This window comes from Magallana gigas, chromosome 6 (assembly GCF_963853765.1).
Source record: "Magallana gigas chromosome 6, xbMagGiga1.1, whole genome shotgun sequence".
NCBI classification, from domain to species: domain Eukaryota; kingdom Metazoa; phylum Mollusca; class Bivalvia; order Ostreida; family Ostreidae; genus Magallana; species Magallana gigas.
In genome coordinates, this window is record NC_088858.1 from 3,760,170 (window position 1) to 4,024,934 (window position 264,765).

Genomic DNA, 264,765 nt, shown 5'->3' on the forward strand with positions numbered 1-264,765 from the left:
TACAAGTACAATGTATATGCTTTTTTGAAGTTGGTCATGGTGGTATTCTAATTCTATCCTAGATTTTCCTGACTTTCAATTCAGACTATTTAGATCACAGAGTTTGATTTATCCAATCTGTCCAAAGATATTTACCTTTTTATAACAAATAATTTTTCTATCACCAATACGCCTGGCTCTGGACATTTGCCATAGTTACTTTCGTTAAATTTTTGATAGACCATTTTCTGACAAAATTTCGTTTATTATTTGAGGTTTTGTTCAGTGTGGTCAAACTTACTGCTTGGTGAAGCAGAAGTAGAGTATGGAATGTCAGAGACAGGTCTTGTTATGATGGATACCACAGTACTTGGTATCTACCAAACATCGAGTAACAGCGACCGTCATTGGTCATTTATGCAGATGTTACATCTGTATTGATTGGATTTCTATGGAATGTTATATACAACAGATCTTGTGATTGGTGATTTCATCAGGTTATCAGTTATTTGTGATTGATTGGTAAATTTATGAAGGATTATTAGAAAACATTAATTTTTATCTGTATCCATGTCCTTCACACAAAGGCATTAAACTTCTTCAGTTCTTTGTTAAGATTTCAAAGATTTTGCAGAAGGAAAGAATTGTTTATCATTAAAATACTTCTCTTTGCTTTGACTCTGCCTTAACAGTGCTTTTAAACACAATTAGGACCCCTCATATTGAGCAGGACTCAATCAAGGTTTGGGACAAAAGAATTTTTATTCAGAGGCTTGTTTTATTTCCCCACCAGTTAATTTGTTTTGTTGACATTATTACTCTTTTGTCTATACACATATATACACTCACTATCTTGTTGTGTCAAATTCATTATTCTATCATTCTCTTTTTTCAAGAGGAAATGTGTCATTGTTGTTTTAATCTATATCATCTGTATACAGTTCATTGTAATTAACTCACTGTAGTACAATAAAATACAAAATTACAAAACCCGCCTTGTGTTGTTATATAATGGATAAATAACGAGATAGTTAAAGAGAAAACATTCCCTCCGAGGGCCGAAGGCCGAGAAAAGGATATTTTCTCTAAACTATTCAACATTATTGAGCTATTTATCTTTCTAAAAAAATCCCCCTATTGGATCTATAAGAAGCATTGACCTATTCATGTATCATGCTGTGCTGTCATACAAAAGCATCTAGGCCTAGCTCATAATTCCAACAGTACCAGACAATATGTCCTAACCAAACACACCTTTTATTCATGGACCTGTGAACCTTTTTAAAACAGGTGCTCGTTTTATAGAAAACCATTTCGTTCTACTTAACAGTCATGGATTCAGATGATGAAAATTTTAATCCAAAGTAAATATATAGAAGCCCACAGATGCGGGAAAGACATGGATGCCATTTGAATGATAATTTAGACTTGCAAGGAGAGGGGAAATCTGAATTTTGACGTAAATTATCAGACGATGATTTGCTTAAGGGCAGACAATACGTCCCTCGAAAAATGATAATTATTTTTTCAAATTTTCAACAGGACTGAAAATATACCAAATTAAATTAATATTATCTAATATCATTTTTTAAACGAATAAAATTTCAAATAATAGAATATATGACAAAAATTTTTATATCAGCAATTCAAGTGTATTTTCAATATTATTTTAACTAGTATCTTGCACAAATGCCTGGTAAGGTACCCTAATTTTTTGCAAGAAAGCTTTTCAAAGTAGTAGTAAATCAACAACAAATTGCTGGAAAATGTTAAAAGCTAAGTCTTAAACTGTTCATGAGAGTGATTTATGTGTTCCAAAATCTATAATAATTAAGAAAATGAGATATTGCCGTTAAAATTTCATTCTTAAAGTGTTTATGGAAGTGATTTATGTGATCCCAAATCTATCAAAATTAAAAAAATGAGATATCTTGAAATTTCATTCGTGGCTTTTCGGATATATGTATGGAGGACAAGATTCTGTGTTATAAATCTGGATTTATGTTGATAATAAGCGTTTCAACATTTTGTCATTATATTTTGTTTTATCAATATGCACTGATGGATTATTGAATATCCAACTGTAAGACAATACTGTTGGATATTCTTTGCATCCAACAACTACTGACTGAATAGTTAAAATAAACGTTGACTATATACAATGGGTGACGTCATAGAAGTTTTTAAATTCATACTACAAAGGACCTTTATGGTGTATACAGAACTGAATTTATTAGTTATTGTTATATTTTTAAACTAAGACAGCAGAATGACAATTCCAAGTAAATATAATTCTATAGTTTTGATTTTTATTAAGATTCCTTTCCAAATAACTTGCTATGCAACGTTGGTACAAGCTAGTCTATTAAATTGACACCAATTGATCACCAACACCTACTCCAACAAAGACCTGACATTAGTTTTAAGTTCTTAGGGTCCTGTTCTATTAGTTCCACACACCACCGTGAGCCTTGCTCTACCCCCACTGAATCAACTTGTCTCCTCCGTCCTTTGTCTGAGGCCCACAAACCACAATAAACCTTGCTCAACACCACTCTGACCCTAGCTCTAACATCACGCTCGTTAAGGTAATGAATGCATGTCCAATAACCACAGGAGTCATCCATTTTATAAAATAATTAGTGTCTTTTCAAGAACTTACAAAATCTTTTTAGTTGTTTGCTAAATTTCAATTTCAAAATCAATGCTTTAAACTTACTCGTCTAAAAAATAAAATGTGTTAAATTATCAACAACAACCCACCACCGGTAAAGAAATTCGGCTCGATCCTGGAATCTTGGTTTATGGAATAAAAAGCATGAACATCATTCATAGTACTGTTGCTTGCTTCTGTTCAATACTTAGTCTAGCTTGTGGCTCAGGTGAGCTAAAATATGCACGGTTTTCTTTATAATCCACATTTTTGTTACTTAAGGTGGATTGAGACACCTATCGATATTAATGTGGATAAAAGAACATTATAATCGAAATACTTTTACCTGTTTAAAATTTTTCAAATTTTTTAATATTTGACCAAAAATATATATTTAAAAGTTGGAAATGTAAAAATTGTACAATCCTGGGGAAAAACACTTATGAAATTATTGTTTATTTTGATAGGAAATGCGTCAAAATATGGAGGTATCCCATACCACCTTAATTGGGCTTATTTTGTTTAATCTTTGAAAAATTCAATGAAAAGGTTCGTAAAATTTTAAAATGCTGTTCATTCTTTTCCCAAGTCTTGCCCCCCCCCCTCCCCACCCTCACCCCAAGCCAAATCCAAAACAAAACAAACTTTAAGACGTGAAAACAAATTGCACTGACGTTTTCCTGGCTTTTTGAACAATTTGGGGTATTTTTCTACCCAGGAAAGTAAAATATCACAATCGTTAAAAAAGCCAGGAAAACGTCAGATCTCTTGAACTACTCTGAACATTACATAGATACACTAATACATTTGTAGATAAATGATTGAATAAATACTTAATATCAATTATGAAAGAGTCCATAATTAACATACATTCCGGTTAATAGTAATGACTACACAGTAGTGGTACTGACTTCACTCAATACACATGCATCCGTGTACACATGCTCGAGCTTTGCTTTAAGTGCTATAACTGAGGTTAGATAGTTGGTTGTCTCGCATTGTGATGAGGTCCACTGTTTTAGCGAGAAGATTACGTATCCGTGATCTTCCTCCCACCCTGACGAGGGACATTGCCAGTAATGGTGAGTCCTATCTACCACGCCACGGCGACAAGCCTATGGTTTATCTCTCGTATATAATAGGAAACAAGTATTGTAAATGACTAATGAAATGACCTTTCTAATGACCTCATTCATTTACATATGAATATGGTTAACCGTTTACCTCTTTTTACCGTGGGGACTTTGTAAATTCATCAGTACACAATGATAGTACTAGTGATTTAACTGTTCAACAATATCGCTAAAAATAGACCATTTTACAACATACGCAATATTTTAGGGAGAGAATAGTTTTACTCATTGCATACAAAACGCCTTTCAAAAAGTGTTCCGTGTCGTAGTTTGTACGGTAGACCTAATTTGGCTGGATGGTGAACAAATATGGCATCAGATCTACCTTAAATACAAGTTTCTGTAAGGTATGAACTTATATCTAGTAAAGAATAAGAATAATACATTATCGCGTTCTTTATCGGTTTATCTTAATGCAGAACTCTTCTTAAAAATAGAAAATCAATATATAGAATAAAGATGGACACGATTTCATCCAGTTTTGAATCACATTACCTACAACTGCATATTCTCTATCATAAATTGTCTTAAAATATCATGACAATTATGAATGAAGTGTGCAAAACGTGTCCGTATGAGAAAAAACCCCACAGTGTATAATTTTGAAACACTTTTGGGAAAGACCACCACTTATCCTTTAGATCTATAGAAGGTCGACATAATACCCAAACATTGCCTCTTGGGCAATGTTTGGGTATTAAAATTACCCCCCCCCCCCCAAATATAAAAACTCATACCAGTTGAACGTTTGATTGTCATAATTTCAAGACAAAACCAAGTACTGCTTGAAATGTTCGTATACAATCGTACAATACGAGAAAATTAAAAAAAACATATATAGACGTTGTGACTTCTAACCTTTTTAGCTCACCTGAACAAAAGGCTCAAGTGAGATGGCCTGTAACATCCTTTCAAAGGGCTTTCAAATTTATATAAACAAAAGGCCAAGTTTCCTTTAAAAGAGAAATAATAAAAAAAAAATGAAAATAGGGTGGAGTGTATTTAAAACTCTACGTCTATTCAAAAACCAGACATCATGCATTATCCAAACTTTGAACATTAGGTTCCTGATATAATTGGATTTGTTGACATCATGGTCACCAGGGGCAAATGACAGAATTATTAAAAAGAGCCCATTTTGAACTTGTGATAAGGAAATCAAAAAAATGTAAAGTAGAATATCAAATTAAAGGAAAACCACCAAAATTGGTATTCAGGTCGAAACATCGAATACCACCGGTTCCAATAATCATAAGTTTTTCAGAATCAAAATATGAGGGTTTCATCTTCTCTAAAACGAATGCGTCATTCAAAATATCAAGCCGAACCGAAACTCTGTCGATATTTAAACACTCCTTCCAAACGCAATTATTAAAGTTGTTCGTCTTGAACAACTGAGCAATTACAAACGGAGGCCATAAAAATAGCTCGGCTTTCAATACTTTCAGTACTTTGATTTTAGAGTTGACCCGGTAACTTTTACCACTGCTGAACTGCTCATGTAATGTACATTCCGGCATAACTAATAAACGTGTTGTATACGCAGTGTTGATTTCAATAACATCCGTGTATATGATTATTTGTTATTGTTTGTCTAGGAAACCGTTTCGTTTATTAATAATGCTCCATGATAAGTTAAGTAATTGCTCCTCATGAAGATGTCATACCGGAATTTTATTTGTGATGTTATATCGAGTGTTGAGAAATGAAACATCGAGAGAAGTTTTTGTTTGTAAATGAAACTTGATATTTAATGTTCTAAGAGCTATATTAAATTTTGTAATATATAAATAATTTTTATTTTTATCGAATGCCGTAAAATTTTGTTAATGGCATCTAATTTCGAAGGTATTGTAGATATTGTTATAAATAAAACTTGTATCAGTGGTTGTTATTGTTTGATGATTAATAAATTAAATATTGCCGTAATAGTAGAAAGTTCTAGAAACATTAATATTAACTTTGAAGGGTAGCAATCATACACTGGGCATGTTCTAGTTAAAATAAGTTATTGGAATCCAATATCAAAAGAAGTAAAGATTTTTTTACATCATATCAAACATCGAATGTTGTAATAGGTTAGTATATTGACAATATCTTATATTGAGCATTGTTTAATGATATATGATATTACTTATCGTTCGTTTATATTCTATCAGTTTATGATATAAAATATCGAGCGCTGTTCTTGTAATTGATTGATTACGAAAATTTTATAGTCAGTGTAGTTATCGTTTAAAAATGATATTAATATTAAGGCAAGCAATTGTTTTCAATGATATCTCATATTGAGAATAGTAATTGTTTGTTTATTATATCTCATATGAAGGATTGTAATTTATTGTTAATGATATCTCATATCGAGAAAAGTCACTGTTTGTTTATGATATCTGATATTGAGAATAGTAATTGTTTGTTTAATAGCAATATGTTATTGATGATATTTGTTATCAATTGTTTGTTAATGATATTGCATATTGAGGATTGAAATTGTTTGTTAATGATATCTAATAATGATGATTGAAATTGTTTGTTAAAGATATCACATATTTGAGGATCGTAATTCTTTGTTAATGATATCGCATATTGAGGATCTCAATTCTTTGTTAATGGTATCGCATATTTGAGGATCTCAATTCTTTGTTAATGATATCGCATATTGAGGATCTCAATTCTTTGTTAATGGTATCGCATATTGAGGATCTCAATTCTTTGTTAATGATATCGCATATTGAGGATCTTAATTCTTTACAAATGATATCGCATATTGAGGATCTTAATTCTTTGTTAATGATATCGCATATTGAGGATGGTAATTGTTTATTAGTACAAACATGGAGAGTAGTATTGTTTGTGAATGATATTATATTGAGATGCTTGTACGTAAAGTTTGATTAATGATATTTAATAATCACTTCAAGTGTACTGATATAATGTTCCAAGAGTAGTTATTGTTCGTATATGATACCTAATATCGAGTGTAGTTATTGCGTGCAAATGATACATGTATATACTTATTGCGTGTAACTGATGTATAGTTATTGAGTGTAACTGTCATATCATATACTGATCAGGAGTAAATATTAGGGTTTTTTTACACTGACATTATATATTTATCGAACTGTTTAAGGAAGATCACACATCAGATTGTAAACTGCAGAAAATGTATAAGAACACGTTAGTTAACTATGCAGCTGACTTTCCGACCCGATTTTGACCCCTGGCTGGTCAGGGACCACGAGACTCTTTGTGACCACGCTGTTCCCTTACGCCGCATTACACCCGAACAGGCACCTGCCTCGGCTGTTTGGTGACAACTGCGCGGGTCAATTTACTTTCCATGGGCAGGTACCAGCACAGAGTCAGAGCCCCGATTGTGTACCTCTTCTAATTGATGTCATGCTTAGCATTTTGTAACGCGCTGTTTTGTTTCCTTCCAAATTAAGTTTTTATCCGAATATAGAGGTCAAAACTTTATGACAAATCACTTTACGTCTAAAGAAGTGGGAAAATATTTTAATCGCCAGATTTTCTCGACAACCACGGCGTATAATATGAATGATTTTTATGCACATTTCTATCTGCATGTTTTGTCTTATATTTATTTTTAGGTTTAGATATCTCTTTTAGAACATTGCCATTGACATTTGTGTCCCATGACTTTAAATGCTGTATCTATAAACAAGGCCTTAAAATTATAATCAAATAAATGTTTTGTTTTTTTTAAATACATGTACATGTGAAAATTAATTAACATGGACAAAATTTATTGTACAAATGTAAATAACAAGTGAGACATTTCTTTTTCAAACCACATATATATACCACTATACTATATACTACTGATTCATAACATATACCGTTCCATTTCCAGGGGTAAAAATAAACATTTATTTCGCTAACAAAAACATCATTTATTATTCAGCAGAAAAATTCCAACAAACTTTGGAATGTAAAGAAATGAAATACTTGCGCGTGTTAAAAAATTTATACAGGTTGACATGTATTTAAATCACCGTTTGTCCTTGAGTCCTTGTACAGAATCGGTGACACTAACTGTTAATAACCACAGGAACACTCAATGGATACACCCAGACGGTATAGTAGGAAGAACGCGAGATAGACAGATGGACGGGGTCACTATATGAATAGTAAGGATCTTCAATAAAAGAGAGACAGAAAGGAAGATTAATTCAAAGAAAAAAAAGGAAGAGAAAAAAGAAATATGGAAAAAGAATGACAAGAAAGAAAGAAAAATAAAGAAAGAAAGAAAAAGAAAGAAAGAAAAGAAAGAAAGAAAGAGAAAGAAAGGGGAGGATAAGGATTGCATGATAATGCGATGGCCGTTGACTCCGTCGAATGACGTGGACTTCTGGGTACATTTGTACGTCACTTATTGTTTTGATCTGTCGGACATTAGCATACGTACAGACTTCCATGAAAGCTTCTACAATATCTGTGTCGACGCGATACTGTTTGCATACCACTTTCCTCCTGACGACGGAACATTTTTATTTCTTATATATAACAACGTTATCTCTGAAACCACCATCAGAGTTAGGCTAACCTAGATGTGAATTCATTGACCAAGTTCCTAAATATCCCGCATCATTGTTTACATTCTACGTAGAGATGCGCAATATGAATAGAACAAGTCAGATAAGCAAAGACACGTGCATTTAGTCTATTGGTATTTCCCATGTCAAATGGAAGTAAAATAATCTAAAGCTATTGTAAAAACAGTTAAACAAACTATATAAAACCCTCCAAATTATTCAATAGTAAACCACCAAAAAGCTTCACAACAAATAATGAGTAAAATAACCAAAATAACAAACAAACAACCGAGCAACCCAGACACCAAAGGTTAAACTAAAAAGAGAAAATCTACCCCAAATTCACACGTTTTCGGTGTCTTTGCTAAAACCCTCCCTTCACGGCTGTGACAGTGTTGGGACTATCTGATTCCGGAACATCCCGGATCTCTAGGAGGTCGCAGTCAGGTCGCCATAGTCTTACGACTCTGTGCGGGTCGCCCGTTCACCGATAATTCGATTCCATGTTAGGTTGTCGCTGCCGCGAATGAAAAAATTGATTGAGGATAAAGAGCTTGTAGAGAAAAACAAGCACACAATTTATACTTCTTTTCTGAAATGTTTTCCCTAACTGTTCTTTTCCTTTGAGACTGGATCACTTAATCCCACCACCAATAGATAGAAACACACAAGATCCATAAAACTCGAGTGTCAAGTTAACAAGTGTCCCCGAAGTTGATTTAAACCTACAAAAACTCATTGATTTGTAACACTCTACATCGTTAGAAAAACCACAACAAAAAAACCCAAAACAAACTGTAACATGAATACATTATTTTAGTACTCGTGAACGCGCGATATATAAAGAGTGACACTGTACAGGAGCGGTCGAGTCAAGAGTCCATGTTTTAATTTCGGCTCTAAATAATCTTTTAATGTTGGTATATAATGACTCTAGATGGCCACACAACCAAAAAACAAGTTAATGAAAAAATATACATGTACATGTAACCATTGGATGAGAGCACGAACAAACTCTTAATCTTTTTTGGGCAATTATCATTTCTTTTTTTTTTGGGGGGGGGGGGGGGGGGGGGCAGGTGACAAGTTCCTCATATCAAATATTGTTCCCAATGGTTATGCGTAATATTACTGCAACAAGACGTTGTATATCATAAATTACGTAGTAAAGAACTTTAGTCTATTGAAAACTAAACACGTTGTTTGCAAAGCTAGACAATTCTGGAACAATCCATGCAGCAAAGATAACTTTTTCGTAAAAAAATGCGTTGTATAAAATGTAGATTAAAATAAAGTTAATATTTCTCCCTTACTGTCTAGACTCTGGTTGAAAAAAAAAGGGATAAAAAGATATGGATATGTAACATATTCAGACGAAAAGAGAAACCTATAAATAGCAAACACCAAAAAAATTAATGAATAATTATCGCGGAATCCCAATTAATACTGTTCCAAATAACATAATTCTTTTATTTTTGATGGTCGGTGATATTTGTGATTAACTCTTGAGGCTATAAATAAAATAAAATAAATGTTACTAAGTTAAGTTATTAAACCCTAAAATCTATAAAAATAAAAAGTACTAGATGCTGAGGAAGTGGTTTCATGAAACTGATATCCCCCCTCCCCCAAAAAGTGTAAAAAGTACAGGTAAGGTACTGACGCAGTCCGGCCCTGGCCAGAAGACCCAGGTCATCGTCCATTCATCTTGACAGAGGTAGTGGCTGTGGGGTCAGGATGATCAGATGTTTGTAAAAGAATTTGTTTTCATCTCTGGTCGCGGGCTGTCTAAACTGGCCACAGTAAGTTTCCACGTAAAAACCCCATTCCTTATTATCCAAACAATTGGATAGCATCACGGCTTAGAGTGGTCTTTATCCTCTTAGACATACCCCTGAGGAATCCTCACTAAATCCGCACTCTGATTGGTCAATGGTGACAACACCCCCTAATAAACGTGTAAACACAACCATGTCATGCGATAAAAAAAACTGACATGTGCTAGGAATCTAATTGGTCGAGAGGGACACACCTCCCTCCCAAGTCACATGGTTCATGAAAGCCATATAAAATGCATTGATTTATTTATTTTTTCAGAATTTTCATCATTTTTGAAACAGAAAATGCTGCATTTTGGTGATAGAAAAGTTGGCGTTGTTGGGTGTCCAGTACATCACGGACAGGTGAGAGATCTTATTTTTTAGCAATCAATAGGTTAATTGTGTAATTGCAAATATTGCAAACTTTCTAAGTAGTTCATTTTATTGTTTTTAAAAGATAAGAAACTTCGTCATGTTCTGATTTTATAAAAATGCCTAACACTTGTTGAAAAATACGAAGAAACTTCCATGCATATGTAAAGGTTTGGAAGTAAGTTGCAATTCATTGGTTAAGCGGGACAGCGCCTACGATATAATTCGTTCTTATTCGCTGAATCAGACAGCGCCCAGAAAATTAGTTCATTGCAAACGCTGATGGTGTTTCCTATAGTGTGTTTATTTTTCTGTCGTCGCACAAAGTTTTCCATCAAATTGATAATTTTGGTCAAAATTTCCCCGTCACGCCCAGCTGATTACAGACGCGGACCGGTCACTTTGAAATGAAAATAAAAGCACGCAGCGTTTGTTAAAAGGAAAGGGCAACAAGAGAGTTTGCAAATGTCTTAAGCATCGGTCCGAATTCTTTGGTTCTCATTGTATGGTTTATTCCTTGAATAAATAGTTTCAGTTTAATTGAAATAAGGGATTAGCAATCGTAAGATAAACATCAGTGTCCTTGTAAGGGAACAATTGTGTACTTAACCCAAATGTGTTTTCTGTTTCCACATTAGTAATGGGACCGTGTTGTTTATGATAAAGACCATGTATCTTGGAATGCTCTTAGAACTAAGCTTCCTAAAATCCCGATACAAGTAGGTAGTTGGGTTTTTGTTCCCATTCCCCAATGTCACTTTATTTTGCCGATATATTGTCTTCAATCATATTCGTACCCAAAGCTGAAACCATATTGTAGGAAAAAGTAACTTTTGTCATAATTCTAGAATTTGCGCACCTTAAACTTAAAAAGGGAATCATTGTCATTCATTCAATATATTATCGTATCAGTATTCACGACTATTCATTAGACCAAAAACATGACCAAAAGTACTAGAAATATAACAGACAAGAAATACCAAAACTGCTAACCATCAGAGCTAGTGTCAGTAAGACTTCAGATTAATGACTTGTCCGACAGAGAGCGCAGCAGGTATCCAAAGATAAAAAAAGAAGCAAGTGTATTATCAAGACTCTACAGGTAAATGTAATTAAAATATAAGATTTTCATTACCAGGTACCTTATCGGTGCTGTCCTATATAAATACAGGTCCCAGCTGATAGCGAGGCGCATAGCTGCTGACTTAATGCATCAGTCGTGTTCAAAGAATACATGTTTAAATTACTGATAGGATTAGCCGGGACCGTCTTACTTAGGAATAAAGTGTTTGTGAAATACAGGGAATTAGCTTAATAAGTATTGATTGGGATGATTGTAAAGAGATTTAACCCATGAACGGCAATAACAACAGCGATAGCGTGTAGTCTGGGTGATTAGCCTCCATATGGGCCGGTGACCACTTGGCCTGGGAGAGGAATGTTGTGTGTTAGTGTCCCTGCATCGCCATGTTAGTCACTGTGTGGATGTAACACAGCGCAACACAGCAATGACGGCAGGGGCAGCAACAAACGGACTGCAACATCACGCTGGTCTGTTTTCAAATCAAACTTTAAAAAAATTTATAAAGAAAATTTGATACTTACTTTTAAATATTATGATAATAGTTTATCATTGAAATTTTAATCCACTGATAGAATAAATAAAGAACGCAGCGTAACATAATTCTTAAATTCAATTTTAAAAAAGTTTCCTGATTTATCATCGAAAATATTTAATTTTTTTAAATAATCAACATTGAAATTAAAACTACATGTGTTCAAAAATGAACTTTTTCGACAAGTGTTTTGTTAGCTTACCAATCGAAATCTAACAGGAAAGTCGATGTGGAAATTCCCTTTCATACAAGTAATTGTTTTGATTTTCTAGAAATAAAAACGCGTACTTGTCTAAATCCCATAAATGTTCAACAAATGATATTCGTGCAAATATCCATTTAATTTTTAAGCAAAATTGCCGTTTTCAAAATATTTAAAATATCTTAGCATTAAAACATTGGAAATCTGGGATATCGTAATACTTTCTCTCGCGATAGAATAATGATATCCCAGAGTAACTTAGATACCTGAATTGGCGACTAAGTGTGTAGACATCCAGATCAAGAGTGGGTTCTACTTCATTTTACGCCCGTACAGTATGTTTAAATTGCCATAAACGACACGAGACGTGTATTGTTTGTGAAGACCTTCGAGACTATCAGTTACTATATATATTTAAATCAAACCAACCATCTAAATAATTAAGCAATATAGAAATGTTCATATTTTTGACTTTGATATACGACAGAGAGCTGTAGCTGTATTTACCAGCATGGACATTACACGATGTATCTTCTAACAACAACACCAGTACATTTTGTATTTAACAGCATGTATATATTTTTTGTATTTTTTCAGGCGAAGCCCGGGACGGAGCACGGGCCTGACGCGCTGAGAGAGGGGGGCCTGATCAAGAAGTTGATGGGGCTGGGGCTGGACGTGCACGACTATGGTGACGTGGGGACCCCCAGTCACGAAGACGACCATCATTTCGACCTGCCCGTCAAGAACCCCAAACACGTGGCCACCGCCTCGGAAAATGTAAGTCGTTTTTTTTAATGAATGCACAGAGCCCCTAGTTATGTAATCCTGTCAGAAATGTCTATCTGAATAAACAATGTACTTATTTGGCCCCTAAATTTTAAACGTCCTTGGTCTAATTGTGATATTCCCTTTGACAGATCGCTGCCGATGTGTATAACGTCATCAAGTCTGGGAGGACTTGTTTGGCCCTGGGAGGGGATCACAGCATGGCCATAGGCTCTATCTTCGGCCATTCCTTGGCAGAACCAGAGCACGTGGTTGTTTGGGTTGATGCGCACGCAGACATCAATACTCCTCTGACGTCATCATCTGGAAACATGCATGGAATGCCCTTGTCATTCCTGGTGAAGGAACTTCAGCCATACATCAGCAAGCTTCCTGGATTTGAATTCATCAAACCATGGTAATTTCCCAGGATACATTGCCGTAATGTGTAAAACAGCGTTCGAGTGGAATTCTTGTCGGTAATTTTATAACAAAGATATTTTTTCAATTATTTTCAGCTTGTCTGCGAAAAACATCGCGTACATTGGTCTCCGGGACGTGGACCCGGGAGAGAGGTAAGTACTATGACATATTCTGTTTGATTCTGTAGATTCCATATAAAGAATATTTGAATTCATTTGACTATAACTTTTGTAGATATATCATCGAGAAGCTTGGCATCCAGTCGTTCTCGATGTCCGAGGTGGACAGACACGGGATCAAGGATGTGGTGGAGAAGGCCATGCACTACCTTGACCCAGAGTAAGTACAGTCCACCCAAGACCCAGACTCGGCCTGGTTATATCCCAGGGGATTTGGATTTATTGTATTTGCTATCTCCATCTTCGAGATCGATCAATAAGTTATGGGTCCCATAGGAAAAGTCTATAGTAGATCCTATTTACACTAAACAAAGAGAATTTATTCTATTATTAAAGCATTTTTTTCTCTCTAGGGGAGTGAAGCCGATTCATCTGAGTTTTGACATTGACGCTTTGGACCCCTCCCTGGCCCCGAGTACCGGGACACCTGTCCCTGGAGGTCTCTCTATCAGGGAGGGAAATTACATCTGCGAGGAACTTGCCGCTACAGGTAATAAAACTGTTCTGTTTACTGAGAGAGAATTCCGTCACAAAGTGAGAATTGCCAAACTTATGCTTATTTTATTGTTTTGTAGGTCGATTGACATGCGTGGACATAGCAGAAGTGAATCCAAGTTTGGGAAACGAACGCGATAACCTGATCACGGTTAATTCGGCGCTTTCGATCATCACGCACTGCTTCGGCGGCCGACGCCAAGGAACCTACCCTAAAAATTACCAAATCCCAATCCCGACGCATACGAATCATGTGGCCCCACCTCCTTCATAGACAATTGGGTGTTTGAGAGAGGAAACCGGCATAATATGATCATCAAGACTAATGATTTATTTGTTAACATATATATTATTATTATGTATGTACTTTTCACAGCGTACAACGAGAGAGAGAGAGAGAGAGAGAGAGAGAGAGAGAGAGAGAGAGAGAGAGAGAGAGAGAGAGAGAGAGAGAGAGAGAGAGTTGATGTATATAAACTCATTTTGTGTATAGTTCATTGGTATTCATTTTGTGTTTTTAAAACCATACCATTTTCAGTTGATTGATATTAATGATTTTTTTATTACTATATGTTTACTTGAATATGACAGCAATACAATAATTAAACATCATCTGGTATTTGTTTGATTTCTTCGTAAGTGTGCAAAAAATGCCGACAAGATCAGTGGGCGGGTTTAATTGATATCAAAGAAAGTCTATATTGGAATAGGGTATAAATCCCAAGCGAAAAACACAAAGAGTATAGAAATAAAAGTGACAGTGAGGTGGCTATGCTAACCAAACCAACCCTTAACAAAGAGTTGCAATTCGTCCATAAAAAATTAGTTGAATATCAAAAGAAATATAGATAATTGTCCTGTAATTCAAAGTGTGGTCTCTGTTGTAACTCGCAGCCAATCTCACGTAATCTTGTTCAAATCAATATCCGTAAGGCGAGACTGACGGTAGATATATGTATTTTATGTATGGTCGTGGATATCTGTATGTAGAACTGGCTGGAATATCTGTATGTAACAGAGGTCGTGGATATCTGTATGTAAGACAAGCCGTAGATATTTGTATGTCAGACAAGCCATGGATATTTGTATGTGAGACAGCCAGTATGTGAGACAGGCCGTGAATATGTGTATGTAAATGAGACTGACTGCGTATCTTGCTAGCTGATATCCACGGCTAGTCTCACACATGGATATCTTCGGCCAGTCTTACATACGGATATCCAACATACGAATATCCACGACCACTCACATTCAGATGGATATCTAAGACATATCTCGCTCACTGGTGTTTACCGCGTATTTTGCTTGCTGATATCTACGGCTAGTCTCACACTTGGATATCCACGGCCAGTCTTACATACGGATATCAATGGCCAGTCTCAGTTTTGGATAAAAATGGCCAGTCTCACGAACGAATATCAACGGCCAGTCTTACACAATAATATTTATGACTTTCTCACATTCGGATATCCTCGGCCAGTCTCACTTTCGGATATTCCGGCAAACACCAGTAAGCGAGATATGCCGTAGATATCCGTTTGTAGGACGGGCCATGACTATCTGAATGTGAGACTGGTCGTGGATATTCGTGTGTAAGACTGTCATGGATATCAGCGAGCGAGATATGCCGGTGTAATGACGAAAAGTGACCCCTGTAGAATATTGACCCGGGGGTCAAATTTCTACGGAGGTAAACTGACCCAGGGTCGATCAGTATTCTGAGATATCTGTTTGTGGGATAGGCCATTGCAATCTAAATGTAAGACTGACCGTTCATATTTTTATGTAAGGCTGGTCGTTGATATTATTCGTATGTACGACTGGTCGTGGATACTCGTATATACGACTGGTCGTGGATATCCGTAAGCGAGATAGCTGTGACATTAACCTTAGTTATCCTTTAGAGATATTGACCTTTGATATTCGTTAAGAGGATTGGCCGTGGGTATCCATGCGCGAATCCAGAAAAATTTTTCAGGGTATTTTTTTTTGGGGGGGGGGGTGTCCAACGGTTATTTAAGTTTGACCTGGGGGGGGGGGGGGGGTCGAGGCATATGCAATCAAAAAATTTCTGTTAATTTGAGTTACTTTTTCTAGGTGTGTTATTCCATCTTTACCTTTTATATTATACATTTAGTTGTATGCCGTGCTACTGATTAATTGAAATGTCGCCAGCAGATAGCGCAACCTATACGAAAACGAAACCAAGTGAAGTTAACACAATATTTATTCAGCTCATTGATGCATTGATAACGACAGAGTGTACAAGCTGATCCGTTCCCTTGAATTTCACACTTAAAACTAAGCAGCACACACTTAAAACTAAGTTAAAATAGGGATGGTGTTACAGCGAATTACTAAATACATGTACCAGTCAAGTTTTCAATAGCTTGGCTTTGGCTTGTTTCTGCCCACAGCTTAGCAAAACTGTTGCAAAATATAAAAAACCCCAATATATATGAGGTTCTTTAAGTTGATGTTCATGCGAATTACATGTATGCATACAAGAATAAAGCTATGCCTTTTAATCACCCAGAAGAGTTGTCGAAATGCGCAGCTGCAGACTTATTTTGAAGATTTAAATATCTGAAAAAATATCAAGAGGGTTCATTAATGTCCTCTCTACAACCATTTGTTGAGAAAAAGTCTAAATCGCGCATTAATCGTGTCACTTTGCCTCAAAATAGGGTATTTTTGTGCCGAGACTGCTTAAGATTAGTTCAAACTATTATAGAAATAATATTATAGATTACATAGAAAAAAATATACCCAACCAAAAAAGCTCAAAAATAGCAAATTTTTACTAGATTTACAGATCGTTGAAAAGGGATAATACGTTTATCATTAACATCGTTTATCCTATCCTATCGTGTATCAATCCTGTCGTATCGTGCGTGTATACTGTTCTATCGTGCGTAAATCCTATCCTATCGTGCGTGAATCCTATCCTATCGTTTATCTTGTAAAAAATAACTTTGCGGGTACTGCAACTCACTTTATTGATGTCATACCTGAGTAAACACATAACCTAGATTTAAACCTGATGTGGTATCTTGCCGACCAAATTAATTGTATACTCTATTGAGCAATCTATTACAGCAAGCTATTAAAAACTCTACCGGAACTAGTATTCTGTAATTCGCTGTAAGGGATTGGCATGCAATGTAAATAGGAAGCTCTCTGTTTTTCGGCGAATTTATATGAAATAATTTCCTACTCTTGACTGACATATTATACAAGAGGTACGAGGACCCCGGATGAACTATTATGTAATAGCCACATCACAGTTTGATTGTTGACGAGGCCAGAAAGAGGAGTAAGGGCTCTCGATTCAAAATATTACGGGGAATGTGTGGCCACCTTGTACATTTGAGGAAAAAGGTGTAAACATTTCATGAACTCGCTTGTATCTACCAAAAACTGACTAAAACATTGTCAAAATGTAAAAAAAAACCCAATTAATAAGAGGCTCTATACATGCTGTTTTGTATGTAAATTATGCATACAAAAGCGGAACAATGCATTTCTTAATCATTTTAAACTGCGCAGCTGCAAAATTACATTCAAGATTTAAAAGTCTGAAAAATATAAGGTCATCAGTGTCCACTCTACAAGCATTTGTTGAGAAAAAGGTCTTTAACTTGCTTATTAAAGTTTTAACTTGTCTCAAAAGAGGGCACCATATTCACTCCTGCGAATGTTATAGAAACAAGAGATGTTTGTGAAACACTTATGCCCCCCCCCCCCTCCTCCCTTGGAAACATCCACAAAGAAAATGAACGTAAACTGCAAATATTTGGAATTTTTCTAAGTCCAAGGGGCATAACTCTGTCAGAAATTGCTCTATCATACCCAAAATCAATCTTGACCTAGATATTATTTAGATAAACCTGCATACCAAATTTCATATTAATATGTGCACCCTCTGCGAAGAAAATGAGCGTAAACTGCAAATAACTCGAATTTTTCTAAGTCCAAGGGGCATAACTCTGTCAGAAATTGCTCTATCATACCCAAAATCAATCTTGACCTAGATATTATTTAGATAAACCTGTATGCCAAATTTCATATTAATATGTGCACCCTCTGCGAAGAAAATGAGCGTAAACTGCAAATAACTCGAATTTTTCTAAGTCCAAGGGCCATAACTCTGTCGAAAATTGCTCGATCATAACCAATATCGAACAATCACGATAAACCTATATACCAATTTTCATTTCAATATGTCTATCCTGTGCAAAGAAAATGAACGGAAACTGTTGGTGGACCGACCGACCGACCGACCGACCGACCGACAGACAGCAGCAAAGCAATATGCCCTCCCTTCTTCGAAGGGGGCATAATGTGACAATACAAAAAATAGTTTTTTTCTGCTGTTCCAACAATTAACATGCTTAGTAGAGATCCTGACCGAAGGGTTAATTTTCGATCCGCGCCTGACCTAGTAATAACATCAATATTGAAACAGACTATACTATTTTATGCAGGATGTTAATTGAAAATGGCTCGATATACTAAGTTTTTATGCAAAACAGACAACAGCATTATTTTTAACACGGTATTGCACACAACAAGCATCAAACACGGCTATGGTTTTATTAAGCAACCCAATGTTTATATTTTCAACCACTCTACACGTGGTTGAACACGAACGATAACGCTGTTCTGAATTTCATCAGTTTAAATAACCGCTAGATGGTGAAATAAAACATACATCTTAAAAGATTTTCATGTTTTAACATAAATCAAAGTAGGATATGATATGAAAAACGACCAGTACTTAGGTATTTTGAGAATATTATGCGAAAACATTTACTTCCGCTCGAAATTTCACAGGAACTGAACAAATCTCATTGAAGTCTCGTGAACTTTTAATCGAGCACCTCTGGATTTATTACATACTTAGCAACGATAAAAAAAGCTTTCCGAACACATCGTCATAAAATGGCTGACCTCAGATCAAAACGACATTTTGCTTTATTAAAAGAATTTTATCGACTTCGTCATGTAACTTACTTCATAGTTGAGTGGATAAAGTGTCGGGCTTGTGATCCGTACATACCGAGTTCGATTCCCGCAGGGGTTTTGTTGTTAATTACTAAATTGATTTTTTAGATATTCATTTTTTATCCCAAAAATGCATATTTTTCGCTTATTTGACATTTGTATAGTTTATTTATCATTATATCTTTCATAATCAAATAATTTACAGTTAATTTGAGTAACTTTTTCCAAGTGTGTTATTCCACCTTAAAAAGGCTCTTAAAACCCATCCATTCGCGCGAGATATATATGTCTGTGTGTATGGGAGTACATTGGAGTTTAATTTTCATTGAAAAATATATGCATTTTTTTCAGTCAGATCGATTAATTTTTAGAACCCCTATCCTACTTTTGAAAGAATTAAATTTAATTTAATATACTTATAGATCTGAAAGAAAACCTTGGTTCTGGTGAAGAGATGTCTCATACTGTATACAGGGTTATTTTCGCCCTATGTAATTTTTGCCCTTTTACACTTGCAAGCGATTTTGCCCTGTCTTGAATTCGCCCAGATGCAGTTGTGTTAACAGAAGTATTTAAGCAACATAGAATTGGCACAGTCTTAAATTTGCCCTCTGACAACGAGGGCAAAAGGGGCGAAAATAAAATGGGGGCAAATATTTTCCTGTATACAGTATTCCTATGTAAAAATTTCCCCTCCAGTTGCCGGCCAAAGGAGACATGGAGACGAACTGCTCTTGAAGACCTGAAAAGCAGAGGCCTGACCATGGAGACAGCACCTCAAGCTGCAGACCGAGCCAGGGGGAAATCCCTTGTAGCCACCTCAAGCACCTGACGGTGTAGAGAGGAATGAGTGAGTGAATTACGTCTAAACAAGAATACACTTTTCTCCTTTGATGACAACATATCAAACTTGTGTTAGCTTTCAATTCACTACTTAAGATTTGATCATATAACATTTTATTTCACAACATTTTATACAAAAAACAGGTATGATTTTTGTGTGGGTCATACTCCTTACATACTCGGAGACAACACTGATGATGTAGAAGGCAATAAACTCTTTGATGAGATGGAGACAAGAGGTTCTCTTTCTTACGACAGACTCAGATCTGGAATACAATTAAGTATCATCCAGCATTTCTTCTGATACATAATTCATAGCTACTGTCACTAACAACCAATCATGGCCTCTGTAACTGTCATTGAATCATAACTTCTATCACTGTCAACCAATCATAGCTACTGTCACTAACAACCAATCACAGCTTCTGTTACTCCAATCAAAACTTTCACTTTCAACCTTTCCTTGCACATTTCACAGCACCTGTCCTATGTGTTCATAACCAGCTTGGATCAAATACTGAAAACTGGCAGAATCTTTCAAGTCACCAAGTTCTTCACAATTCAATATGCTCTTTAGTCCTGGCATAAATGTCTTTACATCAACTCCTGAAAAAGAATCATTTTTAATTTATAATATATAATACAGAAATCAATCTCAATTCTTGCTACAAATTGTAACCACTCTCTATACACTGGGGGTGTCCTTACCTTCTTTGTAAGCTAGGTCCACTGTTTTGAAGAATACTGTGTTCATGATAGCTTCCATAACATCTACTGAATCATCCTGCTGCCAGCTAAAATAGATAACAGATAAAAAAGATGTTAGACTGTGCTGTGTACTGACCAAAGGCATTGTGTACTCTATCAATACAGCGTTTGTCAATTACAAATCAAATATCAATAATAATCAAATTTTATTGTTGTAACCCCTTCCCTCCATTACAAGTAGTATTCATTATTACCTGTTGACTAACTTACCTGTCTCTGAGTATGGACTGGGCCCAGATGTGCATCCTCAGACTCTCATAGTCCACTGTCTGGTCAGTCTACAGTCAAGATATTGAAACATCTATCAACCATGTGAATCCATGCAACAATAAGAAAAGACAGAGACCAAGGGGACCAGGGGATATTGAAACATTTATCAACCAGGTGAAAATGTGTAACAGTAAGAAAAGAAAGAGATCAGTCACCAACATATGACATAATGTAATCTGCTAAACCTTACGATTTTTGGATAAATTTATCCAATTTTCTATATCCTAAAAATTTAGAATAATAAGATGGATTACAATTTTGGCATTACGGTCCAGTCATAACTTTCATAATTACAGGTCTCCCTATCTGTTACAAATATGCACACAGTAATATTATTTTTTGACATGACATGAAGTTGAAATGTCTGCATCATTTCGAAAAGTTCCATAATTTTGATTTTTCAATTAATGATGGACTAAAGATGATGATAGATGACAATGGAAAATTCTTGTGGCTTATAAACCAAGTCAGCTTTTATTACCTTGTCTATATACCGAAGGAGATCCAAAGCTTTCTTGAAATCATATTCTGTTGCATCTATGTTTGTTCCAGAGATGTACAACTGAAATTTTTCAATAAACAATAATTCAGAATCTTTATAAAGTAAATTATCATAAAAATGAACAGTTTTTTGATGTTAGAGTGCTTCTCCAAATTTGCATTACAAACAAATGTAGCTGAGGAAGGGGAGAGTTTTATATGACATCTACTAATGACAATAAGAAGATATAGAGTCATACCTCAATCAACTGGACAGGGGAGAGAACTGCCATGTTGTCAGGTTCCATCTTCAGGTTCTACAAAATCAAGCTTGGTTATTTGGAAACCTTAAAATTTCTACAAACATTTTAATACTGTACAAAAGTGGTGTATATTAGAATATAAAGGTTAACTTTATGACTGTGTTAGTACATTTTAACTGTATATGACATTAACACTAGCCATCTGCAACTTGTCGAGCCTTTCTGGCAGAGCTTGGAAAAACACCTCAAATGTATTACATAGATAGATCCTAAAATATACCACAGAAGCGACATACAAGGCTGTCTAGTGTTATATACTTAAATTGATGGGAAACAACTCCATTTTGTGTAAAATTATAACATCCAGTAATGTTAATACATTCGAGCTGTAACACTAGCCTCACCTCTATGACAAGGGCGGGTAACTGCTGCTGGTGGGCGATTAATTCCTGCTCTTCATTGATGTCTGTAAGATACAGAGAAATGAAGTCAATTCAATAAAGCTAGATCTCATAATTCAAACAAGGTGTAAAGATGACAGAAACACTCATCTAATCAGAGGTGTTCATTATGTTGTAAAAACACAGTACAGTTTAAAATCCAAATAAAAAATATTCATTTTGAAGTAAAATTTAATATTCCCAGTATCAGCTTCTCATCTCTTTACAGTAACAGATTGGTTAAATCAAAATTGCCCATATTGAAATAATCCTGAATTAAATACTCTACATACCAATACCAAGACGTTTTTTTTTTGTTTATATAAGTTTTTCAAGACACTTGTTTACATAATTGCTCAGTATTTATGGTCTGTCCAAATTATTGTTTCCATCACTTTTTGACTGAAATAAACATACTTGTCAACGAAGTACAATTTAAATCAATAAAAGGGAAAAAACCCAAGATTTTTGCTATTGCTACATCATCTGTATTCACCTACAGAATTTCAATGGAACATAAACAAACATCGTACGGAGATTCATCAAGGGAAATGTTTACATCTTTTCTCCAATCTGAAGTACTCGAGACACCTCGCACAAATTTTTTACGTTATCATTCGGGGTACATTAATGTCTTTTGCAAAGCAAAATCCCTGTAGACTTTCTATTTTTTGGTTGTGTATTGAAACCTGAAGCGGTAGAGGGGGCGTTTCAAAACATATAATCTGGACTTTTTAAAATCATGATTATCAATATATAAAACAAAAAGTGGTGGAACCAGAAACTTGGTACATAGTGTAGTAACAAAATTCATAAATCTTTTCCTCTCCCTACAAGTTACATGTACATGTCAGTCATGTAACCAAATTTGGTAAGGATTTGCTTGGTAGTTAGTAATAGCAGAAACTGTTAAGGTTCCTCACTACACCTTGAAATATTCTCTCAAATCAGCAGAAAATTACTCGATTATGATAGATAGCATGATGGATAAGAAGTATATATGTCAAATAGGCGAAAAAATGTGCAATTTTAGATAAAAAATGATATTTTCAAAAATTTCATTCAGTAAACATGAACAAAAGCCCCAGGCGGATTCGAACTCATGACCTGCAATTCACAAGCCTTATACTTTAACCACTGAGCTATTACAATATACATCTGAATCGATTGATACAAACAGTTTAACAAAACATTTAAATCGCCATCTTGTGACGTAGTGTCTTAAAAAAGTATAAGTCTCGGTGTAGTGAAGTACCTTAAAGACCAACGCAACAATATATTTACTTATATAGGTATGTATTTTTACGGGGTTTAATGGGTTCATAGAAAAGATACCAGTATTCTATGTATCCAAAGTAAAGTGTAGGTGTGTTTACATAGCATCAGCAATGTTTTTCCAGACATTCTATGGAGAATTAGATAATAATCCTGTCTGATAATACCCTACCACACAGTTTTCTTACCCAATATATTGCTGTCAATATCTCCATTATCAGGATCAGCTGCCAGCCCTGCCAATTTACTCAGACTTAACAGTGTCTACAAAACAAAATATTCACGTCATTTCCCACTCTTTAAACTTTGAAGAAAAAATGTGTGGGTGCCTGTCATTGTACAAATATGGAAAAGTAAGACATTTTAATGAAAAACAGAAGTTGCATAAACTATTACATACGCCCAACAGTTATTACAAAGTCTACAATCTATAATCAAGCTGTAAATTTCTGAGTAATGTGTCAGCTTACCCAATCGTCATCATTTAATCATATTAATTAACCAAAAGTTACTACAGGTATGGGCATATTTTCATTCACAAGTTTCATTCTTTGGTAGAAAGGTGTTGCTCATCATAACAATGTACTGATTTTGTCTGCTGGATGTCCAGGAGTCAGAAATATGGTCTAATTTCTGCCCCCTATTTTAATTTTTTTTTCAAAATCATCATATACAGATATTTTTAACATAAAACTAAATAGAAAGTTACATAAATCTCAATTTCTTACAATAATGTTTTTGAACTCTGTTTTTTTTTGGTCATAAAAACACTTTAACTGACACATACTGTAGTCCTTTAGTCAAGTTTCAGAGATGCTGAAAATGTCAATTTTTTCAAACGACAAATGTCCAGAAATACACATATATACGTGTAGATAAAGGTCAGCTGAGTAAGGCAGGTGACTTAAAAATACAGGTAAAATACAGGTAGACAGAACACTGTTAGTATAGTTCTTGTTCTGTACGTAATTATTTATTCTGTTCAAATCAGGAACACGTCATCAAGATAATGTCCTTCTCTTTACTTTTCAAACCTAAAAATGTATACATGTACATATACACGTACATAATCATATCTACTTTAACATGATATGTACATACCTATACCTTCTTTAACATATGACATGCACATATGCCTACTTCCACATTTGCTTATATCTTTTGCAATTTAAAAAGTTATCCTATAGAAATAATTTCTGTGTATTCAATAATTTGCAATGTAAAAGTGATCACAAGAAAAGTGAAAATTAGATCATCATTAAAATTACAGTATATGATGCATGTATTTTTATAAACAAATAATGAGTACCGGTACATGTACCTTCTTTTTGGATAGAGAGCCTTGCTCCATTCTGGCCAGCTCCAACAGAGTGAGATGAGCCTGGAAACAAACACAATGTGATCACATCTACATGTAGAGAATTTTCTGCTGTAATTTCATCTATTTCTCTATACACCTGTCTATCGTCATACACCTGTATATACAGGTAGATGTGTGTTACCTTAGAGAAGTTGTCTGTCTGTATGTTGTGGAGCCAACTCAGGGTTTTGATATCTTCTTTCTGTAGAAACTTCCCTAGCTCCCTCTGTTGACTTATTGGTAGAGCAAGCAGCTTTCCTCTTTTTCCTGTGTGTCAAAATGAAACAAGTTATGCTTTACAGGATAACTGGAAACTGGTGAAAAAGATAAAATCAAAATATAGTTCGTTTACTTACCTTCCTTCATATACCAGGTGTAGAGATAGTTGGCAAAACCCTGGAAAACAACCACAGATATTCTGTAACTCACACTGTCATATATATACATGTTTACATCTCTACATAATGCTCAACACTAGCAAAAGATCTTTTTAAAAACAAAATTGTCTCTATATTCTACAAACAACACTCCTCCTAAACCTAAATTCATGTCTGCTGATGCAATGTTGAAGGCAGTGTCTGCAGTTTGTGATGTCTGGGCTGCTCTCTTTCTTATGGCTTTTGTGAAATTTAATTCTTATCGTAACTAGCTGACTCTAGTAATGTTTCCCAGTGAAATGATATGTATCATATTCCCTCAGACAACATACAGAACAATATCAATGTGATACTGTAAACATATTATATTTGGTGTGTACAATGTTTAACAGAAATCGGTTTTTAAACAATTTAGCGTGGATTTGAAATTAGTGTATTTCTGGATGCACTTATTCTCATACATATATGAATGACATTAAGGGATGTGCTTGATTTAGTGGAAGCTGCTTTCAGCCAAAAAAGAATATACAGCCTAATGTTTTATGTTTATAAAACATAACTCCAAAATTTTTACCAACAATCCCAAAACCCAAAACCAGCCAGACTTACTTTGTCGGAGAACTGTCTCAGGTATTTCTCTATCCTGTCTGTGTTGTCCGACACCTCACACAGCTGAATCAGAATCTCAAAGTCGTAGTACTTCTCCGCCAGAGATGCAGCCAATTCATACTGTTTTCCCTCCACTAAAACAAAAGGAGTTGAAGTTTTATACAGAGGATCCAATTCTAAGAGCTTCAATTAGTAATGACATTCAAGAAAAAATAAAATATCTGTATGATGATGACAGCCTTGCAGGTTCTAGAACTCACTGAGGGGCATGATGAGTTGCTGCCTGTCCTGTTCGTAGCGCCGCTGTAGTTCGTTGTAGTGCTGCTGTCGGTTGACCTTGACCTTCAGCGACTCCAACTGACCTACATAGCCATCCAGAATGATGTCAGCAATGGAGGCGAGCTGTCTGTAGATCTTTTCTAGGCCCTCTGTGTCGCGGACTTCGGGAAGGACCATCTCCATAGTCGTATTGAACTAAAACAGGTCATGACCTTCTATATATATAGTTCCGTATCTTATCTCACTAGAGTATTACAGAACCTTTAATGTAGTATTGTTCAGTGTTTTAACAAACTACAACTGGATGTAACATCTCCACACCCTCCATGTCAAGGATCTCGGGAAACAAAACAGAAAAACAGATTTTTTTTAAGGTTTTACATGCTAATGATAAACTAAACAAATATCAACTTTTTTCTTCGGGCTGGTTGAATTTTAACAGGGCTGACAACTTACACCAGGCGTCAGCACTGGGTGTCTAGTTAATTTTTTGATGAGTTTAAAACACTGCCAAGATAAAATATTCCGGGTTTTCCCCCTTGAAAGTTATTTAAGATATGTGTTTCCCTTTTTATATTGTTTCTTGTGTGAATCAGCAGATTTCAGAGCATGAGGATCAAATTATCACATTTAATAAGATAAATAAGATGATAATTACATGTACTTTTAAAAATGTCGAACATATTGCAAAGCTTACCTGCTTCAGTAGGAGTGTTCTGACCCCTCGGTCGCCTCCTGTTGAGGTCCAGGGAATGTACTCTGGGTTTTCTTCCTCTGGTGCCTCACAATCATACATGGCAGACTTGGTCTGACGATACTGTAAAGCTTTGTGTAGCATTTCCTGTTTTAATCAAATTACAGTTACAAATTGTTCAATACATTTAATATACAGGTGACACTCGATGGCTCGAACTTCGATCTCTCGAAGTTCTTGATCTCTCGAGGTGAAATCACAGTCCCAATTTTTTCTCTACATAACTAAACAAATTTACTCTTGATCTCTCGAACTCAGATCTCTTGGAGTTCTTCATCTCTTGAAGTAAATCTTGGGTCCCATTATACAGATTTCATTGTTTTTCACTCTTGATAACTCGAAGTGGTTGCCATGTACAAAGGCGGCCAATCAAGTGTATAATTATAGCTCCGCGTGGACCATACCTGGAAGGTCGAGTGAACGCCTGGGGGCTAGCGTGGTAGTGTTAACTGGTTGATTACGTAAGGGACCTTACTCCTTGCTTCCTTCAAAGGGTAGATAGGTAATTTGTAACTGATCTATTTGTTTCAACAACTTGTGAAAAATACAGTATATTAAACCTCTCATTACTTAAAATATTCTGTGATAAAGAAATCGTAATATACTTTGAAGTTTTTTAATGTGAAAAAACCCCCACTTAATAACAACACAACTAAGTTCTGTATTGTTTAATTGAAGTAATGTAGCAGAAAATACGAATGGAATCATGTAAGACTATCCTTCCATGTTATAAATACAAACTTCTGGGTACCATAATTTTAGCACTAAAATGACCGGAACAAATATTTCCGGATTTTTTCAACTTTCGATCTCTTGAACTCTTGATCTCTCGAATTTTAATCATGGTCCCCTGAAGTTCGAGTTATCGAGATTCACTTGTACATGTATGTACCGTACATGTACTGTCAATTTGATAGATAATGAATCCATTCTCTATATATTATTAAAAATCAATTTATCGGAAACATCAACGTATCTTCTGCATATATACATTTACATACATGTTGTCAACAAAGGTAGTTAAATAGGTTTCCTAGGGGGTTTTTCCCAGTAAAGAGACTTATGGATAGTTTTCTGCTATTTTTAGGTGGTATAAGTGAAAATCAAATCTTTTTTATTCTCAATTGCATAGAATAGAGTTTTATCTTTAGAATACATGAAAAATATATGCAGAAATGTTTTTAAATTTAATTTTCTGATATAGAAGAGGTTAACTCCATAAACATCTGATTTCATATGACTTGAGTAGCAGGTAATAGAGCACTTTAAAAAGCTGACAAATGTACCCTAAAAGACAGTAAGACTTGCTCTGTGAAATGCATGTAGAACTTGAAATGGCTGATTTGTTTGCAGTTTGCTGGTTGGGGGAGCTAAAAATGCTTGGGTGTAGTGCAATGAGGCTTGATCTCCTATATTTACCCAATATTTTCAGTGTCTAATAAACTCTATTATTAATTGATAAATGTTTTATCTTTTAATATTAACAAAATTCATCATTTTATCATTGATATATATAGAAATATATGTAACAAATTTTTACATTTCTTTATAGGAGTCAGGTTTGCTTGCCCCGTATCTGATAATGTCCCAATAACATCATACATAAAACTGTGTTTTGCACCCAAATGCATATTTGATGACACACTTCTATCTGCAGTACGACGTACCTCTACGATGGTGTTGATCGATATGATGACGGTCAGGATTTCTGTTACCGTGACATCAGCCAACAGGACTTCCTCCTGGTACTCCAACAAACATTCCATCACTTCCTGTATCCGGGACACCTACCACAGGTAACACAGGTAACAATCACACATGGCCATGGATGGGCAATAGTTCACACATTAAACATTAACAATGGTGGACATTAAGTCGACCTTCACCAGTAACAAGTGGTGGACTTACCTCCCGGTAAAACACGTCCTGTGGGGTCAGGTTGTGGGAGACATTGACGTCCTGTCTCTGCTCTAGCACCTTCTTAATGGCAGCATCTACAATCCCGCTGAACCTACGGTATTTAGTAGATTCATGCAGTCAAACAGACAGAGTGAAATCTTCTGTCATAATGACAGTGAAGGGGTGCATTTATACATATCCACAAAATCTTCTTAACTAAAGTTTTGAATCATCTGTCAATTAACTACATATGCATGTATATAATCATGAACTGTTTTTTGTTCTGTTCATTGAACTTCATTCTACAAATGACAACAATGAACGCATTTTGAGCTATGAATGTAGCAATCTTGAGCGATACTCACTCCCCATGTAACTGTCGCAGGGCTATGGCTGCCTGTAGTTTCTCTGCGTGCTCACACATCACATGTCTTGTTAGCATCCTCGTGCCTCGTACCGTCACTTGCTTAAGCTAAAAATAACATTTATCAAATGGTCAGCTTTCTCTGTTCATAATTTACAAATTTTCAAAGTTTACACTGAAAAAAGTTAAGCTCCTGTATAAGAGTAAAGCCTCACCAAATGCATAAACACATACTATAACCATTATGATTAATTTGAGCGAAAACTTAATTAATGACCTGGGATAATACCAGTCTCTAAGACCAATTATTAAGAGGTCTCTATTTTGTATAGTTCAAAAAAATAGCCGTAAGGTAATTACTAACATCGGAATTCCCTTGATACTTTAACTGACCTGCTCCCAGAGATTCATCTTTTTCAGAAAGTTGATGACATACTCATGAGCTCGGAGTTTGTCATTGAGTTGGTTGATGATGATGAGAGAGGTGGTACTACTTGTGGCATCTGACAAACAATTTTATAATCAGATTTACAGAATAAACCTATCCAAAGCATTCACAATAAATACATAGACAGATATGCTAATGTGATACTGATACTGATGTTTACAAATCAGCATCAGAAAGCATAAAACATGGATAGCCTGCAGCACTCCAAGGAAATCATATACCACAATCAGGAATTTTACCATGAACTTTACAAGAAATCACTAGAACTTCTTTTGTTTAATTCAATTTTAATCAACATTCTCCTTGATTTAAGGCAGGTAAATCTCAATCTGAATCTCACCTTGCCTAGACTCGGCCCAGCGGGGATCAGAAGCCGGGAAATCATCCACCAGATCCTTATCAAGGGAGACAACTGTCTGATCCAAGTCTGTGGATACTTCATCCAGGGGAAATAACTCCTCAATAGTGGCTTGGGCAGCAGCCTGCAAACACACAGTAACACTTAAATGCATGAAAATAATGATGTTGAGGGAGAACCAACTTACATTATTATACTTTCATGTTAAATACTGAATTCTGATTGGTTTAGACACAGTTGATAATCCGTTCTATTACCTTCAGCGTTAGCAACACACTTAGCAACGGGTAACACAACGAATTGTTACATGCACGTAAATTATGCGCGTACGGTTCCCCGTAGAATTCACGTCATTTCTATATAAAAGCAGTAAAAAATTCTCTAATATTAAGACATTCAGTATAATAGTTTAAATAGTGCCAGTTTGGGAAGATAATAGTTGAAATTGACACCCCTCGAACACGATTGTCAACCTCCGCTTCGCGTCGGTTGACAATCTTATGGTTTCCTCGGGGTGTCAATTTCAACTGTTACCCTCCCAAACAGGCACTATTTATATAATGTCATCCTATACTTAGATGATGTGTATTGAACATGGTAATGCCCTTCATTTAGATTACTTTTATTATTAATATCTGATTTACAATATTGTCTTGCAATGGGACATAAAATCTAAGGCAATATTGATTTATAATACTGCCACACATTAAGATAGTTTATAATTATGACTTATGAGATCAGAATTACTATATTGTTCAACCATTGGACACTTAGTACTAGCGAAAGATGATCTGCACTAATGCTCCATATTTTGATTAATGTCCATCACTGTGGTGATGCAAAATGAGTGGACTTACAATATTGCCTCGCATTGTGGCGATGAATGCTGACTTCAGACGAGCTGTTCTGTCTTCACTCATCGACAATTCCTGCATTTTGGCATGGCTGGCTGTCAGAACTGACTACAAACAGAAATGGTGTAGGTTATTGAGAGTCTTACAGCCCAGCAGTACAATGTCACAATACCAATCATCGTGGGGAGATGGTACACCTTACCATGTCTGCCGTCGTCATATCCTGTACGGGCTCCTCCATTATACTACAAGACAACTTAAAGAGTTTATACAGGAAACAACAGTTCTTAACGAAATCAACCTGTAGTCCTTTAAATATTGTAGAAAATTTTTCTCAGGTTTCACAAAAACTTTGTTTGTCATCGCATATACACTGTACATGTCTTTTTACCACAAACCAATCCTATAATGTCTTTTGAATTATTTTAAGATTATCTACAAGGGATCTGTGGTGAAAATTAGGTGCCAAGAATCTCTTTATCACTTATAAATATCAAAATAAAGTTGTGATAAGAATAACAGTCAGTTTAGTTTACTTCCGATAAAATGTCTAAACTAGTATAATTCAGAAACCAACATTACTAAACTGAATCCTGCTGGTTTTGGAAGCTACCGATTTTTGCATCTGCATTAATAACTACAACTACAGCTGTCCCAAAAAAGAACCCCATCCCCAACTACGGCACTACCAGGCCAAACATTTGGTTGATATTTGCCAAGTTATAAAATATAACTAAATCGTATGAAAAGAAAGCCTGGTTCAAATACTTGAGGTAAAGGATCCTGACCTGATTTCCTGGCGCTGTGGGGTGCTGATGGAGAAGAGTCCCATACTGCCAGAAAAGAACACCCCTGCCCCGTCACTGGTTCCTGCGAAATAAAGTTCTCATCATGTATTCTTTGTACATGTATCAAGACAACTACATGTAACTCTTGTAAAGAATTCATCAATTTAACAGTAATTCTTGCATCTAGAAAGTATTTCACACTCTTGCTATCTTTCAACTCAGCCTTGAACAAAAAAAAAATGCTCCATATTTTATACTATACCCATTCTTTTGGCATTTCAGACCAATAAAATGAATCTAGCTATTAATCTTCAGTATGAAACTTACCTGCCCCAAGGATATGACCCCCAGGCTGTTGTAAGTTGATCACTTCTGTAGATGGACCTATAAAAACGAGTCAAAGAATTGAAATTTTTACATGGCATAGACAATAGACTTATGTCTTTCCAGAGTGGCATAGACCTGTAGCATTTGGTGTAGATCAGACAAAAAGGTGGTAGATGGAATACAACCCGTGGTAAATCCCTGTACACCCTTGACTGAACCTGAATAGCAAATTTATTTCCAATGTTAACCCAATAAATCTGTTTCCCATGTCATATGAGAGTATTTTACTTTCAAGATAAACCATGTATGCATCTAATGCATTGTGATGTCATTTATACATTGTGACATTTCATTATTTACCTACGGCTCAAGTTGGGTGTACGGAAATTTACACCTGGCTTATTAGCCAATTAAATCACATAACAAACTACAAAAGAAAGAATATGTTGAATTTGAAGATTGTGTTTTATGTGTAGGTTATACCTGGGACAAACCTGTTGTATATGCAGACTGTATTGTTTATGTAGATTGTATTGTATTTGAAGGTTGTGTTGTATATGTAGGCTATTATTTTACCTGGGACAAATAGTACATGTTCCCTGTCGTATATGTAGGCTGTGGTTGACCTAGGATCGGCCAGTAACAGCCTGTGCTTCTGAAGGCTGTACTCAAAGTCCTCCTGCCAAACAAACCACAGAGAGCTCATCATTATTTTTGAAAACCTGATCTTATTTGAACACATATAAGTATCTTTCCCTTTGTCTTGTAAAAGATTATTACAGAAACATGCCCGAATATTGTTTAGCTATGTTATTCAGTAGTAGATGTTGAAATAATACAGGCAATTTACCGAATACACATCCTGATGCTCCAGAATCATAAGACTTTCCAACTCATTAGGCGTTCCATTGATATCAGTATCCAGGAAAGCTGCAACAAAAGATAAACCGTTATCAAAAATTGTATTCTTTGAGGAAACATAACAACTGATATATCACACAGCTTATGTACATGCAAATGTTAACTTTAGCACAACTGTAAATCAAACGTGAATCTTTCAAAATGATATGTAATGATTTTTTTTTTACCAAAACCTACATTTTTAAAACTTAAGTAATTTACCTAGTCCAAAATGTACAGTCAAATCAACATCCATATTGACTCCAGCACCAAGAAAGACAACTCCATGTCTGTAAATAAAATTTGATGAAAATTTTATCAGACCTAAATCTTATAGTTAACATAAAATGGAATGTGAAATTTATTACAAATATTCCTACCTTCCCCAAAAGACCTGTTTGAGGACATCTTATTACAAAATTTCAAGCATCCCCATGATAAATTCATGTATACATTTATTACTTTAAGTAACTGCCGTGAGGGGTGTACATGAACCTTATCCCTGACAACTTACTGTGTGGGCTGCATGTCTAACAGCCAGGTCTTTAACTGGGTCAGCTGCCGCGAGTCCTGGTTCTTTAAGAGAGAAAATTTTGACATTAATTTCACACCCAATGGAATCTGTATGGGCTCAATGATTGTAGGGTCAGTAATATAGATACACAATGACTCACCCAAACCTTCTTGGAAAGAAATTCCCTGAACATTCTCTCAACATCGATCTGATAGAAAAGCTGGAGGAAGAGACAGATTGATTTAATAAATTACACGATGCAAATTTTGTAAAATGATGATGAGCAAACCCAATGAATCCTGGACTAAACCATAATGGAGGTTGCACAATAATAACAGATCAAAGTTACATCAACTTTTATTCTCATTTTGAAATTCCATCAAAAAGAATAAATAAAAACATATTAAATTTTTTGAACTTTGGGGCGAGGTGTCATGTTGAAACAAACCTTTTCTGTAATGGGCTGAGATATATTCCACTTCTGGAACTGCGTCCCTGACAACACAAAGAACGACCTCTCATCCTCATCTTCACACTTCCCACAGACGATGGCTTGTAATGGCTACAAACAGAGAAAACATTCCAACAAGGTCAGTTTTTAGTACCAAGAACAAACTCTAAGCAAAACTCTTACAACCTAAAGCTACTTTATTTTGAGTCAGTAGCCTGACTTACTTTCTTTTTGATTTAAACCTCTGTGACAGTTAATATATTAAACTAGAAAACTGACCAGTCAGGAAGGGCCCCGCTATGACAATTAATATAGAGAAGTGAAAAAAACTTTGAATTCCATCCTCTTTATATTAACAATGATGAAAAATAAATGCCAGGCAGAAGATGTAAAGAACTGGAATATATAGGATCTCGTGATTTTTAGTTGGATATGATTTTCATCCAACAATTAAAGTGTTTTTTTCTTGAGCCTTAGTGAGGGGATAAAACACACAAATTGGATAAAAATCATATTATACTACAATCATATGAGATTCTATTTATCCAATGTTTTATACACCGCAATCAATGTTTACACTGTTTATAAAACTCTACATTATTTTACTTCATTATGCCTACGCAAATCCCATTGTAAAGTCACACCTGTGGGATATCAAACAAATATGCAATGAGTCATATCCACGGGATAAAGTGGGTTAACATGGGATGAAATAAAATTTGTTAAAAAAACAAAGAATTGATACCAATGCAATGATACCTAGGCTTTGCCTCTATTCAATAAATTATCATAAATCATTGTGTATGGTATTTTAACCAAAATAAAATATGAATATTATATTTTAAATCCATATTTGAAAGAATGTACACAATACTACACATCATTCAAAATTGACCTTAACTTCAAAACAAAGTTCATTTGCAGACACAGGCAGTGCAGTAATTAATCTCAATGTGACAGATAAAGATAAAGCTTAGGATTTTCTTCCTGTGGAAGGTTAATTAATCCCAAAGGACAATCTTGGCTGCTGATATCTGATTTATTTTTATTACACTGTATCATGAATATTTTTTTTATACTTAATTTTTTTCCCATGTAAGCAAGTAACCACAAAATAATAAATTTCAGTGTTTATTCATAAGTGTGTATGTGTGTGTGTATGATTGAATGTCTGTTTTGCATGTCTGTTTCTTTGAAAAAGAAATAAATTATAAAAAAAAAAAAAAAAATCCCAAAGGACAAATATTGCACAGCCTTCCATGTATACAATGGTAACATTCTCAGCAGTTATCTCTCTTTGCCCATTCATTCTCAGCAGTTATCTTTCTTTGCCCATTCTTCTTATGCATAGTTAGGAATCTACCCCACCACCCCAGCTCCAAACCAGAAGACATAGAGAACCAAACTTAGCATCAAAATATGTATTTCTGCCTACTGAACTACCATACCAAATTTGAACTTGATTGGGCAACCATAAAAAAAGTTATTAGAAAAAAACAGGAAATTTGTGGACGGAAGAGTGACAGACGGACGGACAGAAGGACGGACGGACAGAGTGATTACTATAGGGCACCCACAAATCCTTGCGGGGCCCTACTTAAATCTTCAGAGTTGTGTTGCGCAATAGTAAACGTTAAAAAGACAACACACTTACAGCCCCTGATGGTTGAAGAGTTGAAGCCCCAAATATAAAAGAAGACATTCTCCTCCCAATTCCCGAGAACATTCCTTGTGATCCTTTCAGGGGATGGCATGTCAGTGTATTCTGAAAACAAAAAAACAAAACACTTCTTAATGTCTTAAAACAGTGTTGACTGACTAAATGAATGAGTGTTTTTTATGAGTCAGGCGATGTAAAGGCATGGTTTCTCTGTCAATGTAGGAAATGAACAAAGGTAAACTTACCTGTCCTGACATAGGCAACAGGAGAACTAGGGAACTTGTTGTGGTGGCCAGCAGACACCCAAAGGGCTGAAAATGGAGATAATTAGTAAGACTTATTGTACACAAATGTTATCTGTTATAGTATTGCAACAAAAACACTCATGAGCTGGGAAGCAGACTAGAATTCTCAAGTTCCTGAAGAAACATTACTGCAAAAGTGGTTGTTTACGTGTGGAGGAAATTTACACTAGTTACATTGCAAGCTTAAAAACTTAAAAACCCACGCACGTAAGGTACAAAAAATAAAAACTTTAGAGTGGTAAATAATGCAAATGCGTATTAAAGCCCATGCAAATTGTTTGATTACAGAAAATGCATTCAGTACCTCAAAGTTAACCACACTTGCACATTCATCTCCTCGCAGCTCAGCGCTGATTTCTGTGGATGAACCTTCATAGGCGATGTTCGGCCAGTATCTGACGATGCCCTCTGGTGACACAGCAATACAGGAAGCGGACTGATTGTCAGTGACACTCGGGATGACACAGACTCGGTCAGCATTGTGAGCCAGATCACTCGGTGGAAGCGTTAGTTCTTTACAAAAGACAGTCTGGAAAACAGTACAATGCACTTCCATACGGTATATGCCTACAACCACCTGGTGCACAATACTAGGCTGAGGGAGAAATGATTTCACTTCCCTCTTTTAATAATTAGAGCTATTTTGGGGGGAGTGATAATGTCAGGAAAACTAAAGCAATTTACAACTTGGCATATACTAAGTTAAAAGTTATAAATAGGGTGATTCCAGAGACATTGCTGACTGTCAACTAAGAAATTGTGGAAATACCGAAATAAACTTAACCAAACTGAGGTAAGACTGTTACCCGAGTACTTTGTCCTCCTTTGTACCTCCAGACAAACAGCTTCCTTCCTCCAACCAGCCACGCCCACCCAGACTGGTCAATCTTCACAGTTATCTCTGTGTGTTCTAAATTAGAAGATAGCGTATCTATTTAAATAACCATCAATAGCAATTCATATCAGAAATGATATTTAGAAAAAAAACTCATGAGGCATGGAAATATATTTTATTTTCGATTTTTATGAAAAGAAAAAATATTATTATGACTTAAAACTCACTATCTGCTAAGGCCAGTGCCTCTGTGATAAGTACAGGGAGTGGGGTCCCAAAACCTTCGATGCGATATCCTTCTGTTTCCTCGATAAGCTGAGATGTTTGTAACGACCTGTTGGGAATGCCCCTGTATAATAAAGAATGTACATGCTAAAAATAAAGGAAGAGTGATCAGTACTGGCAAGAAGACAAATAGAGTATGTACAAATCAGTTTAAGCCCGTCATGAAAATGCTTTACCAGTATGTCATACCTTTAAACTATTTTCCTGGCTTTCTTTAATTCATAGCTTTTTCATTCATTAAAAACAATGGTATGGCATTTTCTCATTCATTTTAAAAATGTAAGCACCAGTTACACAATCATATGTAATTTAACCAAATTCAAAGCATGAAAAGTTATGTATTTTGTTGCTTTAACCATGGCATAGTGTCACATTTATGGCATTGTAGGTGATAAAATTATATTCCATTCATCCAGTAAATTGCTTATAGGAATATATTACAACTCCAGAGTGCATATGACAAAACACTCTAAGAAATCTTGGTAAATTACATTAAAATCAATGCTAATTTTTAAAAGTGTCGGATATAGCTCAGTTGGTAGAGCAACTAGAGATTCGCACATCGAGGTCTAGATTTGAATCCCAGTATGGTTGGTCATCATGTCTCCATTCCATTTTATTTTACATTTGCTGCCACAACCAATCCCTGAAACCCCTAGATCAAATTAGGGGAAAGAATTTTCAAAACAGTTAGAATGGTTTAATAGCTGGTGCTAGAAATCTCAGTTGGTAGATATTCAGGAGGGGTATCAGGTTCGTTTTTCCTATCTACCTGTTCACTTGAGTCCGTTCACCCCAGGTCCGTTCGCTCTAATTGGTGTTTGCCCTAATTATCATTTGCCCTTATATAAACCTTGTTCACTCCTTGTTGTTAATAAATCATTTTAAGTTAATTCACTTTATTTCATTTAATTTCAACTGTTTAAACAATACAATATTTTTGTCATACATTTTATTACTTCAGAAAATGTAATTGGTCTAATTGATTGATTTTGTTATCATTATGTAAAGGTGCTGATAAATGTGTTGTTTTCTGATCATTTAAAAAATATGAAGAGATATATTATTACACAAATAGAAAAATAAACCACTACATTAATCCTGTATCAAAATAAGGTAAACGGATCTTGGGCGAATGGAATCAAGGGCGAATGGACTTAAGGCGAACAGAAACTTGGGTGAACGGCATCAAAGGAAAACACGATTTAGGGCAAACGAACATACATTCTTCAGGAGGCTTGGATTCAACTTCTGTTCTGCTTCATCATTATTTCTGTTGTTAATGTGAGGTGGTGATCAATGAACTCATAAGTCATCTCCTATATCAGTGTTTGATGAACAGATGAAGACTGAAATAATATTCCTGTGCCGGTCAACAAAGGCTGTTGACGAGCCCAACCCAATTATCAAATAAGGAAAGAAGAAATCAAGCTCTTACAGTTCATAGCAACAAAATGATTTAGTTTACAAGACAATCATCACTAGCATTGTATACTAAGTTGTGGAAGGAAATGGTGAAGAGAAATGAAAATAACATGGATGATACTAGAGACATAAATTTCTTTGACGAGACTCACTTTTGTGTGAGCGATGATTGTCTTCCTTTGGGAGTGAAAATATTTGATACTCGTCTGTTCTGGGCACGCGGGGTTACTCCAGATGGCGTATATGGTGACGACCTGGCCCGAGTAGACGGAGTTCTTGGACTAAACATTTTTATTTCGGTTTCGAAAATTACGGCGCGGCGCGAGATGGTCCAATATTGTTAAGGCGTACAAAAAAGCATTCCGACGACTTTAGATGAACCTTGGATGATTGAGATTTTCTTTGGTTGAAAATGTAAATAATATTTCCAACTGATATAACTATAAATTTATGAGCAATTAGATCTTATGATATTTATCAGTGTGGTTTCTTTCAATGTACAAGTTATCTTGCTTTCGATTCAACTTAGTTGCAAATACGTTTCTTATGAAGCTGTTACACAGATTGTCCGTTGAAGCACCAGATTGACGTTGATGGTCGGTAAAATTGGAACGCCCCTACCAAATTAAAACATATGATTGTGATGACAGACACTTTCATTTAAATCTCTATTTTTCTTGTGACAGTTATTTAGGTTGCCATGAATAAGAAAACAGGCTAGTTATTATTGTCAGGTGTAAAAAATGACCGAATCTCCCCAGCCGTTGAAAGAAGATCTTGCCATTGAAATAGAGCAAAATGTTACAGACAGTAAAAATCACATTGTGGATGCTGACATGCCATCGGAGCCTGAAGGTAATGGGGCGAAAAATCCGAACATTAACATTGATACTTCAGTGAGTGATCATGGACCAAATCATACCACTTCAGATGGATCCCCACCCAAGTGGGGTATTCATGAAGATCTTAAGCATCTACAGGAAGATGTAAGTAACCATTGTAACGTCATATTATATTGGACCAAACTGTAACAGATAAGAACAATGACACAGCTAGGCTTGAAATCGAGACCCATTAGTTTAAAAGCCAACGTTCACCAAGTGATTTAAATAGTTAATCCACTTGCTTGTGCTATAGTAAAGAAACATAAAAATTGGCAGTTGACTGCAGAGCCTATATATACAGTCACTAACACAATTTTTCCATAAAATTGAAACATACACAGATAATAATTAAGAGTTTGTATACTCTCCATTTTTGTAAAGATGTTATGTTCACCTGATATTTACATAATTATTACCAAGCACAATTTTTCTTCATTTTGCAGTATTTTTTTAATAAATTAACATTATGAATTGAGAGTAAATAATGACTTCGTTAGTATCTCACAAAGATTAATGCATATTTAACAGGGAATTAATGGCATATTGACTGTGTTTTCTTTATTCAGTCTTCCTTGATTTGGATAATATTGTTTACAGGACATGATTTTAGCTGCCACCCTTGTAATTGATGCCAAAGAAGGCAGAAATTTTACATTTAAAACAGATCCAACTTATGTACGGTGAGGATTTTAAAATTATTTAACAATTCAGCTTGTTGTGTGTATGACAGATTTTATGCAAAGGATTGGGTGCAATTACATGCTAGCATTTTAATGAATAATACTGAATTTTGATATTTGATAATTTATATTTTACAGGTCCTACAATCTCTATCACAAGTTTTATTTACGATATCTGCTGTACTTCATGATTCTGTTTAACCTCTCTCTGGCTCTTTTTGAGAGGCCAGCTAAATCAGGCTGGGAAATTCCTTACTGGGTGAGTTATAAGAAACATCAAAATATGAAGAAATCCTTTTAATACCTTTGATGAAAAATGCCTCCAGAATTTTTTTTTACCAGAAATTTATGTAGTGGGGAATCATATTAGAATTTGATTTAAAATTGATCTATGTGTTTTTAATTAAACCAGCCTCCAGTATTTGTTATATCTTTGGATTTCAGGCTTCCATGCTGCTAGAGACGATGTGTTTGGCATTTTTTATCTACCGCTTCTTGCACTCGGCTTACTTTAGCCAGAGAGAAGTATTCTTCAGAGACACCAAAAACTGGTTAATCCTTGTGGTCATTGTGGTAAGAGGCCCTATATATGATCATTATGAAAAGCAAATGAATATTCAACATTGTAAAAATTATGAAAACATTTTTTTAAAGATTGAATTAAATTGAAGATATTACAACTAGTTCAGTCATAAGATAAGTATAAAGTGTATGTGGACAGAGGCATAACAGAGATTGGCAACTGATCAAAATCTTGCGGTCCCTATTGTAAAGTATTCCCAGTTTAAATCAGTACATCTTTCTAATAAACAATTATATCGAAATATAAACAGCTAAAACCTATTACCAAAACATTCAAATTATAATATTTTCATGAGTTTATGTCTTATAAAGAGGAGTTTTAGGAGGCAGTTGGCTACCCGTTGTCCGAGATTTCGCAGATGTTTTATAGCTGGCCAATATTTTTTCTATATATTAATCTTATTTTTTTTCAATTTTTTATTTCAAAAATGTCTAAAACACATGCACATTTTTCATAAAAACAATATACTTGTGGTTTAAGATCATAATCTCAGTTTATTAATATGAAGTTCTCAAAGTAAGGTTGGTCCTGAAACATTTTTCAACAACAAAACATGCTAATGGCAGAGCTTGTTGCCAATCTCTGTTATTTATGTCTGTGATGTGGAGATGAATAAACCCTTTGATTAAGATGAAATTCAACAGTCAAGAGCAAGGATAAAACCTACTGACCATGTACTAGTACAAGTGTAATTGATTTTAATTAATACAAATTGTGACTGATTATGATTCCATTTCAAGCTGGTTATTGGGAGAGGTAGGTAGGACTTATATGGTGTGTTTTTTGTTGTGAAACTTAACTATTCTTCGTTTTTCTGATGTAACAACTACTATTAATGCTATATACTGTCCTTGCAAATGGTTTGAATGTCCTCTTAAAGCCTGCACACTTTTGTTAAAATATTAGTTGATCTTCTATGCACTTTTACATTATTTCATGCAAACTTAAAATACTTTAAGTCTTTACTAAATATATGTTGATGATTTTGGAAAATCTATAAAACATAGATTTTTATGTGTTAGTACATACAGCCATTTTTATTCATCACACTGAGTTAGCTTGTTTTGTACACATAGTTTTTAGTTCACTAGAGTGAATAGCTCAGAAGAGCTAGCTTTTCAAATCAGTCTGGCATTCATATGTATGTCTGTCCATATATATTTGTCTGTAAACTTTTAACATTGTCAACTTATAAACATTTACAGTAATCGCTGGAGACCCACAGTTGATTATGTTTTGTTCCTCTGTCCCTCAGCTGGTAATGCATAATCAACGATGGAGAGATGTAAAAATTGATATAATCAACCATGGGTCTCTGATATTTATCTATGGTGTACAAAGATTTGAATGAAAATTTGCCTACGATTAATTTTATATTGATTTAAGTGGTGTAAAGAACTTTCAAGTTTTTTCATATATTTATTCATATGGATCAAAAGGGAACAATTTTTCTTAAAAAGGGAGGGGTCATAATAGGGTAAAAATTTATATATTGAAATTCATAAAAAAATTATTATTTTCTGTAGAATATGTCATCTCTATTTCATCTTATCAGCATGAAATATTGTACACATTAATGAGTTATAAACATTGTATTTTTTATCTTAAAGCTTAGTTACATTAGGTAGATTAGAGCATATTGTTGCTCCGATGAGTGATGTAGCCTGATGGCCTCTTGTTTTCTGCCCATATCCATGGACTAGACATTACCTGCATTACATATTTTTGTTTTCACTTGATTTATCCTATATGTAGTTTATTTTAAATTAGCTGTTAGTAAATTTATAATCATACACACTTTAAAGTCACCGGGTATGGGACACCTCCATATTGAGATGTACTTAAAAAATTCCTATCGAAATAAACAATATTAAATCAAGTATGATTTTATATATATTTTCTTTCCCAAAATTGTTATCTAACAGTGTAGCGCAATGGGTTAGAGTGTTCACCATGAATGAAATTCTAAACTGATGAAAGTACATTTATTTTGATTTATATGTAGCCAGTGTCAGTAGAAATAACTCAGACAACTTGATTTGGTCTAAGGTTCACTTCATTCAGTATAATTATAAGTTATACAAAAACCTGTAATAATTCATTATTATATTTAAACACATAATTATATCACATAAAGCAACTACACAATTTCATTTATTAAAATATCTTACTGGAACAGCTTCCCCAAAGACAGATATTATATATTTCATTATTAGTGCAGTATATTGGCGGGAACATGCAGGTAAAACAGGTTTTAGATATCATGTGACATTTATTTATAGATGTAGTCTGTCGTCGCTGGGCTAAAAATATACACTCATACGCACACGAACACTCTCAAAACAAATGCAAAAGCACAAATACATATTTAAATATATTATCCTGGTTACAATTATAATGTACTTTTATCCACATCTATATTATCGACAGGTGTCCCATACCACATTAACATTATATCATCTATAATATCGACAGGTGTCCCATACCACATTAACATAATATCATCTATAATATCGACAGGTGTCCCATACCACATTAACATTATATCATCTATAATATCGACAGGTGTCCCATACCACATTAACATTATATCATCTATAATATCGACAGGTGTCCCATACCACATTAACATTATATCATCTATAATATCGACAGGTGTCCCATACCACATTAACATTATATCATCTATAATATCGACAGGTGTCCCATACCACATTAACATTATATCATCGGCATCTACTACAAAACTGGCAATATTAAAAGAAGTTAAAGCTCTTGAAGAAAATAAAACAAAGCCAACCTAAAACTATGAATATCAATTAAGTTTAATTGTTAAAATTTGGGTGTAATCACAAAAGCTCAAATATGATTGTAGAAAACAGTCATGGGAGAAATATTTTCATGTTATTAAACGTACACTGGAAACATTATAACTTAGTTGAATGGTTTTACATGTATATTTTGTGCATTTTGGCTGCTCTTTGTCCACTTATTAAAATACTTGGTATAACAATATGATAAAAGATTGTTGCAGCTTATTTTGGCTTCAAAGCACTGAATTAATTATGATTACACTAATTAGTAATATTATGGGGAAGATAACACTAAATTCGGACTGGGTAAAATTATATTTGTATACAGATTGAACATTTGTGTTTTCTAATATTCTGCCTTTTTTTTACGACAGCTAACATTTATTGATATGATATGTTACGTAATCTGGGACAATGTTACACATTCGACGCGACCTATCAGGTGGTCTCGGCCATTACGACCTCTATTCCTCATTAACTTTCCAGATGGGAAACAGGTAGGATTGAGTCTTAACATTGCAGTGTGAATCATGAAGATTTCAAATGGAAGGAAGAACACTTTTTTTGTTAAATGTTTCTTTCCAGATTCGGCGAGCTTTTCGTAACATTCGACGCACTGTGCCAGAGATTATGAATGTCCTCATTCTGTTTCTCCTCAGTGTTCTGTTGTTTGCGCTGTTGGCTCTTAAGCTGTTTAGTCGGAGGTGAGAATCGTTTTCAATTAGTTCAATAAAACTTTGGAAGGTAAAATAAAAAGCTTCACCTCAAATTAAGATTTACTTTAAATGTGGATATCTGAATCTAACCAAAGTTACCTTTGAGAGTTATCCATAAACATGAAATAAAATGACATTCATGTAAATCGATATGAATTGAAAAGAAAAAACAAAACACAAATCTTCTCATTCAGTCTTTTAAGTCAATTCTTGGTATCGATCTTACAAAACGCATATTATTTGTGATATTTTATAGACAATGAAGCATACTTTTTATTCAGGGATCTAGTGTATGCTAATGGAGATCCATACTTTGAGACCTACTTGGACAGTATATGGGATCTCTATGTCTTAGTTACCACAGCAAACAGCCCTGATGTCATGTAAGTACCAGTACTGGTTACCATGGCAACTAAAGTCCAGGGACTTGGAAATATCAAATTGTTTGGAACCTGAAAAAAATTGTCAGAAAAGTAATTACTGGCTAATTTAATCAGCCACTGATCATATTTTTGTAAACCCCCTTCCTCCAATGGATTTCAACTTTACATCATTAAAACAGAACATCATATTTTCAAATTTCCTATAATTAACAGTTTAACTATTTTTGTAATTCCTCAGTAATTTTTAAATTAATTGTTAAATGGTATTTCTTGGATCCTTTACTGGGCTATATATAATACCCAGGTACATGACCATTAGGACACATGTGCCTTGCAGTCAGCTTTGAGAATTTTTGTTAGAATACAGTACCTTTTAATTATTTCTCCATTGTTTCTGCAGGATGCCAGCCTATGACAGCAGTAACTGGTTTGCCTTGTTCTTCATCTTCTACATTGTGATTTGTTGGTTGATTTTCATGAGTATCGTTTTGGCTGCCATTTATTACAGCTACAGGAAAAACCTCAAGGTAATTTGCATGTAAAATATGAAAGTTTCTCCCTAGAGTGTCCCCACAGAGCAAGCACAGAGCAAGAAATTAACATACCGGTACTCCACAAAAAATCTCCACAATGAAAAGAAATAAAAATACCCCTTAGTCTCCAAACCAAAAGAAATTGAAATATCTTACACAGAATTAACAAAATTATCCCCTCGCAACATCTAGCAACTTTGAAGGAGGATCAAGGATCTGTTAGTTATCAAGTAGAAAACTAGCACATATATAATACATATCATATTGAAACTGAGTCTGGTTTGTGAGGAGACTTCTGTGTACAGCAGGTCTGTTTAAATTTCAATTATCATGGCTAACTGATAACAAGAACAAGGTCTCTACATTTATTAGGAATCTTACATATCGAATGAAAATGGTGTTTTGTCAGAATGAAATCAAAGCTGCTGTATATGGGAAGAGAAAAAAGTTAGCCCAAGCGTTTGACATCCTGAAAGTTCCGTATGGAGGCCGCCAAGTGGTGAAGTATACTGTGTGGTGTGAGTTAATGAAGCGTGTCATTCCCAACCGCAGTCGCAGCCATATTGACCTACTTATCCGAGTTCTGGATATCGATGGATCCAACATGATCAGTGAGTATGGCAGCCAAATTTTCCTTATTTTACACGAGTAATTAATTCTTAAGTTGATTCAACTGTTTTGAATCAAATTGCGAGAATATAAAATCACAAATCCAATTTTGTTCATAGTTTCATTTAGTTTACATCTTTTTAAAATATAAAAACAAGAATTTAAAATAAGTGAGATGTGCTTCCTGTGATTTTACGCAAATATATATTCCTTGCTTTGAATTAGGAATCTACAGTATATAATGCCTTGCAAATATTTTTTAAAGTACATATACGTTATGAAATACATGCATGTCATGTTAAACAAGACATTTTACATTCTTTTTTTTGTACTGTGCTGTGGATTAATGGATGAAATTCAGTGTTTGTCAAATCAATTCAGTATACAATTAAGTACATCCTAGATTGCATGTCTTATGTTCTTCATTAAGAATGCCCCTAGCCCCACACTCACTGATGCATGATTCTTTGATCATTAATTATTGACAGGAAAACAACAGTTCTTGAAGCTGGCTGACCTTTTAGAACTACAGCTCTCGGAGGTCAAAGACAGGCAGACATTTCTGGAACAAAAATTCCCTGTTATATATAACTCATTTATCAGCAGAATTGTGAAACTGGTGGTCAGACACAAGTAAGAGTCAAAGGTTACTACATGTAGGTTACAAAGATAAAAAACTTAATCTGTATCTACTTTATAAGAGAACATTAAGGGTCAAAGGTTATCAACAAACAAATGAACAAGTTATTTTTAGATATTTTTAGAATATTTCAATGAAACTTTTAATGAAGCTCTTTCTAAAGTCTTCTTCACTTGATTAATAGAACTCTGTCTAAAGTCTTCTTCACTTGATCAATAAAAGCTCTGTCTAAAGTCTTCTTCACTTGATCAATAAAAGCTCTGCCTAAAGTCTTCTTCACTCGATCAATAAAAGCTCTGCCTAAAGTCTTCTTCACTTGATTAATAGAACTCTGTCTAAAGTCTTCTTCATTTGATCAATAAAAGCTCTGCCTAAAGTCTTCTTCACTTGATCAATAAAAGCTCTGCCTAAAGTCTTCTTCACTTGATCAATAAATGCTTTGTCTAAAGTCTTCTTCACTTGATCAATAAAAACTCTGCCAAAAGTCTTCTTCACTTGATCAATAAAAGCTCTGCCTAAAGACTTCTTCACTTGATCAATAAAAGCTCTCTTCTTCAATTGATCAATAAATGCTCTGTCTAAAGTCTTCTTCATTTGATTAATAAAGCTCTGTCTAAAGTCTTCTTCACTTGATCAATAAAAGCTCTGCCTAAAGTCTTCTTCACTTGATCAATAAAAGCTCTGTCTAAAGTCTTCTTCATTTGTTAAATAAAAGCTCTGCCTAAAGTCTTCTTCATTTGATCAATAAAAGCTCTGTCTAAAGTATTTTTCATTTGATTAATAAAGCTTTGTCTAAAGTCTTCTTCACTTGATTAATAAAAGCACTGTCTAAAGTCTTCTTTACTTGATCAATAAAAGCTCTGCCTAAAGTCTTCTTCATTTGATAAATAAAAGCTCTGTGTAAAGTCTTCTTCATTTGATCAATAAAAGCTCTTTCTAAAGTCTTTTTTACTTGATCAATAAAAGCTCTGTCTAAAGTCTTCTTCATTTGATCAATAAAAGCTCTGTCTAAAGTCTTCTTCACTTGATGAATAAAGCTCTGTCTTAAGTTTAATCTTCTCTTGATTTCAGAGCCTTCCGCTACTTCTTTGACTTTATGATATTTGTGAATGCCTGGTTCATTGGTTTTGATCTTGATGAAGCCGACTGGTTCTTCCTTGGAATTTTTATGCTGGAAATTGTTTTGAAATTATATACATTTGGACCTCGAGAGTTCTTCAGAGTGTTTTGGAATGTGTAAGTTGATGATTAAATTGATCATTTTGATGATTTGTTAATTTGACAGTTTATCTAAGAAATGTACTGGATCGCCACAGGGCAGTAGGATAGTTTATGTTTTGTAAACTGCAAAGCGGATTATGAAGATATACATTTAATCGTAAACTGCCCAGCAGTTTACAAAAAGGCCTAAACTGTTTCAACCCACTCTATATTCTATGAATTTGGTAGCTTTTATGGTTTCATTAATAATTCATGAATTCATGAATAGTAATTTTTTTTGGATTTCAAGTTGATCCAAAAAATTAAATGTTCATTCATTTGCGTATCTAACAACATATTGTATTGGTAGGATAATTGGCCATTATTTTTACTTACATCTGTCCTTGAAACAGCGATCATTTCTAAATTTATGAAAATCGATACCTACAAATGATTAATAATGTGACCTGTCACCACATTATTGTATTTATTCTAAATAGTTCAATTACTGAAATTAAAAAGAAATGTGTACATGATAACTTGATATTGTAGATTGATTCACATGTCACCGTGACATAGGTAAAAAAGTCTACATTTCTCTCAGCCAATGCAATATCATGTTACTGACAAATATTGAACAAAAATGCAACATTTGTTGTAGATTCGACTTTGTAGTGATAGGAGCTGCTGTGATTGCATCTGCCATTGAAACAATTGAAGATTCTAGTGAGTATGAACTCTTCAAATTAATGAGATAAATTCTCTCATAATTATTCAACATTCAATGAAGTATTTTTGAATTGTTTGCCAACTTTTGCCTACTTTCACGATATATGGAGCAGATGCTGTAAATGCAGTTACTTTTTTCATTATTCAAGTCTAAACATTTTTAAGAACAAGATATTTGTATATATTTGCAGCATACGAGGAGTTTCAGCTGTTGGACTACCTCCTTGTTTTGAGAGTTTTGAGGCTATTCAAAATTTTTGGAAGCATAAAACGGTAAGAAATTTTGCTCTTGATTGTTTTATTAGGTTCTTGTTTTCTATTAAATTTTTCCTATGAGTGTGCAAATTCAAATCGGTTTGATTTTTTTTATCATCAGATAAAAGAGCCAAAAAAGCAAATGTTTTGAAACATTTTTCTTCAGGAAGAGCTTGATATATATTTATTTTGTTTTGAAATCTAATTAGTTAAATCGTTTATTTGATGTTTCTGCAGCTTTAAGGTAATTCTCCAGACAATTATCAACATTGGACCATCTATCATAACCTATGGAGGGGTGATTTTGGTGAGGAGCTTCTTAAATACATTTTTATATCTCTATAATATCTGGAGAGGTTAACCAATCAATACTCAGAAAAGCAGACGAAATGATACATAATACATAGAGTATTTATAATTGTTGATCATTGAGACTTGTGTAAAAGAGAGATTTGTGTTGGAACATCAAACTGTCAAAGCAGTGAAACAATCATATGGTTATGGAACTCATACTGCAGTTTGAAAAGAGACCAAAAAACTCCATATTCAACAGGTGTCTGTTCAAGAATGTGTTTCAGTTTTAAAGATTTTAAAAAGTTTTTATGTAGTGATCAAAGTAAGTCTGAGCTCTAAGCCACACTCCATTGAGTAATTTCCTCTCCTTTATGACATGCAGGTATTTTACTACATCTTCGCCATCATCGGTATGGAGATCTTCCAAAACCTGATTCATTACTATGACTACTACAAAGAGGACTCCCCACCGTTCTGTGGCAACTCCGCCCTGAACGGGACTCAGTTCTACAAGTTCCACTACTGTAACAACAACTTTAATGACCTGCTCCGCTCCCTCGTGGTTCTGGTGGAGCTGACTGTGGTCAACCAGTGGCATGATATCCTTTTATTTCTGAGCAAACTCTATAATAGACTTTGTGGCTATGTTATGAAGGGAGATAACCCAATGATATTTTCTCTCTCTAGATTTTGTAGCTTTGTTTATATTAATAATAAGATTTATTATGAAGGGAGATAATCCAATGATATCCTTTTAGCGATTTCTTCTCCAACTCTCTAGATTCTCTAGCTTTTTGTAGTATTATTAAGATTTATTATGAAGGGAGATAATCCAAGAACTTTTTTTTTCTAATTCACGAGAGATTTGTTTAGTTTTGTTAAGATTGATTAGATAGGGGTACAGTCAAATGGTATCTTCTTTAAATCTTCAGATTTGGCAGCTCTGTTATTTTTAAAAAGATTTTTAAGAGATTTTTTATATTGGGAGATAATCCCATGAAAGCATTTTTTATTTCAATAGATTTTTATTTAGCTTTGTTGAGATTGATAAGATAGGGAAACAAACCAATAATATCCTGTTATCCTACCTTACTCTAGATTATGTAGTTTTGTCCATATTGATTTAAATTTATAATAAAGGTGCATAATGATATTCTCTGTGACACAGAATATATTATGAAGGACAATTCCATGTCATCCTTTCAAATACTCAATTTTAGATTTTTCAGCCTTATCAAGATCATAAGGGGGACAACTTCATAATTTTCTCTCTGATTCTTTATTTTGTAGCGTTGTTAGATTTTATGCTTTTATATTCATTCTCACCTTACAACTCTACTTATGTTTATTGAAATATCAATCTAGTTTTATGTCCATCATAGCAGGATCTTTTTAAAGTAATCTCGTTTATTCCCTTGACTAACTCACTGTTAGCTTCGGGTTTTGTGGCGGTAACCAGTAAAGTGGCTCGCCTTTATTTCTTCTGTTTCCACATGTGCTGTGTCATCATTGTCTTGAAGTAAGTAAACTGTTGACAACTTGAATGTACAAGTATGCGACATACATACCTATGGGGTGTTTACATGTCACTATTAAATATGCAGTTATTAACAACTGTAGATTAAATGCATGAATAATTTTAAGGTATCTCTATGAGCAAATATTTACAGTAAGTTCTCCACATGTACTTGCTTATAGAGGCTGATTTGACTGTGTCATTTTATAGTACATGTAATATCTACCCACAAACCAAAACAGAGATTGATAAAATTAAACAATTTATACATATGATGGGAATCTAAAAGCTAAAATGCCAGTGAATTGTGCTGTGCAATAGAGTCAGTTGTAATTAATGTCAGTTGAGAATTTGTGAGTTAATCTGAGGAAAATATTGATTTAACTTAATTCTTGATCACTAAGACTTCATACTTATAATTTTATATTTCTTTTTAATCATTTGATATTTATTTTCAGCATATTTATTGCATTTATCCTGGAGGCTTTTATTTTGGAATACACCATACAAAAAGTAGGGAAACTTGAGTCATATGTGGAACAGAAAATTCGAGATTTGGGATTGGGAATAGGACAGTAAGTTGATTTCAATTATTTTAAATTCAGACACACTTTGAGTGAGTTCAAAATTCTTTGAGTGAGTCAAAACAGCATATATTAAGTGAGTTCAGACATTCGATGAGTAAGTCCAAGCTTTCTGTTACCTAGGTCAGCCATTCTGTAACTAATCCAGACATTCTTTGAGTCCAGTTGTAGGGTTAATGAGTTTAGATATTCTGTGGGTGAGTTCAGACATTCGGTGTGATCAACATTCTGTGAGTGAGTATAGACACTGTGTGAGTGACTCCAAATATCATACAAGTAATTCCAGACAGTCTTTGTGTGAGTCCATACACTGTGAGAGAGTCGAAACATTGTATTAGTGAGTCAAGACATTCTATGAATGAGTGAGTGTGGACACTCTTTGAGTAAGCCCAAACATTCTGTGAGTTAAAACAGTCTATATGTAAATTCAGACACTGACTGTGTCCACTCACTCTTTGAGAGAGTGCAGACATTCTGAAAGTCAAAACATTTTTTGAAAGATTCAAGAAATTCTATGTATGAGACAAGACATTCTATGAGTGAGTCAAGACATTCTGTGAGTGAGTCAAGACATTCTATGTGTGAGTCAAGACATTCTATGAGTGAGTCAAGACATTCTGTGAGTGAGTCCAGACATTCTATGAATGAGTCAAGACATTCTGTGAGTGAGTCAAGACATTCTGTGAGTGAGTCAAGACATTCTATGAGTAAGTCAAAACATTCTGTGAGTGAGTCAAGACATTCTATGAATGAGTCAAGATATTCTGTGAGTGAGTCAAGATATTCTTTGAGTGAGTCAAGACATTCTATGAGTGAGTCAAGACATTCTATGAGTAAGTCAAAACATTCTATGAGTGGAACAAGACATTCTATGAGTGAGTCAAGACATTCTATGAATGAGTCAAGATATTCTGTGAGTGAGTCAAGATATTCTTTGAGTGAGTCAAGACATTCTATGAGTGAGTCAAGACATTCTGTGAGTGAGTCAAGACATTCTGTGAGTGAGTCAAGACATTCTGTGAGTGAGTCCAGACATTCTATGAATGAGTCAAGACATTCTGTGAGTAAGTGAAGACATTCTGTGAGTGAGTCAAGATATTCTTTGAGTGAGTCAAGACATTCTATGAGTAAGTCAAAACATTCTGTGAGTGAGTCAAGACATTCTATGAGTGAAACAAGACATTCTATGAGTGACTCAAGACATTCTGTGAATGAGTCAAGACATTCTGTGAGTAAGTGAAGACATTCTGTGAGTGAGTCAAGATATTCTTTGAGTGAGTCAAGACATTCTATGAGTGAGTCATGACATTCTATGAATGAGTCAAGATATTCTGTGAGTGAGTCAAGATATTCTTTGAGTGAGTCAAGACATTCTATGAGTGAGTCAAGACATTCTATGAGTGAGTCAGGACATTCTGTGAGTGAGTCAAGACATTCTGTGAGTGAGTCATGACATTCTATGAGTGAGTCAAGACATTCTGTGAGTAAGTGAAGACATTCTGTGAGTGAGTCAAGACATTCTATGAGTGAGTCAAAACATTCTGTGAGTGAGTCAAGACATTCTATGAGTGAGACAAGACATTCTATGAGTGACTCAAGACATTCTATGAATGAGTCAAGACATTCTGTGAGTAAGTGAAGACATTCTGTGAGTGAGTCAAGATATTCTTTGAGTGAGTCAAGACATTCTGTGAGTGAGTCAAGACATTCTGTGAGTGAGTCATGACATTCTATGAATGAGTCAAGACATTCTGTGAGTGAGTCAAGATATTCTGTGAGTGAGTCAAGACATTCTATGAGTGAGTCAAGATATTCTTTGAGTGAGTCAAGACTTTCTATGAGTGAGTCAAGACATTCTATGAGTGAGTCAAGACATTCTGTGAGTGAGTCAAGACATTCTGTGAGTGAGTCAAGACATTCTGTGAGTGAGTCCAGACATTCTATGAATGAGTAAAGACATTCTGTGAGTAAGTGAAGACATTCTGTGAGTGAGTCAAGACATTCTATGAGTAAGTCAAAACATTCTGTGAGTGAGTCAAGACATTCTATGAGTGAAACAAGACATTCTATGAGTGACTCAAGACATTCTATGAATGAGTCAAAACATTCTGTGAGTAAGTGAAGACATTCTGTGAGTGAGTCAAGACATTCTATGAGTGACTCAAGACATTCTATGAATGAGTCAAGACATTCTGTGAGTAAGTGAAGACATTCTATGAGTGAGTCAAGATATTCTTTGAGTGAGTCAAGACATTCTATGAGTGAGTCAAGACATTCTATGAGTGAGTCAAGACATTCTGTGAGTGAGTCAAGACATTCTGTGAGTGAGTCAAGACATTCTATGAATGAGTCAAGACATTCTATGAGTGAGTCAAGACATTCTGTGAGTAAGTGAAGACATTATGTGAGTGAGTCAAGATATTCTTTGAGTGAGTCAAGACTTTCTGTCAGTGAGTCAAGATATTCTTTGAGTGAGTTAAGATATTCTGTGAGTGAGTCAAGATATTCTATGAGTGAGTCAAGACATTCTGAGCGTGAGTCAAGACATTCTATGAGTGAGTCAAGACATTCTGTGAGTGAGTCAAGACATTCTGTGAGTGAGTCAAGACATTCTATGAGTGAGTCAAGACATTCTGAGTGAGTCAAGACATTATATGAATGAGTCATGACAATCTATGAGTGATTTTGACACTCTGTGAGTGAGTTCAGACATTCTGTGAATTTAAGCAGTCTATATGTGAATCCAGACACTCTGTGTGTGTGTGTCCAAACATTCTATGAGTATATCCAGACATTCTGTGATTGAGTCCAGATTATCTGTAAGTCTATACATTCTATAAGCCAGGCCAGATACCCTGTTAGTGAGCATGAAACAATCTCTTAGGAATTATTATCAGACTATTTGTTAGTAGGTCCAAGCATTTTTGAAGAGTCTGGAGTGAATATACTCATTTTAGACACTTTATTTGTGTTCTGAGATATTATTTGAAAGAGTTCATGGTATGAACACCTTATAAAGATGTAATTACTGTGGATATAGACAGTCCCCTACCTCTACTTAAAAATCTTAATATTAAGGAATAAAGAAAAGATATATTGGCATATACTGGATCCAAGGTTAACAGAGTACTGTACATTATCTCTTGTTGTTTTCCAAGGGATCTAAATCTGAGGTTTACGGTGAAATATTTTTATGTACTCAAAACATTTGGTAATAAAATGCAGAGTGATAGAAATGCCCATGTGATAGTGGTATTGTGTTATAAAATAATCTCACCACAAGGACATCAATGGTGATCTTTATCCCTGTTTCAGGACAGGGCCAAGGCAGAGACAGCTATCTGCAGCTAATGACAATTCTGAACTGGTTCCCAATGAAGAGCTCAACATCGTGGAACAGCCAGACTCGGATTCTGACACAGAGAGTATTCCTGATTTGTCTGTAGAAAAGGGGTTACGATTCCACCTCAAGAAGAAAAGTAAGCTTAGTCAATTTGAATTCATTTTATAAGCCTCAACTGTTATTTAAGGAAAACAATGAGATTATTTCTAGCCTTAATAAGATATGAGTAAAAGATTTTTCCATCTGCCTATTTTGTTATATAAATGCATTCATACTATTTAAATAATGAAGATTTTTTTGTTTTGTAAATTTTAACCTGTTCTCTCACAGGTCGTAAGAAAGTGGAGGTGCTCTTGCAGCAAATGTTTGAGGGAGAAATAGACCCGGAAGATGAGGGACCAGAGAATGAGACCGAGATTTATGTGGATAAAGGCCCCCGGCGCCTCACCCTCGACACTGTGGCCTAGCCGCGCCCTGCTAGAGTTCCCGTACCCCCTCAGGTATCCCTGTCAAGACAAAATGAACTGTTCCCTGGACTAGCAAAGATGGACACAGTCTCTTTTTTCTTCAATGAAAATACTCGGCATCATATGAAAGATAGTTTGTGAAAGAGTTCATATTTACCATAGTCATATGGGTTATCGTTTATTTGAAAATGTAAACCACAGAAGGCAATTCTTTCACTAATCTTGAATTTTTTCCTAGCATTTACAAAGAATGGCACAAAACATTTCAAAAGTATTGTATTTTACACTTATTGTATTTAGGAAATAAGTCTGCCAATCATGCGATTACTTGTGTGTTTATTTATACAATGGTCGAGATTATGATGTCACAAATACTCAGTATAGTTTCTGGTTATACAATGTTTATGTTTTGTGTATTTATTCATGGGTGTTTGAGAAAAACTAATCATTGAATAAGTGCTATATACATATTTATTTATTCCACGTGTATATTGTAAAAGTCACAAAAATGATAAAAACATTTTTAGCTTATTCAAATTCAGGTATATAGATTTGTAAAGCAGACAATTTTTTCCATGCGGGATACTGTAAACCAACTTTTATTTGCGTGCGAGAAAATTTTGCGAGGTTAGCGAGAGCCTTGTCGTCTCGAATATTTCTCGACGCGAACCAATCCTTTGTCTATAGTTTTAAAAACAATACAGGTCTATATAAGGCTTGGTCACGAACATTAGTCGTCGTGAACTAGTTTATTGACAGTTAATCGCGAAATAAAGTTGCTGCGAATAAAAATTAGTTTACAGTATACACGAATAATATACATAATTTTCTTATGCTTATATTTTTCAAATTTATTTTTCATTTGTAAAATGACAAATCTGTATTTTCACATTCTAATTGTGCAATAACTTAATTTCTTTATTGATCAACAAAATGGTTGATCAAGATGTTAGTCAGCGTTGACTATTAGTGGAACATCATACAGCAGTGTAAATAACAGTTTCACTAGTGATCAATGACATGGATGTACATGTACCGGTACACTGGATCTAGAGATAATGGGATGTTTCTTGTTTATTTGGAGCATTGATACAAATTTTGTTTAAGTGCCAATTTATAAATATCTTAATATTGTATGAAATACACATTCATTCAACTATAGTTTTACATAACTTTGTTTCACAACGAATTTCAATTAATAAAATAATATCTATATATCATGTTGTATTAATTTATATAAATGTGCTTCATATTATATTCCTTTGGCAACACTACATTTCTTTTATCTTGTTTCAATAATGGAACAAATGTCTTTTGACTCATTTGGTTGTCGTAAGAGGGGAAACATTTCAAACTTGGATCTTCAACCTCTATAATGGTTTTGCAAATACTGATTTCCCCTCACTTTTGAAGTTTCCCCATACTAACCTGAAACCAATCTGCTTCATCAACAGTTCCGTAGGCCACCAGCTTAAAGTTTTATTCATCAAAACGCACAGAGAAGTGAGATGCTCATTAGTTTATTCAACAAACAACCAAGAGGCTATTCTGTGATAACAAAAGGTAAACAGGTGTTCTTGCAAAACAGTATATACATGTATCAGATTATGTTTACATGTAATAGGTTGTATTTACATGTAATAGGTGGTCCAATTCTAAGAACATCTGCTTCTTCAAAATCTATCATTATTTATTTGTTTAATTAATTTTCAAAATCTAAATTGTCATAATTATTCCTTATCTTAATTTTGTTCATGACTGATTAATTCAATTGTGGCATAACTGAATCAGAATTATTTTGAAAAATCAAAGATTTCACAATAGTTGCAAAAAAGTACAAAAGTAAAAAAAAAAATACAATCAGTTGAAATAAAAATTAATAAAAACCACATCTTTGGTTAGACATTCACATATTCATGGCTTTGCTGTATTGTATAGGGATACACTTACTTTATGACAGTGTAAAGTAATCGCATGTTTACATGATGTCAATGTTACCTGTAAACTGACGTTTACTGTTTTTAATTAATGAAACAATGTCACCTTGTAATATAACAGTACATGTAGCAATTCCATCTTACAGGATGATTTACACTGACTACTGTAAATCGGTGCACATTTCCATAATCATTACCAAATACATTACAATGATAATTACATGCATATTACCTTTGACTGTAACACAGTTGAGTTTTATACAGTACAGCACTGCTACTTATTTGATGTATTTACATTGTATGAAGCAAGTTTCTTAATGCAGAACAGCAACCATGATACAGGGAAAGAAAAGGAACCCTTCAGACCAATAAAGAAATGAAAACTTGATGGCTACAAAACCTTATAAATCACATGAGTTCTCAACAAAATAACACTTCAAAAACAGGTAACTGCAAATTGTCATAAAGTGAAATCAGTCATTATAGATACCGAGATTTATAAACTGTATAAATATTTTTTTTAAAACAGATCTTAATACTGAAATAATTGCACATTACTGCTTTAAAAACTATCTCTCTCAGAGCAAAAACCAATCTTTAATACATAGAACAATTCTCTCCACTAAGTTTTACTTCCAACAGATGTTGTATGAATTGTACATGTATTTTACTCACATACTCCAGACGAGATTCACCAACAATATTTTTTTTGGTTTTTGGATTTTTTGGTTTCCCTGCAATCACTGTTAACATATATTCAATACTTGAGTACAGTATTTTTAATTTGCAAATGAAATATAATGACAAAGAAAGATCTCATCATTATGAACATGTAGTAAAATTCACAACTAAAAATCAGTAACATGACTGAATCACAAACCTGTTTAAAGTTACAATGTGTTTAGATGCTCAATAAAGCAAACTTATGCATGGGCCTTAAAGGTATTCAATAAACCAACAATAAAATAATTGAATGGATGAGATAAGCTATGTAATACCGTGCAAGAATATACATGTATATAAAAATAGTTTTCTTATTGTAACAAAGTCAGATGAATTACCAGTAAATAAAAAAAACATAGTTGGCAGATCTGAATTCAATAATAACATTCAAAATATATCTGATCTTGGTCGCGTTCAGAGTTTCTATGGCTACCATTGTCATACGCAATGTTAAAATATCATCAAATGGTTAGCACTAATGACATCACGTAACAATTGTAATAAAGCACACACAAACAAGTCAAACTAATACCCCAAAAATTGCAATGAGTAATCTTTTTCCTCTTGTTGATAGAAAAAAATCTACTACATGTATTTATATGAGTGGTGTGGTTTTTTATTCATCAAAGTTCACTTATCTTGTATCTGATTGGTAAAACTTCAGACTCCTACAGGGGGAAAACCCAAAACAAACTAGAAATATCATTAGTAGATAAAGGTGGAAAATATTGATTTGATCCTTTACTGTTTAGGCAGTGGGATCAGCCTCAGCAAAGTTTGCTTTGTCTGCTTTTCCAGTGCGGAGTCGACGATTCCGAACGGCTCGGATAATTCCAGAAATGACAAGGGCAATCCAAATCAACCAACACATCCAGGCGGCCACCTGAAAGCCACAAACAGGTAATGACACATGAATAAAAACTGTAAATGAAACACACAATAAGCTATTAAACCTCAACAGAACTTGCAAATCAACAACATATGTGTACCTCTGCAACATGAAAAAGCTTGTAAAAATTCCCTGAATCGTAATCTTTCTCCTCCTCTGGTCCATTGCATGCTGATCTAACGTGCTTGTTTTCAGCCAAAGCGCAACTAGAAAAAACATAATCAGAATGCCATTCATAACAGGTAATGAATGACATAATAATGATTTTGCTCTTCGTAAAAATACACCCTTTTCTACTGAATTTTTGTAGAAAAAAATTTGTAGCTAATTCTACATGAGACTCTTTGGTACATTATTCTAAGTTAGAATATATCATTCTAAGTTAGAATAATATACCACTAATGTTAGAATTTCTAACATTAATGATTAGCTAGATAGTTCATAAATAGGACACTTTGGCTGAGAGTAGTGTCAGGATCAAATGTAGCTTCACTGCACAAATCAGTTAATGTAACGATATTACCTGTCCTTTTTGGTGATGTCTTCAAACGATTGACAAGTGTTGTCAAAGCCCACACTGATCATACAGGCCACCACGGTCATCACTGCAGCCACCAGAGAGTTCAGCAGGATGAATGGCATCACCCACATCTGAGAGCTGAAGGGAAAACGGACAATGAAAATATTCATTTATTCACATTATTTTACACACCATAAGACTTTTCTAATTTCTGAAAGGAATGTCCACTTCACAGTTAATAAATGATGTAAACAAGATCTACATTTGAGAGTCTCAAATGGAAATGGCTAGCCAAACTTCTAATGCAATGAAAATAAACTTACCCGACAGTTGGATCTTTCGTGGACTTGTATACAGCATATGCATTATAACAGGTTTGGGCCAGGCCATAAAATATACAGGCAAACACCGAGAAATAGATGGGAAAGTTACAGTTCAGCGAACCACTGTATTGTACACATTCCTCCTTGTCATACTTTGCATACAAGAAACAGTTTCCTCCATTATTGATCTACAAAGAAAAGACAACTAATACACTTAATTCAAAGAAAAAAACCTCTGCAGAGCTCCATCCAACTGGCTTTCATCGGCAGTTGAGTTATCAGTCATTATACATGCGCAAATCTAGAGTGAGGTCAGGGGGGGGGGGGGGGGAGGTTCCCCATTGCAAAATTCAAACAACTTATTATGAAAATACATGTGGTCTTGGACCCTCTTAGAATACACTTTATCCCTACCCTCCCCAATTATTCTGGATCTGCGCATGCTGTAGGGTCCAAATTTTGTTGGTGTTTTTTTATGTTTACATCTAGTTCATTCTTGCAGGAACATTCAAACAAAATTAAAATAAGTCTCGGACTCCCCTTGGCAAACACGATTATCTCCACCACGCATCCCCCACCCTTCTTTTTTCTGGATGCACACATGCTATGCCTATGCGGATTATAAAAGGTCCTAAAATCAAAGGTCCAAATTTCGATGGTGTTTGTTTTTTATTTACATCTTGTTTATACTCGAAAAATTTCACATAAACAAAAACATGCATCATACAGAGATTCAAAAGAGGAAATGTTTACATCTTTCCTCATTTGGAAATACTTGGGACACCTTGCACAATTTTTATTGAAATCATCCGATGTAAGTATATTTTAAATTGTACATATTATTGTTTTCAATGCAATATCCATGTGAACTTTCTATTTTTAGTTGTGTATAAATGAAACCTGAATCGGTAGAGTGGCATTTTAATAACAGATAACCTGGACTTTTTTCCTTCTAACGTTAGTGGATGGCTGTAGTTTATGCACTACATGCACAAGTTATTTATGATTATCGAGATATTACACAAAAACTGTTGGAAGCAGAAAGAGCAGAGTTTAGTTAAATCTTCAGATCTTACCATGCTTACTAGGACCTAGTACTGGTGGTAACTGTTATTTCGTTATGAATTTATACTTTGTAAATATAAGTTTAATACGAAATGTTAAAGGATTAATCACCTTATGTTAAAACACAAGCTATGATTGATATTCATGATAAAAGCAGGGACGTATATACGTCCCTGATAAAAGTCTTAGATCTAAAACTTATTGCTCATTTAATTTGTAAAAAAGACCTATTAGCTATAGATTAAGACTGTTAAAATATGGACAGACAAGGACATATTATTTCGTGTAAATGATTTCTTTACTTTCGTAGATTAGGCTAGAGACTGCGCCCTATGGTATCTGACATAATAACTGATTAAGGAAGTTGTTATTGCGACTGAATGTCAGTTTGTTTGCGCTATGAAGAAATAGATCCTCAACCAAATTATTTTTAAATAATTAATTTGATCATCTTACGTTGACAACACCAACTGGTATTGATATCACAAAGCCACTGACAAATATTGCAATGTAAAAGACAGTGTTGACAAGAAGTTGAATATCTGCAGCCGCCATTTTTTCGTTGTCAAGTCGTACTTAACAAATTCGCACTGTCCGGAGTCCGAGAGTGGCGCGGGGGTGCACTACCAAATTTCCCGTCTCCTGCTCTGTCGGTAAGGGACTGGGGCAAAACTGTGATTTAATCTAGGGTCCATGGACCAATTTAAAACCTTGAACAAATTTTTTACATTTGTGAATTTTGCTTTTTAAGTACATGTACTTTGTAAAGCGTAATTTACTTCCCTAATGCTCGTACAATTAAATTTGCTAGCCATTGAATTCAATTCCTTAATTAATAATAGAAACACTGTTGGGCTGTGCCAATATACTTATTGAAAATAATCATTGCATAAGTTTGATGTAAACAGTCAATTATGTATACTTTTTGCAATATTGTAAAAGATACTAGCTTATGATAATAAATGAACTTGATTAGAGAATGTAGAGTGCATATACCTAAACTTCCAGGGGTGGGGCCACTTATATAAATGTTCGTTTGCCCTCTGACGACTAACTATATCAAAGTACTGAAAGTACTGATAGACGTAGGCATCATTTCGTCGGAGATTAAACTAATAAAATATTGAGGTGTTGAAGTACTAACGGGTTGACTTTATCGATTATTATTTAATATGTTTTACGGTGCGACCGTTGGGGCGAGCACAGCATGTGATCAAACAATGATTTATAATAAATCAATAAATATAAAATTAACAACGTAAAATTTGAATGCAAAAAAATAAAACATACCTATTTTTCAGTAAATTTTCATTATTCACAGTTTATAAGATTTGTTATAATTTATTTATTTATAAGTGGAACATTAGTTTAATCTCAGATACAATGTTGTTGAATAATAAAGATTTTAAAATATAAATATTCATTGCACTGTTTCTCCTCTTTTAAAGTGATTGTAACGTCAGTTCGTCCCCCCTTTTTTTGCAGTAGACATTTTTTCTTAAACCTACATAAAAAACTTGACTCATCATAGAGCTCCCCCCATGTTAAAAGAATAATTTTTTTTTTAATTAATGTTTAATAATTTTTTTTACGCTTAAAAATATTTGCTTATCATATAAAAAGAACATGGTGCCCCCCCCCCCCCCCCGCATGTAATACCGAGCGCAGCGAGAGGCGGGCGAAGCCCTCCTCGCGAAGCGAGGATTAATGGTAACATGTATATATAAGAAAATCAGTGAAAAATGAAAGTTGAATCAGGGGTACTAAGGCCCAAAAAAATTTCTTCCAGCCCTGGGCGCCGCCATATTGCCAACCATTTTGTTTTTAAAAAGTTAGTTCGATCATAACTTATAACAACACTTTAATCAGGAGTTACATTAATTTTACATCTTTGCTTATAACTCTACAACTGACGCTCAAGTTGATGAGTTGGTTGATCATTAGAAATTTATTTAATACTAAAGTCATTAAACAATTAAAATACCAAAATAAGATTTGACCAAAATAGTGACCATGCCTCTTCAATATTTTCAAAAGTTGATATGAAATCTTATTAATTGAAACTGACAATTACAGGTATTTCTACTGTAAAACTTGGTTATAGCAAAGTCGCAGGGACCAGTGTGTTTACATACTATATTTGTAAATCATTGTTTCTATGTAACCAATGGTTATACCCTAATCACTAGAGAAAATTTGATTTATTCATATTTTATTCAATAAGACTACATTTATGCTTATGGAGGCAAAAAATTAAAAAACATATTTTAAGTCAATTGGTATTGGTTATTTTTGAAATTGACTGGTACTCATCGATGTTTATTGCCCCTAAACTCGATTAAATAAGTTCCAGTGTTTCAACAGAAGGTAATTTTAATTAAAAGAAATAAAAGAGGACACCAGATAAGTTCCAATAGTGCTTTAATCAAGAAACACGACTAGTTCTATGTATGTCTTATTAAATTATCAGATGGAAAATAAAAATATTTACGTCAAGGAACTGATTTTTTAGATACTGAACAATGTATGCAATTTTATTACAGCGGTATTCATATGCATCAAATTGATGAACAATAAAAGAAGAAATAAAAAAAATTCGGAACTCTACGTAACTCTCTTCGGCTATTTCCGAAGACAAAACTTGAACGTTTTACGTCTGAAATATGCCGGCGAGCGAAGCGAGCTCTAAGAACCAGTGTGCGCGGGAAAAAGAACGAGCTAAACCTACAGTTCATCAAACAAAATTTTTTGTCTACGTCCCATAATGCTCTCTAATGTTTTCACCCGTCGTGCTATGCCACAAATGGCCGACTTTTAATTCGTAATTTACGGTGTCTTAAAGTTTGAAAACATGTTTTGAGTACCGCATATGCTTTGGCGAGACTCAAAAGATTAGTTACATGCTTCCATACCTTCGTATTGAGTCAAGAAACGTAAACAAAGACGAAAAATGTCACGGATGACGTCACAGTGCTCTCACGCTATATTTCCCGCGATAAATTTAGAGGTGGATCAAACATCTGTAATGAATGTACTAGCTATTTCAGTATAGACTGCAATACCTGCCTCAATGACATATGATTTGTTTTTATTTTTTTTATATAGAGATTATATAAATATATACTAGCAAGAGCCATACTTTACTGTCATATCAATCCATTTTTAAGCTAATTGTGCATACATGTACAGTAGGCAGGTAAGAATATGAGTAGGAAGGAAATAAACAATAGGACATTTTGAACTAAATAAAAAGGAATAAAATGAAAAAAATAAACAGTTAAAAAAATTATGTAGATATTGCATATAGTCAGACCATTAAATTTAAAAGTGGGAAATTACACACCTACAAACAAAGACCGGGGTAGGGGGTTGCGCTGTATGTATCATAACCTCTTAACCATTAAAATTAGTACCTTTGGCATACAAACTATTGTAGAGCAATACTCTCTCAAAAATTCTTTGACGTTCGTTGATACCTAAATAACACTAGGTAGACAATGATGCAAGGTATGTGTAATTCTTGCTGCGCTCGCCAGAACGGTAGCACCGTAAAACGTATTATTGTCTTGCTGATTCTCGTGAGAGTGTGAAGTGATAAAAATTGCCATGATTACAGGTAACTACTGGGACGATTAAAACAATGCATTACTGGTCCGATTTACTGACGCCAAAAAAATCCGTTGAATGAATGTGCAACTAGTCCGAATTTTCTATTCACACATGCCTTGCCGGTAGAGCTCGCTATAATCAACGATATGTAATTTCGCATGTAAAGTAGTTTCTTATCCGTATCATTTCTATAATATGAATTTTCCGGATTTTCCGACAATTTCAAGAATTCCGGGAAAACTAGATATGAATTATGTCGTGTAATATTTAAAGATAGAATTAATTCCATCAAACTATGTATCAGTAATAACTAGTTTAACCAGACCTCAGTTGTCTCCGTTAATCTCTGACAAGCAAGAGAGACTCGATCTCTGCTAGTCGGAGATTTACGGAGACAGCCGATCGTCTGGTTGAACGAGACTATACGTGTACGACTACAAAAATTACCTAAATTGTTCGTACCATAATTTAAATCTGACTATTTTCAAAATACTTATATTATATATATTATTATAGTATCCACAGCGTTTGAACAAGTTGTTTTCCATTTGGCTGCGTTTACACAGCGACCCCAAAGGCGTTTCTTCTGCGTTTATACCGCGCTCCCACGGCGTTTCTAGTGCGCGGTCATCAAGACCACGAAAACTCGAAAAATGACTGTTGTACAATAGCAAGCGATGTAATAATTATCAAACTGGATGTAGATGACTATGTAAAAAGTAGCATTTGCTAATATTCCAAGACCAATCAATGAACGTAGATGGAATTCATGCCATTTGGTTCTGATGTTTTCACATCTTTTCTATGTTTTCTAACAACTAATAACGGATCTTTTTTGTAGACCTGACTACTAAGAGTTTAATCCTAGTCCTTCACAAATTGTTTAGAAGTAACTATATTTCAACTACAAGCCCAACCCTTTTATCAACAGCTTAGCGCATCGATTGTAAACATTTCAGCGTATCTTTTTTTTGGGGGGGGGGGGGGTGAAAAGATTACGAATTTCTACAGATTTAACATGTAGTGTAAATAAAGTTTAAAAGATATACATTAAAATCTTAAACTCGCAATTGCGAGCTTATTATTGCAGAAAAAAGATTCAATCTTTCAGTACATTCACGACTTTTATTCTTTTATCTAACAGTGTTTAAACAGGGAAACAACCAACAGGAAGAGAATTAGATTTAGTCTTTTTAAAGCGAATTTTAAAAACAATACACCGGTAGATCTTGTAATACCCCAGTAATTCACTTTTGAAACCTATGCACCCACTGACTGTGAAGATTTTCTGCGTTAAAGGGTGAAATCTGGATGTTTAATTTATCTGTTTCATTAACCTTATAGTAGGTTTTGTATGCATGCCAAAAGCTTTTCTGATTTTCTGATTAAAGTCCAAATTAACGAAAGTAATCGTAAAAATTAAGTAAAGTAAAACTAAACGAAAATATACCATACTACGATCACGATTGAATGTACTTATTCAAGCTTCACATAGCAGTGGTTCAATTTGTTGAATAATCATGTTACCGTGGGGGGGGGGGGGGGGTATTTAAGATATATATTTCTATAATAATATTGAAATAAGAATCCTAAACGAATGTTGCAAATTTTGCTGCTAGGTGGTGTCCGTCGAATCCACCAAGTTCATTATCGACGTCACATGCAAGCTGACCGGTAGCAATGAAGGAGGCTCATAGAGCCTCCGTCTAAAAATCAACAAAGTTTACAATAAATAATAAATCCAAAGAATATCACATTGTAGTCCAACCGGAGTCAAAAACGCACCGCACTGCATTAAATTCTCTCTCTCTCTCTCTCTCTCTCTCTCTCTCTCTCTCTCTCTCTCTCTCTCTCTCTCTCTCTCTCTCTCTCTCTCTCGTAAATTGTCATCACTCCTAGCTAAAGAGTGATCGGATATAAACAATGGGGCATCACTCCTTATGAAGTGACAGGGTATAAACAATTCTAAAAATAGCACAGGTGACTGAAATTAAGGAAAACGATAGCTAAACTAATTTAATAATAAATAATTGAATAAAATACATAAGTCTAGAATTTTTAAAGTGCTAAAGAAGCACTGTAGGGCTGTGCCAACATACTTATAGAAAAAATCATTGAATAAGTTTGATGTTAACAGTCAGTGTATACTTTTTGCAATATTGTAAAAGATACTAATAATAATAAATGAGCTTGAGTAGAGTGCATATATACCTTAACTAGCTTCTAGGGGTGAGACCACTTATATAAATAATCGTTTGCTCTCTGACGACTAACTGAAAAAGTAAACGACAAAACATCTAAGAATGTTTGTGTTAAAAACCCCGGGTGTTTTTTCGGATTCCGAAAAATATTATCTCTACCTACTACCTACCTCCACTGAGTCGAACCGGGGGGGGGGGGGGGGGGGGTTAGGGGGGGGAGGGGCGTGCAGACGACAGGAAAATGAAAAAGACTTTTATGTAAATGTAATACAGATATTTAATAGATACTCAGCAAAAATGCTTAATAACATTGACACAAGAACTCGCTGGGTTTACTAATACGTACAGTATACATGTATATACAATACAAAACAGAGATCTAAGGTGAGGATTCCATTCAGGTAAAATGAACACATATGAACCGAAAACTCGATTTTCTTTTTTTTAAATACAAGAGTGCTTATATAAAAATGTTGGAATTATAATGAAAAAAAAAAATCTTTTTTCAATAAATCTTCGATAGGATCCTCTTTCTGTAGTAAATTAATTACTAAAATTCTGATGATAAGTATACAACATATTTACAAAATAATATCACAACCTGATTGGTTGAAAAAAAGTCTTTACAAAGATTTATTATAAAAGATGAATTGACCAAGATATAATTGTATACAGTCGGACCTTAAGGTAGAATAACAAACACACCTGGAAAAAGTCACTCAAATTAAAAGTTAATCATTTGATTATGAAATATATAATGATAAATAAACTGTACATATGTACAAACCATTGTCAACCGACGCGAAGCGGAGGTTGACAATGGTTTTCGAGGGGTGTCAATTTCAACTGTTATCCTCCCAAACAGGCACTATTTATTTTATTATACTGAATGTCTTAATATTAGAGAGTTTTTTTACTGCTTTTATATAGAAATGACGTGAATTCTACGTCGAACCGTACGCGCATTATTTACGCGCATGTAACAATTCGTTGTGTGACCCGTTGCTAAGTGTGTTGTTTACGCTGAGGGTAATAGAACGGATTATCAACTGTGCATTAACCAATCAGATTTCAGTATTTAACATGAAAGTTTAATAATTGAAATTGACACTCCTCGAAAACCATTGTCAACCTCCGCTTCGCGTCAGTTGACAATGGTTTTCTCGGGGTGTCAATTTCAACTGTTACCCTCCAAACAGGCACTATTTATATAATGATGTGTTATTCCATCTTAATGCAAATTTACAAAAGATGAGCTGACCAAAATGTAATTGTATACAGTCTAACCTTAAGGGGGATGTGCGGCAATCTTGTGCATTTGCGGATAAGAATATGAAAATTTCTTGAACTGGCTTGTTTCTGCCATGGTTGTAAAGAGGACACCAATGGACCCCTTCAGTTTTTATTCAGAGTTTTAAATCTTCAAAATGAGTCTGTAGCTGCGCAGTTCGACAGCTGTTCTTAGTGATTAAAAAGGCATTGTCATGTTCTTGTATACATACTTTTAAACAAAATGACATGTTGGACTTCATATGTATTGCTATTATGTCTTTTGGCAACATTTTTGGCCAGTTTCGGGCAGAAACAAGCCAGTTCAAGAAATGTTTATATTCTTATCCTCAAATGTACAAGATGGCCGCACATCCCCCTTAATGCAAACTCTTTATTATACTAAGGTATATAGCTCGTTGATTCATGCCAGTGTGAAATATTACCATTTAATACCAAAATAAGATAGCTTAATAATACACATATTATCAAAGAAAAGTTAAATACTTCTTCCTAATGATTTTTTTGGTGAAGATTTGAACATTAACAAGTTGGAGATATGTTGTAAGACTTTGATTGATAACCAAGTGGTCCTTGGCCTTCACTGTCACACGACAGGCACGTAGCATCAGGGGGGGGGGGCCAGGGGGGGGGGGCCTGCCCCCCCCCCCCCCCCCCCACTTTTTTTCGCAGCAACAAATTTTTTAAAATTTACATATAAAAAATTGAATTATCAGGGAGTTGGCCCCCCCCCCCCACTTTTTTGGGAGTATGTAAAAAAATGATAAGAAAATAAGGAAATTAGAGGTGAAATTGAAGTTATATAGTACGTCAGCCCCCCCCCCCCCCCGCGCATTAGGATTTTGAAGATTTTGGGAAACTTAAAATATTTTTTTTTTTTTTTTGCTTGTCAAGATCTTTTGGATGAGTCTGCCCCCCCCCCCACTTTCAAAAACGATGCTACGTGCCTGCACGAGTAATATACAACCCTTGTGAAGTATCCGTCAATTTTCTTAACAACAAAAAAGTTATTGTTTTGTGAAATATGTGATTGTGAAAAAAGTCTAATGACGAAATGATGCGTGACGGCGGACGAAAACAAATAGCATTGGATCACCTGGGTGACGAAGTTATCTCCAAATGTTCCAAAATAAGGAATCCCATTCATTTTGTCATTCATTTTCAATATTCTAACTAAAGCAAGTAGTTTACGAAATTTTGAACAACATTTTATCATTGACATATGGTAATTAAGTCAAGAATATCTTTAAGAAAATAAAGGGAGTAAGACAAAATCCACATTTATAATGACAAACAAACTTTAACCGACATGGGATTCAGTCGTTTCATAAAAATAAAGTTAACAGGAAAAATTACTTTCCATTTTTTTTAAGTAAACTAAAAACTTAGGTCCTCATTTTTTTCATAAAGACGAAAAAATTAAACAATGAATAATACAAACTTTGATTAAGACTGTTTAAAAGGTAAATCTAAAACTTTTAGATTAAACTAATTAGATAGGTTAGACAAACGATTGTTTTTTAAGAATACACGTACAGTAGTATAGTACTTGACAAAGAATAAAAGATGAATAATAAGTTTCTTTACTATGATAGAATTAAATATTCATACATGTAATATCTTGCACAAATATTTCATATGAAGAAGTTTTAAAATATATTTTACATTTACTTATAATATTGCTTGTAAAAATGTGTTCTAAACCTAAAAATTGCACAATTAAAACAAGTGCGGCGAAAGTGACGTGGCAACACACAATGACGTTATTGACAGTCGATGTGACGCGACTCCTTATACTGTTTGTCCTTCGGTTGAGATCTTGGTTATCTATGCTGATGGAGCCCCGCCCCGGGTTTGCATACGTCGACTGAGTTTAAACCGGACAACTCCAGAAATAACTAACGCCAACCACAGAAAAGTACAAATCCAAGAAGCTGCCTTCAAATGAAATGAACTTCAATAATTAGCAGTAGCTTTAATTAAATACAGTGAAATATTGACTTATTATCTAAAATTATATTCACATATTTCGCAAAGTACACAAGAAGATGTATATGAAACAATTCATGAAATTGTAAAGTCTACATCTCAACAGATGGATTATTTAACAGTAAATATATTTATATAGACAGAGCAATATATCAGTGAAATCTGAGAACAAGTTTAATCGCCCATAGACACGTACACTGGGAAAAGGAGTACGTTAATTTGAATAAGGATATCTTAGTTAAACCCCAAATGAACCTTGAAATACATGTATATATTATAAATGTATATCTATGAATTTATGAATGAAAGGAGCAAAAATGTATAAGCTTAAAACTGGTTGGACACAAAATCTTTTTACTCCTTTTACTGCTGATCTTTTTTTGTTACCAGATAACAACAAAGGGTTAAACCAATAGGTATTGTCAAAATTGGTGCTTAAAACTTAAGACAAAGAAGACGGAAGGTAATGATTCAAATTTCTGGTCACTTTATAAAAACACTTCAGCTTCCTTAGTTTCCTGGTTCACCCAAGGTAATAAAAAATTATAAAACAATAACATAGTATTTTTTAATGCTGGTCAGAATGGAGTTTGTTGTTGAACTTACCTGTGTTACGTTGAAATTGGTGTAAAAAGTTCCTGCCGAAACTTGATGGTCAGTTCCCACTATCACGAGTTTCTGATTTTGGGCTTCTTCACAGCTGTGAATTAGAATAGTTCGAAACTGTGTCATTGTTGATCGCTGTACATAACTGCAGTCCGAACTACTTTAATTAATTTTAATTGGGTTAAAAATCACATTTTCAAGGATACGTAACTTCGCCTAAGGATATTGCACTTAACGTACCTTTTATTTGATGGATTAACATAAGAACAAAATCCACGAAAATTGGTATTCAACGACTATTGATAAAACCACAGTACGTATGTACCATTTGAACCATACCCCGACAATATAGAACAGACAACCATTTTACAAATTTCTTTAACAATAATTACAATTTTTCTTCACAGATCCAACAGACCTTGGGAAGTACTGGTAAGGCTTGTCCTGAGTCAGGGAGTCACACAGTTCTCTGAACCCCGCACTGACAATGCAGGAGGAGACAAACACGAGGAGTGTAGCCAGGGAGTTTACTGCAAGGACCGCCATCACCAACATCTGGGGCCTGTAAACGATTACAATTACAGGAATTTGTCATAAGCTACCACAAGGAGGAGGTTCCGTGAGTACAATGAAAGTAACGTTATGCTCATGAACATAGATTATATTAGATAAATAGATGATGTAGATATATACTATTGAGTCACATATTTTCGTTGGATCAAAATTTCGTTGTTTTAAACCAAAAAAAATTATTTTGGCACTTACAGACAGACAGACAGATAGAAAGATAGATAGACTCACTGATTATAATTGGAAGTGTCCTTCTTTGATTTGTAAATTGTGTACGAATTGTAGACTCCCATTCCGAAAGCATAGATTATACAGACAAACACTCCACAATACATGGGGAAATCACAGTTTGACATGGGGCTGAAATTCAGTATGAATCTTGTTGCACTTTGGGATTCCAGTTCTCCGTAGAGAATGCATCCTGCTACTCCGTTCTAATTGGAATACAGACATGAATGTAAATAGTTCGTTTAAATTCATATATACAGTACCGATCAGACCCAACCTAACAGAAAGTAAACCCCAACTAAACCCTGGGTTTACTTTCTGGGTTTACTAGAGTGGACCCAGAGTAAACCCCAAGTAAACCCAGAGTGGACACAGAGAGTAAACCCCGATCAGAAGTATACCCCTGAAAGCAGACGCTACATGTGTATTCGGAATATACAAGGGGCAGGAATCACAGGCAGTAGGATGATAAGATAAAATACAAGTCTGCTTCACACTTCAGTGCGTATATAGTTGACTCCAAAAGCAATTCTCGAGTAAACCCAAAGTAAACCCCAAGTGGACCCAAATTTTCAAAAAGTAAACCCAAAGTAAACCCAGAAAGTAAACCCGTGCTTTAGTTGGGGTTTACTCTGGTGTTAGGTTGGGTCTGATCGATACTCTCTCTCTCTCTCTCTCTCTCTCTCTCTCTCTCTCTCTCTCTCTCTCTCTCTATATATATATTTAAGCATTGAATCATTATTTTTTGGCCATATCAGGTTCATTTGTATAGTTATCATTACACAGTGTTCTGATCATATCAGCCTTTGATTTCCAGTTTGGCACAATCACCAAGTGGCATGAGAAGGCCCAATAGCTAGCGCGTTATGAAAATTTGTATGCACACACCGCTGCAGTTATGAGACTATATCTTTAAAAAATAATGATTTAATGCTTATATTTACATTTTTAAAACTTCTTTCCTTGTCTGCAAATGTGATTTTTACGTCAAAATTTCTGTTTTATCCTAAGGGTAAGTTCAAATTAATGGAAGAGCCACTGTAACAGCCACAAGCGTGAACTTTGTTTATGGAAAAGGTATAAAAGTTTTAAGTTTTAGGAGAATGTCCAGTCTTACTACTTGTTTGTGTAATAAATGATACTTCATGACTATTCATGTATACATACTAAATATATTCAACAATGTACATACATAAACAAATGCAATATTGTGAAAATAAAAATGTACCGGTAATACAGTGTATACTGGTAGTTCATTTTTTTGTTATATTTGATGATTAGTTGATTGATTTTTAAACAACTTAACCTCTTTTTCAGATATGCCCAAGTCATACAAATGTGCTGTTTGTGGTAGGACACATTTGAAGCAGAGGCGACCTATCAAAACAAAAGAGCTGAAAAGATATGTGACTAAATTAATCAACAGAGAAATTCATATTGATGATGTGATTTGTAATAAGTGTAGAGCTCAGTACAGTAAAACTGTGATTAAATCAGAAAAGACACAAAAAGAAGCGTCCCTCATTGAAGGTGTTATATCAGAGGAGGAGGACTCAAATTTTTTAGTCAATATTGAAACTTCAACTGCAGAACATTTGCAAAGTCCCAAGAATATAACATTAAAAGTTCACTCGACTACATCCTCTCATAAGTACTGTGTAATTTGCAAAGAATATCTCAGCAAAGGAAGAAAATCACCTGTTGTACCTCTAAATGCCAGAACACAATCATTTATCGAAAAAGGAATATTCATAAACAGCAAAGCACGTTGTTGTGTTAATCATTTGATTAACAAATTATTTACAAAGGAATCACTGAAGCTACTAAAATCCAAATATATAGAAACTTCATTCAACAGAACTGATATTGTAACTTTATTGGAAAATGTAAGAAAAACTTTGGCCCTCTCCAGTTGCTTAAACTTTGAGAATGTGCATCTATTATCAGACAGTGTATGTTACAGTTTAACTGGAATTACAAAAGAAAACTTTGAAGACATTGTATCCCATTTATCAACTTTGAGAAACAGCAGTGTTCGGACAATCAACACCTGTGTTGCCATTTTACTGACAAAGCTCAGAACTGGTTTGCCAAACCATCTATTGGGTGTTATATTTTCTCTCTCCAAAGGTCAGATTCAGAGATGTATTCACAGTGGAAGGAATTGTTTGATGAAAGATTTTGTACCCCTACACATTGGATTTCAACATATATCACATGAAGATTTTGTTTCCAGGCATACTACGCCTCTTTCCAAACAATTATTCTCAAGTCATGATGATGATGCTGCAATTATTGTCTTGGATGGCACCTATGTGTGCATCCAGAAGAGCTCAAACTATACCTTCCAAAGGATGTCATATAGCTTGCATAAACATAGACCCTTAGTTAAACCTATGGTCATTGTCGGAACTGATGGTTATATTTTGTCCATTTTGGGACCTTACTATGCGAAAAACAATGATGCCTTAATCACAAAACATATTCTGAAAACTAATACTGATGGAATGAAATCCTGGCTGAATGATAATGATATTTTCATAGTAGACCGAGGATTTAGGGATGTGTCTGGATATCTCATTGAGGAGGGATATGAAGTAAAAATGCCACAATATCTTCAAAAAGGCAACAGTCAGCACAGCACAGAAGAGGCTAATACAAGTAGACTTGTGACAAAAGTGAGATGGGTAGTTGAAAGTGTCAATGCAAGGATTAAACAATGGAAATTCTTTGATAAAGTAGTTTCCAACCATTACATACCATACATTGGCGATTTTCTACGTATCGTTTGCGCATTATTTAACTGCTACCGTCCACACTTGGCAGACATGGATTCTTCCTCTAAAGAAATAGCAAAGAAAATGTTGGAGAGAAGTCTGAAGGGAAATGATGTTCAGAAAATGGTTGAAGAGGAAGGACTGCTAAGAAAAAGATCTGTTTTCAAAAAAGTTAATATGAACACCAGTGATACTGCAGTTCCCTTGCCTGAATTTCCCATATTGTCTATGGAAAAGCTGAGAGAAATTACATTTGGAATATATCAGTTAAAAGAGGCGAAAAACTATGTCTTGGATAATTTTACAGAAGACCAGTTTGAAGTGTTTGTGTGCAATTCAGTTGAAAACCTACTGAGAGTAAAACTGAGATCAAGACATTCTAACAGTGTCCGCCACACAGCGTTCATCCATTTTACTTTAGATGGCGAAATTAGTGGCTGGTACTGCACATGCAAAGTAGGGGCACGTGTTGTGGGATGCTGTGCCCATGTAGCCAGTGTCCTCTGGTATCTTGGATACTTTCGCTTTCTAGGAACTCAACTTCATCCTTTGAAGTTTCACGGTATTATGACTGATGCCAGCCTCCTTCCAGAAACGGACAGTGAAAGTGAGAGTGAGGAAATCCCCGAAGAGTGAAGTTGAAGACATGTTGCATGGTTATAGTATTTGCATTTATGTATGTATCTTACTGTATACCTGAACATGATAATCTTATTGTGGTAATTACTGATTTCAACTGTTAACTGTGCTGAAAAGAATTCTTTGTCAAAAATTAGTACACAAGTATATTATCGGCTTGACTTTTGTGTATGCATATTGAATACCAGTTAAATCTGCGCAACATCCTACATCTATTTCTTATTTAATGTAGTGTTATATATCTCTAAATCTCCATCTACAATTGTATACATTCATATACATGTAAAATGTTACTATCTAGAAAAAAAAAAAAGATAACATTTTTGGGCAACTCATGTTGTTAATCTCCTTTGTGGGCGGTATGATTGGCCAGAAATGTTCATCTCTTTTTTTTATTACAAGTATACTAGATGTAACTTCACACAATGTTTTTCTTCTGTGCTAAATGTTCTGAAATCTACATTTAGATATTTTTAAATTGTAGCTATATTTTTTTTAAACATTTTGTTTGGAAGTTCCCTTTTTTAATATTCTGATATCAAATTATTTACAATAAGGATTGAGGTTATATTCCATATTTTAAGGACAAAAAGATATTCATTTGTATTATAATTAGGCCTAATTTTTTAAGAAATATGTAATTTATATGAAGTGTTGGTGGGGTTTATGGGTTAAGATTGTTTTCATTAGTTTAAATTCAGAGCATAACGGGATTGTGCAGAACAGGATGCGATCCTCTGGCGCAGGTGAAACACACTCGTAACATCGCAAGTCACTGGCGTAGTTGAAACATACTCATAAACTTGGCCTGCTGCAAAATCCGAGCTTGCTGTTAAAATAATTACAATATTTCATAATTCTAAAGAGAGTTGGGTTTATCATTATAGCAGGTCATACATTTCTATCTGTCAAAAGCATGAAATGCCATACTTAATTTGTTAAATATAGAGTTGTAATACAGTGTATATCGTAATATACCTGTAATTGTATATAATGTATAAAAACATGATTTCTTAAAATTAATCTATTACAACTTTACTGAAAATTAACACATGTTGTAGAGATGTTGTAAAATTCAATTCATTTGTCACAGTATTGTTAGCATGTGTAGCAGATACTGTTGAAATGAAATGTAATTGTCATATCAAGAATTTTTTATACAAGACATCACTTGACATTATTAGTTAATTTTTAGTCTGAATAGAGACGCATGATTTTTTGGAAAAGAACATGATTTTACTTCTAAAAACATTCAATATTTTGACAAGTTGCAATTTCTTTTGTGTTATCAAGGTAATATTTTTGTAGCCAACTCATACAGTTGATTTGATCTTTTATGGGTTGCATGATTGGCCCTATACATGTATGTTCATTTCTCGTTTACAGTGCACATATGTACACGTAATCGTTATATGTATTTGCTAATGTACATGAATGTACCATCAATTTTATTGATAGAACGATACATTCTGTTGATTATTTAATTTATATGTAGCCTGTTGTGAAGAATTAGTTGATGTGTATACAACATGTGTACATGTACAATCACAATGTTGTTGGTCACAATAACACGATTTACTTTAATATGAAAAGTACATGTTATGTGTGCTTGCTAAAGTTATAATATGTGAAGTATAATGGGTGATACTAATTTTTACATGTATTTCATCCATGTTTGTAAGCACTTTAGTGAGATATGTACAAATCTTTGTTACATGTACAAGTAAAGGTACAAATCATTGGATTTAAATTATAATAAATGATATTATTTTGTACATTATATTATCTCTCTGTGAACACTTAAATATTTTGGAACATGTAGCTAGGAAACATGGACATTTCAATACACACACACATAAATATATTATAAGAAAAAAAATTGCTGCAATGTTAAATACTAGTTAGTTTTAAACTTGTACATGCTGTTTGTATTTGGACTAAAATATATAATATATTTAACTGGTTACTGAGAAAATGCATTGAATGAATGAATTTCTGAATTTAAATTACATTTTTATTTTGGGGTGTTGATGTAATTGATAGTTTAAAAGTTTTGAAAAGAAGGATGATTAATAAATTATTTATTTATTGAAAAGGTTTTTTAAAGTTTTTTAATACATTTAATACATTAATTACTTTTTCATGTGAAATCGAGGTTGAAATTGAAGTTATTTAATTGGTTACTAAGGAAATTCATGGTTGCCATGGAAACGCTGGTTAAAAATTTTATGCATTTAATGCATTAATTCATGTTGGTAATTCAATTAAATGCTCATCAAAATGATGTTAACTTAAATGTTTGTAATCGAACAAAGAGGTTATTTTTAAATTTAGACCGAAACTATGGTGACGTTTGTTTCGTTGCTAGGCAACTATACAGAAGGGTTACCAAGAAAAAAATCCTACCATGTTGAGTACTGAGGTCAATACTATGCATGGTAATAAAATAAACATATTTGCTGAGGGGGCCAAAAATGGCCCTTACCCTATCTTGTTCTTTGTGTTTTATCCTAAGGGTAAGTTCAAATTAATGGAAGAGCCACTGTAACAGCCACAAGCGTGAACTTTGATTCTCGCTTGTGACGTTGCATTTTACAGCGTTCAACGTTTGTGACGTCATAATAAAACTAGTCATTCTAACCTTTGAGAACCCTGTGTGTGTTACAGTCTTATAACTGCAGTATCTTTTCACACACTTTACATGCAAAAAATATTTGGAATGTGTATATATATATATATATATATATATATATATATATATATATATATATATATATATATATATATATATATATATATTAAACGTTAGATAAGAATGGCGTACTATCTAGGTAGAGAAATATTATTTTCATGTAAAAAGGAATAACTTAAATATTGATGTGTTAAACCTCACTGACCTTTCTTCAAGCATAGATATTCATATAGCGATCAATATAATCATGAAAATAAGAATTAACGTGCATATCTTTCAGGACTCGAAGTTTTAAGGAAACTGGGCTTCAGCTATTGAGTGAACACGGCCTTCTTTCATTTCGTTAAGATCTTATCCCTGCCACTGTTGTAGTTAATGACCATGGTTTATTCCATATCCAGTCTGATTCAATGCTTCAACACCAGACGAAACGAACAGGTTCAAAACAAAGATATAATTAATACTGGTGTTAAAACCTTTTTATAAATTAACTCCGGTAATTTTTTTTTGCCTTTTTAAAAAAATAGTCTATACATGGATTGTCATGATAATGAAATCTTTTCGTCTGCATGACACATAACTTTTTTTGTTTTCTTTGTCATATAAACATATATAATGGTTTCCCCACGTCGGATACCCACGGGTAAACATCGAACAGTTGTTAATCTGATCAACTTTGAATTCATACATATATGTTTTGCCAACTTGTATAAACTACTAGTATATAAGAAAACTGTCATTTGTTATATTGTCAATTTTCATGTTATAGAAAAATATTGATAGGGAAACCATTACCTATGTTAATATGACAAATAGAACAAAACAGTTGTGTGTCATGCAGACGAAAACTTTATTCATTTTCAAACAAACATACATCTAGTACATAGAGACAAGTTAGTTAAAATTTTGAAATTATGAACAGGAAAGGTGTGCCAACATAAAGTTTAAAAAAAGAAAGTGGAATAGTATCCGTGCCAACGTAACTGTGCTCAATATTAACCTTTTGACAAAACCAGGATGTTAATTGCATTCCATATTACTGAAATCATCTAATTTTGAGTTAGGGGCTAAAGTAAGTTACGGGCATACTAAGTACATTTGATCAAGTTCTGTAGTCCAATTGTTCAAGGAAATTTGAGATCGTCGCTGGCTCTTCTATTGAGTGTCATATGTAAGTTTGACATGTTTTATTCTGAAATGTCTGATAATGCCCATTAGTCAACTCTCATGCAAACCAATTTTAGTAATTTTAAAATACACCAGAAATGGTAACCACTATCTGCTGGACATTTTTCTCGATAGACAAAAAAAACTATCAAAGAACAATATAGCGCTATCATTTGCATTTAAACTCGCCGTATATTTCCTTTTTCAATTATTAATGGCGCAGGTTTTTCCGAGTTTTTGACCCAAATAGATAACAAATTGCGCAGAAACTCCATAGTTAGGGTCGGCTGCTCAAACCCCGCGTTGACATTCGATGAACTCTCAATAAACACACTTAGAGGGCATTTAAACTTAATATTGACACAGATGGTTGCTTAAAGTGCATTTTTATTGTTCTTTGATAAATTGAGAAATACAGAAATCTACTCTGCAGTATAAATAATAACGTAATTAAGATGTTTTAAAAAATGAAAGTAAAATATGAATTCAAAATAATTTTCGTTCAACTTCGTAACATTATTTCACAAAATAATCTTTCAGACCATAAAAAACGTTTAGGCAATGTTTATTTATGCTGCCTTATAACATTTAATTCTGTATGATTAGCCGATTTTTGAAGATCCACAGAAATACAAATACAAATGAAAGCGATTTAAGAAAAATATTTACATTTTCATTGTTATGAAAATAATAAATACAACATTTTCAATACATGTTTTAGAAATATTTTTATCATGATTGATTATAATGTTATTATAATACTAGTATTCTTTGACAAGTTTAAAAATAAATGTTTTAAAAATATTTTACAAATATTTTAAGAGAATGTTTCTGAAAGCAGCCATTCAAATGAAATAATTTTTTTACAACGTTTTGAGAATGTTTTTTATTTTATGTAAATGGCCCTACAACCTAAAAACAGTCTGCCATTTGGGGAAACAATTTGTATACTATTCTTTGAAAGCAAAACCGATTGATTAAAAAAATACGTTAACAAATTACTTTACAATGAATAAAAAAACATGCATTTCAAAACATGGCTTCAACTCACAGTTATGACTCCTAATGGAATGGAAATAGCAAATCCACAAACAAAAATAAAGAAATATAATAACGTGCTAACAATCAACTGAACGCACTCAACATTCATCGTTCCAAGTCAAGCACTCGGCAAAATGCCTCTAAACAATACAAATACCGCATGCAGGTACCACACCAGTATTTCCCTGAACGTTCACGAGCGACAGGAAATAAAATTCACCTCTTCCCTTTTTATTAGGGTATTTTCTTAGGTGCACATTTTTTTGGGGTGTTAATTCAAGCATTATGCTTAGTATTATGAGCTTGAAACAAATTCAGGAGGCTAGGAGATATGTTTTTTTATACCAATAAGGGTGATTTGGTTCCTGGCCCCGAGGTTATAAAACTTTTTCCATACTCGTACTCCAACTCGTACTCCGTACTCCGAGTATGTACTCCACTGAGTACGACTCTTAAAACCAAGGTTATAAAAGTTTTGGAGTAAGTTTTCTGCTGAGTATCATTTGGAGTATGCTCCAAAAGCCGATCGATGAAATTTTACGTCTCTGGAGAAAGACAGAGAACGGTAATTCATGTAAATAGTCCTGGCATGTAGGCAAACTGTACATGTATTCAGATTAATTATTTATCAACAAAATGTAACACATTTTTTACATGTACATATTACCTTCTTCATCTGCAAGCATGGGGGTGTGTCTGCATCTATAACTTATGAATTTTTGAGCAACAAAGACGATTAATCCAGTGTAATTGGTAAAATTATCAACAAATTGTGTTTTTGTCAAATCTCTCTCTCTCTCTCTCTCTCTCTCTCTCTCTCTCTCTCTCTCTCTCTCATGAGACTCAGATATGTGATGATTAAGTATAATTATGTTGTAAGGAACGATATGAATATAAAAAAAGAAGTAAGAATTTACACGGATATGAAGAGATCTAGAGTATTTCAACATAGAATTTAGTTCGATATATCTTAAATTTTCCTGGCTTTTTAACTATTTTGATATTTTACATGCCAGGAAAAGGTCATAACCGACGCCAACACAAAACTGGTAAGTCACTGCCCCAAGTGGATATCTCTTAAGATATTTAGTGAGCAGTTCCTGTATTAGGAAAAACAGGGAAGAGTTTAATTCAAAAATAGAAACATATACTTGGGAAAATCACAAAAATACTGAGAAGATCCGTTTATTTTTACACTCATATAGTATACACTAAGGAAATTATATGGGTATTCCAATTTAATTGCAACATACTTAGTACTATATTTGCCTTTTAAAATTCTTGTGAGAAAAAAACATCTAATATCTTGAAGGGGTGGGGTGGGGGTGGGTGTTGGAATTGCATCAATGAACATATGCCAAAGGCCAAGGACACACGTAAAGTTTCTCATTTTAATATTTTTGGGAATGTGCACGAGAGTTTAAGAAAATTCACTAATTGAAATATTTTTGAAATTTCCAATTTGAGGACCACGTTAAACCGAAACAACGTGTTCAAGGAAATTGTGTACTAAAGTTGCTGTACCCCTTTTTGTGGGGTTTTATTTATGGTTCAAGTTTTTCTCACTTAGTCAAGGCTTGAAAATGTGTGTTTAGAATTTATATATACATACTGTGTCATTTTTAATCTTAAGTAACGTCCATTGATATTTTTGAGCAAGCCTTTTCCTATTCATCTTTAAAATTCGAAATACATGTGTTAATTTTGATGCATTTGACATAGATATTTGGTTACTTTAGATAAAAAAGGAATAGCTATATGAATTATCTAAATAGTTACTTGCTAATAAAATTAAACAATTTAAGAGATGAATATTCCCACAGCTAAGCTATATAGAAAAAAAATAGCTCACATTAAAATGCGAAGAAGCTATTTTAAGTAGTACATGTGTTTTCAATCGATTGCATAGAATAACAATAATCCCCTTCAAATATCTCTCTCTCTCTCTCTCTCTCTCTCTCTCTCTCTCTCTCTCTCTCTCTCTCTCTCTCTCTCTCATAAATTCTAGCTTTTATCATGCGGGTTATGATTAATTTAAGTGTTATCTTTTTTTTTTTTTTTTTTTTTTTTACATAAACAAGCTTTTAATTAACTTTAAATTACCCGAATTCTCAAGCAGAATATATACGTCGATCATACTTAATGTTTTCCATAACTGTGTATTTAAGAATAAAATTTGATGTCATAACACCAAATTTTATTTGTAGAAAGATACTAATATAATACTTAAGACTATGGGGTCAGCGGGACCCACCATCCTTATATTCGAGCGTTTATAATCAAATGTTAAACCAAACAATGCATTTCACCTTACGTATACTTAGACATGTCTATGCTCTCGATGTTTTAATTCGAAATAAATAATAAAGATCGTAAGATAGGTGATGTTCCATGGTAAAATTTCTTTAATATTTGGAAAATAAAAATCAATTACTGGTAGATGGTTCGGAATGGATACTCTACCTTCCCGCAGTAAAATTAAAAAGAAGTTGCGGTCTATATTAGACAAAGAACACATCTAGATCTCTGCAGCTACATGTAGTATATGGTCACCTAGGAAGCCAAATATGTACGTCATAATTTTAAAAATATTGCCAATACAAAACTTAAAAATTCGAAATATTATCTTTATGTGTACATCTAACGCCCTTTAACATGCGTTTTAATTGCTTACTGCTGATTCTTGATTACTTTCTACATTTCCAAGTAAGATTGCTTTTTGTTAACTTTCAAAATAGGTTTTTATTATCGATATTTCGAGATAAAAAGAAATGAACCTTGTTCAAAATTACTCTAAATTTCACAGCGTTTTTGACACTACAGAGGAAAGGCGATTTATAAGCCAATATTTTCCACATGCAGACAGTAACTGTTTTATGAAAATAAAAAAAACCCAACAACAATCGTATAGATAAACCACCGCCCCCTCCCCCCACTCACACACACCAACACCAACTCCTCTTAAAAATATTTAGTTCCAGTGGTAGATCCAGAATGTGAAGTTTGAGGGGACGTCAGTATAAGACAGGGAGTCTGGAGAGGCCGCTTTGTGGCCTCCAGATGGTCCAGGGCAAAGTCCTGTTGATGACTCAGGGGGCAAAGCCGGCCCCGGAAGCTCCAGGATTCTAGAGATTTTGTAGGGTAAAAAGGAAGTCTTTAAATAGACGTTTGAGATATTTCTTCTCGTGATTACCGGTATACTTAAAGTAATAAAATTGTTTATAATTTTTAAAGGTTTGTAGATTTAAGACCTACAGTCATCAAATTCCTCTGTCTTGTAGAAATCCAAGAAACATATCCTTTTATTTTTTTTCTTTCGAATGACTGTAAATTAATCAGTTTAAAAACCAAGTTCAATGGGACAATGTAAATTAATGAAGTTTTAATAAAAGATACATGTAACTACATATACCAGCTTATATTATAATAACAATGGAAGAGTCGTTAAAACACTAGTTAGTATAACCAATTACTTAAAGGTGGGTATATGGGTGACTGGTCATATTTGAACCCAAGGACAGCGTAACCAAAATGTTTTTTCCTGGGTTTTTTTTAGTTACACCATTGAACACACGCGTTTTCTTCATATTGCACCATTGAAACAGTCTAATGTAGAGAAATCCCCCAAGTTAAAAAAAAGATAATCAAGACTTGCAAGTTGTACATTTTCTTTGCCAGAAGGAGTATGGTTTTTTAACTTTATTTGGACAATTTTTTTAGGGCTGTGGGGGGGGGGGGGGGGGGGGACGCCGGGTGCCTAATAATTGATTAATAACGATACATGTACATTGATTTCTTTGTTTTAAATGATGGGGTGTATGGGTCGTATTTGACAAAAAACAGAATTCTTAAAAAAGTCGAGCTATTCAACGGTAGTATTTTGTACGTAGTTATACATGTATATGTACATTAATTAATGAAGCAAACTATCTAAAGGTTATTTTGATAATCTTGGTTGCAGTTCGCCCTTACTCTTAAATTCACCTCCTTTATATCTAGATATGTCATTAATAAAATGGTAAAAACTTTCCATTTTAATTCATATACATGTAAATATGATTAAATTAGAGCGTATAATACAGCAATGTTACAGTATGAACAATATTATATGTTTGCACTGCATTTTATTTAGATTAAATGTCTTGAGTACGACTTTGAGAAAGCTTCAAAGCTTACTCAGAAAATCGCATTTTTGTACTCAGCCGGAGTACGAGTAGGAGTATGAAAAAGTTTTATAACCTCGATATCTTGAGTAGGAGTACGATTTGGAGCACGGAGTACGATTTGGAGTACGAGATCGTACTCAAAAAAGTTTTATAACCTCGGGGCCTGTCTTTAGGTTGCATAGGGTAATATACAATTATTTAATGCTTGAGCAGTCAATAGACCAGAATATTTTTCCCGAGGTGCAGGGAACAGCTCAGTATGATCTATTGCCCGAGGCCAACGGCCTCGGGCAATAGATCATACTGAGCGTTGGCCTCGGGCAATAGATCATACTGAGCTGTTCCCTGCACCAAGGGAAAAAATTCTGGTCTATTGACTGTTCAAGCATTAAATAATTGTTTTATTACCTAATTCCTTTTTTAGTTTTCGGGGATTACAATTTGCATATTGTAGGTGGTTTTCGTGCCATTATGCAATATACTAAGATTTTTTTCCCTCTTTTACATGCACAAAACCAGTTGCATGCATTACAGCATCTCAATTTAATATTAGTTTACACAAAGAAGGTGGTTTTCAACCCATTAGATTTTAAATAGTCTTTTACCTTATATGAGGCTTTAAAACTGTTGATTATTTGATACTCCATTTTGATAACATTGTATTTGGTTTCACCAAGCACTAAAAACAGCGTCAATGTAAAGGAATATACATTCCCTGAGAACTATCGAAAGGATGTAACATTAACATACCCGCGTCTGAAATACGTTGCCGGTCCAATAGATCGCAGTCTATTGACCGGCGGTCCAATAGATCGAAGTCTATTGACCGGCGGTCTAATAGATCGCAGTCTATTGACCGGCAGTTCAAAATAGACGCAAATATATAATTTGTAATATATTTCTGAACATTTGAAAATACAAGACATCTCCACCCCAATGGATAAAATATTGTCTAATAGTACGGTGAAAATAATTCACAGTAAAAACTCTGTATCTTGTTACTAAGTGTCTCAACGCAACTAAGAGGAGGACCACTTGGTTCTGAATGGGGTTACGAGTCGGAATAGCCATTTCTTTTCGACCGAATGATGTTGATTTCCATTCATTCTGAATACTATTTTCAAGGTGACGCAGGACAAAAAAAACCCTTAAACCCTTCTAGTACGACTCCAAAACTTTATTTCTGGAAGGGGCAAGCTCAAGTCACTGTCGGATTTTATGCTATAAAAGAAGACATGTAGGTTATATATTTTCATTTTTTTTCCAACATTTGAAAATAACCAGTTCTTCTTTAACAAGACCAACCAACATTGACTGAATCATTTCCTTCATCGAAATAAAGTTTTAAAGACAACCATCGCGTGTGTACATTCTACTCGCCCCCTTTCGACTTTGGGTATCCGTATTTTTTTAAACTTGCAAACCTTTCAAGCAAAGACTCAAACATTTGTTATCGGTATCTTTGAAACAGGTTTTCTGTCCAAAGAAGGATTTTAAATCATTAATTTGTTAAAAACCCTCATTTGATAATCAAATGACAGTCCTCTTTTAAAATTTCATTTAAGGTGGTACGGGACATCTGTCGATATTAATGTTGATTAATATACATTATGATTGAAATACTTACACCGTTTTAGAATTTTCAAATTTTACAACATTTATCCCAAAATTAGCTTTTAAAAATGTTTGGAGAGGTAGAAGTTGTAAAACCGACAGCGGGATTCGAACTCATATCGTACTGGTTAGAAGTAAACACTCTAACCCACTGTGGTAAGCTGTTAGGTGACAATACTGGGAAAGAAAATACTTACATAATTACACTTGGTTTTATTGTTTATTTCAATAAACAATACATCACAACATGGAAATGTCCATTACCACATTAAACTATTATATTCCTTGGAAATGTCCATTACCACATTAAACTATTATATTCCTTGGAAATGTCCATTACCACATTAAACTATTATATTCCTTGGAAATGTCCATTACCACATTAAACTATTATATTCCTTGGAAATGTCCATTACCACATTAAACTATTATATTCCTTGGAAATGTCCATTACCACATTAAACTATTATATTCCTTTCCTTTCTATGTTTTGACTGGCTACGGTATTATGTTCTATTGTTAAATCCATAGAAAGCGACACGTTACCGTTTTGTTTTGCCTTGGTCAGAAATGACGGTCTGTCATTGAATAACACACGTCACATGATTGCCGTATAGATCTTTGTAGACGGCAAGTGGTTAAATCATGATGGCAATGTTAACTAAAATTATATTGCTGCTAATGTACATTTGTGTAAATACATCTGTATAATCATATTATATTAGAGAAATGTATTAACAAAATTTATTTTACCAGTAAGTGTTATATGTATTATATCACTTGTATCTGCTCTTTCTTTTGTGAAAGTTGTATTTAAATAACCAAAAAAAAAAAAAAAGAAAAAAAAAAAGATGGCAATGTCTTTTCATTGCATGTCTTTCTTACAAAGATAAAAAAAACAACCTCGTCAATCCGAACACTTATTAGGGCTTTTCGACTTTCGGTCGAAAAGACCTATTGTTTTCGTTCTGTTTTATTATTATTATTCTTCTCGACAAAGTTTCGTCATGGATTTTTTGAAAACAGAATATAAAAATCAAAATTTAATGTAAGCTTCTTTTAGCAATTGTTTAGTTCTCCCGTATGTCCTTTTTTTTGGACTTCCGGTCTATATACTTCCGGTTTACACATGCAAAAAACAAAATATTAAAAGGACCTTTGTATCTATTTTATTTTTTGAGTATTAACTAAGAAATTTTGGATCTAGATACTTCATAGTATGATATACAAAATCGTAAGCGACAACTTTTTTGTATCTCTTGCTGTTTTTGAGATATTAGACTTCAAACTATGAAAAAAGGGGGGATGAAAAACCTGAAAATTGAAATAACCACTAAATTTTTTAAATGAGGAATGGAAAATGTTAAAACTGTCATAATAATCATATATTTAAAGTTTCGTTTGAAACCATTGAGAACTTCCGGTTTTATAAGTTGATAGAAAATCGTCTATGGGTGTTTTAATGTTAAACTGAATTCATACGTGCCACTTTTTCTCAAACAGTTTTCAAGTAAATATTTCCATATTTAATATTTATATTAAGGGACCTAATTTGCAGACTTGAAAATATTTTGAGATAAAAATATTGAAAGATAAGGGATCTAGAAGGGTCAAAGCTAAAAAAAACCCTTTAGTTGTATCTTTTTTATTTTTCATCCGACTTTTAAAATCTTTTCGGTTTTAAGTTTTGAGTAAAGAGTACAATTTAAAAATTATGGTTCGTAGGGCCATTTTTTGACTTCTTATAGGAGTATTAAGGGTGTGAATATTGCAACTTTTTAAAAGTTGAAAAAGTGATTTAGAAAGAGTTATCTCGGTTTGCTCAATGAACGTAGAACATTAATACTCTAGGCATACCACGTTTCTATTTGAGAAAGGAATGCTTACTTTTTTATGATTTTTTGGAAATATTCTTTTAGAAATTAAAAGTATATTTACTTTTAAAGTGCTGAAGTTCACTTTTTTTGACATTGCATTATTTATAAGGTTATATTTCTAATAGGCAACTGATTATACCAAGGGGGTTAAGAGTTTTTAAATAAAAAATAGATAAGATTTTACCTGACATTTACAATCAAAAAAGGGAAAAGGGATGTCGAAAAGCCCTTACTTTTTGTTGAAGACAAAAAAAGTTCTAGTTAGGTTTGTAACTGTCTACAAAAATCTGTCAAGTTGTAACATAAAAATGTGGTGAAAGTTTAGTTGTGTAATGGCTGACTGAGAGTCTAGTCATATAAATTTTGTGTACGTAGAACAACTAAAAAAGTACAACCACCATGTTAATTTTCATTGTTAATTTGCATAAAAGAACAAAATGCGTTGCGGTCATATAATCATAAGTATTTCATTTGTATAGGTATATAGTTTAAGGTTGTTTCATTAAAGGCATTAAGAATAAGATTTTTCCATGAAATCAAATTTTCTCAAACTCTTCGAATCCTTTGATTACATGAGTTTTGATACATTGAATAATTTTAACAATTGATCGCAAATTCTTTAATAACAGAATCATACTAGAATTTTTTTTGTATGTTGGCAGTGGCACTATAATTGATACATAACTGTTTTGCTTCTGTTCCTACCGACTTATGTGAAAGTGTAGAAACTTCTGTGAGGCGAATCTCCAATCTTAGAGATTAAAGAAAATCTTTTGAATTATTTTGCTTTTATTGTTTCACATTAACAACATCCGCAGACAAATGTTAAATTTGAAAAAAAAAATAGTGATCTGCATTGATGTAGTATGTGTCAGCCTTCAACCCCTCCTATCAACAATATGGTTTTTGTTTTACGTTTAAAATATATTCCCTGTGTCATACATGAAATGATTATGCAAATGAAAGCTGTAGATTTTTACTTATAATAATTTATAAATCATTGTCGGAAATCCCCCGGCCACCAATCTCGCATTCAATTAAAACCAAAAGGTAAGCGTTTACGAGACGGGCGGTGGGTGCCCAACAATGATTTAGAAAGGGATTTTCCAATTTGAACATATTAACGTATTTTCAGCACACTATAGAATGTAAAATGAGGTGTTTTTAAGTTTTATAGCGGATGCAAAAGCAGCATTCTTATAAAATCTCAGCATCAACTTATGTGCAATATTACGCTCAGAGTGTGTGTATATATTGACGATAAAATTTATGTATGAAATAATGACAATAACAAACCGTCAGCCACCTCAAAAGTCCATAAAACGAAATACAAATTCTAAGCAGAGCAACACGGACCTCCAAAGAGATAGAGGTACATGTAGGATCAGGTGCCTAGGAGGATCCTCTGCTGATCGGTCACACCCGCCGTGTGCTCTTTGTCGTAATCGGGAACCCCCCCCCCGGAAAAGTCCGTAGACAATTAGGTGATTAATTATGGTTTAACAATTAGTATGAAAAACGCCACTCAGCATGCGACCCAGGAGAAGATAGTATTTGCTGACAAGGTCGTTGTATCGACCATAGAACTAACGAAAAGATGACTTCAAACGAGACTGCTGATAGTCCATATTTATCAACTTGTTTGTCTGTAGCTTGCCTCGCTTTAGAAACTGTTCAGACGAAGAGCATGCCCTTGCGTATCGAATTAATTGAAAGACAAAAACATCATATGCAGGTGATGAAGGTATATTGCTACATAAGTAAGGAAAGTTGACTAAAGAAAAATTGAAGTCATGGCGTTTATCATAAAGTTTTGTTGTTAGGTCACCATCAATGTCCAATGGTTTTGTCTCATCCATTATTTATTAGATATGATTTTACTAGCAATAAACTATTATCTAGTACTGAAAAATTTCATATATATTAGTTTTAGATTTTGATTATTTTTCAGAATCCGTATAGAAAGCTTTTTAACTTATAGGAGATCATTAAGTCAATGACCACGAACAATCAGCCCTCTTAACATACATCAACTGTTAAAGCACGTGGCTCTATGACAGGTGATGTCGTTGCACCCTCCAGTAAACACGCTGTTCTTTTTTACGCCCATTATAATTTAGTTCTTGAAAAAAAAACCCAACACATTCACCATTAACCTGTATACAAACCCCGAGCTATAAACGTTTGTCGGGCTACATTTAGAGCAGACAGAAATTGTTTCAATACAATTCACTTACAATATTTTACTGCCTAATCACAAAAGTATAAAGGCTATATTAATAGTTTTAAATACGTTTACAAATTGGTGGCAATAAGATGAACAACACGTTGGTAGAAATGCACATAATTAGTGGTACGTCGTGCCTGACGCTTTAAGTTCCAAAGAAAAATAATTCTTTGTCCCAGAATTTTTTTTATTTTAACATCCTTAAAAAAGCCTGTGCTCAATATTAACCTGTGATACGAAAACAATCATTCTGGAAATCCCCACATTCCTTAAACCTGAAATATACAGAGCATAACATGATCTCGTTTGAAGTTGGATCACTGCTGTACCTTTTTAGGTTAATTCTTTTGGTTAATTTAACATCTGCGTCTAGTAACATAGGTTTTCAGCAGGTACACATCTTAGTTTGATAAGCCCTAAAGTATAGATGCAGGTGAAAAACAAGAGAAACCATTGATACATCAAAAGCACGTGGAAAGAAAATAAATATACAAAAGAACACGCAGATGATTATGATCAGGACCCCCCCCCCTCCCCCCAGCTAACAATGTAGACCATTGAAGTAATTACTGTCTTATTGATTTCATTTTTCTATGTAAATGTATTCAATCTATAAGTGTTTTAAGATATATTCGTTTTTAAAATAATTCATAAGTGTATTTTGGGGGTTGGGGTGGGCGTGGTTTCTCTCACTGAGCACCTGTAGCAAAAATAGTAAATACTCACTGTTGTGACTCCTACTGGTATGGAAATTGCAAATCCACAAACAAAAATACAGAAATATAACAACGTGCTAACAATCATATGAATGAAAACAATATCCATCGTTTCAAGTCAAGCACTCGGCAAATGCCTCTCAGCAAGTCATCGCTTATATATATACAGGACATTTTGAACCCGATTAATAAAAGACGATATTAAAATTCAAAGCCCAGGGACTTAGTCTAGTGCACTTCAGGGGTGTCTTCCCAATTAGCCAACATTAAAAAAAATACGGGTAAAATACGGGTAGATTTGTGTTCTTGGCTAGGCGGGAATGGAGAATTTCAGAATGTTGACAAAAAGGTAATTAACCAACTCAGGTGAGCTCCTGAGGAAGGATGTCGTTCGAGAAATCTCGTCACAGCAATATGCAATAAAGTCATCGAGTTCAGATGCCAATGATTAGAGACTTTATAATTTTGTAAGGGTCTAGATAGGCCATACACCGCCTCAAGAAGGGCATATTGTGGGGCCAAATTTCTGGTAGGATACGTGATCTTCAGATTAATGTATTTGACTTCAATTTCAGCATCGACAATAACTCCATTCGCTGCATAATTACAATTGTTTGTTTTGAGTAACCGCCGAGTAGCCCTCCTGCAAAGCCCCCCCCCCCCCGGATGATAACGTGTCATTATTACAAGTATTTGTTGTTGCAAACCTCTCAAGCTCACCCTTATATCATACCGTGAAAATGTTAGAAAAAAAATCCCCATATTACGAAATATACAAATCTGTAAACTCAATTTTCTTGACGCTTTGGTGTATCTCTAAAAAAGCACAATTGCCTTCAAAGAATGAATGTTTATTTCTCTCAAAAACCATGTCAATGGTACACGAAGAACAAAAACAAATATATTTACAAATGTACAAAGGCAAGATCAGATTAGAAATAGTGGATTTTAAATAAATCGAGCTAATATTTTATACACAAATATGGCCATTTTCCTCCAATGAATCAATATGTATAATATTCATAAGATTCCCAAATTTAAAAATGGTAACATTTGTTGAGTATTTTTTATCAATTTATTGCGGGCGAAAATGCCCAACATTCAGTAGCATTCGTTACCCATTATGTTTTTATTACATTAAGCATTGTTAAGAACAAATTATAAAACATCTTTATGATTTATAATTACAGGTTCTTCGTTTTGTAAAAATGACTCTTAAATCGTTTGGAAGTTTCTTAAGATATATTTCTTGACCAAAACTTTTCTTGATTCTGTAATTCAAACATTTGGGTGAATTTTCTACATTTCTAAACCAATCTTGTAAAAACTGATTTATGAGAGTTTCTTTAACAACAGATTCTAGCCAGTCGATGCTATAAAAACTTCGATTGAATGCAGATATAAGAAAGACGACATTAGTTAACTATATCTCTCACCATGGGTACATAAACGAGCCCTCAGAAAAGCATTTATAAACTTGCGACTTAGCGATACATTATACATATGTACGTTTACAATCATGTATCACCTTTTTAAGGTATCTCACTCCTCATGTTTTGATTTCAATGCGCAGATGATCATTATATTTATAATACATATGATTTTATTTATTTAATCATAACAAAAGGGTTATTATTTCATAATTACACAACATTCATAAAGAAAAATTCATTTGAATTCAAGAAACAAAGCAAAGGTAATTCCCGCAAAATTTGGCTATCACTCTCTCAAGATTTTTTTTGTACATGTCACACAGAACCTATAGAATATATTACAAGCCTATCACATGTTAAAAAGTTAATAATGAAAAAAAATATGATAACAAGAAAAGTACATTGAAAATTAATAATATTGCTTGTTTCTGTCATTTTCATCTAAAAAACTTTCCGCATGAAAAATAGTTTCCTTGAAAACTTTTACATCACTGACCCCTATGTTTTATTATGTCAAAATAATACTGAATACATATCTAGGCAAACTGGATTAACCTTAAAAAATTCTTGATATTCAGATTCTTTTTATTTCAAATCAAATTTTAAATATTTTAGAAATTGTCCATTTTAATGCAAAAAGGTCACAAAAAATTAATGTACACATTTTTTCCATAATCCCTCTATTCAGTATGACCATTGTGCTTAAAAAAAACCCACTATTTGAAAAAATAAGTTTGCTTAATTAAAAATACTGACAACAAATCTTAATAATCAGGCTGAAATTGCATTTTAGGTGCAAAAGGTCAATTTAAATTTGCCATAACTCAGAGGGATGAACACTGACCACCCATTATCTTTGTATTTTTAAAGTATGTTTGTCTACAGATTTCAATGATATAGTTTGCAAGAAATTCTGATACAAGAACATCGAGGAGTGGAATACCTTAATAATCAATTTAGTTATTTTCTGCATTTCCCGATTTTAAGTCTACACATTTAATAAAAAAATAAATAAATAACTGCCGTCAGGTAAGCAGACAAATTGAGTAACGCGCGTTTGCGCGTTATGGTTTTTTCACTGCTCAGTTGACGGCAGTTATTGACACGACGAAGTCAAACAAAAATCATTTAAAGAGGTTCGCTTCTTAGGTTTTGGGTAGCCATTTTCTGCATCAAAAATTCTGCTGCAGCATCACATATTAATTCTTATACATAGAAATCAAAAATAAATTTTTCATCTGAAATCGTGTCTAGATCACTTTAATGCTTATATTTACATTCCCTCGCTGATAAAATCAATTATTTACTTCGACTGTTGAGTTGGGATCTTAAGCATGAAAATACAATCCATAAAAATTAACTGTTGTTGCATTTAGAGGCATTTAAAGATCACAGAATTTAATGGAAAATCAAAGTAGAATGTAAATATAGTTGGATAAACAAGAGTCACATGGCCCACATCGCTCACCTGGGCAACAATAGACGTAATAAAATCAGCTTTATGAGTCACATATATCAAAAAATATCTGGACAAGATAATTTTAATACATGTATTATAATTTATTATATTCTAATTTAGTATATATTATGTATGAAAAAAGTTCAATTTTTCCCTGGATACAAGTATTCTCATGTTTATTATTGAGCCCCTTTTGTAATAGGATGTTTTTATATAATTTATATCACATGTTGAGCAATGGGCATTGCAGTTCTCAAGAATATCTTAAACAACTGATCATATATGGGCTATTTATAAACTCACATCAAACTCTGAACCCCTTGTGAGGTCCAAGGATTGTTCAGGGGCCAAAGTCTAAACAATTTTAAGAATTAACAATGGACCTCCAATGTGGCCCCATCCTACTCCTGAAGATTACGATTTTGATAAAGAATCTTCACAAGGTCGCTTTTACTTAAGTAACAGCTTTTCTGGTCAAATGGTTTTTTGAGAAGATTTTTTAACGTTTACTCTACATATATCCGTATGTAAAAGTTCGACCCCCAGTTGGCAACACTCTACCCCCGAGGATCATGAATTGTTCAACCTTGAATCTACCTCACCCTACCTGAGGATGCTTCCTCACAAGTTTCAGATTTTCTGGTCAAATGTTTTTTGAGAAAAAAAAATTAAAAGATTTTCTGTATATATACCTATGTAAATATTTGACCCGTCCCTCCAACGTTGGGCCACCCTACCACCAAATAATGATTAGAACAAACTCGAATCTCGAAAAATTTGAGCCTCCATATTGGCCCTACCCTAATCCATGGGATCATGATTTAATCAAACTTGAATTTACATTATCTGAGGTTGCTTCCAAACAAGTTTGGACCTTTTCTAGTCAAATGGTCTATGAGAAGAAGATTTTTAAATATCTACTCTAGAGATTCATATATAAAAATTCGACCCCAAACGTGGTACCATCCTACTCCCGGGGGTCATGATCTGTACAAACTGGAATCTACACTACCTGACGATGATTCCACACAAGTTTAAGCTTTCTGGTCGATTGCTTTTTTGAAGTTTTTTTTTTAAATACCAACAAATTTTCAATAATTTTTAATTATTTCCCTTTTAAAATGAGGCGCTGTCCTTCATTTTAACAAATTTTGATTCCCTTTACTTAATGATGCTTTGTGCCAAGTTTGGTTGAACTTGGACCAGAGGTTCTGAAAAAGAAGTCGGAGATGTAAAAAGTTTACAGACAGACAGACAGACAAATGGACGTCGGACAAAAAGTGATAAAAAATTCCACTTGAGCTTTCAGCTCAGGTGAGCTAAAAACCCAATTGTAAGTTTACTTTTTGTATACTAACAGGTAAACATCTGCTTTCTTGATCATTAAGTTAATAAATGTTCAAAATCTAATTTACTTCCACATACCCTTTGATAATACAATAATTAATGTCACCGTGCCTTAAATTAAACTAATTACGGTATTTATATATTATGGAATTCATGTTACAAAATTCACCGTTCAAATTTTTTTAAAGAAAACATCATTTTTTCTAAACCTAAGAAACAATTGAAGTACCACAACAAACATAAACACACAGAGATTTCCAAATATGAAACTTAAATTTCAAACCGTAACATTTTTACTAGTATCTTTGAATTATGAATGCAGTAAAAGTACTTCTTGTAGGTATGCTAATGATTCACTCAGAAAGTGTACTGCATGCATCAAGTCAATTTAACAAAATCACTGTTAAGTTTTTGAACTACCTGCGTTTATATTTATCTATACAAAATTATTACAATTTAATACATTTAAGTTTTCACTGAACATTTGAACCTAAAACATGCCCCCACCAATATAATTATCTCTATAAAAATGAGTGGGCAGTATAAAAAAAAAGTAAATTCTCTGTTTAATGTTTAAATAAGTCACAATAATATCATTTACATGTGTCTTGAAATAACAACGTGAGCTATTTGTAACAGTTTGAAATTAATTAGTATCAGAAGCTCCTAATAAAACCAAATGCATGTAACTACTAAATAGGAATATGTACACAATAGCACAGGCAGCTGATGTCAACACATTTCTTAATATAGGCACATAATTTCTTGTGATATAATAAGTTTTATTATCATATTATCTAATAAAATTTTGTTTACGTCAGATGCTTGGGATAACATCATCGACGGTCGATGTGTCTCCTTAAGCTGCCTGCTCAATGTTGTTTATATTTGTCATCTTTGGGGATGCAGCACTGCTTCGGGTTTTCATACGTCGATTGAGTTTAAACCGGACAATTCCAGAAATCACCAAAGCTAACCACCCAAGAGTGCAAATCCACGAGGCTTTCTTGAATTAAAATTAACTTTATAACCGTAAATGCATTGACCGACTAATTTTATATCAATATCCGATATTAAAATGATAAAAATAATTTTTACATGCGTAATCCGCTTAGCAATGTGTTCCACGCTGTTTGGCTTTACCTGTGTAACTTCCATTTGGGTGTAAAAATGTCCTAGTTGGAAAACAATACCATTTTTCTTCATGGGGGCGTACTTGCAACTGAAAATACGTTATTTATTAAGTGTAACATAATTTTGATTTAAGCAGTTAATGTATTACACGGCCATGAAGTAAACGATAATAAAACCATGTTTTAATGATAAATTCTAACGTTATGAGACATATCTTTAAGAATGCTTTATCTGAAGAAGAACATATAGTTTTGGAGGGTGGACTTTTAACCTTTTATAATACTGGTAAGGTTTATCCTGGGTAAGGGTTGCACAGAATTCACTGAATCCAACACTAATGATACAGGAAGAGGTAATCATGACAATGGTTACCAAGGAGTTGATTAAAATGAATGGTTTAACCCACATCTTGGACCTATGATGCGAAAAATAAGAAAAAATCAAAATCATATATACATGTATCATTTAAACGATATAATGCCTTCTTTGGTGATTCATTAGGGATATGAAGGTAGCGACATTGCAGAAAAAAACATAACCCGCCTTATTGTTTATATTAACATCTTTCTTTTAACTAATTACTGAATTGATTATGAAAAGTTAGTAAAATTCACAAAAATACTGTTAATGAACAAAAGTACGTTAGCTAAAAGAAACAGCAAAATTGGCTCCTGTGGTAATTTGAGTCTCTGAGTATTTCGTGCAGTCCTTGATATTTCTTAGGTCGCTGTAGGTTTCGACCAATCGGAAAACAGGGCGTGTCAATTTCAGTCTTGTCAGTTTCTTGTCAATTTCAGTCACTGTAGATTTCGACCAATCGATAAATGGGGCGCGTATATTTCAGTCTGGCTGTTTCTATATATAAATAAATGTCTTTCAAAAAGTATTGTATAACCTTTCATTTTGCCTAGTTCAAGATTCAAAGTGATCCTGGTATACTAGTAATAAGGACAAACGGAGCTCCTCCTGCAGAAGTCTTCTTACCGTGTATAAATTTAGTCAACTATATTCGGTTTAATCATTATTTTAATTAAACCAAGAAGAAACATAATAATTTAGTACTTAAAAGCAAATAGTAATAAATGAATATCTTCAAGCAATTACTATTTTGGGATTTTTTTGGCGAAACTAATGTAGAGAGGGGATCATTCGCCCCCGTTTTATTTTTGACACTTCCGCCCTCGTTTTAAACGGACAATTTTATGACTTGGCGAATTCAAAACAATTATTAAATAACTGTGTTAATTCAAAAGAGTAAAATGTTTACAGCACTGTGTGTGGGAGAATTCAAGAGGGGTCAAAATTGTTTGCAATTAAGTAGGGCTAAAAATAAACAAAACCACGGGGCGAGAATAACCGTGTATACAGTTATCCGACCAGAGTTAGCGATTTTTTCACAGTCACATGAAAGCAGTTACTATTCCGGTAAATATTTATGTTTTCTTCTCTTTCATGAGCATTAATTTTTAATTATCCAACAGAAGAAAAACCATAAGAAAAAAATATTAGAATGTTTAACTTTATTTTTGGTATAAACTAGAATTTGTTGAGTAATAGTTAGGAAAATAAGAGACTGTTGATATCATTTTAATGCACGGAAGATATGATAGTTCATAGCTAAATCATTTTCCTATCGGGCGATTTATAAGTTTGATTTTTGTACGGGAATAGATATTCATTTATCCTTCCTTTAAAGGGACTTGGACACGATTTGAGCTCAAAATTTTCAAAATTTATTTTTTCAATTTTTATGTCTAGAATTGTTAATATAGATGTTTTCAATGCTTTGACAAAATTTGAAAGTCAAATATCAAGTTACAAGCGAATTACAGAGGTTAGAATTCTTTGTTTTGTAAACAAAGCTCGAGTTCTGTTAATGTTTACATATTTGTTGTATTGGTATATGTTTCAATCTAATGTTGTTGTTTGTTGTGATGAAATTATTTATAAACCCATTGAATCAGTCTATCTTGTTTCCACAAGTTATTTGGATAAAGAAATGGCAATTTCGTTACTTTACTGTATTTGTAAACAAATATAAGACTCGAGCTTTGTTTACATAACAACGACTTCTGTCCCCTATATCTCTGTTGTAACATGACTTCTAACATTTAAACTTTGGTGAATCATTCAAAATACAAAAGTAAATTAGTTTATACATAAATCAAAAATCATTTGAAATTGTGTCCAGGTCCCTTTAAAAGCATAAAGTATATTATCTTCTTTTTCTTTCTATTTGCATGAAAATAACTGCCAGAGAGAGAGAGAGAGAGAGAGAGAGAGAGAGAGAGAGAGAGAGAGAGAGAGAGAGAGAGAGAGAGAGAGAGAGAGACTCACTCACGTTATAGATGGATCTTTTTGCGATTTGTAAATGACATATAAATTGAAAACTCCCATTCCAAAGGCGTAGACAATACAGACAAAGACACCAAAATACAATGGAAAATCACAGTTTGTCTTGGTACCGGAACTCAAATTAAACGTTGATTTATCATAGGGCTCTAGTGTTCCATAGAGAAGACATTCTTTGAACTCATTCTACAAAAAACCCCATGAAAATACATTTCTTATGAGTTGATATAACAGACAGAAGCCCAAATAAGAAATGCATTTGAAGTCCAAGGAATTTTTGAAAAAGAACACTGATATAAGTCCTTAAATAAACGCACAAATATTTTTCACCAGAAGAAACTCATTTAATAAAATGCTAAAACATTTGATCAGTTCAGCAAAGTATAACGTATTCCACCTTAAATACTTACTTGGCTGATTCCTATTGGTATGGAAATGAAGCAAAAATGAAGAAATATAAAAGAGTGTTGACAATTAAATGAACATCAACAGAAGCCATTGTCCTTTTTTATCATATGTCCACCTGTTTCAATGAGTTGGATCTACGAGAAATGGACAAAAAAGTAATGAATACGAGAAACGGAAAGTGAAAAAGTGGAACAAAAATGGTCACAACAAAGAGAGCACAGGTTTAACTCAATATTTCATGTGAAAAACGATTCATCAATTACACAGTTCGAAATATTGCTCTTAATCAAAGTCCAATCAAAAGGTCGCATTGCTGTTAAAAAATAAATGTTGCCTTTTACAATACGTGCAATATTGTAGCGGGCGGAAACACATTAATCGTATAAGTATTGCAATTCTTAAACTTTGACATCATACACAAGGAAGTTGAATACCGTTGGTCACCGAGATTTCGTGGCGCTTTGGCAAATGTTTATGGCATTGATTTCCTTCTCTGATATTATATTATCAACTTTTAGGACATGCACGTACTAGCACAGCATATTTTTTTTAAAGTGGGCATGGGGGGGGGGGGGGGGGTTAAAAAAGTGGAGGGGCTAATTGCTTTGTACATTTATTTTTCTGTAGTATATTTTAGTGTGGACTTTTTTTTTATTAATTTTCTATTAATTAAAATTTTTATATAAAACTAATTATCTGTAGTGCAAACAAAACGAATTGCAGATTTTCGTAATTTTATCTCGAGCTAATTATCTGTACATGTAAATCTAAATATATTTGCGGAACTTAGCTTTGTCAGTGATAACTTTCAGTTGTAAATACATGTAAATGTTTTATTATAGTGACATGTGTATGTCAAAAGTATAGTACAATATAATATTATACATCATCGAATTACACCCGGCCCATTGTCACTTTGAAATCTTAGAATATGCAAATATAGTACTAGTATATACATTTGATTGAGTGCATGAGTTTACTTTGATTTGTACAGATAAGTTTGTCTAACCGAATAAATCAAATTGAGATATTTGGCAGTTTGTCTTTGATTTTTTTCAATAATAATATTCAAGTTGACAGTCTCATCTAGGTTTTTACCTAAGTTTCCACTATGAAAGAAAGAGTTTCTATTGTTTTCGTAGAATTTGTAATCAAAAATGAAATGTTTTTCATCTTCAATTGAACTGCTTTTACACAAAACGTAACAACGTTTTTGAACGGCCAGTTTCGACTCTGAGAGGAAGGATTCCACATCTGAATTGTGTCATCAAAGGCCGTTGAATTTGAAAAACCCAAGGTATGCCGTTCACACACAGGTATGTCTAAAATGTAGGAAACATGATCATAGCAGTAATGAAAGATCATAGTTATAGTGAAAAAACAATACAGTCATCTTTAGATATTAATAGGTTGCATGGAAAAATATTATCAAGATAACAACGACCACTTAATGTATTTTCATTTCAACAAAATTAAATGACAATTTAAACAACTACCAGTATTTACTAAATTCCGGTCCTGATATTTTTTTTTCTTTTTTTTTTTTTTTACATTTTTTTTTACAAAGAATTTTTTTAAAACAAACTTCAATTTTGAATTTTTTTTTTTTTTTACATTTTTTTTTTACATAGAATTCTTTTTAAACAAACTTCAATTTTGAAATACTTCCTGTAATTTTTATAATTTTTTCTGGAGATACAAAACTATAGTGGTTTTCCTAAAAAATAAACATTGTTTTAATAAAACAAAAAAGAGAGCACAGATCCAATCTCCACAGCCGATTCCGAACACATCACGACAGTGACATTAACACGTTGTATTGTCCGACGAAATAAAGGTAAGAAATGATATTATATAGCACGTGGATGTCCAATGGTGCTGTGTCTCGAGACATTACAGCGCCCCGGATTCTGAGGCGCCTATTGTGTGCAAACCAGACAATCCCAGATATGACGCCAGGCGCTATCCATCCTGCCAAGAGTACAAATCCATGACGCTGTCTTTAATTGAAATTATGAATTTTAATCTGCTATGTTGAATATGAAGTAGATGCAAGTGTAGTTCTTTTTTTATGCTACATTATTCATAATTGAACCGACATTTAAAAACATATTTGAAAATACCTGTGTAACATTGATAGAGTGGTAAACATTTCCAAAGGAGTCAATATTGCTGGTTTAAACGTCAAATATCTTCTGGCGTCAGGATCATGAAGCAATCTTAGACTTAAATAAAAAATTGTATACAGTCTTAATGTCTCTTGATTAAAAACACTACAAAATTAAAATGTATCAAAAGTGTATTGATATGAATTTGTTATTACAATGTTCAATGGTCATATTTCATCGTCATATAAGGATAAAGAATAATTTTTAAACCGGAATGAAATTTCGACTTAAGTCTGAAATTGCTTCATGATCCTGACGCCTGATTTAGGGCTTTGTCACTGCTATGCAATTAGATTTAGTTGAACATGAAATTAATCATGTTTTTGTCGTCTATCAAGAAACTTCCGCTTAAATATAATTCAAAACAATAACAGTATGCGGATCTATGGAAATTAAAATGTTTCTCCTATTTGCCTCGCACAGATTTTCATTTTTATTGTATTATTTTCCATTTGTGTTGTATTGTTTCATTTCTATAAGCATTATGAAATTTTCTTTGTCGTCGTAGAAATTTTTATTTGTTCTTTTTTTGTACCGAATAAATTCAATTTGTTTTGTATAATTTTTAGATGTGGTTGTTCTTAAATTTTTATTTGGTTTTTATGATTCTTTTATTTTCATTTTTATTGTTAAGTTTTATATATTTTTTTATTTGTATAATTATATTTGTATTGTATGATTTTTTATTTTACTGTTTCTTAGGAATTGTTTGTTTTGATTTTTTTTTTTTTTTTACAAATAATGTCATTGCTGTGACATTATCTTTCATCAAAATGGGTAGCCTCTGGAGGGGGTGTTAATGATATTTTATACAAGGTCTTCTGTATTTTGCAGGAAATTCGTTTATTGATAATGTATTGAAAGGGTGTGTTAAGGAATTTTGGTTCATTCATGGGTAAATGATCTGTAACTCGTGAATGTACGTGCTCGTGTCACAATTTTGTATTCAGATAGAGATATAACTGCATGGGTTAAGATAAATGCAATTGAAATAACAATTAAAGTTTTAAATAATGAAAATATTTGAGTAGACCAGTTAATAAGACACTGGCAGGACTGAAATTGGCTTGCCCTGTTAATCGATTGGTTGAAACCTACAGCGACCTAAGAAAGATCACGAACTGCACGAAATAATCATGATGATGTCAGACTAAAAGTCCCCCAAGAGACGATTTGGCTGTTTCTTTAGCTAACGTACTCGTGTACATTAATAGTAATTTAGTGAAATTTTACTAACTTGTCATAATCAATTTATTAATTAGTTAAATGAAAGATGTTAATGAAAACAATAAAATGCTTTCTTTGATGATTTAAGCAGATTATGAAGGTTATTAAGGTAGCGATCATTGCGAAAAATATTTGTATTTTTCTGCAATGTCGCTACCTTCATATCCCGAATGGATCACCAAAGAAAGCATTTTATTGATTGAGTGTTAACATTACAGAGCAATTTATGCAGAACCCAGTTCGTCAGATATAATGTACTTAACAAATGAATTCATTTGAAACAAAGTAAACAATTCCAATATACAATTTAAGGTCTTATTTCTACGACACCCTGCGTCCATGATAATTCTTTTCCGAGGACATGAACATAATGTTATTTACACACCACTAATCGAATGCGACAACACATCGTGAGTCAACTAATCGAATACAGTTTGTCTGGTACTTAATGTATAGTCATTTGCATTGTGCGGCTCCAGAGCACCGTATAGTAGTCAAACTTAGACTGAATCTAGAAAATAGTTTAATTCCACATATAATTAACTTCCATTTAGAGGTAAAAGGAATATCAGGTAAAACGTATAAAAATAAGTAAAACAAAAGTTTACTTCAAAACTGTAGGTCATGGGTTCGAATCCCGGTGAGGACGATGAAATTTTGAACTTTCCTCCAAAATTTTCTAAAACGTATTGTAAAACGTATTTTTTGGTGGAATACTGTTAAAGAAAATTCTAAACCGGTGAAAGTATTTCAATTATAATATACTTTAATCCACATTAATATCGACAGATGTTCCTTAGTTACCACCTTAAGGGGATGGGAGGGTGGCTTTGAATTTCTCTCAGGTTGGGATACATAAATCCTATTAGTTTATTTTCCCCTTTAACTATTTGACTTAGTTTTGCATTCAAGCGAATATATACACTTATATATTTCTTAATGAAATATGTATGTATTTATCATTCCAACATGATATTTAGGAAATTTTCTTCAACTCAGAGATGAAAAGTCCCCAAGGTGTTTGGGTCTATAACGATAACTCTTACCTGAGGAACTTTCATACCAAATAAAATTTAAAATATTTTTTGTTTTCATTTGCATTTATTTTCATTCAATTTTTTATGTCACATTTATTTAAATACATTTTCTTATAACATAAAGCAGCTTTTTCAGATGATTTGTGAACAGAGTAAGAAAATATGAGAAATTGTGTTTTGGAGAAATACTAAAAAAAATGCAATAATAACATTTTTGAATGTTAAGAAGTGTAATATTTTTTTTAGATGTCCGAAAGAAATATCCATCATATGACAAAAAAAATTCTCTCAATTTGTTAATAGTTAACTTTTTTAAAATTATTTTACAAAAACATGGAAAAACATTAAAAATTCTTTAAAAATACCTAGAATATCCCTATCATCATTTTAATATTTGATAAGGATATGTTTTGTGGTCTTCTTTTGAAAATTGGAATAAACTGTGGGTGTATAGAGCCACCTTACATGCGTCTTTTTTTTTTAAACATTTCAATTAGATGTTATTCTGGAAGTTCACATTTTAAAGAACAGCGCAATTGTACATCATCATTCAGACAGGTCCTTATAATCAGCACACTTTTGTAAGATTATTTTTTCACTTAAAATAATTAATTATTAAAGCAGCACAGTTTTAAGTATTTCCCAATGATTTTGTGATCTGCTTCCTTTGGCATCAATTACAACCACTATACCCTATTACTATCAGTCAACCTGCTTTGACGAGCTGTATCCAAACGAGTTCAAGATATAGACAAAATATGAACAAAAAAAGTAACGGGAAAAAAGGTTCAATTCAGTAGTTCGCGTGCGAAATAATTATGAGTTCTGCAGTTTGAAATATTCCTCTTCATTGAATTCTCATCGAAAGTTGGCACAGTATAATCTTTTCCTGGTACTCTATACTATATAAGATATTGTAAGGAGAGGACACATATAGTTGTAGAGGTATCGGAAGTTCTTAAACGTTGGTATAATTCACAAGGAAGTTTATGTGTTAATCAGAGGTTTTGGCATTTTTACGATATTGATTTCCTGCTAATATAAATGTAGTACATTGCGACTTGTCTGGATATGCAGGCACGTAGCCTCTTTTTTTTGTTAAAGTCGAGGAATTAGAATAAAAAAATGGATGGGTCAATAAGCGTATACTTTTATTTTTTCTATTGTAAGTATTAGAAAAGACATTTTTTTCATCAGATTTGAGGACCCAGGCTAGGTACATGTACCTTTCCAGATCTACCACATCACTCTATGTACGTATGTACCTGAGTAAACATGAACGCCTGAGGTACACGTTCAAATTACGGTAAAGTTATCTCAAAGATATGCCAGTTTATGTTTTCCTGCAAGGAAAATGTAATTTTGACTTTAAAAATTTGTAATTAAGGTGGGGAATTGCATAATCCTTGAAATGTATTCATCATGGGAGAAAAAGCAACAGCTTTTTGAATGTGTTTGGAATTTAACACAATGTTCATGTCATGTTGTAAATTTTGAATTAACTGGGTGGGTGTGAATACAAAATTTACAACATGACACTCGTATTGAACTCAACAATGGACGGTAAAGAGGGAAACAAGCCAGATGATACAAAACCTGGCCTCAGGATCATGAAGCAATTTCAGACTTTGGTCAACATTTTAATCAGGCATAAAATAATGGTTTACTTTGCTTCATGATCCTGGGGCCTGTTTTAATCCTTGTTGGTTTTTTTAAAAATATTTTTTTTAATCATAAACACAATAATTAATAAGTTGACAACGTACACCAAATATATACGACCAACAGTAAACAGAGTTTGTTTGTTTGTGTGTTTTTTTTTTTACAAATATCCTTCACAATTAAAAATACAACGTACTCGTAAATGTTTCAGACCGACAGAGAAAATTGAAAATCTTTTAAAGGAGTTTTTCCATAATCATTAATTATCAATTGTTTTAAAAATATACACACAATTAAAGCTGCTTGGTCAGATTTTATATCAAGTTAATTCACACACACACACACACACACACACACACACACACACACACACACACACACATATATAAAAAAAAATAATATATATATATATATATATATATATATATATATATATATATATATATATATATATATATATATATAACTATAACTTAAGAAAACATAATCATAGCAGGAATAAGAAAACATAATTAAGTTTGATTTCGTTCAAATTGAAATTTTATTTAATAATAAGTTTTATATACGGCAAATATAATTATATGACAAACTTTGAAGTTAATATATTAAGCATGTATTAAATAAGTGAACAAAATGCATTGTTTAAAATTATAAATGTGTATTACATAATAATAAATGTGTATTACATTATGATAAATGTGTATTACATAGTGATGAATGTGTATTACACAATGATAAAGGTGTATTACACAATGATAAATGTGTATTACATAATGATAAATGTGTATTACATAATGATAAATGTGTATTACACAATGCGACAGAATTTTGATCATTGAAAAAGACTAACTATATTTATAACTGCATTTTGCAAACAGTGTTATTATCGCTAAATTGACGCCATCAATGCACATAATGTTTATTCTTGCTGAGGAAAAGAACATTTGAGCGATAACATGAAAATAAAAACGATAAATAAAGAACAATATTCAATGAAAACAATAATATGCATTCTAAAAAAATCAAGTTTAACTGACTTTTTATATCCATTTTCAACAATTGCAAATTGTTATTAAAAATGACAACCTTGATTAACTCACAACTGAATTTCTTTGTGTTATATAAAGTATGCTAGTATATAAGACTTTTTTACAGTATGTAATCATTATGCCAACTTGTTGAATAAATACACCTAAATACTGTTCTCAAAATACTTCACAGATATTAATCATTGATTTAACAATAAAAAAGTGAGCACAGATCCCATCTTCACAGCTGACCACGAGTATATTTTCTTCCAAAGAGACAGTGACTTAACATTATGTTGTGTTGTCCAAGAACGCACATATGTTACCAGTTTTCTTTCAATATCAGCACACATGTGCCTACACAAGTCCATTGGTGGATGTCCATCATGTTCACGCAGTCGGCTCAATGGTGGAAATATTTGCTGTGTCTGAAGACATTGCAGCGCCCTGGGTTCTTAGTCGCCTGTTGAGTGCAAACCGGACAATTCCAGATATGACCAGTGCCAACCAGCCAAGGGTACAAATCCACGATGCTGTCTTTAATTAAATGATTTTTGAAATGAAAATTATTTCAGGTATTGCTGAATTTTAGGAAAGTCAAGCTGTTCTTTAAAATTTACCTGTGTAACATTGATATAGGCGTAAAAGTGTCCTAATGAGACAATATTGCTGGTACCATCGAGCCGTAACTTCTGATTTTGGGCTTTGTCACAGCTACGAAATACAGTTACAAGAAATCAATCTTCGTACCAACTAAATCATTCAAAATTGCAATATCGTCCATCAAGAAACTGTTCCCGCGAGTGTAATGCAGGGGGGTATGGTCATGATTTTGTCAAAAATTATTTTTCCGATTTTAATGTTTACAATGCTTCAGTGAGGCATTTTCAATAGGCAACCAAAATTTAAGTGTCAGTCGTTGAGATATGGGCGAGTTACAAAGCTTACAATTCTTGGCTATGTAAACAAAGCTGTTGTTTACATTTTGATTGTTGAAGTCAAAATTCCAGTTTGAGACCCAAATTGAATGTTTTTAACGGAAGGAACTGTATATTTATGCTTAAAATGAATAAGAAGATCAACAAATCAGCTTGAAAAGGATTTTTTACTGATTTATTGAACCTTTGCAATTGTAAACAAAAACACGGCACGAGTCTTGTTTACATAACAAAGAAATATATCTTGTTTATAACTCTTCGGCTGACTCTCAAATTTCATTTGATCATCAGAAATGCATTCTTAAAGCATTGTAAATAATAAAAACAGAAAAATAGAATTTCATCAAAATCGTGACCATGCCTCATTTAAGTAATTTTCTCTTTTATCTGACATTCAAATGGAGTATTTTTCGCTTCTTGTTCTTTAATTTTAGCTATTTGGTAAACTGCCATGTTACATACAGGATTTACAAAGTTACAGTCTGTGTATGTTGTACACAGATAGCCATGCTATGACCTTGAATTGCTAGTATTAAATATTGGTCACTATGATACTTATGTATACCTAGGTACTGCGCACTGAATGGTGGTAATGATAACTAACAGAATGAACTCTGTGACTCTTGTAGCACTGCGTAGTATTCCTAAATGATGTTATAAAACCAGGTGAATAATACGGGCATAATAATATCCAAATTGAGAGTTTAAAAACAAGTGTCATATTTGGCGATTCTGTGTCTGCAACGATAGCTCTGGTACTCTATATTGAGTCATGTATTGTATGTTCTATATATTAACCTTTGTAACCTTTTATGCCATGTATGAATGAATGTATTATGAGTAAGTGATGCCTCATAACTAGGTGGGGGACTCCGAGACTCAGGACTCGGAGACTCAAATCCTGCATCCGTACTCTTTGATAGACAGTTTTGTTGCTTTATTTAGAAATAAAATATTGATCTAAAATTTGAACACTAAATGTTCACTCATGATCGTAGTAAATGGGCCGAACTAGTCAGAACTGTCCATCATAAGTAAAATCTTATATATACCCATGTGAAATGAGGTTGAGGAGACTCTTTGATTTGGACTGCTTTTAATTGTTGTAATTTTAACTGTACGATCACGATTGTTAATAAACTATTGGTGAAAGAAGTACTGGACTTCGTGGTTACTGAGCTTGAGTAGCATCTCCAGGAGATAACTAAAGTTTGAAGGCTTACAATGTATCAGGGTACTCTTTCAAGTTTGCAATCACAAATACCTCAAAAGAATTTCCGAGCAAAGTATCTATACAAATCTTATACTAGTACTGTCAAATGAAAAAAAATGAAAGTTGAGCCCAGCCATTTCTTAGTTAAAACAAATACATTTTGGGGTAAACTAAGATTTCCTTTCATATTCACTTTTATTACATGTTGGTTATGAATGCCAAAATATGTCAAAATATATATATCTACCAACAGAGAGTATTTCAGTGCACATAATTACTAATGTCTCGATGTTTATTGTTTGTCATACTCTAGTACATTGTAAACGATATTTTCTCTTCGATGTAACTGATTATACAATTTATACAATATTCGAAATTTCGCAAAGAATATAATTAAATTGGCAATTTAAAATCCAAAACATTCCGATATTCTAGTACTAGTAATTGAAATGTGATGTAGACTTTTCATGCTTGAATTCAACACAAAGTTTTCCTATTAAAGCTTGAAATGATCCTTTCTAGGCTATAAATATGATTCTAATACATATCTTTATCAAATAATAAATTATTCAAAATATACACTTCAGCTCAAAAGTACTTACAAGTGTAAAATTCATTGTTGAATCACCGGCACTTGACATTACATGTATCTATATTTCTAAATAATAAAGCATTATACACCCTACCTACATGTAAAAACGTTGGGTTTTTTTAGGTATGGATACATCTTTTTATAATAAGAAAAAAATACATGTATATATACCGTCAAGTGCCTGTGGGTTGACCAACTGACCTTGAGTAGTACTGGTAAGGCTTGTCCTGGGTCAGTGAGTCACACAGTTCTCTGAACCCCACACTGACGATGCAGGAGGAGACAAACATGACGGCGGTCACCAGAGAGTTGAGGAGAATGAACGGCATCACCCACATCTGGGACCTGTAATGCAATATACGCGGAGAGTCCAGGATATAGTTCCATATGGCACCACACATTCATATATAAAGATAAGTTTGGTAAAATATGGGCTTTTTTGTTAGGAGACGTATCAAAGACTCATTCCAGTTTGTGCATAGAATTGCAAGTTCCGGACACTTTGCAAAATATGACTTCCACAAATAAATTGACCCCACACTCAAAATGCCCAAAATGTATCATTTGGTGCATAAATAACGTGTATATTCTAATTACGAGAAAAAAATCAAAATAATAGGAATCGGGTGGGAATAACGAGATACAAAGATGCAATTAAATGTAATTGGTTAATTTGAAATGATCTAATAAGACAGAACACAGACTTACGAAATTGACGGATCTTTTTGTGACTTATAAATGGCGTAGGAATTGTAGATTCCCATCCCCAAAGCGTAGAAAATACAGACAAACACACCGACATAGATGGGGAAATCACAGTTTGCCTTGGAACTGAAGCTCAGTGTATAGTGAGTAGCATTAAACGGCTTCAGTGAACCGTACAGCACACATCCCTTGGACTGAATCTAGAACACAGTTCAATTCAACTCATGATTAACTTCTTATTTACCCCTGATAATGTTCGACATTATAAGAGAAACGGTAAAACGTAAGTAATATCTGTTAAAGAAACATTTCAAACGAATGGAACAATTATAATTTTAGTTGGTTTGTCCAAAATATCTGTTTTGTGGTAACTGATAAAAGACACGTTTTTCTTAAGATTTTCCCAAAATAAAATGATCGGTCTGCAAAATACCCATTAGTCTTTTTGTTTCTCTTTGTAGTTTTTCCTTTAACCCTCATATCGTCCATATTGAACGCTATCGTGGTATAATTTTTAAGAGACCACACATACATGGTCTTTCTTTGATGATAAAATATACACAGATATACATGTACATACAGTCTGGACGCCTTTAGAAGAAACTGATAACATCAAATTGACTTGAATCCACAAATTGAAGCAAATGGGTCGTAAAACAAATGCTGATATAGCTCAGTTACTTTATCTAAATGTTGCAAAGTGAAATTAGGTAATGTTTTTAATTTTTCAATTTGTAACTGATCAAGAATAACTGCCATTGTTTTGCTCTAATTATAGATGGAAATAGATGGATTCAAATAAGGCATGTACATGTATGTTTAATGTTTTACATCTGTATCGCTTTGCATAATTAGAAATTAATTTGGCGGGAGAACGAATGGGGAGTAAGAAGTTGAAAAAGCCCAGCCGCTGACATTGCATGCAGAAATAAAAACCTTCTAAAAACACCACTTGTACCATGCACCATGTACTTCATTATATGTATACTGTAAACAGATACTGTTTTAGACGCATTTTAAGAAAATTATATATATCCATCAGCAGATTGGTTGAAATGTACTCACATCAGTGACTCCTATTGGTATAGATATTGCAAATCCACAAACAAAAATAAAGAAATATAACAACGTGTTTACACACAGCTGAACATCAAAAACAGCCATCGTCCACGATCACCGTATCACGGTGTGTAAATTAAGGGGCGTATCTAAGTATACATGTACGTACACAACACCGAGCCCGAGAATGTAAGGTTAACCTGTCTACTTGGAAATCAGTAACGATTATAGTGCACGGAATGCATTTGTTCATATCGTTTGTTTGAAACTTTTTATTTTTCCAGGGGTTTTTAAATGGTATTAATTGTCATACTTAGCTCAATATATATATATAGCTTTGGCCGGTTTATATTGACCATCACTACCTTAATTTTTCAGGATTAAAATAATCTTTTCGTTACAAATTTAAAAGTTATAGAATGACGACAAAACACGATTGCCTGATCACGTTAAATTTTAAATTGCATTTTATTATATAGAGAAGAATTTGGCCATATTATGAAATAAGAAATTGTAAAACCCGCTTTATGCAATAAAACGTAGTAAGAAACAAAACACGTCATTATCGACGTACTTTTGTTTATATTTATATCTATGCCTAAAATGTGTCAACCAAGTGGTTTCAATTCTCTAAAAAAAAAAACCCCCACAAACACACACCCTCCGAAATTAAAAAAAAACCCCCAAAAAACCCAAAAACAATTAAACCAAAAGAAACCAAAATATCAGACAAAAGATTTAAAGGCAAAAATATACCTTTATAATCCAATGTAGGTGACCATTCGTTAATCTAAAAAATAATATAATTATGTGGTGAATTAAAAAAAATGTGTCCCAAACGGGGGCACCCCCTATCCGGCATCCCCACCTTCGTTATAGCGTTAAGTGTCTGAATTGTCTCAATAGTACGTAGGATTTATTAGCAATTTGATATATTTTTCGAATAAGACATGTTTTAGTAAATAGAAATAATGAAATAAACAAAGAAAACAAACATCCACGCCTTACTTTCGGTTTCACAATTTAATACCATCGGGTTCGATATTCAATGTATCCGGGAAGTGCTGCACAGAATGGATTCCTCAGACGCAGGACCTGATAAAAGACCAGCTATTCATATTGGAATTCTTACAGGTAAAGTGCCCGTGTAATTAACAAATGGTACTTTAGCACCACGTTGTTAAACAAAAGGCTGCAATGCTCGATCGTGGCCCATGTAGTCATGACCTGAAGACCTACCCCTAAATGTACCGATGTTCTACGTTGTGAACATCATTTTAAATAGGTCAGGAGCTTTGAGCTAACTTTCTGTTGTCACTGTTTAGCTCAATGTGATAATGTCACATAAAATCTGTTTTTTTTATTTCTTTGACCTTTCAAGATTACAGAGACGGTGTTCATGGTGTTGCAAGGACAAACCACTGCTTATCTAATTAAGCATGCACTACCATGACTACTGCTTTATATTTAATTAACCACGCATCACACTTTATAACACTGGGGCCCAGTATAGAATAGGGGATATCTCTTGGCTTTACTAATACGTGGAATGAAATGGCTAATGGAATGCAGCCAACTGAATATGATATAAAAGGTCTTACTATCACTCTCTGTTTTTGTTTGTTTATACACAAGTTGATAGTAAGTATTAATAAATAAGTGGTATATTTTTGCTTATGATTACCACATCATACAAAAATCTGTGAATGAATGAATGAATGAATGGATGAGTACATACAATCACTAACGTGACCAGTGTCCTTATAGTTACTGAGGCGGGAGCTGTCTGCTGAAGTAAAAGTTGACATGAATTTTAAATAGTTAATTTGTGGAAAATTAGATTTGTAAAATTCCTATTTAAATAGACAAATTGATTCCCCCTCCCCAAATACAAATTTGTATACCCATTTAACATGCTTAAAGCAATTCTGTTGTTTATATAGTTACATAAGTATGCATTTCATCTAATCAGTGATGACATTGTTGTGAGCTGTAAACTTGTTGACATGGTTGAGTGTCATGTATGGTAAACTGGTGATGGATTTCACATTAAAACATTTAATATGTCATTATGGAATGTTCGGGTGATATTAGAGGTAAATGTCTGGCCTTTTTAAAAATTAGTTAGGCATAGGCCCAATCCTTAGCACGATAGAGAGCATGGTGATTGATATTTTATTACATGATCTGATTTAACATATCAAATGTATAATGATCAACTAATAGATTTCTTGGTACCAGTTAATATTTTAGTCTGATTTTTTTTTTCAGTGAGTGACAGATGCTTCAGAAATGAGGCCATTGATGAGAGCAGTAAAAACCTGTATACATTGATTCAGGACAAAGGCATGTAAGTAATGTGCATGTGATAGTCTGTTACCTGTTATTAGCATACATGTACCATTCTACTACTGCTGGTAGTTTATTAGCAATATATTCCAAAGGATTTTTATTAAAAAAACCCCCCCAAAACAACAGCAAAACAGCCCCCCAAAATCTAAAACAATGTGAAACCCCAAAATCTTAAGTATGTTGTACAAACAACCCTCCCCCCCCCCCTTCCAAAAAAAAAATAACACATTACATTAAAACAAATTTACAAGCACCCCCTGCTTTTCAGAACATGAACAAATTACAATAAGGCTGTATTCTTTTTTTCACTATAAAGATTTTCGTACAAAGACATGAGTCATATTCTTTAATTCACATAGATCTGTAAAAGTGTTTGTAATTAATAGACTGCAGGGAAATGTGGTGGTCACCAAAATCGTTCCAGATGAAGGTGATCAAATTAAATCTACGCTGGTTGAGTGGAGTGACCAGCGAGGACTGAGCCTCATTCTGACGACAGGAGGTACCGGCTTCTCACCCAGGGATGTCACCCCCGAGGTACAGCAGGACATCCACAATTACTTGACCTGTCATCCTATCTAGTTATTTGAAGTCTTGGCTGTCTCAACTTCTCCTAGCAGTTCTTTGAACTTAAAATAAAACCATTAAGTCTCAAAGTCCTCTATAATAAAGTCTTTTATTTAGACAGGATAGCACAGTTAGTGACAAAGTACAAGTTTACATTGTGGTCCTGTTTAAAACATATGTACAACAATAAGTATAAGACACATAGATAAATAATGCAGATAAAGTATACACACTCATCAGTAGATATATATGCACTCATTTGATATCATAATGGATAAAATTTACATGATAGATGATGATGAAGTTTGTAATTCTCCTACTACATGATGGAGTATTGATTAAAAACAAGGTTATCTTCCTTAGTGATATTCTGTTCTTTGTAGGCCACTAAGGCTGTCCTTGAGAAGGAAGCCCTCGGAATGACCTTGGCCATGCTAAAACAATCCTTGGAGGTCACACCTCTGGCCATGTTATCGAGGTAAGTTGGGAGATACGCTGTGAAGGAGACTGGTACATGAATCATAAAAAAAAACTAAAATATGAAAAAAATGAAAGTATTTGAAAGATTTGCATGGGGTGTCAGTTGACGTTCATAAAAACAGAGATAATTCTAGTGTTGGTTGTTGTCAGGTTGGTGTGTGGGATACGTGGATGTACCCTCATCATCAACTTACCCGGCAGTGTCAAGGCCTCTGAGGTAAGTCATGCGTGACCTTCAACATTTTATGTGGCTATCATTTAAATGATTTGACAGACCATCAGGTTTTATTCACAGGAACAGTTACAGATGTTTTTATACAGTAACGTAATATTATATCATTTATTTAAGGAACTTGGAATCTTTTGTATAATTTTTTGTACGCCGCAATAAATTATTGTTTTGCTAGAAGATGATGGAGATAAAGCAAAGAATAACTTGGTCATATTTTAAATTTAAGGAGTGTTTGAGATTTGTCTGTCCAGGAATCCCGCATGCTATTGATCTTTTGAAAGACAAGACGGAGGAAATTCAGACTACCCATTCATCCTTGCAGTCGAGAGGCGTGGAAATACCTACCTCAGTAAGTGGAATAACCTAACCCAGTTATAAAAACTTAAGCTGTAAAACCCCTGAACAATAGGTGTTTTAATCTACCTTGTACAGAAACTAAAATTTCTTCATGAAGATGCTTAATGGATGCACAATGGCATTTTAATTTTTGTCAATTTTGTGCTTTGATACACAAAGAAGTAAATCAATTTAAAAGATAAGAACTTATGAAATTAGGGTAAAACAGCATTCTGCAATCACCTGGTGAAGAAAACATTAGCCTAAAGAGTAATATATGCATTGTTTGTGATAAGTTGTAGTCATTATCTTCTGACACTTATTTTCTCTAAGTTCATGTGTGATGAGTTATGAATGGACACCAGTATGTAATGTTGCAAGCATAGACTTACTGATTAGATTAGAAGGAAACCCAAAATTACGTCTTTTGCATGGCCATTCATACTTCATTAGATTAGATTTACACATGCAGAAAACTGCATGCATGAAAGTTTCTTAAATTGTTTGGTGAGTCTGTAAAGGTCACAGATGGTCAAATAATGTTTTGTGTGTGGATTTTATTTGTCTGGGCTTTTTTTTTTTTTACCTCCCGTCTTCTGCTCCATATCAAGGAAAAAATACATAATAAGATATGGAAAAAGTCTATAAAATCTGAGAATTCTTAATTTTTATTACAATACTGGTTCAATCTCTACCCCCCTACCCTTCACCCCCCCCCCCCCACCCCCCAAAAAGAAAAAAACCCCCAGTGTTCTGGAACTGATTTAATGTGGTTTACCCAGTGACGATTCAGCTTTGAATGTTAAAGATTAGATTCTTGTACCTATTAAACATCTAAATGTGAAACTTAATTTTATATGTACCTATACAGGTACCTCCTATTTTACTTTGTTTATGAAGGTTTTCTGTTAAGACAGTCTTATGTTCAGATGTACATGTACATAACACAGCTCCGTCTTACTCAGTGACTGCTGGTACAGTTCAGCCTTAAGTACATGATGTATATGTACAGAACAGTCTTTAAAAGTACTCGTACAGAACAGGTTTTGTACTGTAGAACCCAAGGTTAGCTTTCCTTGAGGTACTTACGAAATCCGAATTCTCGCGTAAATATAGGCGATGACGTGATTATTGGCTCAAGGGCAAAGCACCTGCTCAAAGTCACATGTTTTATACCAGTAAACTACTGACCCTTGTTGTAAGGTTTTGACGGATTATTTGTTCTTATATCAGTTATAATAATGTTAAGTTTTAAGTGCATGTTTATGCCCTATTTTCCTGCAGACACAAACTTAGACCTGGTTTCAGCGATACCTCTTTTTTTTTTTTTTTTTTTTTTTTTTTTTTTTTTTTTTTTACAAAAGGCAAGGCCATAAAGTAAGAAATCTCTGCTACATGTAGTATTTGCATAATTTGATCGAAAATCTTAGCTTCAGTTTGTAGATATCTGTCATCTACCCTGAGGTCCAATGTGTGTGGTTTCATTATCCCACCAAGGCTGACAAATACCAATTCACCAAAACCGCAAATTTTCTCATTTATTCATTTCTTTGCTACAATATGAAAAATGCTGAAAAAAAACTATAGAAAATGTAGTGATGATTTTTTTTTACCAATTTTGAAATGCTTGAAATATTTTGAAAGAAGTAAAGATTTATTTAGGATAATTATTACTAATGTGTAGCTTTGAATTTACTTAGGTGCAGGAGAAAGGCAAAACAATTGGTATTTGTCGGCGAGAGGTGGAAAAATACTTGGATAGCCACGTCCTCCATAAAATTCGGAAAACGCCATTTTACCGAAACCGCCCCAAAAGAAAACTTCATTACTCTCCCAGGTCCAAGACGATCTCGGTTATCCGGCTGGACAGAGAGGACACATTGACAACGGAGCTATATAATCAGCGCGACTCGTACGCCCCCGCTGAAGACGTAAGCCGTAATGTTTTTGCTATGGAGACGGCGACTACCGAGGGTTCTGCGACAGAAGAGAAAGACCAAAACCGAGTAAAACAGGACCAACAACCGGAAACAAATAACCCGCAAATTACTCTGCCCGAGCGCCCCCTTTCATCTCTTGGTTCTTTGAAAAGTTTAGATTTATCTGGAAGTCTTCCGGATTTGACAAATGACGAGTTTCTTACCGTCGGACCCCCAAGTGTTCAAAGCATACGTGTAGAAAGTCCGACAGCCAGTTTAGTTAACGGGAAAACCGGAAATCGGGACGCTAGCATCACCATGTTAGAGAGGCCAGTTCCTCCTTCGTTTGCTCTACCAAAGAATGCAGCCTCAGAAGATCCCGGAAATGTAGCCCAAAGAATTATGGGTAAAGACATATCATCGTGCTTTGAACCCATAGAGAGGCTTCATATGAATTTTGAATCTGATTCTGATGAAGACATAGATATCTCGTCTACAAAAGATCATTCTGATGGGGAGTCGACGATTCCATACGCAGAAGACAGCGATGTCGACGTCACATTCGATGACCATGATACTCCTTCGAGCAACGCGAACGATGATAATGTGTACGATTTTGACAAGGAGGCCAAGTTGATGAGTCCACCAGCAGGCAAGAAGGTCAAAAAAAGTTTCGCTCAGGCACGAAGAATCCGCAAGCGTTTGGACGAAAGGTGCGGGTTTCTTGGCGCCAAACTGCACAAAACGTCAATGTTTGGTGAAGTTAACTTTGTTGAAGTGGGATTGAAAGTTCACGATTTCTTAAAAGATCATCCATTGATACAGGGCATCTATCTGAACAAAGGTAAAAGGGCCATTAAGAAAAACTATGTCACATTGTGCCGTCAAAAATCCGTAAAAGACAGTGGGAGGTTGACATGGAAACGAGGCACACAGGACCAGGGGCGGAACCGCGTTGACGACTACTTTGAGTACACGGAGGAAGGTCGGGCACGGAAATCCATGATAGACCGGAAGTTTGTGCGTGATGAGTATGTCGTAAGCTGGTACATGTGGTGTCCAGGGCACGGCAACTGTATACGGAAGTGTGGAGGGCGTGGCAAGTGTATCTCAGGTAGGTTTATGATTATGTAATATGAGTTATTTATCTGTTTTGTTCTGTAATGTTTTCATATCAACCACTGATATAATAATATATATCATTGTAATTATTGATGATTGTATAGAAATTCATTATTATTTTCTTAGGATGCCAAGGCATGGAGCACAAACAGGACCGACACAATTGTAAGGTAATGCTGATATTTAAGCTCTACCTCAGTGACCTCACTAAATGGCGAGTACAGATCACGGGGCTCCACGTTCCCAAGGGAACGGTATGGCACCCGCCCAATTCAGATGAGAAGTCGCTCAATGCAGATACAGGGGCAGAGGAACACAAGGAATCCAGACAAATCAGACCCCAGAACCGTACCGACATTAACCAACCGGCTCAACAGGCGGAAACTGGGCTCATTCATCAGCCATCTTATTTGTGTATCACAAGTAATGATCCGAAAACGGAAGTTAATGTAGTTGATATAAGCTTACAGACGGCGAATGCTGTCACCTCCGATTCTTTCAGCGGGAACAGAACCAATGACGATTCATTGGCAGGCTTTCCGGAAAGCTCTACTCCAAGTTTAATTTTTTCGCCAAGCTTGCTACCCGAGCCACTTACTGACGCCGAAGCAGCGAACCTGAAGATAATTGAGTGGATATCGGAGGCAACTGGAAGTGATGCAGCAATCCCAAGATTGCCGACCTTTGATCTGTGATGAGTTGATATTATTGAAACCGATGCTAGTCTTTCTTATATTAAGTGCCATTATTCTCAGCTCTGATATATTTTTATTTGTATTTTAACAGCTTAATGCATGTCGCATGTCTGTGTGTTTGAAAACTGTAATGTTGATGTGTGCGAGTGTGGTTAACTTATTTTGCATCATATGCATCTCGATTATCTTAGAACATGCAATGTTTTTTTTGTGGTTAGTTTGGAGTAGTTAAAGACAGAACACATTGTAAGGTTATATTGCCTTCCTAATATTACCTAAATCTGATGATTTTATTGCCGTGCCTTCATGGATAATACAAGCCTCACGGGTCATAAACACCTTGTGCATATTACAAAATGAGGACGAAAAACAGGTTAGCGGCAGTGACTTTTATCATCGCATCTACCGTAGGCAGTTTGTAAAACGTAGGCAGGTTATATTCTTATCACATGGTTCGTGTTCAAATTTTATTAAAAGGAAATATAGGATTTCAATTGCTTATACCAGATATCCCATGTTAATGCTGGTTAAAAGTAGTTGTACTTTTATAGAGAACATTTTCAGGTATATTGCATGTTACTCGATCGTTTCCAATGTTTGGGGTGAAACTTAAGGAGAACTTTAAGGTTGAAAGTCCAAATGATAGTACTGAGAGTTTTCTGACTTGTATAACAAACTTCACTGTGTTAGTCTGACCAAAAACCAGCCAAGGACTCTTATTCGTCAATTGTCAGCCCAGATTGAAAATTCTAAATTGTCATTTAGAAAAAGACACCAACCTACCTCTCTTATGTGGTATTTATTTTGATAAATACATTCCCGGTTTATACTTAGAACTTCTTGTACCTTACTAGCCTGGTGAAAATCATTTCAACAAGAAGAGAGATAGTTTCCTGTGTTGTACGTGTTTAATGTTTTTATTTTTAGTTATGTTTACATGTTTACACGTGTCTGTCTCCTTTACAATGATGTAGCAATGATCGTTAATGACTGATGACAGTGACTCTGCATTAGACTCAGTGAACGCACTAGCTTGCAGTCCCGGTGTGGCGTCTTACTGGGTTGAGCTCGCCGTTCGTAACCTATATACACCTATGTGCCATAATTTATACACCATCAATTTATTATGATTAATGTGATATAATTTGTACGTTTTCCAGTGAATAAATCGCATCTGATTCTTCATACCGTGTTGTGTTAATGATTTTAAAAATGTTTCTCAATATAAGAGTTCATTCGTGATGTTACACCAATTCCTGGCAAAACACTGAAAGATGCATTCGAGGAGGTTAAGTATTGATAGGTCACAGTTAAAGAAAATACCAATACAGAAACAACAGAAACGTACTGTTATTTTGTTAGAGTTACCCTTCTTACCGCAGTATAGATGGGTGGATGCACATTTATTATTATACTTTCATGTTAAATACTGAAATCTGATTGGTTAAGACGCAGTTGATAATCCGTTCTATTACCCTATGCGTTAGCAACACACTTGGCAACAGGTAACACTATATAAATAGTGCCTGTTTGGGAGGGTAACAGTTGAAATTGACATCCCGAGAAAACCATTGTCAACCGACGCGACACCCTGAGAAAACCATTGTCAACCGACGCGAAGAGGAGGTTGACAATGGTTTTCGAGGGTGTCAATATCAACTGTTATCCTCCCAAACAGGCACTATTTATTTTATTGTACTGAATGTCTTAATATTAGAGAAAATTTTACTGCTTTCATATAGAAATGACGTGAATTTTACGGCGAACCGTTCGCGCATAATTTACTCGCATGTAACAATTTGTTGTATTACCCGTTACCAAGTGTGTTGCTAACGCAGAGGGTAATAGAACGGATTATCAACTGCGTCTAAACCAATCAGATTTCAGAATTTAATTTTAATTTTAAAAGCATAATAAAACGAACTGTCATCTTATACACGGATACTAAAGCGTGTTGTATACCAACAGTAAATAGACAATTTCTGTATATTTCTCAAGAGTTCGATTACCTATAACGATAAAAAGATGTAAGATAAAAGAATTAGAACTTTTTCACCCTTTTTGACCATTGAAAATAGCAGACACAATACTGTATGTAGAAGTCAGAGGTTTTGTTATGTGGGATCAAAATCGTGTGGAAAACGAGTTCATTTCATTTTGAAAGGATAATTTCACATGAAAAATAACGGAATTAAGAATCATCTTTATTATGCAAAACCAAATGTTTACAAGTAAATGTAAGTGGAGAATTGCAAAGAACTGAATGATTTAGATAAATTCCTAGATATGATGTTTAGCTGCCGTGCACTAGTACCGTTAAATTGTGATGATGTTCATTGATGTTATTGTTTTCTTTTCTGTCCACTCACCAACTACTCATTAGAATCTATACTGTATTTTATATCACTAGTAGTCCATTACGTTTTATAATTGAGGGACCATAAATTGAATTGAACTAAGTTTGGTTGACAGTTTACAGTTTGTGTAATTTACTTTGAAGAAAGTAATTACATGTAACAGGTGGTAACACTTAACACCTTTCATTATATTTTAATAGGTGCGAGGCGTTTCTCTTGTGAAGCACAAAAATTAATGTGGATTTTGCAAATTTCCACACATTGAGACGGTTAGGGATTGTGTCTCAAACACCGTGCTCATTGCTGCCTTATAAGGTCGAGTACTTTATAATTAAAAGTCCTTGGGATCGGTCCTTGTGAATGACTTCAGTGTTTGACCTTTGACCCTTATTGAACACTATATCAGTGAGGTGTCGGGATATTATCTGTCCCTTGAAAGACATGCATATTTTCATTATACATTAAATTCTTTATTAGAAAGCATTCTTTTTTAAAGAACTTTTTAAGCTAACATAATGAATTGCCTGGATATTACCGAATTGAAATAAAACAGAATATATGGCTGTTGTTTCATAATTTTCATGCTGGTATTTGGGTGATACAAACTATTGAAACACGAAGATTGATGTATATTTTGTTCTGTATTTTCCATGCCCACACCACGCAGTAATAAGACAGACTCTTGGAGAAAGAGATGTGATTTCTCTCTAATCAAATTAGTGTAGCTCGTGCAAAGTCATCATTACTCCTAGGACAAAATCGGCGTCTCTGCAGAATCAACCTTTAAGCGCATTAGATTTAGGTTCATTTATAAAAAAAAAAGTTCCGGAAAAATGAGCTTTGTAAAATGCAGCGGAAATTGAGTGCTATGGGGGAGAGAAAACTTCAACCACACAGTGGTTCCAAGTAAAAGTTTCTTGCTTTTACACCCTTGATTAAATCGCTGATAGGAGACAATAAACAGACAATTTTGCCGTTCCCCTTGTGGTATTACGTTCTTTTCCATTTATGAACATTCATCAAAATGTTGTTTCATATTGTTATTTCAAACTCTAGATGTCGCCATTTACTCATAAAAAAAACAACTAAAAAGCATTTATAATTTTAAGTGTAAAAAGGAATGTTTAATAAATAAAGCCCCTGGAAAACTCCTAAAAGAGTTTCTCTAGTCATTTGAATTTTATTTTCATTATATACAATCTCTTTTCCGAATGCATGCTGAAATCATAATCTCTGTACTGTAAAAATTCTTAGCGTAATAGAAATGCCACTGAGAAAGGTCGATTAAATTGTTGTTAATAAGCATATTTTGCTATGGGGAGATGACAGACTTAGTAATGATTTAAATGAACGCTTGCTTTCCTAGTTCACATTTGTTATTACAAAAACAAAAATCCAATAAAGTTTTATTGCGTATTTGCATAGGTATTAAAATGTTCTAACGGAAACCTTACTTTATAGTATGTAAACTATTTTGAATCTTTATATATATATATATATATATATATATATATATATATATATATATATATATATATATATATATATATGTGTGTGTCATTTTGTTTGCATGTGAAAAAATTGTTTGTCATTTACTGTAGAGAGAGGACTACAAAAGTCATACACCTTATGTCAAATCCTTTGTTATTATGTTACAATAAGAAAGTTCAAACCACTGGGGTCGACGATGCTACTTCTTGATTGAAAACAATTTTTTTAATCAGACATGCCAGGAATTATGAAACACTATTAAATTTCTTTGATTTGTTCTTGCACAATTAAAAAATAACTTATTGTAAAACCTGTATAAAGTTCAAAACCGAGAGGGCTGACAGATGATACATCAATATTGCAGTTTAATACCGTGCAATTTTTCACCCCCCCCCCTCCCCGCCATACATACAATGCATTTTCATTTTTAAGTAATTAAAACTTTAAAAAAAAATCTTTTGATTAACAGAAATATGTCGCAGTTCCCTAAGTTTAAGTTTGAGAATGTCAGTTGGTATTAATGTTATATTTGGTACAACAAATTAAATTTACCCATTAGCATATCTGAATTCTTACTGAATGAGTGATATGATGTGCAAATAGTATTCCAAACTACATCAATATAAGTTTCTAGATGCAAGTCATGATTAACATTCGCGTTATCTTACTCTCGTTCATCTGTGGTTCGCTCATTAAGCCCTACAGTGTTTATGTAACATTTTTCAGTGTACTATGCTTTTATGTCTTTCCAGTTTGATTTTTGCGAATGTCGATTATGTTGTTGATAGATCTTTCGTTGTGTAAGGTTTCTTTGCCCGGCCTTCACAAGCAATGGTTCCCTTGGGTCCCTGGTTCTCTTCCCCTGACTCAGTGCACCCGTTGACCTGTTGGGACGGGGATTTACCCACGCTCTACGCGGGTTTGCGTGTATCAGACTTGCTGCCCTTCCTCTGCTTATATGTAGTAGTCGTAAATACGTTCAGTGATCAGTTAATGGACCTCGCTGATGGGGATCTAATCCTGGCCTCTTTAGTTAGAGATCCTTCGCCATCTTGTACGGCTTTGCAATCGTCTGATCGACAAATTAGCATGCCCTTTGTACTTTATTCCCATTGATAAAACTGAGTTATTTCAGTAAAATGGTGCCCATTTTATATAGAAAAAATCGTGCTTTGTATAACGTTGGAATCAGTATTCTTGTTTGGGACATCCATGCCTCTTAAAGTTTTCACATTTTATGAATCTATTCCTGAAAGTTTCGTCAAGCAAAAGAGACTCGAAAATGAATAAGAACTTTCTTCTGCGATCTCAGACGTGTTTATGACCAAGGATTTATCAGTAGTGCTGTGTATTAACTCTTTGCATTACTTAATCAATTTTATGAAGGTAAAAGCATAATTTTTTGTCAATTTTTAACTCAACAAAAAAAAATCTAGATTTATTCTTTATATTTTAATAGTCAATATCGCATGCTCTGTCATTGGTACAGAGGAAATGTTTCAATTAAGTCTCTTTCCAGGCATCATTTTGAAGATCTATAGTGTGAGTGAACGAATCTGGAAAGGACTTTAAACAGTAAACCATCGATACAGTGCTACTAAATCACATTTACCATCGATTTTTGAAACAATATTTTTTGACCCAAATCCTTCCATATGTTTGTTAAACAATTATGAAGATCTTTTTCATACCAAATGAACTTATCCATTAGTTTAGTTGAGGCTGTTGTTCTACATGTATATGATTTTATGAATTTTCATTCGTTTATTTAAAGAACGCTTCTGTTTGCCGGTTAGTGATATACTCAGCAATTGCTGTTCATTTGTTGTAACAGTTATATTTTGGGTAACCAACGGTATGGTACAATTTTAAAGTTTGTAAATGACGTCAATAGAATATTGACGTAGATAGATTAACATACATGTAAAATAATTCAAATGATTTAATAGCAAGGCTATTATATAGTAGGGGGTATATCAAGGACTAAGGTATTTGATTTCAGGTGTTTATTAGTGTCCCGCCCTGTAGTTATCAATATGTTTGTTTGTTTGTCTGATATCATTTGTCCGGGGTTTGCTTTTCCTTAGCGGCCCGACTTACCTCATGGTTTTACCCCTATGAGCGGCTTTAGGTAAAGGGTGTGCATTGACCTTGTATCAAGTTTTTAGGTCTAAGGTTAAGGTCATAGGAGGCATGTGTATAACCACTGACCAGACCACACCCTCTCTCTCCTTAGCCCAATCTAAGTAATACGTCAATTAGAGATTGACGTGTGGTAAAAGGTGCGCAATGATATTTAACAAGGTTTCAAAATCTGTTATGTTAAAAGATATGCTGTTAAAGAAAGGTAAATTCAATTTTGGAAATTTAGTCGGAACAGATACTTATTTAGTATGAAATGTAAATTTGATTTCTATAGATTTCATACTGAGAGAAGTAAGTAATAATCTGCTTTGCTATGACGATTGGAAATGCACGGCATGTTCTACTGCTTAAAGCTCATTTTGACAAAGGACATTCCGCCTAATAATTACACTGAGGCGAATCAGGTACACAGACTGTGTTTGACTTTATCATATTCATGAATTATAAAGCTGACATCTGAGACAGAATTCTTCATATTTGTGTTCCCTTGGCTGCTCTTAATGTTAAGTGCTATTTTTAAATAAATAACCACTGAAAATATTACCGACTTGCATTTTATGTAGAACTTTTTACCTTGTAGATAATACATGAGGACATTGATCATGTCTTGAGCGTCAGAAAAACCTTACACCCCCTCTTCATTGATTATATTAATCTTGTACATACACTTTTAGCTCATCTGGCACAGAGGCTAATGTTAGACGATCTCACTTTTGATCTCGGTCACACTTTTACAAAAGGAACATAAACTGGAAAAGTGAGACTAAGATTAAAAGTGAGCTCGTCTAACGTTTATGTCCCGTGGCTTCAGCTGAAAGCTCAAGTGTTCAAAAGTGATCACTTTTTGTCCGTCTGTTTGTTCGTCTGTCCGTCCGTCTATAAACTTTTTAGATTTCTGTCGTTTACTTCTCAAGAACCATTGGACCAAGTTCAACTCAACTTGGCAAACATCTCTTTAGGTGAAGTGGACTCCAATTTGTTAAAGGGATATGCCCTCATACAAGTGGAGATGATCAAAGGAATAAATGAAGGAAAATCTTTTAAAATCTTATAACAGTTTCTCAAAAATGGAAACGACGACAGGGGCTTGATGTTTATATATATACAAAAGTGGGAAAGTCTTTTGATATCATAATGCAGTTTTGATCGACGTTATGGCTATTGTTGCTCGGGTGAGCGAATTGGCCCCTGGGGCTCTTGTTCTGAATTATCCCAGGTTTTGGTCGTTTTCTATGGCCTTTTAAATATGTTGCAAAGTGATATAACATATTCCGATTTATCAAACTGTCACATTATATCTCACTGTCGAAGCCAATGCTTTACAACGGTGTTGTTATACAGGCTGATGAATTGTAATGCTTATAAATTTCAAACAATTCTTTTTTTTTTTTTTTTTTTTTACTATGAGCCTCTCTCAAATGTAATTGTTCTGTTAGATTGCTTTGATATCTGTGACCAAAAAAGTAAGAATATTTTGCTTTAGAAATAAAGACAACCAAAAAGTTTATAATATATGTATATAAATATAAAAGAATTTTTTGATGATCAAATTATAATAACACCTTTACTGCAGTTAATAGTTATGATTCATGGCATATTTTCGGGGCGGGATAACGCTTTATGGATTTTTTTAGATTTTTAAATTATCTGACATTTATTAAACAACATAATGTGTATAATTTTTTACGGTACTAATACCTTATATTTTTACACTGAGTGCATGTGTGGTATCAGTTCTTCCGTGTTTGGTTTATGTATTTAGGTTTGTATGTTGAATCTTGTGAATGATTACATCTCGTACCGACTTATTTCATTTTAGTTCAAATCAGGCCACGCCGCTCAGAAAGATCATGGACGTCATCCAGGTCACCATCACGATTTCCCCGAGGGAAGATATCTCGGCGACCACGGCCAGCATCACCATGGGCACCATCATCACCATGGCGAGCATCAATACAAACACCATCACCATGGAGAAAACAAACATGGCCATGACCACGATCGCCATCATCACCACCATCATGGCTAGTAGCAAAACCAGTCTATACCTCCAAAACAAAATTTAAAAAAATTGTGTGTAAATTGTCAAAAAAGTCAGTAACTCATAATTCAACTGCATTTTATTTTCTTGGTATAGGCAATCACGACATAAGCCGAGTTGCCTATCGGCCACGGAAATCCACATACCCAATGATCAGTGTTGACGAAGCACTTAAAATAGTATTGGAGCATGCGCAACCCTTAGGCGCAGAGGAAATTGGATTGCGAGGTTGTTTTACGATAAGATTTTAAGAAATTTGCCTTGACACTTTTTATAACAACATAACGAGTTTCAGACTCAAAGAGAGAGAGAGAGAGAGAGAGAGAGAGAGAGAGAGAGAGAGAGAGAGAGAGAGAGAGAGAGAGAGAGAGAGAGAGTATTTTAGGGTGTTTTGTGTCATTTGGTTCTTGATAATATCGAAGACATAATCAGAGATTCTGAAAGAGAGGCGAAGCAAATATCTTTAAAAGAAGTCTATTTTTGGCAATACTTCTCAAACGATTGATTGTATCAATATAATATTTGATTGTAGAAATCAAATTAAGAAGTGCTCAATAATACGTTCTTCATGGACGCCAATTTTGATTAAGTTACACTGTACGAAGACAATCTAAATGAGGAATAGAAGGAAAAGAAACAACAATTCCTAAGCATATTAGTAGATTGGAGGAGGAGGTTCTTAACTTCACAAATATACAAATGAGTACATAAAATAACAGCTCCGAAAATGTTTCATATTTCATTTACAGTATTTGTCTGATCGTATCTTTGAAAGTCTATGCTTATTTGTAGATAAAATGCAATTATTTTATTACTTAATAAGTTTCGCCATTATTTGTCGCTCTCCTAAGTTTTATAGTCTGTTTCAAAAATTGTATTCTGCGAAATATTTTACTGAGTGGCCGATTGACGTAAACAGTCTTGTATAGTAATATCAGATTTGAATCTCTGCAGTCAAAAGTATAATCTGTTTTATTTTTTCAGAGTGCTTGTGTAGATTTCTTGCTGATGACGTCCATGCGATTGATCCACTACCTCCGTTTCCTGCCTCAGTCAAAGATGGCTATGCAGTAATAGGTCTGTGTATAACATCACTAATTAATCAAGGAGTTCGGCCATTCATTCACTTCGATTTCAAATGGAATGTCACCGAATTGTTGAACAAGAAATGCATTACATAAAATAATCTTTTCTTAGTCTATATCCATTAACATTTTTATTGAATTTTTTGAAAGAAAAATTGTATGTGTAATTGTTTATATATTTATTAAATGTTAGCCGCTGATGGTGCTGGAAACAGACTGGTTCTTGGAGATTCCACGGCGGGCTCAGTGGTAAGTTATTGTATAATGCAAACTAATTATAGTGGTTAGTACTTGTATAATATGAACTGTTTGTGATGATAAGTTATTGTGTAATACAAACTGGTTAAAGTGGTAAGTTATTGTGTAACAAAAACAGGTTGTAATGGTTAGAAATTGTTTAATCCAAACTGGTTATAGTGGTAGGTTATTGTGCAATACAAAGTGGTTATAGTGGTAAGTTATTGTGTAATACAGACAGGTTGTAATGGTTAGAAATTGTGTAATACAAACTGGTTATAGTGGTAGGTTATTGTGTAACAAAAACAGGTTGTAATGGTTAGAACTTGTGTAATACAAACTGGTTATAGTGGTAGGTTATTGTGCAATACAAAGTGGTTATAGTGGTAAGTTATTGTGTAATACAAACAGGTTGTAATGGTTAGAAATTGTGTAATACAAACTAGTTATAGTGGTAGGTTATTGTGCAATACAAAGTGGTTATAATGGTAAGTTATTGTGTAATACAAACAGGTTGTAATGGTTAGAAATTGTGTAATACAAATTGGTTGTAATGGTAGGTTATTGTGCAATACAAAGTGGTTATAGGGGTAAGTTATTGTGTAATACAAACAGGTTGTAATGGTTAGAAATTACGTTATAAAAATTGGTTATAGTGGTTAGTTTTTGTGTAATACAGGCTGGTTGTAGTGGTATTTTATTGTGTAATACAAACTGGTAAACGAACTGGTTTTAGTGGTAAGTTATTGTATAATGGAATTGCTAACTGTTAAATGATACGAATTGGTTAATGGTAAGTTATTGCATGATGTGGTTTGGACATTAGTTCGTTATTATATACATGTAGTACGCATGGGTTTATGTTTAGTCATATTTATTTATAAATTGGATTAATTCGTTTTAAATAATTTTAAAGCACAAATTTGTCAATTGTAAGTTGATAAGGAATAAAATGTTTATTTATACTGTATTTTACGTACAATTAGCACAGTTTTCATAATTATGTAGTGAAGAGATAATGCGTAAGATAACTGGATCAGTGGTATGTTAATGGTAAGTAATGGAAGGTTAATGTTAAAGATGTTCTGCGGTAACTCATTTCAAAATATTACTCAGTCAAAGGTTGTTTATGTCTTTAGTTATGCATAACCGCAGTATTAATGTAAGCAGCGTAGTTGTGTTTTGCCGCATGGTTTGTAATTTAGTGGTAGGGAGTTAGGTATTTCCGCGATATTTAAAAATGTAAACAATGAAATAAGATGAGTGTTAAGTATTTTAATTTAAGCAGGATTAGACAAGTAAATGTCTATTCAATAAGAAAAGTGTTATAAGTTGTGAATAACCGGAAATAAAGTAAATGTGTAAACAATGTCTTGTGGTTATCACTGCAGTTATTTACATGTTACCAGTGCTACCCTGACAACTTGTGCCTGTACCGTCTATGTCGTTATATATCTTTATCTGATGTAACTCTTATTCCACCGTTTGTGATGATAGCGCTAAAGAAGGCCTGATCCACTTCCTCCCTGTCAATATGTGCTCTACAAATTTTATTTGGTTAAGATTTTAAAATGCATAGCATACGTTTTCTTGATACCTAATTGACATAATTTAAAAAAATGAATGACAATGCGCAAAATTGTCCAACTCTAAAACTAGTAAGATTCCATAATGAAATGAATTGAGTGAGAGCGATGTTGATTTTTACAAGTGTATGACTGATTTTGGTTTATCGTAACGTGCCCTGGGACTAAAGGGTCTATCAGTCACCGTCGCATCCCGCGCGCTTATTCAAACACCTTCACATTAAACTGAGCACCGTTCGATCACTCGGGCACTTTATGGCCCTGTTTGCTGTTTTGGAACGGACGAAGCACAACAATTAGTCTTTCCTTAGAGACACACTTTTGAATCAGAAATGCAATTTATCTCCATTCCGCCCCAAAATTTTCCATTCCGTCGAAGTTTTTCCCCTTCTTCATTAACAAATTTTGAATCATGTGTAGGTTTTGGTTAAAATTTTAATATACTTATTGGACGCCGAGTCAAAATTGTGAATTAATTTTTTTTAATCATATTTAATATTAATAAAGGTAGGAGGAATCCCGTCGTATAATGATAAATTTTACGACAATGGAGAAATAAATTTACCAATGATACGGAAAACCGTGTTTCCCATTGTTTCTTATGTAAATTGCAGAGACCTATAGAGAGACAGGCAACATACGCTGTTGAATTATTCAGTAGATTGAGCAATTATGGGTTGATGGAGGGTAGCGCAGGAGCTTGGTCCCACTGGGTCTTATGTCAATTTATGAATGGAATTTTAGGCCCGGCTGACGTAGTATTTGCGGTGCGTTCCGTTTACTTTACGGAACAACAAGTTTCTCTCTCACAGAGATTGCCGGTGCGTTCTATTCCGTCCTTAGATCTTGGCCGGTTTTCCTGACGACCCAAGTGCTTTCCGTTTAGTGGGCAGATAAACATCTTATTCTCACGGCGCTGCTCACCCCTAAATAAAGAATTCATGAGTTCTTTAGTACGCAACAATCGGGCGTGTTGCTTCCATTGATTGAAAATGTAAAACGGTCAACCCTTGTCAAACAGTCTACAACTCAGAATATAGATAAACAAAAGGTCAATAATGGGGGGGGGGGGGGGGCTGAGTTAATTACATAACAGTTCATCTATCATGCTTCCTAACTTGTTATATTGTTATTTTGATTTATATGTATTATATCAATTTATAATTCAGTTTATAATTTCTTAAGCGAAAACATGAATTGTACAAAGATTGTACATTATTTGGAAATATCAGATTGTCCAGGTCAAGGTTTTTTAAAGGCTAAAGGAGAATACTATTTAAGTAAATCTCCATGAATATACTTATTTACTTACACAGTTTTTACAAGTTCATATAGATTGAGTAGACAAACATTTATTGATCCAAAACCATGGGAATAAAGTAAATCCTATTGAATAGATAATCATGAAGAGCAAGAGGTCATGATTTATATATTAAAAGATTACAGTTCACAAGCAAAGTTTCTGATCAGGCCATCGTTAAAAGACATTTGTTTGGAATTGCCGCCTGGATGTTTCTAGACACAGGAGGGGGGGGGGGGATTTTTTTTTTATTTTTTAAACTTGAAATTTAACTAATTAAAAATTGGTACAAAATAATAATTTCCACTAATTTTTATTATTTTTTTTGCGAATAAAATTTCATCAGAGGGGGTATTTCAATGAGGCTGGGGACAATTCCAAACAAACACTAATTTTATTTTGGAAAGAATGAATGAAATCAAAAGATCAACATCAACAGGATGTTACACTGTCATGCATTGTTTAAAATATATAAAATTAAGTACGATGATACGAAAAAAATAATAATTCTTGTTATACTCGCGGTTGTTTAGACCCAAGGAAATTGACCGATTTTTGTAGTTTTTTTGTCTACATTTGTTGCAGCCAAAGGGCGTTGTGACATCTGGATTCTGTGTACGCATCAACACGGGGGCACCACTTCCAGTCGGGGCCGATTCCGTCGTACAAGTGGAGGACACTATTCTCGTCAAAGAAGAGGACGATGGCCGAACGGAAGTGGAAATTAAGATCATGGTGGCGCCAAAACGAGGACAGGACATCCGGTAGGCTTCTTATTGATAGAGCTATAGCAGATATAGAAAAGTAGTCCCTGAATAGACAACTGCTGCTGGGAGAGAGCCGTAACCACGTGAGCTGATGGCCAGCTAGCGTTACTTAACCTAGCGCGAAACCACTTTCTAAAATTGCAAAATTTCTGTTTATTAAAAATTACTCGCCCGGGAAATAACCAGACCTAACACCCATATGTTTTATTAGCAACATCGTCACTGTTTAAATTCAATTTCATAACCAATGTAGAAAATATAAATTATAATATTCATAGATTTATAAATCTACTTTGTCATATACGTCAATGAATAAGATGTTATTGAAATACACTCATTTTTGCAGGCCCGTTGGTTCAGATATTGCCAAAGGAGAGAAGGTTTTAGAGAAATCCCAAAAGATTGGTCCTTCAGAGCTAGGCATCCTGGCAACAGTAGGAGCCGCCAGAGTCACGTGTTATAGACTTCCTGTTGTAGGAGTAATGTCAACCGGAAATGAGGTATCACATCAAATTGATCTTCTTTGGTTTTTCTGTGGGCGTTTACGTTGTGTTTTCATTTGCTTCTCTTTCTTTGATTATTTTAAATTCGGCATAAGTGAAACAATATCAGCAAACATTGTCAATAAACGTTTTCCACATTGATAATCTGGTAATTGTGTGTTCCTGTCTGACAGTTGGTAGAACCTGATGAGGCCTTACAGGAGGGTAAGATTAGGGACAGTAACAGGACTACACTGATAGCCCAGCTCCTGGAGCATGGCTTCCCCGTCGTGGACCTTGGTGTAGCAGACGACACGTAAGTGGTCACATACAAGCATACATACAACATACATACAAGTGACAGGGATGATGAAGTATGAAAAAGATTTTGAATATGATTTTTTGATTGATTGATTGATATACAGGGTATATTTCCGGTGGATTTTTAAAAATATAAGAAAATAAATTGTTCTCATATACGTGTTTGCTCTCATTTTTCATTAGATGAAATACATCAAGAGTATGTTATTTTAACAAGTATATGTCGAAAGTTTTATATTAACAATGCAAAATTTAACTAATGATATTGTATGATAAAAAAGGGGTGGTTACGGTAATATTTTACTTCACCTGGGAATTATTTTGTCGCTTGTTTTCTCTTTTATTTCTAGAATAAAACTTCAAAAATTCAGATGCATGAATGACTGTCTAAATCAATTCATATATGGTTCTGTGCTTCATATTACAGAGTAGAGGCATTACTTACAAAACTGACAGAATCGTTACGTAAATGTGACGTCATTGTGACATCCGGTGGGGTATCCATGGGTGACAAGGTACTTACAGTTTTAAGACTTTAAATGGGACTAATTTGTTAAAATAATGTATTTTCTTTGTTCTTTATTTCTCAAAAATTGTGGTTAATACAACCGTTTTGAGACTAATTATGTTGATCTTAGGTTACTATTGTCCTTACTGAGCTAAAAAGGTGACCAAACTAAACTAATTAGGATATTCAAAATTCATTTAAATATCTTGATTCACGACAGATACATGTCATATTTCAAATGTAAGATGTTTATGAATCGTAAAATGTCAATAAAAATAAGTTGTGATCAACGTCCAAATGCGCGCATAGTCGTATCTGGCTAATGTAGACTAATTAAAATGTAAGGCTAAAGGTTATTTACTAACTGCTAATGATACAAAACTGATCTCTTGTGTGACATGACTGCCGAAGCCTTATGTTTATTACATGCATAGATTCAAGCAACAGAATGAGGTGGTTGCCCCCTACCCCCGACTTATTCCTTATAATTACATATAAAAATATAGAGTTTTAACAAAATGGCCCACCGTCTCTGGATTAATTGAATGTGGACATAAGATATGCAAAAATTACCAGTTAAATTATTTCAAGATTGATTTTGCAAAGTAATTGATTTGCTTGTCAATATTTCAAATACTAGTCGGTCTCCCAACCCTCCACTTTTAAAAACGATGTGCACGATTGCTTTATAGATATTTTTTTTGAATGAAGATGATAATAATTATATTCATGTGTTTAAAAGTAATTTACGGCATGTTTTAGTTTTGATTAAAACTATTTTATTTTGATTAAGGATCTGCTAAAACACGTCCTAACTGACCTGAATGCAGATCTGAAGTTCGGGCGAGTCTTCATGAAGCCAGGGTAAGACATAGCTAATGTATTTGCTTTGGAAATGGATTATTATTGTGCCTTGCATTTCTAATTAATTGATTTAAATCAAGGAATATTGATTAAAATGGTATTTATACATGTACATGAAGTTGTCAAATTATCAATTATTCAATTAGATAGCTGTCAAATTATCGATTATTCAATTAGATAGCTTTCTTCTGGATCTCATTGAAAGAATGTGTGGGTCTGTGGAAATTTCATATTTCATTAAACAAATGCATGAAATAAAATGTTGTAGTTACATTTTGGTTAAAAAAAATCAAGGTTATTCTATATCCGCTTGATGGCGCTGCACCGGAAATGCCAAAAGAGCATAGCACTAAACGTTGCGATTACAGATGTCTGTTGTTGCATTAAGAATCTCAATAATAAGACTTATTCCTGTGCTGAGGTTGTTTTTATCTTTGACAAATTGATACAGAATTCATCCTGAAAAAGAAAACAGACGCGGGTTACGCAGGTAGACGTGAATTGAGTGTATTTATGATGTTATTAATTATGAAAATCTGATAAATATCCATTAATAATCCATTTATCGTTCTACAACTCATTCACTAATAATGACCAACATGGTTCAAACCTCTTGTTTGGTCCTGTCTTCATATAAGACATTTCATAACTAACTTGACAGCTGATTTCAAATATATCGTTGACAGGTCGATTTGAAATGTCGATTATGACGTCTTTGAAATTAAGTTTAAAGATATTTTGGGGCGTAGGAACGTATTTCACGGTTTGATGACGTCAGCAAGCCCACCTGACTTAGTTGTCGTCAGTTGACACTTAATGGCTTGCCGTAAACTGAACTAAGTATTACAGAGTACCAGGGATGTAAGGGCGTGGTCATGGAAGGAGCCAGTGCAAAAGTTATTTTGACTTTTTCAACCGGCGCCTAATTAGATTATATTAGCGGCGTTTGTTGTCAGCCATAGAGGCGGAGCGCTCGCATTTCCAGGTCTATCTGCCGATTATCTTTGACAAACATGTAAGATGCGAAGAGTTTGTTTTCATAATAAAGTTTATCACACGTCGATGTATCGAAATCTGCAAAAGAACATACGTGTCGGGTCGTTGCCCTGGCTATCAGTAGAAACACCGCGTTAAACAATGTCGGAATATCAATACATGGATCGTAATCATCGGCTTTAAATCATTTGCATTCTCGAAGACGATTTAGTGAGCACTTTAACAGTATTTGACCAGACTGTACATTGTATTATATGTAGCTACTTTTTGTCAAATTTCAGATAATCTTTGTTCAATGATAAAGACAGATTTTTAGGGAATTTCTTTTTTTATTCTTTTAAATGCCATGTATATATCATAGACATTAGAATAACTTGAGACGAACTGACCAACAAGCAAAATCCACCTTCCCCTAATAATAAAAGTATCTTTATTATTATTAATTTGAATATACGTTTTAAATTTTTCATGTTGCGATGTTATTATAAGTTATTTTTCTGTGAAAACATCAAGCTACTTTCAAACCTCTGTTTGACGCGAATTTGACGTAGATTTCTTGTTGTGAAGTAGAACCCTTCACTAGATTGTTTTTATTTACTAGGATAAAAGGGTCCTTTTATTGTGGTATTACAATTTTCAGTGATAACTTCCGTTTTATACAAAAGGAAGAGCAAACAAAGAGTATTATAAGTAATATTTTATTTACAAACATGTTTCAAATAAAAACACGCACTTTTCACGTAAACACCTGTTAAGATGCAGATCGTGTTCGTTTTTGTTGTAAGTGCACCGAACCTTTGATTGTACGACAAATACCCGGTTTGCCCTCACTGTTGGAAGGAGTGGGAAACAGCACGAGCCTTCTGCCGTACCAGTCATTTCAGCATCAGCTCGCAAATTCCTACATACGGAGGGAATTGAAACGCCACCGGTAATGATTTTCGGAACGCCTCTTTATTTATTTTGAGCGTACGATGGGCTTCAATGCACCGAATTTCAACAAAAAAGTATTTAACTGATATTTATAATGTTCCTATCTCCTGAGGAAAATGAGCAAGAAACGCCCCCTAACAGCAGAAAAATAAAATTCTTCAGCAAGTATTTAAATTTTGCGAACAGCTTCGTTCATGTACATACCTCTCCAATGGGCAAAAGATTCCAAGAATTTGTTATTAATATTGTCATTAGTATGTTTTATGTGTTATGACGAAATTACTATTTTGCATATCCATCTATTCCAAACATAGCAAAGATTAGCTTGTGTTACTCAATTTATTTTGATTCACGCAAAGAATACAATCAATACTGATGTCGCGAAAAACACATTAAAAACTGTTAACTTAATAATGAAAAGGAGTACATGAACAGTAAACCTTCGCCAAAGCTCTTCATCAGCATGCATGTTATTGAATCAACATTGTTAAAATGTTAAGATTAAGATTAACGATGTAAAACAACTATAAATGTGATAACACTATATAAACGATTGTGCTATTTGCTGACCACGCGGATTCTTCCATCTTTCTTTAGTTCGTTAACACCTCCATTATAGATGCCGAGAAAGCTCTGCTACGGCTCAAATTTAATGAAAGGTATCAAAAACAGCATATTGGTAACTATAAAGCTGGAAATCCCAATAAAGCTTATGCTATGTAGTCATTGTTTGGTGTTCTAATTCCCAAGATAAGTTTTAAGAAATACATGTTTATGGTTAAAAACGTTTTTAAAATCAAGACGTATAAAGATAAATTTCCAGTCATATAGCCAGGCACAATAACATTATAAAAATCAATAACCTGTAAAATAAAGTTAAAAATTGAAAAAATTGCTTGTTTAGACAATCAAAGTAACAGGGTTATTCAGTATAGTTTTCTATATGAAGGAGGCATCCATGTTACGCCGAATACTGTCTTTCGAAATACAAAATAAAATTAGCTTTGACTATATATAGATATTTGTTTCCTACCACATAAAAAATGTTCAGCAGCGAAATTTTAAAAACGATGAGATGATGTAAGGAATAAGAAATCATTCTTTTAATATTATGAGGTGATAATTTTGGCCGGGGCGTGGTCAAATCCAATAATGCCCGAAGGGGAATATGATAGATTTGATCACGCTACGTCCGAAATCATTACCTCATAATATTCAAATAATGATTCCTTATTACTTTTATTTATATCATTTCCAATTTGGACACTTTTTAAAAAACAACAGTTTAAAACCACCATTTTTTTATGTAGCACATGTTTTGTATTACTACGCGGCGCAACCGATACCGTTTTTCGGTTATGCTGTAAGACACGCCCATTTTGTATCTTTCATCTTCTATGAAATTATTGGGCTATAGGCTTCAAAATGGATTCGTAATGTTATCAGAGACAAAGACAGTTAACAATGCAAATATTAGATTATAAATAATATAGTTTACTAGTATTAACGCCTGCACTGACATCGAATTGTCCCCTACCATCTTAAGCAATTACTAGAACACTAGATTTTATTCCACGTCCATCCAATCAGGTAGTTTTACCTCACACATGCAAAAGTCTTTAATGTAACCGTGACTCAATCACCTGTGTTTGAATACAAATGGACGGAGAAATGAAGAAAACATTGCTGGCTCCTGTTTGCCATTAGAACACGCTCTTCATCTTGCCGAAGACCTACAGCGCCGTACTGCGGTTCCGTTCCACATCATTAACGATGTTTTTCAAAACAGACAAAGAAGCTGTAAGGCTGTTAATTCCTATTTCAAATGTTGTCTGTGCACTGAGTGACTTATACCTTAGATCTACGTGTAAACATAATATTTTCTTCGATCGGATCTCCGACCACAGAGCTGTATCGCTGACCGTGAACGCTGCAGGAACAACAGTGCATCTGTCCGTGCAGTCGCTGGGATCTGATAACAAGCAAAGCATGCCGTTGTTGAAAAAAAAATTGTTGATGGATCCAGATTCTTTATGATTTCAGCGTTCTCACGATCAAGGCTTAATTGTTGTGTAACTTATGCAGAGGCAGATAGCCTAATTATCCAGATACTGCCTCTCTGTTTTCCTTCAACAATCAGTGAATATCAAATGCAGCACTTCGTTTTTTATTTTTCCTTCTCAAAACATAAGTGCGCACCTGATAAAAAAAAATTAGGTCGTTGACATTAAGATACATAAAAAAACCATCAATTTCACTAATAACCAATGACTTGTGAAATGATGTTAAAAGAATTCAAAGTTTTACTCTATAAAAGTAGCCCACTTTCAAACGAACTGCTTTTAAAATTTTATTGTATAATATTTTCTTTTAAATAATTCAATAAGTGAATGTAATCGTTTATTAATTTATTATCTGAATGAATAGCAACACTGATTTAGAAACGTTGATACAAAATCAGTATCTCGAATTCTCGATTGATTTAGAATCTGAACAACCAAAAATATTGGTAGTAATGATACATGCACAGTGCATTCAATTGCTTTCTTAAAAATACTATACACAAAGAAATCTTATTTTTTTTTAAGGAAACCAACTGCTTTTGCAACCCTCGATGAAGGAAGGAAGCTTTTCTTTGGACTACCCGGAAATCCGGTTTCTGCCGTCGTGACCTGTAACCTTTACGTCATACCAGCTCTGAATAAAATGGCGGGAAACCCGTCTCCAAAACGAACGATGATAAGAGCGAGGGTAAGTTAACATTGATATACAATTTATTTACTCTTTTATCAAACCAATAGTTGCCTCATACTAAAAATCAACGTTGTCCATTTTTTGAACTTTGAAGCCGACCAGTGCAAAGAAATTAAAAACTAATTACAGTATGAATTTTGGGGATTTTTTGCAGACTTTCTGCACACTTTGTTTATAATATCTCTGATCTTTATTGACTTCGTTAAAAAATCCGATTGTCCGACATACGTATTGATGAAACCAAATTTCAGTGCTCTTGATTTTAATTTATTTGCGGTATTAGTTATTAGTATTATTATTAGAAGTAATTATTATTCAGCTATTTGCGCATGACTCTTCTGGTGTACTCTGTGAATTGATGCATTTTTGTATGCTAGTAATAATAATTATCATTTAGTAGCACATACTGAGAACAAAGACTTATTAAAATTGTCTTTTACTAATTAACATTTATTAAATAGTCATGGAGTGGTCATGGGCTCGTTGACAATTAAATATTGTTAATTAAGAAGAGATGGCATTATATATTAATTTAATACAGTTTAAAGTTAATGTCATATTGCAAAAAGAAAAATAAATGGTTCATTTTACACTCGAATTGTTAATCAAAATATTAATGCAATATTTTTTCATTATTCGAGCAAAATTAAGAGCTCTGTATTCGTAAAATATGTATTAATGCAGCGAGAGAAAATTTGACCAAAATATTTAGCTTATTTACAAGTACATGTACCAATTTAAAAACAGTTCAAACATTATATTGTGAAAATTTGCGGATATGTTAAAATCTTTAGAAATCTTTACAAAACTAAATTATAGCGTAAAGCGGTTTGATACGTAATATTGTGACGTAAGTGGCAGGTTACAAGATTAAAAAGTCAGATTTAAAAGTCGTCAGATATCTGAGTGCAAGGATGTTAACAAAATATTTAGCTGTCAAGGTTTCTAAGAAAAGATTAAAACAAACCGTGTTCTGACAAATTTCTGAATACAGTTTTAAAATCTGTGAACAATATTTGACAGCCAGAGGTTGAAAGGGGGTGTGTGTTAAGTTGTACACATGAAATATCTGATAGTAAGAAAATCAGGGTAATGATGCACGCACTGGAAAGGACTGGTGAAAGCTGATGTGACAGCAGCAGGGTTAAATTGTACCGTCACGTGACTGTGGACGATTTCCTGTGATGCTGCAATGTAGCGCCATCTGACGGAGTGTAATTCAGGGTACTGTGTAGAACGCATGCTAATTACTTTCCACCGAATCACATCGCTATCTGATCTCTGAATATTTACAGCACATTTTCGCCTTGTGTTCTGATAAAACCATTCTTTTGATATTTGTAGGCTATAGATATGTATTGGTTTTTTATTTGGCATCATAAAAAATTGATACGCTTATTTTAGTCCGCGTTCAGATTAACGATCTTGGATGGAATGTTTTTTTTTCGCGTTATCAAAGACAGCATTGGTTTTCCAATGTAATGCACGATGTTGTCCTCGGAGTAACGGTATGAGCACACCAGAAATAAAGATGGTTATCTCGTCACATATCGCAGTTATCTCTCCGAGATACCAAATTCATGGGGTAACTTGAATTTTCACGCACACGTTCTCGGCCCCTCGAGTTTAGGCACATGTCTTTATTTGAGATTCAACACGGAAAGTTTTGTTTCCTAAAAGTTTAATTAATTCAAGTGGTCATAATCGTAGTGAAAGTATGCTGAAACTAAAAACTCGCAACATATTGATTTCAGATTGCGGACAAAATCCACCTGGACCCTCGGCCAGAGTATCACAGAGCTCTCCTTACGTGGCACCCTGACGACCCGATCCCACAAGCCATCAGTACGGGTAACCAGATGAGCAGTCGTCTGCTTAGCATGAGGACAGCAAATGCTCTTCTTGTTTTACCGCCAAAAACCGAGGTTCTTCAGACGATCGAAAGTGGCGCTCTCGTGGATGCGATGATTATAGGTCGCCTGTAACCAGCGTCAGAAAAACGCTTGAAAAAAGAAAAAAATGGCTTATAAATATTAGCTTCCTTTGATGAGTTTTATTGGCCATAAGAACAGACTCAGCTGTTTTATATTAGACTTCCTCTTCATTTTCCTTCTTTCTAGGAGAGTTCCCCTCGTTTTTAGTTACCGATCATCACAACTGTCTCACGACATGTATCAGAGGTCACCAGGGGTCAACGTTTCTGATGGAAGTTAATCCTGTAACCATGATTTAATCTAGATTGTAGTAAATGAACACACGAAACAAGATGAAAGTAAAAAATGGCATGTCTGTCGGCAAGTCTATTACCCGGCGACAAAAAGCAGCTAGAAAAGTATACATATATTTGGATGCAATGGTATTTACCAATAAAGCTAATATTACATCTCGGTTGTTAAACGCTTATCATTAAAAGAATAAATAATACCCTTGTAGTGTATAATATTTTGATGTATAGCTCTCTTTCATTTTATCATACACTGGGGTGTGGGTTAAAGTAATACATGTTATTATGTAACTTAACAAATATATCATGAAACGATACGTTAACTAAAGGTTTATAGGAATTTGAAAAACAAACTTAGACTTCAAGGTAAAACCTAATTCCACAGCTTGAAGTATAAACGTCCCTGGTTTTGTACTGTTGGTGTACTCATTCTGTGAAAGGTGAAAGTCCTAAAATGGCTACCTTAAGTATGATGACTTGGCCGGTTTGAGAACCTAGTTTCCCGACGCCTTCCGAAGGAGGACAATTGTTTGAAACACTGGTCATGGCAATCTCCGAGTTTGATTTCGTGAACATAAAAACCAATGAACCGCAGAGTGTCTTCTATTTTTGAAATTTTACGATTGTAAATGAAGAACACCAGGGGCCGTGGATCAGATAAGACATTCTTTACCCCCCTTTGGCCTCGATACCAGAGTCAGAGGTATGCTATCTTAAACACTGGTATTCGGGGCTATAATTATAACCCGAAGATTTTAATTGTTAGGCTATTGATTCATAACAGAAGAAGCTAATTTATCTTTATCTTGTGAGGTAAACTGGTTACTTGTTACAAAACAGACAATGTTATTAATTTTCTCAATAAAGTTCGATCTTTTCACGGACATTTGTATGATGTCTCTTGTGAGTTTATGTTAGGTTTGAAATGGACCAATCGTAGCTTCATTGGCCTTCATCTTGGCCTACAATAAAATCAAATTATATGACTTTTTTTTTATAAGAAGTTAAATATCAAAAACACGAAAAAGTTACCTTTTTGCAGAATTGTACCATGTCATTGTTTATCTTGAGGCCAAATATTGTTTCTTTGGTCTATTTAAGGAAGCTGAACTGCTTAAACTTTTTTTCTTTATTATCTATTGAAAAAATGAATGATATAAAAAACTAAGAATTATTCGGCTTCAACCAAAGCACGTAATTTATAATAACTTGAACTTCGCATGGGAGACAACTGAATATTCTACAGACTAAATTAATTCAGATCTGCAAATCTGACAATTTTTTAACGATTTTTTTCTGTAATTCAAGATATTTTGAGTGCAGAAAGGTCTTACACGTACACAAGATGTAATCGCTTTAATGTTCATAATTAACGTAAACAGAGAGGATACACTTACCCTTCAATGTGTATGAAAAACAAGAAATAAGTATACTTAATACATATTTTTGCATGTGTTTGTTATTATTTTTTTTAGATTGCCAAAGGTTTATTTTAACAAATTATCAAGATAGATCAGCTAAGTTAATCAGTAAATGCAATGAGAAAGGATTTCTGTTTATTTTTGATTAGGTACATTTACGTTATTAATATGACCAAACATTGACAGGAAGAGGGGTAGGAAACAAAGCGTTTGGTTGAGTACGACACGCAATGTAATTTGTTATAATAAGTAAGTGTACATTGTACCGCTTCGATTTTGCCAACTAAACAGTCGCCATTAGTGTACCAATTGGCAAACTACATGGTTTTTTTCTAAGTTCGTTACAAGGTATAATGTTTGTGGTTTTTGTTTGTTTTATTTTTTTTTGTAAATTCTAGTAAATTACACGGTCTGTTGACATGACAGCGATAATGATGGTATTCACGTTAATTTTGATCTTCTTTTCACACACGTATGAATTTTTGAATTAATTTATTATTCACCCCTTTTTGGAGCTTGGGAGAAACGATAAGCCTAGAAGACGTCGAACGATAGACAGCAATGTCTTTTCGTTTGGACGGGTTCTGCAGTCAAAAGATGCGGTGTTTTTAAAATTCAGGATAGAAATCTCAAGGAAATAATGTATTGAGGTCATAAGTTTTGCCGTAACTCGGTGTCAGTGGAACAATTTTTGCGATGAAAGCATGTAATTCTTTTTTTTCAAAATTATATTTACATCTACCGAGTATTTTTTCCTCTTTTTTAAAAAGAAAACTTTTTGTGATACATAGCTGTATAGAAACAATGCCATCCAGATCTAACCAGTTATCGAAATGTCGAAACCTTCCGCAACCTATGACGCGTCACGTACAGCTCGAAATACCCCAACATCTCGGATGAATCACCACAAAAACCATTTTATTGTTTAAATATACATCACGGTAACTGAACTTATATTTTATTTAGGATGTTTATGGTGTATCTGCTCTAATGTTCACTTCAAAATCAAATTTTTGCACCGAGTGTTCACTCCACTGCAATAAGTTTTCTCGGTCAACTTACCTATATTTCCAAGGGAAAATGATATACAAAATTGTTTAGAAGGGTCTCGCGATATTTCGCCCCTAGGTAAGGTTCGCCTCTAGCGTCGAGGTGGGTAAGATTGAATTACGACTTTGACATACTCTATATAAATAAAGAAAGCAAGATTTCAAAAATGTTTAGGTAAATCAAAATAAAAAAAACCCAACTTTTTAAACTAATATTTCTAAGTTTGTTTTGTTTCCAATCGAAGAATAAAATGCTGGTTGAATAAACTCAACCAACCGGGGGACGAAACCAAATGGTTCCCTTTTCTAAACAGTCCAATGATGCATTATTTGTGTTCACACAGAATATCTTTTTATTTATTTTTAATATTTCTATCTTTGAATGGAGATCGATTTAGCTGGTGTAAATAGGTGAAAGTCTGTAACTTTCTAAAATAATTGGTTTGTATGGAAAGTTATTTATGAAATTATAGCCAAAAAATCGGATGAAGCAGCTTAATCAAACAAAAAGCTCACGTTTTCATTATTTCTGCGCACGAACGCGGGAAAAAGTAGCAAATTCACACGAGTTCAATCATGCATGTATGCTTCAAAATAGGTATGTTTATCTTGTACTTTTCTGAATATCTTGCTCTTATGGTATTGTTGCTGTTAAAAACAATATAATTAAACTTTTTGAACTTTAATACACGGATTATCTTATTGTGCCATCTTCATTGTTGCATTGTTTATAAAAAGATAATAAATGTTTACTGATGCGTAGTAAGAAATGTTAAGCTGTAAATGCAAAATGAAGACAAAGGTCCATGTTTATATTTCTTTCATAGATAAGTTTAAGAAAAATCATAAAACCTAAATGAATTAAATCGAATTTACAGAGGAAAATTAATATACGAATAAAAGAAATTTTACAATATTTTTTTTAATAAAAAAGATGTTTACCTTCATTTTTTATTTTAAAATTTCACTTTAGTCAATGAGCGCTCTGCACTTAATTTCTCTAGCATGTGTATCGTATTTCTTTAAATTTCAATTAGCTTTGTACATTAATAGCTTAATTATTCAAAATGTATGGTAGATGTGAAAATAACCCCCCCCCCCCAATCTAGACAACGAGTAGGGAGTTTAGTGTTTGTGAGACAAACATTGTGAGATACAAGTAAGGTCATTTCCGTTCAAAAATCTACGCAAGCGTTTTTTTTAAAATAAAGAACATGTGTATTTTAAGTAATAATCTTAAAATAGTTTCCTGTCAACAAGTTGCGTTTTGTCATTTTCTTTGTTTTTTTTTTCGCTGAAGTTGTTAACCTGGGTTGTCAGCGCAGAGAATATTTATATATATGACACGATGTATCAAAGAATTGTAGACAAAGCAACGCTGATGGAAAGGTTAAAGTTGTTGGAATAAAATACTTAAGTTTTAGCTTACTAGTGTATGTTGTTACACAATGGATCTTTCATCTTTCCTTTCGTTAACGTCGTCATTGATATAGAGTCGCAACATTATTTGTGCAATACTACAGAATTAAAATGCAAATACCAATTAAAAAAGAAACACGTTCACAGTATTAACTATCCTTTATTTTAATCCTTAAAGTAGATTTTGCCATAAAATTCCAGCTAGGCTGAAATATTCAACCAGATCTTTAACAGAATAATATTCATAAATATAAACCAGGAACAATAACAAACTGGTGCTCTCCAATAAACACTCACGGTCTCTCACTTTCTCCTAATAAATTATATACAATAATAAATAATCGGACAACCTTGCAGTACACAAAACATTCAAATTAAACAATTGGACATACACACAATGTGGACATAGTCATGCATTTACTGCATCTAGCAATTTTATAATTATGAAAACAACACCATATCAGTTTGACTGAGCTTTTTTAAAACTATAAATTATTAAAATCAAAGATAAATTAATCAAGAGACGAGTCGAATTTTCATAAAAACAGAGTTTCTTGAACTGAAACGAATATTTAATTTACCTACATGCTCAAGTCGTGAGTACAATTGATAAAAAACGATATTTTTGGAATTGAAAGTTTAAAATGAACAAGGGTATATTGAATGTGAAATGAAATTGTCTATGAAATGTCAGTAGTTGAGTGAATGCCCGTGTGGACAATGTCGAGTGTTACAAAGCTCTGCCCTATATGTTTCTCTGTTACCACACACCGGGAATACCAATACCCATCAATCTCGCTCGCCACTTATTATGTTCCGTTAGGTCGGGCAGATTCAAATAATACAGTATCCATTTGATAAATCATACATACATGTAAATATCTTACAAACAAAAATGCTACGTCACAGCAATACATTCATCTTGTAGACTGAGGAAATATCACAGACATAGAAATGACATTTCGAACACCCATAGTCAAAGGGGTTCGAAAACATAGGGGTAAAATCTACTTTTTTCAAAACAAAAAGTACGTCTTTTTATGGAAATGCTGTAAGCTCTCTTACATTGAAATGAAATGGTACCTCATCGTTCCCCTGAACCCTTTGCAATTTGTGCTTATCTTTGTCACGTGAACAGGGAAAAATGCAAAAGTCAATTGACGCCTTGTATTGGGTTGAAACCAATCCTTGCAAGAAAACCCTCCTCTTTGTATTCTTTGCCAAACAACTAATAACTAATTTCTTCTATTTCAATACATCATAATCATCATCGAAGCGTCGACTCGGCCATTTGGTTTTCTGGGAATCTCTTTGACGAAATGACATATGCGCTAGTACATTCGGATTAACAGGTGAAGAAATATAGGAACTGAGATAGCATCATTGTCGGTCTTTAGATTTCAAGGAGTTTATTGTTCGCGATTGTTGAAGTGTCTGTTTTGTTTTAGCTAATTAGAATACTCCTGTTTTGCCACAGGCAGGGTTAATGACTTGCAACCACTAAACCACCGAAGCGCACACGCTGATCTTCGTTCAACTTGCAAGAGCTAAGGTCTGCTTTGTCTGTATTTCTCCTTGTAAAACACGTTTGATGTTAATGTTTTGCACGTGGTTTTATTCCACAATGGCGCACATATGGAAAAAATACACTGAGTTTATTGCAAGGAAAAATGGAAGTTTGGTCACCGTCCTGTTCGGGTGTGATAGTTTATTCGTCTGTTGCGTTCGATATGGAGTGACCGAATTTCGTTGGGAGGGACACTCCGGCGTTTATCTTCAAGACACCTTCATGACTCCCTCATCCGTTCTTTATTTACCATACATAAAAAACTGAAAAAATAAAAACATTTGTTTAACAAAATTGTATGTTATATTTTTTATAAATTTTTGATGTAATAAGTATATTTCTACTTTATTAAAAAAAATAGACATTGTTGATGAAAGCATCATAAATGTTTACTCTATGACGTCATATATAAAGTGAACGCGCGTTATGCAATTAACACAAAGAGTGAAGACATAGAGGGACGCCAAATTCAATCAAACAATCAATTTATAATCATATATGCGCGTGTCTCCCTAAAGAAGACTGTGTCACAATTGATTAATCCCCTAATTTAATAAAATAAACACAGTTTTAAACAAATTTAAAACAACATCAACTGTATGGAGAATTATAAGTGTTTTTAACGATAAAACAGCATTAACTGTAAAGCCATACACGCATTTTTGGTTGGCACAGTAACAAATGAATATACATTTAAATACAGCTGTTTGCTTTCATATCATTAATGAATTGACCCGTTGGACTGTTTTGTCATAAGACGATTAACAAAACATTTTGTTACTTATTCACGCAAGTAGATTTATATAAATAACTAAATGATCATTATATTTAAAAATGTCCTATTATGTTAATGGTTTGAAGAAATGTTAGCAGTCCGTTTCACAAAAGCTTTATTGCTGAATCATCAAATGCATCTACCCTAACATAATCCAATAAAAGCATTGTTAAATTATGTAATTTAAAAAAATTAATGAGGATTCATTAAAACGCACGGTTTTGGGGAGAGAATGTTGAGAAATGTTGTTCAAACACTTTTCTTATTAGAAAAGCTGAGAGAAATAAACACCGATATGTGGTACTAAGTGACAGAGTATACTGTGATAAGTATTTAATGTATAGAGAGTTGCAGACTCACGTTATAAGGCGTCATTTCACTTATTAGATACTGTATATCCCATATCCCACAGCGAGGACCTGTGTATTTCATCGGGCACCTGCAAATAGATCAAACATTTTTAAACAAATCTATGCTAGACTATCTGATGTTTAGAAAGTAAAAGATTTCTTGTAAGGTGAAAACTAGAAATCTACAGCACAAAAATACTAACAGTATGTGATTTATTTGCCTATTTTCAACTAATTTAATCAAGCTGGGGTAACAAAAAAGATGCGGCACAAAAGCTGTAATCAAAACAAAAATATGGATGAAAAGCTTGCTGTTGTTAACGATGTTATATTTGGAAACTTAGCAAATTTCTGGGAGGCTTTTAGTTTTGAACAGCGGTACGATCTCATCTGTTGTCGATCGCTGCGTCCTCTGATCTCGGAGCCGAGGCTTTACTCACCCAATTACGGGCACCGCTCGCTAGTGCCCCGCCGTTTTTGAATGACTAAGACGACTTTGAAATGAATAATTCCCAACTCATTTCTTTTTTATATTTTATCAAAAATTGTTTACATTAAACAAGATTTAATGAGTAAGCTCCAAAAAACGCATCTGATTCAACTCTCTTTAGCGCCTACAAGATACATCTAATCATCCATACATTATGTACAAACATGAGACTACCGTATGGATATTCATATTTGTTTTCATACATTTCGAGTAATATTTACATTTAATATTCCAAGAACTCTTGTCGAAGGCAAATGGCCAGTTTAAAACATTTAACCCAATTATAAAGTGCATCAAACGTCTTTTAAGAGTTCTTGTGCTTACGTGCATTTATTGACACGTTTGAAAACTTTTCGGTCTAGTGTTGCAAGCTGTTAAGTCCGCTTCCTGAATTAAGAGAGAAGTTCTCTGCTATTTGATCATTACCCCGTGCAAGTTTGCAACTCCTACTTGGGACTCTTCCTCTGCGATAATTAAAATGAACCTATTTAACCGAGAATGCCATCGACTCATCACGCTATTCCAATCTAGGCCCCGTGTCCAACCATGACCAAACAACCCATTTCTACGACTAATTTTGATCCTTTTTCCTAGCATCACGAGAAGTCTTGAGTGGACGTTTCTTTCGGTACTATAAGCTTGTTTAAACGTTTTGACTTTCAGACGATTCCAACACGCTGACCATTTATAATGACTTTGTAAATGTTGATAGGATTGTATGTGTCGCAGTATTGCACTAATCTAAATAATGCAGATGTTCAACAAGCGTTGATCAATGTCAGAGCAATCGATTAAATAAGAATACATCAGGTTCATTATGAAAGTTTATTAAGATAGAATATTGAGTATATATCATAAATAAGTACGGTTGATAAACTCCAGAAGTGTGTGTATAAGGAATTCGTTGCATAATTATAAATCACGGTTTTATCTGATCTCAATTATTATAAAGCTGAGCATTGTATTTATAAAGGAAGTTCCAATACACTTAATTCGGTGCAAAACCCCGGCCCTCTTGAAGGCAGTGAGCGCCAGGAATTTTACTTATCAGCCGAATAATTTCATGCATGCCAAAGACCCTCTGATTTAATTGTTCTTATATAACCTACCCTTGAACAATGATAAACTTTGGGGTGAACTGTGCGCGTGGAAACCGTCAGAGGTAGGTAGGTCGTTGATTAGAGTCCCGGAATGTCGGAGAGGCGCTCGGATATCTCAGACAGCGACAGGGCCCAAGGTGTGGAGTATCTTATACGAGACCAAAATGTCGACTTGTAACGATTGCTACTTATAGCCGGGGCATAAAACCACATGCATTCAAGATAATAAAATTATTACGGGATATTATTAACTTTTTTCTTAGCATCTGAGTGAGCCGGGGCTTGATTGCAGTATAAATGTTAAAGAACCTGCTAGATTACCGAGGCGATAGTGATTAATCGTGCGCTTTGATGCAGGGTTCCACTTGCGCTGAACATATTGGATTTAATTAAAATGACCACCCACAAAAGAGATGATGGAGGATTAGGTTCATGTGGTGACTGTATTAGTCACGCAATACACCATTACAATTGTTCCTTAATTACCAATGTAATATAATGCTGGGTTCTCATGACAAACTCTGCATTTATTAGCATTTTATTTCCCATTATCCTACTTGGCTTTCCGGCAGCACAAAGCCGAGAACATTAATACTTTTTGCTTTGCCCCAAAGGTAGCCAGTTATAGGTGTAGTGTTACAAAGCAAATCGCTATCCAATACACATCCCATGTACATCTCTAGTAAATAATCGGCCCTGCATGTTCCACAGGAAGAATGAAAAGAGAGCCATATGTTTTACGAGAAGAACAAAATTGTTGAAACAATCATAAGTTGGTTCCCTATTGATAACAGTATCAGGCTAAAAAATGCCTTGTATTTCAGAAAATCCGCTTAACCCTGCGCTCTGGAGGGACGTGAAAAGCCAATATGAAAACAATTTCACCACAGGCGTAACAAGCAGTCGTCATATTGTGAGGGGATTTCTTATTAGCCAGAGTTTTTCTTATCTGTTCTCTTTGTCTTCATAATTTGTTATGACGTCATCAACCTTTGGCCCACCACAGAGTTAACTAATCGTTTAAATAGATAACAAACTGAACGCTGGGCTGTTATCACAAAATGGTCACCTGCGTTCTATATCTTTATAAATTTTTATGATTTTTGTCAAACAGTAACCGGTTTGTTCTTGTACGACTCTGTTCTTTGAGTGCGATTTAAGCTTCATTACAAACACAGTCCTTGACATCCACAAGAATGTAGCACTTCCTTTTCTCTTGAAATGTCAGTGTTACAGACGCCATCATTTCCCTTTGTTAAATTATAAAAAAAATAAGAATGCCAAAAATATTTTGTCATTCATAGAATGAAAAGTTTTATCTCGTATATTAATGTCAAGTAAGAGATTGAAGGCATTGGGAGGTTTTAACTGATTGGCACGTTGCGTAACTGCAGCGCACAGGAACGCGGACTATGTAACAATGCACATTCTGACAGCATCCATTGCCGCTGAAGTGTCGAGGGGATCGGTACGGAATCCCGAGTCTCCTGGGTTTCTCATGCATTTAAACGGATAAATTTTAATAAGATTAGAATTATACTGGCAAAGAAGATGAATAAAACTCGGGTTTCTTTTGGATATTCAATCTCACCCTATCCAATATCGGGCGACACAGCTCCTACGTTTCGACCTTTTGCAATCATCTGTGTCCATCCGGGTACTTGATGAGTATTGTTACGCAGCTTTGAACAAATAAAAATCCCCCAAATGAATTCGACTATTTTTACCATTACGTAGCACTTCAGTAGATAATTCATGTGGTTTGTTTTCTCAGGTTAGTTTTATGTTGCGTTCAACTAAATAAGATCTGGTTTTTTACGCAATAAGTCAACTAATATTCTTTAGACTCTATCATATACAGTCTGTGACATTTCGGCTTTTTTACAATATTGTCTACGTGAAGACCAACTCCGACCGATGTGCAATGTAACGATTAAAAATGAATCATTTTATGGCCCCCTGGCATACATACATTTCATGCTAAGAACCGCGATATGAACTTTGTTGGCCTATATATATTGAAGTAAACAGCTGTGCACTTGTAAGGACCATATTATCCATTCCTTTGATCTCTTAGTGAAGTCGCATCATACTCTCATGTTGAAGCGCGCATTGACGAGTGGATCACTCGAACGTCAGAGAAAACATAGAAGTTTCGTGAAAATGAAAATACTGCAACGACTTTTTTGTTTCTGTTGGCTGCCCCCGTACTCTACCATTGCTACTCAATGATCAATTGTGAAAAATTTTGTTCCCTGACATTTCTTGGAAATAAAATTTACTTAAATGCATATGACGCAAGATTTGTTATTGAGTAGCTATAACCGAGAAAAGTAGAGCCCTTTATACACAAGTATCGGGGAAATGTTAAGAGTGTGTAGTGTTATGTTTATTGTACTAAACCTTGTCATCACTAAATCACGTCATTCGTCTCTTATTCTAAATCAAAATTAAAAAAAACCTCCAATAATTATTACATGAAACCTTACACAAAATGAATAGAAAAGAAAATGCAAGCATCATGCTGGAATTCTAATTAACAGCTTATTCGTTAGAGTTGACTTCGTGCCGTATCAACGGTTCAAACAACTCTCCACTGTAGATATTTTTCTAGTTTACAAAAATCCAAAGGAAAAGACTGAAAGCCATTGTCTTTGTAAGTCGTACCTACTAAGTACTCAGACCAAACAATTGGCTTCTAGATCAATTAATGGCCATGGGTTAAATAATAATATCGGTCAACATCAGACGCTGTGTCATTGCCCATTAAGGACCGGCTATGGGTTGAAGCGGCCATGATTGTCAGACCTTTGAGGTCCCCACCCCCGGCATCCCAAGGATTCAGCTAATTACCGTAATGACATATAATGGAAGTCGCGGACACCGAGTGTCATCTAGTCCATTAAAATTTTTACAGGAATTTATCATTAGCAGGTTCGTGGAACCGGAACTGTTGACTGTCAAGAAGATTGTCAAAGATGTCGCTTTGACTATCGAAGCATCTTGTACATGCATATAGAACTACCGGTATTTGAAACCCATGCAATAAGTAAAATAAATTTAAAACTACACATTTTGCAAACTCACCTGCATGTCTTTAGTTCCAGCGAGGGAATATAACTACATACGCCGTTATTGTGGCAATAATGTCTCTCAGCATGCGGGTCACATCTGGTTAAAGGATTTTTTTTACCCTCGTGGACAATAATTGTTGTATCAAAGAGGGACCTTCTTATCCTCTTTAGACGTTTTGTCCGACTGTCTGAAAGTAGTCTGTGATTTAACGTGGATTGTGCTCTATTGTACACATAAGCGTCACTTTGCACATCCCTTGCATCAACCAAGTGTTCGGACACAATATTCGCCATTTCGGACTTCTTGTTTTGAGGTCGGATAAGGCCGTTGTTTCTGTACGGTCGCGTATGGGGTTCAAACCCAGCACCGTGTAAAGGAATAGAATAAACTTCCACGGCCAGACACATGAGCAGAACTATGAAGCACATCAGCACGGAATCCATGGCGTTCTCCCTAGTTTCATTGTGACCTTCCTTTTACATGGCGTTGCGAATGTCGCAGGATATATACTCCGGCGACACCAGAAATTCGCGCGACCAATCAGGTTTCAAATGGGTCAAGTATCTCCACGCTGTAGTAACTCAGTAGCCAATTACATCTATTTTAAGGTTTGTGTGTTTTTTTTAAAATGATACAATGTTTCACTCTCTGTATTCTGTTTTTCGCTGTTTGGAAATCTTCTATAACCCTTCCAGAAACACGCGGTCAGCCGCTGACTGATCACTAAACGTTCTCTCTCAGTTGATACCTGATGCTCGTCGATTAAAAGATGTCGATGTTTTGTAAAACATAAGAGCAATGCGATTCCTTCGGCGTTCTCCACGTATTTATACAGGAGGCAAAGGTCGAATCTAGCACTACGTCACGAAGATGTGGTTCAGGTTTCTGAGGATCCAGGGTTTAATTCTTATTGTAAAACTATAAATAAATGAAACAATCATTTGTTTAGTATATTACCGATAATCACTCAGTGATGCACAGTATCAATTAACAAGTAGATACTATGATGTCAGTACAAGGAATCTGTGATACACAAGTTTCCTCTTACCACGCGGCGCGGGAAGCGTCTACCCGCCCCTCACAACTTATTATATTATTTCCGAATGCCACGATAAAAAGGGAAAGGTTTCGAGGAATAATGCTAAAGGTCTTCTGTGTAAAAGCAATATTTCCCCGCTTATTGGTTCGTTCACGTGGCTCATACTGCAAGCATTGTTACCATTGTTCTCAATTTATAACAGTTTCATGGAAATATCGACTGACCATTTGTATAAGATCATGTGTGGTATACTGATCGAGTAAAGTAATATTTTATTACAGTTTCTCTACATCTCGTTTATTGAATAGTGAAATTCATCCTTAATTAAACTTTTTCGATGGTCAATATAAAACATTTAATGTTGTCGTGACTGTCTCAGAAGACCAGCCAGCTGGCTCCTGTTTCATTGGTCCTGATGCTTGAATGTCTTTGGCCATGACTATTTGCTGGATTAAGCTGAACTTTAAAACCTAGTGTCCTAGTCATTAAAATCATTCATGTTTGTTGACTTTGAATGCACGTTTAATATACTTTAGAATATTTGATCGAAAAACTGCCTGGTAATTTGTTTGATCATCTAATACTAGTACTGTAAAAATATTTATTATGTGTACTTTTCTTCAGGTTTTCTTTGAAATTCAGATGGGTTCTGGGAAAGATACCATTTCACAAGTTTGCACATAGCTGTACTTTTAAATAATTAAAGGCAAAGTTAGCCAACAATGAAATTATTTATTAAATGTTCAAAGATGTAGAGATTATTTTCCAAAGGGAAACATAAATTTAAGTCTTTAACATTTTCAAATACTGAATTAGAAATGTACTTTAAAAAAGTTCTTTGAAATATGGTGTGAATGATTAATTTTGTATTTTTATCAGACGTCATGCATATCGTTTGTAATGGCAATTGTTAATGCACTTGATTGAATGTTGCGCTACAAAAATGCATGCAATGAGAATTTTAATGCACCTTATCGCTCGGGGTATAAATACACAATCAATTATTAATTATATTAATCGGAATGCAAATCGCGTCACCCCTCTGGGAAGCAGAAAATGGAGCTCTCAGCCAAAGGAAGAGCAGCACGGGAGGCATTTATTTAAAAATACCACCAAACCACAACAAACGAGAAGTCCTCCATCTTAATTCTCAGGGCTGATTTGTCATATTGCTGGAATGTGTGAATGCAGGGTCATTAATCCGGGTCCAAGTTGTACGTGAACGATTAGAGGTGTCGAGTTTCACTTTGTCATTTAATTTTTTTTTGACGATTTAACTTTGGGTTCACATTTCTAGGGTGGGGATTTGAGAAGTAACCTTCTTGTATATCATACTGAAATTTAACACAGACCTCTTAAAAGTGTTAAAGTTATGTGAGTTCACGCCCCACATGGACCAGTTTGCACCGTATCTGTACCAATGAGTTCCAATGCCTTTCTCATGAACAGTTATGTGAAACTGAGTTTATCGTCATGCAAACCCACAAATAGTTAAAGATGTGTGGATGGCGAGGACTAATCTATATGGCGAATTCGATTTTCTTGAGCTGGGAACCTAGGAAATTAGAGGAAGTGTTGGGGGTGGGTTCCGGTTTGAAGTGTCAGAAGTACAAACACAAACCTCAGCTGCTTTAATATACATGTAATGAAAAATATTTATGTACAATAGAATTTCCGGGACATTTACAGATTAACACATGTACACTTCAAGATAAGTGCATCATATCAAACTGGAAAAAGTGACACCCTTTATTGAATAGAAAGATTATATTTTTCCTGTTTTGATTAGACCCCGGACCACATTTCGTGAACACAGAACACAGGTGCTTGTGGACAGGACCGTGTACTAACCCCCCTTCCCCTTCCTTTTCAATTTTTAAAAAAATATATTTTTAATTTATTTTAAAATTTAGTATCGTTATATATGTCTCAAGTCGAAAAATAACAGATATTTCACGATCGACTCGGTAGCATTTTATATTAACACTACTTTCCCCTATATATATATATATAGAGAGAGAGAGAGAGAGAGAGAGAGAGAGAGAGAGAGAGAGAGAGAGAGAGAGAGAGAGAGAGAGAGACTCTTACTCTTATACAGTGTATAGGGGAAACAAGAGTTTTTATTAAACGAAAAAAAACCCAAAACAAATAAATAAATGAAAAACATAACCATAAAAAATGGAAAAGGAAGGCGGGGCAGTCCACAAGCACCTGTGACACAGAAGACAATATGACGTGATTTGCGCGAGTCGGTGTGAGCAGATTTAGCAGGAAACTTGTAAAGACCCTAGCTACCATCATCTTTAAAATCCAACAAGTTATAAAAGATCTCAGTGTCCGTTTTATGTAAACGAAAAGAATCAAGGTGAGACTCTCATTCTAACTTATTGCATGTATAAAGCAAAACAGGATATATTAGAATTAATGAATCAATATTCAGAGCCCAGTACGTATTACACGGCTTGTATGAGTGATGATTCAAAGATTGGCGTTGTCATACGCCTGCGATTAATTAGAACATATAATGAATTGAAATTAATGCCTTATATGAGGCCTTGAAATGACGAATTGGATATCTCGGCATCCTTTAACCCAGAGAAAAAAGTTATTTTGATATTTCTTTAAACAGAAATGACATTATTATTTAAACTCTTAAAAGGGCAAGCGTTTGTCGGAAGAAACAGTTTTTATAAAACTTAAGATCGTGTAGGCTTGTCCTTATTTGGAAATAGGAAGTTACATAATAATAGAATAGTATGGGGGCAGTGGGCGACACTGGAATGTGAACTTCTTGTGAAAATGAACAGCTTTGTTGATGTTCGGCGAAATATGTCAGCAGCGAAATAAAGAGCAATGAACCGCCGCTTATTTTGATTGTCCTTGAGATCTGTTTTATGACATTCCTGTGGTGGTGTGTAACGGCACAAATTCACTCTGATGAGTGGTTATAAAATTGAAAGTCATTCATAATTTCAATGCAGGGACAGAGTAACAAAATACCATAGATTCTTACAGGAAGCGTAGATTTGCAAACGCATTCATTTTCTTCTTAATGCATTTAGACATCATCGTGTCAAAGTTCACAATTGTTTGCAGCTCAGTGGGTAGACTGGGGGTTATTTTAGGCCGTATATTCGAATTCAAAATGCGACATCCTTTCACTTGTATTTACCGTCCTTCATATAAAAAATAGCATTTTATATTAGTATATATCAAAGTTAATTTTCTATTGCGCAAAATCAAGTTAATTTGGGACATTGTCATAAACATTGATCTACAAACAGTGTACGCCATTTTGTTTTGCCTCGGACTAGAATGTCTCGACGTCATTGAATGAATCGCGTCACCTGATTGCCTTATAAATTTCTTTACACGGCGAGCGTCAAAATTTATACGGCAACATGGCAGCCGTAACGTTTTTTGAGCTGATTTTTTTTTACACAAACGCTCAACCATACTTTTGATTTTTAAGCCCCAAAATATTAAGAGTGACCCCCCTCCCCTTTGCCCGTGACGTAATATTACGATCCTACAATGGCATCCAGGTTTGCACAAACGACTGACAAAGAAGGTAAAAAATTAGAGAAATAATATATGAATTTAATTGTTATATATATTATTTAAGAAATAAAGTACGAGTTTTCGTGAATGTTGCAGAATAACCTCCGTGGTCGAGAAATGTTGTTTTGAAATATAAAAGCCGAGGCGTTAGCCGAGGCTTTTATATTTCAAACAACATTTTGAGACCGAGGAGGTTATCCTGCAACATTCACGAAAACTCGTACTTTATTTCTATTCTACTAACAGCCCAGTATTTCTACAGTTCGTTTCTCCTATAGAGAGACGATCTAGGTCATTTTGAGGGCTGTTCTGTGCAACCCCAACGGTTTTGTTATAATAGTAATGTTTACATGTGTATCAATCAAAGGAATCACATGCAGGCGACAGAAGTTTTCTTTGGATTTTTAATACTCTTCACTTATTTATAAAATATCTTTAGAGTTATTTTTCTAATATTTTAAGGGCAATTTAATACAATTATTACTACTACACGTTATATATTTTATGTAAAAACACGCAGTGAAAATGTACTGGGGAGGTCCTAGGAACAGCTGCATTGATCTCTTAAAAATAAACATTTGAGGCAATACACATCATTTTGACTGGAACTAACACGTGAAATTGACATAGTTTTAAAAACTTTTTACGGTTTGAAGTTGTACTTTCATGATCAGTGCGAGACAAATAGGTATTTCTGATCTGATAATTTACTGATGACGTTCGTGGTATATTGGAGAATAATGTCCGCGGCATCTCTTTGATCTCGACAATAACTGTAGTAGAATTTTTGTTTGTTTACATATAAAACTTTAGGTCCTCGACAAAACAAAACACTGATTAGTGTGCCTCGCCTTCTATGGACTTTACCGACCCCACAAATTTCTTTAAACAGTCAGTAACAAACCTAATAAGTAACATTGTCATCATTTTTTTAAAACTAGATTTAGAACAGTTTCTTAAGTTTTAACTTGGTTGGCATGAATTGTTGATAATTAGGTAAGATGCAAAATTTTACAGTACAGCTTGATAAGTCTCAGCTAGTTAATTCGAGGTAAACTGTCTTATTATATAAGCTTAAAGATGATCATATGGCCTAATTGTTGAACATCTTTAATTGTTATTGATAAAATGGCAATTGTCATCAGCATATTGCATAAATTGACAGGTACATGTATGGACATTTCTTCTGGGGCTTCCTTCGCTTACCGGTATAGCTGAGTTTATCATTGGAATAATCCAAGTCTGTTGACACTATAAATATCTAATCGCTCCGACAATTGGCCAGTCGTTCAATATTTGTGAAATTAAACGTAAACATTGGAGGTCTTTATAGAATAATGTAACTGTTTTGTGGAATAATTCATTTTTAATCATTGGTACGTGCGATAACACTCTAACTGACGTAATCAGTTATGTAATCAGCGTTTTCCTTGTTTTCTTTGTGGTATCGTCCAAAGTAGGGTCCCACGTCAAGTCAGCAGCAATAACAAACAACAACATCTTGTATAGCATCAAGATATAATTCATATTTTAAATCTTAATGAAACTTCATTAAAAGAAGAACTCGAAAACTCGCACTGCCTAATAGCTGGTGCATCTCTGTAGAGATACATATTAATTAATTGCCTTCTTCATTTGAGCCGAAGGTTTTTGTCCCATTCTTTTTTTATCATGGGAACACTGTGTTCCCACTTTAAAACTTCTGTATAGATGTATTTTTTTCTAAATTAAATGAAAAACAGTGGTGTGTTCAGCTGGGACGATATTTAGCGGGGCGATTAAAGAGACGTAGGGGTTGAAGCTGTCCTCTTTATAGCTCAGACACTCCCCTCCTACACCTACCGAAAATATAATGGATTCACGCTTTTAAAAGGATAGCTCATCACTTTTGTGGATAAAACCGAAGTAGCGTAGGCAGACAACAGACTATGAATTAAAACTTATAACATTGCTAAAGGAAGTATATATAATTCAGTTTTAGCGTACTTTACCCTACCTTAAGGTTTTGTTTACATTAATTCTGTAGCGCCTTTATTATTTTTACGCGTTGACAAAGCAATAACACGGAAATTTTAATTTCTTTTATGTTTTTTATTACATTATTTGTATGCTCATTTTGATAAAAAAGGACGGATATGGGATTTATTGAAATGATAAGATACTTTCAGGCACGTAGCATTGTTTTTGAAAGTGGGGGGGGGGGGGGGGGGCAGACTCATCCAAAAAATCTTGACAGGCAAAGAAAAAAAAAAAAAGGGGGAAATTTTAAGTTTTCCAAAATCTTCAAAATCCTAATCCGGGGGGGGGGGGGGGGGGGGGGCTGGCGTACTATATAACTTCAATTTCACTCCTAATTTCCTTATTTTCATATCAATTTTTTACATACTCCCAAAAAAGTGGGGGGCCAACTCCATGATAATTCCATTTTTATATGTAAATTTTAAAAAAATTGTTGCTGCGAGAAAAGGTGGGGGGGGCCAGGCCCCCCCTGGCCCCCCCTGATGCTACGTGCCTGACTTTTGTTGATGAACGCGTTAAATCTTGATTGCTCTTCAGTCTTCACGTCTAACGACCTTGACTTTCGTGAACGACTTGAACTTTAACAAGGTCACTGTAATATACAAATACTACTGTTCTGGAAGAAAACAATCTGTTTGTCTTCTTCTTTATGAATATTGGAGCAATATGCCATAATCTCCCACATAAGCTGTTCAGGATGCAGTTCGCAACGACTTGTTGGGATAGACTTGTTGGGATAGACTCTCGATCCTATACCCTGTTATAAGAGGGGTGATCATGTCTTGATATAATGATACACCTCACAGTCACGGTCAAATACGTGTTGTATGAAATAGTTTTACTGTCTTGTGCACGTACTTTCACAGTTTGTCGAATATGGGATACTAATGTTTTCTCATTAGAAACTAGAAATGGAAGATGGGGTGTGACACTGCAATAGATTTAACCCTGGAAGTGACTTTTTGGGGATTTTGCAATTGCTAATGTATATAATTCACTACAATTTTTTTCACTACAATTTGTTTTTAGAAAAATTATTTCAAAGTATTTCAAAATGTCAAAACAGTTCCCCCTGTTCCCCTGTTCCCCTTAGTTTTTGCTTTGATGTAAGTCTGCGGCGATAAGCTGGCTAGATCGTTATCGTCATTACGTGCGCAGAGCAAAAACTCTTATTATGAAGGCAAAATCAAACCCAAGATAAATTGCATCAGAAACACCAAATTTTACACTTTTGTTTTGATGATTTATTTTGCAAGCTTTTATGGCGCTATTAAGATGGAATGTGACAAAATGATCAACAAGCGTAAGCGACTTAAGGCCAAGCGGGGCACGTAAATCTTGCGAATAAATTGACGCACTGTTGAAAGAGTTTGTAAATTGTAGTCTAACTGTTCCCAGTTCTTCGGTGCATCATGGTTTTACACGGCTTCGTCTAAATACTGATTGCGCTTTTAATGATTATGTTGGAAGTCAACTATGGAGACACATTAAGATCGACAAACTTCGGAAGTTTCTGGTCAGATATTTTCATAGAGACCTCACTAATCATTGTTTGTCCTGTGCAATATCGATACGTTGGTATGGAATGACACATCTATGTATGTAATTTGTTTGATAAAGGGGCTACAATGTAAGCACTTAAACAAATTACAATTCCGATCGATGCACCCAATATTTTATAAGATATGTATGATCTTCTTCCGTCAAAAAGAATTATTTATCAAAGGAAAAATCCAATTGTTTTCGCCTCAATTTTAATTTTAATTTTTTTTCCCCATGAAGTACAAACAGTTTCAAATGGCCACAATCACACACATCATTGCTGTTTGCTCTTATATTAAAAGTATACTTTCATAAATGTCATTTGTACAGATATTAAAAAAATGTTTAAAGTTCCGCCGGCCGCCAGAAGCCTATTGGCTCTATAATATAATGAAAGTTTTATTCACACTTGTAATATAGAAATAATTATAGTTATCAAAGTTTAGATACTATCGGGGTTCAGTATGTATTTATATGTTCTGTTGAACAGAAACAAAAGGAAACTATCAAGCATTTTACTAAATTAATTCGTATTATTCTAAAAACAAATAGAATTCAGTTTTGAAAAATAAGAAAAACTTACATCACAGGGATTTATCATAAAGGACTTGCAACTGTTTGTCAGAACATCCAATAAAATATGAAATAATCTTAATAATTTAAAAATGATTGAGGAAATTCGGCCTGTCTATTCTAGTTTAATTCCCAGACGTATTATCATACTGAATGATAGACATTTTGTGCTTTTTGTATTTTTTAATGCATAAAAGATTTATAATCTTGGTATATTATATAGGCGTTTCATGTTTGGCTCCATTCATTATTTTATCCTTATAAGGTAATGAAATAATTTTGACCAGACCTTTCTAAGAACAGAAGGCGGTCAAATGTGGCATGATTTATTAATAACCCATATCATAGTAACACTATCTTTTCCATTGCGTGAATGCTGCACGTGTACACAACCAATGTTGGATGACTCAAGAAAGACAACTGAGTCATAATTTTGACGATGCTGTGTTATTAGGGTTCCCTTCTATGGCGAATCAATTGTATCAATTTAGTAAAATGGAGTAATAATGGTTATGCAGACAGCAGTAGAATAATTGTTTTTCACCATTCTGGCAAGTAGAGTAAAAATAATGTTCGGGTCTATGCCCAAAAATAAAAGTAAAAGTGTATAATTGTTATGATCTCAATTAATTTTAATGGGAATTTTAATACAACTCAGATTATCTAAATGCAAGGCATGAAATGAATGTTTGGTATTCTAAAAGTTTGCAACGAAAATATTGAGACAAAATTAAACATTTTTGATGCGTATGTCTCAAGTGTTTTTGATTAAGTCTTCGAGATATGGGGATTTCACCCTGCGAAAGAAATCGAAAGAGTTTACACAATATTTTGTAGAAGATTCTGAAAGTAAAAAAAAAAAGTCATTCAAACTTCATGATAAACTCGGAGTTAAAGCCGTTGAGTGTGATGTACAAATGGCGCATTGTAGAATAGCGGCTGAAATTGGTCAAAACCGAGAACCGCACCTTGCAAAATATCTACGGGAGATATGATTATTCACTCATTTAGAAATAATTGATGTTATAATGTTAGAGAGCTGCTATCTGAAGGTTTTCATAAAGTTTTGCTTTAATTAACAGTCAGTGACGAACATAGATTGTTATTTTAAAAGTAGTTACTTTTTCTGGACTATGCCTTTAATGTTTAAACTGGTACAACTTATATATAACGTATATTTTTTATATTAGGACGTCATCATATTAAACTGTATAAAGCGCATTACTTTGTATGTGAGTAAGACTGTTTCATGCACTGGTATTTAGTATTTATATAAACGTATATTTTGCATAGGATATTTATAGTTTGTTATACTTTCATGTTAAATACTGAAATCTGATTGGTTAAGACGCAGTTAATAATATTTACTATTACCCTCAGCGTTAGCAACGCACTTGGCAACGGGTACCATTAAAAAATGTTACATGCGCGAAAATTATGCGCGTACGGTTCGCTGTAGAATTCACGTTATTCCTATATAAAAGCAGTAAAATTTTCTTAAAAATTTTAAAAAAGACATTCAGTATAACAAAATAAATAGTGCCTGTTTGGGAGGATAACAGTTGAAATTGACACCCCTCGAAAACCATTGTCAACCTCCGCTTCGCGTCGGTTGACAATGGTTTTCTCGGGGTGTCAATTTCAACTGTTACCCTCCCAAACAGGCACTATTTATATAATATTGCTTATAATTCCTATGATGTTGCCTTCACGGTCTGATATATAAACTTTTGGCCGACGAGAAATAACTCCTACCAACACAGGCACCAAGAATCGTTTTTTAAAGTATGGGGGGCGGGGGGGGGGGGGGGGCAGACTCATACAAAAATCCTTAAATCATGAAAAATTCTAATCCGTGTGGGGTAGGGGAGGGAAGTGTACCCTTAACTTCAATTTCACTGTTAATTTCCTTCTTTTCATGCTCCCCCGCCCCGATGCTACGTGTCTGCAACATTTCGTCTATAGTCTCGTGATTGAGTTTGAGTCATCATGTCACTGTGATTGACGGTCCCCAATTTGTAGAGTATGCATCGAATCTCAGTTCGGGCTTCGTTAGATTTGATATATTCTTTGTTTGATTAAGCAAAGTAAATTGCAATAACCATACAGATCAGACACAATGATGTTGGTATCAGGTTTGAATCAGAATACTGGGAAACTATTAACAGATATATCGTTAATCAAACTATGAACACAGTAACAGATATTTATGCAAGTGCCAATGTTACTTTTTACACAGGTTAAAGGTACATTTTCTAAATAAAATCAAATATGTCTAATGAAAGACATGCAACCTCCTAAAAGACTTTAGGAGGTTAAAAAGATTTTTGCTGTTGATGTAGATCACCTGACAGATGAGACATTTACGTCACAAATTATGAATTCTAAGAGAAAAAAAATGTTCATTTAGGAAAAAAAATACTTTTGGACAATATTTGCTTTCCTTCAAGAAATAAACACCTTCAAGTGGGAATTGAAATTAGAACAATTCTGAAAAAATGACAAATCTTAAATAAACACAAGAGAAAGCATACATTTCTCTAGAACATAAAATCCCCATTGGATTTCAGATTACTTGGTATTATTCAGATTTTAGGATTTCCTTTCAAACTATATAGAAAAAAATTCTCACAGAGTTATTATTTTCTTCTATATATGATATTATAGAGGAAAGTTTATAGGTAGTTTTTTTTTTAAAGAAAAATATCTCACCTCTCAGGGTATATGGACAATAAAAATAGAAGTTATAAATATTTTCTGCAGTTGCATCATTTAACATATGAATTTTATGACTCAGTGCCTGTAGTGGGTGAACAAATGCCACCTTGGCACTGACAAAACTATTGAGGGTGTTTATGGCGTATTTTAGCTTAATTTTTGAACGACGGAACTCATAACAAAACATGGACAAGCTGAATATGACGTCAATGAGTAACAAGGTGGCGAAGTCCCTTAACAAAATGGTACTAGAACATTAGAAACAGACATATTGTGATGTAATGATTTGCCTTTTAAAAGAGTAACGACTACTGCAACGTTACGTTTACACCAAATCTCGTATGTTTATATGACTATAACATTTTCTATGAAATTTATGGCAGGTCATGAATGTGATTTTCCTATCAGTTAGGAGTTTGAAATAATGTTTCCGTTACTCTGGATCCCAAAATCAATAATGCAAAAAATTCTACATAGCAAAAGTCTAGACTTTTAACCAGAGTCCCCTCTCATTATGAAAAAAATAATAATAAGTAAATCAGAAAAATGCACATCAATTTATTTACACTATATTTTGGTGCATCACATGCAATGATATGTTCATATCTAGCTAAATCAGATGACCAAAGATATATATTGCAATTACTTTTAAATATGTAATAGGGTTTGTTGAAAAGTTAACAATTTGAATGCAAAGGGTTTTGGGGTATTCCTGAAACAGAAACACATCTTTAAAAGGTTTGACGGGGTCAAATAACCACACATCCCTCAACACATTTATACTCTGTCCCGAGTTTTTTGCTTCCACCACTTATAGCTTGATATTTCGATAATCATAATTACCTTAATTTGTGCTCAAACAACGTTCATCCACTATTATGAAAAATGTCCAGTTTATCTGTTTTGAAACGCCCCTCTATTGCTTCATGTTTCAACACACAACCCAAAATAGAAAGTCTACGGGGATTTTGCATTGCATTAGCAATAATTAAGCCCGGATGATAACGTTGGAAAATTGTGCGAGGTATTTCAAGTGAATTCCGAATGGTGAAAAGATGTAAACATTTCCCATTATAAATCTCCGTAAGAAATTTGATTTCGTTCCAATGAAATTTTATGACTGAAAAGTGATAAAGTGTCGATGAAGATATTTTGGATATAATCCCTTTAATCTATTTCATCTGTTTTCCTTTCACAGGTATGTGTATTTTTATTAAAAATCACCAAAAACCAATGGAAGCAATAACTTGGGACAGACTATAAAAAATAATACAATGCTCATAAAAACTTGCAACAAGTAACAATGCATACTATACATTTTTCAAATATTGTGTACATGTACATAATATCATTAAGAAAATGTGTATATTTTACATGTTTGATCAGTGAATGTCCAAAACAATAATTGGGTATATTTGCATATCCATTGTTCTTTCCCACTGTAAGCCCATACGGAGGAACTGCAATTATATCTCTATAATCGCAATTGCTCTGTCAGTATACTATGACGTCATAAAGGTGTAACGTTATATATACTTTTCCATGACGTTATAGATTTAAACCACTATACTATACATCATGTGTTTTCTACAACTCCATTAAAATTGACGTATTTACATTTAATATTAAAACATGTTTTTGATAACATTTTAAAGGAATTACTGTTATATAACATATCATTGATTCTGTTAACAAATCTTTGTGAATTAAAAAGATACATTACAGTCTGAATGTTTACTTTTGATGTAATAGCTAAATGTCAAGGTCTAGGCTAATACAAGGTATTTGCGAGTGGTAAAATGCAAATATAAGTAATAAACGATTATTTAGTGAACATGGCTTTATGAATAGCAACTGCTCTGCTGGCATATTTTCCATGATGCGCTAGCGCGCATCATGGAATATGCCAACAGAGCAATTGCTATTCATAACGCCATGTTCACTAAATAACGTTGTTTATTACTTCTGTCATATGCTGTTAACGTGCCATAAATGAGTTCGCAAAATGGCCGCCGTAGCATCGTTTTTTTCTGTAAGGTAGATAAAGCCAATTTTCTACGATAACCAGAATTTAAAAAATCGTCCGATGATTCTCCGACTTTTTGTTTTCTGCTATCGCCGATGTTATTTTTTGAGTTATTCCCCTTTGGTTAACAATTGTCGTCTGCAAACTAACATGGCATCAAACCATGATGGGAAGGTAGAACCAAATCATCCTACAGATGTCAGATATTGGATTTTACATGTGTAAAACTGGAAGGATGATCGAACAACAGCAAGAACTGTGAGGTAAAGTTTTAAAATACTGAAGAATGGAGTAATTCTAAAATCGTACTCGAGGTAAAAGTTGTTGAAAAAGGGCACCGCGAGATGACTGAATCCTATTTTAGAGTCCCCAAAAATAACAGAAAACACGCTTTTAAAAATCGGAAAGCTTAATTTACGGCAAGACCAGAGTCTAATGTGTTGAATAAAACCGTAATTAGACTTTTTTAAAATCATAGCAAAAATATTGATTACACAAGTACATTTCGTAACCTAGGAAGAGTTGTTGTTGACATTTCGAATAGTCTCCCCTTATGTTGAATAGACCAATCAACACTTTACCAAAGTTATGTCCCTTGGAAAAACCCATAGATTTCTCAAAGTAGCCTTTGTAGTTTAGAGGTTTGTTACTCTGTTATTTGAAGTTAAAAGTCCGTTTCCTTTGTGTATTTTGATTGCCCCATGATGGGACAACCTACAGATTGAAGGAATAAATTTAATTCAGAGCGATTTCATCATGCCCAAATATTTGGTTACATAAAGAAGGAGAAAGTTGGTTTTTTTCCCTTTTGACCTTTGGGTTGACCCCGCAAAGAGAAACAACTTTTGTAAAGTGTGGATTGGACTATACAATGCTTGTACATCGTTAAACGAAGAAAATTCAAAGATAATTTTACTCCCAAGGATTTAATACAAAGTAGCAAATATGTCTGCTAAGTCATTTTTACTTTGTCGTTAGAAATAGTTGGTCAAAAAATTCAGGTGACGAGACCTGAGGAAACGTCGGCCATTTTGCGAACTAATTTATGGCCAACTACTGTACATGCATGAGAGAGAGAGAGAGAGAGAGAGAGAGAGAGAGAGAGAGAGAGAGAGAGAGATGTATTTTTAACTATAGCAAGGAAATGTTGATAAAAACAGAAGAGAATGTTGTCATAAAATATGGATTACTGTAATCCAGCATTTATTCGCGACGACTAAAGGTATATCGTGATTTACCTGAAGTAAACCAGTTTGCAGAAACAAATTTGCGCGAAGAAGCCTCAATATTTACAACCATGCTATAAGGGTTTGTTTGCGGCGACAATTATTCGCGACGACGAGTCTATCGCGTGCGAACCTCACAAAATTTTGGTTTAAAGTTTGTCTGAGAAAAAGCAAGAGTCTGAGAGTCTGAGTTTAGGAAGGGTTGATTAAAAATCCATTAGGAATAGCAAAGGATGTTCATAAAGAAGTAAAGTACACTTGAAGTTTTAAGGGGATGTTGACATTGTCATTGGGGGAACGGTATGACAGCTTGTATAATAAACATTGAGATTGGCATAGATAGGTTAACAATAAAACAGCGGATTATGTCTGCCAATGTCCAGAAACGACAGTTGATATAACAATAAGGTAAGCTGATGATATAAAATTGGACATTGGACTTCGTGAGTACGTCAATGGATGAAAGGTTGTTTATTTTAAAAAGTTGAAAATGTCAAAAAAGACATCTCCAAAAAGTTGTTTATGTAATTACTGGACTTTGACTGTAGATGTCTAGAGAATATTGTAGATCAAATCAGCAGTTACGTATGTTTGGTGATTACATGTATATAAACAATGTAGTCTAGGAGACGTTTATATCAACAGTGAATGTCTAGGAGACGTTGATGTATGTTTAAAGAGACGTTGATATGAACAGTGAAGGGGACATTGATGCTTGTCTAGGAGATGTTGATCTATGTCTAGGGGCGTTGATATAAATTGATGTTTAGGAGGCATTGGTGCAAGTTTAAGAAAAGTTGATAGATGTGAACAGTGATGTCTAGGAGACGTTGATATGAACAGACAGTGATGTCTAGGAGATGTTGATATGAACAGTGATGTCTAAGAGCTATTGATGTTAACAGAAATGTTTTGGAGACGTTGATGTGGACAGTGATGTCTAGGAGCCGTTGATGTAAACAGTGATGTCTAGGAGACGTTGATACTTGTCTAGGAGACATTGATGTGGATAGTGATGTTTAGGAGACGTTGATGTGAACAGAGATGTCTAGGAGACGTTGATGTGGACAGTGATGACTAGGAGACGTTGATGTGAACAGTGATGACTAGGAGACGTTGATGTAAGTCTAAGAAACGTTGATAAAAATGGTGATGTCTAGGAGCCGTTGACGAAGGCTTGGACAGGGGTGGAGTCCGAGGTGCGGTGTTTCTTGGTCAGGAACTTGGCGGTACACAGACGAAACAGGGACATGGCAAACTCCACGATCTCTCCGATAGTAATGGCGGACAGTCCCAACCAGAGGCCGAGCTGGCCCCCGATGTCAGATATCAGGTTTTGCGACTGAAAAACAGACATGAAGCTTTTAATATAAGAATGGCAAGGAAATAACGAATAGCTCTACTTTGATAAATACCTGAAATAATAAATTTATTCATCCGCATTCAACCCATACAAAAAGAAAAAAAACAAACAAAAGCAAAAAAACTCTCTATGTATTTTGAAACCATATACGATTATTTGATCCAAACACAGTAATCCTGATGCTACATGTGCCATTTGAATTTACACTGATTATCTCCGTGAAACGGTTGACGACAAAAAGTGTGGTTTAGGGTCTACATCCTTTTGGTTCAGACTGTCTAGCTCATAGAAAAGTATACAGCAAAACACACACTCCCTTATAATGCAGAAAATATCAACACGACTTTTATGTTAAGTGTTATAATGGCCCTCTCCATTTCCATATAGAGTATATTCATTATTTTAACAACCCCCCCCCCCCCCCCGTCAACATTTTTTGTTTGGCTAATGAAAATAGGATGCTTTTATGCGCATGCACCATAATGATAACTATTTCAGCGTAGCCTTAGCTCGAGTAAGATGTCTGTCCATAGTCTTTGATATTAATTAATGATTTGATACTTTTTATAAATATATATCTTTTTACTTTAAATGCCCATTATTCTGTAAAAACCATCGATATAATCATATTGTTGCCAATCGTTTATGGACTAAAACCAATCAAACTTGTAAACCTTAGTGGCTCCGGATGAACTGTAAACGGTTGGGTGATTTAATTGCGTCGAAACTCCCATAAGCTTTGACGTTAAACAGATAGATGTATTCAATTATGATTTGATAAATATGATTTATTCAGTAGGTTACTACAATAATGTGGTTAGAGCGGGGCTGATTTCACTTTAAGGTTAGATAATCAATAATGGCCGCTAATTTTGTGGTGTTGATAACAATGTTCATTAAGTTAAGTAAATTTTACGGTAATCTCTCATCACTGAAGCAAATGAGAATGAGTTGTAACTTTTCCATGAATGCAAATGAGCTAAATTCGTCGTAGACAATGTAACTTTTTATAAAACCTATCGTCAGAATTGTGTAATCTGCTTTTACAAGTCATTGTAATGCTTTATCTTGGTATTTTAATCTGATACATATGCAGGATTTTTCATTGACCAATAAATGCAAGAAGAAACATACTTTATTAAAAAGTATAAGTTCAACTGACCTCGTAAGCTTTCTGGGATTCAATGCTCTTATAATTCATCTCCGCAAAGTAGATTTCAAGCTTAACGAGATTTTCATCCCTAGAAATAACAGAAATGCATACTTTTTCATTACAGGGAAAATTCTCTTCATTTAAAAATTCTAATGAATTTATATTATGTTTTGCCTGCATACTTGTCAGTGTTCGGTCCACCATCCATGAACTCATTTGATGTCAATTTCATCCGACTGTTCAGATAGCTCTATAGAGGACAAGATAACACCGTTAATAAGAATAGCCTTAACACCAGGTAATTAGCTGTTACAGTAGCATATTTGAGATAGTTTACGTACCTCGTAAGCTTTAGAAGGCCATGCAGATGCAGTGACGGTAGTTTCATATTGGTTCTCTCTGAAAGGAATGAATAGTAAATTACTTTAATGGATTTTAAATGGTACTTGAAATTTTATCATATTTTAAGAAATAGTATACTAAAAACTGGTAGTATATATAAGAACGACCGACACGTGCTGAATCATATCTACATATTATATACTTCACTGATTGACAGGACACTGATGACTGACTTGTAACTTGACAGCTTACATTCATGATAAATGCTTGACATGTAATACAAAGGACCGACTTACTGACAGTTGCTTGGACATTTCTCGTCACAGGTATCCCATTGCTCAACACTTTCACTTGTACATGTCGCTTTGAAATAAATAGGAAATTAATTACTCATGATTTCAAAAATTTGCGATGATTCATTGAATATTGAATCTGTTTAACATTCTATGATAACACATCTTCTTGACTTATTAAAGGTTATGTTTTTTACAATAGTTTTAGAAAATGAATACAGATAAAAAACAATAGAAATTCAAAATGACCTCTATAAGTTTAAATGAGTAAGAAAGATATGTAGATATTATACTAGTTCAAAAATCAATATAATTATCATTAATTTTTAAGAATTTAAAAATAATCATTATTTACATATAGTTTCATTGGTAAAATCACAAATGTTGGTATAGTTCTGTGGTACGAGAAAGTTTGGACATGCGCAGTTGCATAGCTGAATGAGTGTCTGCTGGTAGCAGGACTTCAGGCAAGTGCGTTTGTGGTAAGTAAATCCATATTTATCCATGTAATCGTCCACCACGGTAGGGTTCTTAGAACAGTTTCCATGCTTGGGTTCGAGGCGACTAATATATACCTGAGAATAAGGAAGGTCAATACAAAATGATTTACATATGATGTTAACTTTTGTTTTACAGGTATTTCTGTCTATCTGTTTCATTGCTTTTTAAAGATTCATTTGTATGTGATTTAGCCAAACAATCAACCAAATTTATAAAAAGGGATCGTGTTCTTGCTTCCTATTTGGAAATTTGATGTCAAATAAGCAATAATTTTGATGTTTTGTTGTGTAATATGAGTAAATATTGCTCATCTTTCTAAATAAATACATTTTTTAAAATATAAAACATTGTTCACCTGTCTCAATGCAACAGAAGAAGCGGATCCGGGAGAAATAGTAAATCCGTCATCTTCCGGAAATGGATACGTGCCCCGTTCATGTATAGAAACACGGATTCCGGCATCCGGTGCCAGAGCAGATATGTACTCACTCTGTTGAATATTGAATTCTAAAGTTAAACCTGGAAGAAAAAAAATACTTTAAAAACCCGACAACATTCTGCCCAATGCACTATAGTCAATATATACGACACCAATGGGTTAACTGGTCTTTTGAAATAAAAGAAAATCAAAACAACCACGTGTTTCTAGTTCAGTGGCTGCTCAAAGAAATATCTACTTTTTTAAATGTTTTTTTTTTCCATTTGAGTTGGTTATAACGAATACGAAATAGAATCTGAATTAAGTTTACTCATCACATTAGATAAATATGTTTAATATTTCGATAAATAAATCGTTATTTAGAAAGGATTAATAAAGAACTATTAAGTGAAGTAGTAAATGAATGATGTTGACAAAGGCTTAGCCCTTGGACGGTTGACTGAATCCAATTAAGCGATGAACCTGAGTAATTACTTTTCGCAATCAATGTATTTTATAGCCTAACATCGATATTTCTCTCTGAGACTAGTCAATATTAAGTTTTTGTTTTGTCGTCCCTTTAATAAACACTGTAAACATCTCACATTTCAGAATATTTACTCAGAATTACTATAAATCATGAGATCTTTATTCTGATCCTAATAACTAAAAAAAATGATGTCTGCTCTGTCCCTAACATTACATTTCGTTAATTAGTAAATAAGTTATACACTGAAACAGCAATTATACGTACACCTAATACCTTCAATCATTTCTTTTTTTCAAGAATTGACGTAAGCATAACACGGTTTTTGGTTTGTCTATTTCCCCCCGAATTTCTGGATTATACAAATAAATCGATTGAAGTTGGAATTGATTTTTTTTCCCAGTAAAACCAGTTTTCTTACATGCTAAGATTTATACGTATTTTGGTGCATGTTTCATAATAATATTACACGGGTACTGGAGAATACAGGTGAACACAAAAGCATTACCCATCAGAGGCCCGGCGTAGTAGGTGTAAAGTTGTGGGTTGGGGTCATTCGCAGAATTAAACGTGTAGCAGTTGCCATACTTGCTGTTGTGTAGATACGTAAAGTTCCTGTAGAATACATCAAATTGAATTTATATTATACAAAAAGCAGTTTAAAAACTTAGTAGCAATGTAAAGCATAGAATTGGCCAAACTCTTATCATCAGAACTTCCAAACTGTTTCGTAATTTACACTATTTTGCAGAGTCGTTTGTTCAATATCTTCTAAATCATTTGCATAAAAGCAGAGAAAAATTATCAACAGTGGCAGACTTGTTAAAAAATTACTAGAACAATATTTTTTAGGTATTTGCCTAATGTCTTATTATATCAAGAGTAAGCTATTATACACTAGACAAAACACTGAATACATAAAATTATAAAAACGCTTGGAACAGATACTTCAATTTTAATTAGTATTGTTACAAAGCCTTTGTAGAAAAAAAGTGTTCATGTTGCCAAGAATTACCACGATCAACCACCTATGATTTGTCACAATGCTGTTTTTAAATTTTAAAAAGGAAAAACATCTGACATGATTGATGCTAAGATCATTAGTAAATGTAATATAAGGTAATTTTGTCAGAGTTCAAATATTAAAAAAATTATTTTGATGGATTTGCACTATAAAAGAGAAGGTAAAATTGGATATGCTTTCTACTGCGTTCAATATTATGCCGAGTGATTAGCGACAGTAATAACAAAACCTGGGCTCATGTGGGATAGAACCAGCAAAGAACAAAATAACCGGATGTTTGCTTGAATATAACGATAATAGGTTTTGTAAACGTTTCATTTTTCATCTGTTGGCTGTTTTTAGCTTACTCAACTTGCTGGTTGTCAATTTACATCACCATTAATCATTGTCACAAGAACTGAACTATTGTCAGATAAAACAAGTAAGGAACAATAGAAATCAATTTCTGTTACTTTCACCGATCGTTTCTGTAATATTTTCTTTTCTTTCTTGATATGCCCCGCAGATTGAAGCATGGTTGTCCATGCTTCAATCTGCGGGGCATATCAAGAAAGAAAAGAAAATTACAGTATCCAGAGTATTAAAATATCAGATTTTGAAAATTATTCACCTAATGATGAATTTGTGAAACTTTCGGAAGTAAAAACATAAACCTAATTTTACAATAAACACATGCACCCGTTTCTGCTTGTATGTTTTTACCTTAGGCAACAAAAATTTAGACATCCTTTATTTGCACATTCAAGGATAAGATCGTTACTAGTTATGAGAAGATTTTCAGCTTTATGTCTACAAATAATTGGAATTTAATGTTTACCTTAAAACATACTTTGGTCGTGAAAAAAGTGTTTAACAAACTTACGCAGGAGAACACTGTTGTCCGGAGAATACACAGGATGTAATCATGTCTGTTTTCTGATGACCAAATTCCTCTATGCTGTCATCATCCTCCAACAGCGCCATCGACGCATACGCTGATGCGGCTATTATCTCTGAGCTGGATGTTTTGTAAAACGTTCCCGCCACAGATTCATTTTGCAATCCGTCCCACATACTTGAAAGAAACATTATTGTGCATAAGTGTACACCATATCAGTTTTATATTCTTTAGACAACGGTATTGTAGATTTAACAATTACTTTCACAAGTATGTAAAAGGATAAATGCAAAAATCTACTGCTTCAAAATGGATGATTGACCCCACTTTTTATATATTTAGAAATGAATGTAATCTGTTTTATATGCAAAATAAACAAACATACGAAAGATGTTAACCAGTGATTTTATGTTTGAATAATCAATGTATTAGTCTTTAGGGATAACCCAGAGATACCTCTTTATTCGTTGCCCTAATTAGGGCTGAGATACCTCTTAGGCTTATCTCTTTACATTGGCCCGAGAACTTCATTAGCACGATTGTCTGTAGAATTCGATATTGAAAATTAGTTGGGTGTCGCTAAAATGTGAAACGGATAATGTTTAACTTGATTCGGTTATTTAATTGCGAATTGACAAAAAGATATTATTTCGAAGTCAATAGTTGAAATTTTCATGAAATATTATCAACGTTTGTTTCACTGTGAGTGAATGCATGTGCCCAACCTATACAACGTTGATATATTTCTCATCAACTAATATCCCACATTTTACATTAATAATATCGCCTATTCACTGATTAATCTCTTTTATGGTTTATCTCCGAAGTAGGCGAAAATCGAGTAATTGACAGTGGTTACCGATCGTAAAGGAAACAGATAGATATTGCTTTAATCAGCTGTATGCTGAACTGGTTAAAATTGTAAGAACAGAAAAACCAATTCATGAAACATAATTTTATACAAATTCCGTAGTTGCAGCAAGAGCTGAAAAAGAGTGAACTATACATGTGTTTAAAACAAGATTACAGCATAAATATAACGATACAATGTATGAATAAATACTGTAGAATCCTTATTTTATGCGTGTACTCAATTCCGCGATTCAACCGATTTGCATCGAGTTGTGGGAGTATGAACGCCGATTTTTTTTATCATAGTTTCCTTTTGTATACATCTGTCCGTGGAATTAAAGCCAGGTTTTAGAATCCACGAGATGTGCTACTCGCGATCTTACGCGGATATTAATTCCTCGTGTATAATTATGAATCCAGTATACATAACATGAACAACAGAACTTAAAATAATTCCTACTTAAAGCCGTGTTCCTGGACCAGTGATGTCAGGTTCTCCTCAGTGTGATGCGGTCCTGAAATAAAATTGGTTCACACATGTACTTTTAAGAAATTTCACAGATGTCAATATCTGATATATCTTAACGCTGTATCTTGATGAAAATATTTTCAATGTTATTGATTGCATGAATGTATTAGACTCTTTCTTGTGTTATTTTGCAATTAAGACATTGATTATCATATATTTGTAAACGAAACATAGTTAATGTAATAAAATAACTGAAATAATATACTTAAACTTTATTAAAAAATATTTCATTTCAACTCCAGGTAACAGACAGAGTCTGTATAAACCCTCTCCGGAAAAATAGTAAGGAAGTGGAATAAGAAGAATGAAGTTTTGTCCCTTTCAAAATCTCTTCTAGATGAATCTTTAACAATGTTTGTTAATTATTCGATCCATTCTGGTAAGTCACGATTTCCAGCTGATCGATCACAATACCATTAAATATTTTCTAGTTCATCCTATTTGTCTATGAATTTAATACGGCAACAAAATAAACACAGGATAATACTTTTACACTCTGTACTTTTTTTCTCCTTTAGATCAATTATAACGTCATTATGATGATGAATCCATATAAGTTTACTTCCATTTCATTTTATCTACATAAAGTTAATTTATAATAACAAATTAAACTTTTCTTGCTATTCCATATGCAATTTCTTAAAAATCCCGGTACCTATAACTGTTATTCGTTAATGCAACTCTTAACCCATTTAGGACATATGTATGTCTCTGAAAGCTGTTTGGCTGTTTAGTAAAAAAAAGTCTTAAAATAAATTATATCTTTTGTCTTTGCTACGATAACTTGAAGTACTTTCATTAATACATTGATACAATATTGGTCAATTTTTAATGAAAATTAATATCGAATTTGAGATTGAATTAGAAATATTTATGTCCAAAAAATCTCACTTGAATATGGATGTATTTGTTTTACATAAATATCTAAAGGAGAAGATAACAGAAAACGAGATTTAAAATACACTTATGTAAAAACATATAGAGATATGTTAACTGTTTATTACACACATTTAAGACGAATGCTGTGGTCTTGGTTTGTTCATCAATTAAATCGTTAGAAAGTGGTTATCCTACAAACCTGAATGGCCTTTGTTCTGAAGTTGTTCCATGGCTCCGTTATACAGAGTCGTGTCTGTTTTCAAATCTAACTTGTCTGTCAGTCGGGAGAACACGGACCCAGCTAGTTTGGATTTCTTCAGAGGATTCCTGTTACAAACTGTTACACTCGGAAAAGCCAGTTTGGGTGCCGACTTCAGCTCAATTTTGACCTCCACTGGGTAACTGAAATACTTATCCAGTAGCCAGTAGCACTGAATGGTAAGCCAGGCCATCATGGCCATGACAAGGATCAGCCAAATAATCTTCTTCAAAATAGTGTTAGCTTTGACGATCCTAGCGATGGCGGTAAAACTCGTTTCGTTAATAAAGTTGTCTGTCCTCTCTTTCAATGTGGTCATTCTGTCTTCCTCTATTTTTCTCTTGACGATTTCTTTAAAACAAGGTTTTTTGCTTGCAAATGCTTCAAGTGGAACTGAGTCCGTTTCGTTTACTTCTGGAGGGGGCAAATCTTTTGTTACCCCTTTCCTCACTAACCTCGGCTTTCTCTTGGGCTCCATGTCAGACGACTGCTTGCGAAGCTCTGCTTCAACTGAAGGTAAAAACTTCCCGCACCTGATGATGTGAATCAAGTTGCGTTAATGTTGCTATAGTTGAAGTTGTATTGTTCGTAACGATATTGCAATTACTTTAATGCCATGCACGAAGCACAGTTAACTGATTGGACAGAGTCAATAGAGCTGCAGTCTCGGGACGTGTGCAATTTGATGGGCCTATAGATCATTAATTTGTGTTTAATTAATAGTTCATACAAATTCTGGCCATAAGTTTCAATAATAGACGTGACGGTTTTTATATGTCGAATCCTCCTATCAGTGGAATAGCGCAGTTTTTATCTTTTTTATCGTACAATTACTAATTATTTATGGCATGTATTGTATCATCCAAAATTCTCCACTCGGATGGTTTCATTTAGGAAATAAGTCTTTAAACTCTTTTGTGACATTTTCGCAATAATTACACAAAGCAGTAAGAAAGGTGGTTAAAATATTGTTTTTGTCTCTTTGTCACATCAATCTCATTGTTTATAAATTATAGACCAGTTTCTATGATATCTGAAAAACGAATTAAATTTTTATGTTAAATCAGCTTATCAAATTTTTTAGCTGGTAGAGGCCGAAGTTCTATATAAATATGCTTCTGAACATAAGGACACGTCTTTTTAAGATTCGAAATCATCCATAATCTTTTTAAATTTACATGAATTTGAAGTAAAGTTTGCTTTGTTAACAATCTCTAAACATTATGTTCTTCATAAAACTTCAATGATTAAAAATTTTGTATCGCCCATAAATGCATATATATATATATATATATATATATATATATATATATATATATATATATATATATATATATATATATTTATATATATATATATATATATATATATATATATATATATATATATATATATATATATATATACACACTAAATGACAGTGACAATTGGTTAAAAAACCATTTTGCAAAAAAAAAAAAAAAAAACCCACCAAAAACAAAACATCAGAAAACCATTTACCAAACAATATTTCCAAAAAAAATAAGACGTCATATAGACGCTGAAAGATCAACTCTTGACTATCCATCCATAGAATGGTTTAAAATTGAAATAGATAAGGAATGAAAAATTAGCCAAATACCAATTGCGGACTTCCTATCTTTTCTGGGAAATATTTAGGCTGTTTTAGTCATCGATAGTCATTTAAAATCACACGAATATGTTATTATAATTCAGCATTGAATGCTTTTATTTATATTTTCACACTGATGTCTATTTCTATGAATTATGTATATCGCCGCTATTAAGCCATTATTTATGCTCTTAACTAGGGATATAAAACTTGCATGTAACAGCCATATTTACATGTTATTTAGTTAGCTTCCGCGACGATAAATATATTGCCAGAAACTTTGTGTAGAAAAATCATTTTTATTTAGAAGTAGACATATATATTAAGGATTGCTTTTGAAAAGGACATATCAAATTGGTATGGTTAGATTGAAAGTTTCATTTAATTTTACAAAAATAAATGTACTAAAAACACGTGGGGACGTTTATTTTTGCGCGCATGGCGCATGAATTTGTAAAGTTTATTCATAGAAAATTGAACATCGCAGATTTTCAATGCAAGCATAAGGGGAAATATACACTGAATGTAAATATTGAGAAATCGAATCAATCAAATGGTAAGCAATAAAACCATCAATAAGCATACTTTCCTAAAAAATGAATTAAAAGTGTTCCTACATGTAAAACTTACAGATTTCAATGCCACACACACACACACACACACACACACACACACACACATATATATACAACCCAGCTTTTGCAACTGCAAAGTGAACAGTGTAGCTGAATTTAACCCTTTAAAACCTTATATAGTTATGTAAATTACATCTGAAGTTGATCACATTAGCATGATCGTCTTTCTCATCTACCCTCTATATGAATATTGCCTTCAGGTGAGCTGCAAGAGTTTGATGATATCTGAAGTTAATCCCGATTTTTAGGATCTGTTTAGGTTGAAATGATCTTACTGTCACCACTGAGTTATGCTCTACAGTAATACTTAAACTAACAATGTATTCGTGTTTTTTTTCATTTGAAATGTATTTATGTTTTCCCTGCATACTGGTGTAGGTAAAAAATAGATATATGATGAATTGATAAATTCAATTTCAAATAATACCGTACATCCGATAATTTCTGCAATTATTTGATTTCTGCTTTAAACGGTCATTTTTGTTCGCTAGTATTATTTTTTTTAATTAAAAAAAATAATAAGGCAAATATTGACTCTGTGTCTGCAAATGTTGTTGCACGCAAAAACCCAATACTTTGTCCTGAAATCTGGACTACCTATGAAATAAAAATTTAAATAGTTAATTATAATTATCGTATACAAAACAACCTTTCAACACAGGGAATACGAAGGATTGACATGTATGGAGCGGTATTGATGTCGGTTATTTACTTAATTTTGTATCTCAACTAATTGTGTATGTTGCTTTCTATTTGTATTTCATTTATTTCATACATTACATTTATATCACGATGTTTTCTATTTGTATCATTGGAATTTGAATTTTAGCCCTCATCAAAGAGTAAATGTGGTGAAAAATGTTCTATTCATTAAAACACAAACGAGTGTCCTAAATATTAACCAGAACTGAACATGTTTACATCATCTCATCTTGAATGAATTAATCGGAGATAAAGTTTCACTATTATAACTCATTCCCTTTTATTGATAAAATGAGGTAATGGTCCTAGCTAAGTGTTCTTGATTTAACTTCAATGTTTGAAAAAAGCTAATGCGATACCTCTTCAGAAACTGCATAGTAAGAAACGAGTGATGTGGCAATTAGATACAACATTAATTTTCCAGGATACATGTTCCACTCAGCCAATTTTGATCACGTCATTAAATTATAAAAAATTTTTACAAGAAAATTTTTTTTTTTTTTTTTTTTTTTTTTTTTTTTTAAATTTTCCATAATTTATTTCAAATTTCAACAGAAATACAATATCAAATATAGCTTAAACATTACTATTACAAGATATAATGTATATATACAATCTTTTCCACAAAGACAAGAGACAAGGGATTCACACACATAGTCCACTCCGTAGTCCTTTGAACCCCTTGTCTTCCAACTGGAGGACTGCAACCCCCAGAATGTGGAATAAAAATTGATGAATGTATAAAGTTACATAATATAATTACTTAAAGTATAGTACATATCATCAGAACATGTAATACTTCCAGCTTTTTTAAGAACACAATTTTCCACAATTAAGTTATTTTTCACAAAATATTTTAAATTTTCTTTTGACATTCTTTCTTGATTTATTCTACAAGACATTTTGTATTTATAAATTAAAAAGCAGATAAATGACAAAATATTATTCAACCTTCTAGTTTTGACATTATTTTCATAATGGAACCCTAATACTATTATCTTCCATGATATTCCAAAATTAAAGAAATTTCCCACCTCTTGCCATATATGTTTTACTAATTTACAACTAAATAAAAGATGTTCACAGTCTTCGACTGTTTGACAACATTCACATTCGGCTGATACATCTTTGTTCCACTTACTAACACTTAAATTATTGTTAAGTACACTGTTTAATAACTTATAATTGAATTCAGCAACTTTCTTATCATACATGCATTTTATTTTTTGATTATATATATTTTTCCAAATAATTCCAGCCGACATACCAAACAATTTGTTCCATCTGTTTTCATATACAGATCTCTTAAATTTCATATTTACAAAAGTAGAATAATAAAAGTTACTCTTTAAACATTCTATATTTCTTCTAAGGCCATCTTTAAAGATAAACCTAGTATTTTGTTGTATATTAATGTATTTTGCATAAGAACAATCAAATATTTCTATGTAATTCTTAAAACACGTTCTAAGCATAATATACTCACAAAAAATATTATTTTTCTTTTTCATGATGCTAGAAAAATAATTTATGTCATACAAATTCCCATCTGCATCAAAAATATCTTTCACATATAAAATACCACTTTTGATCCAATTTTCAAAGCACAATGGTTTTGATTTGTAAGTAAAAAGATTATTATTCCAGATAAATTCTGTTAAGAATTCATCTCTCTTCAGATGATTTACATGTCTCAATTTTTTACATTTGTTTAGAGCAATAAAAACTTCAACATAAAAGTGTGGAAGTTTTGTCATTATAAAAAAGTCTGATTTACTATGTTTACAGTCACTTGTTTTTAACACATCATAGATTGAGAGATTTGTTTTATCAAGAATATCAGACAGGGTTCTGAATGTAATGCTTCTGTCGTCTAAAATACGTGAAATCCAAGATGCCTTAGCAGCTAGAAATTTACTCTCTATATCTACAATCCCAATACCCCCTGCTTCAATTTCGCCAAGAAAATTTGATTTTAACTGTATTTGAATAAAATAAAAAATAATGAAACAAATTAAAATGCGGGTTGTGATGTGAACACACATATATCAAGCTGAATATTTCGATTCTTGTTTTCATTGTCTAGAAAAATGTTCTCAAAACTACTAATTACATGTATAAGGAGATATTGTGAAAATTGTGATTTCCGTGATGCATTCAACATATTTCACATTAAAAAACAAGGAAAGGGATGGGCATGTTTGCCATGTTTTAGGATATGCCGATTTTTCTTCATATTTTAAAGTAGAGTACTCTTTTATGTTCACATATGAATGTAGGAGATTGATTATATAACAATATTACTCGAAACAGGTTTATCAGTCCACATTTAAGGAAACAGTTACATGTAGATGTAATATTTTTATATCAATTAACAGAAATGTGATATCATAGATGAAGAACAAACAACTATCAATAAGGGTATGTGTGTAAGTGTTTATGATATTAATAAAAAAAAATCAGATAAAAAAACAATTTAAGTTCTTGTTGTAAGAGTTGAAAGATATATATTTCATTCATGTATTTCAAAATTTATTATTTTGTGTGTGCGATTAGATATGATTTTAATTAGCTTTACTCTGCAAACTTTTAGGATAACTCCAATCAATGGGCGATAAAAAGACCGGTAACACTGTTTAGTTCTGTTGCATTTCGCCTCACGATTCAGAGTGCTTTAAATTCTCGTGTGGAATTTCCCGATTGATCTGGTCAGATAGGACACAAGTTGACAATATTTAATTTGATGGTTGATGCAGTATTAATACACTGTTTACATAGTTTATTACAGTAATCATGGACTTTAAGAATTGATATATCTCAGCCAAAATAAAAGACAAGATAAGAAATTTCAGGATAATATTAAAAGTATAATGTGTCTTAGGCCGAAAGTTTCTGGTGTTTTTTCATACTCTGATTTTTTTTTTGTTACAAATAATGATGTCAATGAGTTAAAATGTTTATTTACGAAGAGAACACATAATGCCAACATAACTGAAAAACGATTTCCTAGAGTTCATCCTTGACAATTAAAATGGATCTCTTGGTCAAAGTTAAAAGAGGAAAACAAAGAACCTAATTCTTGATATCTTTGAGACTATGTTTGGAATCAAAGAAAGTAACAAACAAATTTTCTTCATAAACTTGAACAGTGATATCTCAAAGACAGGATGCAATACTAGGACTTAACATATTCTCTCAAATATACAGAGATGGCACAACTTATAACTCGGAAAGATAAAAAAGAACAATTGAATGAAGTCAATCAAACTGACAGCAAGAAATGAATGTAATAGTCATTATCTAGAACAAATCTCAAGTTTTGTAACGATTAAATGTTTTATATACCTCCTTGTTGATCAAAATGTACATAAAGAGGCAATACTGGTATTATTTTATCAGGATATCCCAATACAAAAAATAATAAAAGATGTAATCTTTTAATTTCTTAATTATTTTAAATTTCCAGTGTCTTTATATACATTAAGCAAGTAATTTTCTTTACAAATAGAAGTTTCAGTTTATTCTCTCATACCATTTATTTGTTAAAAGAAAAACTATATAGAACATTAAATAAATAGTGCCTGTTTGGGAGGGTAACTGTTGAAATTGACACACCGAGACAACCATTGTCAACCGACGCGAAGCGGAGGTTGACAATGGTTTTCGAGGGGTGTCAATTTCAACTGTTATGCTCCCAAATAGGCACTATTTATTTTATTATACTGAATGTCTTAATTTTAGAGAAATTATTACCGCTTTTAAATAGAAATGACATGAATTCTACGGCGAAACGTACGCGCATAATTTACGCACAAGTAACAATTTGTTGTGTTACCCGTTGCCAAGTATGTTGCCAACGCTGAGGGTAATAGAACGAATTATGAACTGCGTATAAACCAATCAGATTTTAGTATCTAACATGAAAGTATAATAATAAACATTATTATATGCATCAGAAAGCAATGAACAAAAATCGATGGACATAAATGAAAAAAAAATTCAGAAAAAAAATTAGTTTTCATTTTGTCTTCCCTATAAGCAAAATGAAAGCGGGTATGCATCTTCATGTGAAGCTTTTAACTCACATATTACGCAATATCCAAACAATTCTATATTACAGTTAGATTAATAAGATACTGAAGAACAACTCCAGCGACATCATTATCGTAGCATGTATTGTTTCTTACTTATACAGCAACGATTTTCAAGGCGCTTAGACCCCTTATTTAAGGGGCCAGCCCCCTTTTTTCTGGTATCAAATGAAAGTCCTTTAATTTATACACAACTTTTGTTATATTTGCATTTAAAAAATATTTCAAACTAAAAAGTTACGAAGCAAAACATGAGTAAAAATTTTGATTATATAATTCAAGTGGTACAATTGAAAAAACTAAAAATTAATTTTGTACTTAAAAACTAAATCAAATTTACAATACACCCTGAAGATTTGAATGAAATCGGATGACAAACAAAAAAGTTATTAAGGTTTAAAAACGTCTAGAAGAAGAATAACAATAATGCAGAATTACCATCAGAATCAGTAATAAAATGTTACTGCTGACCACGGTGCGTCAGACCATTAGTATGAACCTGATCGCATTTACTTATTAGGACGAGAATGTTGTAGCGCAGTGTCAGTGCGTATAGAATGGGTTCAGGAAAGACAGCTCTCCAGTAGTCATCTGGAATCTGTCTTTCTGCCTCCTCTTGTATACAGACTGAGACACGGGCTACTCCTCAGGTAGAGGAGCAGACTTTCCAGTATCACCTTAATAGGCTATGTTGTGGGTATGTTGGGAAATAAGATCTATATAAACTAAATATAAAAAAAGCGGACAAAGAATGAGCGTTATGGTAGCAGTATGACCATCACTGCAAACTGTACAAATTCTTTCACATACATGTGTATTGGTTTTATATGACATCTCACAGTCTCCACTGGTAGACGATGTTTTAACGTATGCAACTCAAAATTACGTGCATAAAGAAGACTTAATCTTATGATTTTCAAAATCAATTTTTTTTTTCGAAATCTTGTCAATTTCAAGAATTTTCTTGTCACTTGACCGCTGTTTGATAAACTGATCCTGTCTTATCTTAGACAACTTAATATTATAGTGTATCCATAGCATTTCAAGGGATTACCTTTGTTTTTATAAATGGGTTTAAACAGACCAATTAATCAATCTGGCACAAATCCACTGCCATATATGATATTAAAAATACTCATAAACGGGCATAAATATTCTTATTGTCGATAATATCTGTGCTTTCAAAATGACACATGTATCTAATTCTCAAGGTTTGTCACCTTTTTTTTTTTTTTTTTTTTTTTTTTTTTTTTTTTTTTTTACAAATTTCATCCCCACGAATGAAAAAGGCTGGTTGGACATTTTTGGTAGATTACAAGTGTTTGGTAATGAATAATTATTGCATTAATACTACCCTTCATCGTTGCTTTGCGTAACGTTAGATAAAAAATACTTCTAGAATTTTGCAGTAGCAATTCGAATTCGTTGAGTGTAATTTCAGCTATAATCAGTCCCTATATTTTGTACTTAGTTCTCGGTTCTTTGCTTATTAGCTTTACTGACTAACTTAGGTGATTGTATTTGCTGCTGTTAATATTCTCTATCGTTCTTTTCTTTTGCTAAATGAATTCTTTTCCTAACAAGTTCAAATGTTTTAAAATCTAATGTACGAAATGTCTACTATGGGCCATTAATATAAAACATACATGTAGTAAGCCGGATATAAAGGATTTAATGGTGGTAAAACGTCGTGGGTTCCTAAGATCCTTTGTATCAACGATTTAATATACAACTTTTCATATGCATTCCACCGAGTTCAGTGAGTGTCGGATATAAAAATGCTTTGACACTAAGGTATAAAGTTTTGATATGACACAGCAGAACGGGAAATTTCAGGAATTTATTAAATCAAAAAAGATTATATAATGGTTTACCTGAAATGTTTAGTAATCGGCTAAAAAATATATAAAAATAAACTAGACACGATATTGCTGCGAGCAACGTTGCGGTCTTCCATGTGACTTTTAGAAGGGAATATACATTTAACGTTGACGTCGATATTTGTCAACGAATCATAATATTGAAATGTGAGCTGAATGATGATACCCTTGATAATGATTATGATGATGATGATGATGATGATGATGATGATGATGATGATAATGCTTCTACAAATATTTATCATTGAGAAAAAAGGTTTTAGTCCCTTAAAATCCCTGATTATGTACCAATTAAGAAAACTTTTTACATTCTTGGGAATATAACTGCAAGACGAACATTTTCCAATATCTATTTGTAACACATAAAATATTCTCTTATAGATACCTACGGATAAAAGACTTTTAAAACAACCCTCTTGATCCTTGATTTCAGGGGCAAGCCCCTTTTTGATATAAAATGAAAAATCCTTTGATTTTACTGGACTCTTTTCTTTATTTCTATATGTTTTTCATTTTATTTGAAATATACAAACCATAAATGTATTGGACTTCTCGCCCCTAAAATCCCTTATTACGTTAATTTAATTGTTATAATGGGGTAATAGACGTAAAAAGAACATTTTTTGCTTCTATAACATATGACAAAATATTAGATTTTCAGTATATATCAGTATTGAGATATATTCAAAAAAATTATACCCCTATTGGCTCCGTATTTGAGTGGTCATTTCCTTTTTCTTGATATCAAATGAAAGGTGTTCTGATATTAAACACATTTTATTCAACAAGTAAAATTCGTTACCGTTCTTGAGATTTCTGGGAAAGAACGTTTTAAGGACCGACCGCTCATCCCTTATATGGACCATTTACTAAAATTTGGATGGTTTAATATTGTTTAAAAAATCGTTTTAAGCGTTTTATTCTCTATATTGCTTTAAAGAGACATTTTGAGACATAAGTGATCAACGTTTTGGACTTCTGGTACCATTAAAACCCTTGATTACGTAATGCCTGAGAAATTTTTTATAATGGTGAAATAACTGTAAGATGGACAATTTTGCTTCTTTAACATATTACAAGATATTTCTTATTAAATGCTACGGAAGAAAGTCTTTAGATTCATTTTTATCTCAACTTTCGAGCGCAGGCGAGTTTCGGCACCCTTAGTTCACAGAACAATGAAAATGCTTTCGTCAAATTTAAAATCTTTGGTCTACAATCCCTGAAATTTCAACTCGATATCTTTATTTGTTTAGAAGATAATCCACGGACAAGTTGACTCCTCTTAAAATCGTTAAAACGTCAATATTTAAAAAACGAAAATGACGTCATCAATAAAGTACATGTTCAATAAGGTTTATATCAAAATCTATTAGTTCTCAAAGTTAAAAAAAATCGACCAAGCCGTTCTTGCGAACTCGCGTCAACAATAATGCGTATGAAAAAAAAATGGGAAAAGAAACAAAGCAACAGCAATAAGGTCTTTCGTTGGAAACGGAAGACCTTAATAAAATATTATCTTGTATTTTTCTTTTGTCTTAAAAATCCAATTAAGAAAAGCATTTCCTAGTGATATAATGCCCGTTAAATTTTATTACTCGAGTCAAAAACTTCTAAATATTCAGCCTTCTGCTAAAAGAACATCTACAAGTAAGCTTTGATTTTATTTAAATTCCCTCTCTTATTACCACTGTTTTACTTTCTCTCTCTTTCTCGTTTTGATCAAAGTTTTTTTGTTTCAATATAAAATGATATACAATATTTCAAGATGCATATTTAGAAAAATGTAATCAATTCAAATCAATTTTAATTATTGTCTGACGTAATAAAATGAATCGTCTTCAAGTATCGAAAATCATGAAATAGTTTTGTTGATGAATAACTGACAAATTTGAATGTGATTTATTTGACACTCGATAGTCCTGGGATCAACGGAGTCTAATGACCCTTATCCTGGTGTTGATACATCTCTAACCTATGCAAACTTACTGAGACTTTGATGCGGTTATTTGTTAGATGGATTTTAAAGCGTTACCTTAATAAATTGATAGCTGGTGACATGTCGGTCTTATATATCACACACACGTAAACTATGAAAAATGATAATAACTTGTTTAAAGAATTTTTGTTTTTGTAGTTTGAAAGAGGAGGTCCAAAAAATCAATATGATAACTATTGCTTGATAATTTAAACCACGGTAAATGCAATTTCAGAGCAGCGCTTTCACTCTTGCCGGTAAGATGCATAGGTTTTCTGAATAGCTAAATCTTTTAATTTGGGTAGTTTTGTCGTAGATTTGTTAAATTTTGTTTGATTTTAGTAATCATTTTAAGATTATTTCGAATGCATTGTTCCTTTTTGTGAAATCTAAAGCTTGTTACTGTAATCTTTGATATAAGATAAAAGGTTAGTTAGACTATAATTATATCTGGTATATTAGGTAAAATGGAAATGTTTCTTCCAGACAGTTGACTATTCCTCTGATCATTGCACACTAAATTGTGTTGTAAATTAATTCACATTTGACATATTTGTTACTGACCCAACTTTACCTTATTTTTTATGATTTAAGATGATTTAAGTGTCTTTGTCTTTGTTTTTATTTTCTCAATTCAAACTGCAACAAAACATAATCGCGTTGTTAAATTCCTCTGATATGTTATTGTATCTATATTGTGCCTTCTGGTACAAATTCAGTTTTTTTTGCCATCCATATAGGCATTCCAAACTTTTAAAGAATTGGCATCGCCTCATTTGGAATGAATAACTTGCTATTCCTTTTGGTGATATTGCCTCTCTGGAGGGAATCCTTGGGAATCTATGGAGGATGTATGAGCTACAGTATCAGGCCTTCCAAGATATCTGGACACGTCGAGGTAATAAGGCTCACTTTTTGTAAACCCGATTATGCATGATAAAATAATAGCAAATAAAGCGTTACCTCTAATTCTTATTATTAGGCTTGTGATGTGAAGCTTTGAAGAATATAACAATAACAAAAGTATTTCATTGTGATGAATTAAAGAGATATTAAAAGAAACCTCAATAGCTGTACGATAGTAAATCGAAAAATAGTTGTTATAATGGCAGGGAAATAGTTTTTGTGCGCCGATTCGTGTAGATAGTAATGTTTGTATAAATGGTAAATGCAACAGCTAATGAAGTTTTTCAAAACACATAATACCCAGTGACAGATAAAAAATAAAATAAAAACATCACTTAATCATCACTCTAAAAAGTAAAATTCACAGATGAAAAATATGAAATACATCTTTTAATTTGATATGTATTTCAATATTTTCCAGAAATAATTAAGAAACGTGAGGCGAAAGCCTAAATGTGTGCGTCGCGTGAATATTTTACATTGCTTCATGTACCTATTGTATTATAGCAGTAATACAGTGAACTTTTTTCCGTTAGAATAGCGCTATTGTTAGCGTTCAAACATACCCATGTGTGAATTCCATCGTAGATAAGAGGACACATGTTAAAATGTTAATATTTTAACACCTTACTTTTAAAATTAAACAGAATTACTTACCAAATTTAAAGAAAAATGCAAAAAGTACCTCACAAACTTTTTTTTTTACGTATGTTTAGGTAGAGATATTCTTTTTAAATGGATGGAAACTACACAAAGGACCGTGTTACAATTGTACAGAGAGCGATGAGGGTCAAGACGTCACAGCTCGGAGAAAAAAATACATACAGGATTACAGTAACCCCGAGGCATTTGGTTCATGGTTATTTGAACCAAAAGTCTCCAATGGCATTGTCAAATTTAGAAACATCTCTACAAAGGTAAACAATAATGTGAGGGATGTGGTGTTGATGGTCAACAGTCACGAGCAGTGGGAAATGGAGAGCTCAAAGATAACACTGGACGTAGATATGAGCACATTTTATAAAAATGAGTTTGATATAACGTACGTACCTTTTCTTTTCGCACTAGTCGCAATGTAAATCAAAATATAAAATAAGTGCAATTTTAAAGCTTCATATATGTCACAACAGAGATTGGACTCCAGAACAACTGGTGATACTTTTTTAAAATGCTTTTAACTGCATTTTTTCACTGCAGTAAGTTTTTCTCTTAATTAGTCACTAAAAGTTGACCTGATTTATAAATTTTAAATTTTTTTGTCGCCATGTTGATTTTAATCGTTTTTCATCAGCTACTTGGATTTTTCACTAGTCGTGAAAAATTCTGACGGAGCATTTTTGAATGCAATTACTATTGTTTGCAATTAAAATTCTGCATAAAGAAACTAAAGAGGTACAAACAATTCTGTTTGTTTAACGGTTATAACAAGGTTATGGCAGATGTAAAGCAGTTATGTAGCAAATTTTTTCATGCTAAACATGTTTACTTTTGCCATGATTTATTGTACTCAGAAGGTTTAAATTTTAAACTGACCGAAATCGTAATCAAAGTTGTTTTTTTAACTTAAATCCAAATATTGTAAACAATTAAGACACGCACAAGAATTTAAAAAAAACTTCATTTATTCTATGTCCCAAGTTTCTGCTTCTTCTACTTTTTGCTTATTATTATGATAATCATAGACACATTTGTGCCCAAACTACATTTATTCAAAGAAAACGAAGAAAGTGAGATTTTATTTTTTTTCAAAAGCCTCCTAAATCGCTTCAAATATCAGATAAAAGTGCAGCGGGGATTTTGCATTGCAAACGGCATGAACAGTCTCCGGATGCCAACGTTAAAAAAGATTGTAAGGAATCTCGATAATGCATAAAAATCCATAATCGCAAGAAATGAGTTATCGTTCTCTGAACTTTTCCGCATATAAAGAAAAAAGATGAGAGAGAAAATTTTGGTAGTGTATTGATTTTAATCGTTTGCACTGACAGGTATGCGTATTTACATGCATTACATGTAAGAAAATCAACTAATAAGTGAAAGATACGCTAACCTTGGACTGGCTTTAGGAAACTATCGAAAAATTAACGAGTTTTCCTCTTTATGTTTATGTATGTTTACGAATGAAAACGTCTTTATATTGCATATGTGTAAATCATTTTTAAATAACTTTAGCGTTAATAGTACACCTGATGACACGATGACAAAGATACCTTCATTAAACACATCATTTTTGCAAGTTAAGGTGGATACAAATAATCGTACAGATACCGAGAAACCAAACAACAGTCCAGTGGTTCTTGTAAAGCCCTTCTACAGGTAATTGTTAATATTTTTTAAATATATTGGTATTTAATTTACTCAGCACAAATTAAAGATCTGATCCCAAAAGTTAAAGCTTTAACATCTAAATTAATTATGTTCGAGGCACAACTTAAGATAAACATTTGAAACTTGTGCTTAAGATCATTGGATGCTTATCAACATGAATCAGCATGTAAGATTTAAAACCACTATACCGCCTTGAATGTGATTTCATAAATACAAAATGTTGAGATTTTTAAAAAAATATTGTTTATTCAACTTTACATATATCGTTTGTCATTAAGGCGTAGGTTCAATTCTTAAGATATTCCATCTTTTTTGCTTAATCGGTCTTGTATATCTATACTACTAAATGTAACCATAGGTATTTCTAATAATGGTATAGTAATATGTTTTAGTTTAGAACACGGAAAGGACTACCATCTTAACATCCCAGTAATCGACAATGATTGCGACCAAACTCGATGTTTCATTTCATCATACATTGAAGCAGGTGGCTTATCATCCCTTGTAGAAGACTTAAAAAATGCTAATCTTTTATCTATGGAAGAAAAGGTATATATAAAGAATCCACATTAAAAAAAATAAATCATTCAAAGAAATTTACTTTTTCTACATTAAAATAGTTCATGCATCGCAGTTTATATAATGATTAACTTTTAATTTCCGTTCAGCAACGAGAGACCTCTTGAAGGAAAGTTCATCAAATTGTACCTCTCCCGTTAAAATTTCGTGGCGTGAAGTCAGATTCGTTTTCCGGCAAATTGCGTCTGTATTGAAAAACTCTGAATAGGAAAGTAAAAGTAGGGAAATTCACAGTTTTGGAAATATTGAACATCAAACAATTTCAATTCTTTCTTCAAATGATAATTCAATTTTGACACTTGCTTTAAAAATTGCCATCCTCTCTTCTGACATGTGTCAGCTGCAGAATGGTCAATATTTTGAGCTAGAAATAAATAGAAGTTCTCAAAAAGCATAATTTTGAACAATTGTCTATTTAAAAGTAATTAGCCGGGGAAACATCACACTTACATCAATATTTTTAAAGATTAAAACACAGCAACACACATTAATCATTCTGATTTCATGAAGGGACGTCTCAAATGAAAGTTTACTATTGAACTATATGAGAATTTGTTGGAAAAGCGCCAAATTAACACATTTTTCCAATTTCTGTTTTGTTTTAGCATTTCCGCCATAGAAATTTCTTTTTGTGTCCAAGACATGTAAACTATTGATAAAAGTAATGGCTGGTGATATTTATAAAATGTTGACCTCCTCGTTTGGTCCAGAGGTCATAACGAAGTTTGTTTTCTTCACTGCACAATCCCACTTTCATTGGCATATTTCAGTGTATTGATGAATACATTTCACTTGATTAAAGATATTAAAGTTAAGACTGCCTAAATATTTATTTTAATGGTCTATTGATACATTCTTGATAGTTTTGAAAATGTCACAGATGATGTATTGTATCTAGTCTCGTTAAGATCCAATCCCGATAAAATTTAATCTGAACTGATACAATTCAATTTCATTCAATTCATAGACTCATGGTGACATGGTTTGCAGTTACCTTAAATATTTTTATAGCTCAAATGTAACGATCAAATACAGAGTTTCATTTCCAGAGCATAATATTTTTCATATCAGATTTGGCTTTAATTCAACTATAAAAGACTAATTGTTTGAGGGTGTGTAGTGACCTTGATAAAAATTACTTGATACAATTTCCAATGCCACTGATTCACACTTTATGAGTAAATATATTAAATGAAATGTAAATTTTCCCCATTAGATTAACATGTTAAGTATTTTCAAAATTTTCATTCTAATCCAAAGGCCCTTAATTAGATAAAAGACTTCATTAAAGAAATGATTTCCCGCCATTTTCAGATTTTTTAAAAACAAGTTTTCTTTCCGAAATCATTGGAGTTAGACTTTAACAAACAATATGAGGTTTATTCTATCGAAGGGAACTTAAAAAATGTTGCTTGTGCAAAGCTTCATTCTATATTTCCCATTTGTAAACAAAGAACAAAAGAGAACCCCGCCATTTATTGATTTGCAAAACAGAAAATCACATATGTCGTCATATCTGCCACTGAGTGCAAATAAATTAAAGAAACATTTGAACAATACATAATACATTAACATTTCTACAATATTACAAAACAATCTAATATACATAATTCACTTAAATTTTTAAAAAGAGAAAAAAAATATGGGATTCAATTTGACTCTTATAATATATAGTTCTTATCTGCTATTTTTGATATTGATGACTTTTTCAACTAATTCAAATTAAAATAATATGATCATAAAATTATGATATATGTATGGCTACTATTACGATTATAATCTCAATTTTACAGATGCTCATAACAAAATATTCAAGTTTGCATTAATTTGTAGGAACAAACGCATTGTTTTTGTTTTGATTTTCGAAATATTCAAGTTTACTTAAAAAAAGGAAAAATTTTGCACGCAAGCGTGGAATCAAAGTTTCGGAATGGCAATTTATCTATTTTCTATGTGTTTAAACTGTCTCCAAGACTGTAATAAAACTGTTTCCGATGTGATATTGCAGTTTTCATGTCTAAGAAATAATTTTTGTAGTTGTATAACGAAAAAACTTTCATAAGTGATGAATACGTGTATAAATACATTGATAAACTTGTCAGCCATAAATATGTTGAACTTCAATCATTTGACATAGCAACAATAGTTTGTCTCTATCGTCACTGCTTGCAAAGTTTTGCCTATTTTATCTTAAGAAAACGCAAAATGTTTTACTAAGAAAATACTAGATTTTAAGAGTAATAACTTATACATTAATATATTCTTTAATATTATGATTAAAGAATAGGGTTAAAAATCCGTGTTTTGATGTATGAAACAAAAATTAGCTTTATATTACTAGTTAATACACTCGAGTAGATTTTATTGTTAAAACTATCAAATCTTACCAACGACGTCAATATATTTGAAGGATTGCATATTAAGCATCAATATACGAAGCCCAAAATTTCAAATTGGAGACACTTTTGGAATACCTGTCACCGTTAAAGACTACGTAATGAATGATGTCATCGTCGGACCTTCAACTAAATATGCATACAAAAATGTAATGGGGCGTGTGACTGTTTTGGTAAGGTTCATTTAATGGTGTTCTACCGAATTGCTATTCTATTTAGAGAAAGCAAGAAATCAGATGCATTTGATGCACATCTAAATTACTTTTAAAGAAAACAATTTCATAATTAAAAAGTAAAAGTGTGTGACAAAATACTTGCATTTGTTGCAATTTAAATCTCATTCCTTTCTTTTCTATATAGATGTTTTTCAAAGTGACAGACGCAACTCATCCTCCACAATTTGTCGCACCGACTCCGCCCAACAACCAGGAGTATACTATCTATGTCGGTGGAGATTTTCATGTCAATGTTTACGCAAGGCCTACTCCAATGGACAGGTATTCTTTCATGACTCAAGAAGCAAAGTTGTGTTTCATACTGATGCCACATAATGAAAAAAAATATGCATTACATGTAAGTGTAAAGACAATATATGTGTTTCAAGGGCGATATGAGGCCAACAAATTAACCAATAGGTCCACCATAAACTTTCAGTTATGATTTTATTTAGCCGTAACATCAAATCGCATAAGATGATTTAATAAAGAAAAATTCAAATGAATATACTTAAGCTTTTAGATTTGAGGATTTTTCTACATATTTAAGTGTTTTTCCTTTATTTCTATACAGAGCTCTTCTTTTAAAGAAGATAAATATAGTAAAAGATGCCACGACCATCCTTCCCTCTTGAAATTCATTCTTGCTTTTGCAGACACATAACAAAGTTCAACTTCCTGAGAAGAGACGGTAAACCTGTGAACCAAACAAGGCACATAGATTCCTTGGATCAGAAGGTGGCCTATATCTCCATGAGCTGGTCTCCAAACAATGATGATCTAGGACATCACATAGTTTGCGCTAATGCTGAGGACAGTTCAGGGTACTGCAGAATTTGTGATTTGATGAATAGGTTTAAAAAAAGAAAAAGAAAAAGAAAACAGAGCAAAAAAAACCCTCAAAACATAACAAAAACTCAAACTCAAACTTAAAAACACAAACTAAAAAAACCGAGAGATAATGTTTCCTACTTTAGTTTTTATACCCTGTTTTGTTTACATTTTTTCAAAGTGGTATTGCCAGCTAAAACACCTTTCGCTCTACGGCAAATTTGGGTTGTCATGCTAAACAGCTATAGTTTCTTACATTCCAAAACTTTTGATAGTTAATTGAGCTTAGCAAAGCCTAATTGTAACAGCGTTTATATAATTTATAAATAGACAGTGAAAATCTGATATACGAGAATGTACAATCAACTAAAAACATTTCTTTTAACTGATAATGCTAATTTATTTCGACGTGTGTAGCGGGCAATTTACTTTACGAGGATGGCGAAGGTAAAGAGGAAGGTTTAAGAGACCACTTTAAATTTCTTAGAATCTCTTTGGTATCAAATAAGATTATTGGCAAACACCAAGCAATTTTTACGGGGAAATCACAGTCGATATATTTCTTTTCATAATTAGAAGTACTTGTCTTAAATATGAAAATTAATAGGATTGAATATTTCTAAAATATTTTATCATAAACAAGTAGTTTTAAGTTAATGGATAATACAGTTATACATTGTTACAGGATAAGTACAGTTGAACTTCACTGCTTTAGAATTGAAGTGAAAGGTTGGTATCTCTCTCTTTCTCTCTCTCTCTTTCTCTCTCTCTCTCTCTCTCTCTCTCTCTCTCTCTCTCTCTCTCTCTCTCTCTCTCTCTGGGTCTCTCTCTCTCTTAAAATTGAGAAATTGTTGCTGTAACTTAAAATTAGGAAGTTGTTGATTTATCTTTACACAAGTATTTCACAAAATATATCTTTGATAAATTAATTCCATACGCTTTACGTTTTTGTTAAGATTCTTGAAATAAATCATTTCCATTTTGAACATTGTGTAGTATAATAAGAAATCTTTCTTTTTAATTTCTTTTAGTAAATGTTCTAAGACCAAATCCAGCAAACCAGGTATGACTTTAAGCTGCAGAATTGACGAGTGTTAAGCAATAGCAATCTTTTTGAGAAATCTTAATTCAATTCAAATTGATAGACCTACAAAAGGCCCTTTGTCCTATTGACTAATATATTATGAAGAATTTTAAATTAACTATAGCCCCCTACCGATTTTTGTCATTTAGCTAGATTCAAAGTCAAGTCGTGCAATACTATATTATTATAAACGTCAAGCTGTCTTGTTTGCAATCAGTCGGTTAATCAACCATATAAACTACTTTCTGGTGCAGAAAGTTTATGATTATATCATGCTTCATACAGATTGCTCATACACAATGCATTTTTATACTTTTTAAATGCACATCGTTGTGAAAAATCTTTTTTATTAACTTTACATGTTATTATAAGCCGGCTTTCAATAGTATGCAAAAGGTTAAATAGACTGTAATAAAAGCGTTAACAAATACAAATGTCTAGCACACGCTGATAGTTGTTTTGTTTCGTAAACTAACTTCGAGATAAAGTATTTACACTTAGAGTTTGCGCAGTACTTCTCATGAAAAGTTGAAGAAAAATAACGACACACTGGACATAGGCATGTGCCCACGTAAAAATAAAGTCGATGATATGTTCCTTTTTTAAATGATATTAATTTAAAGTCATCATATAAGTGTCATATTTCAATTTGGATAGAAAATTTATCCCAGAACTTTTTTTTTTGAATTTCTCTTTCACAATAACGCTTTTCAACATTATGTTCATATGAAAAAGAGAATAAATACAACCATGTTTTTAAATGGTACCTACTAAAAAATGTAATTCAATTATCATGTGATTTTTTGATTGATTTTGATATATCTTATGTAACTCCAACTCATAAATTTTCATGAAAATCACTATTGCAGAAGTGAATTGAGTCTGTCATGTTTTAGAATCAAATTTTATTATATATTAAAGAAATAACCATATTTATTTAAGATATTTTAATATTTTTATAATTAAATGTGGTAATGTTCTTTTTAAATTACATTGTTTTTAAGGTAATTTACTTCTCTATTTGTGTTTTATTTTTAGAATTACCAAAGATCCTTATAAAGTAAAAAATTATTGTAACTATAATTTCTTTTTATATGGCCTACCCGCAAGACACAAAATCTCGTTTCTGCAGAAGAACTGTGAACAATTTCTGTTAGTTTATGACTCGGATTTAGCTCATCTGTCGTCTGTCCGTCTGTCTGTCTGTCTGTCTGTCAACTTCTCACATTTTCAACATCTCCAGAACCACTGGGCTAATTTCTGACAAACTTTAAACAAAACGCCTATTCGCAAAGATGATTCAAAATTGTAAAATTTAAAGACCACGCTCATTTTCAAGGAAAGACAGTTAAAATGTTTGAGAACAAACTTTATTTTGTATGATTTAACATCTGCCCCCAATTTTAGATAATTTTTAAATAGTGTCGTATACAATTCAAATCTCCATAAATCAGCGTACAGAGGATGCCTATCACTTTCATCTTGTTTTTAGACATTTTTACTCATTCATTGTTTATCTATGACGTCACCTAAATGACCCAATTTCCGCAAGTTTGAAAAAAAATAATATTTTTTCCTTTATATTTTGCATTCAGAAGTACATAGCGCAGGTCTGCTCCAGTGCGATTTTAACGTATGTTTTTCTTCCTCTAATTATACACATCATACTAAAAATGGAACTCGAGCAAGCCTGCGCTCGATGTTTTCCAGTCAAAAAACCTCCGGAAAACACCCATATTTTGCTACAAAACTTGATTTAAGCAAAATAAGACATTTTCATGACGGCATTTCTACATTATGACGTCACCATGGTGATATCCTTTTACACACTTTTTTTGAATATGATTTCAACTATCTGCCACCTTATTTATAAAGCTTTTCAAAAAACTGAAACATTGGGGCGAAAAATGCATAATACCGCACAAAATCCTTTTCAAAAATCTTTTTCTCAAGAACTTTTTGGCCAAAAAAGCTGAAACGTATGAGGATATTTTTTATGATAAACGCGATGACTTCATTTTTTCTATAGTCAACTTTCCTTACTTATTTAGCAATATACCTTCATCACCTGCATATGGTGTTTTTGTCTCTCAGTTGATTCGATACGTAAGGACATGCTCTTCCTATGAACAGTTTCTTAGACGAAGCAAGCTACTGACAAACAGGTTGATAAAACAGGATTCTCAACAGTCTCGATTGAAGTCATTTTTTCGTAAGTTATATGGTCGATACAACGACCTTGCCAGCAAATACAATCTTCCACTGGGTCGCATGCTGTTTTTCATACTAATTGTTTGACCATTTACTCACTTAAATGTCTACGGCCTTTTTTGATTTTTACCCGATTACGACAAAGAGCACACGGCCGGTGTGGCCGGTCAGCAGAGGATGCTTAATCCTCCTTGGCACCTGATCCTACCTCTATCTATTTGGAGGTCCGCGTTGCTCTGCTTTGAATTTGTATTTCTTTTTATGGATTTTTGAGATGGTTCACGGTTTGTTATTGTCATTTTTTCATTCTAAGTAAGTGTAAATGCAAAGTTGTGAAACTCATGACTTGCAGGGGTAGAGTGGGCCAGAATGTGGGTCAAATTTTACATAGGAATTTATAGAATAAATATTTTAAAATCTTCTCCTCTAAAACCGATCAGCTAGAAAAGCTAAAACTTGTGTGAATGCATCCTCAGGTAGGGTAGATTCAAGATCGTTCAAATCATGATCCCCTAGATTGTGGCCGCAAAGGGGGGGAGGGGTCGAATTTCTACTTATGAATGTACAGAGAAAAATCTTTAAAAATCTTCTCAGAAACCGATCAGCCAGAAATCTGTTATCCACGTGCAAGCATCCTCATGTATGGTTCAGGTTTAATGTAGGTTTATAATCTATATATGAACAGTTGTTTAAGATCTTCTCGACAACTACAATGCTCAATATGTGATATCACTGCAAAATCGTCCTGTTTCAAAGGGGCTCAATGATAAACAAAAGAATATGCAGGAGAATTTGTTTCATACAGGATCTATTATACGACATTGTTAAGATATTTTGTCTATGGCTCCACAAAGCTGATTATTTTTTTAAGTTTAATGTTGCTCAGATGAAAGATGTGGCCCACGGACCTCTTGTAAAGAAATGCATGATAGGTTTTTGTATGCAAAATATCTGTGTTAAACTCGACAAAATGCTACTGATAACATATGAAATACATTGATATGAATAAAAAATTATATTTATGAAATTCCACAAAGGGGAAGCCATACTATGCCTCGTTTCCAGAGCCGAAGGACATAGTTTGCCAAGCCAAAACGTATTGTAGATTTCCAGTGTATGCAGCAACCCCCAACCCAGGGTAAATTTTATTTTTTTATTTTTTACGTATTAAATGGTTTATTGGTGCATTTTAAATGATTGACCAAAATATTAAATGTTAAAGTAAAGTGGGATACAGAGGTAAGAATTGATGGTTATGTAAGCAAAGCTCGAGTCTTATAGTTGTATACAAAAAATGTAATGTATGGAATTACCATTTCTTAGACAACATGACATGTATAAAACAATTAAAAATAATTCAATATCTTCCTAAAAACCATTATCAACAAAAGAAAGTTACATTTGACTGAAATTTACGCCAATACATAGAATGTGTAAAAAATGACTATTTCGAGCTTTGTTTACAAAACAAAGAATTATAGACTCTGTACCTTGCTTATAACTTGATACTTGAGTTTCAAATTTTGATATAGCATTATAAACATAGAAGTTTATCAGTATAAACATTCAAAATGGAAAAATAAACTTTGAAAATTTTAAGTCAAATCATGTCCAAATCCCTTTAAAATTTCCTTCCATAAAATGAATAACTAATTAAGTTCTTATTACATGATAAATGAAAATGCAAAATATCCGCTATAATTTGTAGTATAACTTAGAAGTTCATTTGCATATTGACATTTTTTCTAATTCAGGAAAAGTGTTACAACTATTGTAAGTACATCAGAGAGTAAAGAAAATGTAACAATTGAATACAGCCATGCCATGATCAATGGATCTCTACCTACGACAGTAGCACAGGTGGAATTCATTGCTAGTAAAACTGGCCTTCGACAAATATGTTTAAACGCCTCGGATGAGTGAGTAGTATTTCAAGAATCAATTTTTTCTTTTCTCCTTTTCTCGCTTTCTCTCTTATAAAACATTCATTTTCATTTTAAAAACATGTTTGATCTATTTGGAACAGCTTGGCATGGACGGTGCGATGTATTTTTGTGACAGTTGAAAAACCGGGTAAAACATCTTTGACGGTTAGGGGAAAAATACATATCATAAATTCATATTTACGAAAAGGGATTTACAAAGTTCATTATATGATTATGCTATGCTAAAATGAATTTCAGTCAAACCATTTAAACATGAATTAAATAATATGTGATGTAGACTTGTTGGTACATTACACATTCCGTTTAATCAACATTTCACTGTATAGATCCATGTGCTTCACAACCATGTCAACATGCGGGATTATGCTCGCCATATACTGATAATTCTGGGTTCCAGTGTCACTGCGTTGAAGTCTATGAAGGTCCGGTCTGTGAAAAAGGTCTCCTTTTAGAATTTCATTTGTTTGTTCAGATTCGTAGATAGCAAAGAGAAATGAAGTATAAAAAGCATTTTTGAGAACATTTATAATTTAATCATATCAGATTAATTGTTAAGTTACATATAAGAAATGATTTGTTATTCGTTTTTTTGTTTGTTTTGCAGTCATTAACCAATGCAATAGGAAGAACCCTTGTTTAAATACTACATGTAAAGAATTTAAATTAGATCCATATTACATGTGCGGGGATTGTCCGCACGGCAAACACGGTTTCAATTGTGATATTGGTACGCTTGTTTTTATCTAAGTTTTGACTGCTATAAAATTTTGTGTTTTTAGTTTTGAAATAATGATTTCGACCATTGTGTTTTAAACTCATATCTATCTTTAATAATGTATTCTATGGATTAGTTCTAAACAGAGGATAAAAAGCATATATGTAACATTTACACACATTTTACTGTAAAAACATTAAGTCCATACTATTAAAATGATGCTTTAATGTTTGATCTTTATCTTTCAATTAATTGGATAACTGTTTACTTTCTCTTGTAGATACAGATATTTGTCATCCTAGTCCTTGTAATGACAATGAAATCTGCCATCAGATCGGGGATCATTATGAATGTCTACAAGGTTTGATAATGACATTTTTTTATTGTAGTTATTTTTACAAATATTTAAAAATTGATTTTTAGAAAAAAGCACATCATTATGTCAAACGAATGGTACATTAGAGGTGTTCAGATCATTGTATTTGTTTTCTTTGGACGTCTCATTTTCACAGAAAATGTAAAACGTAAAATTGTGTGAGAGAACAAAAGTTGTAAGTTCCACTTCCTTTATTTAATGAGTTAAAGAATATTTATATATTGTATATGGTATAGTTCACTGATGCGTTTTCCATAGACGGTAATGTTATCAAATTGGTTAATAGTTACTGCCCTAATTTTCGTTCCACAACAAGGGACCCCTTGATTGAATGTTAATCAGAAATGTCCCTCTCCTATTAAAATATTGTGATGCGTTTTGATTGAAAACTTTGAAAATGGAAGTAAAAATGGGTAATTTTACAGTTATGGAAAAGGTGGACAGCAGAGCATATTTGATTTTTTCCTCTTCAATTGAGATTTCTTTGACACTACTTTGAAATTGCAATTTTTTTTCTTTTCTTACATATCTGATATAGACTGTTACAATTAATGTATACAAACTTTGCAAGTATAGGAACTATTTTGCTTAAAGGCACTACTTTGTTGTCCTAACGATTCTATAATAATTAAAGGGATATACCCCTCTGGTTAACATGCGCAACCTAAGCGTATAAATCGGTATCAATATGTCACTGAATATGTTGAACTATTTTGGAAACATTTTATCATTCCTGCCATTTTTCTCTATCTTGTTAACTTAAATTGCACGTATCCCCCCCCCCCTTTTTAAAAAAAATTTATTATTATTTTTTTTTTATATATATATTGAGGTATGAATGTGTCACCAAGTGTTGATCAATTCAATATAAATGACATTTATATTGAATTGATCAACACTTGGTGACACATTTATACTTCCATATAAAGGCACACGTAATTCCTGTTGATATGCTTTAATTTTTGCTTTATAAAATTGTTTTAACATCGCTAGCTATTCTTTTTTCATAGACATTGTTATTTCAGGAATTTCTAGCGGTTAGTTCAATACTCCTTTTATCTATATGTAAGCTTTTTATTTCTAGAAAAAAAAAACCCAGCTGCTATTTATTACTCTTTCCGATTGTTACATGTTGTTTTCATTTTATGGCAATAGGTAAACAACAATAACTGCATTTATAAAAACAAATAAATGGAACATGTTCTTATTGGGAGTTGACTTTAATCAACTCTCCAATGCAGTTACTCTGGCAAACCGAAAGTGAAACAGTGTCTGGACCTAAGCACAAATCATCACCGCTGACAAGACTTAGTTCTCGAAAATAATCGATAAATTGGCTGTAATGAATTATGAAGCACTGTTTTTCAAGGAAACTTATTTATAAATACCGTGAAAATAGTCAGATTTTAAATGGTAGGAACAATTTAGATATTTTTTGTAGTGGTATGTATTCCTACCCTAGAGAGTACTATAGTCTCGTTCAACCAGATGATTGGTGGTTTCCGTAAATTTTCGACAAGCAGAGAATTTCTCTTGCTTGTCGGAGATAAACGGAGAGAGCCGAGCGTCTGTTTGAACGAAACTAGAGTTCAGTATTGCTTGGATCCATACAATTTTTCAGAAATATTTCTATTACTGATACATACATGTACCTTGATGGAATTATTAGTATCTTTAAATATTTCACGACATGATTCATATGGGTTTTATCGAAATTATTTTCGGAAAAGTCCGAATATTCATATTATAAAATTGTGTGTAATTCAAATACATACATGTATAAGCAGAGACATAAATATTTATGTCTCTGGTATAAGAAACTACTTGCCATGCAAAATAACGTATCGTTGATTCTAAAATAATAATAATCGATAAAATAAAAAAAATCAACTCCCGTCAGTACTTCAGTACTTTGATATAAATTTATCTAGAATTATTAACATTTTATATTTAACACAACTAAATGATGGATTATTAAAGTTTCCTATCAATGTTTAGAAACTGAATATTTTGTTTTACAGAGGTTTGTCATTCAGGATGTTTCAAAAATGAAAGTACTGTGTGTGTACAGCATAAATGCATCTGTGCACTTGGACTGCAAGACGATGCCGTCTGTAAAACTGGTAAACTTACTACATATACGTGAAGAAATAAACAAGAGAGAATGATGGATAGATAGCTAGATAGAAAGATAGATAGATAGAAAATGATTACTCTATCAATATTTATTTTAACTTTTTCAGAAAGTCGTTCGCCTCTAAGTGGCCAAGATGTCGTAGGTGTTCTTATAATTCAAATCAAATAAATTCCAAATAAACAGAAGGTTTAAGTTCAACAAGTTTATAACAGCTGGTTTTTTTTATACAGCCGCATTTCGTTAAACCAACACCAGGAATAGGATCTGTTATTACGTGCGACTTTACTAAAACCAAGTGTCAATTTCCAGTTTACGTCTCTTCTAGGTAAGAAACATTTTGATTAAACAATCCCATAATTTCCTTTTTTGTATTAAAAGATAATGTAACTATAATAACAAGTTTTAGATTAATGATAATTTTGTACCTTTAATCTTTTTACAAAAAAATATATGGTTTTAAATTTCAATATTCTAATTTTCGTTCAATAGCTCTATGCCAAGTTTGTCATCATACATTGACACCGCCATTACTTTTCGACGCCAGATAAATTTTTCAGCGCCTCTAATAGATCCTTCTTCTGGTGTATATCAGATAAACGTGTTTATTGAAAAGCAGCATGATCCTATACCCATATCTAATGAGTTTGACGTGTGTTTGAATGTAGCCAAATTATCAACGTAAGTATGTATCGATAGATATTTAAAACATTTAATTACATGTATGTATATGTAAGTTTTATTGAAACATTTAACAGTTTGTACATACTTTATTTTGCTCACTTTTGACAAAACTCATTTTCGTCTTCGTATTGAAACAACAAAATATTCATCAAGCACAACATGTAAAAGGACATAAAATTCAAAACATTCAGAAAAATATTTATATTGCATGTTAAGAGAAAATTGATTTTAAATCTCATGTCCTCAATATTTTTAGCTCACCTGAACGAAAGCTCAAGTGAGGTTTTCTGATTATATTTTTTCCGTCTGTAAACTTTTTACATTTTTCACATTTTCCACTTTTTCTCGAAAACCATTTGGTCAATCTCAACTAAATGTGGCACAAATCATCCTTATAAAAAGGTATGTATTAATTTCAGAAATGAAAGGCAAATTTTTATTCAAAGCGAACAAAAACTCAAAACTGTAAAAAAAAGGGATAGGGGTGATGAATTTTAAAAAAACTTCTATGACGTCTTCCATTGTAGTCAACGTTCATTTTCTCTATTCAATCAGCAGTTGTTGGATATATAAATATCCAACTGATAAGCAGTTGGATATTTTTTATATCCAACCGCCCATTCAAATACCCAACAGTGACGTGCATAAAACAAATAAAAATGACAAAATGTTGAAACGTGTATTTCCAACATAAATCCAAATTTATAAAACAGAATCTTGTCATCCATACATGTATATCCGATAAGTCACGAATGGAATTTCAGCAGAACTATCTCTTTTTCTTAATTTTGATTGATATTGGATCACATGCATTATTACTTCCATAAATACTTTTAGACTTCCTCTTTGAACCTTGAACCATATCACTCCTTTTCATTAGTTTTAACAATATAAGGAACATTGTCGCACTGTGACTACATAAGACTCCTATCAAATTTTTAAACAAATCATCCTCTGCTCATTTACGTCAAAATTCTGATTTTTCCTTTCTCCTTGAAAGTCTAAAATATCATTCAAACGGTATCCGTGTCTTCCAGAACTGTGGACCTCTATACTTTGCGTTAAAAAATTCATCATCTAAATCTATCTCTACTCAGTACAGAAGAATTGTTTCTATAACATGCGCACCTGTTCACTCGTCCATGAATAAAAGGTGTGTTTGGTAAGGCTATTGTGTAAAGTACTGAAACACGCCAGATATATTGGTGCCAAATTTACGAGTTAAACTGAGAATAACTATTTTTATGTGTTGACATTTTCACTTGATGGTGGTTTTAGCTTGTTTTGATTTTCGTTTTATTTGGGAAATTCTTACGTATCAATCAAACATTAACTCCGGAAATCAGGCAAAAAGAGTAAAAATCTAATGCATTGACATCATACTATAAAAGTCTATTCATTCCATTGATTATTCGGTATAACATTTACGCAGTGGTTGATCAATATAAAATGCAAGGTTATTGTTGCTCAGGTGAGCAATGTAGTCTATAAGCCCTCTTGTTCTAGAAGCATCTTTCTACAACGTACATGTACATTAGTTTAAAGCCTACTCTTTTATAAAACAAATCTTGCTTTTATATGGAAAACATGTTTTATGAAAGTAAAATGTAACATTATGCATTTATTTGATGTCTCGAGCTTAGATCAATAAGATTATTTATTTTAAGAAATATCGAAAAGTTCAAAGTATGTCATATACAGAAGTAAAGTGTACATTTAATTTACATAACAAAAAATACATTACCGATAATTAAACAAATTTGTCTGAAAGTGTGTATAAAATAAAGAGATTGTGCACTTTTTTTTATTTCACAGACATCTATCCATAACGGACACAAGATGTATTCTAATTGTTGAAAAAGCCATACCAGGAATAAACAGTGGTAGGACTTATACATGGAAAAACATCAAAATATTTAAATATTTAGATAAAGTATTAATTAGATATTGATACGGAAATTATAACTTCAATAGTGACAATCTAATTAAACAATAGGAGTTATTTTGATGATAGCTCAAAACAAATACTTTTTTATTACATGTACTTGTGAATTAAAAGAAAAATTTAGAGGCAGTAAATTTATGAATAAAAAGATTATTTTCTTTTTTTCTAGGAAAAAAACAGGTAACACTTTTATGTTCAAGTAACAGAATGGTTACACGTGTACAAAATCGGAAATAAAATCTAAATAATTGAGAGCAATATTTGATTATGATTCACTAAAGGGTAAAACTTAATGCAAAGTCAAAAGTACCAACCATTTTGCAAACTATGTAATGCCAAAAAAATCAATCATTTTTGGTGAATTCATTTTGTTTTGTTTTTGGTTTGTTTAAAAATGATTGAATGCAAAGACACACAATGTCATTCATTTCACTAATATATATGCAGTTCTCTCTCTCTCTCTCTCTCTCTCTCTCTCTCTCTCTCTCTCTCTCTCTCTAACGTATACACATCTTCAGGTTGAACTAGACGTTCAAAATTGCTCTAAAGAAACGTACAGATTGTTTTACTTTCATATTACAAAACCGGCCGCCTTTTGACGACCTGTGATTAAGTTATCTGTTTATGTTATACGGTTGTTATACATATTAAGCTTGAGGAGGATGTGCGGCCATTTTGCACATTTGAGGATAATTTTTTTTAGCATTTCTCGAACTGGCTTGTTTCTGTCCAAAACTGACCAAAACTGTTGCCAAAAGATACAAAATCAATAAATATGAGATTGTGCATGATGTTTTTTAAGCAAATTATGCAGACAAGAACAGGATAATGCCTTTCTTATCTTTTAAATTGATAAAAGGCACTAAAATTTCTTCTCGGGCATGCAATGTTTTTACGATAAATTTTTACAACTTTTATAATAAATACACCTATCAAAACTGAACATATTAATTGATATAGAAAAAAATAAGTTCAATATTTTCATTGTAATATTTTTAACCTTATAACCTAGGAATTTTAATTCATTGGAAGAAAGTTACTTGAATTTTGTAACGAAAACCCGGGGTTTCTCTTACGTTGCAATTAAAAATCTCCTTAATGGGTGACACACACACAAAATGAGACAATATAAAACTGACAGAGTATAAGATTATATGTATAGTAATATTTACGGATTTTAACAAACTGTTGAACAGTATTACGTTGATTGCTTTTCATTATCATAAAAGAGAAACTATTTAATGCATTTTTGAAACATTTTGCAGTTCTGAATAAATGACATATAGAAAAAATTCTGCTGAGATATATATATCATTCTGTTTATTTCTATTCTTTCAATTGTAAATACATAAACGTCTGCTATACGTATCTAATGTAGATGTCAAAGTTGTACCCGGTATGCTCATTTTCTTCTCAAACACCTCCGCGAGGGACAGTGATTGGCTGTGAAAAGGGACAACCTTGCCATTTTTATATGTATGCAGAAACAAAATCAAACTGGTAATAAATTTTGTATTCTGTAGATTAACAAATCTTTACACCGTTTTTTATTTTCATTCAGTAAAAACCATTAGTTACTTATTAGTTGCACGTCCAATTTACTTTTAATTAATCAAAAGTGATACCATTCATTGATAAATTTCAAAATTTCAATAAAAAAGAATACATACAGTATAATTTAACCTCTGTATGATTTTCAAAGTAATGCTATTTCACTTAGACAACATTTACCACGAGAAAGTCGTTGCTCATATTGAAACTATTAACTCTTCGAAACTAATAGAAGCATTTCATTCCCATTGAGAGAGGGCGGTTTAAATTATGGAACTTATGCCCAATACCAATTGTATTCTTGTACAATAAAAATATGTTCAAAACAAATCATTCGATTTTCTGCACGTTCCAAATCGGGGTTGTATTTGGTATTTTGAATCTTCACGACGTGACATTCAAATCGGCGTGGACTTTGCATTTTGAAGTTTATTTTTCATTTCTCTGATATTTGAATTAAATAATATATCGTTAAATCAGTAAAACATGTTAAGCATTTAGCGATATTGTGTTATTGTCATATTTATTTTGAGAAGTAATTAATCCCAATCATGTATACCATCGAATAACTCTTTGACCGTTAATGACTATTTGAATAAAAACTTTGTTTTCCTCATGAATGTACAGAAACAAAGGAACTAGAATTTTACTATTGACTTGCTACATGTATATTGAACATTTATTCCTCGACTTCTATGAAAGTCTTGAAATCATTTTCTAAAACTGAATTAATTCTCATATCTCTTGTAATTTCTGCTAGTTTTGATTTCCAGAAAACAATTAATTGTTCTTTGCAGCATCTTTAAATTTGGTTTTATTTATCATAGGAAATACTTACAAATAATTAATCAGTACTTGATTTTATCCTTTTGAGGAACAAAGTTCGATGTATTAACCTTGTACAATGCATTTGTTAAAAATATGCCTTCTTTTAAAATGTTCATTCAAGATCAAATGATATATAAGCTAATTTTATGATATCTCATTATAATAATTCTATAAAGCGTGTTATTCATTATCCTAGACAGTTACGTTGTAGGGCCCTGAAACGTCGAGTCCCCGGGGAATTAATACGAATTTTCTCTTCAGAAATCTTCGTGATTTTCAAAACATGGATATTAAAGCTAAGGATAATCAAACGACAAAAACAATTGTTTAAAGACGACCCAGTGTTCTGTGATGTCATATTTTGTTGTAAATCTTTGAATTTAAAATTTTTGCAAGATAATTTAATTTATTTTATGTAAATATAATCACATGGAAGTAATTAGAATTATTGTTAAGTTTAAGATATTTTCGCAGTTTAATTTTATCCTAAACTTCTAATTCTTTATCCATTTTATTCATGCTAAGGGGAAATAACTCTTCTTTTACTTAACTCTTCGTTGTATGTCTAAATGCTAAATGTTTGAATACTTTTTAAATATTTCAAATCTAGATATGATTTGATGATTTGATATTGAATTGAAAAATAACAGAAATGAACCTAACTTCTAAATGCAAATGTTTACTACGATTTTGCTTATTAGAGTATAAAAACTATTAGGAACACACGAATTTAATGAATTTGTATAGTTGTTATGTACAATAAGCAATAAATATTTAATATGATGTTTCTCGGAGGATTAAAACTTTAGGTTTTCTCCCTATCCAACGATTTAATATACATGAACATAATGACTTTTTACAAGTTACATTTTAGTCCAAATTTGACAACGCATGATAGACTGACTGGTGTATTCGCCCCTCTACTGAAGTCTGGGATATGTCGGTACGAGATAGTTTACACCAACACATCTACGGTTGGACGCAATGCATTGTGTTTCAAGCTTTGGTAAGCATCAATCAATTTCCAATCAATAATCATGAAGAAAAAATAAAACATACCCATTCTAAGATCTGATTTTTTTTTTCATTTTCTCATTTAAGTTCCAAAGGTGAAACACGTTGTTACCAAATGCACACCCATGACAATGCTGATAGTAAGATTTATTAGATCATTGTTAGCAACTTTGACATTGCAGATTAGATTGATAACATGTTCCATCAAAATAGTAATATATAATGCGTCTATACCAATTTTTTTCATTTTCTATTTATTTACCAGAATGCTTATCAAGTCCTTGTATGAATAACGGTTACTGCCAGATTGGTCCTACGGGAAGCGTAAAATGTCATTGTCAAAAAGGATACTGGGGCCGATATTGTGAGAAAGGTATTATATAACATTATAATATCTAAATGTGTATTCCTAAAAATGAGCATCCTCCATAAAAATTATCATTTCAATTGAGTGCCTTTAAGACGAGAAATGTAACTTCGTTTGGCTGCTCTTTTGATGATTGATGATCCAACAATCCAAACTTTTTTTGGACCTAAAAGTAGGCTTGTTAGTGGTAAGTTGCATAAAATAAAAGGGGTGTTAAGGATGTTGTTTACTTAGGGTTTGAGTTTTCAAATTCAGATTGTTAAAAAGGTGAATATTTGGTAACATTTGTTCCAAACACATAACGTAGTATCGACATGATTTATTACTGACATAAAATTCGATTTTTTACTGTATTTAAAATTAGGTTCAACCAAATTTGGTCTTATATCAAAACACAAGAAATTTGGACCAAATTTTTCAAATTTTATTTTTCACTGAAATATTATTGGCAGGACTATACTATTAAAGTTAAGATTTGATTTGTAAGTTAACATAGTGTTGCATTATTTTTGTTGATTTTATCTCACTTTTTCATTTAAATAATCGTATGGTACACACTAAAAAAATTTTGAAAATGTGTGAAAACGATGAAAGTTACCTTATCTCAAAATTTTGATCATACATTTCAGCAGAATGGATTCAATATATTAAGTTTAATAATATAAATGTTTTTTAACATTATCATCATTCAATGATTTGTTGAATTAAAAAAATGGGTAAGGATTTTAACACAGAGGAAATTTGGACTGAAACTTTTATAAAAATTGTCAATGAAAGCTTAATGCTTTCTATCTATTTAGTGCCACTGCAATTCATAAAATGTTTTCCATTTTTAAAGGAGTTGAGTCATTTGTATTATTTTCACACTTGAGATAAATCCAATCACAGTGTAAAATTTTTATTGATTTTTCTTAAATTTTCCATAAATCTTCAAAGGCTATTAACTCAAAAAGTAGGTCATTGACCTATTTTTGAAAGTGAAAATTAACTATACAAAGAAAGTTCTCTAACACAATAAATGGTTTTCATTATCATCAATGGACTTTCTTTTTATTTTGAGTAAATGTTATCCTTAACGTATGCATACACAGGATGCATTAGAACGCCACCATCTTAACCCTTGGATACTGTGGTTTCATCAATATTCGTTGATAACCAATATTCAGGGATTTCATTTTTAAGTTTATCCATGAAATTAAATGTTCATTGAAGTGCTATTTCTACTATCAATTTGTATTGAAATTATCATTGGCAACGAATTTACGTATCCTTGAACATCTGATTTTCATTTTTCCACGAAAATTGATACCCTTGAAAATAAATGAAACCACAGACTATAAGTGTGAATTATAATTGGAGCTATCAATCCCTATAATATCAAGACAACGCTTAAAAATGGTGATACATTGATAACAGGTCAATGGCTGACCTTCAAAATGAATGAACAATGGGCCAACTTCCACTGTGTATATCTGTAGATAATTTTGCATAGCCGCGAAAGGACATGTCACGCCATTTAAAGCCGGTATACGTTAAATTGTTCCAGTGCCCTATTCGTCAGTTTTATGTTGTTGGATTGTTAGTTGAATTTCAGCCTATAGCAGTGAAATATCAAGACTGAATGATATTTGCTGTTGTGTTGCCTTGAGACAGTGTGCTTCACCTAAGCTCAGCAGGACATGAAATGGTAAGGTGAAGGCAGCGGTTAACAACTTTGCGTCAAATATAATGTTTCATACTGTGTACAGTGTCGGGATAATTGTGTTTAGTAGTTCTAATATAATAGGCAACCAAACATCTTTAAAAGGCAATGTTCTTTGTATACCCGAAAGAAATTTCCTTTTGATACAATAGTTGAACAGGCTCAATTTTGTAGAACTTCTTGGTGTAAAAACTGATGGCTGCTATGTATGACTATGCTGTCGAGTATTTATAACCAGAGATGGTCAAATTAGCTACAAATCTTGTAATGTGGGTTTTGGGTGGAGGCCAAACTTTTTGCAATTTTTTGAAATTGACGGAAAATTTCCAAAGCGTTAATACCTATTGCATGTGCATTTATTAATGAGGCTTGTAAACCAATGACTGGAATTAGGCTGGAATGGGTTTGCATTTGGTGCTGTTCCTGGTATACTGAAACATTTGCATAAGCGTTAAACGTTTATCTCAATTGAAATGCCCAGCATAGATAAAATCATTTAAGAAGTGGTGAACTATATCGAATGGTGTTTTAAATTCAGCAATCCATTCTATGAAGATAGAAAAAGTTTCAAAGAGTTTGCATGATGACGAATACCCAAAGGGGAGACATTTGTAAATTTAGTAAGATTCATTAATGTTTAATTTTAAAAGTTCGAAGTCGCCTGGATAAATTAATAAAAGACAAAAAGCATTCTTAATGTCGACCTTGGCTTTGAGAGCCCCTTGACTTAATGTGCTTATTGTCTAGACAACATTGTAAAAGAATGTATAAGTAACGGAAGTAAACTGTATGTGGTCATTAATACTAATATGATCAGAAGGAATTTTTGAGAAAACTTAAGCGCGTGGCCCTGAGTTTTGCAATAAAAACCCAAGTTTGAAAGCGTCTTGAAAAATTCTTGCAGAGACCCGAAGATTATGTCGGAAACTGTTGATGTGGGGGCTATCAAACTGTTTGGAATGGCGATGGATAAGACCAGAAGTAAAATTAATCAATTAAAACCCATACACTTATAAGAATTCGATGGCTATCAATAATATATAAATGTTAATTTTATTATATATCGAATAAAAAAAATCAACAAAGTATCAACAAAGTATTCTCGAACTAATTTTAGAAATATTTAGAGTATATTTTGAAAGACATTTTTGAACGTGTCTTTCCAGCCTCAAGAAGAATTGTGAAAGGAAGCGTGAAGCGTATACTAATTTAAAAGTAAATATGTTCGATAGAGAAAAAATCCGGAAAAAACATTAATACAATGAATATGCCTATGGATGAATTCGCATATCTTAGACAAACTAGGACATGCGATAAAGTTTTTGCTGAGTCATTGAAGTTAGTTGTGGCTTTGAGATGACATCAAATGACACTGTTTTATTTGCCTTTTGTCAGGTTTTTGCGATAGCAGTCAATACTGTGGAAACGATGGTGTCTGTTTTACAAACGTAAACCAGACAGAATGTGTTTGTCGACCTGAATCTCCCAGTTCTTGTCAATTGAAAAGTACGTATGTAATTCTTTAAGATACACATCAAAATCTTAGTTAAGGCTAACATTTATTTTGGTAGTTCTGTTTAAACATATCGTGCTTAATTAATCTTGGTCTGGTGTTTATTTTTTAGCTCACCTGAGCTGAAAGCTCAAGTGAGCTATTCTGATCACATTTTGTCCGTCGTCCGTCTGTCCGTCTGTAAACTTTTTACATTTTGAACTTCTTCTCTAAAACTGTTTATCCAATTTCAACCAAATTTGGCACAAAGCATCCTTATGGGAGGGCGAATATAAATTGCAAAAATAAAAGTCCGATCTATATTCAAAGCGGAGAAAACCTTGAAACTGTAGAAAAAGGGGGGTGCATTTTTAAAAATCTTCTTCTCAAGAACTACCGAGGCAAATTCAACGTTGTTTAGCATAAATTTTCCTTATAGGAAGGAAAATATAAATTGCAAAAATTAAGGGTTAATTTTGTTTCAAATCTAAGTTATTACGAAAATAATAATAAAGGAAAGGCGTGTTTCAATCAGTTTAATAGCTTCGGGCTCGGCATCCGGTAAAATGGGTAGGCAAGACTTGGCCTGGGCAAAACAAAAGATTGGCAGTTATTAATCTGCCAATCTCATTAAAATTATAGGATATTTGATGGACTAGTATATTTGTATTCGCTGTAGATATTGCTGCAAATTAATGCGTATTTGGAATTGACGATTGCCGATCTGCCCCGGCATTTATTTTGCCACGGCCCGGGTTTGCATACCCATTTTACCAAGACTCGTATTCCATACTTCTAAAACGAGGTTCTTTGTTTAAAGCAGCCATGACATTATACGAAAAAAGGTCGATCTGACTATGATGAATTTGCTTGTTGTGCAACAGTTCGCGTATGAAGGGAAATTTTGAAACATGAAAAATATATTGGTGCCGATTTTGTGAAGTAAACTTAGGCTAAATATTTCAATGCGTTGATAGTTTTCACACATGACGTTGGTGTTAGCTTGTTCTGATTTTCGTTTCGTTTTCATTATTTATGCTTTGTAACCTGGAAACTATCGTCTGTATTTCGTGATTTGTACGTATCAAATCAAACAGAGACTTCGGTAAATCAAACAGTTACGTTAACTGTTTACCTGCGCAAATAAAGCAAAATCTGATGTAGGGGTACTGAAATACAATTCATTCTATCGGTAATTCGGCATTATCTTTTGCGTAATGATAGATTAATGCAATAGGTTTTGTCGAGATGCTCGGCATTTTCTCTAGTTTATTCAGTTTAAATAGAGTTTGATATCGCTTACGGAAATATGTAGGTATATACATGTATATATATGATTCATTTCGAGAAAATAAATTGTGTTCTTTATTTGTTATACATGTAGTGCATGTTTCTTGTGTTTAATTGTTTACAATTTCTATTTACTAACCATATTTGAGTGTTAAGCTTCGAATTATAAGCAAGATACAGAGATTTGCTATCAATTCTATGTTTGTACACAGATCTTAAAAGCTAAAGATTAAAAAAGTAAAAAAAATTGTCAATATTTATTACGAAAATTTTTAAAATCTGTTCTTCCAGAAACCAACTTATTGAATTGTAAACTTAACCTTTTTAGCTCACCTGAGGATGGGGCCACAATGGGGGGGGGGGGGGGGGGTCGAAGTTTAACAAATGAATATATAGAGTAAATCTTTAGAAATCTTCTTCTCATAAACTAATCGGGCAGGAAAGCTGGAACTTGTGTGGAAGCATCCTCAGGTAGTGTAGATTCAAAGATGTGAAAATCATGACCCCAGGGGGTAGGGTGGGGCCACAATGGAGGGTCGAAGTTTAACATGAATATAAAAAGTAAATCTTTAAAAATCTTCTTCTCAGAAACTAATCGGCCAGGAAAGCTAACACTTGTCTGGATGCATCCTTAGGTAGTGAAGATTCAAATTTGTGAAAATCATGACCCCGGGGGGATCGACGTTTTACATAGGAATATATACAGTAAATCTTTAAAAATCTTCTTCTCAGAAACTAATTAGCCGGCAAAGCTGGAACTTGTGTGGAAGCATCCTCATGTAGTGTAGATTCAAATTTGTGAAAATCATGACCCCTGGGGGTAGGTTGGGACCACAATGGGGGATCGAAGTTTAACATATGATTATATACAGTAAATCTTTAAAAATCTTCTTCTCAAAAACCAATTAGCCAGGAAAGCTAAAACTTGTGTGGAAGCATCCTCAGGTAGTGTAGATTCAAATTTGTGAAAATCGTGACCCCTGGGGGTAGGTTTGGGCCACAATGGGAGGTCGATGTTTTACATAGGAATAAACAGAGTTATTCTTTAAAAATCTTCTTCTCAGAAACTAATCAGCCAGGAAAGCTGAAACTTGTGTGAAAGCATTCTCAGGTAGTGTAGATTCAAAGTTGTGAAAATAATGATCCCCATGGGTAGGGTGGGGCCACAATGGGGGGGGGGGGGGTTCAAAATTTAACAAAGGAAAATATAGGGTAAATCTTTAAAAATCTTCTCAGAAACTAATCAGCCAGATGATTCTTTATAATTGTAAAGACTTTGGCCCCAGGACAATTCTTTGGCCTCATGAGAAGGTTCAGAGTTTGATATACGTTTATATCCCATATATAAACTATTGTTAGGGATCTTTTTTAGAACTGCAATACTCAACATATGATATGACTATAAAATCATCCTGTTAGAAAAGGGACTAATGATCATAAACATAAGAATATCCAGGGGAAAATGGATTTTATTTATACAGGATTTACATGAATTATTGTACATTGTCCAGATAGTGTGTATTATGACTCCATTGAGCTGATTTTATCATACCTACATGTATTGTTCCTCAGGTGAGCGATGTGGCCCATGGGCCTCTTGTTAGCTCTTCCAAGCTGAAAGCTCAAGTGAGTTTTTTTGATCAATTTTTGTCGGGCGTATGTCCATTCGTCTGTAATCTTTTTTTATATTTTAGACTTCTTCTCCGAATCTCCAATTTCAACAAAACGTAATGCAATGCATTATTGGTTTAAGGAGATTCCAATTTGTTAAAATGAAGTTACTAGCTTTATGTTGAGGGAAGATAATTACGAATTATTGAAAATTTATTGAATTTTTTTAAAATCGTCTCAAACACCAATTGGTAGGAATACTTGTAACTTGTGCAAAAGTATCCTCAGGTATTCTTGTTTCACATTTTCTCAAATCGTTATCTTCGGGGGTTAAAAAGGCTATAATGGGCTATGCGTTATCTCAAAATCAATTCGGCAAAAGAATCTGTAACAAACATCTGAAGGTAATGAAAATTCAACTCTGAAATCATGATCATGATGAGGTAGGGTAATGACACAATGTAGGATTGAATTCTTACATAAAAGTATATAAAGCAATCTTGTTTTCAAAACTTTTTGGCCAGAAAAGTTGCAACTTGATTTTGAATGTATCCTAAGAGTGTATATTCAAGTTTTTATATTCAACTTTACAGATTATCAACGACTGTATTTTTATTTCATAGACAATAAGATATAATATACCAAAATTAAACATTTTTATTTTTATGTATTAGATAATAGTTGATTTTAAAACAACCTGTTGGAAAAGGTTTATTTAAAAGTAATCTCAATTAGAATATGTACATTTATAGATTTATGGACAGCATTATTAAAGAAATTAAGGAATTACACAATATGTTTGTACGCGAATTTTTGAATATTAATAATGTGTCTGCACGGCATGGTGTGTTATAGGACCGACAATATCCAAAAATAATATTTACTGCTTATATTTATTCTATTTCTTTGTATGAAATATTCGCTGCTTTTGAATAGATTCATCATCGTAATATTATATAAAAAGTTCAAAATTAGAAAAATGAACTTGATATGTACTTATGAACTGTTACAAAAAGGGGCTTGTTGTTAAACGAAAGAAAATATTGAGGAAATTTTGAACATCTTTTTATACAGGATCTTTTTAAGCACAGTGCCCATATATTTTGTAAATTACTCCAGAAAGCTGAGTTTATGCTGGCAATGCTGTTTAGGTGAGCGATGTGGCACATAGGCCTTTTGTATGGTGACAACTATGCAAACAAAACGTTTAGTCGACACACAGCTACCATTTAGAAAACATAAAACTGCTTGCTTTGTTCTTTGTTGATTCATACATGTACGTTAAATTATGTACTCTCTTTCTTCATAATTTTTTTTTGCTAAAAAAAGAGTAAAAATAAAAAACCAACATTTATTTAACGAAATCAACACATTTAAAGCAGGTAAATGGTATAAAATTCCAAATTATTGAACATTCAACATTTATTTACAATATATCTTATTCTTATTGCAAAACTTATTCGATTTACAGATCAAAACCAAAACCAAACCGATGAAAAGGTAAACAATGTTACTACAAATTGAGTCAGTTATTAACAAAACATCTGCAAACTTTGTATTTGACTTGTTAATTGATTTAAACCAATTTTGTAGGGACATTTTACAAGCCGACACATAGAACTACTTAAATGCTACATCGATGGACCATGCTTCATACCTTTTAGTCTTGTCAAAAATACACTATTGACGTGAGTTCATAAAGAACATATTTCATTTTTATCATTGGTTATAACTTTTATGATTGTTTGATTGAGTCATTTTGCATAAATGTTACATATCCAGACCTATAGTAAAAGTCGGAAATTCTGACAAAACGCTTGAGACCCAGTCGATAGTTTTAGATCCGGCCATAAACCATGAAGAAATAGTTCGTGGAACTCTTACTGTCGTTGGTCATGAACTAGGAATTCAGAGGATGTGTTTGAATTCTGTTTCCTCCTCAAGGTAAATGTCTAGGTTCTATTAAAACATATCATTTGTGTAAATATTACATTAAATTTATTATAAGAATTGAGTTTTGAGATTCATGTTTTTATTTCTATTCTTTCAGTAACGCGAAAATAGAAGACGAAATCTGCTTCCATATCAATGTTACTGAAGGTATAACTAGTTTTAAACCTGTGCTGAGTGAAAAATATTTTGCAAAACGAATTTATGTAAAAAAGATTTTATTTTTTTAGGAAAGTATACGGCCCCTCAAAGGGTAAGTCATAATGCTTCTAAGCCCTAAGTCTAAATATTACTTAGCCAGCTTCTAATTTAAAATGCAATATTTGATTTGATATAAACATCTTTGCATGATTTCAATGTAAAATCAAGACAATAAATCTGATGCATGTATTTCATTTTTACATTTTAAACAAGAAATAGTTTTCATGGTGATTTCCCTATCATGAATATATATAAAGTAGTAGTCATCGAAACTATTTTGCAGAGTTCGAATTCAATTGCTTATTCTTCCAGTATTGTTGGAGTCAACACTGAACTTGTTAGAGAAGGAAATATCCATCAGATTCCTTTTTACTGACGGAATTGGGGTATTTTTCGAAAGTGTATACTTGTGACAAAACATGCATACAGTAAACATCTGTAGCTCTAAAAATAAAATTTTGGTTTGACTATACATAGCTACGGTGCATGTTTATGATTCTTACGAAATACTTGCAATGTTTGGCGCCCAAAATATACGGTAGTTTTGAACAGTTTAACATATCTGTTCTGTCCTGGATATTGACTTATTTTATATACCCTTGCCTCGCCAGGTCCACCAAACTCATAATAAACAGTTTACGTATTTTATTCAATATTGACGAGACATTAAAAGGTAAAAAAACTGAAAAGAAACAACAAATAAAAACAACAATTACAATTTTCTCATAACAAAATATATCAATAAATTTCACAATAGATTTTCGCTATGGTATTACAGATTTAGATTTGTTGACATTTTGACGGACATTCGAATTTCCTCTTCACCATGATCAAAAAACATAGTAAACATTAAAAAAATTCACTGAAACATTTCTGATAAAGTAGAGCATACACACACACAATTCAACAATAAACTTACCCCTTTGCTCTTCAAGTTCTTTCATATCGTTCAATTCGTTTATTGACTGTCGATTGCCGAGCGAAAGATGTAACAATTGCATAAAAAAAATGATCGCTATTACTCCGAATGGTAAGTTAGTAGGTATAACATGTTCATTAAACATCTATATATATGAAATAATGGCGGAGTACGTAAAAATTTTAATACATTTTGTTAAACGCCATTGTCGCAAACCACGTCTGACATGTACTATTCCCTCCCACCCAGGAGAGAGCTTTGCGTACTCTGGACCACTGAAAGAGAGAGAGTAGGAAAGAGAAAGAGTTTTGCATCTATTTTAAACACAAGGGGAGAGTAAATGTTGTAGGAAAATGAACTTTTCTTAGCTATTTGTAAGCTCTGGCATTGCGTAAGCTTGCTTAAATAACTCAGCCTAAAAAACGATTGACCGGCACTGTTTATTGTTAATGCTTGACGTAGCCGACGTAATTGATCAGAAAAACCACACCACGGCTGATCTGATATTAGTTTCAGCTAACATCTCTGCATCCTCGGAAATTATAAAAAACCTGTCTAATTACTGACTATTCGAACAATAAGTTTATCATTACATTTGATATCAGCTATTCCTTTGGCACCGCCTCGGGAAAGATTTGCTATCTCGAGGGACACTTGCTATTGTCGTCATAGTCAGTACATAGATATAGCATATATCATGTCGCTATTCAAATCTTAAATTAAAATCAAATACGTTTAGAATTTTCGTTTAAATAAAATACAATATTTTACAATATATCTACAATATAAGATATTAATGAAGATGTTAATCCTCATTACAGTTTTTTTAAGTACATAAAACGTCTTATCGAACCGACCAAGACTTTTCAAATTCAATTATCTGAGGGGCCATAAACTTTCAAGCCACACTACAAGCTGACAGTCAGATCAAATCAGAACAAATTTAAATATTAGTTCTAAAATTCAATGTTTTTAGCACCATGCTAAAATGTTACATTTCATTTTTAAAAAATTATCCAAATACAAATCAAGTCTTATCGATGTTTACGTAAAAGAAGGTTAAAATGATGAACCATGTCAATACGTCTACAAAAGTTTTGTAATATGTTTAACACAGCGAGAATGCATAAAAGTGCTTAAATAGTAAGTCAGATGTACTATTATATAAATAGTGCCTGTTTGGGAGGGTAACAGTTGAAATTGACACCCCGAGAAAACCATTGTCAACCGACGCGAAGCGGAGGTTGACAATGGTTTTCTCGGGGTGTCAATTTCAACTGTTATCCTCCCAAACAGGCACTATTTATTTTGTTATACTGAATGTCTTCTTTAAAATTTTTAAGAAAATTTTACTGCTTTTATATAGGAATAACGTGAATTCTACAGCGAACCGTACGCGCATAATTTTCGCGCATGTAACATTTTTTAATGTTACCCGTTGCCAAGTGCGTTGCTAACGCTGAGGGTAATAGTAAATATTATTAACTGCGTCTTAACCAATCAGATTTCAGTATTTAACATGAAAGTATAACAATTACATAATGTCACTTTTCCAGCTATACCCATATTTCGTACCACCTACTTTTTTGGACTCCACTGCTATACAATGTTTGGTCAATGAACATTGTTACCTGAATTTATGGGCAAAAAACAAATTGGGAGAAAATAAATGGTGAGGACAAACACAACCAACAAAGGTATTTTTAAAATGAAGATGACACTTTTTTACAATCACATTTTAATACTAAATACCCATTTGCATTTCAGTCCTATTTTAAAGGCAGACAAAACTATAGATGATGGTGTGTATGTCTTTCCGTTAAAAGACAACGTTTCCCAGTCTTGTCAGTTTGATGTGTCGATATTAAAAAACAACACAACTGATTTTGATTTATGTTTCGTACTCTTTGCTGACACATCTCAAGTATATATGTAAGTAAATAGCACGTTACAAATTTATTTAATTATTTTTGCTGTTTAGGCTAGAAAAAGTAAATTATATCTATATATCATGTTTTCAGTAACTCTGTCGTTCGTTGTTATATTTTTAGCTCACCTGAGCCAAAGGCTCAAGTGAGCTTTTCTGATCACAATTTGTCCGTTGTCTGTCGTTGTAAACTTTTCTCATTTTCATCTTCTTCTCAAGAACCACTGGGCAGATTTCAACCAAATTTGGCACAAAGCACCACTAGGTGAAGGGGATTCAAGTTTGTTCAAATGAGGGGCCACGCCCTCTCTAAAGGGGAGATAATTGAGAATTATTGAAAATTTGTTGGTATTTTTCAAAAATCTTCTTCTCAAAAACTATTCGGCCTGAAAAGCTTAAACTTGTCTTGAGGCATTATTAGGTAGTGTAGATTCAAGTTTGTTCAAATCATTGTCCCAGGGGGTAGGGAGGGGCCACAAGAGGGGGGGTCAAGTTTTAAATAGGAATATATAGAGAACATCTTTAAAAATCTTCTTCTCAAAAACTATAAGGCCAGAAAAGCTCAAATTAAAATGGAAGCATCCTCGGGTAGTGTAGATTCAAGTTTGTTCAAATCATAGTCCCCGGGGGTAGGGTGGGGCCACAATTGGGGGATCAAGTTTTACATAAGAATATATAGAGAACATCTTTAAAAATCTTCTTCTCAAAATCTATTAGACCAGAAGAGCTCAAATTAAAATGGAAGCATCCGCAGGAAGTGTAGATTCAAGTTTGTTCAAATCATGGTCTCCGGGGGTAGGGTGGGGCCACAATTTTGGGATAAATTTTTACATAGGAATATTTAGAGAAAATCTTTTAAAATTTTCTTCTCAAAATCTATTAGACCAGAAGAGCTCAAATTAAAATGGAAGCATCCTCAGGAAGTGTAGATTCAAATTTGTTCAAATCATGGTCCCTGGGGGTAGGGCCGGGCCACAATGGGGGATAGGTTTTTATATATAGAGAAAATCTTTAAAAGTCTCCTTCTCAAAACTATTAGGTCAGGAAAGCCCAAATTTGAGTGGAAGCATCCCCAGATCATATAGATTCAAGTTTGTTTAAATAATAGTCCAGGGGTAGGGTGAGGTCACAATGGGGGATTAATTTTTACTTAGGAATATATAGAGAAAATCTTTAAAAATCTTCTTTTTAAAGACTATTTGGCCAGAAAAACTTAAATTTGTGTAGAGGCATCCTCGGGTAGTGTAAATTCAAGTTTGCAAAATCACAGTCCCTAGTGGTAGGGCGGGACCGTGATGGCGGTTTGAATTTTAACATAGGAATATATAGAGAACATCTTTAAAATTATTCTGGGAAAGTTTCGGTCCAAAAGTCAGTACTTAGTGTGAAAGCACAGGTTATGCAGATTTAAGTTTGATGAAACCATGATTCTCTAGAGAAAAGTGGGGCCACGAAAAGGGGGGGGGGGGTTGGTTATATAGGAATAGAAAAAAATCTTCTTACAGGTACAACAACAAAAGGGGCTTGGTATTTACCTAAAATAAGAGGTGGATAATTTTTTTTAGCAAGATCTACTGTACTCAGTTGTCAAGATATTTTGATACTGTAATGCTAATTTGATCAGAATTAAGGCAATTGTTGCTAAGGTGAGCGATGTGGCCCATGGGCCTCTTGTTATCTCTTTGTTTGTTTTGTAATCGATTTTTTAAATGCAATCGAATATACGATGTGTTTATTGGTCCTTAATTGGTTTTTAATTATTGATCCCATTAAAAAAAAGAATAATAAGATTTTTTACTTTAAACATTTAACATATGAAATAAAGGTTTAGAACGGTTAATACGTTTAGGCATACTTTGTTTTTCTTTCAGTGATCACAACTACCAAGACAAGCGCTGCTATACCATTCATTTGCGACAAAATGTATCTGGTAATAGTAAATAATTGTCTTCATCCATCATCATGGTCATATCAAAATTGATTTCACAATCACATTTTTCGAAGAAATAGATTTTGATGAATAGACATTTTTGAAAACTGCATGTGCCAAATATTTCGAAAAAAACATCATTATTGTTATGTTTTCTCGCATTCTCCATAAAAATGAAATATTTCGCAGGTCAAAGTTCTTGTATTGGAATAGCATGTCACAATAACGGATCCTGTGACGGAAGTTCCTCTGTTCCCCGATGTTTTTGTCGGTCGGGATTTTCCAGCAATAATTGTACGAAAGGTCTGTCTGGTCAATGATTCGTGTGATTAGATCAGCCGTAATGGACAAGAGTTAAATGGATTGTTTTATAATTAAAACAAATTATGATTTGAACAAATGTTTGTAATACTGATTTAAAAATTGTAAACCTTCGATGAATAAAGTTTTTGTTAAAATGTACGTATGACGTATGTCTTTAGCTTCAAACGCCTTCGTGCTAGTAAAGAATGATTTTAATGAAATATTAAAAAAACCCACAAAGTTTTAATATAAAAATATCAAATACGTGTAGGCTTTTGGTTTTTTTTTTTAAAATTCCGAATTATTAATCATTTAACATTATTTCAGTCACAAACTCATGTATATCTCTTGGTCAGAAAAAATTGTGTTTCTTTGGCAAATAAGTGAGTCTGGTCATTGTTAAAATATTTAAAAAAGATTTTAGCCATTTTTATTTTATATCTCTATGATTGTTTAAGAAATGAAATATAGTGTATTTTAATTGAAAACAAAAATATCTAATTTTAACAGCAGGTGGTAATTACGCTTATTTGTTAAATTAATGGAATTGCATATGTTGTATTATTTTATCTAAGAACAAATTAAGTATTGAATAAAAAAAATCTTAAATAAGATCATAAAACGGTAATATAATCGATTAATTTAACTTGAGAAAATACATGTCATACAATGTCATAATTCAAACTTTTTATTATATTTTGTAGATTCTGGGTTAGCACAAGCAATTAATAATAATACGGCTTTACAGGTATGAGTAACTGTCGAAAACTAGTCTTTTAACAACATTCACATGGATGTCAATTCTTATTTCTATTAGTAAATATTTTAAAACGTTAATTAATCTTTGTCATTCCTTTTACAGATGGCTACATTGTTGTATTGTTTTAATTCTTTTTTATGTAAGCCGGGACCTCTGTTTGGAGACTTTGTTTTGCCAGAACTCATTAGATGCCAAGTTTTAGAAGACTGTGTGATACCGTATTCAGTTACAAATTCAAACAGGTAGTGGTTTTGTTGGTATATTTATCAAAGACGATTCATTAGCATTATATATACATGAGAGAGCACTTGATATATTACAATTAATATCAATACACGGTACGCTATTTAACAGTTCGTGTGGGTATCATCTATTTTGGACGGGAGCAAACTTTAGCAGTGTATCTTTGGCCAATTCTAGGAGACCAAGATCATTGGACTGCAGTGGGACAGCGACTATTGTTCACAATGTGACGGGGACGGACGAATTCTGTTTATCTTTGACTTCTGATGACGGGTATATTGACTTATTTACTTACATGCAGTTTAAATATGTCTGTTGTCTGTAGTGCGTTAAAGATGTTAAACATTTTTACTTTTACTTCAATATTCGATGCTAAGTAAGTCTTCATATTATACGTTTGTATAAAAGAGAAAATGTCTCTTTCAATGATGAAAATAGTTTTAAATAGGATTCACACGAAAGTTCATAAATATTTAATCCGCTATAGTTGGGTTGGTTCTGGAATAAGTGCAGGATTAGAGCTCAACATCACAATAAGTAATGAATAATTCATAACTGTTTGTTAAAATATTTTTCAAGAGCGACAAATCCACAGTTTATTTAATTTTGCAAGCTTTCTGACTGAGCGGAGTTGTGTTTGTTCATATCATGACCATAATTATACAGTTTCTTAAGCATCAAATATAATGTTCATTTTGTTCAAATACACCCGAGACCACTGACAAACCTCCAGTAAAGTCAAAATCAAAATACTTATCTTAAAGGACATATATCCTTCTTTAAACAATGGTGTTATGTTTTAGAAATGATAATTTAACGATCCATTAAATAATTTTTTGTGTAGCATTCCGCTTTAATAAGCAAAGTAAAACAAAACCCCTTAAATGTGTTCTCAAGAACTACAGGAATATATGTTCGACACATTGCTATACAATCATTTGGATATCATGAATATTTTTTTACAAGCCTGAGATTTGCAATTTGCAAAAAATAATAGTTTGATTTTGTTTTTGAATAATTTGATGAATACCTTTAAGTAAATAAATAAATAAAAAACAAACAAACAAACAAAACTTAATATGAACGCGGAAATAATCGTCAACTTTTTATTTCATTTTCATCAGCCTCGTCTTGCATGACAAAGTCTGCTGTAATGTTTTGTCAGAACCAGGTAAGACCTTTGATGTTTTAAATAAGGGCTGGGTGGTCGTGGTTATTTCAAGAGTATATATTAATTCTAAGTGATGGGTAGTTTGTTGACCATCTTACTTGAACATAAACTTTTCTGATAATATTATCTGATAAAGGCATTCAAAATGCATCATTGAGTGTCCTGAATTTTAGTGGCACAGGTTGTTATAAGGAAAAAAGTGAGCTGAAATGGGATAATTTCTCTTTGCGGTTTTTTTTGGTGAAAAACAACTTTGCCAGACATTCCGATATTTACAAAGATATCTTTCTAAAAAGTAAATTAAACATTATTTTAATTTTTACCTCCGCATAGAAACATAACTTGTTGTCTTAATATATTTTAATTTTTTTGTGGGTGTTAAAAACAGAAACATCCGAAGTTAACCCGTACATTTATCAGGTAAGAATGATGATGTCGAGTAAAATCGAAATGACCGAGTTGCTCTTCATTTTCCCTTTAAAGTCAGCGTGTTAATAAGATCGGATTTAAATTGAGTCAAACTTCAAATTTCATTTGTTTTATTCTGATACCCAAAAATGGTCGATATCGATTTTTAGTCACACTTTATCTCCCCCTCTCCAACCAATGGATCTGAGTTCAGCTGCACACCTGGACAGCCATGTCATGTGATCCTATCAACGAGTAGTCAATATAACCAAAAATGGTAGGTAAAGCTTTTAAAGAATCCCTGGCAGAATTAAGACATATTGTAAGATGCACCGTAGATTAAGCAACATACTAGGGCTGTTCGATATGTAATGTATATTGTTGCACAGCGCAATAACGCTTTGCACGATTTCGTGAATGATTATACTCTTAAATAGCTCTATCCAATACCTTTCAAACGGTATAAACACGAGCCTCCAGCTCTTAATAGTTATAAACTCATAGTCATTTCAATAGAGCCAATCGTTGACCACTGTTGTAAAAATGGCTTGAAAACTTTGTTGGACTATTAAATTTTTTTATTTCATTACATTAAAGTTTGCGCAAAACTCGGTCATTCGGTAATACAGGTTTTTACTGAATTTCTGTAAGGTGTCTCACTACACCTTGAAATATTCTCACAAATCAGAAAATTACTTGATTATGATAAAAAGCATGATGGATAAGAAGTTTATATGTCAAAATGGCGATAAAATGTACAATTTTGGAGAAAAAAGGATTTTTCAAAAATGTCATTTAGTAAACATAAAAACACAAAAGCCCAGGCGGATTCGAACTCATGATCTGCGGTTCACAAGCCTGATACTTTAACCACTGAGCTATGACGATATACATCTGAATCGACTGATACAAACAGTTTCACAAAACATTTAAATCGCTATCTTGTGACGTAGTGTCTTAAAAAGTATAAGTCTAGGTGTAGAGAAGTACCTTAAAAGAAGTTCATGGGTCTGATAATGTGTCTGATGATACATTTTGTAGGTGGAGAAAAAATTTCTTATTGGCACAGAGTACGTCAAAGATCAGTAAAATCTGGCCAACCTATGACTGTAACAGGCAAGACAAATGTCTCCAAAAGTCAGGAAAAGAATTGAAATTGATGGCAGTTACAAGTTTCGTGACATTGCCTAAGCTGTCGCCATATCGCATTGCTATATTTGGTGCATTTAATTTAGAAGCGTATTTATGAAATTACAAAGGATTTCTGCCAGACGGATACCGCATATATTCACAGATGACCAAAAACGGGTACGAGTACAATCCACTAAGCAATTGCTGGAAATGATTTTAAAATTCAATCAAAGACAATTTGCAAATATTGTTACTGGTGACGAATCATGGGTTCACTATTTCGAACAAATAAGAAAAATTATATTAGAAACAAAATATAGCTAACTAAACACGGTAAAATGCCTGTAGTTGCCAACAGGACCTTAAGCACAAAGAAAGTTCTTTATTGCATATTCTTCTTATGTGATGGTATATAAAGTAGTACAAATGTGTAAATTCCAGTGCAGGAAGGCAAAAGTATTAAAGGTCGGTATTACCGAGATGTTGTACTAAAAAACTCAAGAAATATTATCGTATCCGACGCCCTCTGTCTGGATTAAGGCCTGTCCGTCTACTTCGTTATAATACTCCATCGCATTTATCTGAGCGTTTGAAGTAATTTTTGAAGTCGGAGATGGTTACCGTCTTGGACAATCACCATACTCTTCAGATCTAGCCCCCGTCATCAGTCGGTGCCTCAGAGGTCTATACCTATATCAGCGTACCGTGACGTATTCTAAATATGGATTCAGAGATTGAATTTATGTATAGCAATCCGCGGAGAATATTTTAAAGGGATGCAATGTTCATTCTACTATTTGAGTCAAATGCTTTTGAAATATTGTACAATACACTATAGCATTAAATGATTTATTTTTGACGTCGTCGTGTCAATAACTGCCGTCAGGTGAGCAGACAAATTGAATAACGCGCGTTAGCGCGTTATGATAATTTGTTTGCTCACCTGACGGCAGTTATTGACACGACGACGTCAAAAATAAATCATTTAATGCTTATATTTACATTCCCTTACTGAAGAAATCAATTGTTTACTTAAATAAATCGATATAAAGTGCAGATCACGGAGGGAGTGAGTAAGTAACAGCAAGAACAGCTGTTTTGCAAAACCGGTTCAAACTGGTTTTCACATAGACTGTTGAGATGTGATCGACGAGCATGAAAATATAATCCATGATAAATAACTCTTGAAATGTTGTTTTTAACAATAAAGTCAACTTTTTTGTTGAATAATTATAAAACATGGTGTTTTGACAACATTCATGCAATGTTCTTTTAACAGATAACATAGGAATCACTGTTTGAGAACTACTTATGTAAATTACTCGTAAATTCATACGCAGTGAATAGGTGTTGCATTTAGAGGCATTTAAACATCACGGAATTTAATGGGAAAACACAGTAGAATGTAAATATATTACATATCAAACAACCCTCGGAGTAATAGACTTGTAAACAAAATTGAATCTTAATTGTAATCGGAACACAACAAAATAAATTGTATGATACGTAATAATAGCAGTGTAGCAATGACTTTTATAAGATAAAGATAGTCATTATCCTTCCAAGATGTACATTGTCAAAAAACGTTAATTTCAGTCCTTAATAATTAACATATTTTGAACGCCGTGATAATGCAAATAGTTTTGCTTGTAGTCCTAAAGTAAGAGACATGTCTTCATCACCAGTACATATTTTTGACCTGCTCTCTGACACTGTGTGCCAGCATGACATTTTAATTTTGTCAGAGAAAAATACCACGGGAAAAAATCAATATTGCTTTCAGACAGCAGTTTTAAGGTATATGCTCTATTAACTACTTCTATACTCAGTATATACACATGTATATTGAAAAAAAAAATCATGTAATTTAACATTTGTAGACTAAAATCGGAAACAATGGAAAAAATATAAGATGCATTAATATGCCTATCTTTCTCAGTATTCCTGGGGATATAAGGTGCATCACAGTAAACTTTAAGCCTCACGGTAAGACATGGAATGATTCCTTAATATAAAACGTCTAGAGGAAATGGTGATTTAAACTGTCATTGACAACTAGAAGACTTAAATTAACACATTATTGCTTTTACCGTACAATTCAAGTTTTTTCTTCTAGATTTACCATCAACCACAGCCACAACAACACCTACTGTAATAACCAAACCACCATCTACAACATCTACTGTGAAAAACACACCGCAATCCAAAAGTACTCCTGCAAAAAACAAACCACCAATCACAACAATTAATGGAAAAAGAATATCAACTCTTACGACCACCGAAGCAAAAGGAATACCACCTATTACGACCACTGAAGCAAAAGCAATACTACCTATTACGGCCACTGAAGCAAAAGGAATACCACCTATTACGACCACTGAAGCAAAAGGAATACCACCTATTACGACCAATGACTCAATTACCTTACTAACATTTTCAACAAATCCTTACAACACACTGAAACATGGATTGCCACAAACAACTCACACATTTATAGCAGGCTCAAACAGGACAAAAAATACCGACACAGGGACAAGTGAAACAAGTCACTGCGATGTTACTAAAGGTTATTTTACGTGTTTATATATTATATGATCATTAATTATTTCACTGTTTTCAACTTTATCAACAAATTTATTTTCTTTTTCAGTCAAGAAAAAGGCGGTACGTATAAATAAAAATTCTTACGGTACGACTGTATGGACGAGCGCAGCAGAGAGAGAGAGAGAGAGAGAGAGAGAGAGAGAGAGGGCGAGAGAGGGAGGGAGAGAGAGAGAGAGAATATCTATAAGTTTATTTTTTTAAGATATCAAAACAGTCCTTTACTTTTAAAGAGCATTGATCAGTCTGTAATATGTTAAATGTGTTTTTTTTGATCAAAACAATAGATATCAATTTTTGTTGTTCCTTGTTGTTATCGGACCATTATGTTTTCTTCCGGTTCATAAATTGTGTCTTTAAATTATTTTTCTTGCATGCTAAGTTTATGTCTTCACCACCACCCCTACCTTGTAGGTGTATATTTTACCTTTTTTACCAAAATTTAATGGAATGATATGATAGTTTGTTTGACTAATTAACTGTATCATTTTTAGCTCACCTGAGCTGAAAGCTCAGGTGAGCTATTCTGACCACATTTTGTCTGTCATCCGTCTGTCTATCTGTCTATCCGTAAACTTTTCACATTTTGAACAACTTCTCAAGAACCACTGGGTCTACCAAACTTATTACAAAGCATCCTTAGGCAAAGGAAATTGAAAGCTGTTGAAATTAAGGATCACGCTTTTTTACAAGGGGAGATGATTAAGAATTATTAAAACAAAATTGAGAAATCTTTTAAAATTTTCTTCTCAAAAACTAAATCAGCCAGGAATGCTGAAACTTTTGTGGGAGCATCCTTAGGTAGTGTAGATTTAAAGTTGTGAAAATCATGACCCTTGAGGGTAGGGTGGGGCCACAATGGTGGGTCGAGTTCGAATATATAGAGTAAATCTTTAAAAATCTTCTCCCGAACCATTTGGCCAGGAAAGCTGAAACTTAAATGGAAGCATCCCCAGATAGTGTAGATTCAAAGTTGTGAAAACCATGCTTCTCGGGGTAGAGCGGGGCAACAATGAGGGGTGGAATTTTTACATAGGAATATATAGAGTAAATCTTTAAAAATCTTCTTAGAAACCAATCAGCCAAGAAAGCTGACACTTATGTGGAAGCAGCCTCAGGTAGTGTAGATTTAAAGTTGTGAAATAGGATTTTCTAAGAATACAATTTCACTATATGGCCCTAGTGGTTCTGTCCTAAGAGAGGAACCCCATATCCTGGGACCATGGATTTCACAATACTTATTACAATCATGCCAACAGTTTGACTGCTTGATGCCCTGTAGAAAAGAAGATTTTTAAAGATTGAATTATTTTAATTGGTTTAGCTCCATTCCTCAGGCCCCATGGACGCAAAAGCATACGATATCAAAATTTTACCCTTTATCCATAGATGCTTTATGCCCAATTGGTTGAAATTATTTCAATTGTTCCATAGAAGAATCTTAAAATGTTAAAATGTTAACGCACAACCTATGACGAACTAGGACGGACGAAAACAGCAATAGGTCACCTGAATTTACTCATTTGACCTAATTTAATAGTCTTTAAATTATTTCACTTGAAAACAAAATAATGATAAACGTGTGAAATTGATTCAAGAGACTAAATAATACGTAACATTTGAGACAATCACTTTACTCATACAAACTTATCATGTTTGTCGATATATTAAAGACATTGGCTCTTTTGGATAAAGAATAAAGGCACTATCCCTTATGTGTTTTCTTGCCTTTGCCTTGTGTCCATTTAAATACAATATTTAATTCTAATCCATCTCTCTCTCTCTCTCTCTCTCTCTCTCTCTCTCTCTCTCTGGCCAGTCTTTTTTCTAATATTGCAAATCAAAAACAATGTAATTTTTTCTTTTTTAGACAAAAGGACGAGTAGAATGCTATTGCATTCATCCAGACAGCGGAGTCGTTACCAAAGTTATAGCTCTAAACCCACGTGTTTCCTTGGAGAAACTGTTGATAGCGGCAGGGCTGGGAGCAGGAGCGATGATTACAACCCTCGGGGTGGTGGCTTTCCTGTTTACTCTCACAAAGAGGTGTCGAAGTTCTCACAAATCAAAACCCTGGAAGGAAAACAAAACAAGTATTCCTAGCCTAACAGGAAAGGAAGATTGAACAAAAGGACATATTTCTTTATTATTGGATTAAATGAAAATTTCAATTCCATAAAGTGTGGTTAAAACTGAACGCTGTGTGTTATCTCCGTTTTCAAAATGTAATGTAGTAGATTAAATTGAATTTTCGATTTTATTGTATTTCTTGTTTTTTGTCATATTATTCGACTCTTAATTACCTGTAAATGATTTCAATACAATCGATGATGAAGCGTCCGTATTATAATTAAAATTTGCAAAAGCAAAATTTCTAATCATATTTAGTTTAAAATATTTTTACAACCGTTAAGATAAAAATATATTGCATTGCCTAAGATTGTATTAAACCCACTACCTTAAAGCTGCTTGGTCCGATTTACATTAAATTTTGTGCCTGTTTATAATAAATATTGCAGTAGTTTTCCCGGTCAATAAAGCCATATTTCAATGAAAATATAATATACTCAACTTTTAACAAAACAAATGACAAATAAAGGGTTTTGCATTATTTCCCCTCATATTTAAATTCACTCCTTACATTGAGGCGGGGATGATTGTATAACGACTTTGACACCGCTTTTTATAGATTCTAAATATGGATATTGTTCCGGCAAATATTCAGAATAAACCTAGTATATGTGCATGTTGTTTACTATTATTTCTGAACTTTGTTTTGTTGATGCATATCCTCCGGGGTGAATAATCCCAAACATTTGGAGGACGGACGTTAACGTAAAAGAAGACAACACTTCAATCACGTTAATTTTTTTTACATACAACCCAATACTGAAAAAATAGAGTTGGATTTTTAATGGTTACTAGTAAAATCTTTTCCTTCTGCCAACTCATCTCAGGCGAGAAAGTATTTTGTGCGTTGATTTTATTTATAGTTTTGAAAAAGGAAAAAAATAAATCACAAAAAGGCTTATCTGAAAATTTTATATAAATAAGCTCTTGCTGGAAACATCAACGTAACAATAAAATGGCTTTTTTGTGGCAGAAACGTAGCATAGTTTGTTAGTTGTGAATTTTCGACTTTTCAATTCAACAAAATTAATTTAGAAGCATACCATGTGCATAAAAACCGTGAAAATCAGTTATCATAGATGTCTCAAAACGTGTGTTGATTTTTAAAAAATAGATGGTTGTAAGGGCATCGGAAATGAAACGTTTTACATTTGGAACACGGTGAATATAAAAAAGGAACCATCAACATATTTAATAAATTATATTAATCATTTGATTTGAACTAAAACCCAGGATTATCTTATAAATTACACAAAACTGTCAAACATTAATACAAAATTAAGGATAAAGCCTACATAAAAACAAATTTTGAAAAAAAATTCAAATGCCTTAATTGATATGAATAAAAACAGAAGACTTGAAAAGTGGTTAGACGAATTGTATGCCGAAATTGCGAAAGGCATAACAAATAAGGTCAAAAGATCACAGAGTAGGTGAAGGAGACAGAAAAACAAATCTTTTTCTTATTCTGTTATTCTGGTAGAGATAAATCATATCTAAATTGCAATATACGAAATAAATATTGCTAACGGTAGGTTTTCCATAAATTCTGAAGTCACGAAGGAAAATGTCATTTTAATGAAAATTTTTATACAAGTAAATCAATCGAAGAAAATACGTACTAAACTATTTATTTACATAATATTGATTGCTCAAAACTGAATGAAAATGCAAAAATTACTTCTATGCATTACCAACTGTAGTCTTTCTTTTGATACATTCTTATCCAAGAAAAGAGATACAATAGACTCAAATTCCATTTTCCGGGCTGACTGAGAAAAATGTGCATGGCATTGAAATAACAAAATCTTTCAATTATATTCTAATTAGTTGACAGATTTATAGCTGCTTTTTCTTTATTACGGCATTAATTTCAGGTACACCGAATATTTGAATTAACAACAGGAAAATAATCATGAGAATTTATTTTCGATAATAAGACTGTAATTACATGATTTAGTGGCGAATTTTGTCACAATCAATTTATACAAAGCAAGCCCATACCGGCGGAATCCAAAGAACACTACCCGGGTACAGGGGTGACCTCCCCTGGTCCTTGGCGCGATAGTACCCCCACAGGGAACAGTCTTCTAGGTGCTCACCAGAGTGACTGCCACAACCAAAGGAGGAAATCAAGGTCTGACTCGGACCCTAACTCTTACCTGCCTCCCCTGGTATAACCCACCTGGGGAGAACACACCTCACCGGGGTACACCCCCAAGCTTGCCCTTTTCACCAAAGGTAAAGCCGGTCCTTCAAGTACTAATGAAGTGACCCCTGAATCCTTCCTAGCACTGAGGATGCCCCCCCCCCCCTTTCTCGAGTTTTGAGACAGACATTAGAGAAATCTTCCTTCGTGGTTATCCCTGGATTCCGCCAAATTCTTTGTTGGCATATTCCATGATGCGCGCTAGCGCATCATGGAAAATATGCCAGCAGAGCAGTTGCTATTCATAACGCCATATTCATTAAATAATTGTTGTTTATTACTTATATTTGCATTTTACCATTCGCAAATACCCTGTATTAGCCTAGATCTTGACATTTAGCTATTGCATCAAAAATAAACATTCAGACTGTAATGCATCTTTTTAATTTACATATTAAATTTGTTAACAGAATCAATGATATGTTAAAACAGTAATTCCTTTAAAATGTTATTATAAGACATGTTTTAATTAAAGATTATTTAATTCTGGTTGTAACGCGCTTTCTGATTGGCTAAAAAAATATTTTATATCGTATAAAGAATGTTGCCTACGTCATAGTAAACGTATCAATACGCCTGGCGTTACGTTTGAATTTTGTACATTTCTAACTCATTTTAAAGGTCAAATGACCGTTTTTATCTACAATGAAGAGTAAAAAAATTAAATTATAAGCAATGAATTCAATATTTATTAGTTTTATACGATATAAAATGGTTTGAAACAGTTTACGCTTTTTTATAAACCGCTTCGCGGTTTATAAAGCGTTAACTCCCCCAAACCATTTTATATCGTATAAAACAAATAAATATTGAATTTATTCCTTAAATACATCAATTTTATGGTGTTGGAGAAAAACACATGATGTATCGTATAGTGGTTTAAATCTATAATGTCATAAAAAAGTATATGACATCACGTTTCTATGACGTCATAATATACGCAGACCAATTGCGATTATAGAAAAATAATTTCCTCCGTATGGACTTACATTGAGAAAGAACAATGAATATGCAAATAAACAGTGATGTTTGATGATCAACACATCATGTTTTTAAGGCTCCCAGAAGGCTATTGAGGCATGCTGCATTGCCCAAATCATTAAGATGTGTTCCGTCATACCTGGGACCAACATTTGCAACGTAACAGAGAGCATTTCATAGAAGTAATTAATTCGACTCCGCACAAAATGCCATGGTCATTTGAATCCAACTGAACCACTAGATGATCTGGTGGCGGATTATACAACTTATTGTCAAAAAGAGGGTCAACGTCCTTCAATCTCATTCTTATTGAACTCCAGCTCCCCGTTGTTTAATAAATTGATCAGGGATGCCCCTTATTGCTGCCTCTGTTGCAGCCCAATCCGAAACGAATGAGACTTAAATAGTCCAATCCTACCCTCACCGAATTGCAATGATTTGGCAGGGGCTTGCTATCAATATGAACTAGGAATTGACATTGACCTAAACCCTGAGCTCGAACCTTTAAATAATTTACCACTGCCATAAACGGGCATGCCTGACCATAGTTTCTGACAAAAATAGGGTAGATGAATATCCGTCTTTGATTGTCTATTTGTAACTTTAACATGCGTACACCCCTTTAGCCTCAAAAATGACAATGTCACCAAATTGCGAAGGTCCTAAGTCCCGACTTTTGAGTGATTTGCTGGTCAATTCTTCTACTCTCAAAAATTCAAAAAATGCTAAACAGAATGCTGCTTTAAATAAACAAACTTGATAACTACTAAAACAGACTTTTTCTAAAGCCTGGAGCAGTGTAATCAAGATATTTAAAGTTATCGGTGCTCGGGGGCTCGGGTGTCATTTGTTTGGTTTTGTCAGGCTGCCCCTTCTTACAATTTAGTGACTATAAATGATTTGGTTATGTCCGTGAGACTATGAATTTTGTACATATATGACAGGCCAGCTATATAAGTTCTAATAGATCCAGAGGCTTTCCCTTCTGCAGACATAAAAGCTGTAAATTGAATGATATGTTCGAGAGGAGCTGCCCATGAAAGAGGTAACTCATACAAGTACCTGAAACGTTTGAAATAATCAGAAGCTGTTTTATATATTTGCCATGTACTCTCTGCCATAGAAGCCCTTAAAAGTATATTGGTTTCCTCCTTAAAAACTGCCAAATATCTGGGGGGTAGTTGTGTCGGTGTTAGGTCTGCATGTGGAGCAAAAGCCCGAAAACGTAGCCAATGACAACGAAAAACCGTCTACAATTGCATTGTATTTAGTGTATGTGTACTCAGCCTTAAATGTAATGTTGAACTAAAGGGTATACAGCACCAATTTTCTGACCAAAGACATGACCTAAATAGATTTAGCTGTTTATTTGTGTACTAAAGACACTACTGCCTAGTTATCAATATGAATAATATCATTCTGTCGGCCAACATAGGACCCAAAACATGTAATGCAACTACAACTGTAAAGAGCTCTAAATAAGTAATGTCCTGCAGCCTACCTAATTTTACCCATCGATACGGCTACTTTCCAAGGCCCATTTGTTAAAAAAAAATATATATACCAAAGCCCCCCCCCCCCCGACCTACCCTCTGCGCTATCTGTAAAGAGCTGGATCGTATCATTTGAAACCCAGAGCCTACTACGAAAGAAAGTAATACCATTGTACTGATTCAGAAAGCACTGCCCAGTTCTAGGTCTAACTTCATCCAGGAGTAACTGATATCTTAAATCTAGCCTTTTTACGCCCACTGTAGCATCAATCAATCTACGTATGAAGGCCCAATCCCGTGCAACAACCAGGCATGGAAAAAATTAAAAACCCTATTATAGACTACAAATCTTGTAAGGTAATTGTTGGTGTGAGAAAGGTGGTTTGAATTTTGGTCCTCATTTCGGCTAGTTTGCTTACAGGTAAACGCATTTGCATAGCTACAGTGTTAAACAGGTAGTAGACTCAACTGTCATGTTGTCAGCAATCGGAACACCAAGTCTAGCACAAATGAGGTGGAAAATGTGTAAAGTATGTCTACATATAGAGTCATCTGACCTTCCGGCAAATAAAAAATCGTTATGTATGTTGTTTTGATTATCAAAATTCTTGAATGTTAGCCAATGTAAAAATGTACTTAACTTATTAAATAATGCACACGAAAGCTTAGAACCAAACAGGAGGCATTAAATTTATCAAAATAACATTTGTCACCAAACTTAATTTTATACGATTGACAGTAATGGTGTCTCGCGACCACGTGACACTATTTCTAATTAACTAAAAAATCAAGAATAACAATAAGTAACATATTACAAAATGATAAAAGTATGCATTTACAATCTTACTGAATATAATCATGTAACAATAATGATTTGTGTGATTAAAGATGTTTCTATAGAAACAAATAATTGCCATATCACCATATTGTGATAAATGCTTTTAATTCCTGCGCAAGCGCGAGAACTTTGCATCACTGTTCAATTCAAACGTCCTTGAGACTATGGTCTTGGCATATACATTGTTTCATAAGACTCTAATAGATACTGATTTATCAGACGACAATTACAAGGCAGACGGGTTGCTTGAAAAATTTCCTGGGCATAAAAAACCTGTCGCATTGTGCACCATTGGCCTCCCACACCGCTTATGTAGCATCGACAATTCTTCGGATCGGCCTTCTAACTCGTTTTGCCGGGATCCCCCGTACGTTTTGTTTTTGCTTTCTTGTTGTGTTTAGGAGGCATTTGACTTGATGGCGCCCAGATAGATAGGTTATAAACGAAATGCACTCTTAAGGTCGGTATTGGCCATCAAAGTACCCTGCCCCAGTAAATGGATCATCAGCACAGCCTCATCAATGTTACTATATTCAACCTTGCCAATATCTGTTTCAATAAAACCGAGTTGAAATCTAGGTAGAAAAGGTGATGAACTAGACGAAAATCCCCGTCTTTCTAGGTACGAGGCCAACAAGGGAAACTCTAAACGTGGGCAAAAGAAATTACTATATATTGAAGAATAAACAAAAATGAAACTATTGTTTATCAACTGGTGTTCATCTGTTTTGTATTCTCATTCAATCCACTAGTAACGTTATTTCTAACAATATCAAAACTGCTACTGTGCCAGGGAATCAGTAAAGGGGACATGACGAAAACTCATAGCGATATCTTGTTACCATTTACAAGGCTGTAATAAAATCCTAAATATTAACCTGAACTTAACAGTTTGTCTATATGTTGAGAATTAAACATGCTTTGAAAATTACACTTTGAAACTAATACAACTTGTTTTTTTTATTGACATGCTTATTAAAAAGATATGGAATACGAATTGAAAATTAAAACATTATTGGTATATTTGAAACAAATTATCAGAAATATAGTTTAAAGTCAATTATTATTGTTCAAACACAGTTTTTAATGCAGACTTCCGTTAATTTCTGTACACATGCAACATTATTGACATATTTGCTAAATGGAACAAACACCTATTAAAAACAATGCTAATAGGATCGAAAGTAGCCAAAAGACCTCATACATCAACTACATGAAATGCATGAACAAGCACAGACACCACCAGACTCATCCGCCGTCCCAGCTTAATCCGTTATCGAACGAAAGGCTAGAGACGATGATAGCCTCCAAAATTACGCTGATAAAATTCCTGCAAGTCTGTAACCATTTTCATACAGAGTTAAGAAAAGATTTTTAATTTATTATATTTACGAAAGATTATTAAAACATGCGCGCAATCTAAGTCAAATATTAGTTAGATATATTATCAGTTTCAGTTCAGACTTAAAAATGATTGCATAGCTACCATTTCTTTGCCTCAGTTGACAGTGAGTGAACATTGCATATCTTTTATATATATATATATATATATATATATATATATATATATATATATATATATATATATATATATATATATATATATATATATATGCATCAATCACTGCAATCCACATTTTGCTCATCTGAGGCTTACCACTTTTAGTGCTATAAATGACATCAATGAAAACAGAAAGAAATGCTTTTACATTTACACCCAAGTGTTTGTTTGAACAGGTATTATCCTTCGAAAAAACACAATATATATCCTGATTATCTTCAGACATCTAAAGGATAACCGCGAAAAAACGCACATGGAACCGCACCCACTCCAACCCAATTAAGACAACCTTTTATATGCTTTTATTTCCATAAGTGTTCAATAAATGTTCATACTCTGCCAAGTGTTGCCGAAAGTAAACCAAAGTTTTATTTCAAGTTCAAAAGTCTATTATGGTACTCCTATTAGTATCTTTGCTACACATTCACCCCTGCGAATGTGTTCGGAATGCTCTCTTTATCGTTGCTAAGTATATGATAAATCCAGAGGTGCTCGAATGAAAGTTCACGAGACATCTCCGAGAATTGTTCAGTTCCTGTGAAATTTCGAGCGGAAGTATATGTGTTCGGATGATATTCTCAAAATACGTAAGTACTGGTCCTTTTTCATATCATATCCTGCTTTGATTTATGTTAAAACATGAAAATCGTCTAAGATGTATGTTTTGTTTCACTACCTAGCGGTTATTTAAATTAAACGATGATATTCAGAACAGAGTTATCGTTCGTGTTTAACCACGTGTAGGGTGGTTAAAAATATAAACATTGGGTTGCTTAATAAAATCATAGCCATGTTTGATGCTTCTTGTGTGCAATACCATGTTTTTCAAAAAAAAATAATGGGTGTCTGTTTTGTATAAAAACTTAGTATATCTAGCCACTTTCAAGGACATTCTGCATAAAATAGTGTAGTCTGTTTCACTATTGATGCTATTACTAGGTCATGCGCGGATCGAAAATAAACCCTTAGGGGGATCTCTTCTAAACATGTTAATTGTTGCAACAGCATAAAAAAAACTATATTTTTTATTGTCACATTTATTTCTAGAACACATTTTATCCACCAATTAATGAAGATAAAGTTTAAAATCAATAAACCTCTAGGTTTTATATTGACTACAAGTACCTATAGATTCTATAAAATAGAATATAAACACGAGGCACGATTTTAACTGCGAAACTGAAAGGATCAAATAAAACCACGTGGTCTAAAATCATTCGCAGGGGTGACATTGTCAGAGCTTCAAATGTCTGCATTATCTATGATCTAAAGCTATCGAGTAAAAACAAGGAACCACAAGATGCATTTACAATTAATTCACAATATATGAATGTCAATTACCAGTTGGTATTTAATTAGAATGTGTTGGTGCCCACCAAATGATACGTGGGCGGAGGGGGGGGGGGGAGGGGAGGAGGCAAGGGTGTAATCGAAAGGTGAGAGTTTAACAATATACTCAATAAATTGTGAAACACAAACAAATCTAACCTTTTTTGGTTTGTTATTTTTTGATAGTTTTCAGCACATGAAGAGTGTCTGTTTAAATTATATGGAGAATTTTCTTCGCAGATATACTTGATAATTGTAAACTTATTTTTTTCCCCAAAAAAATATACCGATATCCGATTCAATTTATGAAAGAAAAAATTACAATAACAAACCGTCAACCATCTCAAAAATCCATAAAACCAAATACAGATTCAAAGAAGAGCAACTCGGACCTCCAAAAAGATAAGAGGTAGGATCAGGTGCCTAGGAGGAGTGAGCATCCTCTGCTGACCGGTCACATCCGCCGTGTGCTCTTTGTCGTAATCGAGGGAAAAAACAGAAAAGACAATTAGGTAATTAATTATGGTATAACAATTAGTATAAAAAAATCATTCAGCATTCTAGCCAGTGGAAGATTGTATTTGCTGACAAGGTCGTTGTATCGACCATAGAACTTACGAAAAGATGACTTTAAATGAGACTGTTGATAGTCCTGTTTTATCAACTTGTTTGTCAGTAGCTTGACTCGCCTAAGAAACTGTTCATACGAAGAGCATGCCCTTGTGTATCGAAGTAAATAGTATATAAACCACAATTAGAATGCTATTTTAAGATTTTTGCAATTCGCAGGTACTCGATATGTCTTTTGAGTCGGCATATATAAATATTACAATTCTTCCAGGTAGGAAAGTTAAGGAAAGAACAGAAACAAGTTTGTGCATCTCTTAGGTGTGGTCTTACATAATGTTTTATAGTTCCTGTTGTACGAGTGGAGAAGGTCATTACACGTATTAAATGATCTGACCACTAGGGCTAATGTTAAAAATCCAAAATAAAGCTGAAATGCATATATGAAATTCTCTTACTGGTCAATGTATGGGTTATGATACTCAAGGAAATTTTCTACGTCTTTAACGCTCAATTTTACATATTTAGACAAATGATGACCAATTTTGATGACAATCCAGACAGAAAATCGAATTTTTAAAAACCTCTCTTCTAGGTAATAGATTATTTGTCTTCTTTACAATCTCTACCTTGGACCAATATATAGGGATTAAATATGACGCACACCTGTTGTCAACCAGATATGAAGGATTACAACGAACAGTTCACGTAGTTTTAAATTATCCTTTAATTCCTGTATCAGTTCAAGCTTATGAGAAGTCAATCACAGACGCGGTTCTGAGCTGAGAATTAATTTACACAGAAAGGATATTGATTTACAAATGTCCAAAAAACATGTTTCGATCAACTAAACTAAATCAGTTATCAAAATAATCAAGAAAGACACACTTCATATAGTTCTTGTTACCTACATACCTAGTCCTTGCTATGCCCGGGGGCATATAGGGGAAGGACTAGACTCCTCCACTTGTCTCTGTCTTGAGCCAGCTTCTCCAGTTCTCCCCACGTAAATTTGTGTTCTTTCATTTCTTTTTCCACGGTCCTTCTCCAGGTGTTCTTGGGTCGACCAGGTTTCCTTTTCCCTTCTGGTGTCCATATCGCAGTGCTACTCTAGTGATGTTGTCGGAGGGTTCCCTTAGCAAATGTCATACCCATTACCATCTCCGTCTTATTAATATGTCCTTGCTTTTTGCCTTTTTATGCAGTTCCACATTCGATATTTTATTAGGCCAGAAAATCATGATCTTTCCGAGGCATCCATTGTGAAAACATGAGAGCTTGTTTATGTCTCCTTCTGTCATTCTCCAGCATGCTACTCCATAGAGTAGGAAAGACAGGGTGCAGCTTTTGTAGAATCTTAACTTTGTCTTCCTACTAATGTCATGTGTTTTCCAGATGTTTTTCAGGTTCATGAAAGCACCCCTAGCTCTACTTAGTCTGGCCTTTATTTCCTTGTCTGCACCCCCATCTGATGTAACTATGCTTCCAGGATATGTAAATGATGTTGTGTTTGTTAGGTTACTTCCATGTAGTTGTATTCTTTCTGGGTGTGTGGTATTTAATGACATAACGTTAGTTTTCTTAGTATTTAATTTAAGTCCAATTTTTCTGCATATTCTGCAATTTTGATTTTCTAAATGTGACAGTAGGGCCAAATCATCTGCATAGTCCAGGTCTTCAAGACTGGTGGAAAGAGTCCATCTTAATCCTGTGTTGTCGCCGCTAAGGGTTAATTTCATTACATCATCATAAAGAGGAGAACTGACATCACGCATCCCTGTCTCACACCAGACTTTACTTTGAAGAATGCATCTGATGAACAGTCTATAGAACAGTTAAATTCCAGATTAAAAACTTCAATAATTTCCACTTTTTTTATGGTACTCCATAGTGTCTCAAGATCTTCCATAATTTTATAATGTTTCTAAGATTAAAGACCTGGTCGAAGCAACTTTTTCCTTCCCTGAAACCAGCTTGTTCTTGACTTATTTTGGCATCCACCGTAGTCTTAATTCTGTCGATTATATTTCTGCTAAATCTCTTACTAGGTATTGACAGTATGGTGATGCCTCTCCAGTTATTGCAGTTGGTTAGCTCTCTTTTCTTAGACAGTTTGATGATATTTCCCTTGGACCATTTTGTAGGTATAGTATTATTATTCCAGATCTTAGTGAATAATAGGTGTAAAATGTCAGCTGCTAGGTTTGGATCTCCTTTGAATAACTCTGCTGCTAGTTGGTCATCTCTAGGTGCTTTGTTGTTCTTTAGGGATGCTATGTCTTTGTATATTTCAGTTTTTGATGGTTCCTCTGTGTCAATCTCTAAATCAGTATCAGCTTCCAGTATGTGTGTCTTGTCATTTGGCTCTGGACAGTTCAAGACTTCCGCAAAATGCTCTCTCAAACTCTCATCTTGCTCTTTTTCAGATGTTATGAGGTTGCTTTGTTTGTCTTTTACAGGCACGTTTGTTTTTCTCCTTTTTCCACTCAGTTATTTAGCAATCTGATATAAATCTCCTTTTCGTTGTTCAATAGCATCTTTCTCAGCTTCTCTCGCTATATCCCCTAAAAAGAGTTTTCGGTCTTTCTTTGTTGCTTTCTTTAAATATCTATTACAACTTGAGTATTGCTCTTTCAGTCTCTCTTTTATTCTCTCTGAGTGGGTGTTATACAACTTGGCTTTACGGTCTTTCCTTTTGTCAATGATATTCCAGGCATCTGTTGTAATCTAATATTTGTGTACCTGTCTTAAGACATAAGGTCTTCTTGCTTGCTACACTGAACAAGTTGTAGATATTACTACATTGCTCGTCAACCCTTCCCCATTTTTATCACCATAATGTTGGAAGACCTGAAATCTGTTCTTGATATCTAGTCTAAAGTCTTGTCTCACTTTATTGTCCTTAAGGTTTCTTGTATCTATTCGCCTAATGATGCTTTTTGGCGCTATTATCATCAGCTTGAGCTTTATATTACATGTAGCAGTAATAAGATGGTGATTGCGCTCCCAACATCAGCCCTCGCTTCACTCGTACATCTTGTATAGACCTTTTCCATTTTCCATTAATAGCAATATGGTTAATTTGGTTTTTATCTCTCCCTCCAGGTGACACCCATGTTAATTTGTATATCTCCTGATGCTGAAACAGTGTTCCACCAATGACCAAACTGTTGTTTCCACAAAACTCTGTGAAATATTCTCCGTTCTCATTCATACTTCCACAGCCATGCCTTCCCATAACTCTTTCATAGCCTGCATTTTCACTTCCAACTTTTGCATTGAGATTTCCCATTAAGATTGTCAAATCTTGTTTCGGAACTTTTTGAAGTTAAGCTTGTAGAGCCTCGTAGAACTATTGTTTAATCTCATCCTCTCCCATTTAGCAGACATTGTTTTCGTTATGTTTGGTCAAATGAATACTTAAATGCACATTTGTTTATATATTAATTTTTCATCAAAATGCGAAAAGGTGAATGCTTTCAGAATTTAGATGTGTTTAAAGATTACTTACAAATGTATTTCTCTGGAGAACTGACAGACAAAACATGTTTATAACCTAAGAGGTCTACAAGATATCCCCTCTCTGTCTCTCTCACTCCTCCCTCTCTCTCTCTCATAGAAAAATGTTCTCCCAGATTTAAATGCCCGAAATATTTTTTTTAGTTTGATAATTGCAAATTTAAATTGTTTCGTTGTTACGAAATCAGAAACTCGGAAAATAATTTATTTAATGTTCCTGGCCTGAAATCGACAAATGTCTATTGATTCTCATTCTACAGTCGGTTTATCTATTAACTTTTAAACTTACTAAGACTTTGATCTGGTGATCTGTTAAATGGAATTTAGATATTTCTTTTTCAATAATTTTGACTTTCAAACTTGTCAGCACAACACTCTGGTAATCTTAAAAGGATTTTCAAGCCTAAAATTTAAAATCGGGCATTTGATTGGAAATCTAACAAGTCGATTCAAATCAATACAAAGATATACCAGGCTATATAAATGAAACCATCAAACCAAAAGAATAAATGAAATAGTTTGTTACATGAAGGTAAGGGTAATGTGCCTGCATTAATTACTTAAGTTACTTTACTTTGAATTCGTTTATCATGTATTTTCTGAAATAATTATTTTAAAATATGTACTTTTGCAAATACTTTACTTTATTATTCGGTTGTAGGTTGTCTGTGTGTTGGAGGGGGATTGGTTTTTTGTATTTTAGTTTCATTTTTTGGGGTAAATCGGTTTTTTAATGAAGGGGGTTTTAGATGCACACAATGTTTCGGGATTTATATTGTTATTTAAGACTCAATAAATGGCTTTCAAAACTCCTCAGTGTTTCGCAATGGCTAAAGTATCTTCTGAAGATGAGTAATAGACAAAAACAGATTTAGTGTTTCACTTTGATTCAGTAAGCAGCTAAATGGCATTAAAGGTAATGCACCTATGCAGTCACTCTGGCAAACCGAAAGTGAAACAGTGTTTGTACCTAAGCACAAATCATCACCACTGACAAGTCTTAGTTCTTGAATATAATAGAAAAATTCGATGTTATGTATGCTGAAGCATTGTTTTTCAAGGAAACTTATCTATAAACACTTTGAAAATAGTAAGATTTTATATAATACGAACAATTTAGATATTTATGTAGTCTCGTGTGTTCCTACGCCAGAGTTTAAAATAGTCTCGTTCAACCAAAAGCTCGGCTGTCTCTGTAAATCTCCAACAAACAGAGAAGCTCTCTTGCTTGTCGGAGATTAACGGAGACAGCTGAGCGTCTGGTTGAACGAGACTGGAGTCCAATATCAACAGTGCTTGGATCCATACTTTTTTTTTTTTTAGAATTGTTTCGATTACTAATACATAGTTTGAAATTTAACTTTAAATATTACACAGCATGATTCATATTGGGTTTTTCTAAATTCTTGTCTGAAAAGTCTAATCAAAATTCATGTTATAAAAAAGTGCGTAATTTGAATACAGACTAGAAACTAATTGCCACGCAAGATAAGTTGATTTTAAAATAAATGATAATGGATAAAATCAACTACCTTAAGTACTTTGATTACATTTGCATTTATATTTCGTTATATGAACTTACAGAAGAACACAAGCGTTCGTATATATATATATATATATATATATATATATATATATATATATATATATATATATATATATATATATATATATATATAATATATGGCTGTTCAAATGTACTTTTGTGCGCAGTAAATATACAGTCATTTTAAATGGATTGATAACATGTCATTTTCTCAAAATGTTGACATCATTTTGATATGTAATTAAAAAATATTGAGAAAAATAAAACAATATAATAAGTTTCTAGTTTACAACTGTACTGTGAAATTTCACCATATCCACATATCACTGCGATTTTTTAAAACAGTTCTGAATGAGAATTTTGTTAGGCGAATTTTCTCTGAAATATAGATTAAAAATTTTCTGTATGTTTTTAGAATATTTTCTTTACTTTTTTTCAGGAATGCTTCCATATTAGAGGATTTTAAAATTGTCGCAGTTAAAATGAAATACGTGCTTTTCATTTTTGCGACTTTGCTCTTCTTGAAAGAGTCTTCGGGGATATACGGAGGGTGTATGAGCTATTACACACAACCATCTGACAAACCTGGGCATGTCAAGGTATTTATTTTATTATTTTTTATCTGTGTTTTCATTTCGAATGATTATATTAGAACAAAAAGACAGCGAACGGAATACGCGAATGTATAGCTTGGTGTTAAAAAGTGTATGATTATATAATATAGGATTAGATAAGTTTGGAGAATGGAACGTCTCTTAAATAGGAATAAACAGTATTTTATTACTCAAATGTATCATATAAATATTTTAAAGTTTTTTTTAATTCTAAAACGTATTAAAATATATAACAGATCTGAAATAATTTAAATGCATCGTGCATTTTTGATTTTTTTAGGCTAAATTATGAATGTTTTTTCTAGCTGCAGAATTGTAAGTGTGTGTAGCTATTCGGGAAAGTTGTGTTCACGAACCGTAAAGCTACAGTTCAATCCATGCATAAAAGAAGCCAGTATATTTAGTGTTGTGTATAGTTTTGGACTTAGTAACTAATTAAAGAATATGTTCTGTAAACATTTTCATACCAAATCTTTTCCCTAGAACTTACTTCACTTTCATCAAAGGCGTTAGTTTTGTGAATAAACGGGAAATTTTCGCGAAATTACGCGTATCTTTCGAGATATAATGAGTAACACTCGCAATATAACGCAAATCTTTCACTATTTTACGCGTTAGTTTTGCGAATAAACGCGTTATCTTCGCAAATAAAAGCGAAACTTTCGCGATATTACGCGTAGCATTCGCGATGAAACGCAAAACTTCAATATGTATAGTTTAAATTCATACAAAAACTCTAATAAAGAACAAAAATTGAAAACAAATACATTTTATGTTCAAATAAATACTTAATATTCGGTAGTATTATATCATCCGTTTTACGTTGATTTATGAAAACAAAATTATCTATTTTTATATATACAATGTAGATATAAGTCTGTCTCATAATACTTTTTTCATCACATTTTGACGATTATAATTGAAATTTACACAGCTTAAAGAAATACAATTGAAATAATTGATTAAACCGCCATGTCCTTTTTTTACTCAGAGGTTTTTACGGGAACGAACAAGATATTTCTTATGGAGATATATCTTTTTTCCATTCGGAGGGCTCTTGGAACACCTCACACAATTTTTAACTGCTATCATCCAGACCTTATCTTAAATTATTTGAAATACGAATTTTTAGATTTTATTTAAAGCCGTTTTCTGTAGCCGAACAATGAGAGAGATAAAGAGAATGGGACAGGATATTCATATAGAAAAATAGGTAAACGAATTTTCATTCTGGTACGTAATTAAATTGTTTAAACCCTGAGATATTTTATTTCCGCAAGCCAAGGGTTTCTGTTCTTTGGGTATTTATAAATAAATAATAATGGAGCAAAAAATGTTTAGACAGAAATTGAGATTATTTTGGTACCTATATTTACTAAAATTTCTCGATCAAATACTTATTAAACATTCAATGATTAAACTAGAGAAATGAGATACCTAGCTAATTCAAATCATAAGGTGGAAATTATGTCCTTCTTGTATATTGTGCGAGTATAATTTAATCTGAGTTTATATGACAAATGTTTAAAATTTAATGTGTAATGCATATTTATGATTGTGAATGCAGATCAGTATTTCCTATTTTGCATAATTTCTAAGTATTTATAATGCATATTGCTGCAAATAATCAACCTATTTGCTTTTTTCATGGCAGATTGGGGGTAATTTGATTTATTTTATTTATTAATCATATACAAATGGTTCAACCATGGGGAAGGGGTGTGAATGGGGAAATCTTTTACAATGTGTCTCTCAAAGACTATGATGTCTACAAAATTAGGTTTTGATTATCTTTTGTTTTAGTTGAATTAGTTATTTGTCTTAACTTGACTTATCAATTTTGTTTTGTATTTTTGAAGAATAATCAGAGTTCTGGGTTCAAAATGACCTGGGTACGAGTAGGTCAGACAACCATTTGGGATGAAACCTAAAAACGAAATTTCAAATCGAAAGTAGGAGAAGCGTCTTTAGCGTTTTCAAAAAGTAATAAGAACGCAAATACAATTTAAATACATTGATCTTTTTAAAAATAACAATAAAAAAATCAGCTTCACGGTTTTTTGTCCAATCGGATGTCTGTAAATTCCTTTGATCGGATCTAATGCAACTATGTTGAAAGTTGTAGAAAACAAAAATTTTGTTTTCTTAAGTAGAAATCAATTTTTCAAGAACACACTTTGTAAGCTAGCTTGAATGTATTTATAACTCATTAAACAATATTAATAAATGGATGCCGGTGATGTCAGTGCGCGTAAAGTGATTCTTTTTTCCCAATCTTGAAAAGGTTTTTCATTTTCATAGGTATAGAGTGTAATTGTTATTGTTAGACATATATACATATGTTGTCTTTTGGGAGAGCTTTGGTCTCTATAAATAAAATATGTTTTTAACTTTTCTTAGCCTTTAAAGAGGCACTACCTTGTAAATTAAAAACAAAATGTCAACATATGATATCCTTAATGGAGAAAACTATACAGTACTGAAACGCCTGACGTGTACAGAATGTCATCTATACCAGAGATGTATCAGAGGGGAATTTTCTTTGTATCGAATCAAGGCAGTTTCTTTAAATAAAGAATTTCACAAAAGTGTTAGCTCCAACAAAATTAACAATCCTAATCCACATGTATATTTTTCAAAGGGTCCAAGTTTTCTCCATATTATTCATCAAAAAGCACAAAAGATACTCCTTTGTTTTCAGTTATGATATTTATAGACGCAATAGTGTAGATTCGCTTTTGTGTTCTTGTGGCTTGCGTGAAGATGCAGATCACTTTTACTTCATTTGTAAGAAATATTTAAATGCTAGATATAAATAAATGGATAGATAACTTAGGTAATACAAGTTGACTTTTTTATACACACCATTGTTACTGCCATATCTACCAACATAAATAATTGTATTTTTTCTTATGTTCAGAGGTATATTTTTCAAAGAAATAAATGATTCAGCTGAATTTTGATGCTTTACTTTATCATCTAACTATTAAATACTTATGTATGTGCATATTCCCTGCATATTTGTGTTGTTTAGTTTTCAATGACAGTGGTGTAATTTCACATTTATTTACATTTTAAGAAAAACAACTCGTAAGTTGTTCGATCTTGTTTCTGTTCTTTTTGAATATTTTTATACAATAAGTCCAATTCAGGTTCAATATTCCCAAAAGCATACGAAAATTTTTCGCGCAATAAAATATAGTTTATAAAAACATCATTTAAGACTAAAATGACATACACGTTCTCAGTACTCGTCATCAAGTCCATGATATCGTATAACTTTCACCACAGTTTTAAAAATGATCATATTTTTAATTGTAACATCAGAACAGTGGTATTTAACGACAAACACTGATCGTTTATGAATCTCTAATAAGAGTTTCCATCATCGAATCACGAAAAAAAAATTAGTTGAACAATTCGCAAGTAGTCTACAATTCCAGCTTAAAACAAACCTTTTTTTGGTTATGATGAGTTCGTTATCCTTATAGCAACAAGTAAAAGAGGCAACATTCCTTCCGACGTTGTTCAGAATTAAGGAATTTTAAAAGTTCATCTCTGCCAGAAAATGCTATCATCTATATTGTATCTTTATTTTACAAAATTAAAACATACCGAAAAACACAACATCTTCCTATTTTACATCTTCGCTAGCCAAGGGTTTTTGGTCCACTTTGCTCCCCATGAACCCTTGGCGGATATCAATACGAAAACTCGGTGATGTGGTGCCGTTATCTAGCGAGCAACTTGAGTTGCGCCCCTTGCATATATACATTTTAATCGAATTAAACAACGGGTTATATACACACTACGGCATTAATACAACTATTCATAGTGTTTCGTAGGGACCTGTAGCGGGGGTGAAAAAATTGCCGATTTATATGAAAGCTTTCATGCCATAAAACCAGGTATCCTTGTCGTGAATATTGCGGACCAAAGAAATTAAAAACACAGCTCATTGAACCAGTAAAAGCAAAAACCATAAGCAGAAACGTATAAATATACTAACGAGATAGGCAACTTCTACATTCGCCATGTTTACTTCCCATGCTATCACGCGAGTCTTGACAAGTTTGTAGAACTATGTTTATTTGCAGTAAAACATACAGGTTTTTAAAGCGATCTAGTAAGGCCATCGTTGGGGAGGCACTGTACGCGAGACTTGTTAAAAACACCGAATGTTTTACCAAAGATCACACTTGTGTTTCCTTTTAAAGTTTATATTTACCAGCACTGCGATCGGATCAGCTACTCACAGCTGCAGCCAATCATAAAACGGAGGTTGTCACCAAGTTTTCGTAATGAAATACGCCAAGGGTTTATGGGGAGCGAAGTGGAATGAAAACCCTTGGCTAGCGAAGATGCCCTTTTTATAACTGTAGCTCCCGGTCTGAAAAATATTCGGATAGACGAGCTGGGAGCTACAGTGCCTCCCATAGTAAAAATCTGCAATTTACGGCGCACAAAAAAATTGCGCAATATTTGGACTGATTAACCTTTTATGCACACAAATTCTGTGAAAACAGTTAGTACCATTCATTTTTTCAGGATATTTACTACTGATATCATCACTTTACTTGCCTCAGACTTTCTATTAAACATGCTAACCGACCTCGGAAAACGAAGTATATTAATTTACGTCGAGATCGAGAGTCGCCATTTTCACGTGTAAACAAACTGCTCCACTTCACTTTACGGGACTGGTAATGTTGTTTAAAAGAATATCAGATGCAAGTGAAGTGACGATATCTGTAGTAAAATGTCCGAGGAATTTTTTAGAATCAAATGTACAGATTGTGTTTGGAATTAAGGTTAATCAGTCCAAAGCTAGCGCACTTATTTGTGCGCCGTAAATTGCAGATTTTTATTATGGGAGGCACTGTAGCTCCCAGGTCGTCCATCCGAATTTTTTCGGACCGGGAGCTACAGACCTGCAGCTACCCTTTTTAATGATAATGTTTTTTAACAACTGAGTTGCTGTATATATTAAACTCTAAGACAGATTAAATAAACAGTTTTTTTTAATAAAAATATGAAATAAATGGCTACTGAGTTTAATTTAGCATTGAATCATTATATTCTGAACGATATAATCTTATGATGGCAATGGCGTGCGCACTCAATCAATAAGTAACACGCATTATAAAATTTGCTAGCACACATAGTTGCAGTTATGAGAATTTATTTTCATATTTACATTTCTTGAATCGCCTACTTTGACTACATATAATTAATTTCGAAAAACCTTGTGTTATGAATTGAAGATTTCAAATCGATTTGCAAACAAAATTTACATGGAATATATAGATTCATATACATTAGAGAGGTTGAGATTTCAAACGTGTACGGGTACGTGTACGTGAACTAGGGGAATCACCTAAATTCTTCGCGTATTACGTCATCAGTTTTTGTGACGACATGGTTTCTACATGTTCTCTAAACTTGTAGAGTGTCGTCTACACGTAAGTACAAACGTGTAGCTTTTTACAACAAATAAAATCTTATTGATGAGTGAGTGTATTCTTGTTATACATTATATAGATTTTTAAACTTCATTGCATGAAAATTGATAAGAAATTTACCATTTATTTGGAATTAACTAAATAAATTCATGTCACAAAATTGCGTCGATTTACGTACACATTTATATCATACAAGATAAGAAATCTCAACTGATAAATTTCAAAAACGTGTACGTGTACGTGTAGTATTAACACACGTACGCGTACCCGTACACGTTTAAAATCTCAACCTCTCTATTAAATGGGTTTGAACGGGTATTATCATAAAACAATGACTTTTAGTACAGTTTGTTGGTGTTTTTGTAAAACCTGTATTTTAACTTATTTGATTGATACAATGACATTGTCAGCACGTACAATGTTTCATTAAGATGCATGCTGACGGATTTTCATACTTGTTAGACCATTCTTTATACGACGGACTGTATACGGTTTCTTCCATTTTTCATGATCATGACAATAAGCGTTCGGTAGGTGCGACCGGTCAGCAGGGGATGATTACTCCTCCTAGGTACCTGATCATACTTCTATCTTTTTAGAGGTCCGTGTTTTTTCTGCTTTTAATTTGTATTTCGCTATAATGTTTGTTGAGACGGTTGACAATTTGTTATTGTCATTTTTCATTGTATATAAAGATCTTGAAAGCAACTATTTTTTAAATTAACTTGGTGGATATATCTAGTGATACTATATTTTCTGCTTTGCAATTAGTAAAATGTAAATTAATCCATCCTATTCATTTTGATTACATTAGGTACCAATTACTAGTAATGCTTTTTCTCTTATTGAACTGTTTTATATATTAAGAAGAAAATCTCAATATACAATGTGATATCAAATTCGAATATTACTAATTGAATTGCTAGGTCGAAATAGATTTCTTAAATGGATGGAAATTATACAAAGGGCCGTGTTACAACTGTACAGAGAGCGATGAGGGTCATGACGTCACAGTTCGGAGAAAGATGTACATACAAGATAATGGTAACCCTGAGGCATTTGGTTCATATGGTTTTGAACCTGAAGTTGTAACTGCGAACGTCAAACCGACAAATATCACAATGGAAGTAAACGATAACGTTAGGGATGTGGTGTTGATGGTCAACAGTCACGAGCAGTGGGAAATGGAGAGCTCGAAGATAACACTGGACGTAGATCTAGCAACAACCGACTATAACAAATTTGACATAACGTAAGTAACTCATACTGTCTAGATCATGTTGCTTACGTGGGTTAGTTTTAAGGTATTATCATGACGATGAAGTCTTGTGTATTTCAAAATAATATTAAAATATTATTCAATTGATTTCGAAAGGTGTTATTACTGCGACCAATCAGCAAGCGATCAATTGCTTTCAGTTTTCTATCAGGTGAATTTTGTTATATGGCATATCACTAACACGTCTCTAAGTTTCATTTATCAATATGATATTACTAATCTATCAAAGAATAATTTAAGATAACTGAGGTCATGAAGACATGCGTATTACATTTCACATAATTTGACATTGTAACGCAGTGTGTTCAATGATATTTATTGCCCCTTATCAATAATATTTAATCGGTTTAGATTTTGCATAGCCACAACACAAAACAATTATTTCATAAACATAAATTCAATGGTATATCCAGTTTTATTATACACTCTTTTTACGTACATGTTATTCTTATCCATTTTTGGTCTTTTGCATATTGTAATTTTCTAATATTTCTTATGTATGTTTAAAGCTTTCAGAGTGAGCCTGATGTTGCTTTGACAAAGGTTCCTTATATGAAAATGATGTTTTTGCAAGTTAAAGTGAATTCAAATATTCGGAGGGATACAAAAACACCAAACAAAAGTCCAGTAGTCTTGGTTAAACCTTACTACAGGTAAAATAAAAGTAGAAGAAAAAAGTGAAACCAAATTGGTTTATAGTTTATTTTACTTGATCTCGTTCACATTCGTTAATTTTTATATTCATAAAACTTCATTTTGGCGCTTTTTAATGGCGGCCATAAGAAGGGACGACAACAAAGTTGCCAAATATAAAGATATTGAATGAGCGTAAAATAGCTGATGCATTACTCCAGTTGTACTTGATTGCTACAAAATACACAACGTAAGGGTCATAATATGTTTGCTTACCTCTTATTATTCTTCTTCTTTCTTAACTGTGAGCTTGTCCACCACGTTCTCAAAGACAGCCAAATGGAATTATTCAATAGTCTAGAGTAAGATGGACCACATATTTTGTTGTGCATCCTGGTTTGAATTTTAAAAAAAATATGTATGAAAAAAAAAAAGAATGCATAGAGATATGCATGTAATGTATGAAAACAGGTGGTTTTTAGGCAGATTTTTTTTAAAAAATCACTTATAGTTAAAATTTTTACTGTTCTCCTTTTGTTGAATTTTGCATCCATCTACTGCTGTATGAAGTAAATAAATTTGACGTCTACCATCAATGACAAGAAAGCATTCAGGTGTTAAAGGAATATGTATTTTGTTTTAATGGTTTTATATCGTCTTTATATTAAACTGCACAGCTTATTGTAAAATCTTAACCAAATCGAAACGTTGTGTCCGTGAATAAAGTTTTATTAAATATTAGGAGCGTTGAAAAGGTATTATTTGTACATATTTTAGCTTGGAACTTGGGAAAAACTATTTTCTTCATATTCCGATTATTGACAACGATGGCGACCAATTTCAATGTGCATTATCAACATATCGGGAAGCAGATGGTTTCGGCAGTTTTTTAACCAACCTGGTTAAGGCAAATGCACTAAGTATAGATAAAGATGTAAGTAATAAGATAATTTTCTTTATTCATCACGACAAATGAGTGAGTTTGTTTTTAAAACATTTAATTTTCTACAAAAGAAATCTTGTTTAACTGAGCATTATTCAACAAATTTTTGTTTTAAATATTGTTAATCTTTGATTTAAAAGTGTTTTTGTTTGTAAGTTGTTTTTAAAGTGGAATAACACATCGTCACAAAATGGCTGACCTCAGATCGAAAAGAAGTTTCGTTTTATTAAAAGGATTTTATCGACGATAACATATATAACTTACTGCAAAACCAAGTGGATAAAGTGTCGGGCTTGTGATCCGTACATCCCGCGTTCGAATCCCGCAGGGGCTTTTGTTGTTACTTACTAATTGAATTAGATATTCATTTTTTTCCTTAATCTGCAATTTTTTCGCTTATTTGACATATGTACAGTTTATTTATCGTTATTTCTTTAATAATCAAATAATTTACTGTTAAGTTATGTTACTTTTTCCAGGTGTTATTCCACCTTAAGTTACTTAAAATGAAATTACATTTTTTTTTCAGACATGCATATTGACCCTCAGGGTCATAAATCGAGTGTTCGGAATAGGAGACAGTTTTGGCATACCTGTCACAGTGATAGACTATGTGACCACGGACACCATCGTGGGAACTATTAATCATTTTGCTTATAACACACTTATGGGAAGAGTGATTGTTTTAGTTAGTAAATGAGTTACTTATGGGATTTAAAAATGCAAAACAAAGCAAACACATAAATAAGAGCTTTTACATTGGTGATCTTTAGAGTTCTCAAATCTCATAATAATCTATTAATATGGGTTTACAGGACTAATTAACAACAATGCTGATATTTTACTACTTTATGTAGATGTATTTCAACGTGACGGGTGAAACGCATCCCCCAGAATTTGTAACACCAACTCCACCCAACAACCAAAAGTATACAATTTATGTTGGAGGAGATTTTCGTGTAAATGTTTATGCCAAACCAACTTTAAATTCTAGGTATTAACTAAACTTTGTATGAAAGCACCAGCAATAACAACTTAAAAATGTCTTTTAAAAATCATGTTAATATGTTTGAAAGACGGATAATAAATTCTGATGTAAAGGTCAAAATAGATGCATTTAATTTGTAGAACGATTACAAAATTCAACTTTCTAAGGAGAGATGGTAAACCTGTGAACCAGACGAGGCATGTAGCTTCTTGGGATCAGAATGTGGTGTATATCTCCATGAGCTGGTCTCCTGTAGATAATGATAGAGGGCATCACATAGTGTGTGCTAATGCTGAAGACAGTGCAGGGTATTGTTAATATTAAGTTTTGAAACAATGAAAGGTTCAGGAAAAAAATAAAAATCAACATTTGGAATATTAATACCCTTATAGATATACATTATAATATTTATACACCATTAGATCTTAATGGTGATACATTTTGTATTATACACATGTACTTTATGTAGTATCGTTAAAAATGATATTATTTAATAAACTCGGCATACAATTTCAAGCCTGTAAAGCAGCTTTAACCATAAAAACCTTTTTTATTTGTTTTAGTACTAGGGTTGGTTGGAAAATGGTTGAAACAATTTCTCTTTCAGAGGACAAAGTAATTTGACACTTAAGGGTTAGAGTAGCGCGATTATTAATATTTTTGTTTTTACAGTGTGAGCACAGTTGAACTTCATTGCTTTAGAATTGAAGTAAAAGGTAACAACTCTCTCTCTCTCTCTCTCTCTCTCTCTCTCTCTCTCTCTCACACACACACACACACACACACACACACACACACACACACACACACACACACACACACACACACACACACACACACACACACACCACACCAAATGTATGATGCAAGATTGAAATGCTTACAAAATCTTTTATATATCTTGACATTTAACAAATTTTGAAACAGTGCTTTTGTTTTTAGGCTTTCATCTGGTATTGAATACATTATTTCAAACTAATTTTAATCTTCTAATGTATTGTGTTAGAAACATCAACAGAGAATAGAAATAAACAAGCTCTTACACAATTAGATGTAAAATTAAAGTTATAATAATATTCCTTTTCCTATACTTGTTACAGAAAACATTTTCAGACCAAATAACAAAATACAGGTGAGAGTAGTCTTAACATTGTAATTTTTTTAAATTAAAAAGTAAAAAGACTATGAGTGAATTATCCGCTTATAAGGAAGTAACTTATTAATTATATACATTATTTTTTGATAACCATGTGCAAAAGATCTAATAGTTAACAATATTACTTTTATTAATGTTGAGTGTTATATGTCTTATTTCTATGGTGATTTTCTTAAATAGTAATGAAAGATCGTCATTTTTGCATTTTCTTCTAACAGCGTCCATGTGTAGAAAAAATGCTGTTTATATAAAGTGTTTGTTTAGTTTTAAAATCGTAGTTATTAATTATGTATTTTAAATACATTAATGTGTAAAGAAAAATTTTATATTTTGTTTTTACAACTTTTTGTGACGTCATCTTTAGTAAAAAAAAAAACCTGTATAAAACCTCTAGTTTAAAATCCTTGCCTTACACCCCTTGATTTAAGAAAGTTGTAACTGTCTTATAAGGTGCTCCTTATTAGACTGCGAAACATGATATACTGGTCAGCTACGTAGAATATAAAAATGTTGAAATTTATAGTTTCTTGCACCTAGATTATATTCAGACTATATAAAAAATAGCCTGTGGCCAAATTTCAAAACGTATATCCATTTATTCTGAAGTTCTCTTTGAGCGTCATCCACTTTGTATTTAAAACCAGATTAAATATTCATTACATCACGTTTCAATAATCCTCAACCGTTGATTAAAAAGAAAGAATGACGACTGATATGAAGACATTTCGAACTGTACTCACCTTTCATTGCGCTCATTTATTGACCTAATTCGCACGTATTGGACTTAACAAATTTATGTTTTTGTTTATCTTAATAAATATATATATCCAAACGAAAAACTATTATATATTGATCTAATTGCTAATCTTTTCGATTAATGAAATGAAATAAGACAGAACTGTCGTAAAAACTGTTAATAAGCAAAGGGAGAAGACAAAATGTTTAAACAGTTAGGAGCCTATTCTATCTTACCCTTTTTACTCAAAACTGTCCATTCTCAGATACAAGCAGTAAATTGATATCAACATTTTTAAAAAGAATTTTTTTTTACATTTGTTAAGACAATATTTTTATACATGTAACAAAAACAGTAAATCACATTTTAAAGGGTTTTCTAAAATTACAGATAGCCTTAAATATCAAGCTTGTGTCTTTTGCAACTTCTTACCGAAAATAGCAACGAAACTAAGCAATCTTGTAATTAAAGGAGATACAAGTAGAAAAATCAGAATCTTTACATTTATTTAGCTATTTGAAAAAAAGCTATGTTTTTACGTGAACCTTCGGTGATATATGGCGAGACGCATATATGCTAAAATGAAGTGTTTTTAGTTACTGGCGGGTTTTCAGTGCAAACTTCGTTCATCAATATGATGTAAATTACTTTGCATCAAAAATTATGTACTTTTGCATTCAGGGGAAACCTTATTACGCATCATTCCCAGAGCCTACAGATATAATATGTCCACTCCATACGTATTGCAGATTCCCCGTTTATGCTGCGACCACTAACTCTGGGTAAGAAAACAATCACTAACTACCTTAATCTTAACTTTTCAGCTTAACATCATATATTAAGTAAAAAAATGTAAGTAAAAAATCCCAAATGGTTTTCAAATGCTTATAAATTTTTCCATTGCTCAATGAATGATAATTTTAAAAAAAATGATTGAGTCGTTTAAACGTTTGAAATCGTTAATGAAGAAAACTGTTAATCTTCAGATATACGGATACGTGAATCACAACTATGGGTACATTTACTTAAGTTTTTATTATCAATATATTGATATTTGTCCTTTACTCATCCTTTAGTTTTCTTAACATATTAACATGTTTGATATGATTTCGGTGCTTGTGTAATTTTGGTGCTTTAAATATATATTTTTTTGACATTAGCTATAGGGTTTTCATTCTGCTTAAATGATCTTATAATAATTTAAAAAACAAAACATTGTTTACTTAAAAGGATATAAAGTGATTAAAAAAACTTAACGAAAAACTATTCCCGGAAGCCGCATAACATTGTGGACCCTGTAAACCAAGAAAGCACCCTATACAAACCTCTTTACATGTTGCGCAACGGAAACACATTTAAAAACATGTAGTGAATAAACTTTATTGATTTACAATAATCTTAGAGATTATTTGGGAAAAACAGCATTTTCCTAAAAATAGAATTTGGACCCATTTATGCCTAAACTTTGCAAATAAGCAGAGTAAGAGATTAATAAAACTTTGGAATCCTTTTTTCTGTTAAGTCTACAAAAAGAAATGTACACTGTACATTTGCATCACCAAATCTATCCTCTAAACAATTGTATGCAAGCCATAAAAAATATTAAAAATACATATGGAAATCGTTTGTCCACATTGCTCAAATTAAGGGATAAATATTTCTTTATCATTTTTGTTGTCAAAAACTCAACAACATAACTAAAATGTCAGTTTTTAGCTCACCTGAGCTGAAAGCTCAAGTGAGCTATTCTGATCACATTTTGTCCGTCGTCCGTCTGTTCTTCTGTAAACCTTTTACATTTGAACTTCTTCTCTAAAACCGCTTAGCCAATTTCAACCAAATTTGGCACAAACATACTTATGGGAAGGCAAATATAAATTGCAAAAATGAAAGGCCGATTTTTTTTCAAACCGGAGAAAACATTGAAACTGTTGAAAAAAGGGGGTGCGTTTTTGAAAATCTTCTTCTCAAGAACTACTGAGTCAAATTCAATGTAATTTAACAAAAATAATCCTTATGGAAAGGCTAATTCTGTTTCAAATCAGAGTTATTACGAAATTAATAAAGGAAAAGTGTGTTTCAATTATTTTATAGCTTCGGGTTCGGTATTCCATGAGTCTTGGTAAAATGAGTTTAGGCAAAACCGGGCCGGGGCAAAACAAAAGATTGGCAGTTATTAATCTGCCAATCTCATTTAAATGTTCAGAATATGTTTCGGACCAGTATATTCGTACTCGCTGTGAATATTGCTGTAAAAATGCGAATGCCGAACTGCCCCGCCCTGGCTTTTATTTTGCCACGGCCCGGGTTTGCATACCCATTTTACCAAGACTCGTATTCCATACTTAAAAAACGAGATTCTTTGTTTGAAGCAGCCATGACATATGATAAACGGGTCGATCTGACAATGATGAATATGTTTGTTGTGCAATAGTTCGCATACGAAGGGAATCTTTTAAACATGCAAAATATACATTGGTGCCGATTTTGTGAAATAAATTGAGGTTAAATATTTCAATGCGTTGACACATATGACGATGGTGTTAGCTTGTTTTGATTGTCGTTTCGTTTTCATTATTTATGCTTTGTATTCTGGGAACTATTGCCTGTATTTTGAAATTTTTACGTATGAAATCAAACAGAGATTTTGGTAAATCAGACTATTAACCGTTTACCTGCGCAAATTAAGTAAAATCTGATGTATTAAAAAGTAATAGAATATAAATCATTTTATCGGTAATTCGGTTTGATCTTTTGCGTAATGGTAGATTAGTGCAATGTGTTTTGTTGAAATGCTCAGCATTTTCTCGAGTTTATTAAGTTAAAATAGAGTTTAATATCGCTGACGGAAATATGTAGGTATATACATGTATATGACTCATTTTGAAAAAATAATATTGCTCTAATTATTTGTTATAGTGCATGTTTCTAATGTTTAATTGTTTACAATTTTTATTTACTAACCATATTTCAGTGTTAATCTTCAAATTTTAAGCAAGATACAGAGATTTGCTAACAATTCCATGTTTGTACACAGATCTGAGGCCATTTTTTTTTCATTTTAAATGCTGATTTAAAAATAGTTAAAAATCTTAAACTGAATGTAATAAACTCATGTAAACAAAATATGACTCAAATCTAGCAGAATCGTGCGCTTTGTATCTTGCTTAAAATTCTACGATTGATGCTGAAATTTTGGTTGATCATTAGAAATGTCTTGCTTAATGTTAGATATTTGTACCAAAAAATGAAAGGATGATATGCTGCATATAGCTACTCTTTGGGCCCCCTCTTTATACAATGAATAACGTGAAATCCACATCAATTTTGATAGTTTTTCAGACACGAGTAAATAAAAACGACAACGTTAAAACTGTTTCCATAGTTCTGACACATTTCTGTATAGGGCGATAAATGAATTATCGCAATTCCTCAGACATTGTTACAGCGGAAAGTTATCCTGGTTTGTAGCCATTTGCTATTTTTAAATAAAGATGAAAATAATATGTGGGCCTAAGTAAAATAGAGTGATGTGCCTGTCAATACTGTAACATTGATTTTTATAACTCTTTAACATGTCACGTGACAACATTTTTCATTCCAGTGTATTCATCAATCAAGTGTGAGTAAAGTTATAAAAGTCAAGAGTTTACACCATGTAAACAACAGTCATTTAATTATAATGGAGAAGTAATTCAAATTTTTGAATGTTTTTAATTTGAGGAATTGAGCGCATTGAGGTACAATTTTCTTATTCGCATCTATAGGATTTTTTAAAATAAGATACAATAACTATTATATTTTTAAAAAATACAATAAATAGTTAGTAATTAAGAAGAAAATGTACCTATATGCTCTCATATATTTTGATCGCTTTACAAAGTGGGGGGAAGAACGAAAATATAGGGAATTGGAAGATAACAGTGTACCCCTACCAAATAATTAGTTTTATATCTTGCGTAGGATTTTCTTATTCTGGGTAAAAATAGTATTCCATAAAGGTACAATGTCAAAGATTGCATGTATGCAAAAATAAGTGTAAAATTCCAATACTTTACAATTATATTTATTTTTTGTTATTCTACCGAGGGGCCAAATGGCACAATATCTTTTTGAACGCCTATTGTTGCTCAGGTGCGCGATGTGGCCCCATAGGCCTCTTGCTGAAACAATAATTTATAAGAAACAAAACTTTTTAATATGTTACTTACAAGACACGCCATTTTAAAATTAAAATCCAAGTGAGGTTGCTCTTTTTTAAGTCATTGGAAACCAACTGGAAAGTGGGAATCTTTTCATGATTACAATACTAAATTTGCAAATCTTAAGATAGATTTGTTTTTAAAATCGTTATCTTTAATTTATATATCATACATTTATGCAACCGTGTGTTTCTTACTAATGGTTTCTAATTTATTCCTTTCCATGACTAATCTGGAAGTACATATATTTAACAAAAGAATTATTCCTTAATACATGCCTTCAAATCAATATTTACTTAATTTAGGCAAAGTGTCAACGAAATTGTCAGTACTTCAGAGAGTGAAGAGAATGTCACGATAGAGTATAGCCATACTGTGATCAACGGATCGCTACCAACAACAGTAGCACAGGTGGAATTCTTGGCACTTTTACCTGGTCCTCGTCAAATTTGCCTGAACGCATCGGATAAGTAAATAATTTGATTGATATTTCATAAATCTTTGCTTTTCTCTTTGTTCTTTCTTCCGTCTGTTTATCTGTGTGTCTGTCAAAATAATATCTTATTTTATTTCTTCTCTTGCTTGAAATTACCAATTTGACAGCTGCAAGTTAATCTAAATGATTATAGAAAATTGGTTATGAAAATTAATTAGGATTGCATGTTTACTTATTAGAAAATTAATTCCCAGGTAAACTATTAGTAACTATTGATTAAAAACCAATGCAAACTCTCTCTCTCTCTCTCTCTCTCTCTCTCTCTCTCTCTCTCTCTCTCTCTCTCTCTCTCTCTCTCTCTCTCTCTCTCTCTCTCTCAACTCCTAAGGCTACATGTACAGAAAACTCTAGTTCTACATTTACATGTATGTTGTGTATGTTCTGACCAGGGCCGTGGAATAAAAGAAAAGTTAATGAAGTTAGAAAAGTTGTAAAAATGAAGTTAGGATTGCATGTTTACTTATTACAAAATTAATTCCCGGGTAAACTATATAATCAATAACTTCAATTCAAAATAAATGAAAACTCAAAATTTCTCTCTCTCTCATGAATAATCAGGTTTTTTTTTTTAAATTTCTCTATATCTATATACCTCCTACATGTATAGAAAACACATGTCCTGATCTTGGCGGCAAATTTCTGTTCACTTGACTGGCAATTAATTAAATTATCTTTGATATCTTCCACTTAAATTGCATTAAATAGAGATATAAAAATCAGATTTTAGAAATAAATGAAAATGATAATGAAAATAAATTATCATTTTAAATTCAATTTAAGAGTCCAATGAGCCGGTCAGAAAATATTAACAAACATACTAAACTAATTTTTTAGGCAAACTTATATAAGCTATTGAAGCTTTATTTTGCTATTCACGGGAAATTAATAAAGGTATAACCATGCACTTGGTTAAAAAAAAGGATGAAGGTGTACTCTATCGTTACATGGCTGATCATAAATTCTACGTTTTTACTAATTTAATGGTTTTAGTGCGCACCTATATGTTTAGATATATACAAAATTAAAAACCATGTGCCGCGTTCGATTTTAGTTTCTACTGTATTGTTTATTACCAAGAATCATATACCAAGAATCATATATTTTATTATGATTCATAGGTTTAAGATATTTTTAAGTAAAGTGTACATAAATGTATATCTGTAGACAATTTTAATCAACAATTATCAACTAAAACATGTGATTTCAAAAATTACGATAACAGTGTGTCTTGTGATTCAACGCTGTTGAGTGCTTTAGATTCATTTGAATTAGTTTGTTTTTAAATAAAAGCAAAATATGTCCTTTTTTATATATTAAGAACGATGGACCTAGATGACTTTTACAGGCGTTTGTTAAGATATTGCTATTCTAAGCTTTGAATCATTTTGTAATGTCATCCTATGAACATTTTTGTTTTAAAAAAAATTCAAAAAACCGTTTCAAATGCAAGTAAAAAGAATTTATAAGTCTGGTGTTCAGGTGTTCGTTATTGCATAGGAAATGATGTTTAGTTGGCAACGATTATTTGTGATATGAATTTAAATTTCACTGCAGTGTGGAATGGACTACACGATGTCTTTACGTGACCATCCAAAGACCAGGTATTATATTAAAAACAAAGATTAAAATTGAATAACCATGTTAACTTTTGCAAGCAATAATTTGTATATATTATTTTTTGTTTTATAAAAGACTTGACGTGTTAGAATAAAAAAAGCTGATTTGTTTTGGAAAACCAAAGTCTCTTATTACATAAAACGACTTAACCACGTTATATTTAAAGGACATATCGCATGTTTTTCAATTTTCGGAATTTTTTAAATAAAATCATTCTATACTCATTAAAAATCAAGTTTATTAACGTTTTTATAAAATATTTTGCCTAATTCGTGAGTTTGAAAGCGATGAAATTCAAATGTCGCGATATGCATATTTTCTCTCTCGATCTACCCGCCATGATGTGTGACGTCATATGCGACCTCGAGCGAGAAGGTGCTGTTAGCCATCTTTGTAATTGGATTAGATTTAAACGACAATTAAACTAATTATCACCTATTAAATTGCCGATAACGGGACGTGATGTTGTTCTGTTCCTCCTGCAGGTGATTTAGCCACCGAAAATGGGGATTTGGACTGTTGTTTTTTTAAGTTTCCCTTACGAAAGTAAGCGGATATCTTGTGACAAATAGGGGTCTATCTGTCGACGAGAGGATTTATAAATAAACATTCAATTCATAGATTATTAATTATATGGTACTTTTTTATAATTATAGTTTCATAAATAAATCGTATTCATTTTTCAAAAAGAAAAAAATAGAAGTTTATGCACAGGGGCCTGTGTACAAAACGCAAGTTCATCCGAGAAAAATAACGAGAGGGGACGCCATTTTGCAAACCGCCTCGCTTCATTAGCTGTTTTCTTTTTCTTATTGTTAAACTATACGTTCATGTATGCATCGGTTTTGTATACATGATTTCTTCATTCATACATGTAGCTCACCTCTGCAGAAATCATAACTTTAGTACGGTAGGTTAGATTTCTGTTAGTTTTATTTTTTGTGGGAGAAGTCATGGATCGAGTTGTCGATATTCATTGTTTACGCGAGAAATAGACAAAGTTTGTTGATATACATTTATACGTAAATGGATAAAAAAAAATACGGAGATGGGATCTTACAGAAATAAACAATAATTAAGGAAAACGTTCTTGCCTGCTTTTATAATCCAGTGTAATAAAGAGTAAACAACCTTAGAAAGTTGTGATCAGTTACTGCCTAAGAAACAAGCTTCTTGTGCACCACAGTTTTTACAATAATGAACATTCTGAGTCGTTAGGAACGCCAAAAACCAAGACTGTTGTAGATTTTAATAAACAAACACCTTTAACAGATTTATTTGAGCTACAATCCTTACTAAGTTGTGTTTACAATGTTTACACGTCGATCAATTTGATCGTCATTGCCGACTTCATCGTCGCTTTTTCGGCAATAGCATCGTTTTTTATCCGTACTAGTGGCTCAAACATGTACGACTGAATAATAAGATTCTTTTAATTTAGTCAGCATGTAAAAAAAACCAACTTACATGGTGAATGAATGTCAAAATTTAAAGAAGATAATGCTAATCCTTTAATTTGTTTACAATCAGCTGTTCGAAGAAGGTCGCATGAGACGTCACTGTACCACGTGACACGCTATCTAATTAACGAGTTTTTAAACGATCGGGGTATAATTTAAATTGATATTATGGCTAATTACCGCTTTTATACCGTTAACAAACTGTTAGGAGTAATTATTAGATACACAAGGAAGCCAAAAAATGTAAAATGTCGTATACTTTAGAAACATGCGATATGTCCTTTAAGGATCCAAAGTTTCATTTTGCTATGTCATAATTACCACGTATTAGAAACGACTATTAGGATATTACTAAAACGTTCAATTAACCGCGTTGATTAGATCCCTGTGCTTCACAACCATGCCGCAATGGAGGATTGTGCTCGCCCTCAACTGATAATTCTCGCTTCCAGTGTTACTGTGAAAATTCGTTTTCCGGGCAACTCTGTGAAAACAGTAAGTATTAGTTCCTTACAAGTTTACGCCACGATTAAAATAGTAACATCATTTAAATGAAACAACTGTTGGTACCTGTTATACTTTTCAACTAGTAAGATGATATTATTCTTCTTCATGGATAACTTTGAAATGACAGTTAGTATAGCAACTTCTTTGAAGATGCTAGAACTTCAAGTGAATGTGAAACTAGACTATAGGGATGTTGCATTTAGCATTAACACAATGAATGGCTTTGGCAGATTATCCTCTTATTAACCCCTTCACGGTAACTGCGGTACTGCTCTTTTGCAGGACAGAATGACATAGTTTGATGAAATATGACGAAAATTGTTTCATTTACGTCATTTAGTTATCTACCTACTGAAATTTATGCAAAGCATATCATTTTGCCCTGCAAGATAGCAGTACCGCAGTTATCGTGAAGGGGTCTATTTGAATTTAATTGAAACCTTTTTTTAAATTGATATTGTATTTACTTTTTAAAGGTTATTTTAACAAATCGCAACATAAAATTGCAGACGAATTAAGACAAAATAACGAAACCATGGAAGGTGTTAAAGTCCAAACAATGGTAACAGACCAGTCAGGATAACAAAAAACCAATGTAACGAACTTGTTAGATACTTGTAAAATATACAAGGATATGAAAAAAACTAGACGCGATCTCGTTATGGGCAACAAGAGGTATTCCGTTAGAATGCACCTTTAAATAGGCCATCATGGTAGTTGTTCTCCTATCATTTCTTAACATCATTTCTTTAACCTCTCTAAGGATTTCAATACACATCCCTTTATACTGAAAAAGCGCTTATATTGTCTTTTTTGATAAAATAGAATGGAAATTAGTATAATCCATCAATACAAAGATAAAAACGTGAATTGAAACATACATTAGAAAGAAACAACACTCGGCAATCGGGGATTGAACCCGGATCGCGTTGGCACAATTCTGCCTCTCTAAAGAAAATACGCTGCAAAGTCTTTCGCTTCATGATTTTGGAAACCAAAATAATTTTGAGAATAGGCTGATTAAGTGTAAAACAAATTTTATATTCTGCGTTTATAAAAGCGTCTTAATAGAAAAATGGATAAATTTGTTTTAATTTCTAATAGCTTATTAATGTTCCATTAATAATAAATCACTAACAAAAATACTGTATAAGCAAAACTTTTGAAAAAAATTGTCTACTATGATTTTGGAATTGTCCCATAAATGTTCATTTATTATCTGATGTTTAAACATTTTGGTTCTCTATTACAACCAGCTGAGAAACACCTCTTTTCAGAAAAAAATAGTTTTACATGAAATATAACAAGAATAATCTGAGCCATTCCTTTATATTTCTAAGATGTTATTTTTCAAAATTGATTCTAGAAGATTTACTCATTTTGTGTCCGCCCTGATTATTCTGTTGATCGAAATAGCTTTGCGTGCAATAAAAATTATCATAATCAATCATCTTGATACCCCCATGGCTTTAATCTTGTTCAATTTTAATTTTCTTTTTTTAATGCGTTTTATTAATTCATAAAAATTGAAAATCATTATTTCAAATTTTTAAAAGTATTCACTGCTTGGATTGGGTAATGTTAGTATTAGATGATTTAATTTTGGTATTAGTAATGTCTTAATGATTGTAAATCTCCCAGAAGGGGTATTTTTTTTTATTTCCATTGATTTAATAACTTTCTTATTTCAGAAAGTTTTTAAAAATAGTTTAAGTCTTTTATTTCATATAGTGTTAATAATAATGTAAATCATAGGAGCTTAAAATTTAAATTAAATTTTCTCAACCCGGTTTCCATCGTAAGTGGTGAAATACATCCTTGAAAATTTCTTTGCTACTGACCCAACCCATTTTTGTTTTTGTGAAATTTACTTTAAAGCCTGAAACCTGTGCGAAGGAGTCTAAACCCATGAGTTGCCATCATATGATTGAGGTGTACCG

The 264,765-nt window shown here is 33.3% G+C and overlaps 13 protein-coding genes and 6 long non-coding RNA genes across 23 annotated transcripts; 12 read left to right on the forward strand and 7 right to left on the reverse strand.

The window, feature by feature from the left end:
• The first annotated feature begins 3,620 nt into the window (after positions 1-3,620).
• Positions 3,621-14,808, forward strand: LOC105339545 (arginase, hepatic). 2 transcript variants are annotated; one of them, XM_011445123.4, is made up of 8 exons: positions 3,621-3,714; positions 10,419-10,504; positions 12,929-13,111; positions 13,252-13,517; positions 13,618-13,674; positions 13,757-13,861; positions 14,055-14,191; positions 14,277-14,808. In XM_011445123.4, the coding sequence occupies exons 1-8, from the start codon at positions 3,636-3,638 to the stop codon at positions 14,468-14,470; spliced, it is 1,107 nt and encodes a 368-aa protein (XP_011443425.2). In that variant the 5' UTR covers positions 3,621-3,635; the 3' UTR covers positions 14,471-14,808. The 2 variants fall into 2 exon arrangements, with proteins under 2 accessions (XP_011443425.2, XP_065943468.1); XM_066087396.1 differs by lacking the exon at positions 3,621-3,714 and adding an exon at positions 5,768-5,843.
• A 5,335-nt stretch (positions 14,809-20,143) lies between these two features.
• On the reverse strand, positions 20,144-38,687 carry LOC105339546 (nuclear pore complex protein Nup133). The gene is made up of 34 exons (XM_011445124.4): positions 38,487-38,687; positions 36,852-36,973; positions 36,596-36,699; positions 36,094-36,318; positions 35,730-35,795; positions 35,479-35,589; positions 33,822-33,935; positions 33,534-33,593; positions 33,374-33,435; positions 33,082-33,149; positions 32,810-32,889; positions 32,536-32,638; positions 31,960-32,016; positions 31,633-31,714; positions 31,047-31,089; positions 30,848-30,952; positions 29,973-30,114; positions 29,578-29,687; positions 29,186-29,292; positions 28,830-28,932; positions 28,589-28,708; positions 26,865-27,008; positions 26,149-26,362; positions 25,889-26,022; positions 25,259-25,298; positions 25,045-25,169; positions 24,864-24,923; positions 23,731-23,806; positions 22,232-22,293; positions 21,825-21,881; positions 21,566-21,646; positions 21,025-21,092; positions 20,755-20,840; positions 20,144-20,652 (listed from the first exon to the last, which is right to left on the reverse strand). Exons 1-34 carry the CDS (start codon positions 38,621-38,623, stop codon positions 20,519-20,521), a joined length of 3,402 nt encoding a protein of 1,133 aa, XP_011443426.3. The 5' UTR covers positions 38,624-38,687; the 3' UTR covers positions 20,144-20,518.
• A 199-nt stretch (positions 38,688-38,886) lies between these two features.
• Positions 38,887-55,783, forward strand: LOC105339547 (two pore calcium channel protein 1). The gene is made up of 19 exons (XM_011445125.4): positions 38,887-39,320; positions 39,816-39,898; positions 40,037-40,157; positions 40,343-40,471; positions 43,669-43,791; positions 43,880-43,998; positions 44,292-44,393; positions 44,794-44,920; positions 45,336-45,537; positions 46,024-46,168; positions 47,247-47,411; positions 48,037-48,101; positions 48,296-48,377; positions 48,597-48,666; positions 49,036-49,252; positions 50,082-50,172; positions 50,628-50,744; positions 54,069-54,232; positions 54,427-55,783. Exons 1-19 carry the CDS (start codon positions 39,078-39,080, stop codon positions 54,561-54,563), a joined length of 2,502 nt encoding a protein of 833 aa, XP_011443427.3. The 5' UTR covers positions 38,887-39,077; the 3' UTR covers positions 54,564-55,783.
• LOC136276076 (uncharacterized) lies at positions 52,700-53,394 on the forward strand. The gene is made up of 3 exons (XM_066086949.1): positions 52,700-52,716; positions 52,878-52,947; positions 53,251-53,394. The coding sequence occupies exons 1-3, from the start codon at positions 52,700-52,702 to the stop codon at positions 53,392-53,394; spliced, it is 231 nt and encodes a 76-aa protein (XP_065943021.1).
• Positions 55,784-56,067: 284 nt separating the features above from the next.
• Positions 56,068-60,749, reverse strand: LOC105339548 (uncharacterized). Its single transcript, XM_011445127.4, has 5 exons — positions 60,477-60,749; positions 58,956-59,143; positions 58,636-58,770; positions 58,213-58,318; positions 56,068-58,106 (listed from the first exon to the last, which is right to left on the reverse strand). Exons 1-5 carry the CDS (start codon positions 60,573-60,575, stop codon positions 57,972-57,974), a joined length of 663 nt encoding a protein of 220 aa, XP_011443429.1. The 5' UTR covers positions 60,576-60,749; the 3' UTR covers positions 56,068-57,971.
• Positions 60,750-68,076: 7,327 nt separating this feature from the next.
• LOC117689062 (transmembrane protein 179B) lies at positions 68,077-89,604 on the reverse strand. Of its 3 annotated transcripts, XM_034468737.2 has the most exons (6): positions 89,440-89,601; positions 89,043-89,129; positions 70,517-70,719; positions 70,134-70,277; positions 69,716-69,809; positions 68,077-69,058 (listed from the first exon to the last, which is right to left on the reverse strand). In XM_034468737.2, exons 3-6 carry the CDS (start codon positions 70,639-70,641, stop codon positions 68,948-68,950), a joined length of 474 nt encoding a protein of 157 aa, XP_034324628.2. In that variant the 5' UTR covers positions 70,642-70,719; positions 89,043-89,129; positions 89,440-89,601; the 3' UTR covers positions 68,077-68,947. The 3 variants fall into 3 exon arrangements, with proteins under 3 accessions (XP_034324628.2, XP_034324626.2, XP_034324625.2); XM_034468735.2 differs by lacking the exon at positions 89,043-89,129 and having other exon boundaries at positions 89,440-89,604; XM_034468734.2 differs by lacking the exons at positions 89,043-89,129; positions 89,440-89,601 and adding an exon at positions 78,840-79,044.
• LOC136276459 (uncharacterized) lies at positions 71,675-75,925 on the forward strand. The gene has a single exon (XM_066088479.1). It carries the CDS (start codon positions 71,833-71,835, stop codon positions 73,924-73,926), a length of 2,094 nt encoding a protein of 697 aa, XP_065944551.1. The 5' UTR covers positions 71,675-71,832; the 3' UTR covers positions 73,927-75,925.
• A 4,883-nt stretch (positions 89,605-94,487) lies between the features above and the next one.
• Positions 94,488-97,334, reverse strand: LOC105339550 (uncharacterized). The gene is made up of 4 exons (XR_010715215.1): positions 97,144-97,334; positions 95,074-95,217; positions 94,812-94,890; positions 94,488-94,674 (listed from the first exon to the last, which is right to left on the reverse strand). It is a non-coding gene; the product is annotated as an uncharacterized lncRNA (long non-coding RNA).
• Positions 97,335-104,999: 7,665 nt separating this feature from the next.
• LOC105339551 (transmembrane protein 179B) lies at positions 105,000-109,368 on the reverse strand. The gene is made up of 5 exons (XM_011445128.4): positions 109,198-109,368; positions 108,136-108,332; positions 107,629-107,772; positions 105,305-105,398; positions 105,000-105,221 (listed from the first exon to the last, which is right to left on the reverse strand). Exons 1-5 carry the CDS (start codon positions 109,294-109,296, stop codon positions 105,075-105,077), a joined length of 681 nt encoding a protein of 226 aa, XP_011443430.2. The 5' UTR covers positions 109,297-109,368; the 3' UTR covers positions 105,000-105,074.
• Positions 109,369-110,169: 801 nt separating this feature from the next.
• On the forward strand, positions 110,170-139,145 carry LOC105339552 (gephyrin). 2 transcript variants are annotated; one of them, XM_011445130.4, is made up of 17 exons: positions 110,170-110,325; positions 111,463-111,541; positions 111,930-112,080; positions 112,494-112,588; positions 112,741-112,807; positions 113,049-113,171; positions 124,707-124,911; positions 125,025-125,156; positions 125,913-126,005; positions 126,207-126,262; positions 129,722-129,900; positions 130,250-130,403; positions 130,580-130,701; positions 131,134-131,221; positions 132,008-132,078; positions 136,596-136,758; positions 138,516-139,145. In XM_011445130.4, exons 1-17 carry the CDS (start codon positions 110,265-110,267, stop codon positions 138,744-138,746), a joined length of 2,070 nt encoding a protein of 689 aa, XP_011443432.3. In that variant the 5' UTR covers positions 110,170-110,264; the 3' UTR covers positions 138,747-139,145. The 2 variants fall into 2 exon arrangements, with proteins under 2 accessions (XP_011443432.3, XP_011443431.3); XM_011445129.4 differs by lacking the exons at positions 124,707-124,911; positions 125,025-125,156; positions 125,913-126,005; ... (6 more) ...; positions 136,596-136,758; positions 138,516-139,145 and adding exons at positions 114,859-116,191; positions 116,326-118,079.
• Positions 139,146-143,018: 3,873 nt separating this feature from the next.
• On the reverse strand, positions 143,019-156,132 carry LOC105339553 (uncharacterized). The gene is made up of 4 exons (XR_010714589.1): positions 156,038-156,132; positions 150,244-151,149; positions 145,577-145,655; positions 143,019-144,704 (listed from the first exon to the last, which is right to left on the reverse strand). It is a non-coding gene; the product is annotated as an uncharacterized lncRNA (long non-coding RNA).
• A 7,509-nt stretch (positions 156,133-163,641) lies between these two features.
• LOC105339554 (acid-sensing ion channel 1) lies at positions 163,642-174,536 on the reverse strand. The gene is made up of 11 exons (XM_011445132.4): positions 173,853-174,536; positions 172,706-172,760; positions 171,379-171,570; positions 170,001-170,107; positions 168,943-169,106; positions 168,442-168,661; positions 168,090-168,156; positions 167,793-167,850; positions 167,634-167,701; positions 167,461-167,539; positions 163,642-166,277 (listed from the first exon to the last, which is right to left on the reverse strand). The coding sequence occupies exons 1-11, from the start codon at positions 174,388-174,390 to the stop codon at positions 166,092-166,094; spliced, it is 1,734 nt and encodes a 577-aa protein (XP_011443434.3). The 5' UTR covers positions 174,391-174,536; the 3' UTR covers positions 163,642-166,091.
• A 10,442-nt stretch (positions 174,537-184,978) lies between these two features.
• LOC136276110 (uncharacterized) lies at positions 184,979-198,444 on the forward strand. Its single transcript, XM_066087103.1, has 16 exons — positions 184,979-185,067; positions 185,551-185,708; positions 186,433-186,758; positions 187,889-188,032; positions 188,437-188,593; positions 191,034-191,192; positions 191,380-191,516; positions 191,891-192,058; positions 192,751-192,794; positions 193,097-193,128; positions 196,398-196,498; positions 197,115-197,279; positions 197,387-197,433; positions 197,633-197,746; positions 197,911-198,033; positions 198,302-198,444. Exons 2-16 carry the CDS (start codon positions 185,592-185,594, stop codon positions 198,442-198,444), a joined length of 1,977 nt encoding a protein of 658 aa, XP_065943175.1. The 5' UTR covers positions 184,979-185,067; positions 185,551-185,591.
• Positions 198,445-200,410: 1,966 nt separating this feature from the next.
• Positions 200,411-203,099, forward strand: LOC136275991 (uncharacterized). The gene is made up of 5 exons (XR_010714485.1): positions 200,411-200,520; positions 200,641-200,672; positions 200,765-200,859; positions 201,024-201,212; positions 203,031-203,099. It is a non-coding gene; the product is annotated as an uncharacterized lncRNA (long non-coding RNA).
• Positions 203,100-204,536: 1,437 nt separating this feature from the next.
• LOC136275992 (uncharacterized) lies at positions 204,537-214,516 on the forward strand. The gene is made up of 6 exons (XR_010714486.1): positions 204,537-204,660; positions 206,414-206,545; positions 206,641-206,693; positions 206,819-206,926; positions 210,018-210,128; positions 214,487-214,516. It is a non-coding gene; the product is annotated as an uncharacterized lncRNA (long non-coding RNA).
• A 96-nt stretch (positions 214,517-214,612) lies between these two features.
• On the forward strand, positions 214,613-221,251 carry LOC136276111 (uncharacterized). The gene is made up of 10 exons (XM_066087104.1): positions 214,613-214,703; positions 214,798-214,959; positions 215,066-215,115; positions 215,196-215,218; positions 217,642-217,757; positions 217,853-218,017; positions 219,884-219,942; positions 220,132-220,245; positions 220,950-220,993; positions 221,150-221,251. The coding sequence occupies exons 2-10, from the start codon at positions 214,931-214,933 to the stop codon at positions 221,249-221,251; spliced, it is 702 nt and encodes a 233-aa protein (XP_065943176.1). The 5' UTR covers positions 214,613-214,703; positions 214,798-214,930.
• Positions 221,252-221,360: 109 nt separating this feature from the next.
• Positions 221,361-225,749, forward strand: LOC105342009 (uncharacterized). The gene is made up of 5 exons (XR_010715030.1): positions 221,361-221,521; positions 222,373-222,419; positions 222,808-222,839; positions 222,998-223,104; positions 225,612-225,749. It is a non-coding gene; the product is annotated as an uncharacterized lncRNA (long non-coding RNA).
• A 50-nt stretch (positions 225,750-225,799) lies between these two features.
• Positions 225,800-228,781, forward strand: LOC136269668 (transcription initiation factor TFIID subunit 12-like). The gene is made up of 4 exons (XM_066088965.1): positions 225,800-225,944; positions 226,075-226,524; positions 226,609-226,622; positions 228,430-228,781. The coding sequence occupies exons 1-4, from the start codon at positions 225,881-225,883 to the stop codon at positions 228,682-228,684; spliced, it is 783 nt and encodes a 260-aa protein (XP_065945037.1). The 5' UTR covers positions 225,800-225,880; the 3' UTR covers positions 228,685-228,781.
• Positions 228,782-252,526: 23,745 nt separating this feature from the next.
• LOC117689366 (uncharacterized) lies at positions 252,527-253,367 on the forward strand. The gene is made up of 3 exons (XR_010714646.1): positions 252,527-252,657; positions 252,792-252,959; positions 253,324-253,367. It is a non-coding gene; the product is annotated as an uncharacterized lncRNA (long non-coding RNA).
• The last annotated feature ends 11,398 nt before the right edge of the window (positions 253,368-264,765 follow it).

Coding starts and splice junctions, on each gene's coding strand:
- LOC105339545 (XM_011445123.4), top strand. CDS start 3,636: ATGAGGTCCACTGTTTTAGCGAGAAGATTACGTATCCGTGATCTTCCT. Junction 10,505..12,928: donor GTCCAGTACATCACGGACAG/GTGAGAGATCTT, acceptor GTATTTTTTCAG/GCGAAGCCCGGGACGGAGCA. Junction 13,675..13,756: donor GACGTGGACCCGGGAGAGAG/GTAAGTACTATG, acceptor TAACTTTTGTAG/ATATATCATCGAGAAGCTTG.
- LOC105339546 (XM_011445124.4), bottom strand. CDS start 38,623: ATGTTTAGTCCAAGAACTCCGTCTACTCGGGCCAGGTCGTCACCATAT. Junction 31,715..31,959: donor GGGTCATATCCTTGGGGCAG/GTAAGTTTCATA, acceptor TTTATTTCGCAG/GAACCAGTGACGGGGCAGGG. Junction 20,841..21,024: donor CAGTCCATACTCAGAGACAG/GTAAGTTAGTCA, acceptor TATCTATTTTAG/CTGGCAGCAGGATGATTCAG.
- LOC105339547 (XM_011445125.4), top strand. CDS start 39,078: ATGACCGAATCTCCCCAGCCGTTGAAAGAAGATCTTGCCATTGAAATA. Junction 44,394..44,793: donor GCAAACAGCCCTGATGTCAT/GTAAGTACCAGT, acceptor TTGTTTCTGCAG/GATGCCAGCCTATGACAGCA. Junction 49,253..50,081: donor TGTGGTCAACCAGTGGCATG/ATATCCTTTTAT, acceptor TGACTAACTCAC/TGTTAGCTTCGGGTTTTGTG.
- LOC136276076 (XM_066086949.1), top strand. Junction 52,948..53,250: donor TGAATGAGTCAAGACATTCT/GTGAGTAAGTGA, acceptor TCTGTGAGTGAG/TCAAGATATTCTATGAGTGA.
- LOC105339548 (XM_011445127.4), bottom strand. CDS start 60,575: ATGGCGGCTGCAGATATTCAACTTCTTGTCAACACTGTCTTTTACATT. Junction 58,319..58,635: donor GACATCACCAAAAAGGACAG/GTAATATCGTTA, acceptor TGTTTTTTCTAG/TTGCGCTTTGGCTGAAAACA. Junction 58,107..58,212: donor AGCTTTTTCATGTTGCAGAG/GTACACATATGT, acceptor TGTGGCTTTCAG/GTGGCCGCCTGGATGTGTTG.
- LOC136276459 (XM_066088479.1), top strand. CDS start 71,833: ATGCCCAAGTCATACAAATGTGCTGTTTGTGGTAGGACACATTTGAAG.
- LOC117689062 (XM_034468735.2), bottom strand. CDS start 89,538: ATGGATATTGTTTTCATTCATATGATTGTTAGCACGTTGTTATATTTC. Junction 70,278..70,516: donor GACACTTCCAATTATAATCA/GTGAGTCTATCT, acceptor AATCGTTTACAG/GCCCCAGATGTTGGTGATGG. Junction 69,059..69,715: donor CCAATTTCAACGTAACACAG/GTAAGTTCAACA, acceptor TTTCATTTGAAG/GCAGCTTCTTGGATTTGTAC.
- LOC105339551 (XM_011445128.4), bottom strand. CDS start 109,296: ATGGCTGTTTTTGATGTTCAGCTGTGTGTAAACACGTTGTTATATTTC. Junction 107,773..108,135: donor CAAAAAGATCCGTCAATTTC/GTAAGTCTGTGT, acceptor ATTGCATTACAG/GTCCCAGATGTGGGTGATGC. Junction 105,399..107,628: donor CCTTACCAGTACTACTCAAG/GTCAGTTGGTCA, acceptor TGTATTTCGTAG/CTGTGACAAAGCCCAAAATC.
- LOC105339552 (XM_011445129.4), top strand. CDS start 110,265: ATGGATTCCTCAGACGCAGGACCTGATAAAAGACCAGCTATTCATATT. Junction 112,589..112,740: donor CCTCTGGCCATGTTATCGAG/GTAAGTTGGGAG, acceptor GGTTGTTGTCAG/GTTGGTGTGTGGGATACGTG. Junction 113,172..114,858: donor GCGTGGAAATACCTACCTCA/GTAAGTGGAATA, acceptor GAATTTACTTAG/GTGCAGGAGAAAGGCAAAAC.
- LOC105339554 (XM_011445132.4), bottom strand. CDS start 174,390: ATGGAGCCCAAGAGAAAGCCGAGGTTAGTGAGGAAAGGGGTAACAAAA. Junction 167,851..168,089: donor AAATGTCCAAGCAACTGTCA/GTAAGTCGGTCC, acceptor CATTCCTTTCAG/AGAGAACCAATATGAAACTA. Junction 166,278..167,460: donor AATCCCAGAAAGCTTACGAG/GTCAGTTGAACT, acceptor TCTGTTTTTCAG/TCGCAAAACCTGATATCTGA.
- LOC136276110 (XM_066087103.1), top strand. CDS start 185,592: ATGAATAACTTGCTATTCCTTTTGGTGATATTGCCTCTCTGGAGGGAA. Junction 193,129..196,397: donor GACCAAATCCAGCAAACCAG/GTATGACTTTAA, acceptor AATTCCACAAAG/GGGAAGCCATACTATGCCTC. Junction 198,034..198,301: donor CGGTTTCAATTGTGATATTG/GTACGCTTGTTT, acceptor TTTCTCTTGTAG/ATACAGATATTTGTCATCCT.
- LOC136276111 (XM_066087104.1), top strand. CDS start 214,931: ATGTGTTTGAATTCTGTTTCCTCCTCAAG. Junction 214,960..215,065: donor AATTCTGTTTCCTCCTCAAG/GTAAATGTCTAG, acceptor CTATTCTTTCAG/TAACGCGAAAATAGAAGACG. Junction 217,758..217,852: donor AAATTGGGAGAAAATAAATG/GTGAGGACAAAC, acceptor TTTGCATTTCAG/TCCTATTTTAAAGGCAGACA.
- LOC136269668 (XM_066088965.1), top strand. CDS start 225,881: ATGCCTATCTTTCTCAGTATTCCTGGGGATATAAGGTGCATCACAGTA. Junction 225,945..226,074: donor AGTAAACTTTAAGCCTCACG/GTAAGACATGGA, acceptor TTTTTCTTCTAG/ATTTACCATCAACCACAGCC.